The sequence below is a fragment of the Schistocerca americana genome, chromosome 5 (genome assembly GCF_021461395.2).
Source record: "Schistocerca americana isolate TAMUIC-IGC-003095 chromosome 5, iqSchAmer2.1, whole genome shotgun sequence".
Lineage (NCBI taxonomy): Eukaryota > Metazoa > Arthropoda > Insecta > Orthoptera > Acrididae > Schistocerca > Schistocerca americana.
In genome coordinates, this window is record NC_060123.1 from 556,766,742 (window position 1) to 557,037,716 (window position 270,975).

Below are 270,975 nucleotides of genomic sequence, written 5' to 3' on the forward strand. Positions count from 1 at the left end.
AGTGTATCAATTCTGTAAATATTAGCAATTACTGTAATATATTCACATATTTTGACAATCTCCTGGCAAATGATGAGGATAATAATTATTATATTCAACTGTATTAAGTTATACTTCCTGACATGTTATTTGTCATTCGCGATGGCCAGCGGAATTTCCGAAGAAGTACGTAAATATTTGTTCGCTCCAGTAACTATCGTCTCTGAAATATCACCGGGATCTAAGACTGGAGTCACTGTGTCAGGAACACAGACACACAGTTATTCCGTTACCAACTTCCAGGTTACCTGTAATGGGAGCCGGATAACTGCCAGAGAGCGAGAACTGTGAGCCAGAAACGATAACTGCCAGAGGAAAATACCTATCTCTGACAGTTATTTCTAGTGATGGGCTAAACTGCGATTTTCCGATATCAGTGATTTCTGTGAATGCTAGTTTTCAGTATCTGTTATTCTTAACTGTGATTTGTCGCAGTTAAGAGTCGCAGATAAGGAACTTAGGTCGTGTATCCCTCCGCCACTGCTATTTCTGCGATTTCTGCTACTTCCGCGATTTCTGCTACCTCTGCGATTTCTGTGACTTCTGCGATTTCTGTGACTTCTGCGATTTCTGCGACTTACCACCGTATGAAAAAGTTACATCTGTCAACACAGAAAATTGCATCTCAACAAACCTGTCATTGACAAGTATGTTTTACATTTTTTCTTCCGTTGGCTTTAATTTTGTATTAAAGAAACAACTGTGAAAATATTAATAGTGTAATTAATATGTAAGTAGCCATACAGTACCGTAATAGTTCGTATTTAGAAAATGAATTCTAACATATTGTTATGTTCACAGGTACCTGAACTACATTTCAGTCACTCAGTAAAGTGATAACTCAAAATATCATTGTCAACAGATCTGAAGAAATTGCCACTGCGTCTTTAGACCGTTTTCGTCAGACGAGAGGTTAGTTTCTAAGCGTTTCGATGGACTTAATTACTTCAGTGAGATCGTTCTTGCAAATGTGATATTCATTATTGCAAATATTAGCAATCTACTCTGTCAATTATATTGCTAGTAATTAATGACAGCAAAAATTGTTTAATAATCCTTGTGTTTTTGCAGACACAGTTCTGACTCTGATTACTGGTTGCTGTACGTATCTATCCACATCAAGGCTGTTGAGAGAGACTCGTGAAGATTCAAGACAGCTCTTAGAGGATTTGCAGTTTAAAAGTGAAAGAATTGTGAAATAAGTGTGTGAATGATTAAACTGTGTTTTATTGAAGTTGTTGTGCGATTTTAAAGGAATAATAAATGTCAAATACAGTGAGTGAATAATAAAAATCTCATTTTCCACATGTTTAAGCCGTCCTATACCCATAATTTTCCGCCACTTACTTATTGGTAAACACTTGTTGGAGAGTGACATGCCGCCCCCCCCCCCCCCCCTTTCTCCACAATCTTGGTGTGACACTGACCTGTAACGTATCCCGAAGTCTATAATATGCATTTTGAGGCTGTTGATATGAAAGTGGGAAGTACAGATCTTCCAGTTAAATCAGGAATAGAGTAAGTGGATTACTTGAGAGTAACACAGGAAAAGCTTACTTATGTAGGTGGTAGTAGAGTCGGCAAAAAGGTCTTGTGTGTGAAGTTGCCATGTAGAACACCAGGTGTAAAACTTTTCTCCCGAGTCTTGAACTGTGTCGGAACAAAAGTGAGGCATTCATATGACTGTTTTCATTTCTCTACACTTATACAGATGTCTGAGTTCTGCTGTGTTAACATTGCAAAGTCCTGTAGGCATGTGGAGTATTAACCAATACTGTCATATTGGAAGCAGAATCAAACACATTTGTTACGTTACTTGATATTTTCAGGAGAAAAAGGCAATGTTGCTTCTTATTAATATAATACATTCAGAGTCACAGCAGTATTTGACCAACCATAACTGATGCTGAATGTGCATATCGTCATATAATATGAAGGGCTTATTTCAATAGTGGTACAAGTCCATTACCTCCACTTTTCTGTCTATAATGCTTCTGAAATTAGTGATCCAAACAAACATAAATAAAGGTTCATCTCTAGCAAGAAGCCATATGCTTGAATATTTCTGGTATCTCAACTGCAGATTTTTCAGCGCTCATTTAACTTTACGACTCTGTATCTCAAAATGAACAAAAATGGACTTGCACCACTATTGAAATAAGCCCTTCATATGCACACACAGCACATCGATCTCGTGAGACACAAGGCTCTCATAACGAAGTACGTACGTCGGTCAACAGATGACACTAGGAAAAGTATGTTAACTGCGCTTTTTAGTTGCTACTTGTGACTCTTAGTTGCGACTTGTCACGGAAATCCCAGAAAGCAGTGCTAAATTCGACCAATAGATGGCTCACGTATTTGAATGTGAAATACTACTTGCGACTGCTAACTGTGACTGCAATCGCAGTTAGATTATGTAAAGTTGCCACTGTGACATCTGTGACTTCTCAGTCACGGTGATTTCTAACAGATACGCGATTTCCTGCCCACCACTAGTTATTTCCATAGTCGCTCGAATTCCTTATGGTATCTCTCTTTATACTACCCGTCTAAGTTAAACTGACATATGAGGCGGTGGCTTAAGGGAACGACCGTACTTGTTAATGCCTGTACTGCAGCTCCTATCAGCCACCGCTTGGACATTAACCTTATTTAATTGTTTGTGCTAAAAGTAACGAAGACGCACGATATAGTACACAGTTCTTATCAACAGATGGCGCGCAGTCTCACAGTTATTCCCATAGCCTATAGAACGACGTGCGTCTCGCGGGCCCCGAGGAATCGCTTCATGACGTCATCAGTAAGGCTGAAAGCGTGACAGCGCTGCCTGGTGACTAGATCTGTAAACAACTCTGTTGACGTAAGTGACATCACACGTTGGCCAGAACGTTTGTAGTTTGTACAGACTTGCCATCAGCTATTGTTTTGGAACGTCAAATCAATCCAGATTGTTGGAATGAAGCCTCCATTAACAGAATTAAATGTAGAAAGAAGGTTTGAATGCGAATAATCTGGATTATGGTGACATAATAATCCGCAGCGTAGTCAAAGTTACACATTAGTGTCTTACATGATTGATTGAAGCCAATTGATAACAAATTATTGGCCGAAAGGCAGAGTGATTTATAGCATAACACATATTACGCATTGAGGACAATGTGTATAAATGTTTTTAACGCATTGACTGCAGCTTACCAATGTAGGCTAACTACCACTGAGACGTTAGCAGCACTAATTTTTCTTTGAACCCATACCAGCAGTAGCAAATGCGGAAAAACAAATCAAATATGGTAAAGGATACGTAGTGGAACGCCCATTGCATTTTTCCAGTTTGTGTACGATATCTGTAAATAATATGCATCAAAACACGTCGGATGATTGTTCATTTTCTAATCTATGTTTTTTGGGGATGACCCAATAATTTTATTTTTTTATTATGAGAAATGCATTAAATGTGGGAAAGTGCATTTAAATACGCCGCAAACAAATATTAGGCAAAGCCACACGTCTGTCTGTTATCACAACCGTTATTTCTCATTCGCTGTGTTCCACAACTGTCGACGAAATTATCGCTTTTCAACCTAATGTAGACCTCAGACTATGCTACAAATAGTTATTACTCCAGCCAAGGTTTCTAGGGAAAGGGGGGGAAGGGGGCGAAATCCAGTATAGTGCTCTAGCCCAGATATGTGCTCTTGCCCAGTGTGTGTTACCAATATGCTTAAATTTTGATCGCTGTTTTTCTGTAAACAAACAGCTATATGCCAATCACATCTCCCTGTATGTAGTTTCTCAAAAATCCAGTTTATGTGATCTTAAGATAAAAAGAGCTCAATGAGGGAATATTAATAGATCCAAGCAGTAAGCCTACTGACATCTCCAAATTGTAAGACTGCTATAGATGCAAGTCACTGATTGTCAGAGTGTATCAGTGGGACAAAACATTTGAAGTAAATCACAAAGCTTAGGTTAGTTCAACTATTACTTCTTAATGTAGTAGACAGTCACAATTTTCTTCCGTATTTTGATGTACATACATACTACACAAGCAACCAAATGGTACCTGGTGGAGGGTACCTTGTACCACTACAAATCATTCTCTTTCCTGTTCCACTCGCAAACAGAGAGAGGGAAGAAAGGCTATCTACCATCTGAACCCAGATTTCTCATGCCTTCTAAATTTTCTCAATAGTGTTGTACAAAAAGAACATTATTTTCCCTCCAGGGATTCTCATTATACTCACACATAGTTTGAAACTACTGGTAACCTATATAGCATCCAGACTCTGAGTTGCTTCAATGTGTTGCTTAAATCTGACCTGGATCTCAAACATTGGAGCAGTACTCATGAATGTGTCACATAATTGTTCTATACGGGTGGTGTAAGTGATCTTCCCCTCATTTCCAGTCACAAACTATATTCATCTTCCCAGAGGAAGGAAGTAACAACCCTGAAAGCTAGAAAGGTTGTTTCTAAGTGCTGTTTTTCTCTCATACTTTGTACAAGTCATTTCATAATTTTACAATGAGTACTGTCAGCTGTTCATATAATGGTAACATTAAAATCCTGTTAATTTGAACCTTAGTGTTAACATTAACTAGCAATTGCATTCGTGAGTCGAAACATTATGTTTAATTATAGTTATAGAAGGAGAAGCTAATAAAATATTTTTTTTACTTTGTATTTTTTATTACCTTAGGATTTTCAGTTTTCTGCCTGATGTCTAGCAGCAACCTGTTAAAGACTTTCAATCAGAATGTGATATTCCATTCTGAATCGTAGGCAGGGATGTATAGCCTACATGGACATTGTTTTTACTTCCAGTATTTTGCAAGTTCATTTCACTGAACGGAGTAAAATTACCCCTATTATGAACAACAAATACTATTAGGGAGTAAATATGTTGACATGTAAGTGAAAGACTCCGAAGGGCTCTGAAAAGACTTCTGTAAGAAGCTGCGCTATCAATTTTACACAATAATTTTACTCACATGGATAAAAAGTTTTGTCAACTTGCCACATCAGATTTGAATAAAATCGCAAGCTTTTCATAGCAGCCTCCATCACCGTCACCAGTAATGGTACTGGTGTGGTGTACTGTAGCAGCACATTAAAAGTGAAACTTCCTGGCAGATTAAAACTGTGTGCCCGACCGAGACTCGAACTCGGGACCTTTGCCTTTCGCGAGCAAGTGCTCTACCATCTGAGCTACCGAAGAACGACTCACGCTCGGTACTCACAGCTTTACTTCTGTCAGTATCTCGTCTCCTACCTTCCAAACTTTACAGAAGCTCTCCTGCGAACCTTGCAGAACTAGCACTCCTGAAAGAAAGGATATAGCGGAGACATGGCTTAGCCACAGCCTGGGAGATGTTTCTCATTCTGGAAACATTAAAAGTGTTTCAATTGAATTGATTCTGCATTATTTCTCTTGCTCATGTCCTTGACATAAATGCTACCAAGTTGTGTTCTTGTACAGTAATTAGTTTCCATGGTATAACATGTTAAATATAGAAAGTTTAACCGTAACCAAGCAGTAGTTTTCTTTGATGACAATATCAGTTCCAGTGCACAACTGAATTTCAAAATCTGTCTTGTGGGGTGAAAATTCATTACTGCTGCTATCTTGTGCTGACAATGAGATGACTTTCATAGAAATACTGAATTATTTCATTTGTAATACAGTTTCATAGTTTTTGTAGTTGCTCATGACCTTTACACTTGCATGCAATAGATGTAGCATCAGCATACAGAACTATCCTTGAATTTGGGGAGCAGTATTTTGTCATTTACATAAATCGACAAAAGAAAGTATCCCAGTACAAAGTCCTGGGTACCCTGTATTACATATCAGTAATTTTAGATCAGTGTATGCCACTCGCCATTCTTAAGAGTGAAAACTGATTTGTGTTAGGTAAGGTTTTATTAAACTGTGAACAATTATCAGCATTATTACCCAGGCGTTTTCCCAGAGTATTTACTATCTCTCTCTACAAGCAATTGATAGAGATTAGCTTTCCCATCTACAGCTTATCGCAGAAAGTTCAGTAACACCTTCAACATGTGAGGAATTGAGCACCAACTATTGGCACTTTTGCAACATCACCATAAGGTTTGATATCCCTACTGAAAGAGGAGCAGAAATTTTTTGTTAATTGGTGCATAATTAGGTTCTTTTTTGGTATACCAGTGCTCAGTAATAACTGAAACATCTGGTTTATTAAAACATGCTATTATGTCCAAATCATTGTGCTTACTTCCTAGGCTCGTAAAGTTTTGGAAGATGATCTTTGTTCGCAGGAGGCTCGTAAAGTTTTGGAAGATGATCTTTGGTCGCAGGTTGCATTGTCACCACATGTTTTTTCTTTTTTTTGTTTGTAACCATAAATATCCTCATTAAGTAAATCAGATGTACTTGTCAAACTGGGAAGAGGACACAAAAAGGTCACACATGTACAAAATAATAAAAGGAAAGATTCAAAACGAGTTTCTTACTGCAAAATGTAAAACTTAATTGTTTTTGGATATATTACTTACTTATATCCTTCATTCAAAAACTTAAGAAGGCTGTTAGTTTAGTGTCTTCAAGGCATAATGCTGTTTCACTGAGCATCGCAACAATCAAGCCTGAGATAGTAGTGTACTATGATACTACCTATGAAGAAATTGATGCACTGGATGCGAAGTGCACTGTTTAGTCTACCCAGCAGGTGTTCCAGAAGATGGCCCTGCACTATTCTATAGCATCATGAATATTTGTGTGGTATATACATTAGTGATATATTCATCACTGACAGAAAATTTAATAATCACATTTTTCCTTCAAGTTTCTGAAATGGCAGTTGATGAGATCATATCTGAAGAGACAGCTACCAACCCACACTTTCAGCATGAAGTAGGACTACAATTACCAGAATTCTGAAGTGTGGATCTAGTAAACCTAGAGTTGCTCTAGGAAAATAAGTAAGATGTGACATGTGTCCCAGATCAAAGATGAGAAAATGAAAGGTTGCTGTATTAGTTATAGCACACAAATATGCAGTGACTAAGAAGTGTGAAATGACTGTGTTCAAAGCTATGTAGACTTGTTTAATTCCCGGTTTAAGTCATTCACATTATTTCATTGCTGTGTTTCCTGCTGCCATCCATTAATACCAGAATGTCAACAACTACTTTGTTACTTTAAAATCTTCAACATGTTCACTGTGGCTGACACAAAGGTCAATAAGAGCTACTAGCCATGAGCTTTAAAGTGTCAGCTGCAGTGAATGCGCAAAACAAGAAAATTTTTGCAATTTAATTTAAAGTCCTATTCAGCTTCCTTTTTCAGGCGTGTTTATTTTTAAATATTAAAACTGATGAGAGTTTCATTACAAGACCCCTAATTTTGAAATCTGGATGACATCATCCCAGCACTGCAACAAAATATGCACCATACACAACAGGTTCAATGCAATCTCTCCTCTCCACAAATTTGCACCTCAGATGTGTTATATGTCATATATATGTTATGCATCATATAATACTACAGTTAATTTTCTATATATCTGAGCAAAACGAGTTATTGTGTGTCCATGTTTATCTCATCTAGGCATTGCATCTTTCCCTTAACTTCAGTGTGCTTTACAATAAAATTTGTATGAAAAGTTTTCTGTGTAAATTACCTATTGTACACCTACAGCTAATGCTTGTGTAACCCATTGTGCCATTCAGGTGGGTTTACTGGTGTGTCAATATAATTGTCAGGTTTGGTTTGAAAGGGCTTCTTGAAATATATTCCCACATAAATTTTTAAGTATCTATTCTTGGTTGCAAAATATATTACACACTGTCAGTGCCATTTCAATGCAAAGATTTTAAATCATGCTGAGGAATATACCAATAACACAGTTCCAGCATACCTCAGAAATTTAATTTTAGTTGCTTCAATCAATAACAATTACGGACCAAGTCTTGCACTGCCCTGTTTTGTGTATTAACTCGTTGGCTGGCATGAAGGTGCCGGTGGTCACAGCAGGTTGCTCTGCTGGGGCCAGCACTGATCTCATGGTAACAACCAGGTATCAGCAATTTTACACTTTAATCTTACCGAGGAAAAATATTTACTTATATTTGATATCCCTTACCATTTCAAGACGATTTTTCGGTTTGCGGTATTTTTATTTAAATGACTACAAAGTTATTCATGAATTCAGTTTTAGATACATATTTAACTGTGCAAAGGATAATTCCTGAAACAGTAATTAGCATTCTAGCTGTATCTTTTTAGCCAAGGCTGTACAGATGCATATACTTCACACTAGTTCCTAAACGACTGCTTAACACATTGACTACCATGCTGCTGGCAGCAGAGCAGCACACTTAATGCTGTATTCCAGACCTAATCATGTCAGGGCCAAGAAATGCAGAAGATAATCTCTCAGGGAGTACTATAATCTAATAATGTAAACTTATAATTAAAAAGGCCATTTCCAATTATGTCTACCAAGCAAATTATGCTTTGAGTCAGTGATTTCTTTTGCCATAACTGACTAGTGAACAGGCATGCCAGAGTATTGTGAATATTTATACTTTGCCTGTGAGAAGCAGCTATGCACATAGTCCAATTTATGTTGAAATTATCACCTGGGTATTTTAATTAAATTTGGTCTACTATAAGCAACATGATAAAGGAATCAAAAGAAAGACACACACACAATTAATTTCTTTATTAACAATGCTCGGATTTCCACATCACCACAGAGGTACCAAGCTGGATGCGTTACTCGTTTTTTTTACATGGCGAGTTTCCCCACTAGGCCTATAAACCATGAAACAGACAAAAAAGCTACTTCTCGTTGTCTTCTCTTCCTTGGACTTTCACTTCAGAAACTCTGAAACATCCATTACAAAAACACATTACACCACTCACAAATCTGAATTCAGTCACTGCAATTCATATCTATTTTACTGCCAAAAATACTGACTATGATCAATGATTAATTGTGAACATTCAAAAGTTTTCAAATGTGCAGGTTACTGTTAGAATACAGTTACTACACAATTTATGACCAGGAAAAAGTTACGATGATTGCAACTTAAATACCGAAGCCATTTGTTATGAGAATACGCCGTTACCACAAGTAATCCACATAGATGCATTGAAAGAAACTTTACTGAGTAACATAATGCATCAGATTACTATAGGCACAAAGAATGAAATTTCTGTAGATTTACCATACATTTTACTTTTCTTGCGCATGATAAGATTACTAACGGAAGTTACTTACCGTCCATTGTCTGGAATATAAACTATCCTTTCTCCTCTGTAAACATGTGCTTTTGCAGCAAGTATTATCAATTTTTTTCCGTGATTGAAAAGCTTCAACGCACACAAATCACGCCATCATATACAAATCCACAAGGCATCAACATGCCATGTTCAAAGAATATCCGCGTTTCGAAAACTACCAGCGATATTGGCTTGCATGAGAGACGACGTCATGCCATGATATGACGTCATGATTCCTCGGGGCCCGCGAGACGCTTCTGGCATCAGCATGCCATATTCAAAGAATATCCGCGTTTCTAAAACTACCAGCGATATTGGCTTGCATGAGAGACGACGTCATGCCATGATATGACGTCATGATTCCTCGGGGCCCGCGAGACGCTTCTATAGAACGCCTTCCAAATGGTCTAACCTCTCCTTAGTTCCTAGCCAGATCTCCGATGAGTTGACGGGAAAGCGTAGTACGATCTTCAGTCAACAGATGGCGCTAGGCACTATTGACAGACAGTTATTGAAATAACTGCCTGTATCAGAGGAACGGTTATCGCAGTAACCGTTACTTCTCAGTAATCGGTTATTTCTATCAGTTACGTTATTTTTTGCCACGTCTAAGGAGATCACTCAGTGAAGTTCACTGGGGCATGTGTGGACTGCACATAAATTGGTCGTTCGTTCGTTTGGTTGGTACGTGTGTAGGACACTTTAGACAGCTTACACTACTCGATCTTCGTGAAATATTCGATACACAGTGTATTTTTTGACATATACGTCGTTTCTCTTACAGCTGATGTATAATTCAACTATACCTGCACCAGCGAAACATTGCACCTGACAGTTCGCGCTATGTCAAATTAGGTTGGCTATCCTGCACACGAATTCTTTACAGACGAATGGAAAAACTAGTAGAAGCCAACCTCGGGGAAGATCAGTTTGGATTCCGTAGAAACACTGGAACACGTGAGGCAATACTGACCTTACGACTTATCTTAGAAGAAAGATTAAGGAAAGGCAAACCTACGTTTCTAGCATTTGTAGACTTAGAGAAAGCTTTTGACAATGTTGACTGGAATACTCTCTTTCAAATTCTGAAGGTGGCAGGGGTAAAATACAGGGAGCGAAAGGCTATTTACAATTTGTACAGAAACCAGATGGCAGTTATAAGAGTCGAGGGGCATGAAAGGGAAGCAGTGGTTGGGAGGGAGTGAAACAGGGTTGTAGCCTGTCCCCGATGTTATTCAATCTGTATATTGAGCAAGCAGTAAAGGAAACAAAAGAAAAATTCGGGGTAGGTATTAAAATTCATGGAGAAGAAATAAAAACTTTGAGGTTCGCCGATGACATTGTAATTCTGTCAGAGACGGCAAAGGACTTGGAAGAGCAGTTGAATGGAATGGACAGTGTCTTGAAAGGAGGATATAAGATGAACATCAACAAAAGCAAAACAAGGATAATGGAATGTAGTCTAATTAAGTCGGGTGATGCTGAGGGAATTAGATTAGGAAATGAGGCACTTAAAGTAGTAAAGGAGTTTTGCTATTTGGGGAGCAAAATAACTGATGATGGTCGAAGTAGAGAGGATATAAAATGTAGGCTGGCAATGGCAAGGAAAGCGTTTCTGAAGAAGAGAAATTTGTTAACATCCAGTATTGATTTAAGTGTCAGGAAGTCATTTCTGAAAGTATTTGTATGGAGTGTAGCCATGTATGGAAGTGAAACATGGACGATAAATAGTTTGGACAAGAAGAGAATAGAAGCTTTCGAAATGTGGTGCTACAGAAGAATGCTGAAGATTAGATGGGTAGATCACATAACTAATGAGGAAGTATTGAATAGGATTGGGGAGAAGAGAAGTTTGTGGCACAACTTGACCAGAAGAAGGGATCGGTTGGTAGGACATGTTCTGAGGCATCGAGGGATCACCAATTTAGTGTTGGAGGGCAGCGTGGAGGGTAAAAATCGTAGAGGGAGACCAAGAGATGAATACACTAAGCAGATTCAGAAGGATGTAGGTTGCAATAGGTACTGGGAGATGAAAAAGCTTGCACAGGATAGAGTAGCATGGAGAGCTGCATCAAACCAGTCTCAGGACTGAAGACAACAATAACATCCTGCAATAGCGATGTTGCAACAGCAGCCTCTATACATATAGCAGGCGATACGGATTTCCGTTCCATCTCGTAAATGTAAGCTATTCACCAATAACAGTGCATATAAAAACTCGTTTTTTGAGTTGTGATGTTTAAAGTATCAAGTGAGAGTCATCTTTCGTCCTCCTTCCAAAATTTCATCACTGGTGGGATCCGTTAAAGACGACCTGGGCCTGCGTAAACCAGGTGTTTACAAAATTCCGTGTGAATGCGGCAAATCATATATAGGGCAAACGACACGAACTGTGCAGGAACGCATTGTGGAACACCAACGGCATATTCGCCTTCTCCAACCCACCAAGTCCGCAATCGCCGAACATTGTATTTCCACAGACCATTACATGAATTACGACAACACAAAAATTTTGACCCATACGTCAAACTTTTGGAGCTCGATTATCAATGAATCTGTGGAAATAAGATTGTCTGACAACGAGACTCTCATCAATCGAGATAGCGGTTATCAGTTAAACTCTGCTTGGAACCCTGTTATAGAGAAACTTCGTAGTCGACGTAGTTATCTGCATAAAGATGGAAATCGATCTGATACCGATACGCCAGGCTTTCACAGTGGAGGGCGCGAGGCGCACCGTACGGAGCCGTTATGAACGCGCACGCTAAGCAGCGCATGCGCAATGTCACCTCAGAAGGCTTTAAATAGCGGAGCTCAGCGCGTACTCGCCAGTACTAGAGATGGGCAAACTGAAACACGTAACTGTTTCGAAACAAATGAAACAGTACAGTGTAATGTTTCGATACGCTGTTTCGAAACAGTGAAACAGTTTGTGTTTTGTAATTTAATAAACCTACACATTTTATCATCTCGAATGTCTACTGTATAAGTATGTCCATAGAAACACGAATGAGGTGCGAGAGCGCTAATCATATCGCAGAAAGTATGAAACTATCACATAGGCGTCTTGGCAGTTTCGTATTTCATGCAACAAATGCGCTGCTTTCGTGTCGTGTAAGTTTCATACTTTTCAGTTGGCTGAGGACAGCCATAGCTGAAGACAGAAGAACCACCACGAACGGAACTGGAGGTGGGAGCAAACTGCAGAAACAACGGATATGCTACTGGGATTCCCACATTCCGTCAGTATGGGTAATATACCCATCCTGCTAATTTCCATCCACACAAAGGGAATCATTGTGGATAATAGGCACAGTGACTATAGCCTTACAAATAATGCCAAATAATTCGAATAAATAACAAAATATAACAGAAAAAAATTTTGTCTTTCAAGGTGTTTCGAACCGTTACTATAAATTCACCATGCTTCCCAGCCCTTCCCGTTCACCATTACATTATCAGTGATATGTCAAACAGATTGCTTGCAATTATACATACATCAAATTTGTATATGTGTCCAATAACTGTCACTCTACGCCTTTTTTTTATTCACAATGTTGTAGGCTTACTTGCGTTTCTTAATATGATTACTGTACATGAACAGAGAAGCGTATGTTATAAAAAAAGTGTAATTTAACTGAATGATTTTCACATATTTATTATTTTGAATGTGAATAGTATGCGTTGTTTTATTGTTTGGTTAGTGTTTATAAAGCAGACGTTACGCCATTTCGGGATAGGACAGTGAGCTAGAAACGAAGCTTTATTTTCGGTATCTTAAGCTTCATGCTATTGCTTGTCAAAAAGATTTCGACACTCTTGAAAGTGTTTCACGAAGTGGTATATTGTGTTTCAGTACCTGTACCGAGCCCGAATCTCGTCCGACACAGAGCGGAATGAAACATCACTGTTTCGATACAATTAGTCAGTTCCAAGCACAGGTGGACTGAAACAGCCTTATTTTGAAACAACGATACAGTTTCTGTGTCTGGCTCGAGATCGAATCTGGTCCGGTTATCCGAGACAGGGGCGGAATGAAACACCACTGTTTCGAAACACTGAAACAGTTCCACGTATCGATACACTGTATCGAAATATAGAAACAGTGGCCAAGTCTAGCCAGTACTACTACTGTGGCATTCACCTAAAGATGGCCAGAAGACTCTGCGCCGAAATATTGTGGCAGAACGTTACTGATATCCGGCAGTTCTCCCGTGTTTTTATGGAACAATCGTTTTTGAGTTGTTAGCACAATGACGACAAATAAATAACTGCATAGTACTACAGATATAAGTAAAAGAAAGCACACGTTTTCGACAACAGAGTAAAGAAATACAGGAAATAAGTATTTGATGATGGCCGATATATTGAAAACAACACGGTACATAATAAATAATATCGGATACAGTAACTTCTTGCTTTAGGTTTTATTATGACAGTGACGTAACACGACTTTTATTTTAGTGACGTAATAAATAAACGATGTTCGTAATTATTCATTGGCCAATTTGCGGTGACAACGGCGCAATTCCATCTAGTTCCCCACTGTCACTTGTCGGAATCAGCGTCAAAACAATCTTCATAGTCATCACTAAGACAAAACCATAGCATTGTGCATTACAATGCACAATGCTCCTGAAGCACACAACAAATTGTGTGTGGTCCACGTCTTCTGGTAATCAACTGTCTTTTTCAACTGAAAAACTGATAGTGCATCAGGAACAAAACCACTTGTTCCTCTTCCTGTCGATTGGTGACCATTGTCGCTCGAGGGTGTTACCTGTCCGATATTTACTTACAGCTTCCGGAGCATTAACCCACGTTTTGTCTAGCCATGTTATGGAATGAATGTCCTCGCCTACAATTTTGTGCAAGACTATGCTTCGAGACATTACAATATGCACCTCTTCTCACTGCACTCTGTCTAGCGCTTTGTATCTGAAACCAAAACTTTTCAGAACAACTTTTAGTGACTTTTCCCATACGAGAAAAAGTTCACTCCCTTTCAACGACACTAGCAACGGTAGTATACTGTTTTCTCCTGTAGTAAGCATAAATATGATTGCCAGTTACATCAGCCTGGAAAGAACGTAAGTCAGTAACAGGGTGAGACTGCTTTTTCTTCTTTCCAGGAGTCGCTAAAAATACACTATCTGATCTGGACGCCTTGTAATCATTATGGCACACCTCTATATCTATCAACTTTAGCAGTGACACTCCCTTACTATTGTTCTTGCACCGAGTCCAAGTGTTTTTGATATGCGTTCCCCTGCTTTATTGGCTGTACATGAATACTTGGGTATTCTTTTTTCTGCTCGTAAAACTCACGAGTTGTCTGTATTAATTTCAGTGCCTGGCTGTTTAGCGGCACACTACGCCGCAAAGGACTGTCACTGCGTGAACGAACTCTTCTCTGTGGCATTTTCCATGTATCAGAACTTTCCTAAAGTACGGAAGAATCTAGTCACACAGTAGAAACCATTGTTCTCGTACACACAAAAGAAAGCCGGTAATGCGGGAGCTTTGAAGTGTCACTACCGGAAGAGAATACCGCGTTGGGATTAGTTCGTGCCGCACGTACAAGTGCAAAGTTTCGGCGGCCTCGATATTTGTTAGAGTTGAATCTAAATTCTTTCTGTATAGGAGCCCCTCCACGCCCACACCGGCATGATGGCCAACACAAAAGGTCTACTGCCATCTCTGCATAAGGGTTAGTAATCACTAAAGTGAGGTGTCGCAGGATGTGGGTACTGCGATGTTTGCGTACGTCTGGTTAGGATTAACCATTAATACGCGCTCATCTGGAGATAGATTGGTCGAAATCTGACGAAGGGTAGCGGTTTGAAGGGCAGAGGAAAAAAAGTGCCAAGGCAAGAGCCAAGGGAAAAAAACCTCTGCGAAAGTTAGGTCAGGCGGCAAGAGCAGTAGCGGTTGTCTTGCTGCCTGCGATAGGTTGTGTAAGGATAGGCTTTGTTAGTAGTGGGTATCATGCATGTCGATACCTTGACGTTGTGCGTTTGTGCTGCTTGGCGGCTGGCGCTGGGTGCTGGTGCAGAGTCCTCGTTCAGCGTCAGCAACCTGCAACAGTTAGGTTTGTTATCGATCTTGTGTCCGATAGGTCATATACCGGAGCCACAGTGTGAGGGAATGTTGGCAGATTGATTGTGCGTCTGTGGGCGAGCTCGTCGGTGTCCCTGCTGTGGCCTGTTGGTCGGCACTAATAGCAGCTGGTAGTTGCCAGTCAGTGTTGCTGATATGCAGGGGCTTGCCGACGTTTGTCGCTGTTTGCGTATGTTAGTTAACCATAGGTGGCTATGCCCTAGTTAGCAGTGTCTTTGGCCGCTTGTGTTTCCACCTGTGGTTGTGATCGTAGTTTCCCAGAGTGAGGATGAAAGGATTGTTCGAGTGTCTCGAGTTCCTGTATAGTCGTGTGGCGTGTTTTTTGAATACTTCCTTGAGGGTATCAAGGCGGTATTCATGGTGAAGATCCACGGTGCGTGTGTAGCGTGGAGCATTGCTAATGATTCGTAGCACCTTGTTCTGTATGATCTGCAGGCGGCGCAGTCGTGTGGGAGCTGCATATCCCCAGACGGGAACTGCGTACGTCATCAGAGGTCTAATCAGTGTCATGTATAAGGACCTCGACACCCTCCTATTCAGTGTGCTTTCCCTGTTGAGCATTGGGTAGAGCTGTTTGAGCCTCGCATGCGCTCGGTTGGCAACATATTCGATGTGGTCCCCCCATGTAAGTTTCCGGTCCAGCCAGACACCAAGGTACCTGACTTTCTCTCGGAAACGTATTGGGCGTGTGTGTAGTGTTATTGGTCTACAGTGTTGGTGTTTGCGCAATAGTTTCGGTCTGCGTGTAAACAGAACTGCTTCGCACTTGTCGACGTTTACTTTAATACGCCATCGCTCCAACTAAGGCTCAGCTGTTCTGAGTGCTGTCTGTATTCGTGAATTGATGTTCGACGGCTTCCAGTCTTGCGCGAGGATGGCTGTGTCATCCGCGTAGACGGCTAATGTCGTGTTTTGTGTCACTGAGAAGTCATTAACGTACAGGTTAAACAAGATGGGCCCTAGGATGCTCCCTTGGGGTACTCCAGCTTGGATACCGTGTTGTGTTGATTGTTTATCCTGCACGTTAGTGTTGAAACATCTGTTCGTGAGATATGAGTGTATGAGACATACGAGTCCGTCTGGGAAACAAGCTTCGCTTAGTTTGTGTATGAGTCCGTTGTGCCAGAGACGATCGAAAGCCTTTTCGATGTCTAGGAACACGGCCCCTGTGGCTTTGTTCATGCTGTAGCCATGTGTTATATGTTCGACCACGCGGAGGAGTAGTTGTGTTGTCGAGTGGTGATTCCTAAAGCCGAATTGCTCCGGTCTTAGGGTGTCGTTGGCGATGCAATGCCTAGTGATACGTTTCAGTATTACCTTCTCAACAATCTTGCTGAGCGAACACAGCAGACTGATGGGTCGATAATTTTGTGGGAGGGAGTGGTCTTTCCCTGGCTTCCTGAACATCAGGACCTTGGCCGCCTTCCAAAAGTCAGGGAAGTGTTGGTGTGTCAGGATGGCATTCGTTAAGTGTGTGAGGTATTCTACGGCTTTATCCGTGAACTCCTGGAGGACACGGTTTTGAATGCCATCAGGCCCAGGGGCTTTTCTAGCGTTGGTGTGCTTGATAGCCCATGTGATTTCATTTGTGCTATTTCGTCTTATTTCGTTGCATGAGGGCTGGGCTACAAGTCGTGTAACCTCCTGGTCCGTTTCAAGTGTGAATGCTGGGTCTGAAGGAACCAGATTCAGCATGAAGGACGCTGCAAGTGTTGTGGCCATAAGCTCTGCCTTTTCCGTCGCGGAGTAGGCCGGCCGTCTGGTCCTTGTAACGTGGGAATGTAATGTTTCTCCCTGGTGAAGTGTCTGGCCAGCTGCCACACGCCAGGACGTGTGGTATCCAGCCCAGCGAGTTTCTGTCCCCATTGCTCGTTTCTGAATGTTTGTATTTTATTCCGTATTATGCCCTGGAGTCTGTTGACGTGAGTTTATAGAACGGGCGCCTGGTACGCTGCCAGTATCTCCTGAGGCGGTTCCTCATTGAGATAAGGCCCAGGATTTCCTGGGGCAGGGCCGTCGAGTGTTGTCTTAGTGTTTAAATGGAATGGCGTCAGTCATTGTGTCTTGGACGGCAGTTGTGAGAGCCTCCACAGCCTCATCGATTTGCTGTGTGTTGTTAATTTCGTGAGTGTCAGGAATGGGACTATCAAGCGTTTCCTTGAACAGTGTCCAATTCGCACGCTTGTAGTTAAGCATCCTGCCTGGTTCGATGTCCTGCAGTGTCTCTTCCATGTGCAGTATTACAGGCATGTGGTCCGAGTCCAGATCGTTTTCAACCGTTAGGTTGAGTGTGCATGTGATGCCCTTTATGAGGGCTATGTCTAACACGTCTGGCCTATGTCGAGCCTGTGTAGGCACGAACGTGGGAACGTCCGGCCCAAGTATAATGTAGTTTCGGCCTAGTGCGTGTTCGTACAGTTTCTTGCCGTTGGAGGTTCGTATTCGTGAGTTCCAATCAGGGTGTTTTGCGTTGAGGTCTCCAGCGGCTATTACCCGCGGTGCTATGTTGAGTACTATGCTGATATCACGTGTTACTATGTTTTTAGGAGGGTTGTATAGTGATACCAGTGTGGTGTTGGCCCCGTTGAACTTGACCCTGACGGCCGTAGCCTCTAGTCTTTCAAGTGCTGGGAGCTCGATGTTCGTGTGTTCTATGTCTCTGTGTATGATGATTGCCGTGCCGCCCCCCCTCCTGCCATCCGCTCGGTCGGTACGATAGACGCAATACCCTGGGAAGTTTAGTTGTTTGCAAGGCGTAAGCAGTGTTTCGTTCACAAGAGCGATTCGGACACCCTTTCGCTCCATGAACGCGGCCATCTCGGATTTTTTGCTTGCGATCCTGTTGGCATTCCAAAACAGGATCTGTGAGATTGTGTTTAAGTCTGCGTTTCGGGGCTGGTGTGGTGTATTATCCATGTAGTAGTGTATTGTATTCCATTAATGACTGCCTATAAATAGAGGATACACATTGTTTCAATAGCTTTTGATTAAACTTTTAGGAACAGTAAGAGCACATTGTTGAAATCAAGTATGCAGAAATATGATGTATAATACCTGTGAAATAATTAGTGCTAAATTTGCAGTGGATCTGTATTTAAATTATCAAAACGAAAACTAAATTCACAAACCTTACAATAATTCAGTAGTTATTTATGAGCAGTCACGAACAGTTACGCTTTCAAACATTAAGATTGAAATTCAGTCACATAAAAATACTGCGAAAAGCCTGCAGTGAGGTGTGACATGACATTCGTATGAAAAGACATGCCCGCTTCCAAGCTTCCGTGATGACGAAAGATGTTAATGACGCTTAGTTATAAGTAAGTAAGTAAGTAAGTGTCTGAACATCTCACTGTGGGAAATATTGTTACGATGTGTGCAGATGGGAGACTGTTTTCAACCCAGCACGTCTACAAGGCAGGCTGGTGAGTGAGCGTATCCTTATGCTGCGTGGCGTCACTTGTTCCTTGGTGTCATAGTTTGAAGGTGTTTAGAAGCCAAGAATCAAAAGAAAAAGGAGGGAAAAAAAAGGGTTATGGCTACGATGGACGCCGCGACAAATGACTGTCGAACTAGCTCATGGAGAGAATACTTCTTGTCTAGATGTTGTCCACGCGACATCAGTTTTGAAAAGATCTATGAACCTGGAATGTACAAGAGATTGTAAGATAAAGTGTCAATATAAAAGGTTTGAAGTTCAGTCGTTCGCATAGTTCAAGTAGCTTGGAAGACAATTAGGTTCTATTTCAGCATTCAGTCACCCACAAGGAGATGAATTCCAATTGTAACATGGTTACGTGGGACTGACTAGCAGGGCCACCTCAGCAAACATCAAGAAGGGCAACATTACTAAATAAATCTACAAACATCAAACACAAAAAGAGTTACAGGTCACACACAAGAGATATAACACTGATACCATTATGGCGGCTGTGACAGGACTAGGATTAACCGTGCTAGAGAAGGGGAGAACAATATGTTACACAAATTTCGTCAAAATAACTTGCAAAAATACACCGATGTGAAGGACTACCGATATCAACAACAAAGAATAAAGAAGAATAGATGTACGTGGTGTATAAGAAGAAAGGTGACATCAAATATTATCTACAAAAATATTTTAAGAAGACTGACTGATAAAAGAAGTTCAAGATTTATACTTTTGTTGACCATACCAACTTGGGCAATGACAGTCGATGATTACCATATTCAAGTCAAATTAGACATAGAAATACAAGAACATCTCATTAGACTAAGATGATTTCCTGCCGTTGGAAGCTACAATTGTCTCAGCAGTCCACAATGCCACTACAGCAGCCAACAAGCATCACGACAGCAACTCATCTCCACACACTGTCCACAGCACAACTCTTCAATACGTCACATTGGCTCCGCATATGCTGTTTACCAGCATTGCAGCACAGCAGGCTGCTTCTATCATCAAGTGAGCTTTACCAGCACTGAGATACCAAATAAAAAGAATTATACACGCCAATGTAAAATTAGAGCTGCATGGGAATTTAAATGTATAGTGACCATGAGGAGTCGAAATTTTAAGGAGCAACATTTTCATTTATATGAATAAGATGCTTCACATATTGCTGAGTGTATCTGATGCAGCATACCCGATAGAAGGTGTGTGTTGTAGAGTAAAAGGTAGGCAGATCCATGGAAGGGAGGGCTACGCCTACGTCAGGTGAATCCATAGAAAGAATAACCTCAACGATAATAGAGGAGGTTGATTTGTAAAGGGACACTAGCATCTTAAATTGAAAGATAATTAAGAAGTGTCTGCCTATAGAAGAGGATATAGAAGCAATTATTTGTTCCCATTCATGAAGGGCTCTCCGAACTAGTGCAATGCGAGGAGACTTATGTCGAAGGAGGACAGCAGCGTTTCCATGGATGCTTGACTTCATAAATGTCTGGGATTTGCAATTAGCAATCATGGATTGAATTGATGTATCAGCATGTAGATACCTGGGTGAATAAGAAGAGGATTGTAACTATACGATATGTAAGCATTTAATCAGTTAGAGTGAAGCAGCAATAGCTACCTGTTTTGCATAAAAGGCGACACAGTGTATGCTCATAAATATAAGTTGACAAGGCGAAAAGTAGCTTGTACAATATATCGCAAGTAAATCCTCCAGTTAGCACGATGACATTATATATGATGTAGATATTATCTAAAGTGAAATGAAAGTAATCCACAAATCTTGTATGGGAGTAAATTAATGTCATAAGAACAGGTTTCATACGGAATTTTGACACCTACAATGGAACTGTACAGATGATTGAATAAACCAGCAGAAGACATAAAATTGCTAGTACATTAAGAATGTGATGACTTAACAACAAAGATAGTCACTTGGCAGAGTGAAATATCATGCATATAAGCAGACATAAAGATAAAGTAAACGTTAATATTAAGATATAATGGCTGAAGTGAAGAGCAGAGATCTTGTTGATTCTTGACAGGGAAGTTTGTGTATGCGGAAATGGTTACAATTGTGTACACAAAGAAGTGTTACCTGATGATGTGATAAATATGAAACTATGCACTCAAAGACAATACATATGATAATTACAAAAAGGGTGTTCTGTAGATCAGACTCTGATTAACAAAAACAGAAGTGAAAGTTCAAATGGCCCTGAGCCCTACAGGACTTAACATCGGAGGTCATCAGTCCCCTAGGACTTAGAACTACTTAAACCTAACTAACATAAGGACATCACATACATCCATGTTCGAGGCCAGATTCGAACCTGTGACAGTAAGATGCTCGGTTCTGAACTGAAGTGCCTAGAACCGCTCAGCCACCACAGCAGGCAGAAGTGAAAGTTATGGAGAGTGGGAGTGAAAGAGTAGATCTAGGCCCTCATCTACTTTCTTAGTTATGTAATAAAAGGCTGGTTAGGTCCCAAGTTATACTAAATGTTAATGATGATCTGATAATTAAATGCACCATGTTCCGAACTGTTGTAATTAGTCACTACACCAGTTTACATGACACATTTCATCTCAGCAGGAAGGTATGACATGTGATGTTACGTTTTTATTAAATGACATGCCCCCACTTCCAAGCTTCTGTGATGATGAAAGATGTTCATGACATTTAGTAGTATCAGGACACCACTCTGTGGGAAATATTGTTACAATGTGTGCAGATGAGAGGATGTCTTGAATCTGTCACATCTATGAGGTGGGATGGTGAGTAAACATCTCCACCTGCTGTGGAGGGTGGCTTGATCCTTGGCATCATGGTTTGAAGGAGTTTAGAAGACAAAGAGAAAAAGAAAAGAAAGTTCGTGGCTACAGTGGACGCTATGACAAATGACTGTAGGTATGGTTTATGTGGGGAACACTTCTTGTCTTGATATTATCCACGCAACATCAGTTTTTAAAAAGAACTGTCAACCCAATTTGTACCTGAGATTGTATACTGATTGATGACGTTTCACGAGGGTTGACTGAAAAGTAATGTCTCCACCTTTGTAACTCTTCAACAGTTGGTAGCATTGGTATGTGGCGGGCACTGGCTTGATTCATAGCCTCTTCTCTGCAGCTCCAGTTGGCTGGAAGCCTTAGCATTGAACGTTTGTTTTGTTACAGTGTAAAGTAAGGAACCCTGCGCAGTCAGTCAGTCAATGCGATTTAAGCAACATGCAGTCATTGAATTCTTGACAGTAGATGGTGTCACCCCAAAGGAGATTAATCAGAGAATGAAAGCAGTTTATGGTGATTGTGTTGATGTGAGTATTGTGAGTTGTTGGGTGGGTAAGTTTAAAGATGTTGAGGTGGGAACATCTGACCTGCTTGACAGACAAAGAGTTGGACGTCCTGTGACAGCAACAACCGAGTTTCACAAGCAAAATGTTGACAGATTGATCCAGGACGATTATCGTATCACTCAGAGGGAAATTGCAAGCACAATCGGCACTTCACAAGAACGTGTGGGTGTCATCATTGCTTTGCTTGGCTATCGGAAAATCTGTGCACAATGGGTACCCCGGATGCTGACTCGTGCAAGTGCACAGACTTCAAATTTGCCAGGAACTCCCCTCACGTTACAAGAATGAAGGTGACGCCTTTCTCCATTCAGTCGTGACAGGAGATGAAACGTGGGTACACCATTAAGACCCAGAGACAAAGCGTCAGTCTATGGAATATCAACACAAAGACACACCCCAGAAAAAGAAATTCAAGACATAGCCCTCAGCTGGAAAATTCATGGCCACAGTGTTCTGGGACGCAGATGGTGTTATCCATGTTGATTTCCTTGATCATGGAACAATAAATTCAGAGTGTTATATCACAACACTGTGAACTCTGAAACGACAGCTAACAAGGGACCAAAAGGAAAAGGGGACATGTTTCCCTGCAGCACGACAATGCCAAACCACACACTTCACATGCCACCACAGAAGAACTTAAGAGACTAAACTCACCACCATAGGGCATCCTCCATACAATCCAGATTTAGCACCATACAATTGATAATGAAAGAGCATCAGCAGGGAAATCATTATGGTCCTGGTGAATACGTTGAGAGAACTGTGAGACTGTGGTTGCAAAAACAGTGTCAACTTCTTCTGTGACGGCTTCAGAAAACTTATTCATCAGAATGAGATTACTCTGCAGCGGAGTGTGCAAATCTCATTCTGGAAACATCCCCCAGGCTGTGGCTAAGCCATGTATCCGCAATATCCTTTCTTTCAGGAGTGCTAGTTCTGCAAGGTTCGCAGGAGAGCTTCTGTAAAGTTTGGAAGGTAGGAGACGAGGTACTGGCAGAAGTAAAGCTGTGAGTACCGGGCGTGAGTCGTGCTTCGGTAGCTCAGTTGGTAGAGCACTTACCCGGGAAAGGCAAAGGTCCCGAGTTCGAGTCTCGGTCGGGCACACAGTTTTAATCTGCCAGGAAGTTTCAACTTATTCATCATTGGCAGGAATGTATCCAATTGACTGGTGGTTATGAGGAAATGTGATTATTGTTAATTAAAGGTCACCTTCTAAGGATTATTTCTGTGTTTGATTTATTAAAATATTATTAAAATATTCCCATCCAAACCAAATTAACAAAGGTGGAGGCATTACTTTTCATTCAACCCCCATATAAGAGAAAGTGTCAATAAAGCGATGATGTTTTGTAAGACAAAGTGTCAATATTGAAAGTTTTATAGTTCTGTTGTCCATGTCCATGTAGCTTGCAAGACAACTACTGCTCTCTTTCAGTGCCTGCCTACACCCAAGCAGACGAGGTTTTGTGAAGAGTGCTGCAACATAAATAAAAGTGACCAACAGATATTTACTAAAAAGGGTTACACACTGCACGCAGGGAACAACATTGATACCATACTGAAATCTATCCATGTTCCATTCCAGTAGCACACTGTAAATCAATGCTTTAATTGTAACTCGACAATTTTTTAAGTGGATATAAGGGGTGTTTCAGTCATCGTTTTGCATCATTAGTTATGTACAAAGTTCCCACAATCCAAATAGCTCCCCAACTAAGCTAAGTGCAATATGCTGTTTACGGTGTTTCTAAATTTGTCACTATGCAAATAAATTAAACCAATTTGTTGGCAGTTCTATTAATACAACTAAATGTGCTCAGGTTTGAAATTAATAGCCTGGAAAATGCGTTTAGTAGTGGGCATGTTTTATCATGATAATGGCATTACAATAGACTGTAAATCTGTGCAGAATGGAAGAGACTTAATCAGCACAGGATTGCAATCGCATAAAGATCTCACTTTCTCTGAAGGGCTCTCCTTGGGTGCCAGGTTGGTAGCTCGTGCTGTGTTTTTCTAACAAGCATACAAATGTGACTGATCCTTAGTGTCGCAGATGGTTAAACATCTGCATGAAAGTAGCGTAGCACATCTGTTACATTTGTCAAGGAAGTGATGGCTTAGTGAAAAGATATGTTTTCCTAGCAAAGAAAGCCTGAGCTATCCATAGGCACTGTGATCATGAACTTGTCTGGACAGAGCCTCTCTCTTGTCATACTAAGCTGGTGTTACATAAGTCCTATCAACAACCAGCATTTTATAGAAGAGTCTTTCCAGTGGGAATCAGTAGCCCGAGTAGTTGGTACATCCACCTTGTCCATCATTCACCTTCTGAGGAATGAGTCCTCAGCAAGAAATTACGCTCTCCCTTCTCTATGTAACGCTGGTGCACTTCAGCTGCCTACTGTCTAAGATTCAGTACATTTTACATAAGGAATAGCTGAATCTATATATTGAGCTTCCTTTCCAGTATATCGAAACAATACATCTACAGAGAGACTACGCAAAAATAAGAAACATTGTATATAGTTAGCACCTGCCACCAATAGATAATACTGAAATGTTTCATGCTTGGTTCCATTAACTAAGAAATATGGTTTTGAAATACACAGTAATACAGGACATGGCATGATTCTTTCTCAGCCTAGGCACAGAGGCTATGGATGGTGCTTGTCCTGACTGCCCCACCCTGTCTTGATAAATTGCATTGAGTCTCTTCAGGACAGTGACTCAGCAAACCTGTACACTGATCACTACAAACAACTGAACAAAAGCTCTATAAAATTGGATTACACATTTTCTGTCTACTTCCTAAGTCTTGTAGAAAACACATTTTAAAACAGGAAATGACAGTGACTTTGCTTAATTATGTGAACAAAACAGTCTAGACATTTTTTTATGTTACTGTGATATCTAGTTTCAGCCTCATTACCCCATTTAGATCCTAACAAAATCACAGGAAGATCCTTTCTACCACCAGCATCAGGTCATGAGCGTCATTGTAACAATACTTACAAGTTGACGCTTACTGTAGCAATGGCCATCCAGCTTTCAGTTTCAATCTGGAGATGGCCTAATTCAACTGAAACTATAATATGAATGGTTAAATAGAACATACATAAAGTTTAACTTTATTTAGGCAAAAATCAAACAATGGAAAATCCAGGACAGAATGTAACAATACCAGAGAAGGAAAGTTGCTACTAACCATATAGTGGAGATGCTGAGTCGCAATAAGCACAACAAAAAGATTCACACAAATACAGCTTTCGGCCATTAAGGCCTTTGTCAGCAACACACACACACACACACACACACACACACACACAACTTGCACACACGTCTGCACTTCAGAGAGCTGAAACTACACTGCGAGCAGCAGCACCAGTGCGTGATGGGAGTGGTGATTGGGTGGGGGTAAGGAGGAGGCTGGGGCAGGGAGGGGGAGGGATAGTATGGTGGGAGTAGCGGGCAGTGAAGTGTTGCAGTTTAGACGGAGGGCAGGAGAGAAGGTGCAGAGGGGGTAAGTAGTAGAAAGGAGAGAAATAAAAAGAAATTAAAAGACTGCGTGTGGTGGTGAAATGACGGCTGTGTAGTGCTTGAATGGGAACCAGGAGGGAGGGGGGGCTGGATGGGTGAGGACAGTGACTAATGAAGGTTGAGGCCAGGAGGGTTAAGGGAACATAGGATGTATTGCAGGGAAAGTTCCCACCTGTGCAATTCAGAAAAGCTGGTGTTGGCAGGAAGGATCCATATGGCACAGGCTGTGAAGCAGTCATTGAGATGAGGGATATCATGTTTGGCAGCGTGTTCAGCAACAGGGTGGTCCACTTGTTTTTGGCCACAGTTTGTCGGTGGCCGTTCATGCGGACAGACAGCTTGTTGGTTGTCATGCCTACATAGAATGCAGCACAGTGGTTGCAGCTTAGCTTGTAAATCACATGACTGGTTTCACAGGTAGCCCTGCCTTTGATGGGATAAGTGATGTTAGTGACTGGACTGGAGTAGGTGGTGGTAGGAGGATGTATGAGACAGGTCTTGCATCTATGTCTATTACAGGGTATGAGCCGTGAGGTAAGGGATTGGGAGCAGGGGTTGTGTAAGGATGGACGAGTATATTGTGTAGGTTCAGTGGACGGCAGAATACCACGATAGGAGGGGTGGGGAGGATAGAGGGCAGGACATTTCTCATTTCAGGGCACGACGAGAGGTAATCGAAATCCTGGCAGAGAATGTAATTCAGTTACTCCAGTCCCGGATGGTACCGAGTTATGAGGGGAATGCTCCCCTGTGGCCAGACTGTGGGACTTTGGGAGGTGGTGGGAGACTGGAAAGAGAAGGCACAGGAGATTTGTTTTTGTACAAGGATGGGAGGATAATTACGATCAGTGAAGGCTTCAGTGAGACCCTCGGTATATTTTGAGGGGACTGCTCGTCACTGCAGATGCGACAATCACAGATGGCTAGGCTGTACGGAAGGGACTTGGTATGGAATGGGTGGCAGCTGTCGAAGTGGAGGTATTACTGGTGGTTAGTAGGTTTGATATGGACGGAGGTACTGATGTAGCCATCTCTGAGGTGAAGGTCAACATCTAGGAAGGTGGCTTGTTCGGTTGAGTAGGACCAGGTGAAGCAAATGGGGGAGAAGTTGTTGAGGTTCTGGAGGAATGTGAATAAGGTGTCCTCACCTTCAACCCAGATAGCAAAGATGTTGTCAATGAATCTGAACCAGGTGAGGGGTTTAGAATCCTGGGTTTTTAGGAAGGATTCCTCTAGATGGCTCATGAATAGGTTAGCATAGGATGGTGCCATGCAGGTGCCCATAGCCATACTGCGGATTTGTTTGTAGGTAATGCCTTCAAAGGAGAAGTAATTGTGGGTGAGTAGCCGTTTCTTTGGGTCACTTTATGCAAATAAATGTCTTGTTCTATTCACTTCTGATGGTAACGGTAATACTTTGTAGAGGTTAAATGCATCATTCTCTACTGGCTGGACATTTAACACACAACTTAAGATGTTTCCAGTAATGAAAACGTCCAGGTCAACACTTCTGATTAATTGGTATCCTCTGCCTATCGTAAGGTCAACAGGGAACTGCTTATCTTTGATGTCATCTTTTATTAGTTCTATATACTTTACAATCTAAAATGGATTGATCAGCTGCGGCTCCACTATACCTTTCTGAGCTTTGACAGTTGCTGATATTAACATATTGTATTCCCATTCTAGCTCATTGAAAATGCTCTTCAGTTGTATCATCTGTTCGTTAACAGTGATCAAAATTATGGTTCTCTGTAACATTTATCAGTACTGTCTTCGACTGTACTACGTGCCAGCTTAATTGCTTCATTCCATGTGTGATAATTGCTTCATTTTTTATGGGACTTATCATTTGATTAAAACTAGTCAAGGCTGCTTTAACTATTGTCATTTGGTCTTTCAAAAGTCAGAGCAGCTGTCTCTTTTCCATTCTGACATCTACCTTTGCCTCGAAGTACGTGGGTCATCTTCGTCTAGTGTTCTGAACAGAATCATACTGATGTCACCCTTGAAGTTTAAGATTCCTCGTTTCTTTATACGGGACTCATGCCATGCCAATTGCTCAATCAGACCCAGTGCTTTTTCTGTTTTTCCTATGTGCCAATTTAAATCAAGTTCCACACTGTTGCACTCGTATTCAACAGCACCAACATGTCTTTACAATATCTGATAGCTCGGCTCTGAGTACCTCAGTGCACTCGGATTTCTCTCTCTGTTCCATTACATTAAAATAACTCACAATTTTCCCTGTTAAAGTGTAAATTTTCCCTCGATACTTATTGGCATAATAATGTACATGTGATGGCTGGAACTACGTTACTTGCATGTATGGTTCTTGTCTGTTGTGTTCAACCACATTGAGCAGTAAAGTAACACTGATGAAGCAGTATGATGCCAACACCTGGAATTAGAAAAATTCCTTCAGTCTGTTTGCATGAGCTGCAAGATATTTATTTAGTTTCAAACAGATTACAACATGAATACCCTTTGTTTATACCACCGTGTACAGACATTGCCACTGTGTATCTAACTTGGGTGATCTACTTCATCGTATGCTCTCATCAAACAACATAAACTTATTCCCACAATGGAATTCCTTTGGATTCTCGGTCCTATCATAGTAGATCTTAATTTTTATCATACAGTGTGCACTCTATGTTCTTGCACATCAGTGCATTTCTTGCATGTGCTATTTTAGAACTGCCAAACAAAAATCATACCTCACTCTAGCCGGATCTTTCTGTGGTATTCCTGGAACGTTACATGTTCTTCCAAAGAACAATTCATGTGGCACATTATCTGTCACATGATATAGTGTTGTATTATACACTACTGGCCATTAAAATTGCTACACCATGAAGATGACGTACTACAGACACGAAATTTAACCGACAGGAAGAAGATGCAGCAATATGCTAATGATTAGCTTTTCAGAGCAGTCACACAAGGTTGGCCCCGGTGGTGACACCTACAACGTGCTGACATGAGGAAAGTTTCCAACCGATTTCTCATACACAAGCAGCAGTTGACTGGCGTTGCCTGGTGAAATATTGTTGGGATGCCTCGTGTAAGGAGGAGAAATGTGTACCATCACGTTTCCGACTTTGATAAAGGTCGGATTGTAGCCTATTGCTATTGCGGTTTATCGTACGACGACATTGCTGCTCGCGTTGTACGAGATCCAATGACTGTTAGCAGAATACGGAATCGGTGGGTTCAGGAGGCTAATACGGAATACTGTGCTGGATCCCAACAGCCTCGTATCACTAGCAGTCGAGATAACAGGCACCTTATCCACAAGGCATAATGGATCGTGCAGCCACCTCTCGATCCCTGAGGCAACAGATGGCGACATTTGCAAGACAACAACCATCTGCTTGAACAGTTTGACAATGTTTGCAGCAGCATGGACTATCAGCTCAGAGACCACGGCTGCGGTTACCCTTGATGCTGCATCACAAACAGGAGCACCTGCGATGGTGTACTCAATGATGAACGTGGGTGCAGAAATGGCAAAACGTCATCTTTTCGGATGAATTCAGGTTCTGTTTACAGCATCATGATGGTCACATCCATGTTTGGCGACATCACAGTGAACGCACTGCAGTGGCGCAGTTCTTTTCGTCCCTTTACGATGGACCTGCACCTACCCGTGAACATTGCCTCAGCAGATCATCAGTAGGAAAAGCCGAGTGAAACCTACTGTACTTCGACGTGAACCAGGCTGCAATTTAAGTCACTAATCTACGTTTTGGGAGAGTTTTCACATAAATGAAAGGTTGGAAATTTTGTCCTCAATTAATATATTCTGAAACTTAGGTGAACAAGTGTCACCGCCAAGCCTGTGCTAGTCTTAACACAAGTCACTCATAATCCCTTTCACTCACGTTAGCAAGTTTATGGTGTTGCATTTCCCGAAAACGTAATAGCTACAAAAATACTGATTGTTTTTGATTGATAATGCTCGCCAAATATTAAGTCTGTCGGTACCAAATGCAGTCACAGTTTTTAAGCCACCGACCTGCTCAATACGCCACGCGGAATATATGTCTTTTCTTGTCATAAAATTCATTTAAAAATTCCGAAATTTCTACACACACATTGGAATAATTATGCCGTCACTTTCCAACACTTTTGATGTATGAAACACTGCTAGATCGGGCAACTTATCGTTTCCATCGGAACTACTACTACACATGTCTGAACTGTTTCATGAATAGGCTTCCACTCCTCTCTCGAATACTCGTAAACTCAACAGCCAATAACAAAACAACATTCTCCCGCATCAATCCGCACTTTTCCTCAGTAATCAATCGCAAAATAGTAAACCAAACGACTGCACTTTTTACTGACATAATTATCTAATATGCTGACGTTTTGCTTATGCATAAAGTTATTTACTATTGTTATTTATACCTGAATTAGCTTTTCCTTTACCATAAACTTACTTTACAAATCTATTCTACAAAAATCCCCTTTGTCCACATTCATACTTCTTCGAAACGTTCCCACACTAATTCCCACTACATAACTTGTTAAACAATTATCTTCATATTAACCTTAAACCACACTCGCGCATCATTCATGCTGCTAAAACGCAACATTTTACATACACAAAAAGACAAAAACACTTTATGAAAATACTAGAATAGTTTATGAAAAACATTCTATTACTTTACTGCACTCTAGTGGGCACAATCTAAACTAAAATCACAGTCCCCCTATCCAATATTGTCCTCTGTAGGCTGATACATAAACTACGTGCGTGCCCAGTCTCATGTCACCATCTATCACTATCCAGCTCTGAGACACATCTCCCACTTAACCGCCTCCAAGGCAGGATCAGTATACGGCGCTATGTTTCAGCACATTGGAAACGCGTATTCATCATTGTCATACTGGCGTATCACCCGACGTGATGGTATGGGGTGCCATTGGTTACACGTCTCGGTCACCTCTTGTCCGCATTGATGGCACTTTGAACAGTGGACGTTACATTTCAGATGTGTTACGACCCGTGGTTCTACCCTTCATTCGATCCCTGCGAAACCCTACATTTCAGCAGGATAATGCACGACCACCTGTTGCAGGTCCTGTATGGGCCTTTCTGGATACAGAAAATGTTCGACTGCTGCCCTGGCCAGCACATTCTCCAGATCTCTCACCAATTGAAAACATCTGGTCAATGATGGTCGAGCAACTGGCTCGTCACAATATGCCAGTCTCTACTCTTGATGAACTGTGGTATCGTGTTGAAGCTGCATGGGCAGTTGTACCTGTACACACCATCCTAGCTCTGTGTGACGCAATGCCCAGGCGTATCAAGGCCGTTATTACGGCCAGAGGTGGTTGTTCTGGATTCTGATTTCTCAGGATCTATGCACCCAAACTGCGTGAAAATGTAATCACATGTCAGTTCTAGTGTAATATATTTGTCCAACGAATACCCGTTTATCATCTGCATTTCTTCTTGGTGTAGCAATTTTAATGGCCAGTAGTGTATACAAAAACTGAATGGAACCCAACTGTACCAATTTGCCTGTGCCCTATTTACATAGTATCACAACATCTCATCTCCGTTAAAGTTCCATGTGACCTCTTTAACACATTGTTTGTTTGAGTGTGGTAACTTCTTGTCTGTACCTTCTCGATACGCAGTAGCTTACATACTCTCTTCATATTCTCACTCATGAAATTACTTCCCATGTCTGACAGCATTCCATACCTCAGTACAATGTTCTCAATTAACAGCACCGCAACTGTATCAGCATCTTGCCTTTCAATGAGTTCAGCTGCCATAAACTTCGTCAGTGCATCCTGTAACTTAAGGACGTGTGTGTTCCCTTTGTCCATCTGGTTTAATGGATCTACATATCAGTGTCACTCTTTCATAAACATCGTTAGGCATCTTTGTGATCTCTAGAGCTCTCTGTGTGTTTCCCAGTGTGCGTATTCTTTTGAAAACTTCTGCTTTTTCCAATATATTCTTCTATTTTTCTTCACACCTTTCCATACTCAGTACTACTATATTCATTCATAGTTTCTTCCTATACTGTGGTGTCCTCTAGTGGGAGAGTTGTGAAACTATTTTAATATTGTTGCTTTTTCAGTCGCTTTCATTTTTTCCATCTTTCCCGACTCAGCTGTCTCTTTTTTTCTAGATATACTTTTCTATATACTTGATGCAGTTTTTCTGATTCCTTATACTGTTCTTGTCAGCCATGCAGGCTGCCTGCTCGCGCGCACCAACAGCCCCGCTGTCGACGACTGATGGTTGATCCCTTACACATGCCACAGCTTCCGTTTCCGCCATCTCTCGACCTAAGTTGCTGTCACCTTCAGGTCGCACATCATCCATCATGATCTCGCCTCGCCTCGCCGCCCCCCCCCCCTCCTCCTCCTCCTCCTCCTCCTCTCTCTTTCTCTCTCTCTCTCTCTCTCTCTCTCTCTCTCTCTCTGCACCTCTCCAGAGTGGGTTGGAGACTTGTACAGTATTACTACCCTTGTTAGGGGTTTATCTTCCAAACAAATACAGTATAAAATATTTAACTGCCCAACAAATGGCCACCATTGCCCTCTCAATCTTACTATACCCTCTTTCTGCCTTGTTCAGCGTCCTCAAGGTGTATGCGACAGGTAAGTCGCTTCTGATTTTTCTGCAACATAAAACTGCTCAAATACTTGACTGGCTAGTGCTCCTGGTAATTATGAAGGACTTTACAAAGTCTGGCTACTGTAGTACAGGTGGACTGATCAACTTCTCTTTCAAATGCTGAAAAGCATTATCTTGCTCGGCACCCCAGGTGTAAGGCACTTATTTCTTTAATAATTCAGGTAGTGGCTTTGTAATTTTGCTGAAGTTACTTATAAAATGTCAATAGTACCCCACAAGGCCTAAAGATGCCTTTAATTAGCTTGAGGTTTTGGGCTGTGGATACTCTTATCACCTTGACCTTCTGTGGATCTGACCTCATGCCCTAGGCTGGTAAAACGTGGCCCAAATAGCACGCACCCTTTCGCAAAAATCACTTGTCCACTTCTGGCTTTAAATTGCGGAGTCGAATATTACCATGTTATCCAAATTGATGAACAATTTGCCACCTTGTAGCCCTGTCAAGTGGAGTTCATTAACATCTGAAATGCAAATAGCAGCTATTTTAAGACCCATGGGTATTTGTTTGCACCTGTAATGCCCATATGGTATACTGAAAGCCGTCCTTGTTTGATCCTGTGCATCTAATAAGACTTGACAATAATCCTTTGCTAAGTCGAGAAGTACTTTGTCTTTCCTAGACCATCAAGATTTTTGTCTATTCTTGGCAATGGATACACTGAATTTAGGGAGATCTCATCAAGTCGCCTACAGTCCATGACTATTCGCCAATTTTGCTTCCACCGGCACCCATCTTCTTTTTAAATTAAAATCTAGGGAAAATTCCCACCTATTTTACTTGGTACTATAATGTCAGCCTCTAACAGCTTTTCAATTTATAGCTGAAGCACCTCCTTTTGAGCTTGCGATATTCATTAAGGTTGTGAACATATTTCCCTAGTTTCTGGTAGCAGTTTAATGTAGTGCACGATGCTAAGCATATAAGATAATGTCTCCCAGCAAATGGAAAATGTCGCTGTACGTGGTGCATAACTCTATGATTGCTGCCTTCTATTCCGCATTCAGATGACTCGTGCAGATATTCTTCTTTAGTACAGTTATTCTTGATTCCAGCTGTGGCTTATTTTTACCAACACAGTTCACGCTGAACAATTTCCATAATGATGTCCGCTCCAGAGCTGCTTCTGCTACAATCCGTGGGCAGTCTACTAACCCACTCTCATCTGTGGTGTTCAGCACACTTGTTAGGCATTCTCCAGATTCTAGTTTTACTAACGCCTCAGGTAAATACATGCCCTTCGTGATTTCCTGTTTCAGGATGATAGCCCCTCTCATTCCATTCACTTTCTATTTTTATTTAGCATACCAGTTCCTCCCGGGGTCCATTTGTTAACACTGAAACAATTTGTCTGTGCTTCTCTCCAGCATTACCTGTTGCCTGGCTCTGTTGTGTTCTGACAGTTCATGAATTTTTGTCACTATTTGCTCTCACCTTTCCACGTTTCTGGCTCTGTGCTTAAGCGTCTCTCACAAGAACCTATTTTCTTTCAATGCATTATGCAGAGCTCACCCTGTTACTGTCTTCATTTCCTTACATGCCTTTCACTACGCATCTGAGGTTTCTCTGAAAGAGCTGTCTCTTTCTTGTACCTGCACAACCATAACAGTAAGTTTCCAACTTCTAATACCAATCTGCACCGGGCAGAGCTCACACACTTGCTCCATCTTCACTTCGATACGTTCCCTTTGGATCCAAAGGCTTCTGGTGGCATAATTGATTATGACTCCATGTGCTTTGAAACAATCTCAGCCCACCAAATGGAAGTTCCACATCTTCCCCAATTATGTGGAAAAGAAGCCTCACTTGCATTCTGTTTCTCGTTCGTAATTCAGAGGTTACAGCTCCCCCCATCTTTGCAACCATATTAGTGATTCCCTGAATCCTAATACATTTGGCTGGATTATACTTTGTGGTGTTTCTCAAATTACTTCTCCCAAGTAGGATTGTCCGTGCACTGCTATCCACGAGAAATCTCAGGCAATTCATAATGCCATCCTGAGACTCCACTTGTATAAACTCATTTTTACTTTTGCAGTTGACTGTTAATATTTTTTCAGGTAAGGTGTAAGGTTACTGCTTTATTACACCGTTACTTAGTTTTCCTGGCTTTCACTTCTTCTGTGTGCATGGCAAATGCTTTCTGGGCAGTCCTTCGCAAAATGACCGTTTGGTTTGCATTGAAAACACGTTACAGACTTCAGATGCACATATGGGCCTCTATGAGTTGGCAAGTTACATTATGAGCACCTCACTACTCATGATTGGTCAGTTTCCCTGCCTTTCCTTGACACAACTGGCCACACCTTTCTTTTTCTTTTATCTGCATGATACTCTCACACCATATGGCCTGGCTTCCCACACATGAAACATATGGTGGCTTTCTTCTCAGTCCGGGGCACCAGACCACCATCTCAGGTGATTATTTTTTCTCGGGCCGAGGCTAATGCACACTCCTCTGTCAGAGCTATCTCTATGGCTTCTGCTAACATTAGCTGTTCCCCTTGTGCACACACTATTGTCTTTATCCTGTCATTGTAAATCCCTCGGATAAACTGCTTGGCTTGATTTCCAAATGTGAGCAAGGCTACCTTCTAGCTCCAATTCTCACGTGGTACCTCTGACTGCTTCTCTGGAATGGTGTCGTATGGTATCCACCCTCGAGCCCCTCTGAGCTATACTTCCCCCATGTTATTGCAGACTCGCAAACATCAGACATGCATGTTCTTTTACTAGCATAGTTTTCGACTAATATGGCATGAACATCTGCCTAAGTGGTGCTTAGATCTCTGACTAAAGTTTTGTTACATGCTGAGCTCACTACTTTAAACAGATTTAAAAAAAGGATATCATGCTGTTCTGGGTCTATAAGTTCAAATGCAAGATCACAATTGTTAAGGAACTCATTTAGTGTGTTCTTAGTACCACCAAACAGTTGCAGTATTAATCTTAGCCCATCTGACAAACTAATGAACAGCCAAATTTGTGACTCAGACACACCAGAGCCTGCACTGGAAACATTCTCTCTGTCTCGTGACATACCTGCTGGTCTTTTAACTCACTGTTGGGATTCTCAATGCTGTTACTGCTTCTGTGTACCATCTGCTGTGAAGTGTTACTCTTGTGGCAGAGTCCTTCGTCACCGATGTCTGCCTTCCACTGCCCCATGACACCACCTGCGACCTGGGACATCTGTCTGTTCTGTGGCTGCCCTCACGACGTGTGTTACCTGTGCAGATGTCTGTTGTTGCTGATGCCGGTGCACCGCCTCTGTAACCCTGCATTGCTACTGGGGAACCTCGTGCCATGTGCAGCCTGCACCACTATCTGCAACTGTCGCTGCCACTGCACCACCTCTGCACATCTTATGACGACCCTATGCTGCCCACTGTGGCTGCCGGCTGTCCTAGCACCAACATCCATATCCTCACATTGCCATTGGCCATCCCTGGCTACTCTTTGGGATGTCTTTCTTGCCTACGGAGCAGTTCGTCTGCAACTACTGAGGCTGCACTGTCCCTGGCCACCTTCCGGGGTGTCCTTGTCTCCAGGCACTGTCTGTTGCTGGGCTAGTCCTGGCCTCCTCTTCTCTCTTAAGGCACCTTCTTCTCCTCCTCAAAAGAGAGAGAGGAAACCTTTTTCTTTTCTGTCCTGGCTCCTGGTTCTGCTGGTGTCCTGTGTATGAGTTACTCAATTAATGCAGAAGGGTTCTTAAAGCAATTCTGTCATTTTACGTGAGTTTGGGCTGAGAAGGTTTGTTATTCCAAAGATAGGTGACCTATTCCTATAACTAGAGGTGTGGTAACTGCACACTAATCCACGACCAAACCCCCTCCTGACAAGAAAAAAGGTCTCTCTGTCACATCCAGGATGCAGTCTAGACGCTCAGTGACAATGGAGACGAGAGAAGGTCCGCCCAGTCAGCGAACATGGAGATGGCTAGCTGGAAGTTTGAAAGAGTTACGGAACTGTCAGGAAATAATTGAAGAAAGACAAGACTTGAACAACTGCAATCTTTGATTGCTCATTTGAGCAAGAACTGGATAATGACCTGAATGAGAGTACACCACTCCTGATGGCAACATCCCACAGAGGGAGGTATGCAGCTAAGCATCAGTGTGAGTAGAGCCAGAGTAAATACTACAAGTCCAGGCTCAAGGCCTGACTTACACAGACATCCCTCCTGAACTGATGTCTGTACTGAACTTTCCTTCAGACAACGATGCCTCTACCTTTATACTGTGCGGTAGGCCATACCACCCCTTCCACATTGGTGCTTCCAGCCTCCGCCTTGCACAGCTGTACCTCGTGGCTCTCCACATGAGCTCATGTGATACCTCTTGAGTCTAACATCTCTGGCACTGCCCTTCCTGTGACATCTGCTTTGTATTCCAACTACTTTCCAGGAAACTTATTAGTTGTGACTGCTGTTCTGTTGCCTTTCAGGCCTGAATTTCGCAAATATGTTACAGCATTTAAAAGACAAATAAAAACTTTAATATCCCTGTGATACAAGGCAAAAGGAACAGCTTTATATTCAACCAGTACAAACATGAGATAATGAAACTTCCACTACAAACAGTGCTATCAAATTTACAACAGTATTGCACAAAAGGTAAAAATAATAACATCTTTCTCACATTTTGTAAACCCTAGGGGCATTCTTCTGAATCACTGCTTCTCTTCAGCAGCAGAACTTTTAGAACATTTGAAATATGACACACTCGAAACAATACAGTGCAGTTACCACAAGCAGTGGTTAAAACAAAAAATTCATCTATTTGCTGAAACAATACCATTTTCGCACTTTATGTAGGCGTTTGTGTGTGTGTGTGTGTGTGTGTGTGTGTGTGTGTGTGTGTGTGTTTTTTTTTTTTTTACTGTATCCCACAAACTGGAAAGATTATTTGGATGCATGGATGAATGTAGTGTCAGGCAACCTACAATAAGCTAATTTCTTTCTGAACTCACACTGTAAGTGATGAAGTAGTAGTTTGTATAAACTTCATGTTACTCTCACAGCTCGTGAAGGCAGTATTATGGTAGCTACCTGGACATGTTTGATCCTGTTCGTGCTGTTGTCGGGTGTTCACTCACGTGCATTTGTTTTCGTAACACGATATTTTGACAGCAAATCTTGCTGTCATCTTCAGGTGATATCTAGTGAATGAGTGTCTTTGGTACATCCTACCTCCTTTATACTTTTATCGCCTCCCACCCCTTCCTCCACTGCCGGCCACACGTCGCAACGCATGTAGTGATGGTGGGGACAGGGGGAAGTCACCAGAATTCGGGCATGAATTCTGATTCCTCAGTACACCTGTGGTCTGTTTCAGGCACGGAAGTCGTTTTCAGTTGACACTGGTTTTAGTTGGCTCAGTGGTGGGTCCCAAGCTTTGCTGAGAGTGACCCCAGTGTCTCTGTTGATCAGCCTGTCAGCACCTCATATTTCAAATGCCTCCTTCTCAACGCAGAGCCCAAAATGACAACATTTGTCTTATTACTTCTGTTTCTTCGTACTTCATCGAGCCCCTGTAGCCACGCAGCTTCCTGCAACCTCAGATTTTGTTGGTTGCTCGAGTTTGGTGTGTCTTCTGTGTTCCTTGCATCTTTCTTCGATTGCCCAAACAGTCCCCCCCCCCCCCTCCCCCCCAACCGATATTTGCCTTACGACATTTATATGGAATACGGTGAACACCTGGTTTATGGAGCTCCATGTCATCCTTTGCCATACGTAATAGGGCACGCATTTTAGGAGACGGACGGAAAATGCATGTTACATCCAGCCAGGATTCTGCCAGTTTTGTTCGATATTTTGCCAGTGTATGTTAGATGTGCCGTTGTCTTTGCCTCAATGTCATTTCCTGTCTGCTGGGTTTGTATTTTTGGCCTGAAAGCATGTCAGATTTGTCTCTTGTATCTGCACTTCTTAAAAATGTGCTTAAAGTTGTTAAGCTCCATTGGTAGGCTTTCTTCATTTGATATTGTGGGGTTCCCGTGTACCAGTGTATGTAGCACACCGTCACGCTGTGGATGATGATGGCAGCTGGCACTGTGAAGATCTGTATCAGTGTTTGTTGCTTTCCTGTATGCACTGTGTCCTGTAGTGCCGTTCATTCTGCATTTGACTAAGACGTCCGAAAAGGGAAGTTCGCGATTCTCTTCCACGTCCATGGTGAATTAGGTACTGGGGTGCCGAGAGTTCAGATGTTGGAGGAACTCCTGAAGTCTTTCACTCCTATGTGGCCACACCACAAACAAGTCATCAACGTATGTGAACAAGCATTTAGGTTCAATGCAGCTGTTTCCAAAGGCTTCCTTACGAAGTTCTCCATAAATAAGTTTGCCATATCTGATGACAGATCACACCCCATGGTAAAGCCATCCAGTTGTTTGTAATAGTCGCCAATGAAGATAAAGAATGTTGACATGAGGACAAATTATCAATGTCGAGTTGAATTTCTCCCTGACCAACCTAAGGGAATCAGCATGCAGCACTCTGGTGAAGAGGAATACCACATCAAAGCTCACAGTAACGTCGTGGATGTGGAGACATAGTTCTTGCCCCTAGTGAATGAAATGCATACATGTATGGACTTAATACAGCCATTAGAGGTTTGGCCAGCTGGTGCTTTGGTGTGCCTATGTTGCTTACATAGGACCCAGGGGAACATCCCATTCATGAACCTTGGGTAAGCCATGAGCCATGACAGCAAGGTATGCTGTCAAAATATCTTGTTGCAAAAACGAATGCCCATGGCTGGACACCTGACTGAAGTACAAACATTTGATTCACAAGGAAAGCATAAGATTACACGCAAGCTTCCTCTACATGGAGGAGATGTATCAGACACTGAAGAAGCAGTATAAATTTCACGAGAGGAAAGAGCGTCTACTCAGTTCTCTCACCTTCCTGATGAGGTTCCATGACCACAGCATACTATCAACATTCGTGAGGATTGCATATAAAAACCGCAGCCACCCATGGGTTACAAGAAGAGCTAGTCTGGCACTTGTGAGGGAAAGGATCTAGTTCATACATTGGCAACTGGATACAACATCAAAGGAATTCCTAACAGTCCACTTAGAAATGTGCTTGTTTACTATCACCTGATTCTTAGGAGTGGGTCAATGTCATTTCTTGGCCTCATGTGAACTGATCTCAACACAGTGCTACTACCAAACAAGTCTCCAAGTCTGAACATCTGGCAGCCAGGAGAACAACAGCCACAACAAGACTAACAATGACTAACTGTAATCCACATCACGGGTGAAAGAGACTGACAATGTGTCAAAATCAGTTCTGGAAAAGGTACTCAACTTTGCAACGACTGCTATACCTGTTACAGATTTCATCTGTCGTACAAAACAAGTGGTTCCCAGCGACAATGAGGAAAAGGTACATCGGTAAACATGCTGTGCACTCACTAGAGCCGTCCCACTAAAAACGAACATCATGAAAGTGGAAAGAGCTGCCATTCAAGAACTACGGAACAGTCCTGAAATAGTCATTCCACCGGAGGACGAAGGAAATGCCACTCTACTACTACTACTACTACTACTACTACTGTCAGAGCACAATTGCAAAATGTATGAACTACTTGAGGATCCAGCAAAGAGAAAACTGAAGGGAGGCCAGCCCAACCGAGTGAAGAAAAAGACTATTGAACTTCTGCACCAGTCCCTGCTGAAGGGAATCATCAAGAAGCTTCAACCACAACCTGTTGCACCATAAAGGCTCTATGGCTTACCAAAGGTTGGCGAGCGAGATGTTCCTCAATGCCCTATTGTAAGTAACACGGCATACCTGGCCAAACATCTAACAGATCTAACAGCAGTATTATGCCCATACACTGATAAATGTCAGAACCTTAGGATGAGCTATGACATGGTATCCCTCTTCACCAGGGCGGCACTTTCTGATTCCCTCAGGTTGATCAGGGAAAAATTCAACCTGACAATGGCCATTATCTTCAAATTTCTGCACTATGATACTAAGGGACTGCTCTTTCCTTTAAGAAAAGCCTGACAATTTGAAGTTCACTCTGCTATTGAAGATACACTTCTAGAAACAATATTAAAAATGTTATACGTAAGATTAGTAGGAAATGAAAAACAACCAAGTGCATTACATGTAAGAATGTGAACAAAAGGCAGAGGCTCTCTTTACTTACCATTTTCAATCTTTCTACAGGTTACTTCCTTTGTCACATAGAAATCACCAACTACAAGTCTCATTACTGCTGTCTGGTACTAACAAAGTGCTTTTCTATTTAGAAAAGCTGACAATTTGATGTTCATTCTGGTACAGAGGAGTACTAGAAGTAGGCATATATCACATATAGTAAGAAATGTTAAACAACCAAGGCCACCTGATGTGTTACTAAACTATTAAGCCTTTCTTTGCCTGACATAGCAATGTACTGAAGTAGCAAAACATTGGATGTCAGAATATGACATCTGTGCACTCTAAACAATGGAGTTTTCTTAGCAATCAGTGACAACAGAAACCAGCAATGTATATTAAAACTGGTATGTCTGTTTCAATATTTTTAAAATCATCATCAGTGACACACATCAAAATGAAGCACCATCAACACACACATTGCTGGATTCTCATCACCACCATTCATTTGTACAATTTTCAGTTTCTTATGTGGGTGCACAAGCTACCAGTATCTGGTGAGTCAGTTTGAAATTTACCTTGCAGGATATATGACATGTTTAGTTCTCCACAGCAGTAATAATTTATCTTCACTAAGCCATATGTGGTAACCCTAAGTGCTGTATATTTCTCTAGGGGCAATTTACCATTCTGCAATTATAAACTTCTACATTTGTCCAACCAAGTAATGAACTTATCCAGGAAATTGTACCACATATCCCTTACTTTGTTAGTCAGAAGTTTCCGAATTTTTTACTATGGTTTCAGATGCAGGCTAATGACAGGTAGCAATCAATTCATGCTAAGCAATAAAATAAGTTTCAGTTTTGTTCTTACAATTTTCAGGAAACTGAAGAGAACTTACATTTGGTTTAACACTTGACAGAGCATAACATCATTCATTTAAAGGGTAAAAGCAGTTTACTTATCTGGAGGTTAGTGACAAGGAGCGAGCAATGTATTTTAAGCAATATTACAAAAATGTTATGGAATTGTGGCCATTAAGAAACAGATTTTTGATTCTTAGTACTTTGAAGACGCTGTACAGCACTTTGCATTTGATTTTACTCAAAACACATTTCATCAATGAGTAAAACATTTTGTGTTGGGGACTTCCGGAGTTCAGTAGGAGGTAGCAATTAAAAAAAAAAAAAAAAAAAAAAAAAAAAAAAAAAAAAAAAAAAAAAAAAGGTTATTTCGAAATTGTGGCATAGTGTTAGAAGTTTACTCTTCTTAGAACTTTGGAGAGACTGCACAGAAGTTTCATCATTTTTCTTCTTACAAAATTATTTAGTACTATATAGTGGTCCATATAATTTTCTTACACATTTCTGATACAGTGCGCTGAGGACAAGAACTTTCACACAACAGATCAGCAGCCATAATAATTTTCCAAATTAGTTCAGCTGCTACTGCTCTTTGATTCAGCAGCTTCAGGAATGATGATGTTGCCAACAACTTTTGTAGAGTCTAGTAACTGTACATAACTACTGTGACAGGAAATTCACATGGGAATTTCAAACTTCCTCTGTCCAACTGTCTAATTAAATTAAACTGTTTCTCAGTTGTCATTGACCTATCCAGTATCAAAAAATCTGTGCAGTCACTGCACTGAAGTTTCCTAATCAATGAGTGGCAACAGAAACCAGCAATGTAAGTTAAAACTGGGAGTTCAGATTCAACATTTTTTAAATCATCCTCACTGATATTGTCATTAAAGGTATATTCACTATCATTCACACTGCTCTCAGTACTTTCATCACAACTATGCATCTCTACAATTCTCAGCTTCTCTTGTGGGTGAACATTGAGTTCTAAAACAGTCACAAGTCTAAACTTCTTTTCAGTTTCTAACAACTGCCTAAGTGAGATATGATACTGACATCCTGATAACTGTCTATATAGACCAAACCTTTCTTCCAGAGAATCAGTCTGGAACTTACCTGGCAGAATATATGACGTTTAGTTCCTTGCAACAGTATTCAGTTACTTGCATTGAGCCATATGTTGTGAGTCGAAGTGCTATGTGTGCTTCCATAGACAATTTACCATTCCCTGACCCTAAACTTCTCCATTTATCTAACCAAGTAAGAAAACTGTAACTTATGTCTCCTGCTTTATTGGTCAGAGGCTTTTGCATTTCTTCCTTATGGTGAAGTCCTTTCAGAGGTGCTTTTAACACTGACAATCCCCCACCAAGTCCTAATAGGATTTATAAATTTAGCTGTATCTTCCCAGTTTTCTACATCATGAACTGGCCCCAACTCAACCATGCTACTTTCTATATAATCACTGAATATTTAAGTCACCAGTTTAACATTTTGCCTTTCTAAAGATGAAGGCCACAAGGCTTTCACAGACAACCCATAACCATATTTTAACAGTTTTTGGCTTTCTAAGTCATGTACGTCTCTAACTGCAGCAAAAGATGCATACCTAACAATATCAGAGTTATCAAAATCTGGATAACAAAATGTTTGCCTGTGGTTCTTCAGATTTATCCAGTTGTTTCTTATGCACTTAAAAATATGGACAGTGTCAAGCAGAAAAAACATTGGTCTTTTACCATCTGTAGGAGATGGGTATACAAAACTGGCTTGTGGTGGATTTGCAAAGTATGTAACACATTTTCTGTTAATGGCATTACTATCTGTAACAAGTGAAACAACCTGAAAGCCAGCTGCTTCTATACCTACTACTAAAGTTCTTACTGCATTAAACAAGCTCTCTGCATTCAGTTTTTTCACAGGCAATACATGTACAACAGTTTTGAAAGGAGAAAGAATACTCTGAATCAAATACATGTGCACTGGTTGCTATTTCAGCAATATCCAAAGTCATTCCAGTAATATCCCCCCCCCCCCCCCCCCCTTTATAATCTACATATGGTCTGATGTGGATCTCATCTAGCATAAAGGTAACAAACAGTTCATGCGGTTCCAAACATGAAACTTCATCTTTCAAATGACTTAAAAAAATTGGATTACTTGGGTTCAGGTTTATATTACAACTAAGCTTCCTTAATGTGTTTGCATGTGGTAGAATGACAAAACCAGATGATTGCAAAAACTTGGAAGCATGTGGAGAAATTGTAACAATACAGAACAAAGAATCAAAACCTCTGGATCAAATTTATGGTGTGCCTTGGATTGAAGACATAATGCACATTGTGACCTCAAGAATGAAACAATCTTCCTCTTACCTTCTTTCAATGGTACTGCTTCAACAAGGGAGTGAATAACTGACATGTGTAAATCACTTTCCCTGCTACTAATATAGTCTGTACACAGCTTAATCACATTTTCTACTTCAGTTACACTGCTAACTTTCTCTGGAGGTGTGCTGGCAACAACCTCAACACCATTTACGTACAATTTAACACTGAGGTTTCTACAAACTGTTAAATACACAATATCATGTGGAGTTTTCTCAAAGTTAAGGTAGAGGAACAATATACAGTCTTCTTTCACAACTTTACTCCATTGTTGATTTAATGTAACATTCTCACTATAATCTTCTGTCATTTTCCCTTTGTGCAGAAGCTGTTTCTATACTTTCAGATATAGCTTTACTTAAAGCATCTGCTTCTAGCCGTTGTCTTCTGTGACTTGGGGGCTCTCGTTTAACATCTTGTCTTGAGCTTAAATAACTGGGACAGTTGACTGCATTTTCTTGCAGTCTTGGTTTTTCTAGAGGCAATGTCAAAGTTCTCCCTGCTTTCCAGTCAACTGCTGTGATTTGAAGAATCAGGTCACTCTGAAGTGTTCTCGACAAACCTGGAAAGGAAATGAAAAGAAAATTGTTCCATAATAATTTTGAAATTAATTAATTGTACTTAAGATATAAAGACTTCACATTAGTAAAAGTATGCCGCACATCTTTGACACAATGTGAGATAAGTACTTAACACTACCTAAAATTTTTTGTTGTTGGATATGTTCAAAGATATAGTAGCAACAGCAATTGAGAGATTCATACCTCATAAATTGGTAAGAGATGGAACTGATCCCCCGTGGTACACAAAACAGGTCCGAACGCTGTTGCAGAGGCAACGGAGAAAGCATGCGAAGTTCAGAAGAACGCGAAATCCCGAAGATTGGCTAACATTTAGAGACGCGCGAAATTTGGCACGGACTTCAATGCGAGATGCCTTTACTAGGTTCCACAACGAAACATTGTCTCGAAATTTGGTAGAAAATCTGAAGAAATTCTGGTCGTATGTAAAGTACACAAGCGGCAAGACGCAGTCAATACCATCGCTGCGCAGTGCCGATGGTACTGTTACCGACGACTGTGCCGCTAAAGCGGAGTTATTGAATGCAGTTTTCCAAAATTCCTTCACCAGGGAAGACGAATGGAATATTCCAGAATTTGAAACACAAACAGCTGCCACCATGAGTTTCTTAGAAGTAGATACCTTAGGGGTTGCGAAGCAACTCAAATTGCTTGATACGGGCAAGTCTTCAGGTCCAGATTGTATACCGATTAGGTTCCTTTCAGATTATGCTGATACAATAGCTCCCTACTTAGCAATCATATACAGCCGCTCGCTCACCGATAGATCTGTACCTGCAGATTGGAAAATTGCGCAGGTCGCACCAGTGTTTAAGAAGGGTAGTAGGAGTAATCCATTGAACTACAGACCTATATCATTGACGTCGGTTTGCAGTAGGGTTTTGGAGCATATACTGTATTCAAACATTATGAATCACCTCGAAGGGAATGATCTATTGATACGTAATCAGCATGGTTTCAGAAAACATCGTTCTTTTGCAACGAAGCTAGCTCTTTATTCGCACGAAGTAATGGCCGCTATTGACAGGGGATCGCAAGTTGATCCCGTATTTCTAGATTTCCAGAAAGCTTTTGACACCGCTCCTCACAAGCAACTTCTAATCAAGCTGCGGGCCTATGGGGTATCGTCTCAGTTGTGCGACTGGATTCGTGATTTCCTGTCAGGAAGGTCGCAGTTCGTAGTAACAGACGGCAAATCATCGAGTAAAACTGAAGTGATATCAGGTGTTCCCCAGGGAAGCGCCCTGGGACATCTGCTGTTCCTGATCTATATAAATGACCTGGGTGACAATCTGAGCAGTTCTCTTAGGTTGTTCGCAGATGATGCTGTAATTTACCGTCTAGTAAGGTCATCCGAAGACCAGTATCAGTTGCAAAGCGATTTAGAAAAGATCGCTGTATGGTGTGGCGGGTGGCAGATGACGCTAAATAACGAAAAGTGTGAGGTGATCCACATGAGTTCCAAAAGAAATCCGTTGGAATTCGATTACTCGATAAATAGTACAATTCTCAAGGCTGTCAATTCAACTAAGTACCTGGGTGTTAAAATTACGAACAACTTCAGTTGGAAAGACCACATAGATAATATTGTGGGGAAGGCGAGCCAAAGGTTGCGTTTCATTGGCAGGACACTTAGAAGACGCAACAAGTCCACTGAAGAGACAGCTTACACTACACTCGTTCGTCCTCTGTTAGAATATTGCTGCGCGGTGTGGGATCCTTACCAGTTGGGATTGACGGAGGACATCGAAAGGGTGCAAAAAAGGGCAGCTCGTTTTGTATTATCACGTAATAGGGGAGAGAGTGTGGCAGATATGACACGTGAATTGGGATGGAAGTCATTAAAGCAAAGACTTTTCCGTCACGGCGAGATCTATTTACGAAATTTCAGTCACCAACTTTCTCTTACGAATGCGAAAATATTTTGTTGAGCCCAACCTACATAGGTAGGAATGATCATCAAAATAAAATAAGAGAAATCAGAGCTCGAACAGAAAGGTTTAGGTGCTTGTTTTTCCCGCGCGCTGTTCGGGAGTGGAATGGTAGAGATATAGTATGATTGTGGTTCGATGAACCCTCTGCCAAGCACTTAAATGTGAATTGCAGAGTAGTCAAGTAGATGTAGATGTAGATGTAGTAATGCAAAAATGCTACTCATCAAACAAAAAAACTTTGCATTTGTAACTGCTAGCCTAAACCAAATATACTGCTTACCTTGTTATCTACGGTTAATACATACTGAAATATTCTAAATCGGAACAATAAAAATCGTTTAAACAATACTTTCAATGAAAGTAAACAGTTGAGTCTTTGTAGTTGTAATTTATTCTTATTAAATCAGCTTCGTTTTTTTTGTTAATAATGTAACTTGTTACAACTTACCATTGAATGTTCAGAGGGAGTGAAGTTCTGCCGTCGAATAGAATGTGCCCACTTCTTCCTCAGTTCAGCGTCCTTTGGAAATTTGAACACAGATATCTTTTTCCCAGTCCGGTAGTTGCCAGTACAGCCCGGTACACAGCACTTATTCACTATAGTGTAACGGACAAGTACTTTGCGGTGGTGAAAGAGATGTATCAAAATAACAACAGTTTCAGCAACTCACAGCTCGACACTCGAAAGCAATCCACTCACAGCAATATACTATCGCCATATTGGGTCGCTTGTCTTGACGTCGCAATCCCTGTTGGTTGGTCTTGTTTTCTCGGAGGCGTTACCTGAATCATCTGAGGCTAGCCACTGTCTTACAGCTTTGACGACAGCATCTGAGTGTGGAAAACGTTGGTCATATAGTCCTTATTTCATGTGTCCAATGAGATGGAAGTCCGAAAGTTCTAAATCAGGAATGTAGTGGAACAAACCAGCGAAATCTGGCAATGAGTTCCATGGTCACACAGCTGTTGTGGCGCATGGCGTTATCGTGCTGCAAGTGGAAGTTCATCTTCTTTGGCCTGACGGATCATGCTGAATACCCAAAATTTCCAATGTCACCTTGTAGCATTTTTAATTGATTATTGCTTTAGACTCAAAGGCATCCAAAAGAGCCCTGTCTATTCCTGAAGACTGCACACATCCCTTTGCCTGCACATGGAGTCTCAAACTACTGCTTTGTTACAGAATTCATGTTACCACTCCATGGACTGACCCTTGGATTCCGGAGCATAGTGGTGACGCCACATTTCATCTCCAGTGATGGTGGAGGTGCAAGTGGGGGTGGGGGTGGTGATCAGAAAATTGTGACATTCAGCCTTGTATTGGTCCAGACGGGTGCAACAGATTTCCATTTGATGATTTTTTTAGTCTTCTATCAGCATCCATGGAACTCATCTCTCACACAATTTGCGTAACAACTCATGTAACATATTACAGCCAACATTCAGCTATGTGAACAATTTGCTGTTCATAATCTGCCAACCATGATGAATGAGGTAATGAAGATGCTGTTCATTAGGAGGGATGGCATATGAGCAAGATCGACCAGTAGGTGTCTTGTGCACATCTGTTTCACCACTACTGAAACGCAGTACCTGCACCCCACACTACTCACTCCTACTGTATTGCCTCCACACACCTTTAGCAAGTGTTGATGGATTTAAGTTGGCACAGTTCGTCGAAGAATAAAAAATTAAATATAAGTTTGCTTATACTGTTTTCCAGTACCATATCTTTCATTAGATGTGGTGTATTTGTGTCCCTCACAAATGTCAAAATCGTTTTGTTGTGATATTCAGTCTAGTCTACTCTGTGCAAGCCTCTTCATCTGTTACCTACATCCATTTCAACCAGCTTACAGTGGTCAAGTCTGGATCATTCTCTACCATTTTTAACAACCTCACTTTCCTCCTTTACCAATGCTCCAGTAACTTGATGCTTTAGGATTTGTCCTACCAACCAGTCCCTTCTTTTAATCAAGTTGTGCCAAGAATTCTGTTTTTCCCTAATTTGATTCAGTACCTCTTCAATAATTATTCGCTCAATCGACCTAATCTTGAGCATTCTGTAGCCCTCATTTTCAAATGTATCTATTCTCTTTTTGTCTCAACTGTTTACCAATCATGTCACAGTTCCGTACAAGGCTACACCCCAGACAAATACCTTTAGGAAAGGAAGACATTTATATTCAATGTCATCAAATTTCTCTTTTTTTAGAAATAATTTTCTTGCTATTATCCATCTGGATTTTACAACCTCTGTACTTCAACCATCATCAGTTACTTTGCTGCTCAACATAAAAACTCTTCTACTACTTTTTGCACCTCATTTCCTCATATAATTCCCTCACAATTGCCCAATTTAATTTTTACCACATTCAATTACTCTTGTTGATGTTCATCCTATAACTTCTCTTCAAGACACTATCCATTGTGTCCACCCATTCTTCCAAGTCTTTGGTGCCTTTGACCAAATTAAAATGTCATCGGTAAATCTAAAAGGTTTTATTTCTTCTCTTTAACTTCAATTTTCTTTCCCAATTTCTCCATGGCTTCTTTTAACAGTTGTTCAATGTACAGATTGAATGATATCAGGGATAGGTTATGATCCTATCTTCTCCTTTCTCAGCTGTTGCTTACCTTTCATGTTTTATGGCTCTTAACTTGTAGGTGACCCATGATCACTTGCTCAACATTATTACTTGTTTACTAGCACAGGTCATGAGTGAGTTTTGATATCAAGGTTGAAGCACTGAGCATACAATGTCAGTGAAGTTAGCTTAGCAGCAGTTGTGGAGTATTCTTGTCCATTGGCAATAACTGTAATGCAAGCAGTCTACAATCTGTAAAATGAAAGCTACACCATACTCACCACTGACACTGCCACTTCTTTCTGGTGCTGGATAGTAAAAAACTTCCACAACGAAGCAGGTACAATAAATACCCTAAAGAATTTATTAAGTCCGATACACTGGACATTTAAGACATACAGAAAATGTCAGTTAATGTGGTTTATGTTGAAAACAGTGACCACAGGGAAATCTGCCGACTTTCAACCAGTCTGCCACCTGAGAGAAAGCTGTTTGGCGTAAAAATAAAGAATCAGATGCTGATCTGACACCCACTGAAGACGCCTTGCAACTAAGGTGAAACGCGTCTCAGTGCACAAGGTAAATAAAAACGCTTAATGTGCAGCATGCAAATTTTTGTTCTGAACTACTGTAATTTAAGACAGAAACTTCTTATTGGTACTTTACCTGAATATGTTTCAATTCAACATGTTAACTTATACACTTTTACTACCAAATTCAATTTTACATTGAAATTCAGATATGTGTGAAAAATTAGTTCTTTCTTCACTTACCAAAAACTTCAATGAAGAAATATATCTTATCAGTTGTGTCATAAACACTGTTCTTAATAGATTCTGTGATCAATATTCTTGGATACGAGATTATGACTTTGCAACAGTGGTCTGTATTTGCACTTGGGAGTTTTGCACATATAGTAATAAGCATATGATGATGATCAAGAGTTTAATCCAAAGATACTAATTCTTTACACACCAGACAAAGAATTGTGCAACAAAGAGAACACTGAGTGTGTTTACATCTCAAATGTTGGTTGGACAAAGCTTACAGTTGCCCCTAAATTTGAAGCATCAAACTTCAAGTCAATTGGACGAATTAAATATACATTACATCTTGTGATAAACATTCTGTGTACTGTGTATGGATATTCTGCATAAGAAAAAGAGAATACTCTTTTATGCAAAGAAAAATTTAATAAAAAGAAACAGAGAAAAGTTCAGTCCATTCTCGCAAAAAAAAAAAAAAAAACAAATGATCTATCGTCAGTGCAAATAATGGAAAAAAAGGATAAATTCTTACAAAATTATTTACAGCTGTTCAAACAAAATGCAGTCTCTGTAAGTATAAATAACGAAAAAAACTAATAAAAAAAGACATACAGATTTTGGTAACTGATGTTATAAAAAGCTTTCCTAGTATTAAATAACTTCCATTTCTTCAGAATGATGTAGTACTTATTCAAAAATTTTACTGTGATTGTTCACAACACAAAAATTGTGAGAATAAAGACACTAAGAATTTGACATTGCTAAAAGACAATTCCAAAACATTCATATCACATTTCACCCTTTAGTGGAAGCTATAAGACTGTTCTTTGGCGTATAAGCAGTAGCATTCGGATCTAAATTAGAGACATTGCAAGTGACACACGAGCTCTGAGTCTCTATTACACACAGTTTTGATGTTCCAGGGCAACTAGGCTGCTCTGGACCAAATGAATCAGTGGGCATTATTGCTAAAACCTGTGCGATCTTGCATTTCAGCTGTTCGATTTCTTTTTCTTGAGCTCGAATGACATCTGAAAAAAAAAATTTTGACGGTATTATATGAGGCTTCATTGTTAAGATACCAATTCTGTAAGCCTAACCACAATAATTATACACATTTGATCGAATATCTATAACTACTGACAGAAGATTGATAGTGCATTACAACTATAAAAGATGAAAAGTGAGAAGAAAAAAGTTCGGAAGATAAAAACATGCTTCTGTCTCATAAACAGAGCCATAGTGCGACCTCCACCAAGTGATCAGATGAGAGGAAACGCAGATGCCAAACAAAAATGCAAAGAACTGTAAGTAATCACTTATTTGCATAAAAAATGAGACATGAACTATACATAATGAAACAGAACTCTTATCATTCTAGATCCTACTGATGACGTCAAAGTGAAAAAGACGAAACACATTTGGGAGAAATAAAATACAGTGCAGCAAGAAAAGGCTTTTTCTATTTTTATATATAAAACAAATATTTCTGTCCTTTTTGTGGTTTTAGGGGGCACAACTTCAACGGTCATTAGCGCCCAGACTACGTTAGGAATGCACCGCGAGTCACAAGTTTAAAACAGCAACGAAACGGAAAACACGATAAAAGACAGACTGACAGGCATAGGATTAAAAAAACAGCATAATCAAATGTCCTTAGAGAGGGTTGTCAAGTTGATAAAATGAAGAACGCGAGCAGCTGCTCGTGGGTCATCCGCTAAAATGGCATCTAGAGTACATGGCAGGCCAAGATCAAGACGCAGTGTGTTAAAATCCGGACAGGATGTTAAAATGTGGCGGACCGTCAGCAATTGCCCACATGGGCAGAACGGCGCCGGCGCAGCCGCCAGCAGATGGCGATGGCTGAACCAGCAGTGTCCAATTCGTAACCGGGCCAAAACTACCTCCTCCTGCCGAGAAGGGCGTGAGGAGGACATCCAAGCCGCGGGAAGAGGTTTCAAGGCCCGAAGCTTGTTGTCTGTAAGTGCATCCCATTCAGCATGCCACAGCGATAAAATGCGCCGACAAATGACCCTGCTACAATCTGACGAAGGGACACAACAAAAAGCTGTCCGAGGCTGGAGGACCGCAGCTTTGGCCGTGGCATCTGCAGCTTCGTTCCCAGGGATACCGACATGGCCAGGAACCCACATAAAGCTATCCGGAGAACCGTCATCCACCAGCTGCTGAAGAGAGCGTTGGATCCGGTGCACGAAAGGGTGAACCGGGTACGGATCACTGAGGCTCTGGATGGCGCTCAGGGAATCGGAGCAGATGACATAAGCAGAATGTCGGTGGTGGCAGATGTAAAGAACAGCCTGGTAGAGGGCAAAGAGCTCAGCTGTGAAGACCGAACAATGGCCATGGAGCCGGTATTTGAAACTTTGTGCCCCGCCAATAAAAGAACACCCGACCCCGTCATTGGTCTTAGAGCCATCTGTATAAATGAAGGTCATATTAATGAACTTCGAACGAAGTTCGACAAAACGGGAGTGGTAGACGGAACCGGGGGTAACCTCGTTTGGGAGCGAGCTGAGGTCAAGGTGAACGCAAACCTGAGCCTGGAGCCAAGGTGGCGTGTGGCTCTCGCCCACTCGAAAGGTCGCAGGGAGTGAAAAATTAAGGTGTTGAAGGAGGCAACGAAAGCGAACTCCAGGGGGTAGCAGGGCAGAGACATACAACCCGTATTGACGATCGAGAAAGTCGTCAAAAAAGGAACGATAAGACGGGTGGTCGGGCATTCCCAGTAGCCGACAGGCGTACCGACAAAGCAGTATATCGCAATTCACCAGCATCAGCATGAAGACTCAACGGGACTAGTATAAAACGCTCCGATCGCAAGTCGTAAACCCCGATGTTGTATGGAGTTGAGGCGGTGTAAGATGGATGGCCGTGCAGAGGAGTATACAAAGCTCCCATAATCCAGCTTGGAGCGGACGATTGACCGATATAGGCGAAGTGGGACGGTTCGATCCGCTCCCCACGACATACCACTGAGAACACGGAGGACATTTAGAGAACGGGTACAACGGGCAGCCAAATATGACACATGTGGAGACCAGCTAAGTTTCCTGTCAAATGTAAGACCTAAAAATTTTGTTGTCTCCACGAATGGGAGAGCAACGGGACCGAGTCGTAAGGACGGTGGGAGAAACTCTTTGTAGCGCCAGAAGTTAATACAGACCGTCTTCTCAGCAGAAAAATGGAAGCCATTGGCGACACTCCAGGAGTAAAGACGGTCAAGAGAACGCTGAAGACAGCGCTCCAGGAAACATGTACGCTGCGCGCTGCAGTAGATGGTAAAATCGTCCACGAAAAGGGAGCCTGATACATCAGCTGGGAGGCAATCCATTATTGGATTGATCGCTATGGCAAAGAGAGCGACGCTCAAAACTGAGCCCTGTGGCACCCCATTCTCCTGGCGAAAGGTGTGACAGGACAGAACTCACACGTACCCTGAACAGTCGATCCATTAAAAAGGAACGAATAAAAAGAGGGAGGCGACCGCGAAGGCCCCATGTATGCATGGTGCGGAGAATGCCCGCCCTCCAACAGGTGTCGTAAGCCTTCTCCAAATCAAAGAAGACAGCCGCAGTCGGGCGCTTCTGCAAGAAGTTATTCGTAATGAAGGTCGACAAGGTAACCAGATGGTCAACAGCAGAGCGGCGCCTACGAAATCCACATTGTACATTGGAAAGTAGGCGTCGATACTCGAGCAGCCAAACCAAACGAGAGTTAACCATTCACTCCATCACTTTACAGACACAGCTGGTAAGCGAGATGGGTCGATAACTGGAAGGCAAGTGCCTGTCCTTCCCTGGCTTAGGTATCGGGACAACAATAGACTTGCGCCAGCATGCGGGAACATGTCCCTCAATCCAGATGGGATTGTAAGTACGAAGAAGAAAACCTTTACCCGCAGGAGAAAGGTTCTTCAGCATCTGAATATGAATAGAATCAGGCCCTGGAGCGGAGGACCGTGACCGGCCAAGTGCGTTTTCGAGTTCCCGCATGGTGAACGGGGCATTATAACTTTCACGATTCGAGGAGCGGAAGTTAGGTGGCCTAGCCTCCTCTGCCTGTTTGCGGGGGAGGAAGGCAGGGTGGTAATGAGCGGAGCTCGAAACCTCTGCGAAAAAGCGGCCGAAGGCATTGGAGACATCCTCAGGGGCCACAAGGACGTCATTCGCGACCGTCAAGCCAGAAACTGGTGAGTGGACCTTAGTGCCAGATAGCCGGCGCAGGCTAACCCAGACAACAGAAGGAGTAAAACTGTTGAAGGTGCTTGTGAAAGCAGCCCAGCTGGCTTTCTTGCTTTCTTTAATAATACGACGACACTGTGCACGTAACCGTTTATAATTGATACAATTCGCCACTGTAGGGTGGCGTTTAAAGGTGCGTAAAGCACGTCGACGAGCACATAAAGCGTCTCTACATGCTGCGGTCCACCAGGGGACCGGTACGCGACGTGGAGAAGAAGTAGGGTGAGGGATGGAATATTCAGCAGCAGTGAGAATGACTTCCGTGAGGTGTGCGACCTGACGATCGCAGCTTGTGAAGGTTTGATCCTGAAAGGTCGCCCTGGAAGAGAAGAGCCCCCAGTCTGCTTTGGAGATGGTCCAACTAGAAGAGCACGGAGAGGGGGTATGCTGCAGGAGATGGATAACACACGGGAAGTGGTCGCTCGAATATGTATCAGAAAGTGCATACCACTCAAACCGGCGTGCAAGTTGGGTAGTACATATAGAGAGGTCTACATGGGAATAGGTGTGAGATGTGTCCGAAAGAAAAGTAGGGTCGCCAGTATTGAGGCAGACAAGATTGAGCTGGTTGAAAAGGTCTGCTAACAGGGAGCCCCTCGGGCAGGATGCTGGAGAGCCCCAAAGGGGATGGTGGGCATTGAAGTCTCCAGTTAACAAAAATGGTGCAGGTAGCTGAGCAATAATTTGCATCATGTCTGCCCTGGTAATGGCAGACGACGATGGAGAGTAAACGGTACAAATGGAAAATGTAAAAGTGGGGAGAGTAATTCGGATGGCAACTGCCTGCAGGCCGGTGTGCAACGTGATGGGATCGTAGTAAATATCATCCCGGACCAGCAACATAACCCCTCCATGAGCCGGGATACCTACCACAGAGGGTAGGTCAAAACGCACAGAGGTGTAGTGTGCCAAGGCAATTTGATCGCATGGGCGTAGCTTCGTTTCCTGGAGGGCTACGACGAGCAGACGGTGCAAGCGGAGCAGCAACTTCAAGTCCTCTCGGTTGGAGCGAATGCTGCGAATATTCCAGTGAATAAGTGCCATCGTAAGAAGAAAAGGAAGATGAAAGAAGGGGTCACCTCGAAGGCCGCTGAGGGTCTGGCTTCGAGCGAGCACTGCCGCCGCTATCAGTAGGCGGACAGTCATCATCCATTGGTTCTATAGGTTCATCGGCCATCTTGGTAAGATGGCCGGGAGGGGGAGCTTCCTCCGCCGGTGAACGGCCAGATGTTCGGCTACCAGCGGTGTGGCCAGGCGAAACGGATGACGGCCTGGGGCGGCAACCGCTGGGTGGCGCAGGAGAAGAAATGCGCCGAGGCGGAGAAGGAGAACTGTGCTTCCTATGAGCCTTCTTGGAAGGTCGTTTGGTGGAAGTACCGGTCGATGGCTGGGAGGTCGAGGTATGTAGGAAGTCTGCATGGGACGGTTCCTTCTTGAAGGCCCGTGCATCTGACTTCTGGGTCTTCGTCTTAGCAGAAGCTGATGAAGGGGCTGGTGTCTGGGGGGTGATGGGAGGAAGAGGAGACGTCGACCGCGCCATCTTAGCAGTGGCCGAACGGACGACAGTGGTGCTGAAGGTCAGATCGCATGTCTGGGTTGCCACCTCCCTGGTAGTCTGAGGAGAGGCGAAGACAGTACTGTATTTCCCCGCTGGGAGCAGCGTGGGCTTCCTACTAGCCAATAGCTTGCGAGCAGCCGAGGTGGACACTTTCTCTTTGACCCGAATTTCTTGGATACAGCGTTCTTCCTTATAGACGGGACAGTCGCGGGAGGATGCTGCATGGTCACCCTGACAGTTCACACAACGAGGACACGGAGGTGGACAGTCACCCTCATGGGCATCCCTGCCACATGTGACACATTTAGCCGCATTGGAACGAGACTGTCGAGTGTGATTGAAACGCTGACACTGGTAGCAGCCCGTAGGTGTTGGGACATAGGGGCGAACAGAAACAACCTCGTAGCCCGCTTTGATGCGCGATGGCAGCTTAACACTATCAAAGGTCAAGAAAAGTGTCCGGGTCGGTACAAGGTCATTGTTGACCTTTTTCATGACCCTATGGACAGCCGTCACGCCCTGCTCAGCGAGGAAAGACTGAATCTCCTCGTCAGTCAATCCGTCGAGGGATCTAGTATAGACCACACCACGAGACGAATTCAAAGTTCGGCGAGCCTCCACCCGGACAGGGAACGTGTACAGGAGTGTGGCTCGAAGCAGTTTCTGTGCCTGAAAGGCGCTCTCAGTTTCGAGCAACAAGGTACCATTACACAACCTCGTACAAGACTTAACAGTACCGGCTACGGCATCTACGCCCTTCTGGATAACGAAAGGGTTGACAGAGGAAAAATCCTTTCCGTCCTCAGATTGAGAAATGACGAGGAACTGTGGGGTAGGCGGTAGTACTTTTGTCACTGGGGGCTGGTCATGTTTCCGTTTGTGGGCAGAAGTCGAGAGAGAAGAAGAGAAATCCATTGCGGAGGAATCCCCCGTGATTGCCAGTGTCTCCGATGGAGCGCTCCTTCGTTATGGGGACCCTCTCAGAGGGCATTCCCGTCTTAGGTGAATGTTTACACCTCAGGTCACACCTCCCGAGAAACAGACGGAGGGACCAATCGGCATGGTCAGAAGGTATCAGCTCAGGCAATCACCCCTCCCTGGGCCTGGCCTTTACCAGGGGGTACGTGCATGCCTTACTTGTCTACCCAGGGCGGGGAATTACGCGTTACCCCATCACCGGCTACGCGTGCGAACGCGTGGGTCGGCCTTCAGGCGCGCACAGGGAGGAGGGAAGAAGAGGAAAAGGAAGAGAGAGAGGACAGACTGACTCAAACGCCGAAGCGGAGACCAGAGAAGGCAAGGAGACGAAGGCAAGGAGACGAAGGCAAGGAGACGAAGGCAAGGAGACGAAGGCAAGGAGACGAAGGCAAGGAGACGAAGGCAAGGAGACGAAGGCAAGGAGACGAAGGCAAGGAGACGAAGGCAAGGAGACGAAGGCAAGGAGACGAAGGCAAGGAGACGAAGGCAAGGAGACGAAGGCAAGGAGACGAAGGCAAGGAGACGAAGGCAAGGAGAAGAAGGCAAGGAGAAGAAGGCAAGGGAAAGAGTAAGGAAGACAGTGAGATGGAGAAGAACAAAGAAAGGAACCAACCAAAGAAGGAAGAAACGAGAAGTAAAAAACCAAAAAGACCACAAATATAGGTCGTGGGACCGTCCGTCTCCGGACGCAGGCGCTAACTACCCCCTTGAGGGGGGGGGGGGTTGCCATGACCACCTCTGCTGACAGCAGATGCAACAAGTTGTGGATCAAATTCTAAAAACACTCACTTTGTTGCAGGTGTGAAGTGATGGACCCGTGTTTAGTTGTCCATTATGTTGTGGCCTAGGAAATCATTGTCTTATATGGAGTAATGCTCAAGCAAGATCAGAGATTTCATAAACCTTGTGCCTTTGTGAGCAGGTGACAGTGATCACAGAACACAGCATGAGCACTATTTACAATTCTGTAGACGAGCTCTGCCAATGGAATGAGTACTGCCAATGAGATGAAACCTGCAGCGCAATACCCATGATAACGTCACTCTGTGATTGCTGAGAATTAGTTCCTCCATCACCTGGACACTTATCTTTGGTCGATGTCATTCCTTCATAATCAGTATCACACTAATCTGTGAGGCCTTGGTCAAATTGTAGGAACCATTTCAGTACAGCTGGATGGAGCACTGCATTTGGTCCATACATCATTAGAATTTTGATGTGAATCTGTGTGCTGCTAACAAGACTCTTACTGTCCTATATACTACAACTCTAAAGTAATTTCCACTTTTTATGCTATTTCGCTTGCAAAATGTGATGCATGTGTTATCTGAACTGCAGTAGAACTGTGTCTACACGCAACTCTGTGTCTTCTGACAATGCTCTTGTTGAATTTTCTCAGCAAAGATTTCTAAACAATTCCCTATTGTTTAAAAGCAGAGCTCAGGAAGGAATAATCTAAGACTTCCTGTGCTCAATACATGACACAAGCATTGTTTCTAGTAGCAACAATTACTTCTACTGCTAATTACTTAATTTTTCATTTTTATTTATGTTTCACACTTAAATCACAAAAGAAGCCTGAAACTATGGCAGTATCAACTCTGCCTTCTTCTTATTGAAACATACTGCCTTTCTATAAATGGACAGTATATCTGACATTTATATTTCATTCCCTCAAAATAGTTACTCTCGGTGTAAACTATGTTTCTTCTCAAAGTACAAAAATATTTTCAGAACCCAGTCAAATGCTTTTAACAACCAGCAATATTATGTGGTATTCCCAAAGTAACACTTATCAAGAAAGCCTAATGGGATGAGAAGACACATACAGTAAAGTAGCAAAATGTTTTCACATTCTATATAAACCACCCTTTACTTACTTTCTCGAATCTCCAGCTGTCGTTTCGCTTCTCCTAATGCTGAGAAGAGATCTAACTTTATTCGAGTTTCTGCACTCAGGCTGTTTTCCAGATGCGCATTTTTATCTTGCATTGCAGAAAGGGCAGACATAAGTATTTCAGACTCATTGTGTGTCTCTTTGTACTGCCGCAATGTCTGCAACAAAAGAATAGTACACCAACATATTACTCACAAGGAATCAATAAGAGTGAAAATCAGTTTGTATACCACTTTCTCTGCTGTGCAATAAGACCCTTGCTGTTTGTGTTATATATGAGTGACCTGACAGATAATTATAACAGTAACATCAAACATTTTCAGATGATGCATTTATTTATAATCAAGTGCTATCTGAAAAAAGCTGTACACATATTTAGCCACATTTTGATGGAATTTCAAAGTGGTGCAACAATTAGCAACTTGTTTCAAATATTCAGGAATGTGAAATTGTGCAAATCTCAATAGCACTATCAGCAGATACTGAACATATACACAGAAAGGAAGCACTTATGTCACAGGTTGTTTGATTTGTTGGTGACTGTCACGGAGATGCTGAAAAACCTGAACCTGAAGAGAGGTGCCAAGCCTACTTATATAGTTTCAAGAAGACTTGCTGACAAACACTTCAACTTTAGTTCTACAGTAATCTCTTTACATGTACTTTTCAGGACATGACGAACACAAATTATAATTGAAGTGACTAACAGTTTACGAAGAGAGTCAATCAATCACACCCGAAGTGTGATTGAAACGCTGACACTGGTAGCAGCGCGTAGGTGATATGCTCATATCTACACACAATAGCATTATCAGCAGGTACTGAACACATAGGACAGGGTACCCAAAAGAAACCAAACTGTTTTTTCACATTTTAAGCACAACCTCCAATACCCTCCAAATTACTGTCCACTTGCAATAATACACTTGTCTGATCTTTTATTCCATTTTCAAAAAATTGTTTAAATTCATTTTTTTGTGATGCTTGGCAGAGCGTTTGTCTTGTTTTCTTCAAATTTCCTTTCATGCCTGTTTTTGTTCTAGGAAGAAGAAAATAAATAAATGAATAAAATGTCGCATGGGAAAAGGTCGGGCAAGTATAGGGGCTGGGGAACAGGAATCATACCATTTTAGAATTGTCATGCAGACAGCGGTGTGTGTCAGCAGAGGCATTATCATGATGGAAAAGCCTGTCATCCAACTGCCACAAACCAGGCCACTTCTGCAGCACACTGTTGCACAATCTTTTCAAAACTTCCAAGCAGAAAGCCTGTCTACTCCTGTAGAATATGCTCTGAATGGACGACTCCTCTCACATCAGAAAGGGGGGGGGGGGGGCGTGTGTCAGTATTGTTTTATTGTTTGATTTCACCTGATGAGCTTCCTTGGGGAGAGGCAAACTTGAAGTCTTCTACTGCCTCGATTTTTGCTTTGATTCAGGATCAAAAGCATAGCACAAAGTTTTGTCACCTGTGATAATTTTTGACAAAAAGCTTGGATCATTTCAGGGCTCTTCTTTCCAAGCGCAGCATGCTTCCATGCGACCTTGTTTTTGTTCAGCAGTCAGCAGTTGTGGCACGAATTTGGCAGTCACCTTTTTTGTTTCCAAATCTTCTGCCACAAATTGCTGCATTTAACTCCAGGTCACTATCGACAGCTCCACAATTTCTTCAATGGCATGTTGTCGAACTTTGTTGGTGATTGCATGAATGTTTTCATTTTCATGAGACAATTACTCAAAAACTTCAGCTTTCCCCATAGCATTGTATTGTATTTTATTTTTAACATTTCAAGGGTTTCTATCCTCCCATTTTCTGAGCAAAAAGCATAATTTCATCATTCCAAACTGTCCAATATTGCAAAAACAGCTATCACACTAAGTAGTTATCACTATAAGCGCTGCCTAAACTAATCCTGTCTTCCTTCAGCTATGGCACTTGGCTTCATAACTCTGGAATGTACACTTTAAGTGCTCCTAGTGGCAAAATGCAATACTACAAACGCTCTGACCACCAAAAAATTAGTTTAGTTCTTTTGGGTGCCTCTTGTACACAGAAAAGAAGCTTTAATGGCCACAGGTTGTTTGATTTGTCAATGAGTGTAGTGTCACAGATATGCTGAAAACCAGAAATGGCAGCTGCTTGAAGATGGATGCAAAAGCCTACTCTCAAAGCTTCAAGACGACTTGCTGCCCAGCACTTCACCTTTAGTTCTATACTAATTTCACTACGCATACTTTTCAGGACATGGCAAACACAAATTACAATTGAAGTGACTAACAGTTTACAAAGAGAGACAATGAAGTGAAGTTCCAATAGGACTGTATCCACTACTTTCATGTATATTTTACTATTCGGCATTTCAGCCACAAGGTCAGTGTTGGTCTGTTCTTATAATAATCAAATATCTGCGGAGGAGTTTCATTTCATGTTATTATTTATGACTTCTATCATACTTGTGTGATTAATTTCATGAGAACTGTGAGTTGTGAGATCTGCAGTAATCTTCAAAATTATTTTAACTCTGATATACAAACATATGTTTTCATTAAAATATTGAAAATTTAACTACCTTCTCCCAACATGTGTGACTAATAAGTGTTCTCTGGCTGTCGAATTTCAACAAAACAACTATCTTGCATTGTATAACTGAGCATTGTGAGTGTTAGTTTTTACACTCAACAATTTTTTCAAAATGTTCCCAGTGTTTCACTGAACATAGATGCTTAATGCAGTATTTTCTTTAATAATTAGCATTATATACTTTATCTTTTGTGATAAAGGCAAATCTTCAGACATCCTTAGAAGAACAATCTGACCCAGAAAAACAACTACGCAAAGCTGCCTGGTGTGTTCCGGTCAAAGTAATTGTCTGTCAAAAAGCTGGTCAGGGTTACAGAAATTTATTTTCAGTGACGTGAATGACGCAACACTGTATGGTCTAGAGGTTAAGATATGTTCTACCACACAACCAGACAGGGGAACATTCTGCAACAGTGTCAGAAATGTGTTTTGAATGTCACCTCTTTCTGGCATATTGTTTCCCACATATATTCACAAACTGTCCTTCATCCATACCTCTTCTTCTTCTTCTTCTTCTTCTTCTTCTTCTCTCTCTCTCTCTCTCTCTCTCTCTCTCTCTCTCTCTCTCTCTCTCTCTCTCTCTCTCTCTCTCTCTCTCTCACACACACACACACACACACACACACACACACACAGAAACAGAGAGAGAGAGAGAGAGAGAGAGAGAGAGAGAGAGAGAGAGAGAGAGAGAGTCAAGATTATTTTATTTTGATACCACCATCTCTGCTTGTATTTTCCATTGTTTCGGCAGAAGTTGGATGCTCCATAACAATTTTGTTCCAAAAAATCAAACTAAAAGTCAATACTTTTCTGTGATTGACCTGCTTCTTTATTACAGGGTGGTTATAATTAAACTTTCACTACTTGAAAAAGCCCCCATGAACAGTGGAAGAAAAATAATGACTAAACTACTGAAAGCAACACGTTTCAATTTCCCCAAGAGAAGACAATATTTGTTGACTGTGTGTCATATTTATGTTCCAGGTTATGAACATTGCCCAGTGTGATGACCATCTGCATCCATAACAGCCTGGAACCACACTAAAGATTGCTCACTTGCAGCCTGAAACATTTCAGGTGGGATGCTGGCTACCTTCCTTGCTATGCTCACCCTCAACCTTCAACATTTGTTAGTGTCCTGTGGATTAACCCTGATCTTCAGGCAAAACCACAGCCAAAATTCACACAGGCTCGAATCAGGTGATCTTAGTGGTCACACAATCTGGAGGTATCAGCCAATGATTCAGTTTTCTCCAAATGTATTAACGAGTGAGCAAGTGACCTCAGCAATGCTTCGATATTCATGAAGAGCAGCAGCACTATTACTGTTGTTTCGGTAAAACAGCTCTATGAGTAAAGCCTTGTTAACCTTGCCTAGACTTATGTTTACTGCAATTGTAATGCATATTGATTCTTGTGATTGAACACTACGTCAACATACCAGCACCAGCACCCAGCACCAGCGCCTAACAGCAAATCGGACACTAACAACGCAAATCCTGCAGCACACAGTGTGAACACGCACAGTGTGAACACGCACAGTGTGAACATCATTGCTATAACGTTGGGTGCAGTAAATAGTTTACCATATACACTGGCTCAAGTAATGAAAGTTTAATTATAACCACCATGTATGCCAAATATTTAAGCATATTATTGGACATCTACAGATAACTTCTCTTAAAAGCCAATTTCAGTAACTATAAAGTTAAATACACTCCACTGAAAAGGAAGAATAGCAGTAGAAATGCTAAACACCTAAGAAGAATAATGTCTCCCAGTTTTCATATACAACTAGAATCACTGACAGCGTGTGGTCTAAGCCACATTGTGCAAATCCTTCTGTTTACTCTCTGTATGGCCCCTGCTGATAACTACCACTTGTACAAAATTGCTGAGATATGCAGGTGATCTCTCTTGTAAACCATTCACTTTTACACAGTTACAAATAATTACCAATTGCATTCTGCATCACCAGTTTCATACAGTCATTTTATGTTAACCAGTTCATTGATCAACATAAATTGTTTTACAGTGTTATGGTGCTCACAGCTGTGCTTTTCTGTGCTAGATTGGAGCACAATTAACAAGGATTCATGAACATATACACAAGAACAAAATTTATAACAACTTTGTAAAAGTTAAGCATACCAGTCACTCTAGCTGGGCATGCTTAAAATTTGTCAGACTGGAGAAAATTAATTCACAACAACCAGCAGCACACATCAGTGTCTCAGTTAATCCAAGTTGGAGCAGCTGGAGATAGAGGTCATGTGCGCATGAACTGTGCTTGCTTGCATGAATGTGTATGTGTTTTCCTTTCTGAATACAGCTTTGGGCGAAAGCTCGAATGTGTAACAGTCTTTTTGTTGTGCCTGTCTGCAATTCAACGTGTCATGTTTACAGTGAGTAGCAATCTATCCTTTTCATAACTTTGTTAATACAAGCTTGATTGCATTTGTGTAATCCATTTAAAAGTGCTTCAAGACAAGGATGACAGAGAGAACTGCAGTTTATACAAGAATTGTACCTGAACAATAATCTTTCAAAGTTGATTACAACAAAAAATGATGCTTTCAATTTGGATATGATCTTGCAGAAACCACAAAACAACTCTGATGACATGGTTTGTGGTATTAATCAGTGCGTACAATAGCGTAAGTTCTGCAGAGATGTCGCAAGTTCTGCAGAGATGTACAGGCTTCTGGAACAATTTGCAATTTCAAGCTCATGACTAAAATGGTTACAACATGTATAATTATATTTCTGATGATTTTGCTATATGCACTTTTTATAATACCCTGAAATGACTCCCGTACACTATTTTCTTCAGACATACCAAATGAATCCTCTCTCTTCCACACTCCTGAACAAAATCTCACTACGCTAATGTCACCATGTATCAAATCTCCAACTCTTGCCTTCAGTACTACAATGTCTCTAAGAATATGTCACACAATGATACCATCTTTAATTGTGACTGTTATACAAAGGATATTCATTTAAGGTGTTACATGTTATTACTAAACAGGCATTTATATTATCAATTTAAATTAAAGCTACAATGATTTTTTATTAGTTTTTCAGCCTTGAGTAACACAAATGGTATCATAAACAGTTCCAGTTTTTATAGCAAGCCATCATCAGATGATGTGATTAAACAGAAAGAAGGGGCAGTAAAAGACTAGGAAACTAAATTACAAAATAAAACTAATGTCTTTGCACAACTACTATCAGCAACTTAGAAGAATGCGCATGACGGGAATGTAGCAGGGAGTCTGGTGTGATATAAACAACAAAACTCACAATTATATAATAATGTTTCATTAATATAATTACATCAACATTGTAACTGTAACTGGCTTGAAAAGGTTTGAGCAACGTAATATATTTACTTCTCTCACTACTTCAATTCTTCTGAAATAAAATGGACTAAATTCTTTATCTGTGTGTACGTGGTATCAGTAGTTGCTACATCAATAATTTATTAATACTAGTACTCATGTGCAACTAGTTAAATGCTTTTTTGTCATTTTTGTTTTGCAGTTATAACATCACCTATTTCTCACTTACAATGTGGACATAATGTCTGCATGTGTTTCACTAGAATTCTCCTCTTTCAGACTGATGCTGTGCATGAAAATTATATGAAACAGTAATGCCATGAAAGCGAACAATGAAACAAAATGACAATGACAATGAAGTCCACTAGAGCAGTAAAACTTTTCAATTAGTAACAGACCACAGGCAGGTGTGGGGCAGAAGAGAGTGGGGGAAAGACTGCTTGCCCACTCCCCACCTCGTGCCTAACAGACATTCTTCTCAGCTGCCTACTGCAGAAGAAAATTACTACATTGTTAAAGTACAACTGAACAGGCCAACAGATGCACTCAGAACATATCCATGCTTTGGTTGTAGAATTGAAGACTATATTACCTATGTAATATTATGTACCTGGTTAATTTTTTGCAAATGTATGATCACATGTCAGAAGCCTGAATAACACCTTTTGCAGTCCAGGTGTACAGAAAGAGTGTCAATGAGGTTTTGGAAGTAGTGACAGGGATGTGGAGCCACGCTGACTCCAGTGCCATGGCCAGTTACATTAGATTTCTCATTTGAGGATCTGATCCCAGATGTTCACAGGTTCTTGATTGGGTTTAACTCTGGGGAGTTTAGTGGCCTGGGGAATGCAGTGAACTTATTATGAAGCTCTTCGAACCATGCATGCACACTGCAAACTGTGTGAAATGCTGCATTGTCCTACTGGTAGATGTTATCGTGTTGAGGAAAAAACAAACTGCATGCCGGGGTGGACATGGTCCTCAAGGCTAGATGCATATTTGTGTTGATCGACTGTGCCTTCCAGAATTACGAGATCACCCAGGGAATATCATGAAAATATTTCCCAGAGTATAACATTCCCTCCTCCAGCATGGAGCCATTTGACGATTGTTGCAGGGCTGTACACACACCAACAGCCATCTGATGGGGCATAAAACACGATTCATCTGAGAAGACCACCTCTTGCTACTTAGTGGATATTCAGTTTCAGTACAGGCGTGCAAATTCCAGCCTTTTTAGTCAATGAACGGCAGTCAGCACGATCCGGAGGCCCATAAACACCAATGTTTGCTGAACGGTCATCGAGGAGACAGTTAATGGCTGCTTTTTAATTTGGGTGGTCATTTTCTCAACAGTTGCATGAGGATTTGCCTGTACACACAGCTGCCTCAGAGCCAATTTCGAATAGCACCATTTTGCCATGCATGGTATATTTTAATTACAGCAGCATGCAAACAGTTTACAAACTTCGCTATTTCAGAAATGCTTTCACCTTTGGCGCAAAAGCCAATGATCATACCCTTCTCCATGTCAAATGAATCTGCATTACGACAACAGCTGCACTATTTTATACATTCCCCCTAACATGCTTTATATACCCTCCGCAGCTATTGCTGCCACCTGCTGTCTGTGAGCGGTTACCGCACATTTACATCAGACATAAGCAGTGGTCACATTAATGTGACTGGAGTGTGCACAAGAAAAAATTATTCACAATATAAAATTGGATACGAGATATACCCTTAACAAAAAATTACTGGCAGAAGTAAACAAATACAATTTAAAAAGCATTTATAAGATTGTCACGGTGTAGCAGTACGGCAGCATGCCTGGTCTGTGTAATGCTGTGAGGATCATTTTAAAATTAATGCCTCCAAATTTTGTGCATTGACTTTGAAGTGTCCGAACCAGATTATGTTGATGCAGTGTAATTTTCGGATATTTGCGCTCTTTTCCTGTTGGTTAATTATGTGGTCCCAGGTTAAGTTGTCAATTCCATTTTTATGCTCAATATTTCAATGACCAATTCAATCTTCTTCAGGCACTGCCAGCAGGTGGTGTTATGTGTACTCACTATCTGAGCTCCAATGAGACTGTAAAGTGGTGTTAGTGTTATGCCAATAGTTACAACTGAGTTCAACTTCTCGTGCCCACAATGCTGTTTGATGTTCATTTCTTTTTCAGAGCCCACACTTCTATTCTCTGAAACACATATTCTCTCTCTCTTTTCCAGCTGTAGTAGATAAGCTGGCTAGCAATGTGTTAGCGAAAGGAGTGTTGGACCCTAAGACTTGGTTAAATTGAAACCTCCACAGAGGTTTGTTAGATTTTCCTGCATCTGTAGTTCGGTAGATTCCTTAGTTACACTGTCACAGAAACCTAATTACACTGTAAAAGAAGCCAGGCATTTGCACCATGATACTCGTCTTCTCAAAATTCATTTCATGATTATATTCAAAAGGCAGTGCTTAGTGACAGCCGACTGTTTTACTCCCCTGTGTCACTAACGTTCCTTGCACGACTCCTCGACTGTTCTCACAGTTTGTACCACATGTCATGTCACATTCATATAGAATGCTGGACTTAAATCATCTTTAAGATTATAAAAAAGGCTAACAGCAGCAAAATACAACTGTTTCACTGCACTTTTTAGGAATTTTCTCATGTCAGCTTAATTCCTGTTTGATATAAAATATTAGAAAATCGCAAATGGTGTGGTGTGGGGTAGTCCATTACCACCTGTTGTGGCCATCTTATACCTGTCACTTTTCGAACTACACACATAGGGAAGCATAGGGAAATGATACAGCAGACATGAGTAATGTGAGGCAGTGGTTCATGTGTTTCAATGGAGGTGAAACGGATGTTCATAACAAGCTGAATGTTTGGTATAATGCCTCAGAGAAGTTCCACAACCTTCGCTATTGCGAAGAGTGTGTGAACACTAATCAATGGAAATTTTTCAGGACCTGCTGGACCAATATGAGGCTGAAGATGTCAACTTTCTGATCACATACATCACCACCACCACCACCACTGGAAATGAAAAGTGGTATTACCACTATGAGGTGGAATCCAAGTCGACGGAGTAGTGATGTAAACCTTGCAACAATGTAGTAGTTCATTGAGCTCTTCCTCCTCCTTTTTCTTTCTGAAGGAGGCTTCTGCCGCAAGCTCAATACGTAACAGTTTCTTTGTTGTGCCTGTCTGCAATTCTATGGGTCATCTTTATGGTGAGTAGCCATTTATCCTTTTCATAATATTGTTGAAGTAGTTCAAGACATAGCCATACAGGCCAATTTATGCGCAGTCTTCTGGAATAAGCAGAATAACATTCTTTTGGATTTTTGGAGGTTAAAGCAACTGGAAATTCCGAAAGCTACAAGACTAGAGGCGCACAGAAATCCTTCTCATGTGATGTGCACTTACGCGTGAGCAGGTAACTGTGATGGGCATGGATGCAGGGGCTGGCCTGCCATCTGTTTCCCTTATCCTCTACACTCTTCCCTATCATTTCTGCACTTTCCTCTTCTGTAACAAATCTGTTTCCTAGCCTGCGTTACCAAATAAGTGAGCAGTATTTAATGCAACAGCAGAAAAGATGCCATGGTTTTGAAAAGTATTACATAAGATCCATTTTCCGAATTTACAATGAGACTATGTGGAAATTGTGTTCCAGGCATTAAAGACAAACACTAAAGGTTACAAAAATTTCCATCACTGATGTTTGCTTTTAATTGTGCCCTGACAAAACTCTACCATCTGGTGAGCAAGATGTATGAGACAGGCGAAATACCCTCAAACTTCAAGAAGACTATAAGAATTCTAATTCCAAAGGAAACAGGCGTTGACAGGGTGAAAATTACCGAGCTATCAGTTTAATAAGTCACGGCTACAAAATACTAACATAAATTTTTTGCACATGAATGGAAAAACTGGTAGAAGACTACCTCAGGGAAGATCAGTTTGGATTCCGTAGAAATGTTGGAACATGTGAGGCAATACTGACCCTACGACTTATCTTAGAAGGTAGGTTAAGGAAAGGCAAATGTACGTTTCTAGCATTTGTAGACTTGAAGGAAGCTTTTGACAATGTTGACTGGAATACTCTCTTTAAAATTCTGAAGGTGGAAGGGGTAAATACAGGGAGCAAATAACTATTTACAATTTGACAGAAACCAGACAGCAGTTATAAGAGTCAAGGGGCATGAAAGGGAAGCAGTAGTTGGGAAGGGAATGAGACAGGGTTGTAGCCTATCCCCGATGTTATTCAATCTGTATATTGAGCAAGCAGTAAAGGAAACAAAAGAAAAATTTGGAGTAGGAATTAAAATCCATAAAGAAGAGATAAAAACTTTGCGGTTCGCCGATGACATTGTAATTCTGTCAGAGACAGCAAGAGACCCAGAAGAGCAGTTGAACGGAATGGACAGTGTCTTGAAAGGAGGATATAAGATGAACATCAACAAAAGGAAAACAAGGATAATGGAATGTAGTCAAATTAAGTCGGGTGATGGTGAGGGAATTAGATTAGGAAATGAGACGCTTAAAGTAGTCAATGAGGTTTGCTATTTGGGGAGCAAAATAACTGATGATGGTCAAAGTAGAGTTGATATAAAACGTAGACTGGCAATGGCAAGAAAAGCGTTTCTGAAGACTGAAGAAGAGAAATTTGTTAACAATGAGTATAGATTTAAGTGTCAGGAAAACCTTTCTGATAGTTGTACGGAGTGTAGCCAGTACAGCAGTGAAACATGGACAGTAAATACACTCCTGGAAATTGAAATAAGAACACCATGAACTCATTGTCCCAGGAAGGGGAAACTTTATTGACACATTCCTGGGGTCAGATACATCACATGATCACACTGACAGAACCACAGGCACATAGACACAGGCAACAGAGCATGCACAATGTCGGCACTAGTACAGTGTATATCCACCTTTCGCAGCAATGCAGGCTGCTATTCTCCCATGGAGACGATCGTAGAGATGCTGGATGTAGTCCTGTGGAACGGCTTGCCATGCCATTTCCACCTGGCGCCTCAGTTGGACCAGCGTTCGTGCTGGACGTGCAGACCGCGTGAGACGACGCTTCATCCAGTCCCAAACATGCTCAATGGGGGACAGATCCGGAGATCTTGCTGGCCAGGGTAGTTGACTTACACCTTCTAGAGCACGTTGGGTGGCACTGGATACATGCGGACGTGCATTGTCCTGTTGGAACAGCAAGTTCCCTTGCCGGTCTAGGAATGGTAGAACGATGGGTTCGATGACGGTTTGGATGTACCGTGCACTATTCAGTGTCCCCTCGACGATCACCAGTGGTGTACGGCCAGTGTAGGAGATCGCTCCCCACACCATGATGCCGGGTGTTGGCCCTGTGTGCCTCGGTCGTATGCAGTCCTGATTGTGGCACTCACCTGCACGGCGCCAAACACGCATACGACCATCATTGGCACCAAGGCAGAAGCGACTCTCATCGCTGAAGACGACACGTCTCCATTCGTCCCTCCATTCACGCCTGTCGCGACACCACTGGAGGCGGGCTGCACGATGTTGGGGCGTGAGCGGAAGACGGCCAAACGGTGTGCGGGACCGTAGCCCAGCTTCATGGAGACGGTTGCGAATGGTCCTCGCCGATACCCCAGGAGCAACAGTGTCCCTAATTTGCTGGGAAGTGGCGGTGCGGTCCCCTACGGCACTGCGTAGGATCCTACGGTCTTGGCGTGCATCCGTGCGTCGCTGCGGTCCGGTCCCAGGTCGACGGGCACGTGCACCTTCCGCCGACCACTGGCGACAACATCGATGTACTGTGGAGACCTCACGCCCCACGTGTTGAGCAATTCGGCGGTACGTCCACCCGGCCTCCCGCATGCCCACTATACGCCCTCGCTCAAAGTCCGTCAACTGCACATACGGTTCACGTCCACGCTATCGCGGCATGCTACCAGTGTTAAAGACTGCGATGGAGCTCCGTATGCCACGGCAAACTGGCTGACACTGACGGTGGCGGTGCACAAATGCTGCGCAGCTAGCGCCATTCGACGGCCAACACCGCGGTTCCTGGTGTGTCCGCTGTGCCGTGCGTGTGATCATTGCTTGTACAGCCCTCTCGCAGTGTCCGGAGCAAGTATGGTGGGTCTGACACACCGGTGTCAATGTGTTCTTTTTTCCATTTCCAGGAGTGTAGTTTAGACAAAAGGAGAATAGAAGCTTTCAAAATGTGGTGCTACAGAAGAATGCTGAAGATTGGATGGGTAGGTCATGTAACTAATGAGGATGTGCTGAATAGAATAGGGGAGAAGAGGAATCTTTGGCATAACTTGACTAGAAGAAGGGATCGGTTGGTAGAACACGTTCTGAGGCATCAAGGGATCATCAATTTAGTACTGAAGGGAAGCGCAGAGGGTAAAAATCGTAGAGGGAGACCAAAGCACGAATATACTAAATGTATTCAGAAGGGTGTAGGTGGCAGTAGTTACTCGGAGATGAAGCTTCACCAGGATAAGAGTAGCATGGAGAGCTGCATCAAACCAGTCTCTGGACTGCAGACCACCACCACCACAACAACAACAACAACAATGTAGTAAATGCTGTTCAATGATTATTCTATGCACCGCAGGTCCTTTCTTAGAAATCCAACACATCCCATTTGCTATTCTTTCATAGTAGGTGCTCCATCTGTTGTCACTGGCACCAAACATTCCCAGAGTAAACCAATGGAATCAACAGCTTCTTCAGAGGTTTTTAAGATATCCACATCAGTGGGAGGTCTCTCTGAGATCTCATGTCAAAAATCATCAGCTGCTTGCAAATCAGCATAAACACCAAGAATCACTAACTGTGCAGTACCTGAAATGTCCACAGACTCGTAAAATGCAATGAAGCCCTTAACTTTAATATTCAATGCCAGTAAAAGTACCAGTCATAGTAATTATTCAGCAGTGTAGAGTTCACTGAGAACGACTGATTGCTTGAAACTGATTTGCATTCAAGGGGCACAGAAGATTTGCAGCATCATTGATGTACTCTTTTATGAACTCTTTGTCAGCAAACAGTTTTCCTGTTCTTGTTATCTTAGGTGGAATATTATAAATTGCAAGTACCATTGGGCTGTCATTGTTGTTGTCCTGACAGGGAAATAGTTCTGCATAAACTCCATCACTTACATGAGACAGATGCTGAAAGAAAACTGTAGACCTCTTGTGACAAAAGCAGCTTCCATCAGATTCATATGGAGTAATCTCATCAATGTTTTTAAGTTCAGCTATAATCATGCTTGTGAAATTGATTGTAATGGTTTTCTATACAAAACTTCATCTGACCTATCAATATATTGCCAAACATTAACAGTGGAGAATCCAGGGGGAAATGTAACAATATTATGAAAAAGATAGTTGCTACTCACCATATAGCATAGAAGTTGAGTTGCAGATAGGCATAACAAAAAGACTGTCAGAAAATGAGCTTTTGGCCAACAAGGCCTTCATTGGAGATAGAACGTGCACGCGCACTCCTGCACGCAACCAGTCTCTGACTGCTGAGGCCACACTACAAGCAGCAGCGCATGATGGGAGATTCACGCAGGTGGAAAGGTGGAGGCTGAGGCATGGAAGGGTGAGGGGGAGATAGCACGGTAGGGGTGGGGGACGGAGGAGTTCAGATTGTGAGAGCATACAGGGATGAGATAGAGAGGGGGTAGGACAACTAGGCTGAATCACATTCTCCACCAGTGTTTTGAATACCTATCGTTTGTGCCCTGAAATGAGGAATGTCCTACCTATTATCCTTCCTACTCCTACAGCGGTATTCTGCTGCCCACTGAACCTACACACTGTCCTCATCGATCTCTACACAACTCTGGCTCCCAAACCCTCGCCTCATGGCTCATTTCCCTATAAGATGTAGATGTGACACCTGTCTCATGCACCCTCCCACCACCACCACCTACTCCAGTCTGGTCAAAAGCATCACCTATCCCATTAAAGGCAGAGCTACCTGTGAAACCAGCCAGCTGCTGCAACCACTATGCTGCACTCGATGTGGGCATGACGACCAAAAAGCTGTCTATATGCATGAACAGTCACCAACAAACTGTGGCCAAGGAACAGCTGGACCACACCATTGCTGAGCATACCACCCAACACAACATTCTTCTATTCAATTAGTTTCACAGCATGTGCCATCTGGATCCTTCACACCAACACCAGCTTTTCTGAACTGTGCGGGTGTAAACGCTCCCAACAATATATCCTATGTTCCCCTCCTGATCTCAACCTTCGTCAGTCTTTATCCTTACCTTCTAGCCCCTTCCCTGTTCCCATTCCAGCACTACACAGTTCTCTATTCTACCAACGCACCTGCAGTCTTTTTAGTTCTCTTCTTTTCCACTAACCCTCCCCCGCCCTCAGCCTAACCCTTCGACTGCACCTAGCTGCCTTGCCCTCTCTCCACCCACAATGAAGCTGGAAAAGAATACAAACTTCTGTTGACACCATGATGCTGCTGGGTCACACAGCAGTTTAACAACCGTGGAACTCACTGCCTAATATGGCTGGGCTGTCCTACGACATCCGCCATACACTCCTCATTTAACACCTCCATACTTTCATCTATTTGGGAACATGAAATAAGGACTACGTGGTCAACTTATTTCAGACTCAAATACTGTCATCAGATGCGTAAGACAGTGGCTAGCCTCAGTTGGTTCAGGCATTTATGGGTGCAGCATGCAGGTGCCTGTTCATCGTTTGCAAAACTGCATAATGAATGGTGGTGGCTTAAGACAGAAAATTATAGTATGTAGCTGAAATCTTGCTCTATTTAACTGTGTTATAGTGTTATCTGTATCTCTTGTAGTTTCCATTAAAATAAATGGGGAGCATTAGTTTTGGAGTGATCCTCACACAATATTGAGAGCTTCCTTAACCTCTTTTTATCTTAATTTTATTATTAATAAAATGGGATGCATGACATAGGTATGTACTGAGTATGGGTTTTACAGGTGCCTGGAACATTCAAAAGAAACATCTGGCTGTCGGTCTGTAAGACATAACTTTTCTACCATTATCAAATAGAAACAAAAGGTATACTGCTGCAATTAAACTTAACCAAAGTTGTTTACTTACAAAAGTAAAGAGTTACTTTTACAGTAATAAATCTAGTTCACTCAGAGACATTGAAAACACAGAATTTATCAGATGAAACGAAAAGATATGGACCTAACACTCTCACCTTGCTCAAAGAGTCAATATTGGCTTCTTGAGCAAGCAAGGAGAGTTAATACATTAAGACATAAAAAGCACACGCAGTGTCTGCCAGCGAGTTAAGAGGTGTCTTGTTAGCAAAACAGTATGAAAAAGTGCAATAATAAGCTTTGCTGTATTTAATCAGTTACATTCAGTATTACCCAATGAACCTCAGGTAATATGAGTACCTCAAGAAACCATGATCTACGCGGAGAAATACCAATTTTATTCCTCTTTTTGTCAGGGACCTTAATCACCATCTCCATCAATAAACAACATTCTGGATAAAAAATTTTCTATGCAGCGGAATGTGTTCTCATATGAAACTTCCTGGCACATCAAAGCTACGTGCTAGACCGGGACTTGAAACCAGAACCTTTGCCTTTTGAGGGCAAATTCTCTACAGAGCTACCCAAACTCTTGAGTTGTGCTTGAGTAGCTCAATTGCTGGAGAACTTTCCCACTAAAGGCAAAGGTCCCTAATTCGAGCCCCAGTTTGGCATACAGTTTTAATCTGCCAGGTAGTTTCAATAAACAATATTAATTGTAGAGCAACGAATGCTATTGGACCCCGGAACCATTTATCTCAAACTGAGATAAATGAGACTCTGAGACAGCTTGATCAGAAATATGGTAAATATTGTCTTAAAAATATTTCACAATTTTTTCAATGTAGTTTTGGTGATCAACAACAAACAGCTGGCTGAACAGCTTCGGTGTGTCTCATGTCACTTAAAGCCATTAGATGAGTGATGTATCTTCCATCATAACTCTCTACAGTCCCAAGTGTGTTACAAAATGTTCTTAATTTGAGATCAAGATAACTTAATCCTATGTGGTGTACATGCTGTTCCATTTTGTGTGAGAATTTTTTAAAAGTGCATTTATGTCTATCTTTCTTTTGTCCACTCAATTAAAAAAAAAAAAAAAAAAGGGCACACTGAAAGGGTAAAAACAACAACAACCTTTTCACAACAATTCCATATTTACAAACCACACTCTTCTATACAGCATTCAAGGGCAATTTCACTTTATGAAAGAAACCATAATAAACCATTTCCAGTTTTTAACTACTCCCAGGCAAGATCTTTGGACAGTTTAAGGTTGTCACATACTTAATTCAATATGAAATGTACCTGCATTTCCCTTTCCGCAGCAAGGAACCGCTCATCTTTCAGCTTCAGCTCCCGCCTCAATTGTTTCCCTTCAGCCTCGAGGTCTCTTCTCCTTGCACGACAGCTTTCTGTGCATTCATTTCTAGAACAAAGTTAAGACAACATTGAAATTTCAACAAAATTTTTTATGAAACACTGTTATGTTCACAGAGGAACAACTTTAAAAAACCACACTCTCTTAAATCTAACAATACAGCTAAAGCAATTATGTTGTGCACAATAACTTTTTCTTATTGTTATTTGTAGATGGCTAAATACTAATGGCTGAAACCAAAGATGTTTTACTAAGATCTGTGTAAAAACTCCGAAATATGAAAATTTTTGACAGCAAAGCAAAGGTAATGGCTGTGACTGAAATAAAAATGTTGATTATTTATATTTAGCTGGCCATATTTCACAGTCCACAAACCAAATATAGAGAACAATTTCACAAATTATTTATATCATAAAACCAAAATCAACAGGGCACAAATGAGATTCTTACACTCCTTGAGCAACATAATATTAAGCGCCAGAGTGAGGAGTGAATACATAAGAAAACAGTAACATGTGGAAGGAATGATGGGTGAAATGGTTAGAGCATTCCCAAAGAGTGTTAAAATTAAAACATATTGGAAACCCTCAGAAACAGTGGATCAGCAGCCTATCCTATCCTTCCACTCCCAAAACACCAACAAAATAATGAATTCAATAAAATAATTATTTTTTGAAACTACTCTATGTATTATAACCAGAAATACTGAAATCACTAAAAAGCCAAAGAACAACTGCTAAATAATTTCTTTCACAGTAACAAATCTGATATCTTGTGTAATTAAGAAACACACAGAGATGCTGCCAAAGATGTCCAAAAATTACCAATTGATGACAGGGGCTGAAACATCACATACAGTTCCAGAATGTTGATCGTAGCTGGAAGATCATATATGCAATAAGGAAGTGTAATCTTTATAAAGTCACACCTGAAAGAATGCAGTGTCTACGAGGGGGGTGAGGGCGGGTGGGGGGTGGGGTGACCTGACATTATCTCTGCAGAGTTCAGTAGCATTATAGTCACGCCCATTTATAAATCGCCACATGAAAAGATCGGCTCCACACCTGTAAATCTATTGTGATGGACAACTTTAAATACCACATAACTGTATGTGGCAACACTGTTGATGAAATAAATGGGGAGAGACTGTTGACATGGTGTGAAACATAAAACACATCAATCATGCACAATAGCAAGCTCCCTCCTTTATGTAAGATAAGAAGGTAAAAGAGAGATTATGATTCAGATTTACTCTTTGCAAGTGAAAGCACAGGGAACTAGAGATATTAACTATTGCTTCCCAATGTAGTTGAAATTTTTCATTAAAAATAATTCTCTTCTTAAAACAACAGAAAGCTCATATTCGAGTATCACCATTTATGAAAAAGACACATTGCTTATCACATTAAGGATGACATATGCAGACAGGCACAACGAAAATACAGTTACACATTAAGCTTTTGACCAAAGCCTTCTCCAAAAAAGGGAAACAAACACAAACAAACAAACACACACACACACACACACACACACACACACACACACACACACACACACAACCGAAACTTGTTGAATGGGAACAAACATATGGAGAGGGGAGGGGGAGGGATAGCAGGGTACAGGTGAGAGAAGAGGAACCGGTACCGCCTGATGGAGCATGCAGGAACTAGCAGTAGCAGGACAAGGCTGCCTGGTGCAGTTTCGGGAGACTGTGGCAGATGGAAGGGGAGGGGGGTGAAAAAGGAGAGTGGAAAGAAGAGGACCAGAGAAAGGAAAGAAACCGGATATTGCACTGGCAGAGAGCAGTGGACAATTAGAATGAGAGGCAGTGAACTGAGAGGAGGTAATAGGACAGAGGGGACGGAAACAGTTGGGGGGAAAGTGTTGGGGCAGTGGGTTACTGTAGCTCGAGGCCGAGATGGTTTCAGAAGCAGAGAATGTGTTTTAAGGATAACTCCCATCTGTGCAGTTCATAAAAGCTAGTGGTGAGAGGAGGACCCAGATGATTTGAGTTGTGATGCACCCACTGAAATCAAGCATGTTATTTTCAGTTGCACTGTGCCTCTGTTGGTCCAAATCGCTCTTGGCAACAGTTTGTTGGCGGCCGTTCATCATGGTGGACAGCTGGTTGGTCATCATACCAATATAGAAAGCTGAGCAACGATTACAGCAGAGCTGGTATATGATATGGCTGTTTCTTCCATAGGTGGCCTGGCCTCTGAAGGGGTAGGATAAGGCTGAGACAGGAATGGAATAGTTGGCGCAGCATGGGTGCATTGGGCAGGTCTTGAGCTTGGTCTTCCACAAGGATAAGATTCCTGTGGCAAGGTGCTGGAATAGGTAGTTGCATTCGAATGGACTAGGATGTTGGAGAGGAGGTTGAATAGGCAACGGAACACCACTTTAGGAGGGATGGGAAGGGTCCTAAGTAGAAGTCCCTCATTTCAAGGCATTATGATAGACAATCAAAGCAATGACAAAGGATGTCGATTAGTTGTTATGAGTTCCACCAACTTTTGTTGCTTTTATCATACTAGAATAGCATTCCTGAGGCAGAGCTACAATTACAGCACTTTTTCAATTCCAATCTCCTGCTTCCGCCCCATTAGAAGGTAATATGACATGAACCTGATGAAGTATACAAACGCGTTGCTAGAGGAACACAGTTTACTGTAAACTAATGCAAACTGACTGATGCACAGCTGAAGGAATGACACCTATTTGAATGGAACTGTCTAAGGTAAAGGCATGTCATTGATGTCGTGGACACTCTTCTATGAGAACAATCAATCAAATACACAACAGAGCCATTCAGTATTTACATGCTACACTTGTTTTATGATCAGAATAGGGATATGATAGGATAATCAGAAAAAACTTACTGTTCTAACCATAAATCTACAATTGTGATGGGCAACTGAAAACTTTTGACCTACGAAAGGAACCATCTCAAAACCGAAGTCACTGAGAAACATGTTTCTCATCCAACAAACAGAAAGACAAAAAGACATTTAAATCTCTCCTGAGAAGATAACATGCTGGAACATTGTGAAACTCCTGATCTCTTAGAGATTACATTGGCCCACACCTTGTTGTTTAAGCAGCAATGTCTGGATACCAAACTGAATGTGGCTGCCAGAAATTATGGTACCCACAAACTGAAAAAAAAGTTGTAGAGCACAAACAGAAACAATGGTGACTTCTGCACTACCTTTGTGCCCTGTATGGTATGGATCTCTTCATACCAGAGCAGTAGCTACGGCTACCATCAGTCACATTGTTACACAGTGTATATGACACACTCTTCTGTGGAAGTTGTCTTGTCTCATTGTCTCACTGGGACTGCACTTGCTGACATTCGACAAAAAGTAGCAGCCTGAAAAGTGAAGACCAAAGCAACAGAATTGGACGCTCATCTTCTATTTAATTACCAGCTAGCACTTCTACAATTGAAGGTGATGATATTGTTTCGTTTTTGGTTCATAACACCAAGGTATTAACTGCCTGCAGCTGAGGAGAATGTGTGTGGCAGGAATGTGGTTGTGAACTGTGAATGAGGTAAAGTGGTATAGACAGGAGAGTATGTGCTACCCAAAAAGAGAGAGAGAGAGAGAGGGGCGGGGGGAGGGGGGGGGGGGGGGAGAGGAGGAGAGGAGGAGGCGAAGAAGAAGAAGAAGAAGAAGAAGAAGAAATTCAGTTATACAACTATGAGAGAACTGTTTCTGTGTCGGAGTTGAAGAGGTTCAAGCAACATAAATTGTCTCGAATCTCTTTCTGTTACACTGTATTTTTTTAATACATGTTTTGTTTTACACAGTTAGAATGTCATAATAATAGCATTTTGTCATCTGTTTCTTGCCTTTTAATGTGGATTTGATGTGTGCACTCAAATTTCACTTGAATTTTTTCCTTTGGCAATTACGGAGTGGTGAGGCGGAGAGGGGGTGGGAGGAGGAGGAGGAGGGATGGGGAGGGAGGAGGGATGGGGAGGGAGGAGGGATGGGGAGGGAGGAGGGATGGGGAGGGAGGAGGGGCTGTGAACTGAACTTCTGAACAATGACAAACAACAAGGCTGAAAATCAAGTCTACTGGTAAGTCAAAAAAAGGCTGAAAATCATGTCTACTGGTAAGCCAATGTTGCTTGGATGGCTAGTAATGCAGTTCCGGGATGGGGCGGAAGGAAGTGAGGAAAAGGACTACAGTTCAAGGGTGGGGCAGACGGAAGTGAGAAGAAAGGTCTGTTTCCCCACCTCATCCCTCACTGGCTTTCTTCTCAACTGCCTACTCTGATATTGTACAAAAATAGCTAGAGACTAGTGTCTTATAAAATTGGCAGAATCAACTACAATAAAATTATAAAAATGACCTACTGACCTACACACACACACACACACACACACACACACACACACACACACACACACACACACGTAACAGATAGTTGTGGCTAGCTGATCGCTGGATTAAAAAGGATGAGCCAGCCATTCTGTGACACAATGAAATTTCCAGCCTAAAAGCTTTGGCTTGAGTCCAGACACTAAACATAATTTTAGAATCTTTATTACACTCGCCTCATCATTTGCTAAAATAGAGGGCAGATTGCTACCTAAATTTCCTTTTGCCTCCCCATCACAATATAAAAAGCACTCTGTTAAACAGTGGCATATAGTGATGCGTATGCCACAGGCATCACAGACTGGGCATTCTTCTCGCCAGAGTAAAAAGCCACGTATTAAGGAACAGTGTTTTATTCAGAGACAGGTCAGGGTTACAACATCCCATTGGAGTAAACTATACAGGGCACATCATGGCTGGATATTTGTCTATACCACTGATAGCTTCTTGTCACCCATGGCCAACCCACTCTTCCTCCCCAAGCTGGTTGGCTTCTGTAACACAACAGTGGCATGACAGCCAGCAGGTGACTGCCAAAGGAGTCCCCTTGCTATTTTAAAACTGTGATACTTATTTAAAATTTCATAAAACAGTTCTGGGGTTCTTTACGAGTCAAGGTGAAAATTGCTCCAACCCATACAGCCTCACTTGCTGCCAATTATTAAAAAATCTTCCTCTGCAGGTGAGCAACAGTATGGTACATAGGTGTCCATAGCATGGATATTAGTTTATTGACCTGTCACACAATGAGCAGTCAGTGTCAGATGTCAAATGGTGGTTTGACAGGGTACGGGACTGGATCTAAAGGACCCAATGGCCAGCCTAATTCCTTCATGGCATGTCACATCCAAATTTAAATAAACCTTGCAGACCTATATGCTGTGCACCCATAATTAGCCAATTTCACACAAAGACCCTGTAAAACTGTTCAGTCTGCTCGCCATAACAAATGGCTCATACATTTTAAAATATTTAGTGATTTCAGGGATCATGCTTTTAGGTTCCTGAAGTGTGGCAACCAGTTAAGCTTAAAATCAAACGTGAGGTCCCAAAAGCTCACCATTTCCTTAAAACATTCCAGTCAGTGCCTATAGAAGTTATGGGTGCATTGTGATTTCCTTCACACTCAGCGCTCATGAATCTGCGAGTGCAGCTTTCCTGATTGTTATTTCAAGACGCATCTGAACAGCGGTGGCTTGCAGTAAACTATTCACTCTTTTAGTACTTCGGAGTTGCGCTACATGGATGTTTCTGCTTCCAAAAAGTGCTACGCGACTTGAAAAACATATTACAAGCGTGATCTGTTCCTCCACATTTGTTGTTGCAGTGTGCTTCCATAGTCTTCTTGATTACAAAACTCTGTCATAAAATGGGGGACATTTTGACTGATGATGAAATATTGGGTCTGCTTGAAGAATCTGGTTCCAAGAGTGATGCTGGCAGTTTTGAAACCAATGACAATATTTCTGAAATGGACGGTAATCTGCTTTTCTCTTCCATCTTATAAGCAGGAACTACAGAAAGAAGTCGAAAAAGTTTACGACCACTGGGGGACTAAAGCAGTCATGGTGGCCCGGGTGGAATGTATTATAATTATTAACAATAGGCTCTCCCTCATCCTCAATTCTTTTTTTTTTGGGGGGGGGGGGGGGTTGGAGTCGAAACTGTGTGTTAATGGTTAGAAAGGATACTCATACTCTCAGACTTTTTGGTTGACAACAACAAATTAAAACCTTTCTTCTCTGCCAATTTCTCCAACTTTTTAATAGTCAGCTGCAACTGACAGGTTGTTGTTGATAGGCTGGAGGAGGAAAAAAAGACAGAGGAGTTGTCCATAAAGAATACTGTACAGGACTACTACTAGTCAACATTGAGCTATTAACATTTACAGCAAAGACAGTCACACTAAAAACACAATCTTGAGGGACAACATTCTCTTGTTCAAAGTTGTTAGAGAGGACATCACTGAGTTGATATTTAAAGTAGCATAGGGAGAGGAATGATTGTATAAAGATGGGAAGATGTTGTCTAAAGCTTGATTTATGACATTGTTTGGGGATATTACGTGAGGTGCTACCCAAAAGTTCGCAGAATACATCAATAAATAAAATTACACTTCACCTGGGTCTTATTAATCACCATCAGCTTCAAAGAAATCACTTCGGGTTGTATACATCACTCCCAACAGTTTTTCCATGAAGTGAAAGCTCCTTGGAATGCATTTTTTATGAGTCTGTTTAGTACCATGATTCTGTTTGAATCTCAGCTGTGTGAAATCTTTGGCTTTTTAACTTGAGTTTCATACTGGGAGGGGGAGAGACTCATTCGGTGCCAGATTGGGTGATTATCACAGATGTGGAACAATTGTCATTTTGTTTTTTGTCAGAAACTCCTCGGTGACCAATGCAGTGTGTGACCTTGAACTGTCATGATGGAGGAACCAATAGCCTGTGCACAACTTTCATAGGACAAAATCTGCTGACACATCCCACAAGACAGCCCCGTGACGTTTCCATATGTCCAGGATGGTCCGCCTACGATCTTCCAGCTCCATATTCTGAACAGCAGCAACATTTTCAGGAGTAATGCCAGTTGACGGCAGTAGTGAATGGGGATCATCAAATGAAGTTCTGTCATTTTGAAACCGTTTAAAACAGTCTTGAGTCTGACTGTGACCTAAGGTGTCTATCTCAAATTCTTGCTTCCGTCTGAAACAAAAATTTGTGCGCACGTGTTATCAGACACCCACTATCATCAACTTCGCATGACATGCTCGTCCTATTAGCTAGACTTCACCAGCTACACATACATTCCAGGAACTCTTGGGTAGCACCACATAACTCCAAGTAGTATTGTAAGCCTTCCCATTGTCAGAAAATATACCTATTAAGTGGTTACTAAAACTGAAAGACGGTTGTATAGCCACTTCCAAAAGGGCAAGGTTGTCAAAGGGGAGCAATGTCTGCTGAACCCACAATGAAAGCAACCATGGAGCTACTTGGATTCAAAGATCCAGACAAGGCAGCAGTTTATCATTTGCTGCAAGGTCTTCCTCACACAGCTGCCAAGGTGTAACACTATGATAACTGATATGGCATGTTCAGTCCTTCCAAGGTTATAAAACTGCAATCACACAGCTTCTCTCCGGGAGTCTGGAAAAGTGTCCTGATGCCCAAATGAAGTTAAAAAGTCTAGGAGGATCTCTTTTCTCTGGCCTCTGAAATGCCTTAATATGCTGTACTGGACTCTGTCCTGACCAGTTGGTGTGTCATTAGCACATAAAATGTAGAATCCCACACCTACATGGAAATGGGGCAGATGTATTCTTCACCATTGGTAGAACTTAAGCCCTAACTGCCCATCTCTCAGCAACCACTCTGCAGCATCAAAATTCTGCATCCCACCTAGCAGTGGCAATAACACTGCAAAAATATTCCTGTCATTTTCTAGCAAATTGCTCTGGAGACATTCATCCCACATTAGAGGACCTACTTGGTATCTTTCACCTCTCCTGTAAATTCTCTTCATGGTCTTTCATACAACTGTACCTTTAATAAACAGTTTTTGTTCAGGAACAGTTGCCATGATTTCTTCTCGCTCTCTAATAATTCAGTGACATTTTGCCCTCATTACCTGAAAGGCAATAGGCCTTACACAGAGTCACCCTACAGACCGATTGTGGAGCGGCAACCAGTCCACCAGGGGGGCAAGCTGCAATTTTACTTGGCCTGAGGACTGTGGAAAGGATGCACAGTGGACACTGCAGATAAAATCAGCCATCTATTCCTCGATACTATCATGGTGTTCAAACACAGCAGTTTCTAAACACCCATTGTTGTGGTTTTTTTTCCAGGCATCCCAATGGCATGTGAATCCAGATCAAAAACTGATCATTTTGGTGCAAGTCATCAACCACGTTTCACTGAGTATGTGTGCACAAAATGGAGATTATGCAGATAGACTGATAGCAGTGAACAACATTGTTGCAGTGCTGGAAAGTATGCTCTCACTGACTAACCTTGGTGCAAGCGGTTGCTAAGACCCAAAACATATTGTGAGTGTTAAAATCTCCACATAGGAGGAAGTGTTGGAGGAGTTGGGTAACAAATTCAGTGAAGGCCTCTTAATCTAGAAGTAAGGCAGGCTAAAGGAACATATTGTTTACGCCACTTGTCCAACACATATGTGTGGTGACAATAGGAGGCTTTCGGTGATTCTAAAACTTACTCATGGAGCAGGTGGTTGCGGAGCCACCAATCATATTGCGTGAATTAATCTCCAGACAAGAGGAAGGATTGTGGGAGCTGTATAACGACTTCAGTGAGAGCCTCATTGTCTAGAATCTCATGTGGGGGTCAGGTAAATTGAGCAAACAGTCAATTGCACAGCAATTTGTAGGCTGGTGGTGAGGCGAAGAGGCAAGGAATGATATGCCCTGCTTACAAAAATAGTCTTTCTCCACAAAGATTGTCCTTACTCTAGAGGATGTAGCTACATAGCTCAGGGGAATCAGGTGGTTTAAAATGTGTCTCCCTGAGACGTGTAGACATTGGTCCTCCCTATGCTATAACAGTCTTGAAGGCCTCCTCCACCTCCGAGTATGAGATATATTGTATAACATTTATCTCTTGAATTCTCTTCCCTTATTGGAATATTGGACCTTATTTGCTCCAAACTATGTGGTTTTGGCAGCATTTTATATACACATGTGGAGCAGCGTTTTTGAGTACCTGCTGTACGAGCAGCTGAACTGCACTTCCACAGCTGTCTTTGCAAACCACAGTGGTGTGACTGAGCATTAACATTCGAAGCAGCACATGAGATTAGATATGAGTGGAAAGTCATAAAAAGAGATGTCATTTTCCTGAGCTCACCATGCACTCTTTTTGTCAATCAAATCATTAATGACATCTTCGCATTCCCATTCTGTTGCAGTTCTCTGGCATCTACATCCATGATATTCCAACAGGTTACACTCCCTCACAACCCTAGCTGTCAAAGGAGTGGTCTAATTTGACAGGTCAAAACCTATCCTGATTTTCTCTCTCTTTTTTTCTCCAGAGTGAAAACACTGAATTAAATTCACTGTCAAAATTTTAGCTTGCATTTTTTTAATGGTGAAATTACTACTCATTTTTGCCACATGAAGAACCTCTCGTAACAGTGGTTTGTACAGCCCTCCCTGCAGAACACCTGAATTAGTGAATAAGCAGAAGCAGCCACGACAAGAGAGTGTAAAACAAAAATCCAGGCTGCAGAAGTGCAAATTTTAAGCACCTGTACCAAACCAACCATGTCACATATAATTAATTTTTTGAATAACTTGGTTGCCATTAATTATTAAATTTGACCTTCAATCTTTCCGCTTCAGTGCTCAGAATAAATGTATTTCGTCATCATTGCAGACTTCTTTACCTCTGCATCTTCTTCTGGCTCACAACTGAAATGTTTTCTTAGTTTTAGTACTCTACTAAATTATCTAGAGTACTTCTCCAGAAACACTCATTATATGACTTTTGTTTACAATTAGGAAACACTTTGCAACACACTGTGCTGATATCTCTGTATAGCATGACTCTGTATGACATGTCACAAATGACAGATCTCGCAAATCTTAAAAGACACTTTGCCTCTCCTCCTCCCCCCCCCCCCCCCCCCCCCCCCCTCCTCAAAGCATGATGCCAACTGTTATGGTATACGTTGTTCTATGGCAGGGGGTTATCTTTAAACTGGGACAAGACAGCACACAATAAACTGCCCAAATCAGCAAGTACTACAAAGCGTTATACAGACGCTACTGCCGTCCTGCCTTGCAAAAACACTGTGTTCGTCTGCACCAGATTTCACCCACAAACTAGATGAAAATTCCAAACAGTAGACTAGTCTAAACCTACTATTTAAACTAAGAATATTTTCATTGTGGCAATCCTCAATCGTCAGTAATTCAGTGATATGTTACACAGCACAGTGTTTGATGTCACGTTAAGATGATTTCCATCAATGAGGAAATTTTTAATTTAATTTATTGAAACGGAATATTTCTCACGAATACACCATTTTATTATTACATTATTATAATTATTTATTTATTGTGTGCCTATGGCAACTGAATGCTTCTGCTTTTTGGTGAATGGTCTCCTTTACTTTTAAAGTACTTGCCTTCTACAGGAACTGGTAACTCAGTTCTTATGGTAATTTTTGAATGTTGCACGTTTTACCAACATTGAAATAGTTATTGAGAGTATTTTGATTCCATCTTTCAACTATAAGAAGATGAGTGTTTCTGTCACTGAATATATTTTGTTTTATTGAAATAAAACCCTATCAGTCGTGGTATTTCATGTCTGATTTCTCACTCACATCAGGAGATGCCATCTGCTTGCACTCTTTTGGGTTATTTCTCCATTTGGCACAGCTGACTGGCCTAATCCTACATTGCTGTGTATAACTATGCAGTTTTTTATGTTAAACACCAGCAGCACTATTACTATTTATATTTGGCCACACTCAACAGCACCAAAAGAAGAAACAACCCAAAACATGCAAACAGGCAACGTTTCCTGCTGTAAGACACCAGGCGTGAAAAAAGACCAGTGATGATGTTTTATTCCAACAAAATGAAACATGTTTGTTGACAAAAATATGCATTTTCTTGTAGTTGTAACAACAATCTTGTATTCGACGTATCAAAATCTGGGAAAATGGGATAGAATAATTTTCAGCATTGTATTGGAAGCATCTTCTTACCACTCACAGAAAGTACTTCATTGCTTTTGTTCGACTTTTGGCCAGGACATAACACCATCTCTGTATTTGAGAACAGTAACTAAAAGACTGTTGATGTAATGCAGATTCTATCCAGAACAACAAATGTGATTCAACCTCTGAATAAATAACTTTTTTGACAATGGAAAGCATTTTTCAGGGAGTTGGACAATATAATGTCTTACAGCTCTTTGTCGTTTCAGATTTATCATATTTGCTTTATCAGTTTGCGCTGCCATGTTTTACGAATTTGGTCAAGTATGCCGGGTATGCTGCACAAAATGCAGAACAACAGCCAGGACAATTTCTTACTCCATTCCAATTCTGTCTAAATGAATGTAATAATTGTTGTAAAGTGCCTAAATGTATTGCTTTTCTCTAGTCTGATATGGCTGGTGTAAGTAAAATTGTTTTCTTCATTCAGTAGCTACTTTGCAATTTTATGAAGACTACAGGAAAGAAACAAGCAACAGTTTCATCAAATTCTCCATTTGTATGGCCGTATTGTCTTAGTTGCTGTACAACTATAGAGGGTATTTTAATTCTATCTTTACAACTACAAATTGTTCTATAGTATTACCTACACCTTTACCTGTAGTAAACTTCGTAATTTTACACATGCCCCTTCTGTATGAATCCTTGAGTCTGCTTAACCAGGTCACAGAAGTCTAGAAATCCGCAATGTCCGTCTCATGTTTGATTCTGAGGGGCCAATTGAGAGATCACCATAGGTGCACACACTCTCATTGGCAGTTCTGAACTTTTCTAATAGTTTTTCTTTCGTACTTTTGTGAGTTTCATTTTGGCCCATATTTTTTACTTTGTGTTATTGTTTGTTCCATTTATACAATTCACCTACAGATGTATGAAACGAAACTGGTTTTGCACACTGCAGTATATTTTCTAAGGGTTTTGGAAGCATTCTTGTTCCAGACACCTATTGGCACAACTGTCATCGTTGGAACCACAAACCACAGAATCACTGGAGTTATTTCTTCAAGTCTTTCGATAGATTGTAACAAAATGTTGTCGACATTAAAATGAATATCAATCAAATGCACTAGTAAATAACAAATAAAGTAGCTCCTCCAGAGAAGTAGATGATTTTGATTCCATAATAAATTCTTTTTATTTCGTCTCTAACAATGTTATGAAAAGGATAGCTGCTACCCACCATATGCTGAGTTGCAGATAGGCACGACAAAAAGACTGTGACAAAATAAGCTTTTAGGCAACAAGGCCTTTGTCAAAAATAGATATGACAGACACAGGTGAGCGCCCCCCCCCCCCCCTCCCCACACACACACACACACACACACACCACACACACACACACACACACACACACACACACACACACACACACACTTCCCTGTTCCCACTACAGTAAACACACACCACTTTTTTGCAGTTTCTTCAGTTTTAATCTACAGTTCATAAAGAGTAAATTGTTGTCAGAGTCCACATCTAATCTTGGAAATATCTTATAATTTAAAACTTGATTTCTAAATCTTTGTCTTACCATTATAAAATCTATCTGAAACCCTCCAGTTGTCTCCAGGTCTCTTCCACATAACAACCTACTTTCATGATTCTTAAACCAAGTGTTTGCAATGATTAAGTTATGTTCCATGCAAAATTCTACCTGGCGGCTTCCTCTTTCATTCCTTGCCCCTATTCCATATTCACCTACTACTTTTCCTTCTCTTCCTTTTCCTACTACTGAATTCCAGTCCCTCAAGACTATTAAATTTTCATCTCCCTTCACTATTTAAATAATTTCTTTTACCTCATCTTACATTTATTCAATCTCTTCACATCTGCAGAGCTAGCTGGCATATAAACTTGTACTAGTGTGGTAGGCATGGGCTTCATGTCTATCTTTGCTGCAATAATGTGTTCACTATGCTGTTCGCAGAAGCTTACCCGTGCTGCTATTTTTCATTTTTTTCATTATTAAACCTACTCCTGCATTATCCATATTTTGATTTTGTATTTATAACCCTCACCAAAAGTCTTGTTCCTCCTGCCACCAAACTTCACTAATTCCCACTATATTTAGTTTTAACCCAGTCGCCACTCCCATCATGCACTGGTGCTGCTGCTCGCAGTGTGGTTTCAGTTGCGTGACACTGCAGTTGTGTGTGTGTGTGTGTGTGTGTGTGTGTGTGTGTATTGTTGACGAAGGCCAATGGCCGAAAGCTTTAATTTTGAAGGTCTTTTTGTTGTACCTACCTTGAGACTCAGCATCTCTGCTATATGGTGAGTAGCAACTTTCCTTCTCATAATATTGTTACATTCCATCCTGGCTTTTCCATTGTCTGATTCACTTCCCTTTTTAAATTTTCTAACTTACCTGCCCTATTAAGCGATCTTGATGGTCTACACTCTGATCTGTAGAATGCCAGTTTTCTTTCTCCTGATAACGACATCCTCCTGAGTAGTCCCCGGCCATAGATCTGAATGAGGGACTATTTTTCCTTCGGAATACTTCACCCAAGAGGACGTCATCATCATTTAACCATACAGTAAAACTGCATGCCTTTACAAAGCACAATTTAGAAAATTGTGATGCAGTGTGTTACTGGTTCGATGAAACACAAGGTGAATAGCTGTTTCAAGTATTGCTTTCTGTGTCATGGACACCATGTCCAAAACGATTAAGGAAAATCCTGTCCAAGTAATTTTGTATTCTGACAGATGCATATATCAGAACAGCAGCTTGATATTATCTAATTCTCTTTTAAGACTAGCAACTAATATAGGAGTATTTATTATGCAAATGTTTTTTGAGGAGATCATACTCAGATGGAATGTGACTCAGTTCACTGTTTCATTGAGTGCAACATTAGAGGACGTGAAGTTACTATCTAGTATGCCTCTACATCTCGAGAAACGAGAAAAAAGCCACAACCTTACAAAGCCCATTACCTAGATTACTCTTTTTTCATCAACTACACAGAGAAAGGTGGCTGTATGACTCAATTAGGCCTGAAAGAACTGTAAAAAATGAGCCTACAGCTAAAAACCTGAGGACTATACTGAACCGTCCAAACGGCGAGAAAGACGAATATGTGAGCCACAGCACCTAACATGCAAAATATAAAACTTGGAAAGTGTTCTGGGGAGCAATGGGCACTCCACAAGTTACCTTAGAAGTATAACAGGGTCAAGCACTCGCCAAAGTGACAAATCAGAAAAAGAAATGTCAGGTACAGCCTTTCTGCCATACATTCCCAAAGTGATGGACAGAATCGGCCATATATTGTACAAATGTGGCCTCAAGATTATTTACAAACTGACAAAGATCAAAGAGTGTCTCAGATAGTCAAAAGAGAAAAGGGACCCCAACCATACCTCATACCATGCACATGTAGAAAAGTTTATGTTGGAATGACTGACGATCAATCAACACCAGAATCACAAAAAATAAGGGACACTGCAGGTTAGGGCAGTGGGGAAATCAGCCATGGCAGAGCACTTGCTATGTGAGGCCTATCACATAGTAAAATTTGCTGACATGGAAGTTCTGGCTGTAGAGAAGAACTATCACACCCACTCATTCAGAGAAGCTATAGAAATACATGAACATGCGAATAGCTTCAACAGGAAAGAACAAAGCCTCAAGATGGATCCTGACTTCCCATGCTACAGCGAACGACCGTTGCCTGTAGCAAGAGACCTGCAACAGAAGTGACCACGGAGAATCCCTTGGACATTGACATGCCAGGTATAGCCTGAGGCCACGAGCTTGGCTCCAGTCCATTGCCATGGACGGCGAAAGTTTGACAATGCCAGCCATTTGTGCTGGGGAAACATCAGGAAAATCAGACGAACATAGGCTGAAGAACCTGAGACACAAGCCAACAGGCAGTTCATCAACAAGTGGCCACAGAAGCCTTAACAGTTCTGCAATGGTTAAAATACTTCGAATGTCTATGGACTGACAATGAAGAAAAACCAGAAATAAACACCAATACCAGCAATTTTGTAGATCTGATAAGAATGGACAAGCTACAAAATGTGATCAAGCAAACAAAAAATAAAAAGCTGCCTCACACTGATAATATAAACATGGAGCCAATTAAATATGCATCTGATCAACTAAAGCATAGACTCGTATTTTTTGAATGTTGATGGCTGAGTAGACTTGTACCAGACAAACAGAATGAAGCTTTGTATGCCCTATTTACAAGAAAGGCTATACATTACAATTCATAAATTATCGAGGAATAAGTCTACTAAATTCTTGTTGTCAATTGTATGCTAAAATTATAATCAACAGACTAGTACCAACAGCAGAACCACATATGTTAGAGGTGTAACTTGGTTTTAGAAATGGAAGATCACATTCTGATTATCTTTTCACTATGGCACAAGTAACTGAGGAAAGAAGGAATTTACACTACCAGTTTACTAAGTCTCTACTGACTGTGAAAAGCTGTTTGACGAGTCAAAGTGGAAAATGCCATGTGAATCACTCAAGGAATTGGGCGTTCCAGCACATCTGATTACATCAATTCAATCATTATACAAAAATAATAAAATAGGATCTGTACTGTGAGTAATGGCACAGAATCGGCTGATATCAATCAAGGAGTCAGAAGAGGCTGCCAAAGTCCCCAACTATTTTTAATGTTTACATTGATTATATCATTCGTAAAGGGCTGATTTTATTAAATGACACATTAAGAGGTGATAATTTTAATTTTATGAAGACGCCACTTACTGATAATCAGATTTTAATAGGAGAATCAGAAGAAAAGGTGCAAATTTCAGTACATAAATTGAGTCAAATTGCCGCTAAATAAAGAATGAGAATATCAACAGATAACACAAAAGTGATTGCATTTTAAGATCTGGAACCCATAAGAGCCAAATTTGTTAGAGATGGACAAATAATTGAATAAATTTTTAGGGTGCAATTTTAAATTTATCAATTTCTGAAATTGGTTAGATTCAGACATTTCTGTGGACCTATACAATGTACAGTGAAACATAACATATGGAAAGAAACGTTAATTAAACTCTATGAGTAAGTGCACTTTTGCTGCTGTATGGTAGTGAATGCCAGATCTTAATATCTAACAATGGAAACTCCAGATAGGAGTATCAACAATGTTTGGAAAGACAGACTGCTTCTTCCAGTAAAGAAGGCACATCAAGTTGCAGACAGGCACAATTAAAAAATACTTAATAAAGCTCTCGGCTACAGCCTTCATCAATATAGAGACGTACGAACACGTGCACACGCGCACGCGCCCACACACACACACACACGCACACATTCCGGCCTGGGGTCGGCAGTCACGTTTGCAAGAGGTGTGCCTCCTTTTGTGTGTGTGTGTGTGTGTGTGTGTGTGTGTGTGTGTGTGTGTGTGTGTGTGTGTTTTTACTAATGAAGGCTGTGCCTGAAAGATTTTATGTGAGTGCCTGCCTGCAATTTGACACATTTTCTTTAGTAAGTAAGAATCTGTGAATCTTAATATCTGATCAATTATGAAGAATCAAATCATCAGAGATTAAGTTCCTCCACTTGACAGTACGATATTCATTGTTAGACCATAAAAGAAATACTAATATTAGACAAACACTAAATGTTGAACCTATTACAAACGTAACTGAAAAATACAAATCAAACTGAAAAGACCATGTCCAACATATGTCAAATGCTAGAATAACTAAAACAACTATTGATAATTAAATGGACACCCTAGCTGCAAACAGGCATTGATGTACTTCATTGGGGACATGTTGAAAATGTGTGCCCCGACCGGCACTCGAACCCGGGATCTCCTGCTTACATGGCAGACGCTCCATCCATCTGAGCCACCGAGGGCACAGAGGATAGTGCACCTGCAGGGACTTATCCCTTGCATGCTCCCCGTGATACCCACATTCCCAACATGTCCACACCACTACATTTGTAGTGCGCCTAATAGATGTTTGCCCATCATACTCATTACTCGTGGCAGATTAATCCACCAAGTCCCGTACGAGTTTGGGCATAGCGTGTGCGTTCGCACAAGAAGGTCAATGGCCAGGAAGCCATATTTTAACTATAAACGACGGTAAGCAGGAGATCCCGGGTTCGAGTCCTGGTTGGGGCACACATTTTCAACATGTCCCCAATGAAGGACACAACGCCTGTTTGCAGCTAGAGTGTCCATTTAATTATCATTTCATTTCTGGTAACGGTTCTTTCAGGAATATATATTACCATCATATATAGTTAAAACAACTACGGAATATAACCCAACCAGCAAGCGGAATGTTTGACGTCTCTTAAAGAGATGGCGTGAACAATTCTGAGGCGGAATAGGCAAAAGGCCTAATCCTCGAAGACAGTGCTGCTATCAATAATGATGATGATGATGATGATCAAAAAGCTAGGATCAAAAGCAGTATATTATTGCAGAGAACTCTAAATAATAGTTGAGATTAAATAAATCTTACTAACTACACAAAGGCCCATAATATTAACTACAACAAAAATATTAACGGTATTATCCTCAAGTATATGACTACAGATGAGGACGTTAACTATATTCTGATATGTATCCCTGTATGGATACTTATCTTCAGCATGATACCTCGCACTGGAATACCATAAAACATAAACTCATATTTTTAAAGAGGGTATTTCACCAAGGTCTCATATTCCCTTTGTCCGATAGTAATCTCATTTCCTTTGGCACTGATTAACACAAGATAATTTTATAATCTTAAAATTTATGTGTTAAGCATATAGTACAATAAAAGCTGTGACTCACTTGTTAGATACTGCTGCCATAGCAACAGCCCGTGCTGCCACTGCCTCCTCAGCCTTCTTTGCTTTTCTTTCTGCTGTCAGCTGCGCTTCAAATGAGCCCCGTAATCGCCTTTCCTCTTGTAATCGACGTTCTAGTTGAGAAATTGTCTGCTTGTCAGACTGTCTAGCAGTGACTAAACCATGGAGCCTGCAAACTTTGTTCTATGAGTGTACATTTATTACATATTTAAAACTAGTGAAAATGTTATGAAAAAGTCTATCCACTAAAATGACAGGCTGCAGCAAGAGAAACTACCCATTTCTAAAAGCTACTTCTTCTGCTCTACCTTCTGTGCATTGCTGCCTCTTTTCCATGTCATATTATTCTGCATACGTTGAGGTTTAACAAAGCAAATGAGGAGTCAGTTAAAGGGCCCAATTCCCTTTGTTAAAATACAGTAAGTTGCGAATTTATCCTATACGTCCCATAGGATATTCGTTTTTATGAGAAAGAGCCTTTTAGTTCACTGAAACTGTGTTTTATTTTCAACAGCTAATGCCATAACAGTAATACCATTGTTTGCTGATTTCTGATACAGCTTTAATCACTTCCATTATTTTTTACCATGAGACCGGATATTACAGGGCTGCAAAAACAGTTCTGGATAATGGCGCACAATTTTCTATTTGGTTGTTTCAGGAATTATGCTGAGGAATGGAGTGCAGCAGCACCTTACAGTACCAATCAGACCTTACCAGTGAATGAAGAAGGCCCAATGGAGATCTTGCATGGCCAATAACCCTGCACCAGCAGCATGTGGTAGAAGTGCAATATGCAAGATAGTATCAAGCAGCCAATTCATGTCAGTGTTAACACACATGTAAAGCAATTTGGGCTCAAATGTTTGAAAAATACATGGTTTGGAGCAAGTAAAAGTAACAAATAAGAAACAGGCCTCCTTCCTCTCTACAGTGGGTGTGACTACCAAGATACCATATCCACTGTTTAGTGAAAAATCAACTATTGGTGAGAATTCACCTGAACAATTTTTGAAAGAATAAAACAGACCAACATCTACACTTTCCCAATGAATTAACTTTATGGAATTACATATTTCCTCTTCAGATGTGTGTACACCCACATGTAAGAAGTGTTGAATAATTTCATACACTCAAACCATTCATGGTTCATGGTGTGGGTTCCTGTTATGTCCTAGTTCATGAACCACGGGCAACGTATGAGTGGCCAAGTAAGTGGTCCTGACAGTCGGGATACCAGTTACTTTGGAATAAGGCTGGGCGTCTCGGACATATTCTGAGTCGTGGTCACCTTAGTGCTCAGACGGCAAAGACTACCAAATCCACCGGTTAGTCCCTCAACCGTTAGGGGTAAAACTCAGTGGGATCCGGGGAAAGTAAGGCTAGCAACCTGCTTCCCTGGTACTGTAAATATGATGCTGGCAACAATCAGAGCAAAATGCCTCAGACCTCTGGAGGTGACGGAGTCCCACCTCTAACTGACAAACCAGGGACTCCTAAGACACGACTCGGCAAACGAATGGTAATGAGATGGGGAGCTATTAATATCAATGGGGGCTACACTGGGAAGAAGACAGAGCTAGCAGAGGCTGCAAGTAAGATGGGGTTGGTCGTTTTAGCTGTTAGTGACATTCGGGTAAGGGGTGAGAAAGAAGAGGAAGTGGGAGAATACAAGGTCTACCTGTCAGGAGTCAAAGCAGGAATAGCACAATGGGGTGTAGGGCTTTACATCAGGAAAGAAATAGAACCCAGCGTAGTTGCAATAAGGTATGTAAACGAATGACTGATGTGGATAGATTTGACAGTGTCGAGCAAGAAAATTAGGATCGTGTCAGTACATTCGCATTGTGAAGGGACAGATCACGATAAGATGGATAGTTTTTTGAAGCACTCAGTGATGTAGTTGTTAGAGTAAAGGACAAGGACAGTGTTCTGCTCATGGGTGATTTTAATGCCAGGATTGGAAATCGAACAGAAGGGTATGAAACACTTATGGGTAAATTTGGAGAGGATATGGAGGCCAACAGGAACGGGAAACAACTCTTGGATTTCTGTGCCAGTATGGACTTAGTAATCACAAACTCCTTTTTTAAATGTAAGAACATTCACTGGTATACTTGGGAAGGGCGGGGAACCAGATCTGTCATTGACTATATAATATCAGATCAGGAATTCAGGAAGGCTCTGAGGGACACACATGTATTCAGGGGATTCTTTGATGACACTGATCACTATTTAATCTGCAGTGAAATTGTTATTGTGAGGCCGAAAGTGCGGGAGGTCAGGTCCATATGTAGGAGGATAAGAGTGGAGAAACTTCAGGACAGGGAAATCAGGCACAAGTACATAACAGTGATCTCAGAAAGGTACCAGTTAGTTGGATGTAGTCAATTACAGTCATTGGAAAAGGAATGGACAAGGTACAGGGACACAGTACTAGAAGTGGCTAAAGAATGTCTTGAACAGTAGTGTGTAAAGGTAAGATGAAGCACACAGCTTGGTGGAATGACAGTCAAGGCAGCCTGTAAAAGGAAAAAGAAGGCGTATCGAAAATGGCTACATACTAGAACTCAGGTAGACAGAGAAAGTTGTGTTGAGGAAAGAAACAAAGCCAAACAGATAATTGCAGCATCCAAGAAGAAATCTTGGGAAGACTTTGGAAACAGGTTGGAGACTTTGGGTCAAGCTGTTGGAAAACCATTCTGGAGTGTAATAAGCAGTCTTCGAAAGGGAGGTAAGAAGGAAATGACAAGTATTTTGGTCAGGTCAGGAAAACTGCTGGTGAACCCTGTTAATGCCTTGGGCAGATGGAGGGAATATTTTGAAGAGTTGCTCAATGTAGGTGAAAATACGATCAGTAATGTTTCAGATTTTGATGTACAATGGGATAGGAATGATGATGGAAATAGAATCACATCTGAGGAAGTGGAGAAAATGGTCAATAGATGGCAGTGCAATAAAGCGGCTGGGGTGGATGAAATTAAGTCGGAACTCAGCAAATACAGTGGAATGTCAAGTCTTAAATGGCTACACAGGATAATTGAAATGGCGTGGGAGTCGGGACAGGTTCCATCAGACTGGACGAAAGCAGTAATCACACCAATCTTTAAACATGGAAACAGAAAAGATTGTAACAACTACAGAGGTATCTCTTTAATCAGCATTGTGGGTAAAATCTTCTCAGGTATTGTTGAAAGGAAAGTGCGAGTATTAGTTGAGAACAAACTGGATGAAAATCTGTGTGGGTTTAGGCCTCTTAGAGGTTGTCAGGGCCAGATCTTTAGCTTATGACAAATAATGAAAGAGTGTTACAAGTGGAACAGGAAATTGTATCTATGCTTTGTAGATCTAGAAAAGGCATATGACCGCGTTCCTAGGAGGAAGTTATTGTCTGTTCTACGAGATTATGGAATAGGAGGCAAACTTTTGCAAGCAATTAAAGGTCTTTACATAGATAGTCAAGCAGCAGTTAGAGTTGACGGCAAATTGAGTTCATGGTTCAGAAAAGACAAGGCTGCAACCTGTCTCCACTGTTGTTCATATTATTTATGGATCATATGTTGATAACAATAGACTGGCTGGGTGAGATTAAGATATGTGAACACAAAATAGGCAGTCTCGTATATGCGGATGACTTAGTTGTGATGGCAGATTCGATTGAAAGTTTGGAAAGTAATATTTCAGAGCTAGATCAGAAATGTAAGGACTATGGTATGAAGATTAGCATCTCCAAAACGAAAGTAATGTCAGTGGGAAAGATATATAAATGGATTGAGTGCCAAGTAGGAGGACAAAGTTAGAACAGGTGGACAGTTTCAAGTACTTTGTTGTTGTTGTTGTTGTTGTGGTCTTCAGTCCTGAGACTGGTTTGATGCAGCTCTCCATGCTACTCTATCCTGTGCAAGCTTCTTCATCTCCCAGTACCTACTGCAACCTACATCCTTCTGAATCTGCTTAGTGTATTGATCTCTTGGTCTCCCTCTACGATTTTTACCCTCCACGCTGCCCTCCAATGCTAAATTTGTGATCCCTTGATGCCTCAAAACATGTCCTACCAACCGATCCCTTCTTCTAGTCAAGTTGTGCCACAAACTTCTCTTCTCCCCAATCCTATTCAATACCTCCTCATTAGTTACGTGATCTACCCACCTTATCTTCAGCATTCTTCTGTAGCACCACATTTCGAAAGCTTCTATTCTCTTCTTGTCCAAACTGGTTATCGTCCATGTTTCACTTCCATACATGGCTACACTCCATACAAATACTTTCAGAAACGACTTCCGGACACTTAAATCAATACTCGATGTTAACAAATATCTCTTCTTCAGAAACGATTTCCTTGCCATTGCCAGTCTACATTTTATATCCTCTCTACTTCGACCATCATCAGTTATTTTACTCCCTAAATAGCAAAACTCCTTTACTACTTTAAGTGTCTCATTTCCTAATCTAATCCCCTCAGCATCACCTGATTTAATTTGACTACATTCCATTATCCTCGTTTTGCTTTTGTTGATGTTCATCTTATATCCTCCTTTCAAGACACTGTCCATTCCGTTCAACTGCTCTTCCAAGTCCTTTGCTGTCTCTGACAGAATTACAATGTCATCGGCGAACCTCAATGTTTTTATTTCTTCTCCACGGACTTTAATACCTACTCCAAATTTTTCTTTTGTTTCCTTTACTGCTTGCTCAATATACAGATTGAATAACATCGGGGAGAGGTTACAACCCTGTCTCACTCCTTTCCCAACCACTGCTTCCCTTTCATGCCCCTCGACTCTTATAACTGCCATCTGGTTTCTGTACAAATTGTAAATAGCCTTTCGCTCCCTGTATTTGACCCCTGCCACCTTCAGAATTTGAAAGAGAGTATTCCAGTTAACGTTGTCAAAAGCTTTCTCTAAGTCTACAAATGCTAGAAACGTAGGTTTGCCTTTTCTTAATCTTTCTTCTAAGATAAGTCGTGAGGTTAGTATTGCCTCACGTGTTCCAACATTTCTACGGAATCCAAACTGATCTTCCCCGAGGTCCGCTTCTACCAGTTTTTCCATTCGTCTGTAAAGAATTCGCGTTAGTATTTTGCAGCTGTGACTTATTAAACTGATGGTTCGGTAATTTTCACATCTGTCAACACCTGCTTTCTTTGGGATTGGAATTATTATATTCTTCTTGAAGTCTGTGGGTATTTCGACTGTCTCATACATCTTGCTCACCAGATGGTAGAGTTTTGTCATGACCGGCTCTCCCAAGGCCATCAGTAGTTCTGATGGAATGTTGTCTACTCCCGGGGCCTTGTTTCGACTCAGGTCTTTCAGTGCTCTGTCAAACTCTTCACGCAGTATCTTATCTCCCATTTCATCTTCATCTACATCCTCTTCCATTTCCATAATCTTGTCCTCAAGGACATCGCCCTTGTATAAACCCTCTATATACTCCTTCCACCTTTCTGCCTTCCCTTCTTTGCTTAGAACTGGGTTGCCATCTGAGCTCTTGATATTCATACAAGTGGTTCTCTTCTCTCCAAAGGTCTCGTTAATTTTCCTGTAGGCAGTATCTATCTTACCCCTAGTGAGACAAGCCTCTACATCCTTACATTTGTCCTCTAGCCATCCCTGCTTAGCCATTTTGCACTTCCTGTCGACCGAGCGAGGTGGCGCAGTGGTTAGCACACTGGACTCGCATTCGGGAGGACGACGGTTCAATCCCGTCTCCGGCCATCCTGATTTAGGTTTTCCGTGATTTCCCTAAATCGTTTCAGGCGAATGCCGAGATGGTTCCTTTGAAAGGGCACGGCCGATTTCCTTCCCAATCCTTCCCTAACCCGAGCTTGCGCTCCGTCTCTAATGACCTCGTTGTCGACGGGACGTTAAACACTAACCACCACCACCACCACCACTTCCTGTCGATCTCATTTTTGAGACGTTTGTATTCCTTTTTGCCTGCTTCATTTACTGCATTTTTATATTTTCTCCTTTCATCAATTAAATTCAATATTTCTTCTGTTACCCAAGTATTTCTATTAGCCCTCGTCTTTTTACCTACTTGATCCTCTGCTGCCTTCACTACTTCATCCCTCAGAGCTACCCATTCTTCTTCTACTGTATTTCTTTCCCCCATTCCTGTCAATTGTTCCCTTATGCTCTCCCTGAAACTCTGTACAACCTCTGGTTCTTTCAGTTTATCCAGGTCCCATCTCCTTAAATTCCCGCCTTTTTGCAGTTTCTTCAGTTTCAATCTGCAGTTCATAACCAATAGATTGTGGTCAGAATCCACATCTGCCCCTGGAAATGTCTTACAATTTAAAACCTGGTTCCTAAATCTCTGTCTTACCATTATGTAATCTATCTGATACCTTTTAGTATCTCCAGGATTCTTCCAGGTATACAACCTTCTTTCATGATTCTTGAACCAAGTGTTAGCTATGATTAAGTTATGCTCTGAGCAAAATTCTACAAGGCGGCTTCCTCTTTCATTTCTTCCCTCCAATCCATATTCACCTACTATGTTTCCTTCTCTCCCTTTTCCTACTGACGAATTCCAGTCACCCATGACTATTAAATTTTCGTCTCCCTTCTCTACCTGAATAATTTCTTTTATCTCGTCATACATTTCATCAATTTCTTCATCATCTGCAGAGCTAGTTGGCATATAAACTTGTACTACTGTAGTAGGCATGGGCTTTGTGTCTATCTTGGCCACAATAATGCGTTCACTATGCTGTTTGTAGTAGGTAACCCGCACTCCTATTTTTTTATTCATTATTAAACCTACTCCTGCATTACCCCTATTTGATTTTGTATTTATAACCCTGTAATCACCTGACCAAAAGTCTTGTTCCTCCTTCCACCGAACTTCACTAATTCCCACTATATCTAACTTTAACCTATCCATTTCCCTTTTTAAATTTTCTAACCTACCTGCCCGATTAAGGGATCTGACATTCCACGCTCCGATCCGTAGAATGCCAGTTTTCTTTCTCCTGATAACGACGTCCTCCTGAGTAGTCCCCGCCCGGAGATCCGAATGGGGGACTATTTTACCTCCGGAATATTTTACCCAAGAGAACGCCATTATCATTTAATCATACAGTAAAGCTGCATGTCCTCGGGAGAAATGGCTGTAGTTTCCCCTTGCTTTCAGCCGTTCGCAGTACCAGCACAGCAAGGCCGTTTTGGTTAATGTTACAAGGCCAGATCAGTCAATCATCCAGACTGTTGCCCCTGCAACTACTGAAAAGGCTGCTGCCCCTCTTCAGGAACCACATGTTTGTCTGGCCTCTCAACAGATACCCCTCCGTTGTGGTTGCACCTACGGTACGGCCATCTGTATCACTGAGGCACGCAAGCCTCCCCACCAACGGCAAGGTCCATGGTTCATGGGGGGTTCAAGTACTTAGGATGCATATTCTCACAGGATGGCAACATAGTGAAAGAAATGGAAGTGAGGTGTAGCGCAGCTAATGCAGTGAGTGCTCAGCTACAATCTACTCTTTTCTGCAAGAAGGAAGTCAGTACCAAGACTAAGTTACCTGTGCACCGTTCAGTCTTTCGACCAATTTTGTTGTATGGGAGCGAAAGCTGGGTGGATTCAGGTTACCTTATCAATAAGGTTGAGGTTAAGGATATGAAAGTAGCTAGGATGATTGCAGGTACTGGTAGATGAGAACAATGGTAGGAGGGTGTCTACAATGAGGAAATCAAAGAAAAGCTGGGAATAAAAAACACTATAGACGTAGCAGTCAGGGCGAAAAGGGTTAGATGGTGGGGTCATGTTACACGTATGGGAGAAGCAAGGCCCCAAGAGACTCGTGGGTTCAGCAGTAGAGGGTAGGAGTAGTCAGGGTAGACCAAGGAGAAGGTACCTGGATTCAGTTAAGAATGATTTTGAAGTAGTAGGCTTAACATCAGAATAGGCACCAATGTTAGCACTGAATAGGGGATCACGGAGGAATTTTATAAGGGGGACTATGCTCCAGACTGAACACTGAAAGGCATAATCAGTCTTAAATGATGATGATGACGCAAACTATTTGTGGCTGCGGACCCTTTCTTCTCATCAGTCATACAAATGGAGAGGCTGATATCCTGGAAACTAATTTATTCTAGTAGTCTACACTAAGGAATATATTTTCTATGTCAGCCAACATGAATCTTAAGATAATATGGCACAGGTACTGAGATAACTGCTGTAGTCATTAACGATGTGGTGTGTTACTGGGTGCTTCTACACCCCCGCACTTTATGGTTACTACAAAACAGCTGGTAGACAACATGGAAAGAACATCTACTGGTGACCTTAATCCAATTCCGAGTTTATCCCTCTTCCCACTGACAAGGGTTCAGTACTGTAATCATCAACGGCAATGACTATTTCTCTCTGTACATTTTTCAACACTTCTGCTTATGAATCTCTCACTACTATGACCCCATTCCAAAAAACCAAAGCAGCCTCCAGTAGTTTGTCAAAGCATTAAGTCCATACCAGAACCTGTCACTCTAACCCACTCTCACCTCACACCAGTAATGTCACCCACCACCTTGTATACCAATCTTTTACATGCTTCCAAAAGACCATAAATCCTGCTCCACTGATCTTCTTATAGGTCACCCCACAGTACCTGATTACAAAGCTCTCACAAAAGACTCTCTTTCCCAGATTACTTTCTTCTCCACTGGGGAGATACCAGGAAGAAGGACAAGAAGAAATGTAATGTGAAAGAAAGCGTAATGTGAAGACAAGATTTAGAGGAGCCATTACAACCACAACCAAGTTTGCTGTAAACATAATGAACACATACTGTATTGTTCAAGCTAGTGATTTATGGATCCGACATCAAACATTGTAAAATGAAATAAATATGCAGAATATTTAAAATATAATTTTACATTTACAATAAAATTTTTGTTAAAACTTAAAATTTCACACTACATCATTTGTTCATCACTGGAAAATTGTAAAAACTAAGTTTCAAAATCTATGATACAATGTAACACACTTACTTTGACTGAAGGTTATCATTATCCTGCTGAAGCTGAGAAAGCTCGTTTTTAACACTCTGCTCGCCAGATACAAGTGTGCTTATCTGGCTACGCAGTTCCTGTTCTACTTGTCTGCTCAGCTGCAGATCAACTTTGAACCTTCTTACATCAGCTTCTAACCTGTAAAATATGAAATAAATTTGTGCAGGTTGAATTATATATGTTCAGCAACTGTTCTATGTGACAAAATCTGAAACATGAAGTTGTACACTTAACAACACAGAAACTGGCTGTTGACAATCACAAACAGAGATCAAATCCTATACACCACTGACTTAAATGAAATCCAACATGTCAGCTTTTTCATTCATATTGTGAATATGCAAAAGAGGATATACTATTTCAAAAGTTACACACAATTGATTCAATCTGTATCCTAAACCTATTCCAAAAAGATAGAAGCTCTTTTCTTCAAATGTAATACACTGTTGTTATCTACTGTGTAACTAAACTGAAAACTTTCTGTTGGTGGTTACTTTTAATCATAATTTCTCACAACACAGAAATGAAGGAAATGACAAAAAGTGATATGAAATGTTTCTTCAGAGTAACTGTCATAAGAATGTTACTGTCTATGCAGTATTTCTACGTAACAGCTGTGTGAACAGAATGCAAAAAGTGGGAGCTAAGCCTGCATGGAGAAAACAAAAAAAACATAGTTAGATGTTACAGACCATGCTTTTTTAAAAAGAAAAAGAAAAAAAGCAGTAAAGAGCAACAAATAATTGTTGCAGACAGAAAGAGTTTTGAATTATAAAAGAGATATGTATTAAATATTTATTCTATGTCCAACAAGCAATGAAGACCTAAGAGGTAGTACCGTTGTTCCGAGTGACGATTTTGTACCATTGAAGAATTTCCCCAAGATTTCCAGGCTCTTCCTACTGGAAATCTTACTTTACTACTTTTAGTATTATACACGTGATGCATACATGCGGACGGTATCGATCTCTGGCGTCAGCATGCCTTTATGCAAAGTAAAATTGTTCTGTGGTCAGAGATGCCAGGCATGGATAACAGTTTTAAGCATGTGCAAGTGCGAGAAGTGCTATGGTGTCATCTGCATGATGGGTCGCTGTTTAGATGGCGGATAGAGAGGAGTGCATCATTTCGGAACTAGTGCCTTGCAATCCTACTGATTTTGGGAGCGTCGGCATCCCGTTTTGAATTTGAACTGGGCCATTCACCTTTGCTCGAACAGTATTCCTCTGGGATACTTCACACTGGATTTTGTGCTGAAGAGCGAGTTGAGTTTATTGTTGACTGTAGTGTCACAAAATTGTACCCTCGTAATGTTCTGCAAATTTCTATGTATATGTGGGTAATCGGATGCATTTCTGTTGTAGACCTTCGGGGTTTTGTAAATCGTGTTGAATTGTGTGCGTAACATTCAAGAGGTTGATTTGTGTGTGGTCACATTAGTGCATGTTACATTTCAGTGAATTGTAATAAATTTTGTTAGTGGTTCTTCTGTAACTGCTCCAATGCCGATTTTCTCACGACTGGATTGGGTGAACTGGCGTTAAGTCATTCACATGTCAGCATCTCTATGGCCAGTTACAGTGCACTAACATTAAAGAGTTTCTGAACTTAAGCTTACTTGGTTTAGAAAGAATACCAAGGATGATTTTAAATTTAAGTTATTTGTTTTAATGTTTAAAGAAAAAGGAAACTTGGGAAATCCAGAACTTCTTTGATTACTCTAAATACCTTGGAGTGTACTATTTTTTAAAGGTTGTAATTCCTAACGTTAAAGAGAAAGGAAATTTTGGGTGATTTAGAATTTCAGTAACTACCTTTAAATATTTTGAAAGATTTTGTGTTAAAAACTCCATGATATTAATGTTTCAAAGATTATTGCTTTCAATGTTTTAAGAAAAAATATGAATTTTCTGTATACCTTACAGAGGACACATTGAGTACAGAAAAGCACGACGAAAAAAACTGTTACACACATAGCTTTCAGCCAAAGCCTCCTTCAGAGGAGAGAAAAAAAAAGCTAAGCAAGCACACACTCACACAAACAAGCACATCTTATGCATAAATGACCACTCTCTCTGGCTGCAGCAGCCAGAGGGACAGCCATGTATACATGACGTGTGTGTTGGTGTGTGTGTGTGTGTGTGTGTGTGTGTGTGTTTCTTTCTTTTGTGAAGAAGGCTTTGGCCAAAAGCTACGTGTGTAACAGTCTTTTCGTTCTGTTGTCTGCATCTCATGTGTCATCTTTAAAGCAGTTAGCATTTCCCCTTTCTAATATTGTCATCAATTACTTATTTGTTGTTCAGAAAGTCGTGTTCAATCATTCAGTACTTGGTAACACAGATACACAAGTGATGTAATCCTCTCAACTACAAACTAAGTACACTAGATTAGAAACATCTGTGCCCACAACCAGATTCCAAATGGTCCATTGTGGTGCTTTAAACAAAGCAGCCTGAAGACAATGGATTTTAAACTAGCACTGCCATTCACACCAGTAGCTAACATATTCTGAATACAATATGAATTTTTTTCCCCAACACCAAAAGAAGCTAAGGTAAAACTGATGATAAATTTACCAGTGAATAACTCTGCTCATTCTGCAGGAGAAGAAAATAAAAATCAATACTGACACTGACAGCAAACCAACCCTCCCCTTTTCTTTTTACAAATGCAGATGAAGTGCCATATGCAATTTGCAAAGAAAATACGTGTTACACCTGAAATAATGGAGTAAGCACTTGGAAAAATGCAGCAACTATGGAAAACACTAGATACATCTGTCAAGACAGCATAGTGGCTGCTCCTAATTCTGCTGTAGGATTTTGGTAGTCTGGTTGATAAAACTAGTGACATCACAAAAAAGAGCAGAACATCCTACAACTTCAATTTTATGAGTATACTGATGGAGATGTTAGTGGTTAAACCAAAACAGTGTACACAAAACAACAGTTTATTTACAGTTTTATCAATAATTCTGTAAGTTATAGGCTCTGGCCACCTTTAGAATTTTCATCATTATCACTGCACATCACCATTCCACACCGTGGTGTCCCATCGTGAGGAATCCTCATGTGTATGAAAAACCTTTGCAGCAACATGCTTCAAACCATTGTTACTGTAAAGTAATATCAATAGACCTTGATAGCAATGACATGGCACATAATGTTTCAAACCAGACATTTTTCATAGTAGTGCTGTTGTTTATGGCAAATTATCCAAAGGTATTGAGACAATAACTGGATAGGACTGTACTGAGGAACTTGTCGGATTGAAGACAATTCATGCAACATTCACTAGTTAGAAATGGGATGATTTGGGCAACCAACAGAAACAGTTTCATAGTCGCAACATTGAAATACTAAATGACTTTAAGTAAACAACTTTAAACAAATATTATACTGAGCATACTATGATCGAATACTCAGGTATTCATCAGGAACGTGGGTAATGTATAAAAGGCAGTTCAGCAGGATACAAGCTTGTGAAATGAAACATCTAAGAAGCAGGTTAGGACTGTAATAGTGAAAGAGAGACCTATGCAAGAGACCACAGTAAAGAAAGACAATAAATACTACAGAAGAACCGGTGCCTAAAAATTCAGTGCTGATCTACAAAATAATTGTGCACACATATGGATCTGAGTACATAAATTATCTTTTAAAAAAGAAAACAACATTTGCTGTGTGTGAATGCTAAATTCAAGTTGCGTGATATATTCTCAAGGTTGTTTTTTTTTTTGTGGTTTTAGGGCGCAAAACTTCTATGGTCATTAGCGCCCAGCCCGTGACGTAGGAAACAGCAAAAAAACGAAATTTAAAATCAGCAGCAATGGGAACAAAGTCATAAAATTTGAGAAACTAAAGGCAGAAGGAATGCTTAAAAATCCACTAATAAAAAGGGGTTGGTTGTCCCCAAAAAAAGCTTCAAATGACTGACGTCATTTCACTGTCACTAATAAACTGTAGAACGCGGTCGACTGAGCGCGTGTCATCTGCTAAAATCGACGATAGATCAGGCAATAGCTGTAGACGGGAGCGTAACGGATTAAAATAGGGGCATTCAATTAAAAGGTGTCTGACCGTCCACAGCTGAGAGCAGTGGGGACAGAGTGGGGGAGGATCACCGCTTAAAAGATGTCGATGGCTAAAAAGACAGTGCCCTATCCGGAGTCTAGCTAAAATTACCTCCTCCCGACGACGACGCGTTCGGGAGGAAGAGGTCCAAGCGCAAGGAAGGGCTTTCACTTCCCGCAATTTATTATGGGGAAGTGTTGACCAATGTGCATGCCATAAATGAGCAACTTGGCGACATAAACCGCTCCGGAGACCGGTAAACGGAAGAGACTGAATAGCTGGCCGAGGAAGAGAGACTGCAGCCTTGGCCGCTATATCGGCCGCCTCATTCCCACAGATACCAGCGTGTCCCGGGAGCCAGAGGAACGCCACTGAGACGCCCCCCAGGTGGAGCAAGCGCAGACAGTCCTGAATCCGGTGGACCAGAGGGTGCACAGGGTAAAGAGCTTGGAGACTTAGGAGAGAGCTGAGAGAATCTGAGCAGATTACGTACTGTATCCGCTGATGGCGGCGGATGTAGTGGACAGCCTGGAGAACAGCGTAAAGCTCCGCAGTATAAACCGAACACTGGTCGGGAAGCCGAAAGTGATTTGGGGTGTCGCCAACAATATAGGCACTCCCTACACCTAACGATGTTTTCGAGCCATCGGTGTAAATAAATGTGGCTTCTGTCATTTGTGCACATAGAGCAGCGAATGCCCGACGGTAAACAAGTGTAGGGGTACCATCCTTGGGAAATTGACATAGGTCTCTGAGCAAGTCGATCCGGGGACGGAGCCAAGGCGGTGCTGTACCCCACGTTGTCAAGAAGGTTTTAGGAAAGCGGAAGGAAAGAGAATGGAGCAGTTGACGGAAGCGGACTCCCGGGGGTAGGAGGGAGGAGGAGCGGCCTGCATACCCGACATCAAAGAAGGCGTCGAAAAAAAGGTCATGGGCTGGATTAGCAGGCATGGAAGACAGATGGCTAGCATAACAACTCAGAAGGACTGCCCGCCGAATGGACAGCGGAGGTTCGGCAGTCTCAGCATAAAGGCTTTCCACAGGGCTGGTGTAAAAAGCTCCAGACACTAAACGTAATCCACGGTGGTGGATAGAGTCGAGACGCCGAAGAATAGACGGCCGAGCAGAGGAGTAGACTATGCTTCCATAATCCAATTTCGAGCGCACTAAGGCGCGATAGAGGCGGAGAAGGACCACTCGGTCCGCTCCCCAGGAGGTACCATTCAGGACACGGAGGGTGTTAAGGGAACGCAGACAGCGAGCCGAAAGATAGGAAACACGGGAGGACCAGCATAGTTTTCTGTCAAACATAAGACCCAAGAATTTAGCGACGTCGGAAAACGGAAGGTTGACAGGACCTAGATGTAAGGAGGGCGGAAGAAACTCCTTACGTCGCCAAAAATTAACACAAACGGTCTTACTGGGTGAGAAACGGAAGCCGGTTTCGATGCTCCACGAGTGGAGGCGATCGAGACATCCTTGAAGACGTCTTTCAAGAAGGCTGGTCCGTTGAGAGCTGTAGTAGATCGCAAAATCGTCCACAAAGAGGGAGCCCGAGACATCAGGAAGGAGACAATCCATAATTGGATTAATGGCGATGGCAAACAGTACAACACTCAGCACGGAGCCCTGGGGTACCCCGTTTTCTTGGGAGAAAGTACGGGAGAGAGTAGTGTTCACCCGCACCCTAAATGTGCGCTCTGCCATAAATTCGCGAAGAAAAAGGGGCAGCCGGCCTCGAAAGCCCCAAGAGAACAGTGTGCGGAGGATGCCTGTCCTACAACAGGTATCGTATGCTCTCTCCAGATAAAAAATATTGCTACCGTTTGGCGTTTCCGGAGAAAATTGTTCATGATATAAGTGGAGAGAGCAACAAGATGGTCAACGGCAGAACGATGATTTCGGAATCCGCATTGGGCTGGTGTTAAAAGACTGCGGGATTCCAGCCACCAAGCTAAACGGTAATTCACCATACGCTCCAAAACCTTACAGACACTACTCGTGAGAGAAATGGGGTGATAGCTAGAGGGAAGATGTTTGTCCTTTCCAGGTTTCGGAACGGGAACGACAATAGCTTCCCGCCATCGCCTGGGAAAGGTACTGTCGGTCCAAATTCGATTATAAAGGCGAAGGAGGTAATGCAGGCTATGGGTTGATAAATGCAGCAACATTTGGACATGGATACCATCCGGTCCTGGGGCGGAGGAGCGAGAAGAAGAGAGGGCATGTTGGAGTTCCCGCATGGAGAAAACAGTATTGTAGCTTTCATGATTTTGAGAGGAGAAAGCAAGATGTCGCACTTCCGCTGCACGTTTCTTCGGGAGAAACGCTGGCGGGTAATTTGAAGAGCTCGAAATCTCAGCAAAGTGCTGACCCAATAAGTTAGAAATTGCGACGGGGTCCACTAAGGTATCATGTGCGACAGTGAGCCCAGAGACCGGGGAGAAACTAGGCGCGCCTGAGAACCGTCGAAGCCGACTCCAAACTTCCGAGGAGGGAGTGAAGGTGTTAAATGAGCTAATAAAGAATTTCCAGCTTGCCTTCTTGCTATCGCGGATGACGCGACGGCATCGCGCGCGGAGCTGCTTATATCGGATACAGTTGGCCAAAGTTGGATGGTGACGGAAAATGCGAAGAGCACGTCGCCGCTCACGTATTGCGTCACGGCATGCCTCGTTCCACCAAGGAACTGGGGGGCGCCGGGGCAATTCGGAGGTGCGTGGTATTGAACGTTCCGCAGCTGTGAGAATAACGTCGGTAACATGTGTGACCTCATCGTCGACGCTGGGAAAGCGACGGTCATCGAATGTCGCTAGAGACGAAAAAAGTGGCCAATCGGATTGGGCAAACTTCCAGCGTCGCGAGCGCATATATGGCAGTTGAGGCTGCAGTCTAAGAACACATGGAAAGTGGTCACTCGAGTGTGTATCATCAAGGGCGAACCATTCGAAGCGCCGAGCTAGCGGAACAGTACCAACCGCAAGATCCAAATGAGATAAATTTGTCGTGGAGGCAGACAAAAATGTGGGGACCCCAGTGTTGAGGCAGACTAGATCCGCTTGGTGGAAGACGTCTAGCAATAGTGAGCCACGTGGACAAGGATGTGGAGATCCCCAAAGCGGGTGGTGGGCATTGAAGTCCCCAACCAGCAAATAGGGGGGTGGAAGCTGATCAAGAAGATGAAGGAGATCAGCTCGTGCCATTGGTGTGGACGATGGAATGTATACCGTACAAAGAGAGAACGTGTATCCAGAAAGGGAAAGACGGACGGCGACAGCTTGGAAGGAACTGTTTAAGGGGATTGGGTGATAATGGAGAGTATCATGGAGCAGAATCATGAGTCCTCCACGGGCTGGAGTGCCTTCAACAGAGGGGAGGTCATATCGGACGGACTGAAAATGAGGGAGAACAAAGCGGTCATGGGAACGCAGCTTTGTTTCCTGAAGACAGAAGATGACCGGCGAGTAGGATCGTAAGAGGATCGACAATTCATCCTGATTGGCTCGAATGCCGCGGATATTCCAGTGGATAATGGACATAGGGTGAACAGAAAATGGAGGAACGTGACCAAGGGTGCTGTCAACTCAACGACTGCTCAGAGCTTGCGACCGACAGCATGGAATGGCATTCAGTCGCAGGCAGAAGATCCTGATCCATAGGTTGGTCAGGAGCAGCTCCTGCCACCAACGATCGGCCAGTTGACCGGCCACCAGCAGTGCGCCTCGGCGACACAGAAGACGGCCGAGGGCGATTTCCGCCAGGTGGTGCTGTAGATGGGACACGCCTTGGCGGAGAAGGAGAGGAACTGTGTTTCTTCGTAGCCTTCTTGGAAGTATGATGTTTAGATGAAGGAGGAACCGATGGTTGTGAAGTTGCGGTACGTAAAAACTCTTCACGAGAATGCTCTTTTTTCGAAGACTTGGCGTCTGACTTTTGGGCTCGAGATTTAGCAGAACCCGACGAAGGGTGAGCCATAGAGTGGGCAGGCGAAAGAGGTGAGGTTGAACAGGCGATCTTTGCGCTGGCCGATCTGACGACCGTGGTACTAAAGGTGAGGTCGCAAGTCTGCGTGGCCGCCTCCTTTGTTGGCCGAGGAGAAGCAAGGACAGTGCTGTATTTTCCTTTCTGAGGCACGGTGGGCTGTCGACTGGCGAGTAACTTTCGAGCAGCAAAGGTCGACACCTTTTCCTTCACTCTTATTTCCTGGATGAGCTTTTCGTCCTTAAAAACGGGGCAATCTCGAGAGGAAGCAGCGTGGTCACCCATACAGTTGATGCAGTGAGGGGATGGAGGTGGACAAGCACCCTCATGGGCATCCTTGCCACACGTAACACATTTGGCCGGATTGGAACAGGACTGGCTGGTGTGATTGAACCGCTGACATCGATAGCAACGCGTAGGGTTTGGGACATAAGGGCGAACGGAAATTATCTCATAGCCTGCTTTGATTTTTGATGGGAGTTGAACTTTGTCAAATGTCAAGAAGACAGTGCGGGTTGGAATGATGTTCGAGTCAACCCTTTTCATAACCCGATTAAGAGCCGTGACGCCCTGGTCAGACAGGTAGTGCTGAATTTCTTCGTCAGACAATCCATCGAGGGAGCGGGTATAAACGACTCCACGCGAGGAATTTAAGGTACGGTGCGGTTCCACCCAGACAGGGAAGGTGTGGAGCAGAGAAGTACGCAGCAATGTTTGAGCCTGGAGGGCACTGTGTGTTTCCAACAACAGGGTGCCATTCCGTAATCTGGAACAAGACTTTACAGGACCCGCAATTGCGTCGACACCTTTCTGAATAATGAAAGGGTTGACCGTGGAAAAGTCGTGACCTTCGTCAGACCGAGAAACAACAAGGAACTGTGGCAACGATGGAAGAACCGTCTGTGGCTGAGACTCAGTGAACTTACGTTTGTGAGCAGACATAGTGGAAGGTGAGGAAACCATTGCGGAAGAATCCCCCATGATTACCGGCGTCTCCGATGGCGCACTCCTCCCTTGTGGGGGCCCTCACCGAGGGCACACCCGCCTTAGGTGATTGTTCACACCTCAGGTCACACCTCCAGACAAACGGACGGAGGGACCAATCGGCACTTTCGGAAGGTATCAGCTCGGGTAATCACCCCTCCCTGGGCCTGGCCGTTGCCAGGGGGTACGTACGTGTCCTACCTGTCTACCCGGGGCGGGGAATTACGCGTTACCCCGTCACCGGCTACGCATGGAAGTGCGTGGGTCGGCCTTCAGACACGCACAGGGAGGAAAAAAGAGAAAGGGAAAGGAAAGAAGAGGGGGTCTCAAACGCCGCAGCGGAGAAAAGGGCAAGGATAAGAGGGAAGGAAGAGGGAAGGACAGAAGAAGGACGAGGACTTGCACGTGTAGAAAGCAAGGAATTTGGAACAGTTTCGAGCGTCCGTCTCCGGACGTAGGCACAAACCATACTCCCAGAGGGGGAGAAAGGGAAGGAAAGAGCCAGTGGTGAGGGGGGGGGGGGGGGGCGAAGATGGGGGACGGGGAGGGATGCGGAAAGGGAAGGGAAGGTGGGCCACATTAGCTCGGGGTCCTGTGCTCGCTACGCACGTGCCCACAAAAGAGTTGTGGACCCCCTGGGGGGGGGATATTCTCAAGTGTGAGTTACACACAGTAGCATTGACAATTATGTAATGCGAAATGCAGCTGCAGCCTGGGAGGCCACAGATAATAACGGAGGTTCCTGAGGCTGACAAGTGCACCACACATGGCTGTAAACAAGTAATAAATGTAAACAATTCAATGTACTACTTCACCTTTCCTTCTATGACTATGACTCCCAGTTTATGAAGCAAACTCTTAGAGTGATTTGTAACAATATGACAGCATATTTCTTTTTGTCAACAAACAGTTAAACTCCCTTCAGATTATATCAGAATTCCCTAAGATTTATCCAACTTTTCCAGTAAGTTCAATTTCCCTGAGATTTCCTGATTTTACAGGTTTTCCAGATAATTCACCACCTTGTTGTTTGCATTCTTCAAATGTAAACAGTTGTCACCAGAAATTAGCTTGACATAACATGTGAATATTCTCTGTATTTACTTGAAGAACCAAGTAAAACCATAAAATCAGGGTATATACACGATAAACATGACAAATGCCATCCTATGACACCAATACTTCTCTGCCATTTGGAAGGCGTCCGAGGTTGTTTTATCAGGAAGCCAGGGAAACACCACTCCATCCCACAGAATTACTGACCCATCAGTCTCTGAAGTTGCTCAATAAGACAGGTGAGAATGTGATTCTAAACCAACCGCATCAATTATGACACCCTGAGACTGGGGAAATTTGGCTTCAGTAATTGCCATTCTACAATGCAACAACTCCTCCGTATAGTATACAAGATAACAGACAGCCACAATTCCGCAAAGCAACAATGGCTGTGTTCCCAGACATTGGAAAAGCCTTTGATTGTCTCTGGCAAAATGGCCTCATCAGCAAACTCAGCAACGCTGGTTTCCCTGACAGACATTTAAGTCTCTTACATTCATATCTCACAAACAGAAGTTTCAACAACGACACTGAGGGCAAACGATCAACACAACATGGCATTCAAGCCAGAGTACACGAAGGCAGCATCTTGGGGGCCCTGCTGTTTAAGTTCTACATTAATGATATTCCAGTAACACATAACATGATCTACATTGTGAACAAATTATTCTGTACACACATCCAATGTAATTCCATGAGAAAGTCAGACCTCTGGCTGATTGGATCTTACATTCACAGAAGAGGAACACATACAACACCAATGAAGGACATGCTTGGCTTAAACCACTGCGCCCTATGATTAACAGACAAAGCACATTGAATATGAGGGTGCTGAGATCCGTTTGTGTGACACTTACGAAACCACTGGTGACATAAACAGCTCTAGTCGGGAAGTATAGCTGTTCATACATTTTTCCTTAGGGAAAATTAACCATCTTTGGTATGCCTAAATCAAGCACACAAACAAAGCAATTCTGGAGAACCCCTAAACTACATGTGAAATAGGTTATTTCAGGAAATTTTCAGATGTAGCATTAAGCATGTTCATACAGAAATATCAAATAATTTTCACATAAAATAAGGCTTCAAATTAGATAAGATATGGCAGTCGACTTTGTACCAACAATGTGACAATCAATTACCTTTGATAGAGAGTAATGACGTTAGTCAGAGATAGTTTTACTGTCTACAGCATGTGATGAGTGCTGGTGCCCTCTATACAAACAGGACCTCCACGGCCGAATAGCCAGTCGTTGACTCACCTTGGAAGATGTTGCTCGCAGTTGGCAACGAAATATCAGGAGGAAGAATTTCTAATGTTTGACTACGGCCTCTTAGCCTGGCACTTTTCATTAATCAAGCTGCTGGCTGTGAAAGCCTACACGTTATGGTCTATTAATCATTGGGAGTTAAATGTACAGTGAATAATGATACACCTTATAGAAATGGCAGCAAGGCACAGGAAAGAACACAAGATGCACTCAGTGTGTATGCCTGGGGGTCGTATTTAACATGCTGAAGAGTCTATTCCAGCAGCCACTGGCCAGTGAATGGCTGAATGACAGAAGGTTGAGAAGACCACCCTTGGGCATTGAGTTTCAACGAAGCTCACAATTTGCAGGTTTTTTTGTATTCAAACTTTCATTGCTTCTTACATTGTTGTTTTAAAGAAAAACTACGTTTTGTTGAAGACTTACCTTGCATAATACTCGTCTTTACATGATACACTGCCTTCTGCATTTTCACGATTAACATCACGGTTAACTTTATTTTTTCTTTCACGCTGAGCATTTTCACGGGATTGATTACTGCTCCATCTACTTGAAGAATTAGTCTTCAAGGACTGAACAGATATTTTTGCACTTTTGTCTTTTTCAACCTCATTTACATCAAAATCATTCACCGACCTGGAAATAAATGAACACTTAAGCTACAACAATAGACCTATTTTCTAGAAAAAAGTGTTTTTTTGCCACTATCAATGTTCAAATTCATAAAATACACATTGTATACATAATCAGTTCTGAAAATATTAACTCATGCAACCAGTAATTCTATACCATTATAATCAAAGGAAAGAAGTATTGTTGCCACACATTTCAGTTGTCAATGGTTCAAGCGAGTCAGGAAATATTTAAAACAAAGGTCCTGCAAACTCTCATCCTCTAGATCAATTGAAATATCAATATAATAGAACGGGTCCAGCAGAATAAAGTGCTAATTCTCAATTTTGTTAGTCTCAGGCCGGTCACTTTATCTGCTCCATTTTTGAAAGCATCATCTGCTGGTAACGTCGAGTTTCGTACATATTGCTAAAAAGTGCTTTCTACTGCATAAACTGTTTTAACTTGTCTTGAAATTTAGCCAATGATATGACATGCAATACCTTGAAATATGCTCTCTTGTGTTAGCACTTTCTTCTGCTGACCCCTTCAATTTTTTTTTATGTAGTACACTTTTAGGTTGATGCAGTTAGTCCGATGTTTTTGTAGTTGGTTGATTCCATTCCTGAGGAGCGAGTCCATAAGATCTGCAAAATAACCACTGCAGATGGCAAACTTCTTTACTGGACGGTAATGTTTTCCAGTTACAAAGTTCTTTGTACTGTGTGTGGTAACTAGTGGAAATAAAATGTTGCAAAATACCGTGCAGAGTGATAGCTGTGTCACCACTACTGTTATTTTCCAACAGTTTTCTACTGCAAAAGTATCTTTGTGGTAGATAAAACATTCATACTTTTCATTTTTGCTCTTCAATAATCGCCACTTACTGCTAAACAATAATTCACAGATATTTTAAATCCATATATAGTAAGAAGAAACATGAGGAATGGAATACTGCTACTATGCAGTTTCTGTGGAGGACGTGGCAGCTCGCAACCAAAGCGTGTATCAAGAGCAATAACCAGTTCTTCTCTATCTTCAAACATGGTGTAGCATTCAGTATCATACTGGAGGTCTTATGTGACATTTTTCAAATGCAATACACAGCAATATTGGGCCAACTGAGGAACTCCCTTATGCATCCAGTCACAAACGTTAGTGCACTAATAGCGTAGAAAAATGCAAGGGGGCAACATCAGAAAGTACTTACAAAGACGCAGATAAACAAAATAAAAGAGTTAGATCTTTTCGGACAAGTCCGTCAGTGTAATAAAACTAAGGACATGGCAGCTGCTCGAGCATCATCAGCTAGAAGTTCCTGTAAGGTAGACGGCACACACAGGACAACACGAGAGTGAGTAAAATGGGGACAGGACAATAAAACATGGCACACCGTCAATTGATGACCACAGGGGCACTGTGGGGCAGGGTCACCGGACAACAGGTAGCGATGGCTAAATCGGCAATGCCCAATCCGCAACCTGGCCAAAATGACCTCCTCTCGCCGGGGAGGGCATGAGGAGGTCGTCCAAGCCGTCGGGATCGGTTTGATGGCCCTAAGCTTATTTTCATGGAGAAAGGACCAAACCTCATGCCACAATGATGAAACGGGCTCACAAAGAACCCCACTAACATCAGTTGATGGGACACAAAAGGAAACTGTCCCAGGCAGGAGAACAGCAGCCTTGGCTGCAGCATCAGCAGCTTCGTTCCCAGGCACACCAACGTGGTCAGGAATCCACAAAAAAAAAGAACACGAGCGCCGGTATCAGCTAGCGACTGAAGGGATCGCTGAATTTGTTGCACGAGAGGGTGGTCCGAATATGGGTCACGGAGACTCTGAATGGCGCTCAGAGAATCAGAGCAGATGGCATAGGGAGAATGAAGATGATGGCGGATATACTGAACAGCCTGTTAGAGAGCAAAAAGCTCAGCTGTAAAGCTTGAACACTGGTCAAGGAGCCGGTATTGAAAGGTATCATCTCCAACGACAAAGGCACATCTGACGCCAGCAGTAGTCTTGGAGCCATCTGTGCAAATAAAGATGTTATTAGTGAGCCTCGAATGAAGTTCGACAAACCCTAAGCAGTAGATCAAACCTGCGGTCCTCTCCTTTGGGAACAATCTGAGTTCAAAGTGAACACGAACCTGAGCCTGGAGCCAAGGTGGCGTTGGGCTCTCACCCACTCGAAAAGTCGTAGGAAGGATAAAATCAAGTTGCTGAAGCAAGCGACAAAAGCGAACTCCAGGAGGTAACAGAGCAGAGACATACAGTCCATATTGACGGTCGAGAGAGTCATTAAAGAAGGAGAAATATGATGGGTGGTCGGGCATTGACATCAGGTGGCAGGCGTACTGACAAAGCAACATATCGCGCCGGTAGTTTAGCGGTAATTCGGCAGCTTCAGAATAAAGAGTCTCAACAGGGCTGATGTAGAATGCTCCAGTCGCCAGACGTAACCCCTGAAGGTGGATAGAGTTTAGACGGCGTAAGATCGACGACCGGGCAGAAGAGAAGACAAAGATCCCGTAATCAAGCTATGATCGGACAATGGACCAATATAAGCAAAGCAGGACCATTCGATCTGCTCCCCATGACGTACCGCTGAGAACACGGAGGACATTTAGGGAACGGATACAACGAGCAGCCAAGTAAGACACATGTGGAGACCAGCAAAGTTTCCTGTCAAATGTAAGACCTAAAAATTTTGTTGTCTCCACGAATGGGAGAGCAACGGGACTGAGGTGAAAGGACGGTGGAAGAAACTGCGTGTAATGCCAGAAGTTCATACAGACCGATTTCTCACCAGAAAAATGGAAGCCGTTAGCGACACTCCAGGAATATAGACAGTCTAGATAACGCTATGCACAAAGCATAACTTAATCATAGCTAACACTTGTTTCAAGAATCATAAAAGAAGGTTGTATACATAGAAGAATCCTGGAGATACTAGAAGGTATCAGATAGATTATGTAATGGTAAGACAGAGATTTACGAACCAGGTTTTAAATTGTAAGGCATTTCCAGTGGCAGATGTGGACTCTGACCACAATCTATTGCTTATGAACTGTAGATTAAAACTGAAGAATCTGCAAAAAGTGGGAATTTAAGGAGATGGGACCTGGATAAACTGACTAAACCAGAGGTTGTACGGAGTTTCGGGGACAGCATAAGGGAACAATTGACAGGAATGGGGAAAAGAAATACAGTAGAAGAAGAATGGGTAGCTCTGAGGGATGAAGTAGTGAAGGCAGCAGAGGATCAAGTAGGTCAAAAGACAAGAGCTAGTAGAAATCCTTGGGTAACAGGAGAAATATTGAATTTAATTGACGAAAGGAGAAAATATAAAAATGCAGTAAATGAAGCAGGCAAAAAGGAATACAAATGCCTCAAAAATGAGATCGACAGGAAGTGCAAAATGTAAGGATGTACAGGCTTAACTCACTAGGGGTAAGATAGATAGTGCCTACAGGAAAATTAAAGAGACCTTTGGAGGAAAGAGAGCCACTTGTATGAATATCAAGAGCTCAGATGGAAACCCAGTTCTAAGCAAAGAAGGGAAGGCAGTAAGGTGGAAGGAGTATATAGAGGGTCTATACAAGGGCGATGTACTTGAGGACAATATTATGGAAATGGAAGAGGGTGTAGATGAAGATGAAATGGGAGATACGATACTGCATAAAGAGTTTGACAGAGCACTGAAAGACCTGAGTCGAAACAAGGCCCCGGGAGCAGACAACATTCCATTAGAACTACTGACGGCCTTGGGAGAGCCAGTCATGATAAAAGTCTACCATCTGGTGAGCAAGATGTATGAGACAGGCAAAATACCCTCAGACTTCAAGAAGAATATAATAATTCCAATCCCAAAGAAAGCAGGTGTTGACAGATGTGAAAATTACCGATCTATCAGTTTAATAAGTCATGGCTGCAAAATACTAACGCGAATTCTTTACAGACGAATGGAAAAACTGGTAGAAGCCGACCTCGGGGAAGATCAGTTTGGATTCGGTAGAAATGTAGGAACACGTGAGGCAATACTGACCCTACGACTTATATTAGAAAATAGATTAACGAAAGGCAAATCTACGTTTCTAGCATTTGTAGACTTAGAGAAATCTTTTGACAATGTTGACTGGAATACTCTCTTTCAAATTCTAAAGGTGGCAGGGGTAAAATACAGAGAGCGAAAGGCTATTTACAATTTGTACAGAAACCAGATGGCAGTTATAAGTGTCGAGGGGCATGAAAGGGAAGCAGTGGTTGGTTCAAAAATGGCTCTGAGCACTATGGGACTTAACATCTGTGGTCATCAGTCCCCTAGGACTTAGAACTACTTAAACCTAACTAACCTAAGGACATCACACACATCCATGCCCGAGGCAGGACTCGAACCTGCGACCGTAGCAGTCCCGCGGTTCCGGACTGAGCGCCTGAACCGCTAGACCACCGCGGCCGGCAGTGGTTGGGAAGGGAGTGAGACAGGATTGTAGCCTATCCCCGATGTTATTCAATCTGTATATTGAGCAAGCAGTAAAGGGAACAAAAGAAAAATTTGGAGTAGGAATCAAAATCTATGGAGAAGAAATAAAAACTTTGAGGTTCGTCGATGACATTGCAATTCTGTCAGAGACAGCAAGTGACCTGGAACAGCAGTTGAACGGAATGGGCAGTGTCTTGAAAGGAGGATATAAGATGAACATCAACAAAAGCGAAACAAGGATAATGGAATGTAGTCGAATTAAATCAGGCGATGCTGGGGGAATTGCATTAGGAAATGAGACGCTTAAAAGTAGTATATGAGTTTTGCCAGTTGGGGAGCAAAATAACTGATGATGGTCGAAGCAGAGAGGATATAAAATGTAGAATGGCAATGGCAAGGAAAGTGTTTCTGACGAAGAGAAATTTGTTAACATTGAGTATAAATTTGTCAGGAAGTCGTTTCTTAAAGTATCTGTATGGAGTGTAGCCATGTATGGAAGTGAAACGTGGATGATGAATAGTTTAGACAAGAAGAGAATAGAAGCTTTCAAAATGTGGTGCTACAGAAGAATGCTCAAGATATATGGGTAGATCACATAACTAATGAGGAGGTATTGAACAGAATTGGAGAGAAGCAAAATTTGTGGCGCAACTTGACTAGAAGAAGGGATCGGTTGGTAGGGCATATTCTAAGCCATCAGTATTGGAGGGCAGTGTAGAGGGTAAAAATCATAGAGGGAGACCAAGAGATGAATACACTGAACAAATTCAGAAGGATGTAGGTTGCACTAGGTACTTGGAGATGATGAAGCTTGCACAGGATAGAGTAGCATGGAGAGCTGCATCAAACCAGTCTCTGAACTGAAGATAACAACAACAACAACAACAACAACAATAACAATTGTGAGTTGCAACACTGAGCCCCTTCTAGTAACGCCAAATACTTTACAGTTGCTTGTAATTCAGATGTCACCACCACCACCACCACCACCACCACCACCACCACTTTCTTCTTCTTCTTCTTCTTCTTCTTCTAAAATGGCAATACCTTGATGTTTCAGAATGTGTCCAATCAACAAATTCCTTCTTCTAGTCAGGTTGTGCCACAAATCAGTCTTCAATTCCGTTCCACACCACGTCATTAGTTATGTGATCTACCCGTCTAATATCCAGCTTTCTTCTGTAGCACCACTTTTCAACAGCTTCTATTCTCTTCCTGCTAAACTGTTTTTGTTCATGTTTCACTTCCAAACATGGCATACAAATACATTCAGAAAAAATGACGGTGAAGGTGGTGGTGATGATGATGATGATGATGATGATGATGATGATGATGGTACTTTGTTTGTGGGGCGTTCCACTGCTTGGTTACACTAGTCAACAGCCAGTTTGCATCTGGGATGTGATACATCAATTAGTAAGTATTTTGGTGTGTAGAATCCAAATATACCTTTCAAAATGTTCTAGCACGTACTATTTTTGAATTTTTAAAGTTTTTTGGGGGGTATTTCGCTTTTTGCTGTTCTTCTGTTTTGATGTTTAATTGTTTGTTTTTGATTTGCAGAGGATCTATAAGTTATCAGTAAATGGTTGGTGTGGTAATCTAGTGGTGCAAAAGAGATCATCAGTGAGTGTTTCCTGTGAAAGATAGTACACTCTTTGTGTGTTTAAAACTTACACTAAGAAAAATGGCAACTAGTAAATGTTGTTGCTGTCCAAACAACGCCGACAACTTTTGTTATGTGTGTGGGAAATTCATTCCAAAAGCCCAAAGAAAACCAATCACCGATTTGGTTAAGAAGGCATATAAATTGTATTTTGGTTGTCCTGTTGGTGAACAAGATAAAAATATTCCAGCTCACACTGTCCGCATAACCTGTACTACAATTTTAACTGAGTCGTTGAAAGGAAAATGCCGAGCCATGCCATCTGCTGTTCAGATGGTGTGGTGTGAGCCTAATGATCATTATTCAGACTGTTACTTCTGTCTTACAAATATTTCAGGACATTCAAGCAAAACTAGACATACTTTATTTTAAGTATCTAAATGGATCTTCAGTGCATTTGCCTGTGCCCCATGATGAGGGGTTGCCTGTTCCTGTCTGTAACTAGAAAGCCATGGAACCAGTCACCATGTCAAGTGAATCAGAAAGTACTGAACATATAGAAGAGTACTGCCCTTAACATCATTACACTTCGCCTCAGCTCTTTAATCAAAAGGAACTGAATGATTTTGTTCGTGATCTAAAACTTTCAAATCAGCAAGTTGAACTCTTGGGGGGTCAAGACTGCAACAACAGATCCTTCTAGCTAAAGGGACAAAAATTTCCTGTTTCAGATGAAGATGTGCTTCCTTTGTTCAATATTTCGATATGCAGAATCCAATGTGCGTATGTAGATATGTCAATGGTTTGATGATGCAGCTAGGTGTACAACAGAATCCACAGGAGTGGCGACTATTTATTGACACCAGTAAAACCAGCTTGGAAGCAGTACTACTGCATAATGGCAATGCATTTTCATCAGTACCTTTGGCTTACGCAGTAGACATGAAAGAAACTTATGAAACCATGGCTTTGCTGCTAGAGGCAATCAGATATAAGGATCACGAATGGCAGCTTTGCTGTGATTTAAAGTTGTTGCACTCCTTACAGAGCTTTGCTTGAGCCCAATAAAATCATTTTGCCTCCCCTTCCTATCAAGTTGGGTCTTAAGAACTTGGTAAAAGCTCTGGATAAAGAAGGTGTGGCCTCCAATCATTTAAAAGAAAAGTTTCCCAAATTAAATGAAGCAAAGTTGAAAGAGGGTATATTTGTTGGACCACAAATAAAAAAATTGCTGAAAGATCCAACCTTTGATACCAAACTCACAGATATCCAATTCGCTATTTGGTCTTCTTTTAAAGCAATTGTGAAGGGCTTTTTGGGTAACAGAAAAGACAAAAACTAAGTCACCACTGTGAACGATCTTTTGGACAGTATGAGAACATGGGGTGTAGAATGTCGCTTACAATTCACTTTTTACATTCTCACCTTGATTTCTTCCCAGAAAATTTGGGAGCCATAAGTGACGAGCATGGTGAACGCTTTCACCAAGACATTCTTACCATGGAACACTGTTATCAAGGCCATTGGAACCCTTCGATTATGGGTGACTACTGCTGGGGTCTTGTTATGAAGAGTGATGGAACAGCAAACGAAAGAGCTCCGTCATTGCATTTTTCAAAAACCAAAATAATACGATTAAAGGAGAAAATATCTTCTGAACTAATTCGGACCTTTTATTGGCATCATGCCCATATATACATAAAAAATAGCATTGATTTCAAACGTTCTGAATGTATATTTTTTTTACTTAATTGTGTCAGTTTTTCCTATTACTATTTTTTATTCTGCTGCGTATCTAGGAAATGTGACGTGATAGCAAAAACTGATTTTACCAGTGTATTCAGCACCCTAAAATTAGGTAAATCCACCCATTTACAAACCAGATGCAGAAAAATATCTAAAATTGTTAACTAGTGTTATCAGCATCCATACAAATTTTCAATCCTTTGTGCCCAGGTTCGCCACTTTAAGGAAAGACTTCCTGAAACTTAAATCTATACTCGATGTTAACAAACTTCTTTTTCAAAAATGCTTTTCTGCTATGCCAGGCTACATTTTACATCCTTCTTCTTCAGCCATCATCAGTTATTTTGCTACCCAAATATCAAAACACATCTCTTAATTTACGTGCCTCATTTCTTAACCTAATTCCCTCAGCATCACCTTAGTTCATTTGACTACATTCTATTATCCTTTTTTTGCTTTTGTTGATGTTTATCTTATATCCTCCTTTCAATAAATTGTCCATTCTGTTCAACTGCTCTTCTGAGTCCTTTGCTGTCTCTAAGAAAATTATAACATAATTAGCATACCTCAAAGTTTTTAATTCTTCTCCCTGAACTTTCTGCTTGCTCAATGTAGAGATCGAGTAACATTGGCGATAAGCTTCAACTCTGTCTCATTCCCTTCGAACTGTTGCTTCCCTTTCATGCCCTCTGACTCTTGTAACTGCCACCTGGTTTCTGTACAATCTGTAAGTAGCCTTTTACCCCCTGTATTTTATCCCTGCTATCTTCAGAATTTAAAAGAGAGTATTCTAATCAACACTGTCAAAAGGTTTCACCATCTCTACCAATGCTATAAACATACATTTGCTTTTCCTTAACATCTCTTCTAAGAGAAGTCATAGCCTCAATATTGCCCCGCGTGATCCTTCATTTCTCTGGAATCCGAACTGATCTTCCTCGAGGTCAGCTTCTAACAGTCTTTCCATTCTTCTGTAAAGAATTCGTGTTAGTATTTTGCAACCACAACTTATTAAACTCATAGTTCAGTAATATTCACACCTGTCACCAGCTGCTTTCTTCGGAATTGGAATTTACATTATTCTTGAAGTTTGAAGGTATTTTGCCTTTCTCAGACCTCTTGCACACCAGATGGAAATTTTTTGTCATGGCTGGCTCTCCCAAGGTCTGACAGAATGTTGTCTACTGGAAGGATCTTATTTCAAATAAGGTTTTTCAGCGCTCTGTCAAATTCTTCTCGCATTTTCACATCTTCCATCTCATCTTCATCTACATCCTCTCCCATTTCTATTACATTGCTCTACATCTCCATTGTATGGACCCTCTATATACTCCTTCCACCTCTTGGCTTTCCCTTCTTTGCTTACGACTGGTTTCGCATCTGAGCCCTTGATATTCATACAGCTGCTTCTCTTTTCTCCAACAGTCTCTTGAATTTTCTTGTAGGCAGTATCCATCTGCCCCCAGTGATGGGTGTTTCTGAATCCTTACATTTGTCCTTCAGCCATTTCTGCTCAGCCATTTTGCACTTCCTGTCAATATCATTTTTTAGAAGTTTGTATATCCTTTTGCCTGCTTCATTACTGCATTTTTATATTTTCTCCTTTCATCAATTAAATTCAATATCTTCTGTGTTATCCAAGGATTTCAACTAGGTCTTATCTTTTTATCTATTTGATCCTCTGCTGCTTTCGCTATTTCATTTCTCAAAGCTACCCATTCGTCATCTACTGTATTCCTTTCCCTCTTCTCGTCAATCGTTGCCTAATGCTCCCTATGATACTTTCAGCAATCTCTGGTTCTTTCAGTTTATCCTGATCCCATCATCTTAATTTCCTGCCTTTCTGCAATTTCTTCAGTTTTAAGCTATACTTCATAGCCAATAAACCATGGTCATAGTCCACATCTGCCCCTGGAAATCTCTTACAATTTAAAATGATTGCAAAATCCCTGTTTACATACATTGCATAATCATTCTGAAACCTTCCGGTGTCTTCAGGTCTTTTTCACACGTACAATCTTCTTACACAATTGTTAAACCTTGTGTAAACAATGATTAAATTATGTTCTGTGCAAACCTCAACCAGGTGGCTTCCTCTTTCATTTCTCCCCCCAGTCCATATTCACCTACTGTTTTTCCTTCTATTCCTTTTCTTATTGAATTCCAATTCCCCACCACTATTAAATTTTTATCTCCTTTAACTACCTGATGAATAATTTCCTTTATCTCAACTTAACAAAATAGGATTCTGAAATATACCTTTTAAATATAAAATTGGAGCCTCCGGACTTCCGAGTTGCTCCAGGGCTTCGATCAAGTGATTTAACCCTGCAATCAAATGAAAATTCATGTTTACCAGTATATCTGACACAAAAGTGTAAATGCGTAAGTTAGAATAAAAGGTCAATTATGAAACACCACACAACGAAACATGCATAGCCTCCATACCAAAGCACTTAAATTTAAACATGCTTTTCTCTATCACCATAGCAAAGCAGTTGGCTTCAAAATTGATACAAGTCACAAAAAAGAAAGTTATTCATGTATACATTCAGTTGAACAGTTGGTATGATTCTGTTAGTATAAGCTGCAGCAGTCATGCAAATTTCCATGCTATATATCTTCACCTGTTATGGACAACAGAAATTAGACAAAAGGGACTACCTAATATTTTCAGCTGTTTATAAAAGCACTGAAGCTACTTAACCGATCAACTAATTCAATCTGAAAACCAACACATATAAAAGAGGCATTTAGTTGGATCCATAGTTACATACCCTACTCTTTCTATGTAGTCCAGATCTGTTGGAATACCTCCATGACCGCATGAGTACTTATGACCTTTTTCTGCTGTAAGTTTGCTATCTTGTTCCATAGACTTATCTCTCTCCCCTTTGTCTAAAGACTTTCTGTGGTTATTTTTTGCAGAAGATGTGTGAGAGTGTGATGTACCATTGTGAACAATTCCATTAGACATTGCAGAATCATTCTGTGATGTATGACCTACAGAAGGATTGAAAAGAAATGTAGACCTTAAATAACCAGACTATAGACTGATATAAAAAGCATGACAGCTTCCCATGAAAATGATGAGGTGAATAAATGCACACATTATTTGGCCTGACACAGTACAATGCATATTCAGAAATACTGTTTATCCACAGACCCATTAAAAAGTAATACTACAGTTACACAGATATATTAACACTGAAATAGCTTCTCTAAGTGTTAAAACCCATTAGCTATATCCCAACGTAGGATGCTGTTACGGAACAGAATATGAAAGTATCCAGCTGAAATGACATAGCCACAATAACACAGAAATTTTAACACAGCATCTGACATGGAAGTAAGCCAACAGTACAATTTAAATTTATAACATTTAAATAACTATTACACTCATGAACAGTTTGTGGTCAAAATAGCAGCAAACCACCCTGAGAACCATTTGATTAAAACATGAAATTAAAGCCCAAATAATAGGCCATCAATCACCATAACATCTTGGATGTAGATGCTACAAAATTACATCACGTCACACACAAAAGGATGAATAGAAAGCATTCCAGAGACTTCTCAGTGAAATAGGGAAGTTTGTGTAAAGTGTGTAATTAGTCTGGTGGTGGTACAGTTTCGTTGTTTACACCCACTTCCTTAACTTCTAAGCAAAGGTTTCTATTATTATGTACTCATTAGCCTGCCTTCTTTGTGTTGATTAAGTGAATCAAAGTATAAACTTATTTTCAAACAAATAACCTCATATCACATTAAAAAGTATATTGTGTGTGTGTGTGTGTGTGTGTGTGTGTGTGTGTGTGTGATGCACCAGTGAGTGCAGGCTGGTGGACTGAGTACACCTAAATGGATTATTACTCGTTTTTCTCACAGGGATTAATTCACTTTTGTTTGTGTAATTTATTCGTCTTTGAATATGCAGTGTCAAAGCTATAGCCAGTGTATAACATTCCAAAGCATCTGGGTAAGCAGTCTGTGCCATAATGCACAGCTACTGCTACATGCACGAAAATGCACAATGGGTACCAATGGCCTTCCTTTTGCTGAACACCATACACTGCATCTCCAATGCCTTGCTGTTACAGCTTGAGAGATTTTTGCATTCCCAGTTTTATTCTCATGCAACACTTCTATTATTTTTCATATTATATTCATCTGGCTAAAAGGTATTTTAGGATGTTTCACTTCTCTATAACATTTCCTTACACATAAAATAAAGGAAAGGAAACACAAAATAGTAAACAGTATTTATATTAGCTTTCAAGCTCTTGCTCTTTCTCTACTAGAAGTACACACGTTCACTCACACACAACCACACAGAGACCCAAAGCCATCTAACCATGGTACTATGGTGTTTGTAACAATATTATGAAAATATTTCATAATATTGTTACATTCTGTCCTGGATTTTCCATTGTACTACAGTGTTTGGGTGTCTATGTGGTTGTGTGTCAAGATCGTACTTCTACTAAAGCAACAGTGAGAGCAATAGCGAGAGCAATAGCAAGATCTTGACAGCTAGCATAACTCCTGTTTACTGTTGTATGTATCTATGTGGCACAAATCAGTCAGCTGTAGTTAAGTGGTTGCCTTTCCTTTACTTTACTTTACATATTATTCCACCCAGGAATTTCCCTTGGTGTTATACATTTCCTAATGGTAACAAACCACTGCTGTCAGCAGTTAAAGATAAATTTCAATTTATGCTATCTTAGTCATGAATTTTGCTACAACCATTATACTGGCATACTGCTTCACTGGAACATACAAACTCATTGCATCTCTAATAAACAAGTTTTGAAACTTCATTAAGTTCTACAATTCAGTTTTCTTCCCCAGTGATGTTCAAGTGGCAATAGTGTGGATTTTATTTCCACAATCTGTAAATAAGAAAACAATCTACATGGTTTTTAATTCATTCACAGGCAGAAACAGTAAAAGAATAGCAGTGATAAATACTTAAATCTTCCAATTTGACTGTTACATATAGCGAGCTCTACAATGATGACCCCCCCCCCCCCCTTTTTGGTACCCACTTGAGGTGAATTACATAGTGGCAAACAGTTTCCTCCTTCATTGACAATAAATAACGCATCGAGAGACTTCTGAGGATAGAAACCTTTGTTTATATGAAGATTGATGTCAAAAATCTACTGTGTGCAAGTATTGTTTCTAGCTGATACTGGAGAGGTAAGTGTAATTACAGTGAAACCTCTTTATAACGTTCCTCCATATAATGTTTTCCTCTATGTTACATCTGTTTTTTTCGGTCCCGACTAAAAGCCCGTACAAACAATTTTAAATTTTCCTCTTTACTGTGTTTCCTCTATATTACAATTTCCTCCATGTAACACTCATATTTTTGGAACCCCGGTCAATTATTTACCTCTTTATAACGTTTAAGTGACTGGATGTAGACGCATCGTTTTCCATTCTGTGGATTCACAGTTTGCACCGGCTCGGAAAGCTCACGCTCAGCCTATTTCATATGTCAGCGGCAGAACCTGGTCACGTGACATGTGACACACATTCTGCTTGCGATCTTTTTGGCGCCATTTACTTTCACCCGTCCACCTACCGGGCCCCATGTTTTAATTACAAAAAACTAATCATTCAAATACATTGATCATTTGCAATGAATATCTTATTACAGTGTTGTGAAAATTTAAAATGTCATCTATGGCACCATTTGTCAAAGCTGATTAGTGGTATCCTGATCTTCAGTAATGCCCTACAATTATTATTTGGAAGCCTTCCTCTTTATAGCGTTTTCCTCTATAGCCTACAGTGTTCAGAATTTGTGGTCCCTTGAAAAATGTTATATAGAGGTTTCACTGTACATCCAAAACAACATGCGTAAGCACAACAAAAATTCTCAAATGTAATAAAATGGGTAACAGTACACAAAACCCCATATGCCACATGAGTCTGAATAACAAAATGCAAATCCCCTGAAAGATTTGTACATGAGCAATAATGTAAAACATATCAACAAAAAACCAGTTCTTCAAAATATAACTGGACGGATAAAAAATCCATTCACCAAGTGGTGGCAGGAGAACACACACATAAATGGTATTACTTACACAAGCTTTTGGAGCCAGTAGCTCCTTCTGGCTGAAGGGTTGAAGGGGAAGGGAGAGCAGTGAATGAAAAGGACTAGTGAGGTTTAGGAAAAGGGGTAGAATCTGGAAAATTCATCCAGAATTCCAGCTCAGAGGAGACTTACCGGATGGGAAGCATGGACTGTTTCTTTCTCATCCTCTTCGGTAATCCCCCCCTGACCTGGGGTTCTGGGTACGTAATAAGATTTTTATGTGTGTTCTCTCGCCGTTGCTTGGTGAGTAGACTTTTTATACATCCAATAATGTAAAACAGTTTTATTAGTAAGAAATAATCACTATAATATATACTTGCACACATTAGCAGAGAAAAAACAATGAAACAGATAAAAAAATACTGGTCTTTTGAAGCCAGGGAAAGACTACAGAAAACAAGCAAATGTTGGAAGGGGGGCTGGGTGGGTGGGTAACAGAGAAAAAGCCAAAATACGAGCATATTAACTGTTTTAATGGTAAAGCAGTATCTCTGGTCTCTGTGATGTTTACTTTCTGTACAGAATCTGGTGAACTCAATGTCTTATTCAGTTTTTTTGCTGAGCAGATATCAATACAAGACTGAAGAAGTATAGTGCCAGAATTAACAATATAACCTAGCTCAAAATTGAAATGAGCGTTTGATCAATATCTGAGACAGAAATCAGTCACCATTTGATGGCTGATCAGCACTTATGTTAAGGCCCATTGACGTTTAACCACCACTATTTAACAACAAAAATAATCAAGTTTTGACTATATAATGTAATTGGATAGACAAAAAAATCTACTCACACGTGGCAGCGGGAGAACACACACACACACACACACACACACACACACACACACACACACACACACACACACACAAAATGGTTTTACTCGCGCAAGCTTTCGGAGCCAGTGGCTGCTCCTCCTAGCAGAAGTGTTGAAGGGGAAATTAGAAGGGTGAAGACAAAAGGAGCTTAAGAGGTTTAGGAAAAGGGGTAGCATTTGGATTACTAGAGCCCCAGGTGAGGGGGGCCTTACCGCAGGGGATAAGAAGGAAAGACAGACTGTTGGGGGCTATACCAGACAAGACTTGAAAATCTGAGAGCTTAAAAGTGGAAGACAGAGTAATGTGCAAGACAGAGATTACTGCTAAAAAATGGTGCACAAGTTAATAAGAGTGAAAAGTGTTTGTAACAGAGGTAGGAGGGGAACGGTAAAAAATAGGCAGGTCAGAAAATGAAAGATGTAGAAAACTGAAACAGTGTGAAGAAAGGAGTTGTTACTGTGAAGAAATGCCAATACAGAAGAAATTATCAGAAATTAAGGCCAGGTGGTTAGCATGAACCAATGAAATGATGTTATGCTAGTTCCCACCTGTGGAGTTGTATAGTTGGGTGTCTGTGGGAAGAATCCATGTGGTGTGTGTGGTGAAACAGGAACTGAGGTCATGATTGTAATTTGTAGAGCATGGTCTGCAACAGGATATTGTGCGTTGTCAGTATACACCCTCTACCTATGCCCGTTTACCCTAACTGATAACTTGGTGATACTCAAGGCAATGTAAAACATTGACAGCAATTATCAGAATCCCTGCTAAGGGGAGACTTACAGGATGGGATGAGAACTCTGGGTCACTCTATCCCTTTTCCCTTCACTCCTCTTCCTTCCCCTTCACCCCTTTTGCTGGAAGAAGGAGCACTGGCTTTGAAAGACTGCAAAAGTAAAACCTTCTTTTATACGTGTTTTCTCCTGCTGCTGCTTGGTGAGCGGATTTTTTATCCATCCAATTACATTATGTTATAAAAAACAATGTGTGACAGTAGAAATCATGTTGGCATTAACATCAAACTACTTCCTGGTGAAAAAGGAACAACTGGTTTCAGCAACTGGATAAAAAATTTTCATTATCCACTGTACATTAGTATTTGGCACTAGTGAGAAATGTCAATGTGTGAACTCAGACATTTTTCACTGCCATACATCACAAACATTAAGTGGATAATCAAGTGCTTATCAATTATTTCTTTCACTAATTCAAAATATTCATAAAATTATAGTTTTTTTCAGTAACTACAACAAAACTCCTCAATACATACTCAACTACAATCACGCTTCAGTCCTTAAAAATGCACTTTCGGCTCCACAATAACTATTTTGTACATTATAATGGGAGGAAATAATACTGTACACACCAGTGTTCTCACAGTGGTAAAAACTAATAAAATTTTTACAAGCTTCCATCTCTGTCCAAGTGCATAAATGACTAAAAACTTTTGAATGGGTGCTCCTTGACCACTGTCAAGTGGTGAGGTTGCTGCTGCTTTCATCCTTGTGTAGCAATGCTACTGCCAGTGATGGCCCTGGTGTCCAGTCCAATGAAACATAATGTAATGTTTTCATTGTGTGCCTGCCATGCACTCTTTAGAAGATGTAAGTAAGTAGTTGTGAAATGAAACAGAGATGAAGTCACAGGTGATAGTGTTGAATAGAACCAGCAACCAACTGGCAGTCAGCAACAACTTGATGGCCACGGAGCACTTATCTGAGAGCTCAATGATATTTAACAACTTGGCACAGCAGAAGCTCTAGCAAATTTTATAAGAAACAAAGTCCGAAGGCAGAAACCATGTTGGCATTAACATCTTTATGCAACAAGCACATGTCACTTAAATGAGGAATATCCTCCCTCAAATGCTTCCAACTTTCCCAAAGTGGTATTCTGGGGCCCATGCCACTCCTGCTGCAAATCACTAGCCATGTATGTCATATTATTGTTAAAGATTCATGGCCAAAACATACAACATGAATTCACTCTATTTATCCTAACTTACATCTGCATTTACATACAAATACATAGTCCACAAGCCACTGAAAAGAGTTAACTGACATGTATTTCACATCAATATTGGCAACCTTCTGCCCCCTTCCCATCATACATTGAGTGTGAGAAGAATTATGCCTACATGCCTTAGTACAAGCAATAATTTTTTTATTTTCTTGATGCCCAAAAGGTAAAGCTGTGCTTGACCCAAATATTGGCTTGACCACCACAGTGCTTAATAGGTGTGACGTTGTTGGACCCGGTATGCCCTTGACATTGTCCGACCTTTGAAGTTATGTACCCAGCAAATTATAAGGGAGACCTACAAACTGACATGTAATTCGCATTTCCCAAATTTAAAAAAATTCTTGCCAGAGGTGAAAGAAGCAATAGGAAGATGAGGGTTTAACATCCACGATTAGGATTTAACATCCTATCAACAATAAGGTCATCGGAACTAAGCTTGTAATGAGGGAACAGTGGGGAAGGAATCCGGCCATGTGTTTTCAAAGGAACCAGATTGGCATTTGTCTTACGTGATCTTTAGAAAGCAAGGGAAACATTACTCTGGGTCACTGGACCATGATTTGAACTGCCATCTCCTGAATATGAGTCCACTGCCTTAACCAGTGCACCAAATCGCTCAGCAAAGGAAGCAACAAATGACAGGAAAAAATGTAGGACCAACTGATGATTGAACCACAGATCCACTAAAACACATCAAGACCCCTATTTGAGATGTACAATGGTAGCAACATAATTTCTGTGCACACTTCCCTGCGTACAAGTGTTCTACATTTACGTAACAGAAGAACAATGTGGCTTTTCGACCTAGGATTCCATTTTAAGTTCCATGAGCATCCCAGCTACATTTTTGTATAGTTTATAACCAAATTATTATAATCCTGCATTTGTTCAATATTTGCTACCATGTCTACTTCATAAGGAATCAAACACTAGAGCAGTACTCTAGAATGTGTTGCACCAGTGTCTTATCAGTTTACTTTACAAATGCACTGCACTTCATCTGGACCCTTTCGGCAAATTGTTGTGACCCGCCGATCTTTCAAAGTGCCACCGCGCAGTTACGCGCGTCCTCCACATGTTTCCATTCCTAGTTTAGAGCAACTACTGCAAGGTCTCAAAGAACAGCAAACGCTTCTCACAAATGCGATTCGTGATTTTGTCGCAGCATCAAATGCGGGTGTCTCTCGTCATTGTCTCTACCTACTTTTCCTCCTTACGATGAGACGGCGGAAGACTGGTCTGATTACGAAAAACGTCTTCGAGAGCACTTCTTGGCATTTCATGTCGCGGACGAACAAACACGTAAGTCTCTGTTCCTTTCATGGATTTCACCTCAAATGTATTGGTTGTTGTCGCAATTGGCTCCTTCGAAAGATCCTGCGTCTTTGTCCTTTGCTGAAATGTGCTCACTTCTGTCCGTCTATTTTCAAAAGCAAACACATGTGGTAGCCTCTTGTGTTGCCTTTTATCGTTGTCAGAAACAACCGAATCAATCCTATCGCGCTTGGGCTGCCGAACTTCACGGCCTCAGTAGAAAGTGTCAATTTGTTACTGAAGTTCACAAAAAATCCTACACCGATTCCATGGTACGGGATGCTCTTATCCGATGGGCGCCCCACAAAGAAGTTAGGCAACGTGCCCTTAAGTTGGCAAATCCGACTCTAGATGAAGTCCTATCCATCGTTCAGTCTTTTGAAATTTCTCGCGCCGCTGGAGCGCAAATAGAGGCATGAGGGCGATGTCAGGGAAATACAACCTCTGTGCGATGTTGACAAAGCGCGTAGCATGTCCCCGCTGGCCGACGTGGCCGCAGTACACTCCCAAGTGCAGCCTCGGCCTAACCGTAAACAAACCTCTAAGAAACTGCAGCAAAACCCATGGCAACTTCCTTCATGTCCGCCGTGTTTTACAAAACATTCACGAGAAGATTTTCCACAACGTTGGGCCATGTGTCAAAAATGCAAAAAAAAGTGTCATGTGTTATCCGTTTGCAAATCCGACCGCATACATGATGTTCATGAACATGATGCCGATTCTGATACTGTGTTGTCTGTCAATTGTACATCTTCCCTTTCAGGGAAGTTATTCCTCACTGTCCAAATACTTAGTCGAGATGTTCACATGCAGGTGGATACTGGTTCTGCTGCCACTATCATCAATTCTCAGATGTATCTTCAGTTGGGTTCTCCAACCCTGTCACCTGTCACTAGGCAATTACGGACTTACAATAAACAGAAGTTTTCTCTCCTGGGACAATTTGATGCTGAGGTATCTTACAAATCTGTCGTTCGCACTGTTCCCATATTTGTGGTCGACCATAGTAATGCAGAGAATCTTTTTGGTTTCGATGCCTTTCGTGTTTTTGGGTTCTCCATAGATGACTATCAATATCGTCTCTGATGCTATTCTTTATGCTCATTTGGATTCCTTGTCAACGACATTTTCATCTCTTTTTTTCTCCTGGGTTAGGCTGTGCAAACGACTTTGAAGCTCATATCACGCTCAAACCCACTGGTTGGCCTAAATTTTTTCGGGCTTGGCCCATTCCTGTGCCCCTTTGTGATCAGGTCAAATGGGAGCTGGATCGTCTCACCGCTTCAGGGGTTTTGCTTCCAGTCACTTCCAGTGAGTGGTCCCTTTCCTGTCGTTGTCAAGCCAAATGGTGATATTCGTCTCTGTGGCGATTTCAAAGCCACTGTAAACGCTCAATGCCTTATCGACACTTACCCTATGCCTCGACCTGAAGAATTGTTCACTAAACTTGCTGGAGGCCAGTATTTTCCTAAACTTGTGCTGTCAGAAGCTTATCAACTTCCTCTCGACGCTGCTTCCCGGCACTTTCTGGTCCTTAACACGCCTTTCAACCTCTATCAATACCAACGATTGTCATTCGGGGTTGCCAGTGCCCTTGCTCTCTTTCAGCGATTCTTGGAACAATTGTTGCTCACTGTCCCTGGGTGTATAAATTACCAGGACGACATTGTTGTCACTGGCTCCACCACTGATGAACATCTTCAAAATCTCCGCACACTTTTTCATGTCTTACAGACTGCCGGTCTTAAGTGTAATCTTCAGAAATCAAAATTTTTTCAGGCATCTATCACGTACTTGGGGTTTCAACTCTCTCGGGATGGTATTCGTCCGCTTCAGCAAACTGTCGCTGTGATCGATGCCCTTCCTCGCCCTACATCTGTTAAGGAGCTGCAGGCCTTCTTGGGGAAAATAGCATACTATCCCAAGTTTTTTCCGTCTGCTGCTTCAGTGGCTCAGCCGTTGCATCGCATGTTGCATAAAAACGTGCCTTTTCACTGGTCCGCATCATGCGATGCGGCTTTCCAGAAATTGAATACTATGCTGAAACAGGCCCCGTGCCTGGCTACTTATCGACCTGGCCAACATCATGTTTTTGCCACGGACACCTCTCAATATGGGGTCAGTGCAGTCCTTGCGCACCGTTTTTCTGGCGGTTCTGAACAACCCATTGCTTATGCCTCGAAAACGCTCACGGATGCCCAACAAAAGTATTCTCAAATTGAAAACGAAGCTTTGGCCATTATTTATGCCCTTCATAAGTTTGGTGTTTTTCTCTATGGATCCAAATTTCATCTTGTTACGGATCACAAACCACTTGTTTCCTTGTTTCATCCATCAATGTCACTTCCCGACAAGGCTGCACACCACCTCCAGCATTGGGCTCTTTACTTGTCTCGTTTCAATTATGAGATTCATTTTCGGCCGACGGCTCAACATGCGAATGCTGATACACTGTCTCGCCTTCCCATGGGTTCTGATCTGGCATTCGATAGGGACGAACTTTTGTGTTTCCACCTGGATGTTGCCGAGCAGCAGGTTGTGGACGGGTTCCCCATCACTGGGGACCGGCTGGCAGCTGCTACAGGTTCTGACCCTACCCTCTCCCAGGTTCTACGCTGTATTCAGAAGGGTTGGCCAGATCGTCCATCTGCTAAGACTTCTCATCCGTTGCGGAACTACTACGCTTTGCGTTACCGCCTCATGGCTAGGGATGGTGTTATCCTCCTTTCCACCGAAAATGCTTCGCCGCGTGTTGTGGTACCTGCGTCTTTGCATGCTTCAGTCTTGTGCCTCCTTCACCAAGGGTACTGGGGTGTCTCTCGCACAAAATCTCTGGTGCGCCGTCATATGTACTGGCCCGGCATCGACTCTGAAATTGCACACATGGTCGCTGCCTGCGGCCCTTGTGCGTCACAGGTCGCTGCCCCAAAGTCATCTTTGTCCCCGTGGCCTTTGCCTGAGAAGCCCTGGGAGCGTACTCATGCTGACTTCGCTGGACCTTTTTTAGGTACTTATTGGCTGCTTGTTATTGACGCCTACTCTAACTTTCCTTTCATTGTCCGTTGCACGTCGCCTACCACCGCGGCAACCACCAATGCTCTAGCTTGCATTTTCTCTTTGGAAGGCCTACCCTCTACTCCTGTTACTGATAATGGTCCGCAATTTGCCTCTTCCGATTTTACGGATTTTTGTGCCCGTCATGGTGTCACGCACGTCACGGCCCCTCCGTTCCATCCACAGTCGAAGGATGAGGCTGAACAACTGGTCTGCACATTGAAGGCTCAGATGAGGAAACTCCTGACATCTTCCGCTGATGATGCGCTTCTCCAATTTCTGGCTTCTTACCGTTTCACCCCCATGGGCGACCACAGCACGGCTGAGCTCTTACAAGGCTGACAGCCCCGCACGCTACTTCATCTTCTGCGGCCTTCCACCTCACGGCCGCGGGTGCCTTCACTTGGGCGGTTCACCAACGACTACCTTGTATGGGTATGGGGATATGGCAGGCGGCCAAAATGGAGTCCTGGCCGCATCTTACGACACCGTGGCCAACGCCTGTATGAAACCCAAACGGACACGGGTGTTGTAGTGCATCATTCAGACCAGCTTCAGCCTCGTGTGCCGGCAACGCCTATTCCGGATGCCACTACACCACCTTCGGCTCTACCTGACACTCGGGATACTGGAATCTCTCATTACTCACAATCCAGTCCTCTCACCATCATATCAGTGCCAGCACAAGAACTGACGCCACCAGGAGATGTGCCCGTGCAGGAACCAGATGACCACCATCTGTCGGACCAACTCTACTCGCCTCCTCCTCCTCCTCCTCCTCCTCCTCCTACAGATACGGACACATCGCCCATGTCTCCTGTTATAACAACTGGACTTGCCGCAATGGGCAGATTGGTGCACGGGACCCCACCAGATTCAACCCCCACGTCTCCTGTCATCTCGACCCGTTATCATCGGGGACACTTCCGTCCGTACGGGAAGCTCCTCCTCGAGACTTTACGGCCAGTCAAACAACACCTATGGATGTTAGCAATCTACAGGCCATCTCCATCAAGACCTGTGCAAAAAATTCAAAGGGGGGAAAAGTGTTGTGGCTCGCCGATCTTTCAAAGTGCCGCCGCGCAGTTATGTGCATCCTCTACATGCGGCGCTGTCTGCCAGCCACGTAACAGCAGCGCCACATAAGCGGCCAGCCAGCCAGCGGCCGCTAGACTTGGACTCAGTTATGATTTGACTGTTAAAGTGTACACATGTCTTACTCTGTTTACTTGATCTGTGAATTTCATGTATTGCGTCTTCCTTGAAATATATTTGTTCAACTTGAAGTTATTACACAAATCTAACTCTTCATTATCTTTGCTACTACTGATTTTATACATTCATCACATTTCATATTGCTTTTTTGGTATTACCTTCAAATATTTAACTGATATGATCAACACAAGAAGTTTACCATTAATCACTTGTCACTTGCACACACAGTCCTATCAGATACAGAACCACTTGTCAAAGTGGTCATACCAGATACCAACTCCACTGCAACAACTATACAACTTTTTGTTTGGGTATGACCACAAACCTGCTGTCAATGTGCATGAATGGTGACTGCTAAACTGTGGCGAAGGACAAATTGGATCAGCCAGTAGCAGCATATGGGGCTGCTTCACTACCTGTATCGTTTCGATTTCCCTCTTCCCTTCAGCACCCAACACCACCACCTTTGGATTGAATAATTTGAAACTTACTCTCTCCAGCATAGCCTTGGATTATGCAATCTCCTTTGTCTCGCTGCTAGACCACAGCCTACAGCCACCCCAGATCCTCCATAGCTTTGCCCCTTCCCTCACTCTAGCTTCTTCATAGTTCATCTCATTCACTTCATCCATAATCTTCCACGCCAATCAGATGGCAGTACATGACTATAGAGCTGTGTGCCCATGGATTTCCTGAAGATTAAGAGGTTATAACCTGAATTAGTCCTTGTGTGTCCATCAATCACCATTTCATTTCTCCAGCACACAATGACAAGTTCTCACAGTAATGCCATCTTCCACCCCCAAATTTCTGGTACATTGAAAACTAGGACAGAGCAGAGAGAGACCTAACAATCTTGCTTGTTTTGTATCCTTCATTTGGGCTCCACATCTCTTACATAGTAACTTGTGCATTTTTCACTATGCAGGATTCTTTTCAAAAGCTAAACACTATCACCATTGTTAGAATATTTTTTTTTTTTCTTAAAATATTTAGTGCCGCACAACATTAGCAACGATTATAACAGCAGCGAATCTTATCACTTTGCTGCAGTATTAATTTCATTTAGTCTGAGAATAAAACTGACTTACCAACAAAGACACAGTTCAAAGATTGGACAGCAGCTAATGCTGACATCTACTGAAGCATATTTTGATAGTTTCATAAAATTTATAACAACATGCAATTTCATAACATTTGCACACTAACATGAATGAGATATTTTGCCAGTATTTCAAAAGAATGACAGACAATTCAGTTCCAATAGCAATGTTGACTTAAAATGACAAGAATAGGTTGTAAGGAAAATGAAGCACAATCCCCCAAGCAAACATGCGACATATGCATCACTTATCATTAATGCCAAGTCAAGCAATGTTGATACACTTCAAATCCCTCACAGCAGGCATTCCTTTAGTTTCTTGGTGGACATGTCAGTGTAACTCAGAAATATATAGTTTCTTTTTACTACCTACAAAAATAAAGAAACATTTTTTGTAACACTTGCACTTATCAGAACTCTTTCTGCTACACTGAAGTTGGATGTAGTTATAGCTTTTAAATTAATTCACACATTCATGCGCCAAATATTCCATTACAACTGAACTTATAACTAAGTACTTTACTACGATCAGCATCAACAATCAGATAGCTATTACTCTTTGTACCTCAGATACTATGTTGTGTTCATGTACCAACGAGAGTAAAGAAACAGTATCAGGCAGGCTCTGTCTTAGAGCAATCATCTGAGGTTTCATTCTGCAATAATTCTCTACAACTTAACTTGAAAAGCACATTGTCAGAATACGAACATGCTGGTTGGTATAGGTGCTCCAGGAAATAAGCACTAACCCATCAAGGGATTAACAAAAACAACCAAAAAAGTAAACAAAAATTTAAAATAATCTCCAGTCTACTGAAGAAAATGAATAACTGTGATACATTTTTCTTCCTACTACTGTGGCACCAACTTTTTTGTTCTGCAGAACACTACAGAAATTTCTTTGTTCTAAAACTGTGTGTTCTTTGCTTTTGGTTTATGCATTATCTATGTGTTTCTTATTGTTTTTTCCGTGTTGTAACATAAAGTGCGCCATTCTTAAAAGTATAACAAAGCATAAAGTTTATTTCTGTAGTACACAATATTGGGCTGTTTCCACCTTGAGAACAACATATGAGGTTTATGAGGTGTAACTCCAAAATAAATCTCCACAGGATCAGATTCAGGAACACACTGTGAAAAGACCTTAATGCGGGTTGTTACAGGAATTCCACGAAATACACGTTATTCCACCACAGACCAGTCAAAATAAACAAAAGCAAATAAAAATTAGAAATACAGTAAACCTGCAACACATCATACTATAAAGAGAGCAGAGGAGACCGATTTTGGTTGTGCGAGTTGTTTGTGTTACGTGTGCAGTAGCACAGAAGCCAGCTGGCACTGCACTGATGGCATGCACATGGGGCGTGGTGGGTCCACATGGTGAGGCTAGGAGCACACAAAATATCAAACTCCACTCACTGTCAGGACATGAGGTCTTCACTGCAATGCAGCGCTCACAAAGAATTATGTAGCATCAAATATGTTTGGGCACATGCAGCACAAACCATAGTAACTTACAGTAAAACACATTGCACATTCTTAAAGAGGAGAAAGAAGCAATTCAGCAGATATATAGATTTTCAGCACATAATTAATAACAATTGTAATTTTATACCGACAAGATAGATCAACTCACCAGACTGTAGAACTCGTCAATACACATGGATTGAGTGTATACATGTTTGACTGCAGATGTAATTATCCAGCAAGAAGCAATTTATTTTGATACTTAGCTTAATGAATAAACTAAAACAGTTTTACGATCATCAGGCAGTATGTGTTGGCAAACAACCACATACATCCCACCTACAACGTTTAAATAATAACTGTATGTTTATTTGTCAATTTTAATTAATTATTCAATATTTTGTGTAGTTTTGTCCACAATTTAAGTATGGTTAAAGATACTTTGAATTCCAACTGTAGCGGTGAAAGTTTCCTCTAAGAATGAGCTGTCATAAATGTGTATACAATGATTATTCAAGGCACAGTGAGCAAAAGCTGAAACTGACCACTGCCATTAAAATAAGTGTTTATTCAACTATGATTTGTGGGCAAATTACTTAACACGAATATGTGGGGTTTTTTTTTCTTCACATTTTTTTTTCTTCACATTTTTTTTTTCTTCACATTTTTAAGACTGAATTATTGGATAAACAGATTGCAAATGAGCTGTTAAGGGTACTAAATGCTTGGGATTTCCATGACAGGGTGGACTGAACTGATAAAAAGATGACATCCAACTTGCTCATTCACACTTGTTTGGAATGAGGCAAGACCAATGCAGGTCTGAACAGTTAGTGTTACAGGCCTATCAGACTGAACATATGTTATTGGCTGTGAAGAGAGAGCTAAAAATCCATTTATGAACAAGTCTGCTGGTCCATTCCGCAAGAGTAGTTGTTATCCTCAGAGCCAGCATCAGTGACATCACAAGCATATGTGCATTCCACAGTCTAATGAGACATGCTAAGAGCAATTTATTGAGAAGCTCTCAAGTGTCTTGAGACACGCACACTCTTTTTCCATACCTAGCTGGAATCTTCACACAACTTACTGCTCTAGCACTGGTGTTACAGTGGTCTTGTTGAACACAAGATGTCTGACATTTACATGATTCAGGATGGCATATCACTGGTAACAAAGAACGACAACAGCCAATAGCAATGTGTTGTATGCGCCATCTGACAATTAATTAACGGTTAGCATTCTGAACTGAAGTAATGCCATTATTCTTGAAATTTTGTAATGCTATCAGATGCCTAAGCACACATTTATTAATTTACTGACATTACTCCATTACTTTATCTTTCTCTCCTGTCATATTTTCAATATATTCTACTGCAGCACTCTGGCTGACTTTCAATTTAATTCTTCTCCCACATGACAATGCATTATTGTTGCATGTTTGTGATTATCACCAATAATGATTAAACCACTCTAGAACTCCACGTACTTATTCCTGTTTACAAGTACTACTGGCTTTCCAAAGTTGGTGCAAGGCATCACCTATATGCTGCACTCAAAATAAACAATTAATTAACCTATGTAAATAAAGGGACACCTTAGCGCATCTCTTACAAGGGGCCTTACAAAGTGGCCCTCTTTCATTTCCTTCATACTTTAGAATTTGAAGGTCAATGCCCAGACATCGATTTCCTGAAGTATATATATCAGTGCCCAGGATGATGCCATGTTCTCTGACTTAAGACTTGTTTGATACAGTTTTGTTTCACCTAGGATTAATCCTTGCAGTTAGAATTCAGCACCTTCAGCTAGACACCAAGGGAGTGTTAATAGACTGACGATTTCACGTATGCATACACTGCACTGTACCAAAAAGCAAGTCTATGATGAACATTAAAAATTAATTAAGTTCTCAGAAAGAGTGTAATGATCACTTGAACCATTAATGCTATTTTAAGCAATGCAGTGAAGAGTGTCACATCACCATTACCTTCACTGAAACTCAAGAATTATAACTTGGCAGATAAAATGACAAGAGAATTTATTTCTTTCATGTCCGAAAGAGTTTTGTGCAAAATGCTGGTACATTCTGGTCCTGTACAATTCTTTATAGTAACTGAGTAACAGAGTCCTAACATATAATTAAAGCATTTCCAGCTACATGTTACATAACACATTTTTCAGGGTGGAATGTAACAAAACCAGAGAGGGAAAGTTGTTACTCACCACATAGTGGAGATGCTGAGTCGCGATAGGCACAACAGACAAAGGCCTTAATGGCCAAAAGCTTTAATTGTGTGAATCTTTTTGATGTGCTTATCGCGACTCAGCATCTACGCTATATGGTGAGTAGCAACTTTCCTTCTCTGGTTATTATAACACATTTTTCTTTATATGTGTGTGAGGAACATTTTCTAAAAGTTTGACTTTACTTCTTTGCTACATGTGGTACAGTAACAATCCATGAGACAGTGTCAGAAGCTCTTGAAGCAGGTTGCAGATCATGCTGTTGTAAACTGGAAGTTGCAAAAAACACATTAAATTTTCGAGAATCCCTCATGTTGTACAACTTCATGTGGTTGTTCAATACCCATACTCTCACATTATGATGGTTCATCTTTTCATTTAAATGGAATGTTGGCAACTCACTAAACACTAAGCGTGGAAGAAAACTGCCATCTTCATGTTGCCAAGAACAAAATTGCAGAATTCTGCATGTTGTTGTTTGTCGACTTCACAAAGAGCTTGCAGTAGTTGAATTTTGTATGGTTTCATTGGTAAACATCAACACAACACACACCAGATGGACATCGGGGGCATGTTGAGCTACACGCCGAATGGATTTCTGCAGACTCATTGTGAAACTATGGTGGACGAGTTCAACATCTGCATCAGACACTTGGGGAAGGCCTGGCGATGTGCCTTTGCACAAACAATCTGTTTCTCTGAATTGTCCAAGCCACTGTCTCATGCTCTGTGTTGTAGGAGGATCCACACTACACCTAGTAGGAAAGTCATGCTGAACAGTTATTACTGACCTGCAATGTGCGAAATGTAGGACACAAAATGCTTTCTGTTGTTCCAACATCATTTTTATGAGAAATGAAGTGGGTGCACACTGCTGCTACCTAGTGGGAACCATGTAAAACTCGAGAGTTCGCTCTTTCCAATGGTACACTGTTCACGCACATATCTCAAAGAACATAATAGTTATGATTTTTTTTAGATAGGATGCTTCTTTTTGATAAACCTTGTATTACTACCTCCAATATACAGTGTGAGCCCCTGATGATGTTACAAACTTCCAGAGAGATGGTGTAACGGAATTATTTGATACACCTCTTTTTTTGTCAAGTACTGAAGAACCCAGTACATTATAATTCACAATAGGACCCAAAAAGATCAAAATTGCAAATTCTGTATTTTCTAAAATTTTAAACTATGGAAAATCTATGATGGAATAATAATAATAATAATAATATAAAAAGGAGGGACTGCTACTCACCATATAGAGGATATGATGAGTCACAGACAGGCATTTAAAAAAAAAAGAGACTGCTACCCAGGTGAGTTTTTGGCCAACAGACCTCGTTTTAAAATACCGGTAGAGCTGGAACGCTCGTGGAGTTTCTGAATAATAAACAAGCAGCAGTTTTGAATGTTAGGCTTGATAAGGTTCACTTTCTGTGCAGCGACCGTGGAATATAAAATTATAAAGACTGTAGCAATCAGTTGTGGAAACAATTTATTTATATTGTTGCAAATTGATTTCGACTGATATCAGTCATCATCGGTGATAAAACAAATACAAGAGACAGGGCATAAACAACTGCTTTAACAAATGAAAAAAAGCAGTTGTTTATGCCCTGTCTCTTGTATCTGTTTTAGCATCGGTGAAGACATATCAGTTGAAATCGATTTGCAACAAGATAGATAAATTATGTTTCTGCGACTGGTTGCTACATTTTTTATAATTTTTAGGAGCAGTTTGATTTTCAAACTGCTGCTTGCATTGTCACTAAATTGCAGTGTGAGAAGGTCTTTCATTGGCTTGTGACCGAGCAATGCATTCTCCTCTGCTGTTATGAAGGTACGCTTCGGCATCTTTTCCCAGAAGAGACCCGTCTTGTCACAATAAAAAACCTGTTGCGGCAGATAACCCTCAGAATCTACAAGCATCCCTAAAATGCTGATTAAGTTCTCTGCTGCCTTTGTATTGGAGCTGGCTGCTTCACTGTGCCTCACAACACCGTGGATGTTGGTTCTTCTCTCAAACTTCTCGAAAGACCCACAGCTTCCCTTAAACACTTCTACAGTCTTCTTAACGAGGTTGGCAAAAATCATTCTCGCCATCTCACAAATGACGTTCTTGTTATTGCAATTGCTTTTCATTTATCCATATAAGGAGCAACCTTTCACCATTGTCCAGAATACAAAACCGTTGTTTCGATACTCTTGTCACTCCCTCTGAAGTATGTGTCTCCTTAATCTTGTCCTTGTTCTTGAGGATAGTGCAAATAGTGGATGTAGACTGTTTGTATGTGCGTACTAAATCAGCAATGCCCACACCACGTCCTCATTTTCAATGATTTTACGTTTCATTTTTAAGGTCTTTTTTTCTCTTATGGTTGTCTTCTTGCAGCTTTATCTTTGGGGGCATTTTTACGAAGGTTATTAAAATTTGGAATAAATAAATAAATAAAACTGCGCTAAGATGGTAACAGAAGCCCAGGCTGTAGTATATCCTGATGACATTGTTTGTATGTAGCTGCGGACAATGAAAGGTGTTTACACTGTTGAACGTTCCCCCCACCACGCGCGAACAGCTGGTCACACAGACTAAATCTTTGTCACTTGTAATGCAAAACATCCGTTTGTTAAATGAGTCATTTTTTACAATTTGTTTTGATCATTATGCAAATTGCGCATTATGGGAGGTGCTCCTTAAGCGAGGCCCCCACTGTCTTAATTTTCTGTAGTAAATCAACATATTTTAAAAATCTATCAGTAACCTCCAGGGAGAAAAAAAAAACATCTTTTATCTACCTCAACAAGTTAAAAAAATGCCCTTTTTTCAACAGTCCCAATCCACATTAAAATATATTATACTCTTCGCGATAAAAAGTATCCAGACACCCCCAAAAACATACGTTTTTCACATTAGGTGCATTGTGCTGCCATCTGTTGCCAGGTACTTCATATCAGCGACCTCAGTACTCATTAGATGTCACGAGAGAGCAGAATGGGGCGCTCTGCGAAACTCACGGACTTCGAACATGTTCAGGTGGTTGGGTGTCACTTGTGTCATACATCTGTACGCGAGACTTGCACATTCCTAAACACCCCTAGGTCCACTTTTTCTGATGTGATAGTGAAGTGGAAACATGAAGGGACACGTACAGCACAAAAGCCGGCCTTGTCTGTTGACTGACAGAGATAGCCAACAGTTGAAGAGTGTCGTGATGTGTAATAGGCAGACATCTATCCAGACTATCACAAAGGAATCCCAAAATGCATCAGGATCCACTGCAAGTACTCTGACAGTTAGGCAGGAGTTGAGAAAACTTGGATTTCGTGGTCCAGCAGCTGCTCATAAGCCACATATCACACCGGTAAATGCCAAACGACACGTCACTTGGTGTAAGGAGCGTAAACACTGGACAACTAAACAGTGGAAAAACTGTTGTGTGGAGTGACAAATCACAGTACACAATGTGGCGATCCGATGACAGGGTGTGGGTATGGCAAATGCCCGGTGAACGTCATCTGCCAACGTGTATAGTGTCAACAGTAAAATTCGGAGGCGGTGGTGTTATGGTGTGATCGAGTTTTTCATGGAGGGGGTTTGCATCCCTTGTTTTGCATGGCACTATCACAGCACAGGCCTACATTGATGTTTCGAGCACCTTCTCGATTCCCACTGTTGAAGAGCAATTCGGGGATGGCTATTGCATCTTTCAACACGATTGAGCACCTGTTCGTAATGCACAGCCTGTGGCGGAACGGTTACACGACAATAACATCCCTGTAATGGACTGGCCTGCACCGAGTCCTGACCCGAATCCTATAGAACACCTTTGGGATGTTTCGGAATGCTGACTTCATGCCAGGCCTCACAAACCAACATAGATACCTCTCCTCAGTGCAGCACTGTGATGAATGAGCTGCCATTCCCCAAGAAACCTTCCAGCACCTGATTTAACGTATGAGTGCGAGAGTGGAAGCTGTCATCAAGGCTAAGGGTGGGCCAACACCATATTGAATTCCAGCATTACCAATGGAGGGCAGCACGAACTTGTAAGTCTTTTCAGCCAGGTGTCTGGATATGATTTATTATGTTCTACTAAATCAAGCAAAAACTATTTTAAATTACCTGTATCAGTTTTGAATTTATGGCAGTCACAATAAATGAAAATTATCTTTTTGTATGAAAATGACAAAATAAGAGGATGGATGCAGGAATAGTGTTAGATTCAAAACATGTATCTTGATCAGAATGGAAGAGTAGGGTTTGATGTCCCGTCAACAATGTTGCCATTAGAGATTGAGCACAAGCCTGCTTTAGGGAAAAACTGGGAAGGAAATCAGCAATGCCCTTTTGATGAAACCATTCTGGCATTTATCTTAAGCAATTTACGGAAATAACATGAAATCTAAATCTGAGTGGCTGGATGAGGTGCTGGAGAAGCCATTAAATAAACGTTAAAACATTTCAAGCAGATTGCTTCCCTTTCCAGCCACCACATACACTGATCAGCCAAAACATTATGACCATCGACCTACTATCGATATGAACACATCCAGGCAATAGCAGTGTCTCCTGGCAAGGGATGCCTGCTAGTCACACACACTCGTGGTGCGTGTAGTTAGTAAGCATACTGTCTATGTGTAGAATGAGGATGGCACACAACCCATCAGAGGGCAGATTGTGATGGCCCAAAGGCTCAGCATGAGCATTTTGGAAACTGCTCAACTTGTTGGGTGTTCGAGGAGTGCTGTGGTGAGTGTCTTCATCAAGTGGGAAAACCAAGGTGCAACCACTTACGTAAGTTGCAGACTGTGACAGAACGAACATCAGACTTTAATGCTGGGCTGAGTGCAAGTGGGCCTGAACACTTCATGCACTGATCACTCCGAACGAAGAGCCTCCACAGCCGACGACCCACGCATGTGCCAATGTTAACACCATGACATCAGCAACTACGACTGAAGTGAGCATGTGACTATCAGCAATGAACGTTGGTGCAGTGGCAGAGCACGGCATAGCATGATGAATTCCTATAGCTACTTCATGATGCTGATGGGAGGGCACAAATCCGTGTCTTTCACGGAGCATGTCCTTGACACCTGTACTGCAGGACAGAGACAAGCTGGCGGTGGCTACATTATGCTCTGGGGGACATTCATGTGAGCATCTGCAGGTCCAGTAGACCTCGTGCAAGGCACCACGATGGCCAAGTAATATCGTACACTGGTTGCAGACCACATAGACCCCTTCGTGACGATTTTGTTTCCTGACGGCAGTGGCATTTTTCAACAAGATAATGCACCACGTCACAGGTGAGGAGTGCGATGGAGTGGTACGAGGAACACAGTGACGATATCCAACTGATGTGCTGGCCAGATCTGAACCAAATCAAACACATCTTGGATGTGACTGAATGTGGCGTGAGAGTTGAACGCCCCCTCCCAGGAATTTATGAGAATTAGGTGACTTGCGTGTGCAATGTGGTGCCAACTCCTTCCAACCTGCCAAGGCCTCATTGCTTCCCTGCCACAATGCACTGCTAGTGTTATCCGTGCCAGAGGTGGGCACACCAGCTATTAGGTAGATGGTTATAAGGTTCTGGCTGATCAGTGTGGAGAAAAAAGACCATTCTCGTGAAACAAGCATCAGAAAACTATTTTTCATTTAAAACAGTACTTCATTCGACAAGTCCAATTCACATGTTATTATTGTACAGTTATCACTGACGTAGTAGCTTTACAATAAAGGCACAGCCGATAAACAAACAATGTTTTATAAAAGTATTGGGACATCAGCAAATTTCACCACAGAAAGATAGGAACATGTGTGACATCACACTTTTCGTCATTTGTGCAGTATAGAAATAGTTATGTGATGGTGCACAGTTTGAAAAGTTTAAAACTTCGAAGTTGTGCAGTAACTGCTTCACTCAATAACAAAAATCTCTAAAGAAATATTTGCACTGAAGAAACTTTAGGTAGCGTCCTAAAAAAAAGTTTGAAATTTGGAAAAATTGAGTATGCCGAAGCAATGGAAATGATTGAGCTTAACAGGCTCTCTCTCTCTCTCTCTCTCTCTCTCTCTCTCTCTCTCTCTCTCTCAACTACTTAATACTAAATCAAAAAACATGTCACCAGAAAGATGAACTTGATATAGACTAGACTTTCTACATTCTTTCAGACATTTTTATTAACAAAGTAGAGAATAAATCTTTTGATACCCATAAATACCTTTGTACAGTAACTCCCCTTACCACAGGTATGTTATTGACATTTTGATTATTTATCTGAGTAATTATGATGAAGTTAAAGAATTAGCATAAGCTTTTAATCACATGCAAAAAAAATCAATTTACCACAGAATTTGAAAATGAGAGTTCATTAAATTTCCTAGATCTGCATATTTCAAGGGTGGGCACAAAGCTGATTACAGACATTTATCGTAAGCCACCTGCAACAGGTCTAATTATTGCGGTTGATTACAGTCACCCAGCTGCAACTAAACATGCATACTTTTCTTCAATGATTGAGCTTAACAGGCTCTCTATTGGGTAGTGAAGTTGGGAGTAGAAAAGCACACATTTCTACACCATATTTTTGCGTCTGGTGCAACAAAATTGCCAATGCCTTCAAGAGGACTGAAGAGCACGTTGTATCCCATACAAAGAAAAAACTTCAATTATTTCTACACCATGGTTTGGACAAAAAAATAGATAAATTCTGTCATGCAGGTTTCTATAGAATTAGATATGTGTATTATGACAATACTTACACAGACCAATCAGAGAAGGATTTTAAAACAAGATTCAGGGAGCACAATTATGCAAGTAATAGCAGTGCCTTAAGCTGTTATTTGAGGGACAATGGCAATCAGTTACAATCTACCGAGAGTAGTTTAACTATTCCACAATTTGAACCCTAAGGCAAGGGGTTTGGATATTTTAGAAGGCATTGAAATTTATGCTATCATCATCATATTAACCCAGATAGTGCACTCAATGAACAAGTTACAACTAAAAGACAATAGTTCTTCAAGATTCTTGGTGAGCTGCTAGCTCAGTTTCTCTTTTGCAACTCTCACTAGTACAAAAGTAATATCTTCAGTTTTATTTGCAACATACACAAGAGTCAAATAAAACGAGTTACCTGATAATTAAGATTTTACATTTACGTTTAATCTTTTTTATTTTACGTTTTTACCTTTTATTACTTGTCTCAAATATGTTTTAACCTGCCTATACGTTGGCATGAAATATATACTATTTTAAATTTGTATAAATTTCTGTTCTTATTGTAAAACAAATTTTATTAAAAAGTAATGGGTCACTGTCCTGTATTTGAGGGCTGCAGCACGACCTCTAACATGCCACACATCATGAGTATGTTTACGTATTCAATAATGAGGGCTCCTACATTCAATCGTCTGCTATTTGTCTATAGGTAATATCAGTATTTCTTCTTTATGCGAATGTAATAACTTTGTGGCCTTAAACGCAGAAAGAGGGTCATTCCATACTAAGTGGTCTGACTTCGTAAAAGTTCCCGCACAGCCGTCATGGATTTTGCTGAAATTTTGTGTTCCTAGTGAACAATGGTAAAGTTTTACTTTGGACGCTAATACTTGCAGAGATGTAGTCATTTGTTTGAACCCATAGCACGGCTATCAATAGTGCACTCTTGAGTTTTTGGCAACTTTGGGACACAACACTCCGGCAATATTTTCTTGAAAGGAACAAAAGTAGGCCATATTGTACAACTTTGTTGTGTTCTTTTAAGTAAAATAATAATTTAAAAAATTAAAAAAAAGATTTTCTGAGTGATTTGCTTATGGATCATTTGAAACAAAGTTGGCCACAGAAAATGAGACACTAAAATTTTAAAAAAAGTTAACTTTAGCTTCTTGTATTTCCGGAAGTAATTATGGGATACACCTGAAACTTCGCACTTAATTACTTGCCAATACAAGTCCTTAGAATATAAAATTTCATTCTCCTATTGCATTCCAATAGTTTAAAAATTGAAGACAAACTTCACAATTTTTCCAAAAATGCCAATTTTTGGCATACTTTTACAAAAAAAAAAATCTTCTGCAAACTCTTTTGAACTGTTTTTATTATAAAGATCTTGTCCTAAACCACCTAAAAACTATATTTGGTTCTGCAATTTGAACATATAAGGCCCTTTAACAAGAATAATGAGGTGGAGGTGCAAGGAAAATGGGGCCATATTCAGATGGTATTCAAATTATATCTTACATTGCTTTTCATTTTCCACAATCATTTAGTGCTCACTATGGAAGATATTAAAAATCCCTGGAAATGAGCTCAAGTTAGAAAAACTTCAAGTAAGTGGTCTATTTGTTGTTTTTAAGACATCTCTACAGTGTTCAGAACAAAATTCTTTTTGTAAATAATACAACTTAATAACGAATACAATAAAAAGAATTATTTCTCTTTTTAATGGCTCTAATAATTATGGTAATCATGTCTGAAAAAGGTAATCTTTTGGGTTATGTCTTATCAAAATTTCTTCCCAGAAACACCACCCGTCAGTGATATCATCTAGCTGGCAGTACAGTTTTCCTCAGGACATTCTACAGCAAATTAATGACACCCGTAAAAAAATTCAAGTGGCTTGAAGTAAACATAAGGTCAGGATCCCAAAAGAGAGCTCCTCTAGCTTTGGCCTCTGACACTTACAGAAATGTATCATTGGCTTGGGATCCTGTGTAAAGAAATCTTATCAGGTTTGGGAGGCTGTGATAAAGAAACTCACCGGTGGCTGCTGTTGCACAATTATCAGGTGAGGCCCCTATGGCAATGGGGATGCTGGTTTTCTCACTTTAAAAGGAATCAGCAGTGATTAAGCCACCAAAGATGATACCAATATATTTGTACAATTTTTCATGCATACACTAATGTTCCACATTAACTGCAAACTACGCTAACACAAAGTATGCTATACCTTAAGCAGAATTAAACTACAATTAAACTAGCACGTCAATAGTATTACAGAATAAAAAGACATACTAGCAATTCTACATACCATGAACCCATTCCAAAAAACATCAGTAAGACTGCTGTGAACTTCACCAAAATTTACGTTATATGACTGCTACATGTATGAAGTGTGTTGCCGCTATTATGAAACAATTTTACGTCATGATCTCCACTACCTTGATAATGCACAGTTAAACTGTGAAGTTTATAACCAGTTTGATTCTTCAGTTACAGAAGAAAAATGGACTGAAATACGTCACGATAATTTGTGAGAAAAGACATCCCTTTTTTGAAGTTTTTTTGAGTTGTTCAGGCTTTGTCACACTTTCTAGTCATCAAGAGTTTTGATACTGCCTTCCCCAGAGAGTACTAAACAATTGCAGAACATAACATGTGTCCGACTTAAGTAGAATATAGAATATTTTTAACTGCCTTTCAGTATTTTTCATACAATTGGCTTCGTCAAAGTTTACAATGGAGTACAGTCAATCACAATAAACACTTACATACACAGAATTATTTAGCTTATTTAAGAATTGAAAACATTTCTTTATCACTTATTAAAAGCTTATATTATAATGAGCATTTCCTAGGAATTCTTCAATTGTACAGAATTCACTGCATTTTAACTAATTTTGCAATACACTCTTGAATTTATGAAATGGGGCTGTATGAGCTGAGTATGGTAACTTATTGAAAAATTTTATGCCCAAATGTTTATAGTTATTATGGACAACAGAAAGGAAAATCCAACAAGCGATTATTTCTGGTATTGTGTGGGTGTACATCATATCACGTGCTGAATTTGTCTAGATTTTCTTTAGCATACATTACACAGTTATATATGTACATGCTAGGTACAGTCACTACACTGAGATATTTAAAGTGGTTTCTGCAAAAATCTCTGGGTGCTAATCCTAGTATACATCTGATGGCCTCCTTTTGCCATCTGAAAATACATGTAGCCCCTGAGGAATTACTCCAGAGCAAAATTCTATACTCCAGATGGGAATGGAAGAAAGCAAAATATGAGTGGAGTAACAGCTGTTTGCTCACACTGTTTTTCAATTTGTACAGTAAAAAAAGTACACGGGCTAGTTTGTTGTATAGGTGATGGTGTGTTCTTCCCAGGAGGGTTTTTGGTCTATGTGCAGCCCAAGTAGTTTCAATGCTTTATTTTTACTTCTTGTAGCTTTTACATTAAAAATTATTTCTTCTGTTTTTGTACTGTTTATGCACAGCTGATTGGCCTGACACCAGTGACTAGTCATTTGCATTATTTCTCTGTTGTTATCCAGCACAGTTTGTAAATTGTCACCTGAGGTTATTAGTGTCATATCATCAGTATACAGTATATTCTTACATGTTATATGTTATATAATTCGAGAAATTGTTAATATAGACAATGAACAGAAAAGCCCCAAGAACCAAGTCTTGGGGTATTCCTCTTTTTATAGGAAGTATTGCTGATCTCTGTTTATTTGCAAATACAAGCTGTAACCTGAACCTTCCTGGCAGATTAAAACTGAGTGCTGGACCGAGACTCGAACTCGGGACTTTTGTCTCACGCAGGTAAGTGCTCTACCATCTGAGCTACCAAAGCACGACTCACGCCCCGTCCTCACAGCTTTACTTCTGCCAGTACCTCGTCTCCTACCTTCCAAACTTTAAAGAAGTTCTCCTGCGAACCTTGCAGACCTAGCACTCCTGAAAGAAAGGATATTGCGGAGACATGGCTTAGCCACAGCCTGGGGGATGTTTCCAGAATGAGATTTTCACTCTGCAGCGGAGTGTGCGCTGATATGAAACTTCCTGGCAGATTAAAAGTGTGTGACCGACCGAGACTCGAACTCGGGACCTTTGCCTCGGTCCGGCACACAGTTTTAATCTGCCAGGAAATTTCATATCAGCGCACACTCCACTGCAGAGTGAAAGTCTCATTCTGGAAAGCTGTAACCTATTGCTTAAATAAGATTTGAACAAGGTGAGTGGTATATCTTCAATGCCATAGCATTCTAACTTTTTAATGATTATGTCACGAGACACTGAATCAAATGCTTTGCTTAAATCAATAAGTGTTCCAGATATATGCAGCCTCTTTTCATATGCTTCATATACATTGTTCACCAAAGATTCAATTGCTTTTACAGTTGATAGGTGAGACCTGAATCCGAATTGATGTTCATTTAATAGTTTGTTGCTTTCAAAATAGCTGTATAGCTGCATATGCATGCAATTTTCTACTATTTTGGATATGATTGGTGCTACTGATATGGGTCTGTAGTTGTTTGGGAGGTTTTTATCACCTTTTTTATACACTGGTAGTGGAACTGTGAGCTTAAGACATTTTGGATAAATTCCTTCACCTAGTACCCTGTTTGACAGTGAGAGAAGTGGCAGTTTGATTTTCTTTGCTATACGCTTTATGATGAAATTACTGAGTCCATAATAGTCTTCCGTTTTGGAATTTCTTAGTTTGTGTATCATTTTGAAAATGTCATTTACGGTGATAGGGGTCCAAGTAAATTTCTCACTAGTCTGTTTTGTATGGATGAGTAGTGCTTTTGCATCTTTGGTAGAATTATTGAGTGGAGTGGTAGTGGCACTATTTACAAAATTATCATTGAGTGTATCGCAGTCTTTAGGGATGTTGCTTTCTTTATTGAGGTTATTAATTTCCTGTTTTATGACATTACAGGCTGCTTTACATTTATTTTCAGAATTCAAAATGTATTGATCGTTTGCAGTGCACTTAGCCCCTTTTATTCCTGATTTGTAAAGTTTTCTCATATTTATGTGATATGCCCTGTCTTTATCACTTTTATTAGACTTATCATTCAGAATTAGAAGTAGTATCCTAAGTTTGTTAAGTTTTGGAGTGTACCACTTGTTAGTAGGACATTGCTTATGTGTATTATTAGGATGTTGTCTTTTGGTTACAGTGGGGCAAGTCTTTTCTACAATGTGCTTCATTTCTGCGAGGAGAATAGTAAAGCATTTATCAGTTGCCTTATTATTATTATTATTATTATTATTATTATTATTATTATTAATTTTATGAGACCAATTTTCTGTAACTCATTAACCATGTTGTTTACACTGGATTCTCCTAGAAGTCTATATGTCACTTGTCTTTCTTTAGTGTTGAGTTTTGAATTTTCTATTCGAAGCCATAGTCCTGCATGAACTAATATTCCTAATTCTATTACGTCATATTCAAGAGTATCTTTATATACATTACTAATTATGTTATCAAGACATGCATTTTGTCTGGTGGGCTTTTCATTAAGACAATAATAGTTCAAAGACTTAACCATATAGATAACATTTTTCTTCTTTGCCCTTATATCTTTGTTAATATCACCTGCAATTATAATTTTATGTTGTTTATATTTGGACAACTGCAAAATTAGTGTGTTAATTTTTTCTATAAATATTATTTCATCAGATCTTGGAGTTCGATACACTGACACAATTACAATTTTTGTGTGTGTATTACCGTACCGGCTACTTCAAATATGCCTTCAAGGCACATTTTGCTAAGGTCTACTACTGAATAATCTAAATCTAATTTGCTTTTAACTTAGATTGAGACTCCACCATGTGAAATGCTTCTTCTCCAATAGCTGGAACTAGCAAATATCCCAGAGGAACACACAAGTCTATTTCAGACTCTTTCATCCAGTGTTCATTGATACACAATATACTGCAGTTAATTTTATCAAGCCAGTAATGCAGTTCATTGATTTTACCACGAAGTGATTGTACATTTGTATGTAGAAGGAGAACATTGTTATCTGCACAGAAAGGTATTTTGATGTCACAAGGTCTTGCATGTTCATTTATTTTCACCGTCTGATCTAAAACAACACAGTTATTTGAACTGATTACTTTGCTGCAGTTTTCCCTTAACGTGGTTTCTACTGTTCCTTCCCTTGTAACGCTGTATTGCCTAAAAAAGGAGGGCCATAAGTGTCCCCAGAAATAGTGTCTTTTAAAACTAGACAGTTGCGTTCTTGAATTTCATTTATAACTTTGCTTATCTCGTGACAGAGAAATTTTTTACCCTGGTAATTCAGATGCTCACCGTGTTCAGCGAGCAGATTTTTTGCCAGTCTGTTAGTATCTACTACGTTGCATTTTGCGCAAGTAGAGCATAATTGTTTTATTCTAGTGTTGGTTTTGCGGATTTCTTTATTCACACACGCATTATACATAAGGTCATGTCTATGAGGTATCATAACAACAACAGCGTTTTTCATCATATTTACCTTTAAAAAAATCCCTCAAACTTGTTACGCACTTTCCGGCTTTGTTATGAGCTACGTCGTTGGCACCTGTCACACAAACAACGATGTCACTGTTCTTCAGTGTATTCCCGTGTTCTGAGACATCTTCAATAACGTTTTTGGTCATCGCACCAGGTTTCACAATGCCAGTTGCACAAAAATCCGTATTCACTTCCTGTAAAATAGTAGCTAGCTTTCTCCCGTGATTGTCCGCTAGAAAAAGCACATTGCGTTTTTTTGCCTGCTGCCTACGATTGTCGGTGATTTTGATTTTACCGTTTGCCATATTTTAATACCACAGGAATATGGTCCCATTTTCAATGCACCTTCACCTAGTCATATTTTAGGGCCTTATATGTTCGCATTGCACAACCAAACATAGTTTCTGAGATGGTTTAGGACCTGGTCTTTCCAAGAAAAACAGTTTAACAGAAATTGCAGAAGATTCTTTTGCAAAAGTGGACCAAACCAACCTTTTTTTTTTTTTTTTTTTTTTTTTTTTTTTTTTTTTTTTTTTTTTTTTTAGAAAAACTGTCAAATTATCCTCAATTTGTACACTACTGAAAAGCAGTATGAGAATGAACGCGCACGTTGCAGATATTTTCCGCAATTATTCCAGATATATATGAAACTGAAGTTCACTTTTTACCCGGAGCAGATATTGTTTTGGCCGACTTGCTTCAAATTATCCATATGCATATAGCTCAGAAGACTTTTTTTTTATTATTTTGATTAAGATAGTGCAAGGTGCTGTACAAGATGACCTAGATTTGTATCTTTCAAGAAAATATTACTGGAGATATTATGTCTCAAATTTGCCAAAACTCATGGATGTATTGTTGATAGCTGTGCTTTAGGGTAAAACAAATTACTGCCAATATATGTATCAGGAACTACTGAAGTAATGGTTGTGAAACTTTACTAATGTTCACTAGGAGCATGTGCGATTGTTCAAACAAAATTTCATCAAAATCTGTTATGGTCATGCAGGAACTTCCAGACCACATGGCATGGAATGACCTGAGACTTTTTGTCACAACACTGTAATTATATTGTATGCAGTACATATTCTGTGAAAAAAAAAATTTGATTTTCAAACCTTTATGCCTTATTAATATGTTTCTGTAAACATTCACACTGGTAATATAAAAATGTGTTGTTAATTTAGCAGGTGATCTGATGATGGACCACGCCCTAAACAGGTTATGAATATAAAGGAGTTACTTTAACTTCTCGTGACTACTTTTTGCGACCCACCAGCTTCTTTAGAATCACACTACACTAAACAAATAAATAAATAAAAAGCAACCACAGTAGGACTGACTGCAGCGGAAGTCATCTGATAATTACAAATATTTCAACTGTTTGGAGGGTCTTCACCAAACGAATCTTGTGAACAGCAACCTCTCCCAAGTGCTTTTCAACTTCTGAGCCATCTCCCAGTCATCTTAAACAGTTATTGCTGGTAAACTGTTCCATGCATCCAATCAGTTAGAAGTAATTGTGGCTATTCCTTCCGTATCTAGAATTTTTTTAACAACGGTGTATGAAAGTTTTATGTGCCTCCACAGCACAATAAAATTTGTCATTTATAATGGAAAACATTGGTACCTTTTTGTCTCATTATGAGCCCCATTTTTTAGTTGTATCCTTTATTGTACACACTATTTTTTCACACACACACACACACACACACACACACACACACACACACACACACACACACTTACCGAACGAAAGTGCTGGCAGGTCGATAGACACACACACAAACAAACACAAACGTACACATGAAATTCAAGCTTTCGCAACAAACTGTTGCCTCATCAGGAAAGAGGGAAGGAGAGGGAAAGACGAAAGGATGTGGGTTTTAAGGGAGAGGGTAAGGAGTCATTCCAATCCCGGGAGTGGAAAGACTTACCTTAGGGGGAAAAAGGGGAATACACTCGCGCACACACACACACACACACATATCCATCCGCACATACACAGACACAATGTCTGCTTGTGTGTGTGTATGTGCGGATGGATATATGTGTGTGTGTGCGCGCGCTCGAGTGTATACCCCTTTTTCCCCCTAAGGTAAGTCTTTCCGCTTCCGGAATTGGAATGACTCCTTACCCTCTCCCTTAAAACCCACATCCTTTCGTCTTTCCCTCTCCTTCCCTCTTTCCTGATGAGGCAACAGTTTGTTGCGAAAGCTTGAATTTCGTGTGTACGTTTGTGTGTCTATCGACCTGCCAGCACTTTCGTTCGGTAAGTCACATCATCTGTGTTTTTAGATCCACACACACACACACACACACACACACACACACACACACACACACACACACCACAGCAGGAGTATACAGAAAGCTCAAACATTTTCCCTTTAAGTATAATGCACTTCTGTATGTTAACAACATCTCGAAAGAAACAAAAATCCGTGCAATGCATAAATATGGTGTTTTGAGTGGGCTTTCTACTTCGTAATAATTTTATCAGAGGCATCAGAAAGTGTATTTTTTTATTTATTTGGCTATTTTTCTCAGGTTATGAGAGCTAATATGAACCAAGCTATTCATTCCTAGAACAAGTCATTTCATGTGATTTTGTCAAGTCATTATATAATTAGCATTACATCCATTAAAAATATTTGTTTACTATTTTCTTTTCCAATTTAGCAATACAAAAACTAGACATGTATGGTAATATATAAAAATAAATAACACAAATATAATAGAGGGAAACATTCCACGTGGGAAAAATATATCTAAAAACAAGATATAAAATAAATAACACACTACAGAGAAACGCTCAAAACCTGCATAGAACAAAGTAGCGTACCTCAAAGAAGAAACAGATTTAAAATATTGGTTCATCAATTTTACTTCTCAATTCTGTCAGAAACATACTGAAAAAGCTACCAGCAGAATAGTGCACACCTTTCAATACAATGGTTAAAAAGCCGTTATCCATCTGCGAATTGTTTTCCTGTTTAAAGTTAATTTGGCGAATGCTACATTTGCATTTTTTTAATTAGTTCACATGATTAACTGCTAATCTCATGATGGAGCACATTTACAGAGATGGCGGAGTTAAAATTACAAGACACTAGCAGAGTTGTCCCAAATATGGCAATGTGAGAGAAAATAATGATGTCATTATTCACATAGTGAAGAAAGCAGTGCGACCTTTCTGCACAGTATCCTGAATGTGATATTTCACTATAGCTTTTCATCTACTTTTCAATCGCATAATTTAAAAAGTTCCGATTTCTCTCTCATTATTTTAACAGCCTGCAATCATAAAATTTAACTTTTACAAAAAGTTCTGAATGATAAGCTGTACATACTTTGTCTCAACACAGTCAGGCAATGATTTGTTCCTTATAAATCATGAATAGGTGTCACTGAAGTCTGATTAAAAGTAAATTTTAGTTGACATGTCAATTTAATTTTTTTTTACAATAGTCAAAACCTTTTACCCAGACTGACAGAGATTCAGATTCATTTATTTGATGATGATTCCTAGTCCTCAGAACCAACGGCATCAACAACAAGTAATATGATTCACCCGTATCTCTATTGTAGACAGCTGCGATGTGAACTGTATGATATGCGATGACGTCACGGCTGTTAAAAGTTTCAAGCCCTGCAACTCTATTAATTTTAGGTCCACGGATGAGGACTACGGTTACCCAGCTGTTACCATGCTGCAAGGTATCACTGTTGCTAAGGGTGAAGTTAAGATCTCCACCACAGAATACTGATAGGCCATGCAGGATGACTTGTGCACCTACATAGTTCTTGGTATTAATAGAAATATGGTCTATTGCTATATAAACTGTAAGGCGGGAACGCCTTCTCCTCCTATAATATCGTGGCATCTTCTATGTGAGCGATCCAATGCTGTTGCTGGAGCAGCTGCACGAAGACTGAAGCCTTCTTACCACATTCATTACTTATATAGACAAAACTCTTGCATCCTTAAGCCCCTGCTTCTCGACGTACATCTACATCACTCTGTGTTTACAAACAGATGCCTGGATGCGCATGCTGCTAGAGAGACTACAGCACGCGTACGGGATAACACATCTCTGGACTTAGAAAATTTCTGATCCACAGCGTCAGCTGAGAACCTGTAGATGACATTTTGTAGCCCTGAATTTAAACTCATTTCCTAACCTAACGTTAACCTCATGATGTGCAATGTACCTGAGAAAAGGGTACTCAATAACATGTGACAGAACTATTAACCATACTTGCTTTGGAAACTGGAAATTTGTGGTAAGTTCCTATAGGACTAAACAGCTGAGGTCATTGGTCCCTAGGCTTACACACTACTTAATCTAACTTAAACTAACTTACGCTAAGGACAACACACACACAGACACCCATGCCCGAGGGAGGACTCGAACCTCTGGCAGGAGAAGACATGCAAACCATGACAAGGCACCTCAGACCGTGCGGGTACACCACGCAGCATACTTGCTTTGGTCACTGAGATTAAAGCTAAGCTCTACGAGCAAATTCAAGACAAAAAATTTCAGTTTCAAAGCTAAAATGAAACGGTAATTTCTCATTGTCATTTGTTACCTGAAATTATCCTCACACTGGCTACCCAAGCTAATGTTTTAGCAACCAATGAGCAGTCCTGCTTGGCACTTGGTTACAGGTTATAGGCAACAGAGGCATGGTTCTTAGAAATAAAAGTATACTGCTTACAAGTAAGTTAACATTTTCTTTTTACACATCTCCACTGATTGGCAGCTGCAGGTAACTGTGTTGTTCGAAAGAGGGTAGATACCACTCATTTCAGAGTCACTGGAACTTTCCGAACTGGATGAGCAACAGGAAATAATAATTAGTTCCGCAACACTTCGGTAAGACCTCCATTATTCCACACTTTGTCAATCACTCATTTCGGTATGCATCACAACCGCCCTCCATAGTCCATTTCAGTGATATTTTCTAGGTCGTGAATTGTTAGTTTCTCAACTTCACTTACAGCAAACTTTTTATTTTCATGAGCAACATATTGTTTCACTTGTACTCAAATAAGTTCAACTGCATTACTGTGGCAGTGATCAGGTAGCATTCTTATAGCTCTATGTCCATACTGAAAAGCTACCTTGTCAATAACGTATATCATGAATTGTGGCTTAAGGAGTGGCAAGCGTTTTAAGACTTCTACTTTTTTCAGTGTATAATCCACAGTAACTGTGTTTTTGTAACCAATGAATAATGTTTTCCTTTGAACTGGACAGTGTTAGAGCCTTATTCTTTATAGTTGAACAGTACGGAACATTGTTGAGAATGATTAATGATGGAGTTTCTGAACTTGGTAACAAAGTAGTTTCAAACCAATTTAAAAACGTTTCACTACTGATTTCTTTATGGTACTCTACCATTTCTCTAATTTGAAAAACAACTGATTGCTGGTAATAATGCCCTGGTAGGTACCAGGACACAAAAGAATAATTCTACCAAATTTTACAGGGAGCGCCACACCTTCCTTTGTTGTCAGTCCAACCGCTCTTAACAGTATGACCAATATTCGTGCTGTTGTGGCAGTTTGGCAATGGCAAACAATTTGGGCATGGCAATGGGCACTCGGATTGGAGGAAATCAGATCCAGTGCATGAAATGTCAACCAACAAGTAATTTTAATCAGACAGTAACCACCTTACTTGGTAAATATTTAGATTACACTACATGCCTTTCACAATTACATTTATCATGCGCAAATTTCTCAAGATTAATTTGGTAGACCATTATCCTGTTGGAAAAAGTAATCGCTATTCAGGTAGAATTTGTGAATATCTGGTACAAAGCTATCCTGCCATATGAATAACATGTTACTGTTTTCAAGAAGAGGAATGACCTCTAAATTTCTCAAATGCACACAATACTGTTATTCATGATACATTTAACTGCTTATTCAAACCAGCACACAGTTTTTCATCTGCACAGTAAACACAGTTGTGGTATCCAATCATTCTGTTCTATACCAAAATAACCTCGATGGACCAAAACTTAGATTCTTGACAAGGATTGCACATATTCAGTTACCACTCACAACATTGGGCACAACTAGGCAGATCACCTTCAATCAGAACATGATTTAACATTAAAATGTAAAACCTCTAACTCAGCTTAAAACTTGATAAATTCTCGATATACTGGTACAGTATAGATGAGCTAACCATAAGACAAACTTCCAAAAGGAATATATAATCCCGTAACCATGATAATTGGTATAACTCTGTTCTCTTCCTGCTGCACACCCCTTTCTCCATTTCACACAATTTTACACACTAATTGCCAAATGTTTTATTTGTTACATGTGATAATGATACATAATCAACTCGGAGCCCTGGTTTTCAATGCACATCAATTATGATTTCATTTCACGTAACACTGTAAAATTCATTTGTTTTATTTGAATCAAATATCAGTTACCCACAATTGTTTGTAATTACGATAATTCTACAACTAGTAGGTGAAACAACTTCATAATGGTTGCACACCTGCATACATAGTGTCAAGTAAGTATTAGGTCTTATTTTTTAGCCACTGAGGAGGAGTACAGTGTGGCGGAATCATCAGTAACAGTAAAGACGTCACTTTAGCCGTGAGAACCAGCTCAGCTGCCTCCTACCATTTGAACTGTGTTGATCACATTACTAAGCATAGGTCCCTAGTGGAGAATCGACTTTTTCCAACCAGCTGTATGGTGGTGTAGTTTGGAATCACAGTCTCACGCCCTGAAGCCATTCACCCTGGTGGTCCCTCCTTTACAAGTAATTGACAAAAAAGAATCTTGTCTGTTACTCTAGTTATGTTTTACAGTTTCCTTTTGACTGGCACCATAGTGTAATATTTAGTGTACAAGGCTGCTATGTTGAAGATACAGTGTTATCATCCTGTCAGAGCATTTTTAGATTTTAATTTTTAAATTTTTTTATAAAATGACTTAAATCATTATTTTTTCCTTCAATTATTTCGTTCATATGTAAATTTTTTTTTTAAGTTTCCAATCCTTTGCCATGTCATTTTAACCATGGTATCAAACATTTTATTTGTTCCCATTTTGTCTTCCCATCATTCTTTTTTCGTTTAGAATCTTTGTCCAGATGGTTTTAATTATTTCTACATAGTAACCCGAATTTAAATCCTTCCATTTTCATTGCCTTATATTTTCATCCATGTTAATGCTGTCACTATTTCTATTCCTCATTTTGCATGAATTTCATTTTATCTGTAATCCCTTCTTTTGTTTCAAACTTCATCTCTATTATTATAATCAAAATAAATATTCCAAAATTACCCTTGGCAGTAAGTTATTTTTTATCAGAGGGAGTATGGGCGAATTATAGTCAATGTTTGACTGCTCCAATGTGCTCAGAATATTGGCTAACTTGCATTTACCAATCACAAACCAGTTTGTTTTTTTGTTTCTAGTTTTGTATTTTCTTCTTTTTTTATGCATGTGTGGCTTTTAAAATGCACAACAAAGCAAATCCATCAGCCAGCAAAAGTCATGACAAAAGAGTGGAGGAATATTATGAAGAAATGAAGTGAGTTTTCATGAAGGCCTTTCGCTATGCATAGTCTATTTATGAGGAGAGATATCAATTTTCTGAAAAACCTCCTGATTTTATAAATGCAAATGCCATAGCAATGGGCGAACAAATCACAGAGGGAATGATTCAACTCACGATGGCTATTGTTATTGTTCACAATAAGGAACTCATTTTAAACAGCAAGACTGATGAAGAGGGATTGCATGATGAGGTAAGCTTGTTAATTTTTGGATTTTTTCATCCGATATTAACATGAAAAAATTGTTCTTTGTGGTGTAATCTCAATGATGAAGAAATTGAAATATGTTATAACCCATCCAATATTCTAGCATCTCCATCAACATACATTCCAGTACAATACAAAGCAAAAACAGTTGCATTCACTGAAACCCATCCCAATTAGTCATCGAAAAGTATCCAACAAAGTGGTTTATCTCGTTTACACAGTAAAGAACACTTGAAAACATTGAAACAAGATGGTAAGCAAAGTGGTGCTAAATTCGAAAAGCTGTGTCTGATATCCAAACATCCAAAAAGTTAAGGATGCTAGAATGTACAACACACAAGTAACAATACGCACACTCAAACACTCAACAAAGATGTCGCCCTACCATACTTATCAGAAAAATTTTCATTCTTTGCAAGTGGGAAGTGGGTCAAGAATTTTGAAATATAAGACACATAAGTCAGAGAAAAGTGACTAAATTCGTCAGTGTAATTGACGTTGCAACATTTGAAGAAACTGAGGAAGCAGCAGTATGATTCAGAAAACAAATAGTATAGTAGTGATAATGAGCAATTGAAGACACTGTGGAAGCAGCAGAACAATTCAGAAAACACATAGAATTGATAATGAGCAATTACAGTCCAAAACTTTTAATTAATACTAATCAAATGAGTTACAATTACAAATCAACATATCATCGATCACTGTCGTTATGGGGATCAAGAACAGTTCTGGTACAAAAGAGAAATTTGGCAAACTTGTACATTCATATATAGTCACCAAGCAGTGCAGTACACACACATAAAGGAATGTTGTGTGTACTAGTGATTTTTTCTGCCGCCGCTTGGTGAATAGATTATTTACATACACATTAAATTATTTTATCAAAAATTGATTGTTTTCATTGTTATATTCACATGTAGCGCTATATATATTGATATTCTTCAGTGAATTGCTACCACACTTGTTCTTATGCATGCAGGAAGCCTGAAATAAATTCTGACAGAGTTGCTAAAGAAATTGAGCTTGGAGACAAATGCAGAAATGTGGTCGTCAACTGCTCGACATCAGTAAAATTAATGAAAGAAATGTATACACAATATTTGAAATCTGTCGAGAAATCTTATGTCAAAGAAAATGATTTTTTTTCTTAGTTGTTGGTTCATGAGGTGGTTGGATGGACAACAAATTATGAGAAAATATTTGTGAATAATACTGGAAAAGCTTGTGTCTGTATATATGTGGATGGATATGTGTGTGTGTGTGCGCGAGTGTATACCCGTCCTTTTTTCCCCCTAAGGTAAGTCTTTCCACTCCCGGGATTGGAATGACTCCTTACCCTCTCCCTTAAAACCCACTTCCTTTCGTCTTTTCCTCTCCTTCCTTCTTTCCTGATGAGGCAACAGTTTGTTGCGAAAGCTTGAATTTTGTGTGTATGTATGTGTCTGTCTGTGTTTCTATCGACCTGCCAGCGCTTTCGTATGGTAAGTCACATCATCTTTGTTTTTAAATATAATACAATGGTTAAAACGATGTGGGAAAGGATTAGAAATTTTAAACAAAATTACATTTGAACCAAATAACTGAAGATAAATGATGGTTTACGTAATTTTGATAAACATTTAAAAATAAATATTTACAATGCTCTGACAAGATTTGAACCCTGCATCTTCAGCATACTAATCTTGTATGCTAACCATTCAACTTTGGTGCCAGTCGAAAGAAAAGTGTCAAATATCACACTCTACAGTAGCAACTGAAACTCTTTTTCATGAATTACTTATAAACGAGGACCCACCAGGGAGAATATCTTCCAGGTGTGAGTCTTGTTATCCCAACCTACACCATCATATAGGTGGTTGCAAAAAGCCAGTCAGTCTCTCTCTCTCTCTCTCTCTCTCTCTCTCTCTCTCTCTCTCTCTCTCCCCCTCTCTCCCTCCCCCCCCCCCCCCCTCCCTCCTTTCTATCTCTATGCACAAACATTGTACATCCTACAGTGTCCTTATAACTTCAAATGTGCGAATACCAATCCAAACATCCAATGTTGTTAATCTTCTTCAGATAGACACAGAACATTATTCAAGGACAGCCCATGTAAGCACTGCCAAATTATATCTAGAACACAAAACTGTTTGTTCCTCACTTGCTACAGCTCCACTGAAGATATCTCTGGGAAAACTATATTGAGTTAACTCACTATTACACATCCAAATAAAATAATTCTCGTTTACCTTTGTTCTTCTCAAGACAAGTTGCGTGGCAAGTCTGGTGATGTTTCTGCTGTTGCAGGAGGTGCTGTTGTGGTAGTAAATGCTGGTGTGTCTCATGCTGCTCTAATGGGAGAGCTTGTCGAAGCAACTGCATGTAGAATTCGTTTTCTTTTGCTACTTCCTTCTGCTTCCGCTGAAAAATATGTGCAGTAAATTAAAACACTTGTAAACGCTCATCAAGCCAAGCTTATATGCCAAGACTGCAAACTCAACTTCAGCACGAGGAAAGGGATTTTTCAAAGGCATAAATGCTCCATTATCACACAGTAAAATGTAAACACTAATGTGACGAAAAACTATACTCCAACAAGTAATAGTCTACAGTGGATCATATAAACGATCTATATGGATAACTAAGCCAACCATAAAGCAAAATCATGAACGAAACAGGACAGTTTTTCTACAAGGATGGACTGCTGAGTCTAGTAGATTTCTACAAAACAGCAGGAAGTTTTGAGACTGTTACTATTTGCAAATCTCCTAAAAATTTGGTTCCAATATCACATATATGTTCTATACTGCTTGTTGAGTTGCCTTTAGTGATTTGCATCACATGTTTATAATAAAGACACATTTGTACACTGATGAAACAACTGTAATAGACCCCATGAGCAAACTGAACTGAGAAGTCTGCAGGAATACTATACCAATACTCTAAACCATACATACCTATTATTATTATTATTATTATTATTATTATTATTGGATAAGTGATTTTAAATGTGGTATAGATATTTCAAGGATTGCAGCGCATTCCTAATTGAGGTTTTTCTGAAGAAAAAACTGATGAAATTGAAAGTGTTGTGAGATATCTGAGACACGACCTGGCACACAACATCCTCAACGATTTTCTGCAAGTAACGGCGCTAAATTTTTCATGTGACTAGGTTAATTTCAATACATCAAAGCACCTTGAAACATAACTGATGTCATAACAGTGACTTAATGAAAGTGAAAATGCACTGAAAAAAAGAAAAAAAATATTTTTCTAATGTGAGAAAATGTTGGTGGCTGTTAACTGGAACCATTAGGATATCGTCATGATACGATATATGAAAAACTGTAAAACACTGTCTCTTTAATATGCAGCATTATTGCGCCATTTGTGTAGTGGGTTAAAGCAAAAGGGTGAAATAGCACTCGTGATGTAGTAGAGTCAGCAGAAGACGATCCCCGACAGCTGGCAGTACTGCTGCCAGCTCTCAACTGAAACGCAAACATCTTCACGCAAAAAGAATAGTCGTCTTACGACACTACAGCAACACTTGCCACAGAGGTGTATACAAAATCACGTATGTGATCAGTCGATGTAGATATGCGAAGCAGTCTGGCCGAGTACATTGCAACTGTTAGGGATCTTCTATCACAGGTCCCACTGTAAATCAATGTCTGTTCATTCACTGACTGTGGTGACAACAGAAGCAACCTTTCAAATAGTTCCCTACCAAAATATTCCTCAAGTCTGGGCCTGGCATGAACATTTTCTGTTCTCTGAGCTCAAAACTCTGCTACCCAGGAAGAAATCTTCAAACACAGACATTATTGGAGGCATAAATAAGTTGAAAATAATTGTTTTTAATTTCTCTGGGGGGGGGGGGGGGGGGGGGGGGGGGGAAAGTGGAATCTATAGACCAAATGAGCTGATCTCAGATCGATCTGATTAGTCCAAAACATTTTTGATTCCATGCTTGTATATTGCACCTATTTCATACATGCTTTTCTGTTTGAAATGTCTGAGACAATATGACTAGGAAAGAATATTCAGATTATCCCGGTTAAATTAAAAAAGGAAAGTATTTTGAGAAGATTACAATAGTAGACACAAAAAATGCGTAGCTACAGTCAAATATTTATAAATTTCTATTACTTTTGTAAATAAATAACTGACAAATAAAAAGGGTATTGCTGTAACAAAAAAGATAAAATATGCTACTGATCAGATACACAAAACAAAAATGATTCCTAAATAGTGACTCAACATCTGTGCCTAACCCACATCTCGAAGCAAATGAGATGGTTACCTCTGAAATCAAACCTAGTCTCTCTCTCCTACCCTGCTCCCAATCCTACACCACTGCGGCCATTTTCATGTGGATGAGCCAGGCACAAAACATTTCCTGTATACCCTCCCACCACCTCCAATTACTTACTTCTATCAACAGATCGCTCCTTCACAAAATGGTGTCTGAGTGACCTGCCATTCCTTTCCAACATTCCCCGACATACCTCTCTCTCCTTCCTAAGAAAGAAACTAAATTTCCTGAGCATGAGGTATAGTTTTCCTCCCTACTTTTATGTGTGTATACAGTAGCACTTGAAATTTTGCCTCTTTAAGGTTTGATTACAGCCATTCTGCCTCCAAGTAATTGAACGGTATTTTGCATCATACACTCCAAAAAGAGTCAAACACTACAATAAATCTTTTCACATATACCTCAATAACTCACTAGGGCAATAACATTAGAGAAATTTGGGCTTATCTCAAGGCTTATTATGTAATGCACCATTCATGAATAGAAAATCTGATGAGATTGGGGGGAGGGGGGGGGGGGGGGGGGGGGGGGAAGGATATAATTCTGGTACATAATGCACTATGAACTCTCCATCATACCCCATGAGGTGGTTTGCAGAACACAAATGTTGATAAAGGCATCTTGAATATTATTATCACAAGTCACTGCTGTCATCAACACAAAAAGGATGTTGTATTCTGCTACAGAGATTTAGGAATTTCCACACTGTGTTGGAATTTGTTGGGTACTCAGCTGCAGTCTTTATTGCACAAGGAAATTATTTTATTTTTTGTCTATTAAGGAGTTCCAAAATTAATTTATTTGCATTCTGGTTTTCAAACGCAAATAAATAAATTTTGTTAGTTGCTTGGTACAGAAGAAGATATTTCTTAGACAATACAAGGCAGGTGTATGTACACTACCACCTTGTGGTTATCTTCTTCAGGCTAATGTTGGCTCTGAGCACTATGGGACTTAACATCTATGGTCATCAGTCCCCTAGAACTTAGAACTACTTAAACCTAACTAACCTAAGGACAGCACACAACACCCAGCCATCACGAGGCAGAGAAAATCCCTGACCCCGCCGGGAATCGAACCCGGGAACCCGGGCGTGGGAAGCGAGAACGCTACCGCACGACCACGGGATGCGGGCTATCTTCTTCAGGAAAACAAACTTTAAACACATTTTTACATACTTAATATGCACTTTACGGTAAATATATAAATACCTGCCGCATTCGGTATCCAACGTAGCTCTTAAATCCAAATCCAAGAGTCACGACTGGGTAGCCAATGCTAAAAAAATTTAAAAAAATTATAAATGTTGGTTTTCACACATATTGAGTGACACATAAGATGTGATTGTATTCGTTTTATAAATCGTGTATTTATTCTGGCCAAGCACAGCCATGTGAAAGTAACCACAACAGTACACAAATACCCTTAATGTACAACATTTTCCACATGTTCACAATTTTACCTCTTAGATCCTTCAAGTGTCATTTTTTTATATATATATATTTTGTGGTTTTAGGCCGCAAAACTTCTATGGTCATTAGCGCCCAGCCAGTGACGTAGGAAACAGGAAAAAAATGAAATTTAATATCAGCAGCAATGGGAACAAAGTCATAAAATTTGAGAAACTAAAGGCTGAAGGAATGCTCAAAAATCCACTATAGAAAGGGGTTGGTTGTCCCCAAAAAAAGCTTCAAATGACTGACAGCATTTCACTGTCACTAATAAACTGTAGAACGCGGTCAGCTGAGCGCGTGTCATCTGCTAAAATCGACGGTAGATCAGGCGATAGCTGTAGACGGGAGCGTAACGGATTAAAATAGGGGCATTCAATTAAAAGGTGTCTGACCGTCCACAGCTGAGAGCAGTGGGGACAGAGTGGGGGAGGATCACCGCTTAAAAGATGTCGATGGCTAAAAAGACAGTGCCCTATCCGGAGTCTAGCTAAAATTACCTCCTCCCGACGACGCGTTCGGGAGGAAGAGGTCCAAGCGCAAGGAAGGGCTTTCACTTCCCGCAATTTATTATGGGGAAGTGTTGACCAATGCGCATGCCATAAATGAGCAACTTGGCGACATAAACCACTCCGTAGATCGGTAAACGGAAGAGACTGAATAGCTGGCCGAGGAAGAGAGACTGCAGCCTTGGCCGCTATATCGGCCGCCTCATTCCCACAGATACCAGCGTGTCCTGGGAGCCAGAGGAACGCCACTGAGATGCCCCCCAGGTGGAGCAAGCGCAGACAGTCCTGAATCCGGTGGACCAGAGGGTGCACAGGGTAAAGAGCTTGGAGACTTAGGAGAGAGCTGAGAGAATCTGAGCAGATTACGTACTGTATCCGCTGATGGCGGCGGATGTAGTGGACAGCCTGGAGAACAGCGTAAAGCTCCGCAGTATAAACCGAACACTGGTCGGGAAGCCGAAAGCGATTTGGGGTGTCGCCAACAATATAGGCACTCCCTACACCTAACGATGTTTTCGAGCCGTCGGTGTAAATAAATGTGGCTTCCGTCATTTGTGCACATAGAGCAGCGAATGCCCGACGGTAAACAAGTGTAGGGGTACCATCCTTGGGAAATTGACATAGGTCTCTGAGCAAGTCGATCCGCGGACGGAGCCAAGGTGGTGCTGTACCCCAAGTTGTCAAGAAGGTTTTAGGAAAGCGGAAGGAAAGAGAATGGAGCAGTTGACGGAAGCGGACTCCCGGGGGTAGGAGGGAGGAGGAGCAGCCTGCATACCCGACATCAAAGGAGGCGTCGAAAAAAAGGTCATGGGCTGGATTAGCAGGCATGGAAGACAGATGGCTAGCATAACAACTCAGAAGGACTGCCCGCCGAATGGACAGCGGAGGTTCAGCAGTCTCAGCATAAAGGCTTTCCACAGGGCTGGTGTAAGAAGCTCCAGACACTAAACGTAATCCACGGTGGTGGATAGAGTCGAGACGCCGAAGAATAGACGGCCGAGCAGAGGAGTAGACTATGCTTCCATAATCCAATTTCGAGCGCACTAAGGCGCGATAGAGGCGGAGAAGGACCACTCGGTCCGCTCCCCAGGAGGTACCATTCAGGACACGGAGGGTGTTAAGGGAACGCAGACAGCGAGCCGAAAGATAGGAAACGTGGGAGGACCAGCACAGTTTTCTGTCAAACATAAGACCCAAGAATTTAGCGACGTCGGAAAACGGAAGGTTGACAGGACCTAGATGTAAGGAGGGCGGAAGAAACTCCTTACGTCGCCAAAAATTAACACAAACGGTCTTACTGGGTGAGAAACGGAAGCCGGTTTCGATGCTCCACGAGTGGAGGCGATCGAGACATCCTTGAAGACGTCTTTCAAGAAGGATGGTCCGTTGAGAGCTGTAGTAGATCGCAAAATCGTCCACAAAGAGGGAGCCCGAGACATCAGGAAGGAGACAATCCATAATTGGATTAATGGCAATGGCAAACAGGACAACACTCAGCACGGAGCCCTGGGGTACCCCGTTTTCTTGGGAGAAAGTACGGGAGAGAGTAGTGTTCACCCGCACCCTAAATGTGCGCTCTGCCATAAATTCGCGAAGAAAAAGGGGCAGCCGGCCTCGAAAGCCCCAAGAGAACAGTGTGCGGAGGATGCCTGTCCTCCAACAGGTATCGTATGCTCTCTCCAGATCAAAAAATATTGCTACCGTTTGGCGTTTCCGGAGAAAATTGTTCATGATATAAGTGGAGAGAGCAACAAGATGGTCAACGGCAGAACGATGCTTTCGGAATCCGCATTGGGCTGGTGTTAAAAGACTGCGGGATTCCAGCCACCAAGCTAAACGGTAATTCACCATACGCTCCAAAACCTTACAGACACTACTCGTGAGAGAAATGGGGCGATAGCTAGAGGGGAGATGTTTGTCCTTTCCAGGTTTCGGAACGGGAACGACAATAGCTTCCCGCCATCGCCTGGGAAAGGTACTGTCGGTCCAAATTCGATTATAAAGGCGAAGGAGGTAATGCAGGCTATGGGTTGATAAATGCAGCAACATTTGGACATGGATACCATCCGGTCCTGGGGCGGAGGAGCGAGAAGAAGAGAGGGCATGTTGGAGTTCCCGCATGGAGAAAACAGTATTGTAGCTTTCATGATTTTGAGAGGAGAAAGCAAGATGTCGCACTTCCGCTGCACGTTTCTTCGGGAGAAACGCTGGCGGGTAATTTGAAGAGCTCGAAATCTCAGCAAAGTGCTGACCCAATGAGTTAGAAATTGCGACGGGGTCCACTAAGGTATCATGCGCGACAGTGAGCCCAGAGACCGGGGAGAAACTAGGCGCGCCTGAGAACCGTCGAAGCCGACTCCAAACTTCCGAGGAGGGAGTGAAGGTGTTAAATGAGCTAATAAAGAATTTCCAGCTTGCCTTCTTGCTATCGCGGATGACGCGACGGCATCGCGCATGGAACTGCTTATATCGGATACAGTTGGCCAAAGTTGGATGGTGACGGAAAATGCGAAGAGCACGTCGCCGCTCGCGTATTGCGTCACGGCATGCCTCGTTCCACCAAGGAACTGGGGGGCGCCGGAGCAATTCGGAGGTGCGTGGTATTGAACGTTCCGCAGCTGTGAGAATAACGTCGGTAACATGTGTGACCTCATCGTCGACGCTGGGAAAGCGACGGTCATCGAATGTCGCTAGAGACGAAAAAAGTGTCCAATCGGCTTGGGCAAACTTCCAGCGTCGCGGACACATATATGGCAGTTGAGGCTGCAGTCTAAGGACACATGGAAAGTGGTCACTCGAGTGTGTATCATCAAGGGTGAACCATTCGAAGCGCCGAGCTAGCGGAACAGTACCGACCGCAAGGTCCAAATGAGATAAATTTGTCGTGGAGGCAGACAAAAATGTGGGGACCCCAGTGTTGAGGCAGACTAGATCCGCTTGGTGGAAGACGTCTAGCAATAGTGAGCCACGTGGACAAGGATGTGGAGATCCCCAAAGCGGGTGGTGGGCATTGTAGTCCCCAACCAGCAAATAGGGGGGTGGAAGCTGATCAAGAAGATGAAGGAGATCAGCTCGTGCCATTGGTGTGGACGATGGAATGTATACCGTACAAAGAGAGAACGTGTATCCAGAAAGGGAAAGACAGACGGCGACAGCTTGGAAGGAACTGTTTAAGGGGATTGGGTGATAATGGAGAGTATCATGGAGCAGAATCATGAGTCCTCCATGGGCTGGAGTGCCTTCAACAGAGGGGAGGTCATATCGGACGGACTGAAAATGAGGGAGAACAAAGCGATCATGGGGACGCAGCTTTGTTTCCTGAAGACAGAAGATGACCGGCGAGTAGGATCGTAAGAGGATCGACAATTCATCCCGATTGGCTCGAATGCCGCGGATATTCCAGTGGATAATGGACATAGGGTGAACAGAAAATGGAGGAACGTGACCAAGGGTGCTGTCAACTCAACGACTGCTCAGAGCTTGCGACCGACAGCATGGAATGGCATTCAGTCGAAGGCAGAAGATCCTGATCCATAGGTTGGTCAGGAGCAGCTCCTGCCACCAACGATCGGCCAGTTGACCGGCCACCAGCAGTGCGCCTCGGCGACACAGAAGATGGCCGAGGGCGATTTCCGCCAGGTGGTGCCGTAGATGGGACACGCCTTGGCGGAGAAGGAGAGGAACTATGTTTCTTCGTAGCCTTCTTGGAAGGTTGTGAAGTTGCAGTACGTAAAAACTCTTCATGAGGTCTTGGTGTCTGACTTTTGGGCTCGAGATTTAGCAGAACTCGACGAAGGGTGAGCCAGAGAGTGGGCAGGCGAAAGTGGTGAGGTTGAACGGGCGATCTTTGCGCTGGCCGATCTGACGACCGTGGTACTAAAGGTGAGGTCGCAAGTCTGCGTGGCCGCCTCCTTTGTTGGCCGAGGAGAAGCAAGGACAGTGCTGTATTTTCCTTTCTGAGGCACGGTGGGCTGTCGACTGGCGAGTAACTTTCGAGCAGCAAAGGTCGACACCTTTTCCTTCACTCTTATTTCCTGGATGAGCTTTTCGTCCTTAAAAACGGGGCAATCTCGAGAGGAAGCAGCGTGGTCACCCATACAGTTGATGCAGTGAGGGGATGGAGGTGGACAAGCACCCTCATGGGCATCCTTGCCACACGTAACACATTTGGCCGGATTGGAACAGGACTGGCTGGTGTGATTGAACCGCTGACATCGATAGCAACGCGTAGGGTTTGGGACATAAGGGCGAACGGAAATTATCTCATAGCCTGCTTTGATTTTTGATGGGAGTTGAACTTTGTCAAATGTCAAGAAGACAGTGCGGGTTGGAATGATGTTCGTGTCAACCCTTTTCATAACCCTATGAACAGCCGTTACGCCCTGGTCAGACAGGCAGTGCTGAATTTCTTCGTCAGACAATCCATCGAGGGAGCGTGTATAAACGACTCCACGCGAGGAATTTAAGGGACGGTTCGGTTCCACCCAGACAGGGAAGGTGTGGAGCAGAGAAGTACGCAGCAATTTTTGAGCCTGGAGGGCACTGTGTGTTTCCAACAACAGGGTGCCATTCCGTAATCTGGAACAAGACTTTACAGGACCCGCAATTGTGTCGACACCTTTCTGAATAATGAAAGGGTTGACCGTGGAAAAGTCGTGACCTTCGTCAGACCGAGAAACAACAAGGAACTGTGGCAACGATGGAAGAACCGTCTGTGGCTGAGACTCAGTGAACTTACGTTTGTGAGCAGACATAGTGGAAGGTGAGGAAACCATTGCGGAAGAATCCCCCATGATTACCGGCGTCTCCGATGGCGCGCTCCTCCCTTGTGGGGGCCCTCACCGAGGGCACACCCGCCTTAGGTGATTGTTCACACCTCAGGTCACACCTCCCGACAAACGGACGGAGGGACCAATCGGCACTTTCGGAAGGTATCAGCTCGGGTAATCACCCCTCCCTGGGCCTGGCCGTTACCAGGGGGTACGTACGTGTCCTACCTGTCTATCTGGGGCAGGGAATTACGCATTACCCCGTCACCGGCTACGCGTGGAAGTGCGTGGGTCGGCCTTCAGACACGCACAGGGAGGAAAAAAGAGAAAGGGAAAGGAAAGAAGAGGGGGTCTCAAACGCCGCAGCGGAGAAAAGGGCAAGGAGAAGAGGGAAGGAAAAGAAGGACAGAGGAAGGATGAGGACTTGCAAGTGTAGAAAGCAAGGAATGTGGAACAGTTTCGAGCGTCCGTCTCCGGACGTAGGCACAAACCATACTCCCAGAGGGGGAGAAAGGGAAGGAAAGAGCCAGAGGTGAGGGGGTGGGCGAAGATGGGGGACGGGGAGGGATGCGGAAAGGGAAGGGAAGGTGTGCAGCCCGGAAAGGAAGGAGGGCCACATTAGCTCAGGGTCCCGTGCTCGCTACGCACGTGTCCACAAAAGAGTTGTGGACCCCCTGGGGGGTCGTTTTTATATTGGCAATAGCTCTACAACACAACTAACAGAAATCATTCACTCTAATGTAAGCTCCAGCAAACCACCAACTGTTACATAACACATCCTCTTCCTAGCTTGCACAATCTCCACTCTAGTGGGATTGATTTAAGTAGTAAGATTGAATGTACAATAAACTGGCAAGTTCGCAATCCAAATGTTACAGTTGAAATTTTCAATATAGACTTATCATCTCTATCTAGTGTTTAGAATCCAATTTTATATTCTGGTGCAATAGTTTATAACGAATTGCACATGTGCATCAGGTAGGATATTGGAAATCCCCCGATATTCAAAAACAAAGTAAAACAGACCCTATTACCCACTCCTACATTTTATGAGAATATCTGCAAATTCTGATGAACATTAATGTTCATATTACACAAGCTTTTAACCAGTATATATATAGCTAATGTCTTCTGTGCAGAGTCGCATAAATGCTTAAGAGAAAGTACGCACATAAAAAAAAAAGTTTTGCATTACCTCGCTTCCGAGAGTTCTGGAACCTGTACAGAAAATTGGAATAGCGATCAACATAAACATCATTTCTGCCCCTTTTATTGCTCGTGAAAACCACACATTGCATCTTGTACTACCATACAGTGAGACCTTCAGAGGTGATGGTCCAGATTGCTGCACACACCAGTACCTTTAATACTCAGTACAATGTCCTCTTGCACTGATGCATGCCAGTATTCGTCGTGGCATGGTCCAGATTGTCCCACTCCTCAACGGCGATTTGGCGTAGATCCCTCAGAGTGGTTGGTGGGTCACGTTGTCTATAAACAGCCCTTTTCAATCTATCCCAGGCATGTTCAATAGAGTTCATGTCTGGAGAACTTGCTGGCAACTCTAGTCAGGCAATGTAGTTATCCTGAAGGAAGTCATTCACAAGATGAGCACGTGGGGGTATCAACTGTCGTCCATGAAGACGAGTGCCTCGCCAATATGCTGCTGATATGGTTGGACTATCGGTCGGAGGATGGCATTCACATATCATAGAGCTATTACAGTGACTTCCATGACTACCAGTGGCATATGTTGGCCCCACATAATGCCATCCCAAAATGTCAGGGATCCTCCACCTTGCTGCACTCGCTGGATGGTGTACCTAAGACATTCAGCCTGACCGGGTTGCCTCCAAACACATCTCGAATGATTGCCTTGTTGAAGGCATATGCAACTCTCACTCATTGGTGAAGAGAACATGATGCCGATCCTAAGCGGTCCATTTGAGATGAAGTTGGACCCATCTGTACCATGCTGCATGGTATCATGGTTGCAAAGATAGACCTTGCCATGGACATCGGAGGTGAAGTTGCGCATCATGCAGCCTACTGCACACAGTTTGTGTTGTAACAAGACATCCTGTGGCTACATGAAAATCATTATTCAACATGGTGGCACTGCTGTCTGGATTGCTCCGAGTCATAATCCGTAGGTAGCGGTCATCCACTGCAGCAGTAGGCCTTGGGCGGCCTGAGCGAGGCATGTCATCGACAATTCCTGTCTATTTGTATCTCTTCCATGTCCTAACAACACCGTTTTGGTTCACTCCGAGACGCCTGGAAACTTCCCTTGTCGAGAGCCCTTCCTGGCACAAAGTAACAACGTTGACGCAATCAAATCGCGGTATTGACCATCTAGGTATGGTTGAACTACAGACAACACGAGTTGTATGCCTCCTTCTTGGTGGAATGACTGGAACTGATCAGCTGTCAGACCCCCTCCATCTAATAGTTGCTGCTCATGCATGGTTGTTTACATGTCTGGGCAGCTTTAGTGACGTCTCTGAACAATCAAAAGGACTGTGTCAGTGATACAATATCCACGGTCAACGTCTATCTTCAGGAGTTCTGGGAACCAGGGTGATGCCAAACTTTTTTTGGTGTGTGTATTACATAAAACAGGATAAGATTACACTCAGAAGAGGAACTGTGGCTTCTTTCAAGTAGCTGTTTTTGTACATATACAGGGTGTTACAAAAAGGTACGGCCAAACTTTCAGGAAACATTCCTCACACATAAATAAAGAAAAGATGTTATGTGGGCATGTGTCCGGAAACGCTTAATTTCCATGTTAGAGCTCATTTCAGTTTGTTCTTCCACCTACACTCAATGGAGCATGTTATCATGATTTCATATGGGATACTCTACCTGTGCTGCTAGAACATGTGCCTTTACAAGTGCGACACAACGTGTGGTTCATGCACGATGGAGCTCCTGCACATTTCAGTCGAAGTGTTCGTACGCTTCTCAACAACAGATTCGGTGACCAATGGATTGGTAGAGGCGGACCAATTCCATGGCCTCCACGCACTCCTGACCTCAACCTTCTTGACTTTCATATATGGGGGCATTTGAAAGCTCTTGTCTACGCAACCCCGGTACCAAATGTAGAGACTCTTTGTGCTTGTATTGTGGACGGCTGTGATACAGTACGGCATTCTCCAGGGCTGCATCAGCGCATCAGGGATTCCATGCGACGGAAGGTGGGTGCATGTATCATCGCTAACGGAGGACATTTTGAACATTTCCTGTAACAAAGTGTTTGAAGTCACGCTGGTACGTTCTGTTGCTGTGTGTTTCCATTCCATGATTAATGTGATTTGAAGAGAAGTAATAAAATGAGCTCTAACATGGAAAGTAAGCATTTCCGGACACATGTCCACATAATATATTTTCTTTCTTTGTGTGTGAGGAATGTTTCCTGAAAGTTTGGCCGTACCTTTTTGTAACACCCTGTATATACAATATATCTGTAAGCCATTCTAATAATTATCAGTTTCAATGTATCACCACTAGTGGTAATTTATTGTTAGCATCCTTTACAAATAATGATTTAGTTAAGTGTGTCACTGTATTTTATAAGGAAACAAGTCACTCAAATATTAATACACTGCAAATATCAATGTTACTTCACCAACACGGTACTGGATATTCAAGTTTATTTACTCAGACGTTGAGTCAAAGCCATTGGCACGGGAACAAAATAATCTGGTGTTTAAACCCCACCAGGATATACATGTCGCTTACTTTCTATAACAAACCCATTACATTCACAATGGATTTATAACGTGTGTGTGGTGTGTGAGCAGCGAGCCACTATGCAGTACAGTGAACGTGGAAACATTTCTGACGGTTTAACACTGTTGCCAAAAATAGCAGCAGAATTCTTCACTTTCTATCTGAGAGTAAACCTTTCTTTACTGATCATAACAAACCAACATGGTTTACTGTTTTTAACATTACACACAGAAGTGGAAAGTTGCTAACCTGTCAGTATAGCTTTAAGAAAAAAATGTGATTATGTAAAATTTCATGCCTAACTCAGTATTACACAAAGGCATAAAATGTAAGTTCAACTATTAGCATTAATTCTACTTTTCTGCAATTACTATTAACAGTGAATAAGTTGAAGGAGAAACTCCTACATCCAATGTTTGTACTGGAAATCTGTTGACTTACATTAAACAATTTGCCTTTTTCATCGAATTGCCAGTGGCTTTCCCCCACTACATTCTAACCACTACATAGTGCAAATGTAGGAGTTCTTCATGTATAACTGCCTCCTGAATTTGCAAATCATACTCAAAACATCATATAATCCACAGTTTTGGCACTAATTGTATATGTTGCCAATACTGATGTCACATACTGAAGTATGTACATATATATGGCACATGAATCATATTGAAGTAGAACACAAGTTTAAAAACAACAACATATTGAAACACACACACTGTGAACAGATGCACTCAGAGAATGTGGTACAATACATGCATTAACCTCATTCATTCCCTGATTTCTTAGTTGTCATGGCGTATTCCCCACTTTTCCTCTTACGGGGCACTTCCAGATGCTCACAGCGAAGCATCAGCTGTATCTGCCCATCATCCGAACATCCCATATTCCCTGATATTGGTTGTTCCATGTTCTTGGTATCTTGATGGAATCTTTTACCCTGTTCCTCTCTCATAGCACCTAGTTTGGGAGAAAAAAGTCAATGTGTGAATTTAAAAAATGTAGCTTTAACCTCATTCAGCATTTCAGCATTTTTAATTTTGTCAGCATGTTCTCAACTATGTCAACATACTCTGGGCCATAGTTGTTTCTCATGAAGTTTTGAACCACACACTTTAGGCAGTACAGGCTTCTCACTCCACAGCATTCACTGAATGAAGGAAATCCTCATCTGGTATTAGTTTCAGAATATCATGACCAGTGAACATGCTCTCATTCAACTTAGCATCTGACAGGTTGCGGAACTTTTAACACAGATATCTGAAACTGTTGCCACACTTAGGTAATTTCTTGACAAACTTCTTCACTAAGCACAGTTTGATGTGCAGAGGTGGCAAGAGTATTCTGTCTCTTTTCACTACAGGATCACACTTTATATTTTTGTCTTTTTGCACCATGGAAGCAATTTCAACCTTCAGGATCACTTGTTACAAGCCCAATTGTCCCATTCACAGATGAAATATGGGAACTTGGTATATGCTGATTGTTGTCCTAGAAGCATACCCTACACTTTCAAATCCACTACACATTATCCTATTGTGATCCCCATAATGGATGATAGTAAGAAGCACCTTCACATTACTGTATGTTTCCTTCAGGTGTACAGAACGGCTGACAGGTACAATGTTACCATTGTGCAGCAGAACTGCCTTCAGGCTTCTTTTGAATGAGTCAATAAACTGTCTCCAGTCATCTGGTGCATGTGGAACGTTGAAATAACCCGTCACAACTTGCACATTACTGCAGTACATTAACAAGTTGTTTCGAGCCAGATATTGAGTGAATATCAAGTCTCTTTTTCTATAAAATTTAATGGACATACAAGCTGTTAATAATTGTCTTTCATGCAGTCTTGCCTCTGACAGCTCTGCTTTGTCCTTTGTCAGTCCCAGATCATGGACTATGTCATTTAGATCCAGCTGAGTGAACAGATGAGGGCCTTCATCTGTGCCTACTTCAAAGTCAGTTTCATCCACCTCCTGCACAGTATCTCCTTCATCACTGCCATCCGTATCTGATGTCTGCAGAGGCTGTAGTATAGGTGTATATGGGTCATATGGAACAGAACAAATCGGTGAGTGAATATAGTTCAGATAGTCGATAGTCTTCTTGTTGAAACCATTAAACGAGAGAGGAAGTAGCAGCCATCAGTGTACAGTAATTCTGTTGCTCCTGCCAGACCACAGAGATGCCAAAACAAAGTGATTTCTTCTTTCTTGCTGCCCACTGTTGTAAATCATCTACACACCACACACACCCAAGAAGTGGATCCCACATCTTATTGATGTTGTCCACTTTTACTCTGAAATAGGCCTGGCAGACCTTTCTCGCGAAAGCAATAATGTTTCTTTGGGCTTTTTTCTGTAACAAAAAGTGTTAGGAGAGTTTACACAGCCTCGGGTGAACATTGCACACTAACACAAACTTACTTCCACAAACACAACTCAGTGACAGACAGGCAGTGCCATTTACAATGAGATAGATTCACCATGTGCCATTAGTTCAAATGGCTCTGAGCACTATGGGACTTAACATTTATGGTCTTCAGTCCCCTAGAACTTAGAACTACTTAAACCTAACTAACCTAAGGACAGCACACAACACCCAGCCATCACGAGACAGAGAAAATCTGTGCCATTAGTGGTGCACACGTTGAACAGTTGAAAGCAGTGCACTGCTTCTGAGCTTCATATCATGTTTTTGTGTATATTATTATTGCCAATATATGTAATCTGGGCAAAAACTGTGGCTGATATGATGTTTTGAGTACATTTTCAAATTCAGGAGGTCAAAATACATAAAGAATGTCCACATTAAAAAAAAAGTTTTTGTGACTTAGCAATTTTAATGATGCTCTGCTGAAAATACGGAAGATTTATCTGGTGTTGTATGTCCTTGTTATGATATTATTGCTATAAATAATACAAAAATGGAATTCATAACTATAATGTTAACATGAAGTCTGATTATTACATTGATACCAGTGGACAGTAATGTACTTTTAAAACAGCAACTCCCAGCATTAAAAAAAAATTTGCAACAGAAAGTGGCATTGTAGGGTGCAAATGGAGAGAACAGGCTTATGGCATGAAAGACGAGCTGGTCACCCCCCCCCCCCCCAACACACACACACACACACACACACACACACACACACACACACACACACACAGACAGAGAGAGAGAGAGAGAGAGAGAGAGAGAGAGAGAGAGAGAGAGAGAAGGCAAATGGCTTCAAATTAAGGAAATGTATCCTTATCTCTTTTTAGAATACAAACTACAAATACAACAGGTTATTTCAAAATTAAGACTAGCAACTAGATTGTTGACAACCCACTAAGTTTCTAGCAATAAAGCTTTTCCAGCAACATGAACATGCACGTCCTGAGACTTCTCCGCAACAGACAAATACAAACAGTCCAGAGACATCTTGATATTTTTGGTGTGCCAGCAGTGAAAGATAGAACAAATAAGATGATAAAGAATGCTCTGTACACTGGTATAAAGAAAGACAAGCACAACTAAAACAGCTTCTTGTTAAATTTTTATTCACAGTGAAACCTGAAAATATTACTCATAAAAATTAATAATCCTGAAAGTCACAAACAGGAGAATTTATTTTGGCAATCTTAACTTGAAATTAAACACCAATTTAGTTCCTTTTTCCCCAAAATAAATGACCATAGAGATATGTTAACACGCAAGAGTATATATTACCAATGGGCTGCAAATGGCCTGCACAAATCCAAGTGAAATGGAAGATGTTTGATATCTCGAAGTCGCACTGCTGCTTCAACATAGACAAACAGGAACCACAGAATGACAGTAGGCAAACAAATGCCCCTCTCTGAAAAGAAAAATGTAAGGTGTGTAAATCTATCTTCTTTTTTCTTAATAATTTAATAGATTTCAGAATGGCTGAATCAGAAGACTACACACACACACACACACACACACACACACACACACACACACACACACACACTTCATACATATATTCAAAGACAGATCATTGCACCTAGTGATACTGCGAAATTTTTTAGCGCAGAGCACCCGTTAAAACAGTAAAAAATATCCAATTCATCTCTCCTGCGTTGAATACTTTTACTACTGCATTACATTTATAACATGAATAAAATAACTTTGACTGATAGATTATAGTGGTAAAGGGCAGTGCTGTCAGAATGTGGTCAGCCAGTCTTGACAAGGCTCCTGCATGTGCTTACAAAACAGGCACTCGATAAAGAACTTAAATTGTCAGGTGACTAGATCTTACCATCTGACTTCCTGAAACATCTATCATAAAGTTATTTTAATCAGGCTACACATGTCCCATGTTAAGGCAAATTCTGATGTAGGCACGAAACAATGTTTAAGATTATACACGTAGGAGAAACAATATTCTAAGTTGCAATGAGCATGTACCATACAACATTATCATGTAAACAGCACAGGAGCATTCCGAGTTATTAAAATTTAAATTTCACAGTACTGTTAAAACTATTCAAATGAAACATTTCAATATACAATACAAGCACATTAATACAATATGAAGACAGATAAGGCAAAGAAATCTGTTACAAGCACAAATAACAATGACTGACTGCAAATGTTGACAGTTGCCATTAATAGGGCATTGCAACATTAAATACCAACCACCAATTGTCCTACAATAAATCCAACTCATAACATAAAATTTTCGGAAGTTAACTTCTAACCCTAACAATGTTATTTTATTTATTCATATGGCTCACAAGCAGTTTAAATTTAGAAGTATATGACATTAGTAATACTATACAGAACAGCAATAAGAAAATGGTGGAAGAAATGGCTGGTCCACTTCTCCTTCAACATCCTAGATAGTGGATCACTGCCCAACGAGCTAAAGAGAACAAAAATAGTGGCAATTTGAAACCAGGTAAACAAAGTGACCACCCTGAAAGTTTCAGACTAATTTCCCTTTTGAATTGTACTTATAAACTCTTTGAGAGGCTCTTCTATAGTAGAATTAGCGGCTTCATTCTGGAACACATCCCAGCTGAGTAAGCGGGTTGCAGGCCACAGAGAAATTGCTGCGCCCAAGGTACCAGCCCTAACAACTTAGAGGCTGGTTTCCAAGAAAACGTCAAGACATCTGTCACGTTCGTAGACCTAACCACGGCATATGCCACAGTCTGGAGAGAAGGGATGATACACAAATTACTGAAAACAATCCCATGCCGGAAAACTGTAACTCTCATCAATACCATGTTAAACCCTAACAACAAACTAATATCTAATCAGAGACTGTTTCTGTATATTTCAGTTAATGATTCTTCCAGAAGCTAGCAAGTTCGCTTTCTTTTTTGTGTGTGCTTGTCAACGACTTAACACTTCTGCTTTTCCCTGAGTGGTTTCTTTTACTCTTAAAATATTCAGTTAATAATTAATTACAAAGACAAAAAATTATGATCACACTATCTGGGAATACAGTACAGTGGGACTAGCTTTATTTATGGAGAAACCAGGAAAGGTATCACTGTCACCAAACCGTGCACAAGGTATTTAACCGACATTTGTAACATAACACCTTTTGGATCCATGAAATTTCACCTATGAGTTTATTACAGTGAGTATCCAGAAACGCCTCACACAATGCTCCGTGGAAAATTTAACACACTGTCAAGGACCTATGTGACTGAATATCCTTTGATGTTACTTCTGTCCTTTGCTGTATATTCCCAAGCTGTGACTGATATTCTGCTAGGTGGCAATGTATCAAGGTGGCCCTCAGACTTCACTTATACTATACTATACTATAACTAGTAGCCAACGCTTGCTCCAATACATGAAAAGAAGTAGATTTATGCCTTTTTAGAACATACGAGATTTGTTGCATGGCCTCAGTTATTCTGAAATAGTTTGATCATTTGAGCAAATGAAGAAGTTCTCTTGGAGGGATCACAGTGGTAACACAAGTTAGGTGACAACAGTGTGATGTGTTAAATCAGAGCATATATCATCATTTGAAGTCACAATAATTGCAATACTGAATAGTTAGCTGATGTTTAATAGAAAAAGAGAGACTTACAACATTTTAATCCTGCAAAAATTGGTGAACTCCTATACACGATTATTGTTTAGTCCTCGATAAAGGAGGATTTTTGTTGTTAAGTAATTGTATGCTGTCTTTAATACAATAAACAAGGCACTGTGTATTAATTTAGATAATAGGACGATCATTTACAAAGACTTGTCAGAAGCTTACCTGTGTGCCACACATATTGTACCCATACGTAAGTACTGGCTGCAAAAAAGAGCCAGTGAACTGGGATGAAGAAGAAGCAGAGCATATCTGACGTCACAGCAACACAAATAAAAAATATACAAAATGCCTGCAACAAAGAAAAGGGGTTACAATTGAACTTTGATAACTGGCAAAAGATAAAATTTCACACTGATGTAGTAACTGCAATGCTACCAAATGCTTTAAAAGTACATGACATCAAAAACTGCTCTTGAAATGAAAAACTGTATTGGTGTTAACCCTTAGCCACCATGACATTTTACACCTGCAAAACACAGTACTCCACATAAGCTGGGGTTGACCATACGTGGCTGCACGTTTCATGTTTTAATGAAAGGAAATAACCTTTTGCTTAATATTTTTTTTTGGGTGACTTTGACCACATAACAAATTCAATCCCTCTTCTTTATTTGTTATTTCCAATTTTTCCAGTGCTCTATCTTCTCCCTATGCCACCTGTTTAATTTTCTGTCCATGTTGTAACTGATTTATTTTTACTATCTTGACAGCCCTCTAAATTTATTACTTTATTCTTAAAACACAGTGAAACTTCAATTTTACATTATCTGATTTTACATTTTTCACATTTCTACGCCATAAATTCATAGCCCCTGTGAAAAACCCGTAACACCAATGCTAAAAATTCCCTAATTTTGTATTTCTTCCTAGTAAAGTTTACCTCAATTTTAAGTTCTTACTCGACGCCTTGCTTTACTTCGGCCCATTTTCTTCCTATTGACATTTGATGTGACTGAACAAGTTACACGTGGCTCTTAAGACAGGTGGTTTGTACCACGGGTGGTGGCGGAATTAAGGGAATATTTTAGGACCTTGTGGAGAGAGGAGATGTGAGAGACAAAATGCTGATGTAATCCACGATCGGTGTTGCCAACATAATTTGCAACAGTTAGGTTCACTGCGCAATTATGATATGGTACACCTACCACTAGACTGCAGCTGTAATGGAGAAAGCAGACAGCTGACGAAAAGTGTCCCAGACTGAGCCAATATGTTGGTTGGTTGGTTGGTTTCAAGGCGGGAGAAGGGACCAAACTACGAGGTCATTGGTCCCTTGTTCCTACTAAAACAATGCCACATGTGTGAGAATAAAATGGACGAAACATATAACACAAAATGGAAAGAAAGGAAGAGCCACAAGAATGAATGGAAGGCAACGAACACTAACAGGAACAAAAGAGGATAAGAAAGCAACAGAGAGACGCTAGAAACAGAAGAGAGTTAAACATGAAAGCAAATTACAGTGGCTGGCAAACCACAAGAATAAAAAGGGAAAGCCAGCCACTCTCCAACACATTAAAATGTCCACCCTAAAAGCACTAGGGTGGATGACACAGAGGGACAAAGGACATGCACTAAAACCTACATAGAAGTATAAAACCCACTCTCATGGATAAAACGTAAAACTAAAGCTGCTGTGGAGGCATTGTCGCCCAACACCGAAGGCAGGGAAAGTTAAAAGTCTACCGCAGAGTGGCTAAAAGTGGGCAGTCCAGCAAGAGGTGGAAGACTGTCATTTGGGAGCCACAGGTGGGTCCTCGCAGCAGAGGATGTAACCATGCGGTAGCCACGTATGGCCAAAGTGGAGCCAGCAGAGCACAACTGATTCCCTGCGAGAGGCCTGCATGGAAGACTTCCACACATTCATAGTCTCCTTAATGACACGCAGTTTGTTGTGTGTGCTGTTATGCTGTTCCGTTTCCCAAAGCTGGAAAACCCTGCCGTGTAAGACAGAAAGCAGGACAGCTTCTGAGATGCCTATCTCCGTTTCCGCGTCACCTGTTTGGCCAGCCTGTCAGCAAGTTTGTTGCCAGGGATTCCGACATGTCCTGGGGTCCACACAAACACCATGGAATGGCGGGACTGTTCCAGGGCATAGATGGACTCCTGAATGGACGCTACCAGAGTGTGGCGAGGGTAGCACTGGTCGATAGCTTGTAGGCTGCTCAATGAGTCAGTACACAGGAGAAATGACTCGCCAGTGCATGAGTGGATGTACTCAAGAGCATGAGATATGGCTGCCAGCTCTGCTGTGAAAACACTGCAGCCAACTGGCAAGGAGTGCTGCTCAATACGTCCACCATGAACATATGCGAAGCCTACGTGACCATCAGCCATTGAGCCATCGGTGTAAGCCACTTCAGAGCCTCGGAACACATCAAGAATCGAGAGGAAGTGACAGGGGAGAGTGGCAGGGTTAACAGAGTCCTCAGGGCCATACAAAAGGTCCAGATGAAGCTGCGGCCGAGGCGTACACCATGGAGGCGTACATGAACGGACCACAAGTAGAGGTGGAAAGGGAAGGACTCCAGTTCGGAGAGAAGGGACCGCACATGAGCTGCAATCGTTAGCCTCGATCAGGGTCGCCGATGTGGGAGATGGGCTGTCGCGGGCGGGAAAAGGAGACGGTAATTCGGTTGCTTAGGGGAACTATGAATGTGTGCTGCGCAACTGGCAAGCAGTTGCGCACATCTGATCTGCAGTGGAGGGACACCAGCCTCCACCAATACGCTGGTCACTGGACTCGTCCTAAAAGCTCCTGTCGCTAATCGAACCCCACAGTGGTGCACAGGGTCGAGTAAATGCAATGCTGAAGGCACTGCCGAACCATAAACCACACTCCCATATTCAATTCGGGATTGGACAAGGACTCTGTAGAGCTGCAGCAGTGTAGAGCGATCTGCACCTCAATTGGTGTTGCTCAGGCAATGGAGGGTATTGAGACGCTGCCAACACTTCTGCTTAAGGTGATGAAGATGAGGGAGCCAAGTCAATCGAGTGACGAAAACCAGTCCTAGGAATTGATATGTCTCCACTACAGGGAGTAGATCGTCATTAAGGTAAAGTGCGTGTTCCGGATGAATGGTACGACGCTGACAGAAGTGCATGACACACAACTTTGTGGGTGAAAACTGGAAGCCGTGGGCTAGAGCCCATGACTGCGTCTTGTGGATGGCTCCCTGGAGGCGCCACTCAGCAACAACAGTACTGGAGCAGCAGTACGAATTACAGAAGTCATCTGCATACAGAGAAGGTGAGATACACAGCCCTATAGCTGGGCCACTAAGAATTGTGAGACACTCAATACAGAGCCCTGTGGGAATCCACTCTCCTGGATATGGATGGAACTATGGTTGTACACGTAAAGTACAGAGCGACAGGAAGTTTTGGATAAAAATCGGGAGCGGTCCCCGGAGACTGCACTCATACAATGTGGCAAGGATATGATGTCGCCAAGTTGTGTCGTACGCTTTACGTAAGTCAAAAAAAGACGGCAATCCGGTGTTGCTGTCTGGAAAAGGCTGTTCGGATTGCAGACTCTATAGACACAAGATTATCAGTGGTAGAGCAACCCTGGCGGAAGCTGCCCTGACAGGGAGCCAGCAAGCCATGTGACTCCAGGACCCAAACCAACCACCAACATACCATACGTTCCAGCAGCTCACAAAGAATGTTGGTGAGGCTGATGGGCCGATAGCTATCCACATCAAGCGGGTTTTTACCGGGTTTGAGCACCAGCTGATGGTGCTTTCCCGCCACTGCGATGGAAAGACGCCATCGTAGCAGATCCAGTTGAAGATGACGACAAGATGTCACTTTTAGTTGCATGAGAGATGTTTAATCATCTGGCTGTGGGTGCAATGAGGCCGATGAGCTGTGTCAGAGCAATGTGCGAGGGCACTGAGGAGCTCCCACTCTGTAAATGGGGCATTATAGGATTCACTGCAGCATGTAGTGAATGAGAGGATGTTCCTTTCCGGCCGCCGTTTGAGTGTGCGAAAGGCTGGATAGTAGTTCTCTGAAGCAGGGGCTCGCGCAAAGTGCTCGGCAATCGTGTTTGCGTCAGTACATAACTCACCATTTATGGTAACACTGGGGACAGCTGTTGGGGTCTGGTACCGGAAAAGACATTTGATCTTTGCTCAGACTTGGGAAGGTAATGTGTGGCACCCAATGGTGGATACGTATCTCTCCCAACACTCCTCCTCCCGTTGTTTGATAAGGTAGCAAATGCAGGCACGGAGTTGTTTAAAGGCTATGAGGTGCTCCAGGGAAGGGTGCCGCTTATGCCACAGTAGAGCTCGCTGACACACTTTAAACTGCTTTAGCAACTTCCAGCGACCACCAAGGGACTGCCTTACGCCTCGGGCACCCTAAGGAACGAGGGATCGCGTTTTCTGCCACAGAAACAATTGTGCTAGTCACCTCCTCAATCATCACATCGATGTTACCGTGTGGGGGAGATTCTGCGGTGACAGCAGAGGTGAAAGTTCCCCAGTCCGCCTTATTCAAAGCCCACCTGGGAAGGCGTCCGTGCACCTGATGCTAGGGCAGTGAGAGGAATATGGGGAAGTGATCACTACCACACAGGTCATCATGTGCTCTCCTGTGCATAGATGGGAGACGTCCTGGGCTGCAAATTGATAAATCAATGGCCAAGTAACCACCATGAGCCACACAAATGCGTGGCGGCCCCAGTATTTAAGAGGCAGAGGTCAAATTGAGACAGTAAAGTTTCGACATCTCTGCCTCGGCCAGTAAGCATGGTACCACCCCACAAGGGGTTATGGGCATTAAATTCTTCCAGAAGTAGGAAAGGTTTGGGGAGTTGATCAATCAGTGCAGCTAATACATTCAGGGGTACTGTACCATCTGAAGGAAAATAACATTGCAGACAGTTATTTCCTGCGTCATCCTTATTCTGACAGCCACAAGTTGATCAATCAGTGCAGCTAATACATTCAGGGGTACTGTACCATCTGAAGGAAAATAACATTGCAGACAGTTATTTCCTGCGTCATCCTTATTCTGACAGCCACAAGTTGATCAATCAGTGCAGCTAATACATTCAGGGGTACTGTACCATCTGAAGGAAAATAACATTGCAGACAGTTATTTCCTGCGTCATCCTTATTCTGACAGCCACAGCTTCAAGAGGCGTTTGAAGGGGCACATGTTCACTACAGACCTAGCATAGGACATAAACGCAAACTCCACTTGACACTCAATTACAGTTGTTATGGTCCCTGTAATATCCCTTATAGCCTGGAGGGAGGGGTCCGCATTGCTGATAACCAGGTCTCCTGGAGGGCAATGCAGATTGCGGGTGTAAAGATTAACAGTTGCCGTAGCTCAGCCAGGCAATGGAAAAAACTGCCACAATTCCACTGGAGAATGACATCGTGAGACTGGGAAGGCACAGAACATTCAATGAGGCAGTTTATGCCTCAGTCACCTGCTGCCATCGATTTATTGCCTGAGCAGTCTATATCCATTGTGTCTGAGGGTCTGGCGAGATCTAGGTCCTGAGGATGAGCGTGAAGCCCTTCGACCAGCTGCTTTTGGGCTCTTCAGCCACTGGCGGGTGTCGTCTTTCCCACCAGAAGAAACCTGGGAAGGGAGTGACCCAAGGGACCCCTTCCTAGCAAGAGAAGCTGAAGAAGACTTATGTTTCTCCAGCTTAGAAGTGGGGACAGATTTCCCCCATGGTTGGAGGGGGCAGGGGGGGGGGGGGGGGGTGTTGCTCCCGAAGCAGGTGGTGCAGAAGCAACAAGAAGGGAAATGGCTCCCACGATCAAGGGGCCAGGTGTAGTCTTCCGTCTTCCGGCTCAGAGGTGAATGGGGCCAGCGGAGCTGATGGTGCCAGAACTGTTGTAGTGGTGGGGTAACACGATGTCATACGCACAGGATGAAGGCGTTCAAATTTTATTTTAGCCTCAGTGTAGGTCAGTCAGTCCAGGTTCTTGTACTCCACGATTTTCCATTCTTTCTGGAGAATCCTGCAGTCAGGTTGACACAGAAGGGAGGCAGGGCACATGGAGTATTGGGATGTGATGGGCATCCGCAATTTCGGCATGTAACGCTGGAAGTACAGTGGGAAGACATATGGCCGAACTTACAGAGCTTAAAGCACCGCATCGAGGGACGGATATAGGGCTTTACATCACACCGGTAGACCATCACCTTGACCTTCTCAGGCAATGTATTAACCTCAAAGGCCAAGATGAAGGCACCAGAGGCAACTTGATTATCCTTCGGACCCCTGTGGACACACCGGATGAAATGTACACCTCACCGCTCTAAATTGGCGCGCAGCTCACCGTTGGACTGCAAAAGAAGGTCCTTGTGAAATATGATAACCCTGGACCATATTTCGGCTCTTATGGGGCTTGATGGTTACAGAAACATCCCCCAGCTTGTCACAAGCGAGTAACTCCCGTGACTGGGCAGAGGATGCCGTTTTGATCAAGACTGACCCAGATCTCATTTTGGACAAACCCTCCACCTCCCCAAACTTGTCCTCTAAATGCTCAACAAAAAACTGAGGCTTCATCATCATGAAAGATTCCCCATCAACTCTCAAACATACAAGATACTGGAGCGAATAAGATCTGCTGCCATCCTTAGCCTGACATTCCTCCCCTTGTGTGGCCAGGGAGGGGAGCGATTTGGGGTTGTACTTCTGTGCGTTGAATTGAGCTCGTGATCGCTTAGAGACTGCTGGTGTTTCACCACCAGCAAGAAATGATGGACTACGCTTCATCCCGTGTCATCTGCCCTGATGCCACCCACTCCGGCCAGGGGCCATTGCTGGGAGTCCCGATGCCCCAGGGGGATGGGCATCTACCCCTCGGCATACGTGGGGAGTTAACGGCACAGGCATCAGCAGAGCGGTCCCTGTGTGGTCTGGGGGCTATAACCAACAGGGTACATGGTGGCCCCACCACAACGGACTGGCTACCGTGCTGGATATCAGGTGCAAAGAAGTCCATGGTCATCGTCGACGCAGTAAACGACACTGCACAGTGCATGGTAGAAAATGCACCCAGGAAGGTGTCATCATCCAAGAGATGGAGAATGGGCAGGACTGCATTGTGACGACGAGAAAGTGGGCTAAAGATCTCAATGCACAATGGACATGATGCACCTTGTAAGGCACCCTTCCGCAATTGGCTCGCTCTTCGGGAAAATTTTGAAGAATGGAGGTCAAACCCTACAGGATACCATCACATAAAGGCCGAAACGTGTGAAACTCCTTTTAGTCGCCTCATACGACATGCAGGAATTCCTCGGGCCTATTCTAACCCCTGGACCCGCAGGGGGAGAGTCTCATCTTTTTGCATGTATTTCCGATGTACTATATTCAGCAACAATTTAAATTTAAAAGCTGAGTCTCGAAGGATATGCTTAGTCATAATTGAGGAAACATTACCATTTCCATCTAGTGAACTCTTATTGGCTGGCGACTTGTTAAGTCACACAATAGCCAGCGCAGCCATACCACCACACTAACACATGTAAAATGAGCTCACCTATTGGATGTATGGAGAGGGGAGTGACCCTTCAGTGACAGGAGTGCAGGTAGGGGTGAAAGCATTTTGTGAAGTGCTGAAAATATACTTTTTGTGCAGATGATGTGCCATGACAGAGATGTCATAAGGAAATAGAATGAGGATTTTGCAATAGCACATTTTTAAGCCTTTTGTGTCCAAATCTGACATGACACAGTCGCAGCAATTACAATTTTTTTATATGTGATTACACTACAAATGAAAAATTCAAAACAGTTTTTAAAAAAATTTACATTTCACCTTTATTGAATGGCAGTCATTTTCATTCGTAAGCTCGCGACGATGTTTCAGTTTAGAGACGTTAGCAAAAATATGAATATCTCTGCACTGGGTCAAGTTACAACATTACAATTAACATGATTGTTTTTAGAATAGTGTCCTCTACAACATTGTCTATTACACAAAATACTCTAAATTCAAAAATAACCACTCAAAATGACCTCCAAAGTTTGGTATCCAAGCCTCATATAGAGCAAGAACACTTACAAATGTTTCCTTAATTTTTTATGAATTTTTGAAATTTGAAAATTTTCATTTTATGTAATGTGTGGGGGTTAGTTTTCTCAGGTGGGACTGAATATAAAAATATATTTTTGCACAGTTTGCACACCTATAAGGTAGCAACGTACTGTAAAAATTTCAACATTGATATCTGACTGTGAACAAAGATATGAATTTTTGAAAATGAGGAGATAATTCACATTACTCTACAAAGACGAGATAATTCACATTACTCTACAATTGATCTTATGGCTGTTGCCTACTCATGTGTGATATGGGCGGGATATAATCAATTATTATTAAAGCAAGATACTGAATTATATACAAAAAGTGGAAACATCACTGAAATTAACATTTGTATTATTTTGACATACTTAAAATAAATATTTTCAATTAACATCCTTCGAGATCCGACTGTTCCTAAATCTGGTGGTGAATGTTAAGAGCACTTATTTCTTCAGACGGCTTCTGTGATATAGAATAAGACCTCCCAGTTGCTGTGTTAAGTTCAACAGGGTGTCTACGTGGACAAGGAAAAAAAATTCCCGGATTTTTCCCGGATTTCCCAGTTAAAAATACACTTTCTCCCGGGCGAAAATACACTTTTTCCATGTTAAGTGACAGCATACTATTCCTTGGCACTGTAAAACTCATCAATCCTTTGAATGTTTATAGTTTTATATACCGACGTAGAATTTCCCACCACTTTAGAAAACGAAAATCAGGGGAAAAAGAAAAACACGTTTTGAAACACCTTTGATGTGCAGCAACATATAGGCTGCATATTCTCATAATACGAAGGTATAAATTCCAATTCCACCAAATACAGCATGTTATTTTTCGAAGCATTGAAATCGAGATTGCGATGCGCTTTGGTAAGTCACTCATAACTCACGTCACATGATCTCGCCAGCTGATGACAGCATAGGACACGTGATGTAGTCAGTCAATAGCAAGGTCACTCTTAAGTAGCGCAAAAACACAAATAAGAAAAGTTAATGGTTTAAATTAATATACATAGCGTTCACATATAATATTGGTCTATAAGATTAGTAAGCTGGAAGAGAAGCTAAGCTTCCACATATAATGCCGGCCGCGATGGCCGAGCGATTCTAAGCCCTTCAGTCCGGAACCACGCTGCTACTGTCGGAGGTTCGAATCCTGCCTCGGACATGGATGTGTGTTATGTCATTAGGTTCATTAGGTTTAAGTAGTTCTAAGTTCTAGGGGACTGATGACCTCAGAAGTTAAGTCCCATAGTGCTCAGAACCATTTGAACCTTCCACATATAATGTTGATATCACACAAATGTGCCAGTAAAATTTTTAATAACGACGTAAATGTGTGATGATCTGAGCTCGAAATTCTTCTAAATGGCCATCCTCAAAGAACTGATTTTTAAATGAGAGTCAAATGCTTTGTTATTTACTAAATTCATCGTACATTCTCGCACATACTTCACCTCGCGTACAAGGAAATTTGATTTAAATGTATGTAACGCTTTTCAAACCACCGTTCACAATATTTTCCCGCTACCTGTTAGAAATAGCTTCGTTTCAGCAGTTGCAAGAGAGCGCCAGATAACAGTCGTCACCGCGCGATGATGCAGGAAGGCCATACGTTCGTAGTGTAAAACATTATCTTAATTATGTCATAAAAGAAACAAGACATCAAAGGATACTTCAAGAGCATCGGAATTTCGTGAACCATACTAAAATGCATAATTCGGCTTAAAGCGCACATTCATATGTCCAGATTCGGATGTAAATTTTCTTGGAGTACCAGTATTGTAATATCTCATGTTTGGTTCTTTATTATGGTATAGTGTCATACGTGCACTTGAAATCAGCGAACAGTTGAAACCAGCCAACAGTGTGAAATTAAACAGTTCGTTTCAAATAAACTGACTACCTCAGCAGAAAAGATTAATAAAAGCCAAATCTCTTTAGCAAACCGACAAAGATAACTTCAATGTTCTGCAAGACTATTAACGCTTGACTGTCAGAAAGGTGGAAATAAAATCTGACACTAATGACATATTTTGGTCATCCGTAATTATACGAATGTATTTTAATTCATCTTATATCTCCCGGTCACGAAAATCCGTCTTGTCATTTAACGTGAGAGCAATAAACGAAGAGGAAACAGCAAAATCACTGAACGTAAACACAGGTCACGTGGAGACGACCCACCACAACTCAAACTGCTCTGTGCATCAGTCCCGGATTTACTATATTTCCGAACCGGGGCAATATTAGGTAGTGGCGCCAAGCCACACTTCTGTAACCAGAAGCGGGAGAAGGTACTACTCATACACGACTCAACTACGCATGCACAAGAGCCCACCCACAACTGCTCAAAGGAATCTAATTTAAACAGTTGTCACGTCACACTCATCGGAGTAAATTTGTTGCTATGAAGCACTGCATAGTCTTCCAAAAGCCTTTGACACATTTTGCTGTTGGCAGACGCTTGTCTGAGCACTGTGTTTTGCTGTTGTATACGGCGCATTTCCTTTGCAACTTAAGTTTATTTTACTTTTTTTTTCCTTCTCTCGTTCATGTTTCGTTGCTGCAGTGTTATTCTGCAGTAGCGGGGCACAGTAATATCCTTTGTTAGAGTATTGGTTCTTACCACTTAAAATCACAAAAATTTAACTGAAAACTAAAACAATGAAAAATTCCCAGAATTGTAAACAACTCCTGGGTTTTTCCCGGTTTTCTCCCGGATGAAAAAATTCCCGGGTTTTTCCCGGATCTCCCGGTTGTCCCAGGTCGTATACACCCTGTTCAAGCACTGAAAGTTTCCTTAAAACAATCTTCATTGGTATCCAAACTGTCACTAGCAGATTTCTTGAATGGTGTTCTTGGGCCAGCAGGGTGGTAAAAATGCACAAAAACATCATTGTTTTCCACACTTATTCCTTTAACCTATGCAAGCCACCACTGTCCATCATACGCACATGCCACTATGCCATTCAACGTTAAAGGCAGAGATGTAATTTTACTGACACAATGACCCTCATAAATTTTGGTTTCTGATGTTACATAGCATCGAACTAAGTTTTCTGCAATGCCAAGGAATTTGTGGAAATGCCTTGTTCCTTTTACTGCTATACAGTTTTCAAATCTCGTTTGAAGCACTGTTTTCGTGTGCAGAACCACTTCTTTCTTGATTAGAAAATAGGTAATGCCTTTAATATTATCCTTGCAAAAGACATGCATGTCCTATACTGTGAGAATTTGGTCTGTGGTTGGTCTTTGTAGGCTTGCTTACTTCACATTTTGTTGTACCTCCTACTCCATCACATGCATTTTTACCATGGCAACATGCAAAAGTGGGCCATTCAGCCTCCAACCCTAAGTCTACTTTGTGGTTGCACAGATTTGAAAAATTCTTTTTGTTTTTATACTGACTACCACTTCCATCTGTAAAGTATATCAGCTTCTCAACCTTGGAAAATTTTCTTTTATGTAATTTATTACTTACTTCTGAATCACGTGTACAGCCAAAGTGTTGTGCTCCAAGCAGTCGCTTAGAATGCAAATTGAAGAACTGCAGCTTCATCTTTCTCATTTTTAAAGTATAGAATAAATGCACCATGAGAACTATCTTGTAAAAATTCCTGAAGGAAATGGGGAAGATGGCCTCAGAAGCTCCACATGTGGAGTGTACAGAGTCCTCCAGCAAGTGTCGTAGGCTTTGTCAAAAAAAAGTGGCCACTGTCTGGTATTTCCACAGAAAACTGTTCCATGACATGGCTTGACAAAGTGATGAAATGGTCAACTGCACAATGGTGCACTCTAAATCCACAATGCGCAGTGGTTAGTAAACTACGAGACTAGAGCCACCACACCAGTCGGGCATGAATCATACATTTCATCACCTTGCAAACACAGCTGGTGAGAGAAATGGGATGGCAGCTAGAACCAGCCTTAGGTATGGGTATGACAGTGTCTTCACACCAGCATATGGGAAACGTACCATCCACCCAGATGCGGTTGTACACATGAAGGAGAAAGTTCTCGCCCGCAACACAAATGTGCTGCAACATCTGAATGCGAACATTGTCCACCAGCCCTGGGGCAGAAGATCAGGAGGATGTGAGAGCATGATCTAACTCTCACATGGTAAAGGCAGCATTGTAGCATTCACGATTCTGAGAGGAGAAGGTCATCACCCAACCCTCCTGCACTCTTTTCCAATGGAGGAAGGCACGGTGATAACGGGTGGAGTTCAAAATCCAGACAAAATGGTGCTCAAGGTATTGGCGGCGATAGCAATGGCGTCCACAATGACATCATCTGCTACAGTCAGGCCAGAAACTGGGGCATTGACATTGGTCCCAGAGAGTCATCGGAGGTTGGCCCACCCATTGGAAGAGGGAGTAAAACTGTTAAAAGAACTAGTAGGTTGGTTGGTTGGTTTGTGGGATTGAAGGGACCAGACTACTAGGGCCTTCGATCCCTTTTTCCACAAACTTGAAACACCCACAAAGAATAAGAACAAACAGTGGTGATTACAAGAGACGACACATGACAAGAAAGACACAGAGACCAGAAAAAATGAATTAAAATCACACCGAGTGTGACAGTGGTTGGCCGACCATAGAAACAAAAAAGGAAAAGCCAACCACCAAGAAACGCACTAAAAACCACAGTCTAAAATTGTAGGCCAAAGGCCAGACTCAACACAAAAAAAGGACAAATACTTAGATCAAGCAATAAAAACCCCCCAGCATGAATAAAACTCAAAACTAAATCTGCCATCGCAACGTCATCTGATAAAAGTGCAGGAAGCGTATCAGGCAGTGCAAACGTCTGCCTGAACAGAGTTAAAAGCGGGCAGTCCAACAAGGTGTGGACCACCGTCAAAGCTGACCCGCAGTGACATAAAGGTGGGTCCTCGTGGCGCAATAAATAGCTGTGTGTTATACAGGTGTGGCCAATGCGCAAATCGGGAGCGGACCCCGAAAGACCCCAACCATGAAGCGTAGAGAGGATGTGATGTCACCATGTCATATCGTATGCCTTCCGCATGTCAAAAAAGATGGCGACCAGATGCTGACGGTGGGCAAAGGCCATACGGATGGCAGATTCCAGGCACACCAGATTATCAGCGGCAGAGTAGCGCTTATGGAACCCACCCTGAGACGGAGCCAGAAGGCCCCGAGACTCAAGTAGCCAACTCAACCTCCGGCTCACCATATGTTCGAGCAACTTGCAAAGAACATTGGTGAGGCTAATGGGGCGGTAGCTGTCCACCTCCATTGGGTTCTTGCCAGGTTTCAACACGGGGTTTACGATGCTTTCCCGCCATTAGAATGGGTACTCACCCTCAACCCAGAAACGGTTGAAAAGCTCTAGGAGGCATCGCTGGCAGTCCACCGAGAGGTGTTTGAGCATCTGACAGTGGATGCGATCTGCCCCGGGAGCCGTATTAGGACAAGCGGCTAGGGCACTCTGGAATTCCCACTCACTCAACAGAGCATTGTGCGATTCAGGGTGGCGCATGTGAAATGAAAGGCTCCAACATTCCAACCGGTCTTTCAGGGGGCAGAAGGCCAGTGGGTAATTCGCAGAAGCAGAACTCTGAGCAAAATGCTCTGCTAAGTGGTTTGCAATTGTGTCGGAGTCAGTACAGACTGCTCCATTCAGTGAAAGTGCAGGTACGCTGACGGGGGTTCGATAGCCATAAAGTCGCCTAATCTTGGACCAAACTTGCGATGGAGAAGTATGGAGGCCAATGGTGGAGACATACCTTTCCCAGCACTCCTGCTTGTGTTGGCGAATGAGGCGGCGGGCTTGCGCACGGAGCCGTTTAAAGGCGATGAGATGTTCCAATGAGGGATGCCGCTTGTGACGCTGGAGTGCTCGCCTCAGTGATCTCAGACAACCACCCAGGCATAGTCCTCCGCTGAAGGGACCCAGAAGAACAGGGAATGGCAGATTCTGCGGCAGTAACAATGCCAGTGGTGACCGAGTGAACCACCAAATCAATGGCGTCATTGGAAAGAGGCTCAATAGTGGCAATGGAGGTGAACAAGTCGCAGTCAGCCATATTCATAGCCCATCGGCAGGAGCGCCCAGAAGAGCGGCGCTGTGGCAGTGACAGAAAGATCGGAAAGTGGTCAGTACCACACAAGTTGTCATGCACACTCCATTGGACAGATGGTAATAGGCTAGGGCTGCAGATCAAAAGGTCGATGGCTCAGTATGTGCCATGCACCACACTGAAATGTGTGATGGCACCATTATTTAAAAGGGAAAGGTCAAGCTGTGCCAATACTTGCTCAACGATACTGTCTCGGCCTGTTGCCATTGATCCACCCCACACAGGGTTATGGGCGTTGAAGTCGCCCAGTAACAGAAAAAGTGGCGGCAATTGGGCTATCAGCGCAGCCAGGACATGCTGCGGGACATCACCATCCAGTGGAAGATAGAGACAGCAGACAGTAACAGCCTGAGGTGTCCACACCCGAACAGCTACAGCCTCTAAAGATGTTTGTAGAGGGACAGACTCGCTGTAAAGCGAGAGAAGGACATAGATGCAGACACCACCAGATACCCTCCCATAAGCTGCCCGGTTCTTATAATAACCCCGACAGCCACGGAGGGCGGGGGTTCGCGTCGCCGGAAACCACGTTTCCTGAAGAGCAATGCAGAGGAAAGGGTGAAGGCTGAGAAGTTGTTGGAGCTCGGCAATATGGTGGAAAAAACCACTGCAGTTCCACTAGAGGATGACACTGTCCCTGGCCGAGAAAGGCGTGAAGGGACCGAGGAGGCAGATTACACCGCTGGGTCACCTGCTGCCACCGATTGAGTACCAACGGGAGCGACATCCATCATGTCTGAGGGACTGGCGAGATCTAGGTCCTCAGCGGATCCCAGAATTTCTACCGCATCCTCAGACGCAGAGCTTGTAGGTAGCGGTGGAGTGCATGCCACCACAGTTCCCTTGGTCTTAGGGGTCTTCGATTTTGATTTCTCATGCTGTTCCTTTGGTTACCATTGCTGGGAGGGCTTCTTTGATCCAGTCTCTGGGACTGAAGAGGACCGCGAAGCCCTCGACCAGCTACCTGGGGCTTCTTCAGCCCCTGGCGGGTGTCCACTTTGCCACTGGTAGAAACCTGGGAAGGAAGTGACGCAAGGGATCCCTTCCTAGCGAGAAAAGCTGAAGAAGACTTACGCTTCTCCAGCTTAGAAGTGGGGATTGGTGTCCCTGATGGTTGGGGGTGGGGAGGGGGTTTCCTGCTGCTCCCGAGGTAGATGGTGCGGGAGCAACAGGGAGGGAAGTGCTCCCCACCCTCAAGGGGGGCAGGTGTGGTCCTTCAGCTCAGAGCTGACTGTACGTGGTGCAATGGATGGAGCTGTAACAGGAGTGACAGTGGCTGCATAAGATGACATCATGCGCGTGGGATGAAGCCATTCAGATTTCCGTTTAGTCTCACTGTAGGGCAGTCGGTCGAGGGTCTTGTATTCCATTATTTTCCATTCCTTCTGTAGAATCTTACAGTCCAGCGAGCAAGGGGGATGGTGCTCTCCGCAGTTGACACAGATGGGAGGCGGGGCACATGGAGTATCGGGATGGGGTGGACAACCACAATTGCGACATATGAGGCTGGAATCACAGCAGGAAGACATATGGTGGAACTTTCAATACTTAAAGCACCGCATTGGGGGAGGGATATAGGGCTTGACATCACATCGGCAGACCATCACTTTGACCTTCTCTGGTAATATATCACCCTCGAAGGCCAAGATGAAGGCACCGGTAGCAATCTGATTATCCTTTGGTCCCCGATGAATGCTCGGGACGAAATGAACACCTCAACACTCTAAATTGGCATACAGCTCGTCATCAGACTGCAAAAAAAGGTCCCTATGGAAAATAATACCCTGGACTGTATTTAAACTCTTATGGGGTGTGATGGTAATGGAAACATCCCCCAACTTGTTACAAGCAAGTAACCTTTGTGACTGGGCAGAGGATGCCGTTTGTATCAATACTGAACCAGAGCGCATTTTGGACAAGCCCTCCACCTTCGCAAACTTGTCCTCTAAATGCTCTACGAAGAATTGAGGCTTTGTGGACATGAGAGACTCCCCATCAGCTGTCGTACAAACTAGGAACTGGGGCAAATAAGTGTCACTGCCATCCTGAGCCTTACGCTCCTCCCACGGTGTGAGCGGGAAGGGAAACTATTTGGGATCGTATTTCTGAGTGTTGAATTGAGCCCGACAATGCTTAAGAGACTGCTGGCGGCTGGCCACCAGCGAGAGTATGTACCACAGTTCATTGTGGGTCATCTGCCCTGATGCCACCCACTCCGACCAAGGTCCCTCCCCATGGGTGCCACCCAGCCTCAGCAAGGGCCACCTGGCAGAACGGCCATTACCGGGAGTAGGCATCTACCCCTTGGCATACGTGGGGAGTTAACGGTGTAGGCATCAGCAGAGCAATCCCTGTGTTGTCAGGGGGCTACAACCAACAGGGTACATGGCGGACCCACCACAACGGACTGGCTACCGTGCTGGATATTAGGTGGAAGGAAGTCCATGGTCGTCGTCTTCGCAAAAAGCAACACTGCACAGTGCATGGTGGATGGTGGAAATCGCACCCAGAAATGTATCCTTGCCCAAGAGATGAAGAACAAGCGGGACGGCAATGCGATGACGAGAAAGCTTGCTAAAGGTCTCAATGCACGAGGGACACAATGCACCGTGTAAGGCGCCCTTCCCCAACTGACTCACTCTTTGGAAGAATTTGGAAATATGGAGGTCAAACCCGAGAGGGGACCATCACATATAGGCCGAAATGTTTGAGACTCCTTTTAGCCGCCTCTTACGACAGGCAGGAATACCGTGGGCCTATTCTAATTCCCGAACCCGCAGGGGGGAAAAGAACTAGTAAATGAAACCCAGCTAGCTTTGTTTTGCTATCCTGAAGAATGCAACAACCCTGCGCGTGTAACTCTTTATAACGAATGCGGTTCACCACCACAGACTGAGGGATAAAATGTGGAGAACACATCTCTGCACACAAATTGCGTCGCGGCATGCCTCAGTCCATTAAGGAACTAGGACAGGTGAAGTGCGAAGAATGGAATGTTCTTCAGCGGGAAGGATAACATTTGTAAGGTATTCTACCTCATCATCACACCTGGGGAAGTGTTCATTGAAGGTCACCAGGCAGGAGAAAAGCCTCGTCGGACTTAGAAATCTGCCAATTGGATTTATACATAGATGGTGTAGGAATCAGCAAATGGACAGCACCTGGGAAATGGTCACTTGAATACGTTTCAGAGATAACAGACCACTCAAGATGATGGGCAAGCTGGGCAGTGCAGGAAGAGAGGTCCAAATGGGAATAGGTGTGCGTGGAGTCTGAAAGGAACATGGATGCTCCAAAGTTCAGGAAGATGAGGTTGAGTTAACTGAAAAGATCAGCCAAGAGGACACCTCTCACACACAGGTTCTGGATGAGCCCCAAAGGGGATAGTGCGCATTAAAGTCACCGAGCAGCAAAAAGGGGTGAGGGAGTTGCCCAATAAGCTGGAGAAAGTCTGTCCTAGTGACAGCCAACTGGCGGAAGGATGCAGACGGTACAAAGAGAGAAGGTGAAGTGAGGAAGGAAAATGGGGACCACAACACCTTGTAGCTGGGTGCCCAGTGATATGGTTTGACTATGAACATCATCCCAGATGAGCAGCACAACCCCCCATAAGGTGGAATGCTGTCCTCGAGGTTCCAGGTTAATGCGGACAGGAAAGATAAGCAAGAGGTCATGACAATTGTGAGGATGCAATTTTGTTTCCTGGAGGTAGAAACCAAATGGCTGCTGTGATTACAAGAGCAGCCGCAATTCCTCCTTGTTGGATCTAACACTGTGAACGTTCCATTGGAAAAGAGTCATGATGGGGAAAGGGATGGGGAGAAAAAATTAAGGGTTGTCACCTCAGCAGCTGCAAGGGTCAGTCTTCAAAGACACTCTGCTACAAGGTGCAGAGGCTCGAGGATCCTGCTCGATGAGTTCTCCAGAGGTGTCTGCATTCTCTCTCAGTCAGTCTGCAGACTCCAGGACAGTAAAATGGTAGGCGGTGTGCACTGGCGAAACAAGAGGTCGGCCAGCTTAGGGTATCATGCAATGACACCGTTGCAGAGTATCTCCAAGTCGGCAAAGAAGAAGACCATTTGTCTTTGATATCTTGGAGCCTTTGTGGTTGGAAGATGAAGATTCAGATGGTTGCTGGCTGGAGGGACATAAAAAGTCTTCACAGAAGTATTCCTTCTGTCCTTTCCAGCCTGCCAGTTGTGTAGCAAGTGATTTTGCTGCTAGAGGCAGAAATATGGTGATTTGTTGCACAACTGGAGCAGAAGGAGATGGGATGTTACTGTGACACTGGGCGATTTTACAAGCATGGTAATGAATTTGAGGTTGTGAGTTTGCATGGCCGTGATCTTTGTGGAGTGAGGTGTAGCAAGAATGGTACTTTAAATGCCAGATGGCAAAACGCAGCACTGTCGACCAGCCAACAACTTGTGAGTGACAGGGTAAGGCACTTTTTCCTTCACTCAGACCTCCTGGATGGACTACTCATCAAGATACATGGGACATTCTTGGGATTAGGATGCATGGTCGCCATTGCAATTTGTACAGCGGGGAGAAGGAGATGGACAATCAACCTCACGAGCAACCCTACCACAAGTAACACATTTGGCTGAGTTTCAACAGGACTTTCGAGTAGGGTTGTAATGTTGACACTGGTAGCAGCACATTGTGTTCAGTAAGCTCTGATCTTTGATGGAGGCACTACTCTATCAAACATGAGTGGGGGGGGGGGGGGGGGGGGGGGGGGAAGAGTGCATTTAGGCACTAAGGAGGCATAAATCTTTTTCATCACCCAATGGACTGCAGTGACGCCCTGATCAGAGGGATAAGTTTGGATTTCTCCTTAAGTCAGACCACCGAGCAGCCCAGCACAAAAATAACACCACACAAAGAATTCAGTGTTCGATGGGCCTAGACACAAACAGGATAGCCATGGAGGAGCAAAGCTGCAAGAAGTTTTTGTGTTTGATAATCACAATTGGTCTCCAAAAGCAAAGTGCTATTATGTAAATAAGAGCAGGATGTCACAGGGCCTGCAACTGCATCAACACCTTTCCGAATATTAACGGATTAACCGTAGCGAAGGACTGACCATCTTCAGTACATGAAACCACAAGGAACCGAGATGCAGCTGGGAGAGTCTTTGAATCTTTAGCCTCATTTCGTTTATGTTTAGCAGACATAGACTGAGAAGGTGATTGGCTCACTGCGAGAAAATCTCCCATGATTGCCAGTATCTCCGATGGCATGCTCCTTCCAACTGGGGGGCCCCTCAGAGGAGGGGGGAGGGGCTCACCTGCCTTAGGTGATTCTTCACACCACTTCTGATGGAGGGATCAATTGGCAATTTGGGAAGGTCACAGCTCAGACAATCACTCATACCTGGCCTAGCCTGTACCAGGGGAAGCGTGCAAACCCTATCTGTTGACCCAGGGCTGAGAATTACATGTTACCCAGTCACCTGTTACAAGCCAGACACATAGGCTGGCCTTTCTGTGCACATGCAGGGAGAAGAAATAAAACGGAACCTCTAACACCGAGGCAGAGGAAGGATAGGAGATGTAAAATGAAGAAAAAAGATTTTAAAAAGGTCTGTTTTGATGTCAGACTACTGAAAATTCAGAACACACTCCCAGAAATATTGCAGACATGTTCCCCAAGGGAGGAGAAAAAGAATAGCAGGAGGATAGACACGCAACACAGAAGGGACAATGTGCTGCAAAGCCTGGAGCCCTGTAGTAGCCAAGTATGAATTCACCAAAGAGTAGTGAGTCTCCTGGGGGACCACAAGAGAGTTGTGAACCCCCTGAGGGGTTAAAAAATTAATCAAACTTTATTTTGGTGCATGAAATATACTATTGATTTGAACACTTGGTGGATTCGGCGAGTAAGAAGATTCATTAAAGTGTACTTTTGGTAAATTGGATGCTTCAGGTTGTCATTTATTGATGTACAATTCCAGTATAAGGCTGCTATATGCTGGAGAAAATGAACTTTCATTGAGTCAGTCTGATCGTAGACTCCGTGATGGATGCACAACTGATCATCACAATACCTATTCGCTGATAATGCTAGAATCTCTGCAAATATCATATTGTGAACCTTTTTCAAAGAAGATTCATAACAACCAGAAAAATTTGAGACAGATCAATGAAACTCTGGCAAATCACCTTAAAAATTTCAGCAAATATTGTATAATTGGGCAAAATTTGTGTTTAAACACTCAATATGGTACCCCGTTAACAAACTGACATGTGTTGTAGCTGCAGCTTCAGCTTCATCTGATGTGCAGATGGAGGCAGATGATGAGTTTGATAGCAATTTTAGTCTTCTTGCAGCTTATCCTCTTAAAATCCAGAGGGTCAGTGCATGTGATTTAAAGGGCTATCTCAAACACAAAGTTAAACAGGTACAAAGTTCAGTAAGTACCCACGCTGCATCAGCTAGTAGCTTCTATCCTGGAGAGCATGTCCAGGTAAATGGGAGTGCATGAATTATTAGTGCAATCAAAATAATTGCAATCAGCTGCTGTCAGATTTCAAAGAAAAAGATGCACACTTCTACCCCTTCATATTCTCACACTGGTAACAACATAAAATATCTCAAGCAGCATTTTGTGGATCTGACAGAATGGATAAAACAGAACGCTGAAAAGTGATGGGAGTGTTCAAGTAGCACCAGAAAGCAGGCTGCAGTTCTTTTTGATAGAGCAGAGACTCGAGTGTTTAACTTTTTGAGTATGATGAGTTCAGTAGGCTCTGCCCTGGCTGAAGGATTGTGTCTGACAGAACATATGTATGTCCAGGATTTTCATCCAAACCCTGGATCGATTTCAACCAAATTGGTCACACAAATAGCAAAATTCCCATGTATCAGCTCCAACAAAACTAGAGATATAGGCAAAAATGTGTTTTCTGAGCCCCTGCTGTAGAAGCTACCTTCACAGCAGATGTTTTCCATGGTAGTAGTATCGGCTGGCCTTATTGACTCACTTTACAGGGCAGCCTATGTGCCAGGGGCAAGGAACAGTTTTCCAGCTCCCAACGTGTAGGTTGCCCTGCCCTATCACATGTGTTGTGTTGGTGTAGTGTGTCTTTGTTAAGACACACTACACCAACACAACACATGTGATAGGGCAGGGCAACCTACACGTTGGGAGCTGGAAAACTGTTCCTTGCCCCTGGCACATAGGCTGCCCTGTAAAGCGAGTCAATAAGGCCAGCCGATACTACTACCATGGAAAACATCTGCTGTGAAGGTAGCTTCTACAGCAGGGGCTCAGAAAACACATTTTTGCCTATATCTCTAGTTTTGTTGGAGCTGATACATGGGAATTTTGCTATTTGTGTGACCAATTTGGTTGAAATCGATCCAGGGTTTGGATGAAAATCCTGGACATACGTATGTTCTGTCAGACACAATCCTTCAGCCAGGGCAGAGCCTACTGCTACGCAACGCAGCCTACTAGTCACTCAAAAAACTGTTTTTAAGCCCCTGATGTGTAAGCTACTATGCACAATACGCCCATACCATTGCAAGAGTAGTTTCAACCTGCTTTATTAGCCTGTTTTGCAGGTGCTACATGTGTGGATGACCATGGCGGACAGAGGAGGAGATTGATGAGGGGACAGCAGGGCATGAGCGGATGGACAGGGGGGAGAGGAGTGCAGGAGGGGATGGATAAGGGAAGAGGAGGGGATGGATAGGTGAAAGGAGGGGATGGATAGGGGGAGAGCACGCCAAGAGAGGACCAACAGGGACAGGGTAGGGCAGGAGGGGACAGAACGAGACATGTAAGGAGAGAAGGGGCAGGAGGAGACGGTTGGTTGGTTGGTTGGTTGGTTGATTGGGATTGAGGACCAATCAGTGAGGTCATCAGCCCTATGATCTAAGGTGGCAGAAACAAAGGGAACAACAACATTCTCCAGTCAAGGTGAAGGGAAAACTAGCAAACAAAGAGGTAAAGGAACGTTGGGGCAGCAGGAGGAGGAACGAACAGGAGGGGAGTGGGGGAAGGGAGAACCAACAAGAGGACGAGTGCCCCAGAAAAGCTACGCACATTGAAGCACCAGCACCGACACCGATCCATACCAACCCCCACACCATTTCACGATCATGACACGATGGGGAAGAAGACACAAGGAAGGGAACAAAATTGCACAACAGACCACACAAAACATATGGGAAAAGGCAAAAGGCAGAAAGAACCTGGCTGATGTACAGGCCAGGCCAAAGCCTCAGTAACCAATGCCAATGCTAACTGTGGGACTCCAATATCGGAGGGATATTCAAGGACTTAAACCTGGAACGACAAACCTCTTTCACAAAGAAAATGTAGGACAGACGTAACTATGCAAGTGTGATCCATTAACACCTGGGACGATAAAGAAGACAGAGCATATCTAGTTTGAATGCCCAAAAAATGAAGCACTCCAGCAAATTATGTATCACAAGAGGGGACAGGAGAGAACTGACTGTGGAGTAAAAACCCATCAACCTAGAATGGCCAATACGAAGATGGCAGAGGGTGGGAGATTCCCACCAGGAGAGACAGGGGGAAGAATGCCACATGGCGAGTCTCTTTGTTTGCATGAAGTTTATTAGGCAAAGGGGTAGTCTCCCAAGAGCCGACCCATGACTGAGGACATCAGTGTAAAAAAACAATGGCATCCTGAACTCCTGTAAGTGTGTTCTGAACAAACAACAGAATGCCGAAGGAGTGATGGACGCTTCCGCATCCCAGAAGAAATCCATCCGAATCTGCAGCCAAGAAAACAACCAAAGAGGGATGATGAGGAGAGAACATTGGAATGAGGACAAGGACGAGAGATGGAAATTGCAGTGGAGAGAAGCGAGGCGGAACCCAACCTGTAAACCCTCCCGATGCCAGGTAGCAATTGGGAGACATCACGAAGCCACAACATGAATAAAATGTGACCAGTAAGCAGGTGAAAAGCAGATACTGATGGCTTAGGAAATCAGGAGCTCGGACCACAACTGAAAGGAGAGGGGTCCCAGCATCAACCAGAAGACTATTGACAGGCCTAGTGCAAAAGGCACCAGTGGCTAAACAGATACGACTGTGTACTGGGTCCAAGAGAACCAGCATGGTGGGATAGCAAGTCATAAAATTGACAACCATTGTGCAGACGAGACACAACAAACACCCAGTAAAGGCAGATAAGGGTCAAACAACCCAAGTCCCAAGAGGTGTGGGCAAGGAAGCAAAAACACTGAGTTTACAAAAACAGCCAGCCATCTGATATAGGACAACCAAGTACAATTGTTGTCAAAAAGAAGACCCAAGGAACGGAACTGGGGGACCACGGTCAGGAGTTGGGCATTGAGGTAGAGCTCCAGATCAGGGTGTACATAGTACAGTGACATAAATGCAACACCCTCGACTTACGCAGAGAGAACTGAAAACCTTGCGAGTGTGCCCACACGGAGGTGCATCAGATGGCACCCTGGAGCTGACGTTCCACAGAGGCCACCAAGTGGGAGCTAACCCAAATACAGAAATCATCCACAGACAGAGCACAGCTGACCAACAGTCCGGTGGCAGCTACAAGTCCATTAATAGCAACGAGTAAAACAAGGACACATAATACAGAGCCCCATGGAACTCCATTCTCCTGGGTCTGCAGCGAGCTGAAAACAGTGTCAACCCAGACTCCGAATGACTGGTGGGATAGGAACTGGTAAATAAAAATCGGGAGGGGGCCCTGAAGACCCCACACATAGAATGTAAGGAGAATATGACGGTACCAAGACATGTCGTAGGTCTTATGAAGATTGAAGGAAACTCCTATGTGATGGCAGCAGTGAGTAAAGGCCTGCTGAACTATGGTTTCCAATCGAAAATTGTCCCTCCAGAAAGCCACATTGGTAAGGGGACAAAAGGTCCTGAGATTCGCTGTCCCATTGAGTGGGGAAAATTTCTTGGAGTCAAATACGGTTAAACACCTGGAAGACATATGGTCGTTGTGGATGACTGAGGTGTTGAAGCAATTGGTTATGGATAGAATTAGGGCCAGGGGCTGAATCATGGGAAGAAGAAAGGGTCAGTAGAAGTTCCCATTTCGTGAAAGATTCATTGTAGGATTCCACCTGACAAGCGGTAAAACATAAGTAGAAAGCTTCAGCCTGCTGTTTCTGGAGGAGGGAGGCAACAGGATAGGAGGCTGTCACCAAAGCCATTGCAAGATGGATGGTGAGGTGTTCTATGAGATCACATGGAAATATCATTAAGAAGGCACATTCTTCGTCTGCAAGAAATTGATCAATGAAAATCCCTCGACTAGATGAATAAACACTACCCCACAAAAGGTGATGGGCATTAAAATCCCCAAGGAGGAGAAAGGGAGGATTGGGTTGTTGAAGGGGGCAGTTAGGGCAGCAGGTGCAGGTGGCCTGTCTGAGGGGAGATAGAGATTGCAAACCATGACCACTGAGAGCAAGTGGATCGGATGGCAACTACTTCCAATGTGGTACACAGAGGGATCCTTGTACTAACAACACCTGTATGGACCAACATGCAAACTGCACTGGAAGCCATCAAAGGGCTAACCTGGTTCTGACAGAAAGCTTGGAACCCATGGACGGTAAGTGAGTGAAAATCAGTAAAATGAGATTCCTGGAGAATGAAATAAGTTGCTGAGTAAAAGAAAGTAAGGGACTGCAACTCCAAGAAGTGACAGTAGTATCCACTACAGTCTCGTCAAATACACACAAAATAGGAATCTAAATAGGAGGTGAATGAGCTGGAGCCAATCACACTGGCTGGACACCATCCATTACCAACGTGGACCAGGTGCCATCCATAAGTAAAAGGTCACGCTAAGGTTGTGAGGGAGGAGAGGTCGTCTGTTTCCCTTTCTAATCTTTCATAGGATACAGAGGGCAGGACACAGACGAAAAGCACCCTTCTGCAAGATCCGGAACTGAGAGGGAGCGAGCGACCTCGGAGTAGACAGACTGCGGGTCCAGCAGCCGAGGGGTGGCAGCAGGCCTTCAGCCTGGGAGAGGCCATGAAGGGAAGGAGGGGTGGGGGAAGGGGCCGAAGAAGCGGGACTTTTCTCCAGCCAGGGGGAGGGAGGTGCACACAGAGAAAAGGGATGCAAACCATAGGGGGAAGGGGGGTGGGGAGAGGAGAGGGCAGTGGGACAGGGATACGGAGGTGGGAAGGGGGGTAAAGAACATAACAGAGGCATGCCATTCACATGGGCTAGAGTCGGTCATATTTGTAACAAGCCTCATCCTAAGATAAATGATTCAGGGACTTGTACTCCTTTACCTCCTTTTGCTTCCTATAAACTGGACAAACTGGCAAGCATGGAGAGTGATGGTTGAGACAATCAAAACAAATGGGTTGTGAAACACAAGGGGCCCCTCACCGACACATTCATCACATAGAAGGTCTGCTGTATACTGGAAAGACACGTGCCCCAAAAGCAAGCACTGAAAACACTTCACGGGTGGTGTGACATACAACTTCATGTTACACCAATAACACATAACATGACCTTCTCTGGGAGGGTATCAAACTGCAAATGCCACAGTAGGGGTGCCAATATCAGTGTGATTGTACTTATGACTTCTCTGAACACACCAAACAAAATGAACACCCAGTCGTTCCAGATTGGCCTGGAGTTACAGTTTGAAGAATGAGGTTCCTATGAAAAATGCCTCCCTGAACCATATTCAAAGCCTGATGGAGAGTAATGGACACTGATATGTCACCAAGATGGTCACAAGCACAAAGAGCTGCAGACTGGGCAGCAGAAGTAGTTTAGATCAACAGTGAACCCAACCGCATCTTACTGAGAGACTCCACTTCGACAAACTTTGTCTTCAATACATACCACAAAACATAATGGCTTGGTGGCAGTGAAAGTGTCCCTGTTAGTCTTAGTGCAGACCAGGTAGCAGGGAAAGTGTTTCACTCCAAGCTGGTGAGCCTTGCCTGCACCCAGGTGTGGTCTGGAAATGGAAAGCCACCAGATCATACAAAGCAGCATTAAATGATCCCTTACTAACCAAAGAGACAGCCATAGAAGAATGGCCAACTTTTTTGAACTTGATACGTCTGATACGCAAAACATCCGCCCCTTTCCAGGAGTTACAATGCTCCACATTGACAAGCAACCACTCCTGGGCATACATGGAGAGGTGATAGCTCAGGCATCGGAAGTGTGATCCCTGTGTTGGCAGGGGACTCAGCCAGGTGGGTACATAACAACCCCACCATACGGACTGGCTACAAGTGCTGGTTACCTAGTGAGGCAGGATAGGGTGACTATGACGGGGAAGGATGGGAAGTGTGGGGGAGGAATCCACACCAAATATGTTATACTCCATTCATCATAAGAATAAACCTCATGTAAACACTACACTGTGTATTCTTCCACGTTTTCTGGAACCTCATTGGATTTCGTTTCACATGGAGCAGAAGCCAATCTGTCTTGAGTACAATCAAGCACGATAATGAGGATATGTTTTATGCTGTGTGTTAGGCGTACATCAACTCGGCAATAACACGGAACAACAGTCTTACTGGGTGCATTTAACTTGGAAAGCACTGGCCAGCCACCTGGTCCAACTAAACTGCAATGATGTGAACAGTTGTAGTAAAGAGGAGCACAGAACAATATAGTCTTGAATGTCATTTAATTTTTGACCTGAAGGAAATAATGGTAAAACACAGGTGATAAGCTTCTTTGGTAATCTGAAGGAAAACATGCTCTAGATCTCAGCTAACATAATACTATAATTAAGAACAAGAGTGATGAAAATTCCTGACTTTAACAAAGGTGTATAGTGTATTTTAATATGACACTATGCCATCTTAGGCAATTTATAACACTTAAAACACTTGATAATGGCACTTTGAAACTGAAATTATGATTTTGTAAATGTAACACTGTAAATAAACAACAGTCTAATGGCAGTACTGACTTCAAAAAAATATATTATGACTGTGGCCCCACATTATTAACAAAGGTATTTTTTCTGCATGAGCTATGTGCGGCGTAAAAGCACACTGCTGGGATTTCACTATGTAGTTAAATGTTGAAGCCACTGTAGGTATTACAGTCAGTTAGTTGTCTGGTAATCTCTGAACTCCTTCCATATTGGACTTCAAGGAAAGTGGTACATTTCAATACTACTACTGATAACCCTCCCCCCATGAACCATGGACCTTGCCGTTGGTGGGGAGGCTTGCGTGCCTCAACGATACTGATAGCCGTACCATAGGTGCAACCACAACGGAGGGGTATCTGTTGAGAGGCCAGACAAACGTACGGTTCCTGAAGAGGGGCAGCAGCCTTTTCAGTAGTTGCACGGGCAACAGTCTGGATGATTGACTGATCTGGCCTTGTAACACTAACCAAAATGGCCTAGCTGTTGTGGTACTGTGAACAGCTGAAAGCAAGGGGAAACTACAGCCGTAATTTTTCACGAGGGCATGCAGCTTTACTGTATGGTTAAATGATGATGGCGTCCTCTTGTGTAAAATATTCCAGAGGTAAAATAGTCCCCCATTCGGATCTCCGGGTGGGGACTACTCAGGAGGACGTCGTTATCAGGAGACAAAAAACTGGCATTCTACGGATCGGAGTGTGGAATGTCAGATCCCTTAATCGGGCAGGTAGGTTAGAAAATTTAAAAAGGGAAATGGATAGGTTAAAGTTAGATATAGTGGGAATTAGCGAAGTTCGGTGGCAGGAGGAACAAGACTTCTGGTCAGGTGAATACAGGGTTATAAATACAAAATCAAATAGGGGAATGCAGGAGTAGGTTTAATAATGAATAAAAAAAAATAGGAGTGCGGGTAAGCTACTACAAACAGCATAGTGAACGTACTATAGTGGCCAAGATAGACACAAAGCCCATGCCTACTACAGTAGTACAAGTTTATATGCCAACTAGCTCTGCAGATGATGAAGAAATTGATGAAATGTATGACGAGATAAAAGAAATTATTCAGGTAGAGAAGGGAGACGAAAATTTAATAGTCATGGGTGACTGGAATTCGTCAGTAGGAAAAGGGAGAGAAGGAAACATAGTAGGTAAATATGGATTGGGGCTAAGAAATGAAAGAGGAAGCCGTCTGGTAGAATTTTGCACAGAGCATAACTTAATCATAGCCAACACTTGGTTCAAGAATCATAAAAGAAGGTTGTATACATGGAAGAATCCTGGAGATACTAAAAGGTATCAGATAGATTATATAATGGTAAGACAGAGATTTAGGAACCAGGTTTTAAATTGTAGGACATTTCCAGGGGCAGATGTGGACTCTGACCACAATCTATTGCTTATGAACTGTAGATTAAAACTGAAGAAATTGCAAAAAAGTGGGAATTTAAGGAGATGGGACCTGGATAAACTGACTAAACCAGAGGTTGTACAGAGTTTCGGGGACAGCATAAGGGAACAATTGACAGGAATGGGGGAAAGAAATACAGTAGAAGACGAATGAGTAGCTCTGAGGGATGAAATAGTGAAGGCAGCAGAGGATCAAGTAGGTAAAAAGATGAGGGCTAGTAGAAATCCTTGGGTAACAGAAGAAATATTGAATTTAATTAATGAAAGGAGAAAATATAAAAATGCAGTAAATGAAGCAGCCAAAAAGGAATACAAACGTCTCAAAAATGAGATCGACAGGAAGTGCAAAATGGCTAAGCAGGCATGGCTAGAGGACAAATGTAAGGATGTAGAGGCTTATCTCACTAGGGCTAAGATAGATACAGCCTACAGGAAAATTAAAGAGACCTTTGGAAAAAAGAGAGCCACTTGTATGAATATCAAGAGCTCAGATGGAAACCCAGTTCTAAGAAAAAGAGGGGAAAGCAGAAAGGTGGAAGGAGTATATAGACGGTCTATACAAGGGCGGTGTTCTTGAGGACAATATTATGGAAATGGAAGAGGATGTAGATGAAGATGAAATGGGAGATATGATACTGCGTGAAGAGTTTGACAGAGCACTGAAAGACCTGAGTCAAAACAAGGCCTCGGGAGTAGACAACATTCCATTAGAACTACTGACGGCCTTGGGGGAGCCAGTCCTGACAAAACTCTACCATCTGGTGAGCAAGATGTACGAGACGCGCGAAATACCCTCAGACTTCAAGAAGAATATAATAATTCCAATCTCGAAGAAAGCAGGCGTTGACAGATGTGAAAATTACCGAACTATCAGTTTAATAAGCCACAGCTGCAAAATACTAACGCGAATTATTTACAGACGAATGGAAAAACTGGTAGAAGTCGACCTCGGGGAAGATCAGTTTGGATTCCATAGAAATGTTGGAACACGTGAGGCAATACTGACCTTACAACTTATCTTAGAGGACAGATTAAGGAAAGGCAAACCTACGTTTCTAGCATTTGAAGACTTAGAGAAAGCTTTTGACAATGTTGACTGGAATACTCTCTTTCAAATTCTAAAGGTGGCAGGGGTAAAATACAGGGAGCGAAGGGCTATTTACAATTTGTACAGAAATCAGATGGCAGTTATAAGAGTCGAGGGGCATGAAAGGGAAGCAGTGATTGGGAAGGGAGTGAGACAGGGTTGTAGCCTCTCCCCGATGTTATTCAATCTGTATATTGAGCAAGCAGTAAAGGAAACAAAAGAAAAATTTGGAGTAGGTATTAAAATCCAGGGAGAAGAAATAAAAACTTTGAGGTTCACCGATGACATTGTAATTCTGTCAGAGACAGCAAAGGACTTGGAAGAGCAGTTGAACGGAATGGACAGTGTCTTGAAAGGAGGGTATAAGACAAAAATCAACAAAAGTAAAATGAGGATAATGGAATGTAGTCGAATTAAGTCGGGTGATACTGAGGGAATTAGATTAGGAAATGAGACACTTAAAGTAGTAAAGGAGTTTTGCTATTTGGGGAGCAAAATAACTGATGACGGTCAAAGTAGAGAGGATATAAAATGTAGACTGGCAATGGCAAGGAAAGCGTTTCTGAAGAAGAGAAATTTGTTAACATTGAGTATAGATTTAAGTGTCAGGAAGTCGTTTCTGAAAGTATTTGTATGAAGTGTAGCCATGTATGGAAGTGAAACATGGACAATAAATAGTTTGGACAAGAAGAGAATAGAAGCTTTCGAAATGTGGTGCTACAGAAGAATGTTGAAGATTAGGTGGGTAGATCACGTAACTAATGAGAAGGTATTGAATAGGATTGGGGAGAAGAGAAGTTTGTGGAACAACTTGACTAGAAGAAGAGATCGGTTGGTAGGACATGTCCTGAGGCATCAAGGGATCACAAATTTAGCATTGGAGGGCAGCGTGGAGGGTAAAAATCGTAGAGGGAGACCAAGAGATGAATACACTAAGCAGATTCAGAAGGATGTAGGTTGCAGTAGGTACTGGGAGATGAAGGAGCTTGCACAGGATAGATTAGCATGGAGAGCTGCATCAAACCAGTCTCAGGACTGAAGACCACAACAACAACACGCTGATAACGAGGCGATAAACAACAGAATCCCAATTCATGAAAAATTTCACATGTTTTCCTCCTCCTTGTGATGTGCTGTTCTGCATTTCACCTTTGTTCGGCAATGACATGTCACAAAGCTTCGTGCATTAGTTCCAGTATGTTTGGCAGCTTGAATGTCTTGTTATTTTGCACGACAAATCCCTTAACTTGGCTCCAGATCAATTCTATTGGGTACAGATAGTAGTGTGCAGTGACAACTGTAAAAATGCAGTATTTGTACAGCGTGTTCGACATCTTGTTTCTACAATGCTTACCACTCTGGCTTGTGCAGGACCACATCTGTCCTATAAAGCAGTGGACGTATTCAAACAAAGGCTTTTGATTTTTCATATTTCTCCAAAAAATTTAATTGTGTAATGTTTTCTTAACTTCAAAATCTGTAGCAATCGTTTGTAATATATCGATAATTAAGAATGTGCATTTCAATGAAAGCCAGAATTCTGTGTGTGATATGTAATTAGAAACTGGAATACTTGCATTTTTCTTGAAAAAAAGATGGTTAAGTATGAGTTAATTATCATATACTGTTAAATTTCAAATTTAAAAGATTTAGGTATTCAAATGGGGAAAAAAATTGTTGATCACAAGTTTCATACCAATGCCCACTGGCCCACTCAATTATCTGATCATGTTTCTCAGCAAACACAAAAGCTCATTTTTCCCTGCAATGTTGTGGAAAACACTAACAACAACTTGTTTCTAGCCATTAATGGTTTCCATGCATGTGTTTCACTACGAATCAGGAAGCAGTGTCAACCATTTGCACGATATATATGAACAGTGAGACAATTAGCGCACAAGTAACACTTACAGAGACTGACTGTAGACGATTTTTTTAAATAAAAATGACATGGCTAAAGTATGACTAAGAAAAACATTGATGGCTGTTAATACATCAGAATGTCTTAAAGTTTCACTTACAGTAACACAGTAATAAAATATCTAAAACATAAGGTGGACCTACTTCCAAGAGCGGAACACCACCAGTGTACAAGAGCTACAGCTGCTAACCAATCATCGTGTCTCTTTGTTGAAATCAGGTTTATTCTTATGATGAAGTATCAGAAGGGAGTTCTTCCACAAATGGCTCACACTATGGGAGAAAATTTAGGAGTTGAGGCCCAACCCCAAAGTGGGGTCAACAATGCCAAAATGGAAGGCCATAAAGGAAAAAGCAAGGGTAACAATAACCAGAGGGAAACAAAAAACCAGGTGATTAGCCAGATCGACATAAGCAATACACCAAAAAGGGGAAGGAGAATGGACAAAGAGGGATGAACACGGGGTAGGAAATGCAGCCAGGGACGGAAGAGTGGGCAGCAACAGCTTGGGGTCCTGTGTGCACCATGTACAAACTCACGAAAGAACAAAGCTCCCCAAGTTGAGTTTTGTAGTCATTCTCACAAATCTATCACTGCCTCTAAACCAACAATATGTTGGCAATACAATTATCCAAAACCAGCCTTTCCGAAAGTTGTTGATGAATTTAAATGACTGCAGCTCTAATGCTATAAAAGCCAGTATTTTGGCTTGCAAACCAAATAAAGATATCCAAACATGAGGCTTGGGAAAAACTGTTAAATTCTTGAAAGGCTTCATGATGCACTTAAGAAACCCACACGTCACTTGGGAAACTTTACTGAGCAATTCACTAGCAACCAGCTGGCTTGGGAATATGGGAAAAGCCACAACCCACTGTGGGACTTTCCTAGCTGTTGGGTGCAGCCCCTTGGTGATGGGGACGTCAGCTTTTTACTAACCGGCAAAAACCACCAAGGAGCAACACAAGCTCTTAGTTACACTGTGACTGACAACTACTTTAAAACCCTAGGTTTTCTGGTGCACTAGACAGCTAGAGTGTGATATTAGGTACTAATTAAAAGTCGGCTGTGATGGTTGGCAGATCCATAGCACAGCCCGAGGCCTAGGTTAGGCTGACAGTCGCAGCTCAGCTGCGAACTGCCAAAACTAACAAATGTGGAAGCCAGATAAAGACTGTGGTAACAGTTTCATCTGTAGTACAGCCTAAAGTTTACATTTGTACCATATTTAACAAACTTCTAGTCACAAAAAATTAGAACTGCAAAATTCAGAAATCTTATATTACAACAATACGAGAGAAGGAAAGTTGCTACTCACCATATAGCGGAGATGCTGAGCCACAATAGGCACAATAAAAAGATTCTGTGTGTGAATCTTTTTACTGTGCCTATCGCGGCTCAGCATCTCCGCTATATGGCGAGTAGCAACTTGCCTTCTCTCGTATTGTTACATTCCATTCTGGATTTTTCATTGTTTGAAATCTTATATTAGATACCGGACAAGTCCTTCACAAGTATTTTGACCCATATATAGTACATAAAATACAAAATGCAAGGGGAAGCATAAGTGATACCCTGAAGCCTATTGATTTGTATGAAAAATTAATTGTAGACCTTCAAAGAGAAGAGAAGAGCATTCATGAAAATTTGATATTTTGTAGCGAAAACAATGCTTTTCAAACAATAGTTAAAGCAAGTACATATCAGGTGTGTCTTCTGACATACAAGAGTTACGTTAAAAAACTGTTTTTTTTTTTTGCATCAAATTTCCTTTTGGGCAACTTCACTTGGTCTACCTCAAAAACTATGAACCCAGAAGTGATTAAACTTACAGGTTTTATGAACAAGTTACTAGACAATAAGGTCACAAAAGTAGAAGTTTGTAAAACAAATCAATAAAGAGATCAAGATACTTTGGTAACAGTGCACTTAATGATATAAAAAGGAATATTCAATACTAGTTGTCGGCTACAAACGTGAGACATGCGCCAAACATTGTAAGCAATATGGTGACTACATGGTTGTATCAGGGTAAATTTTTGAAATGGGCTTAACTACAGATCGATCTGTCACAACAAGCATGTTTTTTGCTTTCACATTCACTGCCTTTGCCAACTCTCAACAAAACTGCCATATCCCAAATTAAACTAGGGCTCAGGCAACCTTATTGGTCATTCTGTCAGCACATCTTTGTTTCTGCAACCACTAAGTAAGTACTAAAATAAGTAAGTAACCTTAAAAAATCATAACAACAAAATCAGTAAAAGTTATTCTGATGCTCTACATACCAAAAACCAAATGTAATCAAATTGTACCCTCTGACAAAAGAAATCATTAGATTTGGTGATTCTCATATGCTACTGTATATTAAAACACAACTGGTTGCAGCCAATATTCAGAGATGCCAGGTTTGGAAATAAGCTACTGGTAATAGGGACAAGAGAAATGGGGAGGGAGCCTCCTCCAGATTTATTTTTTTTTTAACTGACACGAAAAATCACGATTTGTAGCCTAATTATAATGTTTGAGGGGAAAAAGTATAGACCTTTAACATTTGGTATGAAAGACAACAAAGGGTGCTGGAAATTTAAAAATTACGTCTCAGGGTTACATTTTTCAAAATATAAAATGCAAGTGTTATTTTAAAGCGAAATGTTAGCAGAGTGTGAAATAAGATCAATCGGTAATCAGAGTGAAAGGAATTTTCAAAGAAGAAAAAATGACTTGAAACTCATTATTTACACACAAATAACTACATATGCTTTGTACAAGATAAAAAATGTAATGATCTGCAAACACAGAGCAGAGCAATTAGTACATCGCTAGCCGCTTGGGAGCTGCAATTGCAGTTGCTAATGATGCGTTCAAAAACTTGTGACATAGGCCTAACTGTGAAGACACGAGAGACACATCTAATAAAAAAATAATTTGGCAGAGGAATGATTATATGAAACTTTACATTTGTTTACCTATGCCTGAAAGAGATTAACAAAGCATCAGAATTAATATAAATGGTACTCAATTGTTTTATACTTGACAGTGATGTTACATCATGAACATCAGTATGTGAAATCACAAGACAACTATAAGTTTACGCACCCATATTAGTGAATTTAGCAAGGCATCACTGTAGCAGGGAAGGGGATTACAAAAGGGTCAGATTACACCCGTCTGCTTTGACCCATTACGTCACCAATATGGCAGAAACGACCATTCCCAACATCTCCAATATGGTGCCTTTGACGTCATCACATACACACAACAACAAACTCGAAAATACATAAAAAAAACAACAAACACATCTCCCTCCAACAATATAATCAAACTAATGGGATCAGCACCAGAAATTGGGGGTTTTTGGGTGGGTACAAACTAAGTATAAACATAAAAAACCACACAACATGATCCCAAACCACACAAAACGACGACAGAAAAACACAAAATTCCCACATTCCGCTACACTAACAATATTCACCAGAATCAGTCACTTCCCTTCACCTACATAGCTCCACCGCAATTGTTGATACCGCAAAATAAAAACCAATAACACCCAAAAATTATAGTCAGACCGCAACTATTGATACCACAAAACCAACAACAAAAATTGAAATCTGTCACTTCCCTTGACCTATATAGGTCAATTACAACTGACGATACCAAAACACACCTACGATGACATCCAATGGAATCGAACACTTCCCTTGACCTATATAGATCAACTACAACTGACGATACCAAAACACACAGAGCTATAATGACACATTGGACTCTGACAATTCCCTTGACCTATACAGGTCAACAACAGCTCATGATACTAAAACGCATCTACAACTACAAAAATTGGAATGGGATGCTTCCCTCAAGTCAAGATTTTAAACATGGCTGAAACAGCAACTGTTGAAATTCTTCATGGTAAATGATAACAGCCAAACCGTTGCAGGATAAATATTTATTAAAATTCTTGACCACGGTTTCGGTATACCTAAATATACCTTCTTCAGAAGTAAAATACATTAAAATCACATCCTGCAGTGGAGAAACATAAAACAATTGTTGTAACTACTGACAATGCCTTTGGCACAATTGTTTCATGTATCTCCACTGCAGGATGTGATTTTAGTGTATTTTACTTCAGATGAAGGTATATTTAGATATACCGAAACCGGGGTCAAGAATTTTGATAAATCCCGTAAGTCACATAAATCAACCACAAGTGACGATACCAAAACATCAAACACCTACACTGCAATAAATAAGACCGTACCAACAACACATGAAAAACCCCAAAAAACATCACAACTCACAAACAAAAAACTCAAGAAAACGCCTACTTACCACGAAAAATCCGGGCGCTACACATTAGGTCAGCAACCCCAATCAAACACAGCCACAGCCTCAAACACAGTCCCCCCCTCCCCCACGTGCAAGTGCGCGCGCTCGCACACACACAAATTAAAAGAAAAAAAACAACCAAAAAATTCCCAACCCACCCACAACCTATCAGCCCCTCAAACTTCACTCACCACACAAAACAAAAATATGCTAACAAATAAAACCCAGAAAATAAATGAAACTCAATCACACACTACAGCTCAAAAACAGGCTGGAACAAAAGAGGTCCTCCACAACATAATCATAAACAGTTCCCCCACCCAACCCACCTAAATCCATAATCATTACCAACAACCCGCCCCGCCTTCCACATACAAAACCCTTCTCCTATACATTTTACTACCAGCCCTCAAAAAAAAGAGATTGCAGGTTAGAAGAACACCTCTTCCCCCTCCCTATGACTGATTTAACCACCCCCCCCCCCCCAAAAAAAATTCCTCTACTGTATTAGTACATGCCCCAGTTTCATAATTCTTGAACCCTAAACTAAGCTTTACAACTAATGATCGTAGCCCCTCTTCTTCAACCCCCTCTATGAAGAAAAAGCATCTGACAGCACCGTACTCCCCTCCTCTATATACTCTTCAATTAACCCCACCAATTCCCTGCATACCCCCCCCCCCCCCCCACACACACACACCTGAAATAACAGCCTTCCACACCCATAAACCAACCAGAGACTTACCCCTCCCATATTTTCTCTTCCCAAACTGTGATTCATCTATCTTGACCACAACCCCCAGCCCACCCAACTTATCTTATCCCTATAATTCACATATTCTGAACACACTTCTCTTAAAAAAAGGCCAGCCTAGATGTCTCAAACCAGGTGCCGTGTCTAATGGAGTTCCATAGTTTATCCCTCTGGTACTGCCATATGTAATAGTCCCTGGTCTGAGATGCTGGAACTCTCGCCAATCGCATATTCTCTTTATAGAGACTGCACTTGACTACTTCAGCCAGCAGTCCAAACATTTGCAAAAATTTTATGAGGGATCATGTCTTCCCCCATCTCAGCATGCAACCGCAAACTGTTAAATTACCCTGTCATATCCATACCTAACAAAAGCAGCAAATAAATAAATAAATAAATTAATTAATTTAACACCTTACCGCACAACAAACAGCAAACCAATAACACCAATCGACACCGAAATCACATAAACAAATGGTTCAAATGTCTCTAAGCACTATGGGACTTAACATCTGAGGTCATCGGTCCCCTAGACTTAGTACTGGGGCCATTCCATGCCAAGTGGTCTAATATCAAGAAATGTTCCCACATGACCATCATGGATTTTGATTAGATTTTGTATGAACATTCACACATGTTCTCAATGAACACTGGTACAGCTTCAGTTTCAGAAATTCAATACTTGCAGAGATATAGTCACTTGTTTTAAACCATAGCACAGCTTCCAATAGTGCATCCTTGAATTTTCAGCAACTTTGAGATAAGATATCTCTGTAATTATTTGCACGAAAGAAACAAAACTTGGCCATCTTATACAACTATTAGAGCTCTTTAAAGTAAAATATTAAGAAAAGGATTTCTGAGCAATTTTCATATAGATAATTTGAAGCAAAGTTGGGCGAAAAAAGAGCTGTTTAAAAAATAAAATGCGAACTTTAGTTTTTTATATCTCCAAAAGTAATTGTCAGATGTACATGAAACTTTGCACACCATAACTCACCAACACAAGGTCTTAGAATATAAAATTTCATTCTCCTATTGCTTTCCACTATTTCACAAATCTAGGGTAAAGTTGACGATTTTTCTAAAAGCACTAAAAATGGTATTTTTAGTCAAATATTTGAAGAAAATGTTTTCTCCAAACTCTTCTAAACTATGGTCATTAGAAAGAGCATATTCTAAACTATCTAGAAAAGTGAATTTGGTTTTGTAATGCAAGCATATAAGGCCCTGAAAAGTAGCATCATCAAAGAGGCGCACTGGAAGTTTGAACATATTTTTCTGGCACTCAAATTATACCTGAAACCTTTTATTATGCCCAATAAATGTTTATTAGATCCTTGACTAATTGAAATAAAAAGATCTGGTAAATAGGCAATGCATCAAGTGATGTAAATTTTCCAATCAATATTGCACAGATTTTAATACCTAGGTGTTGTAACCTGTGAATTTTTGTCTTAAAGTTATTAGGGAAACATGTAAAATTGGTTGGTTAAACATCTGAGAGTTTTAATTTTGTATTTAATCACACTTAAATGTAGCCTACGACCTTGGTAAACACGTAACCACTAGTTTCACAGAGAAAATTCACAAAGTTCACTGTTTATAGAAAATATAATGGCAACAATTACTTTAACAATCAGATTGTTTCATTATTGTGAGCCTTGTTTGAACAATCAGTATTTCAGTGGTGTGTTTGCAGCGTAGTGAGTGGGTTCTCTTGACTGAGTGTGGCTTGTTAAGTGATTCGTAAGACCATCAAAGTTTGTAATCTAATTTACAAAAAAATTGTTTTGATTGTGTCTTTTATAGCATATATCTCTTTTTAGATTCAGCAGCAATTTGTCTGAAATTTAAGCAGATTATAATTTGCACTTAGAGGCCAAATACATTATTTAGTTACTGATTAGAGATGTATGCAGACGGGAACAGCATACCTTCCTGCTCAATTGGGCAAGGACATCGTGGAATAGCATTGTGTCACTTTCTTTGCCAAAAAAGCTGCTTTAAAATGGTTTACGGATTTTAGTGATGAGGAAAGAGAGTTGTTGGTCCGACGTTCTGAAGCAAAGCTGGACAATACCTCTCAAGTTTGCCTGCACCATGAAGCCCTGTTATTGACACAATAAAATAGGTTACAAAAAAAAATGCTTCAATCCCTTTGGGAATGTGAATCATAATGTTAAGGCAGGAATTCACACTCTTGATACTGAAACAGCTAATAAGGCTTCTGATATGTTGAAGAAGCAGCTTGTTAATAACATAAAGCCAGGTCAGAAAATTTGTCTGGCTTGCAGGACTACCTTAAATAAACACTTGGACGAACCTTTATCAGCCTCATCATCACATTCTGATGAGGACTTTACACCAAAAGAAGAATTAAATAGTAGCTTATTGTCTATCGATATTTCACCCCTGAAGAGAACAGTAAGCTACAGAGATAAGCCCCAATATGTGAAGAAGAAAATTCAAAAGGCTCAAAATGTGATTAAAAACAGAATTGTAAATGCAATGGGAGTAAACCGACAAATTGAAGATACTAGTGAAATTAAGGAATGTGGAAACTGCGCCGACTATGCACATTTGCTGACTGAACTGAAAGCCAAGATGCAGAATGCAGTTCATAAAGAACAGATGCAAATTTTAACCTTGGCACCTGTAAGTTGGACAGTCAGACAAACAGCAGCTCAGTTTGGCGTGTCCAAAAGAATGGTGAAGAATGCTCGGAAGCTTAAGGCAGAGAAGGGCATTCTGGCACTTCCCGAAAATAGGCAAAGCAGGAAATTACCAGCAGAAGTTGCTAGTAGAGTGCGAAATTTTTTCGAAGATGATGAGTATAGCAGTGTGTGCCCTGGAAAAAAAGATAGTATTTCAGTTAGACTTTTAGATAGAAAGCCATACATGCAGAAAAGATTGTTACTTTGCAATTTACGGGAAATATATGTTATCTATAAGAATATAAATGGTCTAGAAATAGGGTTCTCAAAGTTTTGTGAACTTAGACCCAAATGGTGTGTAACAGTAGGATCAGCTGGAATGCATGCAGTTTGCATCTGTGCAATTCACCAACATGTTAAGCTTATGCTTAGTGGAGCTGGTATACGTGAAAATTATAAGGAGATTCTCAGCAAGGCAGTTTGCAGTTTTAACTCTAAACAGTGCATGCTACATCGCTGTGAAAAGTATCCTGGGCCCTAAGCTATAGCATCTGAAATTGCCGGCTATTTCCTAGATCATGAGCCACAGGAAGTTATTGTGTTTAAGTAACGGATACATACCGATCGGGCCGCACTGGACACGAAGCAAATGGTAGTGGATGAATTTATTGAAGACGTAAAAAATAAAATATGGAGTCTGTCATGCCATCATTACATTGCCAAGCATCAAAGCTTGCATCTTAAAGGCCTTAAATGTCATCTGAAAGACGAAGAGCTGGTTGTTCTAATGGATTTTATCATTCAGGATGCTGTGCAAGGGGGACAATAGTCAAGCAACAATTCATCCATTTGTTATCTACTTTCATCAAAATGAGAAAGAAGAATCTTTAAGTTTTTGCATTATCAGTGATTGTTTGCGGCATGACACTATTACAGTTCACGTTTTTATCAAGGAGCTCATCAAATATATAAAAGCACGGTTTGCACAGATATACCACATTCATTATTTCAGTGATGGCTCCAGTGCTCAATATATAAATTTCAAGAATTTCCTAAATTTGTGCTATCATAAGAATGATTTTGGAATGACAACCGAATGGAATTTTTTTGCTACTAGTCATGGGTAATCACCTTGTGATGGGATTGGAGGTACAACAAAGGGGTTAGCAGCAAGAGCAAGCTTGCAACGGCCACTTAATGGACAAATTCTTACTCCCCTAGATCTGTTTCACTTCTGCTCTGAAAACATTAATGAAATTAAATTTGTTTTCGTCAGTAAAGATGAAATTGAAGAAAATATTGTGTCATAAGAAGAACTTGGACAAACTGTAGCAGGCACTAGAGAAAATCATCACTTTTTACCTATTGATGAAACAATTCAGGTCAGCAGAGTTTCAAATGATTGTTGATCTTTACTAGCTAAAATGGGTCACAGTAATGGAGGAGGCATATTAATGTCTGCTTTCCAACCAGGACAATATGTTGCATGCATCTATGAAAACGTGTGGTGGATTGGGGATATCTGTGAGACCTCCACAGAGCAAAGGGATGCATTAATAAACTTTATGCACCCACATGGTCCAGCAAATTCATTTTATTGGCCACCAAGAAGTGACAAGTGCTGGGTTCCGGAACACCACATAATTGCAGTTATTCCAGCTCCATCAGTAAATTCGTCTGGCCGGCAATACACCATTCCTCTTGATATTCATCAGAAAATTAATGTAGCATATAAAAAATAAAATAGGTTATAAGAAACAATCTAAGGAACCCATGAGTGCCTTCTAATTTTACACAGGGCACTTAAATAATTTTACTATCAGGCTTGGGCACCTGTGTAAAGAAACCCTTATCAGGCTTGGAATCCTGTGGTAAAGAAACCCACCCGTGGCTGTTGTTGCTAAGCTATCGGGCGTGGCCCCTATGGCAATGGGAATGCTGGTTTTCTGAGGCGAAATGAAACTAGCAGTGGTTACGCCACCATGGACCATAGCAACTCATTTATACACTTCTTTTCCATCAGTAAGCTGGTGTTGTTCATTAAACAGGCAACTAATAATTAGATTATTATGCAAATAAATTTTACGGTTTACATTCATTCTTAAAAATAATTTTTGAGTGAGTGAGTGTGTGTGTGTGTGTGTGTGTGTGTGTGTGTGTGTGTGTGTGTGTGTGTGTGAGAGAGAGAGAGAGAGAGAGAGAGCGCATGTGTGTGTGTGTGTGTGTGTGTGTGTGTGTGTGTGTGTGTGTGTGTGTGTGGGGGGGGGGGGGGGGGGGGGGGGGGGGGGAAGGTGACAATTAAGAAATAACATTGTTTCTATTTTTATTCTTTTGCTATTCAGACTTAAGCTAGGTCCTATTCATCAGGACTTCTTATTTCACTTATCCCAGACATTAATAAATATGTATAAGGCAAAATAAAAGATTTCAGGTATAATTTTAGTGCCAGAAAAATGTGTTCGAACTTCCAGTGCGCCTCTTTGATGATGCTACTTTTTAGGGCCTTATATGCTTGCATTGCAAAACCAAATCCACTTTTCTAGATAGATAGTAGAATATGCTCTTTCTAATGACCATAGTTTAGAAGAGTTTGGAGAAAACACTTTTTTGAAAAATTTGACTATAAATACCCATTTTTAGCACTTTTTGAAAAATCGTCAACTTTACCCTAGATTTGTGAAATAATGGAAAGCAATAGGAGAGTGAAATTTTATATTCTAAGACCTTGTGTTGGTGAGTTATGGTGTGCAAAGTTTCATGTACATCTCACAATTACTTTTGGAGATATAAAAAAACTAAAGTTCGCATTTTTTTAAACAGCTCTTTTTTCGTCCAACTTTGCTTCAAATTATCTATACGAAAATTGCTCAGAAATCCTTTTCTTAATATTTTACTTTAAAGAGCTCTAAAAGTTGTATAAGATGGCCAAGTTTTGTTTCTTTCATGCAAATACTTACAGAGATATCTCATCTCAAAGTTGCTGAAAATTCAAGGACGCACTATAGAAAGCTATGTTATGGTCTTAAACAAGTGACTGTATCTCTGAAAGTATTGAATTTCTGAAACTGAAACTTTACCAGTGTTCATTGAGAACATGCGTGAATGTTCATATAAAATTTCATCAAAATCCATGAGGGTCATGTGGGAGCCCCTAGACCACTTGGCATGTAATGACCCACTACTTAAACCTAACTAACGTAAGGACACCACACACATCCATGCCTGAGGCAGGATTCGAACTTGCAACCATAGCAGCAGTGCGGTTCCAGACTGAAGCACCCAGAACCGCTCGGCCACAGTGGCTGGCTCACATAAACAAAAGACAAATTAACTGATAACTCACTTAAACCAATTTCCGTTCTTCAATCACAGGCAATGCAAATTACTTCACACTACAACCAACAATACTCAAATGATCCCAATACACCAGATAACACTCGGACCATGGCCACATCACCAGAGGACACCACCAAGCGCACCAAGACAACATCTACAACACAACCAACTCGTAAACTAAACTCCACGCTGTCGTAACATCACACACCACAACACCCTAAAACGTCACAGGTCAAAGCCGACGGGTGGGATCAGATGTCTCCATTAATCCCAGAGAAGTGTCTGTGTGTATATTATATAGTCTACATTACTTCTGAAACAATCACAAAAAGATGCAACGAAAAACTTCGTGCTGACATACTAAAATAAATCAAATAGTGAATTCCATAATTTTAGAATGGGTTTCCGTAATACTGCAATTTGATCCAAGAAATCATGATAAATACAGACAAACTGTAAACTGTAGCATGTCTGCAAACATCACCGAACAGCCAATATCGACACACAATGCAAAAGCCACAGACACCATTAAGTGCACTTTAGCCATTTACTTCTACTTGGGAGAAATTTTGCTGCGTCAAATTTTACCAACAAATTTGAATAGCATTTGGAGAAAAAATAGTGAGCCAAATGACAAAACCAGAATGTTAACAGTGTAATTATCTCGCCAAATTTTGCAGTTTTATGACAATTATCCAATAATTAAAACAAACAATATGGTTCCAGGGACCCCAAACAATTATGTTTACATATACATACACACGACAACTGAAAATTCGTACCAGAATGCAAATCTCTGTGTACTGCTCTCTAAGCAGATACACTAACCACTATGCTACTCTGGCACAGTGACTGAGGCATTAATGGGAATTTGGACTGCGGAAAGAGGCGTGCTAGGGTAGTCCATGCATTTGTGCAAAGCCACTGTGTCAGGGTGGCATGATGGTTAGTGCAGTTGCATAGTGAGCAAGTGACTCAGGTTAGAATACAAGTCTTGATACAAATTTTCATTTGTTACTTCAGTCTGCATATACATATAATTAGCACTTCAAACATGGCTAAAATTTCTGAAATGCTGCCAAAATATTTGAGTATCCGTAAGATCCCCACACAAAGTGCTACAATTTAAACCTGATTGTGTTGAGTGGGAAACAACTACAAAACTAGACCACCTGACAGAAAACCATCCATACTTGACTGGTAGGATATGGATTTGAGCCTCATGCCTCTCAAATGAGAATCCAGCACCCTAACCACAGTCATCTCACAACCCGTCAGAATGCTTTCAGTAATTCCATTAACAATTAGCCAAATCACACAATGCATCAATTGGCTGCGAGCTGAAAGGGCAGTCCTCACATAGCTAGGAATAATGCATTATGGCAGAATGCCAGAGATAATGTGTTATGTCAGCACATTTCCAATTACAATATTTGATGAAATCCACAGCCCCTTCATCATACACCCTTAAAAACTGTAGTATATTTCTTTCCTAACAGTAGACTGGTAGTTAACCTTAATTTTGGCAGCACCACACAATTTATCATAAGTGAAGGCACTGGAAATAGAATGTGGAGTACTGCAGCATGTCACAGTACATTTAATATTATTGACATTACATTATCGTAAATGAGATTAATATTTTACAGGGGACATTATAAAATGTGGTTTAATGATGGGATTCCCACTTAATAATACTTAATTTCTTCGCTATCGATTCCCTAATGGTCTTCAATTACACTACGGAACAAGACACCACAATGTTAAGTCAATGGCCTAATATACCAGAGGACAGCATTTCTAACTCCCACCCACTCATGAAAGTGTTTGGTTTGAGGTTTAGACTTACCATAATTCACAGCAAGTATACTCCCCCAATCTGGGAACATACTCTGTCTAATGACCTTCCTTCTTCAGTATCCATTAATCACATGGAGTACTACATAATTATTATGAGACACACTAGATACCAATATTTGTCCCTTATCAGACACTACAAAAGATTAAATAATTTACTTCATGTAGGCTATTATCAGGAAATCCTTCATACGATAGGTATACTTGAAAAAAAAAAAAAAATAGCTTCTCCACAATTAAAAAAACAGACATGATACAGGCAATGTCCGCTTATAGTTGCAGGCAATAAAGGGGTATTTTTGTCAGTGAAATTACTATCCTTTGACATTGTATCCCGTCGCCAATCACAAGACAGTAAACTACAATGATTTGGCAATGAACATCTCGCTAAATATCCACCATATCTATTAAAGCAACTTCATACAAAACATGGAACTTACCAAGCCTTGGAACTTGAACGAGTCGTAAACACTTCGAAGAAGTAGCCAAAACGGCAAGAGGAATTCAAATCTGAACTCCAAAATAAAATCAGCTAGCAGCACTACACCCCATACCACGAGGAACTTTAAATATAGCAACGTACTGAAAAGAAACAGATATTACGAAAGGTTAACTCCAATATCACCACTATATTACAAATACTCTGTCACAAGTACTATGATCAATTTCCTATCACTATTTAACTATCAAAACAGAAAGAAACAATTATATGGTAAACTTGGAGTAAGTGTTATTCATCTCACAAAGCATTTCTAGTTATGAAAAACAGGATTAAACACATGTCGCAAAGTGGTAAATTGTGTATCCACACGGGAAGCATTAACATCTGTATCCACGAAATAACCCTACAGAATTTAAACACTAAAGATCGTGTAAACGGCAATAGTATGCACAAACAAATCCGATTCGATTTTCTCACACAACGAATGTTTAATAATCAGTAAAAAAGAAACGCATTGTTGAATAATTTTAGCTGCTTCGTTGATATGACAAATATACTACAGTGCTCTCACCTTCCATAAATACCCTCCGTTATTTTATTTCGTTTGACAGGTCTACGAAGTTTGCCACATTCGGCATTTCTTCTCTTCATATTCCTTACAACTAACACAAGCTTTTCGAAATTTCACACACGCAGCTGTCAAATTGTGGATAATAACGTTCGTGACACTTGAAAATAAACATAGAAGCTTTTTGTTATCAAGTACATAACCATATGTATTGTGGACTCGAAATTATGTACAGCAACATATACACTGAACAGTCAAACTCAACATTTAACTAATCTACGTGATGGCTACTGACAACAAACTCCTCCACAGGTTTTCGCGTACTGGATAAACAAATGAAATACTGGCGCGTCCAATGACTCGACCTAGCCGTTCAGTGAAACACTCTGGAAATCTCCTGAGTTAGAAGCTACAACCCGACACATTTGGTGCATATGTATATATTATCATTTCGGCCTGTATAAAAACCGTTTGTTCGGTCTGTAGAGAGACAATCGTGTAGTAGACTTTACTGTGCTTCATCCTGTTTGTTATTTCAAGATTTATGGACTTTTTAAAATACTTATCGTCACGTCACGTCAAAACGTTCCACAATGCATTTCAGATGGCTGCATTTGCATTCGTTGTCAACAGCCCGTCACCTCATGTCACATCACCGTCAAGGGAACAAAGTTTTAATTGTGTCGTCGCCTGCTTACATTGAAAATTAACCGCTTTTCGCCGAGCTTACGTATTCATTTATAGCTGTTTTCGTGCTTTTGTTTCTCTTCAACGTTATTTTATTATTTTACTTTGTTTTCGTGGCAAGTTGCACATGTTCCATTACGACTGGGCTATTTTTCCATTGAATTTTATTCCATAAGGAAGATCAGATATCGCCAAAAGTTAATTAGGTTTTTACAATCACAGAATAAAGTTGACATCTACACAGTATACGGTTAAGAACAGAAGTCAATGAAACACCTTTCAGTAAATAAAATTTTTAAGTGAAATGTCACCTCAATAAAGGAGAAAATTTCAGTAGTTTACCACGTTGTTAGCTACGAAAGCAAAAGAAACATAATGGATAAGGTAAGTAGGCTCTATTTATACCCTTATTAATAATGTTTGATGAATATATATATATATATATATATATATATATATATATATATATATATATATATATTCTGCAAGGATCTTCAAATGTCGGCATCCACATTAATGTCAACCCTCCATTGTTGATTACATGACCCCCAAGCTCATTTCCTCCTGATACACGCCCCTGTGCAGATCGCCATATTTCGTTTCGGTTTTAGTGGTTAGTATCAGTTGTTTTTTGTTTGTTGAATGCTACAGAATTGTTGCGTTTCTACTTCTTTTGTTAAAATTTATGATAATGATGAAAGATCAAAGTCTGAACTTTATGACAGGAGTGTAATAAATTACTTGCTCTCTACTACATTTATAAAGTAGGGTGAGATAAAATAACAACAGCCTTTATTCTAAGACATAAATAAACCAGCAAGCTAGCCAGTAACAGCTCTGAGAATTTTCAGTCAAATCAAACTCCATAATGTCTGTGTTGTCAGTTTGTTAGAGAGACTGAAAAGATCAACTATTTCACAAAGCAGACTGCATTTCACAATTTTTCTAGATTATTTGCCTACTTATAATGCATAATCTACCATATAGCTGCATTTGATGCAGTACTACCATGTCTAGAAATGTAGCATTTGAATCAAACCCGAAAAGACTTTCAAGAATGTGGTGTTGTTCTGTTCACAATTTTATTAATTCGCATATTTCATTGTATACAATTTGTAACTTGGATGGCACTAGTCTATAGCCTCTTCTGCCTTTTCTGGATGTAATACTTACATAATTGTTTCTATAAAAAAATAACCATATGTATGTTGCAGCTGCCCTGTCAGTCTATGTGAAGTTGTTCTTGAGTGGGGACTGTTGCACATTTTTTCCCATACTTTATTCGAAAATCTAGAAAGATCTATCACTAATCAAAGAACAAATACCAGATTGTTTAACTAATTTCAAGACTGATCATTATATGGTTATACAAATAAGTATCCAACCAATTTATTAAAATTTTGTGCACTAATATTTTCACTGAATGAGACTGCAGCAGTTTTTGAGATTTCTATTACGCTCTTGAACTCATTTTCCATATCTATCAGCCTCTAATAGTAGTGGGGCAAGGCCAGCACCAACCCACTTTCCATTGTTGCCAAATTTATTTTATATGGCGGATCCAAGATGACAGCCCTAGATGCGAAATGTCACACTGGCATCGTGGCGGGAAGTTAAAATTTGGTGGAAAAATAGGTCAACTGGGTATCTCCACTAAACTAACTCCGCCCACCTCCCCTCCCCTCTTGTCCCCCACCTGAAAGTTGGTGGGAAAAGTACTGAGTCTGTGCTGGGCTAGATAGTAGCTCCATCCAGTGTGTTCAACTTGAGGGGCGGCGTCCAACTTACCTAGTTAACAACACCACAACTAGATGGAGCTGTTAGCCCTCCCCTCCTGTGACATAATCCAAGATGGCGGTTCAGGGAAAAAAGGTGGAAAATTCGCTCAGTCTGTGCTGAACTTCCCAAGAGGATGGACATAATTGTTTACTGTGTACTATGTGTTCAATGGATGGGATGTTAGTGCTGGAGAAGGAGGAGTTTAACGGGCATATTAGCTGTAATCATGCTGTCCATAGCCACCTGCACAATACTTGGAAAGCTATGATATTTGTTGAATGTGTGAACAAGAGAAATATGCTTCATCAAATATGGAAGATGCAGCAGCATGGGGCTAAGTTATACTTCCTAATTCATGCTGATAAATGTGTGTGGTGTAACTGTAGATAATTCTATAAAAGTCTAGTCAGTCTTCTGAAGCGCAAGACACAGGACATTCACCCACTTGGGTGCAAGTGCTCATGGCACTGGCACGTGGTGGTTTCAGGGCAGCCATGTGCTAAGCATTTCCTATCATGGTGGGAATACCCTCAGTCTTCCTCCTTCTCATACTGCATGCATGGATGACCCTTGTTGTTGAACACTAATTGCTTCAGGGTTATTAAATCTGTTGTTTAACAATGTGCGGCATATTGTCACATACATGTCTAGTAGATGTTACAGGAACTAAATGTAACACTGCACAAAGAGAGAGTGTGTGCTGCAGGTGACACAAGAATATTTAAGCAATTTGCGATGTAATTACACGTTTTATTCTGAGAAATACCACCACCGACACCACACTTGAACATGGACTCTAAAAAACGATCGTGGCACATTTGTGAAACCATTCCTGAGACACTTCACTTTTGTGGGAAATACCACATCCTTCCCCTGTCCTTTAGCACTAGCTGCTTCAGGAGTTATTAAATCCAATTGAATATGTCTCTAAATACACTTTTAAAAAGATCGCTGCACAATAGTTTGATTCAATTTTACGATCAATATCGCCACACTTGAATACAGACTCTAAAAAGATTGTGTCACACTTGTGAAACCTCCTAGCCTTCCCCTTGAGGCACGTCACGCGCTTTTTTGGGGAATACCACATCCTTACCTTGTCTTTGAAAATGGGCTGATTCAGGTGTTATTAAATCCAATTGAATATGTCCATAAATACGCTTTGAAAAAGATCGCTGCACAGTATTTTGCTTCGAGATGTGTCATAAATAAATTTTTATGCTATCTGCTGGAACGGTTTTCACAAACTGAATATACACTTGCACAGTGGGAAATGTTAATTAAAACTACAGATCGACAATGTTCTGGAATATTGTGTGCTTTAATAAATTAGGCTAAGTGTTGAACGTCTCAACACAATTGCAAAGCTGCTTTGAGTAATTTGTTTCAAAGACACTCACACGCAAGACACTGTGCTGTCTTCACAGGTTCACGTGGAACGAAAGTAAATTATGTAAAAAAAAACTTAATGCAAATACACTCGAAAATACATTGTGCAGCAATGTTGTTTATGAACTGAAACTAAAATGAATGAGCGCAAATACACCAGGTCGCAGCTCTTTACATCAAGCAAAAAAATATTGTTAAATACACTAACACAGTTGTTTGCTACACGAGGTTTGGTCATAACTCGGGACCCGCGAAACGGCGCGTCGCTTAGCCGCTGCAGCTCGACACAGAGTGAACTGGCGACCTGGTGGCTGGGAGCACTCTGGCACAAAGAACGGATCAGCGGAACAAGTTGAATCCCACAAGCAAAAGCGAGCGAAATCCGTGACCGGCAGACCAGCACCAACTTGTCCTGCACGCTCAGGCCAGCGTTCATCGTCACGTGGGGTGGAGTGCTGCACTCCTATTTGATCCTGAAAATACTGTTCAGGACTTTCCACCAAACGCCCCTCCAGATTGGTTCCTGCCAAATCAGTGTGTCTATATAAACTCTATCCCCTCCAACCCCAGTCTCATTCCGCCAGCGTCAGTCTGCCAGTATGGTTGTCCTTTTACTTGTGTGTGCTTCCATTTGTTGTTGAAAATGAAGGGCTCAGCGACATCAAGCACAATCAGCGTTAGCAGCAAACGACGAAGACTTGTAGAAGAAGAATAATATGAGATGATACGCAAGTAAATAATTTGTTTTAATAAATATGTGGTTATGGTGTTGAAATGTGGAAAAAATTAGTGAGTTAAAAAAATTATCGTCGGTAATTCAGTCTCTTTTCCTTGTTTTACGGTGTAACTCCAGGATTTCATCATGTATCGCAAGGACAAATGGGAGGAGAAGGAGGCTGAAGGCTGGACCAAAGCAACCTCTCCCTGTCGAGGTCCAGCCTCCTGTGGAAAGCCTGCAACTAGAACTACCACGTGAGTATAAAAAAATTTTATGGTAGTAGTAGTGTAATTTGCTTTTGTACCGTTAGTTTATTTCTTATTTTATAATTGTTCTTGCTATAGTTTACATGGTTAAAATGCAACTTGAGCTGGAGGCAATTCTGGAGGCTGAAAAAATACAACAGCCACAAGCTGTGGAACAGCCTCCAGCAGCGAATACACAGTGTCAACAGTCACGTAAGTATAGTAAAAAAGAAACATCTATGTAGTAAAAGCACTCCGTCTTCAGGCCACAAGTGACCTACCGGGACCATCCGAACGCCGTGTCATCCTCAGCTGAGGATGCGGTTTGAAGGGGCATGTGGCCAGCACACTGCTCTCCCAGTCGTTACGATGGTATTCTTGACTGAAGCCGCTACTAATCGGTCGGGTAGCTCCTCAATTGGCATCACGAGGCTGAGTGCACCCCGACAAATGACAATAGTGCATGGCTGCCTAGATGGTCACCCATCCAAGTGCCGGCCAAGGCCGACAGCGCTTAACTTCGGTGATCTTACGGGAACCGGTGTATCCACTGCGGCAAGGCCGTTGCCATCTATGTAGCAGCAGCTATGTAATTCAAAAAATATTACATTTCGTCTCATTACAGCAACAATTCTAGAGAGGTTGGACCTCCTGGACAGGCAGCTGGAGGATATTCACCAACTGCAGCAGCAGTCTCACTGGACAGCAGATAAGTCCTGTAAGTGGAAAAAAGAATTCTAATTTTTATTGTTTGTTTGTGTCTTTAGTATGGAATGTCTAACAAATCGGTGTATATATATTTCTGTCGTTGTCGACGAGATGGTTCAGTGGCAGCATATCGATTCTGATGAGTATGAGGCGCTAGAAAAAAACTGCAAGGCAGCGTGAGCTGGCCCTTTTAGAGGATGAGTTTCTTGAAGGGATGGTAGAGGTACCTGGAAATTTTGATGAAATATTCACGCCATGGACGCAGAATGTAAAATTTAATCACTTACAGAGAATCGGTGTTCTTTTTTTTCTTGCAGCAGCAGCAGCAGACGATATCTTGAATATTGTACTTAATTGTGTTCATTATTCTTTCCCTCTTCTACAGCGGCTACTTATCCGCATCTGCAGCACACTGTGATGCAGGTACCAGTGGTGGCAAAGCCTGTAACATCGAGGCGGGGTCCTGTGCGGAACGCTTCACCAGCAAGGGCGTCGCTAGTCGCCATGCGAGAGACTGCAGCAGCACCACAGCCGCCACAGCCATCCCAGCGCCACGTCTCTGGATTGAACGAGGAGCTACCCCCCCCCCCCCCCTCAGGCTAGCAGGTCAGGCCTACTGCAGTAGAAGCAGCAGCATCGGGAGCTGTCGCCATGGTCAGCTGATTCCACTGGCCTGACCAGGCAGTGCCACCTCATCCTACTTCGCAGCCTCATCAGAATCATTGCCGGCAACAAAAGGTATGTCTCATCACATACCCTCTGCACATCGCCGACTCCATCATCAACAACGTGGACCTCATTGCTCTCAGTGGTAGTAATTATTAGTAATAGAGATGATCCTGTGGCTAGTGACAGTCTCATCTCCCACCCTTTTAGTGAAGGATAGCTGATCAGTGACACCATACTGCAGTTAGAACACTCGGTGACTGCAGATGGCTTTGAGGAGCGAATCTCATTCAAGAGGATCGAGAAATCAGCAGAAGGGTACAGCAACCCTGTCGAGTTTCCAGGAGTGTGCAAAAAAAAAAAATGGTTCAAATGGCTCTGAGCACTATGGGACTCAACTGCTGAGGTCATTAGTCCCCTAGAACTTAGAACTAGTTAAACCTAACTAACCTAAGGACATCACAAACATCCATGCCCGAGGCAGGATTCGAACCTGCGACCGTAGCGGTCTTGCGGTTCCAGACTGCAGCGCCTTTAACCGCACGGCCACTTCGGCCGGCTCAGGAGTGTGCATTCCTGTCGTGGAAAGTGATCTCAAAGTAGTACATGATCTGCAGTATCCCACCATTAAATACAATGCAGTGTTTTGTGTCAAACTATCACACCCCTCCCCCTCCCCCCTAAAGTTGCCTCTGGCATTGAAGAGACAAGTCCTCATTATCTTTGTAGGGAAAATGGCGTGATAACACACAGCATGTCAATCACCGAGTGGTTTCATGAATCCACCTTGAGTGCTATAATGGATTGTTTTCCGAGATGGAAGTGAGAGGGTCAGCTAAAGCACTCAGCTGAATACTACATAATTATGGACATCCATATGCATGTCTATAATCTGGCAAATGGAGGGTTCATCTAGATCAGCCTCTCTAAGGATACAGCTAATAAGAGAGCATGCATTAATGTCGAAAATATGAAGGATCGGGCTTGTTTTCATTGTCAGTCCTGGCTTGTGAGAGAAATAACGATCAAAGCAATCATCCTGAGAGTTCCGGTACGTACCATGTAGGTGATAATATCCGTGGGTGTTATAACTTCGATGGTATCAAGTTACCCGTCAAGACCGAGGATGTACTTAAATTTGAGGCACAGAATACCGGAATATCAGTTTATGGTAATGGCCTGGAGAAGAAAAGTAAACCAGATGAGCAGATCAAGCATATAATCATCGGCCCCTCCATTTCTCAAAATTTGCCAGTGAGTGTAAGATGCAAGTAAACAGGCTACTCTTCTCTGAAGGTGATAATTATCATTATATTTGGATCAAAGACATGTCCCGCCTTCTTATCTCCCAGATGAGCAAACATGAACATAAATAGCTTATTTGCTTAAGGTGCCTCAGTTATTTTTCCTCAGACAAGCTATTAGCAGAGCATCTAGTAGACTGCACTTCCAAGGACCCGGTAAATGTCATTATGCCTACTGAGGAAAACAAATTCTTAAAGTTTAAATATGCTCACGACCAGGAGTGATGCTTGTTTGTAGTGTGCACCGACTGTGAATGCCTCCTCACTCCTGTGACCCACTGTGAATGTGACCATACCACCTTTACGGAAAAGCACATACTATATGCGGCAGCATACCAAATTGTATCATCCTATATTTCGAGGCTTAATCACTATAAACCTTGTGCCAGGTATAATTCTGAGAGGGCGAGAATGAGTGAGAGAGAGAGAGAGAGAGAGAGAGAGAGAGAGAGAGAGAGAGAGAGATAATCTGCAATGTAGCAGTATGACCCTTTCATCATGGTGTAAGTAATTTTGTATATATATATATATATATATATATATATATATATATATATATATATATATATATATATATCATGTGTGTCTTGTAAATAGAAGAGTTTTTAAGTTTTTCACCTGCTTCAAGCCATCCAAGTCAGATTAGTTTTTAAGTGTACATCGCTATACAGCTCATAGTCCATCAGAAATATTGTAAAAACCTTTGCTATTGGGGCTGTCGAAATTAGTTTCTAAGTGCACACAGTCCATAAGAATTACTGTAAAACTATACTACCTGAACTGTGGAATTTAGTTGTGGTAGTAAAAAAAGTATCTCTGCATTACTTTTTAGTGTAGATTTATATATCTGGAAATTTTTTTTTAAATCCTCATCCAGTGCAACTACAATAAAAATTTTGAATATTCTCAACCAGTGTTACTGTTGTAGCATGTAAGTTAAAAGTATTTCTGCATTGGAATAATAGAGTCAAATTGTACCTCAAGAACTATATCGTATCTCAAGAAATATATATTGTACAGCAAGAACTGGACTGTATCTCAAGAACTATATTGCATTTTAATGCACTGAATAAACGAAAAATTATTTACCATACGTCTTTGTTGTTACTATTTACAAAACAATTGTCCCCTGCTGCATTGTGTGTACATGTATAAAGGATGTGCATGATACAAATGACATTAGTTTTTCTGAAAGTGAGTGCTATCAGTGAGGTAAAGTTTAAGATGATAGATAACAAAATATGTAAATTATGCTTATCATGCAGCACAAATCGGCTTATGGGAGCAGGAGGCACTTGGGCACGTCCACTTCCAAAGCCATATGGCAAACATGTCTAAAATTATATCTCCTGTGCTTGAAGAAAACCGCAGACATGTTATCTGGATAAAACTGTATACCATCAAAGTGGGAACAGACTGGAGAGAAATCATACACGTACTATGAGGTAAAAATTCATCTATTTCTCATCCATGCGTAAAAGTAATTTTACATTTTCATAAGCAGAATAAGCAAAACTATTTTCACACATCTTCTTCTTGAGCCAATAGAGAGCAGGAGACCCATAGAATTGCCTTTCCCTTCATGTATATGATGGTATCTATGTGGTTCAATAATAGAAGCGACATCACCCTTTCTTTATAGGGTATGCCAGGATCATCTCAGTAAATCCCATGGCGGAAACATGTTAATCACCTTGCACTCTTCTGTGTTTCAGCTCACTTCACATCCTTGAGAGACCTCAGTGATGCAATGTTTGTTGAGAATGTCTCTATTGTTGAGTCATATTCTGTGTATGTTACAAATGCAACATCTTTACATATGAGCTGTCTACACCCATTATCATTGACACTTTGAGCTTCTGCAGTGATGTTCACACCTTGAAGAGCCATTGTGGAATGCCCTAGGTATGGTGCAGCACCTGTTCATTTACTCATCTCGTTGCTCAACAGTCTCTGAGAGGGCAGTAGATAAGCATATGGTTATGTAGAACGAACATACACTGCAGTGTGTTCTGGGAAATTTGCCGAAGATTCAAATTTAATTCGTACATCTATAGCTCCAGATTTAATTATCTCGTTCTGTTTTGAGTAGTCTATTACGTTGATCGGTGATAGCTCCTTCAATTTCCGTGGAGTGAGTGGACACCCTTCTCCGCCTTCCTCAGCACTTTCATAGTAAGAAGCACAAAACATTGCATACATGTCATATGTTAGACTGTATACATTCCACTGCTGGTGTAAATTGTCATATGGGTAGAATTCTGAATTCAGGTAGACTCTGCCATTAGTTAACTTGCAGTTGTCGAATACAGTGGAAGCATTTGAAATATTTCCTCTTCAATAAATCTGAAACTCAAGTATGATGAGTCCAGGTGTCTCTAGTTGAGAAGAGGTTTTAATAGCCCATGTTTCTCTGCTTGCAGTCGGTAGCACTAGGTACTCGGAAACCTCCATAGAGTGGAATGTTAATGGTAGATATGTGCCAGAATTCAAAACTTTTAAAAGCTTCAAACGCTTCTCGTCTGATACACTGATGTAAGACATTTTCTATATTACCTTGCTGTCTGTGATCACATTCTCCCCTTGAACTCCTTGAATGTATGAGTTATTATCCATCACACTCTGTACTAGAACGAATTCCTGTTTAGCATTCATAATAATCTTCTTCGTGTTCTCAAAGTAGCCCATAAGGATTTTTAGACGTATGCATGAGGTAATTCGTTTGTACTCTGCATTCTTCTATCCATTAGATCGTCTACGAACCATCCTGCATTTTCTAAATCATTCAGATCTGTGGCTGATGCACAGGGTTGATGTTATGCTAACATTGCGTGTATGGTGAATATCATGCCCACTGAGTTCATAGCATATCCCTTAAACAGGATCGCTAAAGCATCAAGTGTAAGATAGGATCCCATTGTAGTGCTGCTGTAGGTTTTCTTGAATGATCCCTACAAATGTATTAAAATCTCGCGTGGAAGAGTCAGTGCATCTTGCTGCTGAATCAAAATCCTTATTTCATCATTCTTGTTAAATGTGGTTAACCATAAGGTTTATGCAAGAAGTATTCCTGGTGTATAACTCGCTCATCATACTCTTCTGGAATTGTTATACTGAGTGAGATATCACTGCAAGGTTTCAGTCCAACTGATTTAAGAAACTCGTATTTCACATGTGTTATCATTATGCGGTTCGGCTGCAAAGTGACATGTTGTGGATTGTGCGCACTGTTTTCATACCGTAAGCCCATCCTGCCTTAGGTGTAATCGTACAATGATTTCCTTACTGCAAAAGTCAACAAGTTGCTTATTCTGGTCCACAATACGCAATTCCAAATAGTTCAGTGTTGGACCTGTCACTGGAAAGTATTATCTTGTAAACTGTAAATATCTCTGCTGACCAGTTTGGCAAGTATGATTTCCCAAATGCTATGTTGTGTTTTGAGATATGTACCAAATCACCTCTGTTAAATTTCTATTTGCGTGAGTCCAACATTTTAATGTAATAGTATACCACATTCATGAGTCCATTATTATGAACATCGATTGGTCTCATTTTTATTGTGCTATGTCTGATTCATTATATTGAGCAATTATTTCTGGGAGGATATTTGTCCATTTGTATGAACCATGAAGATTAAAAAATGTCCTCATTTGACCTTTTATTGTTTTGTTCAGACATTCCACGATTCTCGCCTTTAGGTGGCTGAATGTTGAGTAGTGATGTATTGCATACCGCTGCATCACTGTCTTCAAATACCTATTGTAAAATTCTCCACCATGATCGATTTGGAGGTTGTCCAGGCATTAATTCATTCCTGTCTGCAACAAACGCTCAAACATATCCGCAACATTTCTCCACGTTTCTGTTTTAATAGACAATGCCCAGTAAAATTTATAGTATGTATCATAACCATTAAAATATAGATAAATACATTATTATCGCGTGAATATTCCCTCATATCTGCAAAATCAGCCTGCCGTAAGCCATCCAAACCTTTAATCATAACATACCTATGAAGGTATATTTTGCGTGCTGGTTTGTGCAGTTCTCAAACTACTGTCTTCATACATATTCGATGATATCCCTCTCTCTAAGCTCGCAAAGTACTGAAAATATATCTTTCGAATGAGCTGTGTTACCTGCAGCAGCTGATTCCATGAGCAGATGTAGTCAATCTATTAGCTCGTTGGGATCGTCATAAGATATATATTGGAGGATTTGATTGTCCACTGCTTTATGCTCAATGTCAATTCTTCTGCTGTTGTTGTTTTCACCATTGGTTTTATAATGGTTTTATATCTCTTGTTGCTCAGGCTTTTTGTGATTTTATATGCATTACTCAAATGGAGTGTTTCAAGGTATGTTTCTGTATCATTAACTAATAATTTATGTTTTTTGTGGATTTTAGGAAAATAAGGTTCATTAAGCTAGGTGTTTTCTCAAACTGTCTATCACCAGTCTGTATTTTGTCATCAGTTACATTTAAAGGCTGCATAACCACAGTCTTCCCCTGCTGTCACCGAATATTCTATCTATCTGGCCAGGGCAGTGACAGATAATGAATTCATCAATGGCAACACCATCATTCTCGTGCGGTTTTGGTATCTCAGAGAGCTGCCTGAGAGATTCAGTTACTGGCTTAAAGATCTCTCTTAGTGTTTGCTATCGATCCATATGTCCTAATCTTAGCAATCGCAATATCTCTCGAACTGCTTTCCGGAGCTGAATGGCTTTCTGGTACTTGCTGTCTCGATGTATACTAATCAGGAACTTCTCTGCAGCATGAAGCTTTACATATCCTATCTTCTTCCTCTTATTATGTGACTGCTCCCTTTTCTCAATAACAAGGAGCTCTACATCTATTTTTCCCTAAATAGCCTCACCCTTTTCAGTTAAGTCGGTTACTTTCTTACCAATTTCATTAATTAACTCATTTAACGCCTTGATCTGTCTCAGAAGAGTCCAGTAATATGTATCTAGCTCCTTGCACATACCTCTAACTTATACACATAAAAATCTGAATTATTGCATCCATGTACAAGTGAATGTTCTATTCAGGTTGAGAGCCAGACATCCACACATATTGTCTATGGTGCAGCGTATACTGACATACTCATCTTTCTTACTGGGCTATTCAGTTTTCTGGTTTTATCAACAACGAGAAACCCATACTGTGATATACTGCATGAAAAATAACTTCCTCTTCAATTTTGACAATGACTGGTGAGTAGGTGTTTGAGGTAGTTGTCTGCTGCAGTACGATTATAGGTGAAGAATTGAAAGTAATTATATTAAAAAGTGTAATACTTGGTCTATAATGAGAGAAGTGTGAAATAAAACACAAACACAATTTGAAATTATATATATACACATTATTTATTTAAATATCGTACATCAGATGTAGTATGTCAAAAAAATCGTCAGAATTTTTCTTTATCTTCATTGCACCTGTACACTATTTCCCAAATAAAACTTCTTGATATCCAACAAATTCCCTACATATCTCCTTGAAATTGATGGGTACCTTGCAATACTCCAGTTTTTCACATGTACATTTAACTTGCTTCTCTTTTGGCTCTGCGTTCATGTGCATGCAAAGGTCTTGCTCCAAATCATCAACATGTACACTATGCACAAATAGAAAGTTTTCAATTTCATTGTATGCAGACTCCATGCTTGGCAACCAATGACTCAGTCTCTCCAGTGGAAGTTGTAGTGCTGTATCTACATTGTATAAGTTTATAACCAAGGTGTGCTTTACATAACCACCCTTTTCACCTGGCTTCATACATAGTGCATCATCATACACTGTTTTAATAGATAGTGTCACACCAGTAAGGAGAATGTCCTGGGAGAGGGGGGCGAGGGGTGGGGCTGTACGAGTTGGATAATACTTTGTGGTCATCTGCTGATTGATGTAGCACTCTGCAGGACATATTTAATCCCAGTCGAACTCAGAAATAGGCACTTTAACACCATTCAATGCATTTTCAATTTCTATCCTCCCATCAAGGCCCAGTCATGATGTGCTTCTATACCTCCATTTACACTCTTTGTTCCATTCATGTAGAACAGAAAAGCATGGCACATTTGATTTCTTCTTATCCACAGCACCTGCACTCTGTCCCTGCACTAGCACAGGGATGTTCGGCTGGGACAAGTTGTATCTCAGTGACCAGTACTGTCTTCCATCTTTCTGTTGTTTAGGACCACCAACAGCATTTGGGAGTCTGGGAACATAATGTGCATCCTTATCACACAAATCTATGAGTGGGACAGATAATAGCAGCTCTGTGCCCTGCTCCAGCAAGTGAGCTATGTGTGGAACCGTCTTATCCACAGCTTCTGCACCCTGCCCCTGCGCTACCACAGGTATGTTCTGGTGGGACAGGTCATACGTCCGTGACCAGTAGTGACCTCCAGCTTGCTGTTGTTTAAGACCACCAGCAGCATTCAAGACGTTGGGGACAGGCAGAGCGTCCTCATCACCTAAATCAATGAGTGGGACAAACAATAACAGCTTCTTGTCCTGCTCCAGTATGTGGGCAATGTGAGCTACGGGATCCCATGTCACTAAATCATGTAGCTGCTGCAGGTCCAGAAGTCAGTGCAGGTCTCAACAAGATGACGGCTGAGGTTGCTGCTGGTCTGGATGTGGCAGAGGTCAACATGTTAGTGCTCATCACTGCAGACCTTGATATGTTAAAGGCTACTGCTGAACAACGAGGAGGAAGCATTACATATGGATTAAGACGCAAAAACAATGAATAATAATGTTAACTACAGACAAAGATGTGATATGGGATACTTACTTTTCCATTTCTGCCTGTTCTGCTGTGTTGTGCTGGGTCTCGACTACTGCTACTCATGCTTCATGGTTCTTCTTCTGCTACTGGGTGACTGAGTGAGACTGAGGCTCTGAAGCTGCAGAGCATGCCCTATATCTCTTCTGATGTCGTCACCAACTACTGCCATCCTATTGGTCGAAGCCTATCATGACACCAGATTCAGCTTTCCTATTGGTTCCCGCCCTTTTTTTCCTGGACTGCCACCTTGCATTATGTCACAGGAGGGGAATGGGGGAAGGCTACAGTGCACTTTGGCGGCGCTGTTATAAACTAGGCCAGCTGCTCTCCGAACATCAAGGTGAACATCTACAGTTCATTGTGGAATAGGGCAAAGTTGATGTGGGGTGTTAGGCAGTTTCACAAAAGGTAGACAGTTCTAGCACAAGCATCTACCTGTGTGAGTTCATGTATCTTCATACTATGCTTCTACAACACTATTATTAGTCAAAAAGTTTTCAGCACAAGCTCATCCATTATTTTTTCTTTCCACTTGTTATGCAGGAGATTATAGGTATAGTGCTCAGCTGTGTGCTTGCATGTAGTACACTTATTAAATTCATCCCTGCTCATCACCAGCAGTTTCTCAATTGTACACATAGATGCCTGCACTTGAGTGGGTGAACGTCTTCCCTCTTTTGCTTCGGAAGACTGACTGGACTTTTATCGAATGATCTACAGTTACACTTCATGTATTTATTAGCATGAGTTGTGAAGTATAACTTTGCCCTATTCTGTTGCATCTTCATTATTTGATGAAGAGCATTCGCCTTTTTCATACATTCACCAAATATCATAGCTTTCCAAGAATCATGCAGGTGGCTATGGACGCAGCCCTCAGCTGCATAATTACAACTAATATGCCCATTACACTCCTCCTTCTCCAACACAGACATCTCTTCCATTGAACACAAAGTACGCGGTAAACAATTACATCTGTCCTCTTGGGAAGCTCAGCACAGATTGAGCAAATTTCTTGCCATTTTTTCCATGGGGAGGGCCAACAGTGTGCCCTTGTGGTGATATTGTGAACTAGGTCAGTTGTACTCCAGACCTCAAGGTGAACACTCTGGACGGAGGTAATTACTAGTGCTCAGTCAATGACATCTCAAATTGTTTAAATAAGTAATATATTGCAACACATGCAAAATAAAGACTTACATCTAACCCATGCAGCAGCCCAGCCCGGACTGAGTCCTTTTCCCTCCAATTTCCAGATGGGTAGGAGAAGCTTGTATGCTTGTTGCCCTAACAGAACCTGTTTACCAAAATAGCGCAGAATAATCTCGAATGCAGTCTTCCTTGTGGACCTAACATGATATCCCGTCCATCACATGTTCCTGCTATCAACACACACAAACGCTCCCTCCGCTACGTAGAGGCACATATCACAGCACAAAGGATGTGAATGAATCGAGCATCATGATTGGCTCTTATCGAATTTACCCGCCGAATTACCGATGCCGCTGGTATCGAAGCACCATCCGCCCTATCTTTCTTTCTGGAGACGAGACTTTCAGTGGTTATTTTACACAGATCCCCGTATTGCACTGGCAATTAAATCTTACAAACTACCATACATGTCGTCAAATATGGAAAGATTCTTACTTGTTTACACTGCTCTCCCACCGAGGGCAGAAGTTTGAATATTAGAATGTGAAGCCAACCTGCGACCCATCAATATATCACTGCGTGCTCTATGTAATGTCAAATACGGAAAGACTTCTGCTCAGTTACACAGCTCTCCCACCAAAGACAGGAGCTTGAATATTAGTGCGCGAAACCGATCTCCAACCCAGCAATATATCACCGCGTAGCATGTTGATGTAGTAAACATACAATTCGTATCCTGCACCAAACAGAATCATCCCTTTTACATCATTTTTACATATACCGCGAAGACGGGCAGTACCATATATATGTTCCTCGCAGCACTAGATATTTTCCTGTAGCTGACGATCACAGGTCTTTCACCACCAATGCACGATGAGAACACCCTCAGAAGACCGAAGTCACTCTCAGAACTGTTCTACAAATTCGCTATCGTTTCCCCTCGGCACAAACACGTTAATGTTTCTGCTCCAAACCCGCTTCCTTGCTTGCTCGCTTTTCTACACACATCTCCAGACTCGGGGATTACAAAAACACACGTATTTTTGCACGGTTCGCCATAATATTATACGATTTTCTCGGTACTTCTCGGTATCAAGCACTGGGTAGCATCCTACCGATCGCTCACGCAACGTAATTCCAACGGTATAGACTGGGAATTATTTCTATACAAACCCGCCCTCGACACAAACACGTTAATGTTTCTGCTTCAACCTGCTTCCTTGTTTGCTCGCTTTTCTGCACACATCTCCAGACTCGGGGATTACAAGAACGCACGTATTTTCGTATGGTTCGCCATAATATTATAAGATTTTCGCGGTATTTCTCGATATCAAGCATTAGGCAGCATCCTGCCGATCACTCACGCAACAAAATTCCGAAGATATAGCCTGGGAATTATTTCTATACAAAGCCAAAACTTTAGCTAGGTGGAGTGTACACCAGATCGCTGAGTAACTAGAAACAAACAGACGAAAAATGATATTTCCACCCGTGAATACTGAACTCGGCGATGTAACAGATTCGAAATCATCCCTATAATTTACAAGCTCAATTAAGGTGTTTCTCATGTCTAGAGAACCACCAAACGTGTCTTCCATATGCGAGATGCAAACGCGCAATCGATCTTCTCTCAACTAAATAAAGGCGCGAAATGTGCAGAAGCAGTCAACCGAACAATTTACATGGGAGGGAATAACGGTCCAGCACATATGCACCTCCATACACAATCTTCTCAAATTTCCACTTCATCACGAAAGTCACCCAACACAAAGAAAGTATTAGTTCGCTATTCATTCGTCTAGAGGAAGGCAAAGTTAACTCAGATACATTCCTACATTCCAACAGGCTTTTTCATTCGGACGGCTGCTGCCGTTAACGGGAGACGTGAATCATTCCTGCACAGGTCACCGGCGCTGCAGACCGACCACACGCAGGTAGAATCAATCATCCTAAGAAATCGGTCACATATATATTTTATACCTGTACTTAAAAAAATGTTACGATCACAGTCTCAATTGAAAGGCATTCGACAATGAGCGGAGTATCGAGAATACACCCTGCTGAAGGCTGTGGCTCTGGAAATGGAAATATCTGTACCTTCCTTACGATTGGACTTCGTCATTTCCTTTACATATGTCGGAACACAAACACATACATTATAAGCCTGATGCTCAAATTCAAACATATCACACACACACCACTACTACTGAATATATTTCTTGACCAATAAATGATTCCACACGATGCAAAATAATACTGACCGAAAATCAATTATGGGTGGGCATGTCTCTTAGGTTTTTCTTGCGAGTGCTACCACTGTGTCGTAGAAAGAGATATATAATCGGCCAGATGTTAAAAAAAAACAGATCGCAACAACTACTGTATGTTACTGTCACTAGCGGTCTTGGTTCTACAGGTACACACAAGTATCCATTTTAAAAGCTATACCCGTTTTACAAATCGAAGTACGACATTACCTCTGAATGAGGTGTTCTTTTTCTGGACAAACACAGTGACAGTGATCGTAGAAATGTGTATTATCAGACCAACATGTAGCCCACGATGCAACCTCGTGATAAAATTACTGCATTTTGAAAGTGATTCGGCTAACGAACGTGGTATGTAAGCGGTATTTGCGACTCCCTCACACCGCCCAAGCTAGATAATTCTATAGTATTTGTAGCGTATTCTGTCTCGATACCGTATCAGAGGTTCCGCAATATATCCACTGAGTTATAGGCGATGACTGATTGAGAAGGAATACAAACAGTAGTAGTACATGATGTGCTGATTGAGGTCGTAAGAAAATGTACACTAGCTTCTCAGATCTCTTGTGTTACACTATCCGCTAGAAATGATGTCTGGGATTTGGAAACAGGTCTTTCCATTCAAGCACATACTTGCGTTGGATCCTATTGGCAATTCCTTTAATGATTACAACCACTACTCAATCATATTTCTGGCACTCTCATATCTCGCAGCGAGTGACCTTCCTCGAACTTGTCTGCTGCAGTAAAATTACAACCTGGTTTTAATCAGTCCCTACGCATCTTGCAACTGCCCCCATTTCCACAGCTTTCCACATGTGATCGTTCCAATTTAAGTCGGAACTGATCAGAACTCGGAGAAAACCATATCCACCACCTTCTGCAACCCATGTAGAAACAGAATGACCTGAGTTAGTGCAACAGGACGGTGTTTTGACCATTCGGCGGAAATGCGCACAATGTGGTACGTATCCAAACTAGATACAGATACTACAGTCCGAAGCAGATCTGCATCCATTCAAATCTATCAGCTCAACATCCTATCATCGTTATTCTCTACCCCCAAACAGAAAATAATTACGAACTATAAAAGGTCCACTAACTTCATCCGATGTAGAAGTCACCTAGGCACTGATGCTGGAGCAATGACGCAAAGCTGCGCTGTGGTCCAGTGTGGAGAAAAAGATTTCGCAATGCTCCCCAGAATAGCGCAGCGTGCAGCCCTCCAAGCATTCCTAACGGTATACCCCGTCCCTTACCGAATTTACACCTCAAACTGCTGCTGCTACAGCTGCCTGTGTAGCACGATCGTATTAAATATACAGGCACTGCAGAGGTCACTTTAAAGTTTGATCACCTACTCTTGGCGCATGATCGTATCCCACAGACTATAGTAAGTCGCAAAAGACGCTCCTTCTGGTCCTGTATACTTGTTTGAAACAATGTTTTCTAACACACTTTTGTGCAATACTAAACATTTCGATTTTCTGCAACGACTTTGAGGCCTGTGCCAGGTTCTAAACTGACATTAAGAAGTTCTGATCCACGGCCTTTTGCAGGAAACTAGACATTGCACTGTGTAAATCATGTTCTTACGGCGGATAACGTAACACGCCACACATTGGCTGATTTTAAATAAAAGGCAGTTACAACATAAGCAAACTGGAAGAGTTTTACAGCGTTGGCGTAGGTCTCCAAACTACAGTCCGAAGGTGATTCACAAGCTCTACATTTAGACTCATCTCTCACACTGACAGAATAGCTGATGGCTCTGCAGTCCCTTTCGACTGATTCTTCATATTGCACTCATGTACGCGATCAATGTTTCGGTGCTATCCACCCCAGAAGGTGCTGTCCATCCACCAAAACTCTTTCCCCCAACTCAAACAAGCGATATCAGTCAATCATTATGCGGTAACCAACAGCATGCCAGTGCACGGATGGGATGGAAAAGACACCATCGTTGTACTCTAATAATAAGCATCACAGTTGATAGTGTGAACAATTTTAGCAATTTTACACTAACTTCAACCAATGATGTGACAACATGTTCCCCCATCATAGCTAAACCACCCCTTCTCCAATTAGCGAGTATCATTGCGAACATGGATAGATGACTGTGCAGTACATCCATGTTAATTCTCGAACACATAAATCATCAAAGTATACCAGACAGCGCTCCACATATTTCTATCACCTCGGGCATAGTGTTTAATTTACAATCTATCTCTCCACACATGGGAGTCACAGAGCATTCTTGCTGACTTAGGGTAAAATTAGAGAGTGGAAGACCCTCCACACACTGTCATTGATCAACCTGCCCTGCAGTACAGTTAGCGAATTAATCTGCAACCGACCAGAAGAAAACCGCTACACTCCACATCTCGTGAATGAACGGAGCTTTCCGAGTCCTTACCCATCTCGAGATGCGCCTATGTCAAGGAGCTTAGCACTCCTTATCGATGTGTGGTAACAAAGTGCCATGATGTAATAGCAGAGAATTCAGAAGACCAAGAAACGAATGATTTTTATGTGCGATGGAGCTCCAGACGGATGGAGTTCGACGCATTTTTACGTAAATCAACCAAGCTATCAACTCTAAAGTAATGTTCTAGAATCTAGAGTCTAGGATCGATACCTGGAAGGTACTGTTAAGGGAGAACATAAACACATGCACTCTTAAGGTTACAACCTTCTGCACTTAAAACAGGCTATAATGTCAGATCGCCTTCGTTTCCGATCTATCATTCGTGTGGAATGTAGCGTTGTTAATTCCCCCTGTGAGAAATATATTTCAAACGCATGACATACATCCTTCTTCCCTATTTCTCTACGATAAACTACGTTATCAAACCATAAAACGAAAAAACTACTTCCATAAAACATTTGCTCTGCATGATACGAGCATAATATAGCTTTTTGGAGACGTATAGTGTCCACTGTTCACATCCGATCATGCTTCAGAAATTATACGATGACTACATCAGGCCTATATAAAATGATAGTTAGTAGCGGGGAATACCTACTACAAGGAAACAGATAGACGCACAGCAGCAGCGTCTGACATCTGAAAATTATGTCATTCCGTCACTAACTCTGCAAACAGCACATCCGTCGGGCAAATGTGTACTCAAGGATTGCAGCGCCTCACAAGCTCCTATCGCTAACTTTTACACCCAAGATGCGACAGAGGGGATGAAGTACATCGCATAAATCAAAGTTCGCTTAAAGGAATGTGTCAAGTTTCATCACACATGAAACGGAAGTCCTCTGATCGCCGACAGCTTCACCGTTAACGATCGCAAGTAGACAGTGCTTTAAACCACAACAGAACACTTGGCTGTATGCGAGTAGAATGCAAGCTATGTCACGCGACTGATGCATGCAGACAGAACACTTGAAAAATTGACCTACAGCAACTTCCACTTCTCTAGAATGCACCAGTCAACCATTAAATCGTACCTGTTACAGCTCCATCTCAATCGATCACCCCGTACACTCGCTGTTATCCTTTAATGCAGATGCAGGTAAGTTTAGAGGTGAATGGTTCTCTGTCCTCCTGAAAAGCATTAAATACAGTAGTCAACTCGCATACATCACTGGTGCCTCAATAGACATACAGTATAAAGCTGCCTCGACGGAAAAAATTGACCAACTCCCTGATTCCCTTCGTCTCGATGTCGAGGTTGTCTCAGATTCCTCTTGTTGCCGTGTACTTGTTCCCATGTACAAATTGTTTGGCTCGAACCAGAAGATACGCAAGTATGTTCTCAATTTCCTGGCGTTTCGGTATATATTCTGTTAATTTATACCTATTCCCTCGTCAGTTTTTCGCAATTCTGTCTATTTTATGTCAGATCTATCCATGTAATCATGACATAACCTCTCGTTCTGTGTTCTAAAATTGCCTGTAAATGTAGCACAGCTGCCAACACCCAGCCCAAATGTACTAATCGGGAGGGGTAATATAGCACTGTACTCGACTGTATCCAGTCACCTCCACATTCAGAGAGCGTTTGCTCTGTTTTCTGTATGTCTGTGTATATGAATCCCGTGCGGAAGGCTCCCAGGACCCGCCATTGTGGCCGAGCGGTTCTAGGCGGTTTAGTCTGGAACCGCACGACCGCTATGGTCGCAGGTTCGAATCCTGCCTCAGGCTTGGATGTGTGTGTCATGACCGTAGGTTTAAGTAGTTCTAAGTTATAGGGGACTGATGGCCTCAGATGTTAAGTCCCATAGTGCTCAGAGCCATTTGAGCCATTTGAGCCAAAGAATTAGCTTATTTTAAATTGATCTAAACTTGCAAATACTTTGACATGTCCTACATCCTTGTAAAAAGAGATCTACAGACGAATATAGCTATACTACTACTACTACTACTACTACTATATAGATTAGGAACAGCAAGAGCCTTTAACACTAGCTGGTCGGTGTGGCCGAGCGGTTCTAGGCGCTTCAGTCTGGAACCGCGCTACCGCTATGGTCGCAGGTTCGAATCCTGCCTCGGTAATGGATGTGTGCGATGTCCTTCGGTTCGTTAGGTTTAAGTAGTTCTAAGTTCTAGGGGTCTGATGTACTCAGATGTTAAGTGGTTCAAATGGCTCTGAACACTATGGGACTACACTGCTAAGGTCATCAGTCCCCTAGAACTCAGAACTACTTAAACCTAACTAACCTAAGGACATCACACATCCATGCCCGAGGCAGGAACTCGCATTCGGGAGGACGACGGTTCAATCCCGTCTCCGGCCATCTTGATTTAGGTTTTCCGTGATTTCCCTAAATCGTTTCAGGCAAATGCCGGGATGGTTTCTCTGAAAGGGCACGGCCGATTTCCTTCCCAATCCTTCCCTAACCCGAGCTTGCGCTCCGTCTCTAATGACCTCGTTGTCGACGGGACGTTAAACATTAACCACCACCACCACCACCGAGGCAGGATTCGAACCTGCGACCGTAGCGTCGCGTGGTTCCAGACTGTAACGCCTAGAACCGCTCGGCCACTCCGGCCAGCTCAGATGTTAAGTCCCAGAGTGTTCAGAGCCATTTGAACCATCTTTAAAACTACCTTGATGAACCCAAGACATTTTGTTTTAATCGATGCTTTTCTGTCATTTACTGAGAAAGGTGAGAAGAAGTCTCAAAGCCGGTTACAAAACTGAGATAATACTCGATAAGCACACAACTTAATAGCTGCATATGAGGAATGGTGTAAAAAGCCTTCTGGAAATCGAGAAATGATTAATCAATCAAGGGATCCCAAGTCGACAGAACTCATTAGTTCATGAAAATAAAGAGCTGTATGTGTTGCACAAGAACAATACTTTCTGAATTCGTGCTGGCAAAAACTGTTGCAAATGCAAATGCAAATGCTTTTGTGTATATAACATTGATTTGTGTTTTGTTTTCCTTCCTTGTTTTGAAATGAATGAACAGACTAATACTGGATCATGATAGAATTCGAGGAAGACCCTCCCAAACAGCAGAAGGGACCAGTGATCTCTCTGATCATTATGTCAATTCTGCTGTTGCAGGATCACAGAACACAGCTGTAGACTGCTAGCCATGCTAGAAGATGTTGCCTCATTCCACTTTCCTCCCTGCAGGCAGTCTAAGTTCTCATTTGTTTGAGCATGCAACCAGTTGTCATATTATAGTGTCTGCACTGTATTTGCACTGGTAATGGTAGCTGCTGTTGTCAAATATGCACAACAAATGGACCAAAACTGTAATTGTGTCTGTCATACCTCATAAGCGCTGCAAATATTCTGAAGGGGTTTTGTCGCCCCTTTTTTCTTGTTAAAGCACTTCTCTGAGCCCTTGATCTGTCAAATTGGTGCAGCAGACATTTAATTCAGCTTTGAGAGCAAGGTAAGTTTGATGATGTACTGAATGAACAATAATATCTGACACCAGTGCTGTCGACCTTTGGTCGAAATTGCTGATCACTAGCATAAATCGTTTATGATCATCAGTAACCTATTGGTGCATGAAAATAATTTTCGTGAACGCAAACCAAATTTGTGGTTGGTCGAGCATACATGGTGGGACCCGTAACTGGCATAGAAGACCCACTTTAGCCTATGGATCAGCACCTCATTGTTCCTGGGTGTAATCATGATGCAGAAGAAATCACCCCAGTTAAGAGTTTCACATCTGGTGTAATATCACCTCCAGGTGTAGTGTAAAGACCAAATGCACAGAAGTGTGTAGTTGGCATCATTGTCAGCATTTGTTGAACTGACATGGGGCTATGCACTCTTGCAGTGTTCGATTCTTATCACTGCACTTTGTCCACTTCTTGCATTTCAGGAAGTGGAAGCTCTCAAACCTGAATTTCATTGCAAATTTCTGTAATTCCATCACTGATACTGCGCAACTGCTAGTTTAAGTGTGAGTGTATTGGGGGTATTGTTCTGGCAACTATTCAATCTTATCTTGAAATCTGAAAGCAGGTAGTGTCCATGGAGCAATCTTCACTGAACAAAAAATTGCATCATGACGTACCCAAGTGATCTGTTATAGAACCTCCGATGTTTTTATCTGTGTCAATAATAAAGTTTTAATAACCTGATGTTACAATTGGCTGATGGTACCACATTTTTGCCAAAGCACAAACTGCTGCACAAGCTCTACTAGAAATTGATGTGCTCTTTGAAAGCATCCAAGTGTCGTTCATCAAAAATGGAATGAAAATAAATTATTCAAAAAATACACTATTTCAGATGCATCATGAGCAGCGTTTGATGCTAGGATAATAAGGAAGCTGTTAAGCTCTCCTATGTGGATTAAAGCATATATTAACAGACCAGTTTATTTGACAATATACTGTTTCTTAGCCGCATTAATTATGGCCTGCAGTTATGGGAACACTCTGAAAGTTGGAAAGAGGTGTTCTCCTTATAAACATTTTTCTTCACATATGATAAAAAGTATTGTAAATAACTTTCTCTATATTTAATATGATAAATAACGTAATTTCGATCCAGTCTACCCAGTCATCACATTTCTTTACAAAGCATTTTCACTCTGTATATTATGTGTTTCTTCCATATGCTGTTTTCTGCTTGAGTTGCCACCCAATGACATCCCACTGTGGAGAAAGGGATTTAATTCTTTATTTAAAGAAAGAGTGTCAGACATACCTACTGTGCATTTAAAATTCGTGGCAACTTTTGACATTTGGGTCATTGGAGGGCACATGACACTGTTGCCCAGGTAACACCAATGGTGAGCTGGCTTTCCCTGCCATTCTGCCAGCAGTTCGATTGGTAAAGCGCCCCTCTTTCCATGTCATGGATAAAAATTACCATGTCGTGCCACACATTAGATGCACCTACATACATAAGTTCTCTTTGTAAAGTGATATTTTCTGGTGGTTAAGTGTTTTGCAGTAATCATGTATTGAACTAGTGTTTTGTGTTGGCTCCACATTAATAAAAACAGTGCAGCACTTCTGAACAAGAGATTTGCAATAAAAGTGGTCATCCAAGAACACGTTCACCAGGTGTGAAGATAATGTTGTGCTGCATAATATTCCTCCGAATTCGACAATAGCATTGGACAATGCACCATACAACTCTGATGTGATGGATAAGGCCTCAACGATGCATGGAGGAAAGCGAATATTTTGCTCAGAGTACAAGGAAATATTCCGTTGGATAAAGGTAGACATAAGTTGTGTAAGAACTTTTGTACAAGCCAAAAACGCCATGCTACCAGGACAATGAACTGGCTGACGGCAAAGGGCATAGTTTAATCAGGATTCCTCCATATCGTGCTCATTTAAATCCGACTGAGAATACTGGGCCCAGATGAAAAGTTATGTGGCTAAGGAGACATATACTCATGATGGATTATGACAGGTTTTGAGTAATACGTAATTCTCTTGTGCCTTGTCTAAACACAGCAGATTTACAAATATTCACCTCACTACCATTCTAATGCAGTTTAAATTGTGACATAATCCTAAAACAGTGTGTTATTAAACAAACAACTGTGGGTAAGACAGTTCAATAGTTACGAGAAAGCCCTTCTCAGTATTAAAATAAACTTGTAACTTCTTCACTTATATTGTTGCAACACCACGAGCACCAGATATTGATGGTCCTTAAATGTTCCATTATTTCATCTAAAAAATTATAGTTGCTTGGCCATCGCATTAGATATGGAAGTTTCGCATTACATTCATATGGCAAAATAGTCTCCTCTTTGCGTGGTTTTATCTGCCAAAAACATGTTTCAGTATCACAGACTATTTATGAGATATGAGGGGTTTATTAATATTTTATTCTGGCTTTTTCTCTGGTGCATGTATTCATGACAGAGCCCTTTACATACATTCCACTTTCTCGAAATTGGAGACAGACAGAGATATCCTTCCAAGTTTAGAGAAAATTCCATATGTTATCTAAATTTCACACACAGCTACATATGATCTAACATGCACCAAACGCAGATTCTGATTACCCATATTTTTCACTCTAAACTCTAAGAATTTCGCCCAGTAGTTTCCCTAATATCGAAATATCACGTTAACTATGACCATTAACGTAATGATAGGCAGCTCATCATGAAGTTGACGAATAAAGCTATAAGACGTGCGAGAATCAGAATTTATTACTGAATAGTTTCTTTAAAATCGTTAGAGAAAGATTGCAGATAGGCTGGCTTGCAGAACTTGCTGTTTAGGCAGTCAAGCGTGCTTTCGCATTCAGCACATGCTGGCAACTATGCTACCCACCATTCGCTGTGTGCTGAACTGTCAAAAGTCGCAACTAATTTTAAACGCTCCATATGATGAGTACTGTCGAGTTTGTTACCTCCTTTGTTATTTGATATTGGTGTTGTTCAGCGGCGATTGCTCGTTGCTTCTCCCTTAATTCTTCATTCTGCTCCAGTGTACGTTTTGCCGCCGAACGCATCAGGCCTGAATCCCATTAGGGGCTGCCATGTAGCAAAAGCCAGCGACAACTAGAGGTTGCCATAAAAACACCTTCGGTGGCACAGCATAACATGCTCAGCGTCACGGCTTGTTGCTTTTGAACCGCAGCCGCTGTCACGCACTGCATCACATGTCCGCGCCGCCAGTCTCAGAATACACTGAGCATGATGTCAACTATAGAACCACAGATCACCCTAAACATCCCCTTTGCGCTGGTGTGGATTCGGCAGCTACTGTGAAATACTTATCATCCTATTACAAGGGAACTATTTGGTGTGAAATTTTTTTTTTTCGCGTCTTACAGCTTGATGTCTTCACTCGATAAAGGGCTGTATCGGTTTTAAGTAAACCACTACATCGAAATTTTATTGAAATTGCAAAGCTAAAAACGCGTTGCTTAGACTTTGCGTGTGGTTCATTGTAGCTCATATATTATTGCTTATCAAATTTTGCCAAGATATCGAAATTGTATTTAATTTTGAAAATAGAATGATAGCTATCACCATTCTCAATAATGCAGGCAGATCACAAGCAATGCGACAAGTTCCTTCCCCGTTTGTCGGCAATAGTGCATAGGGCTAGAGCCATCTCAGATCAGGACAGCTTATCGGCAGAGCTTAGCCATCTCCGCTCTGTGTTTGCCCAGAACGGGTACTCCGAGAAGCATATCCAGAACGCATTTCGACCAGCACGCTCCAAACCTCAAGAAGAGCCTGAAGAAGCAGAAAACACCACGGGGTTGGTTTTTCTACCGTATGTCGGTGGCGTGTCTTTTAAGATGGGCAGAATTTTCAAGAAATACCGGATTAAAAGTGTTTTCCGGCCTCCAGCACGAGAGCAATCAATGCTGGGCTCTGTTAAAGACAACCTCGGCCTGAGGAGACCAGGAATATGCAAAATCCCGTGCCAATGTGGGAAATCTTATATTGGCCAGATGTGTCGTACGTTCAAAGACAGATGCGACGAACATAAACGTCACACGAGGTTGGGTCAGCCAGGGAAATCTGAGGTTGCTGAACACTGCCTTGACATGGGACACGGTATGAATTATGAAGAAACCAAGATCCTCTCACATGCTTCCACATACTGGGACTCCATCATCAGAGAGGCGGTCGAAATACGTATAAGCAGTGACTTAATAAACAGAGACACGGGGTTTCACCTGAGCAAAGCCTGGGAGCCATCCTTGGCGGCACTTAGGAATCGTCAGCCACAGATTAGCAACCGCACCGAGTCAACGCAGATGGGAAGCCTTAGCGCAGATGCTTAAATCGCGCTCCAAAACCTCGCGCGCGCGAACGGGGTCCGTCGTTTCCAGCCGCATTTTCCCGCTCCGCGGCGCGCTTCCGCAGACCGCGACCCGTTTCTCCAGCAGAGGGCTCTGGTATTCGACGCTGTCTACGATTGGTCTTCGATGACGTTATGCCCCGCTGGCGCCTGCGCTGTTCTAGAAAGCCAGCATATAAATTGGCGAGCTTCTCAGTGACGCGACAGTAGCACCTGAAGATGGCGGGCAGTTGTCTCGCTGAAATATTGTGCGGTTTCTACAATATTATCCGGCGTAATTCCCGGGAAGCTATCAAGAAGATAAAAATACCTTGTAAACAGAAAAGAAAAAATGTATCTTATAGCTACAAGGAGTAATGATCCAGAAACAGTTAAACATAAAAACTAAAGCACTGTATTAAGAAAAGTTATTAAGAAGTCCAGAAGTATGTGGATTACATCTGAGATTAGCATCTCTGACAATAAAATTAAAACAATTTGGAATATTGTTAAAAGCGAAATGGGGCGACCAAGACCACATAAAGACTGTATTTCTATCAAAATCAGTGAAAAGTTTGTTAACAAAATGTCAGGAGCAGAAAATATTTTTGATAATCATTTTTAAGTGTTGTACATAAAAAAAGATCCAGCTGTTTGTTAGAAACTGCAAGGCTGTATATGGAAGAGGCAATACCTTTGCAATTTGGTAAAACTGAAATTCAACCTATCTCTCCCACTGAAATTTCGAAAATAATAAATTCACTCAAACGTAGAAGCTCACATCGAATTGGTGGCATTGCCAACAGAGTAGTAAAAGCTTGTTCCCAACAGATAAGTAGGATTCTCAGCTGCATATGTAGTAGCTCACTGAAACATGACATTTTCCAGATAGACAGAAATATGCTATTGTTAAACCACTGCATAAAAAAGGGGATAGATCTGATGCTAGCAGCTACCACCCAGTCTCACTTCTGACAGCTCTGTCCAAAATTTTTGAAAAAGTAATTTATTCTAGAGTAACTTCACATATTTGCAAAAATGAAATACCAAAAATTATCAATTTGATTTTCAGAAAAGCTTTTCAACGGAAAATGCTATACGAGGTGCGACAATAAAGTAATGAGACTGATTTTCTTTGCAAGATGTGGTAAACCAGCAGGCGTGCATAGGCACAATATCTTTGACCTTGGTCTATAAACTACTTCTAGTCCAAGTGGCACATCGATGAAACTGCTCAGTCGTGAGTTGTCCTGTAATAAGTTAACACGTGTTTGTGTCTCTCGTCACAGAAATGGAGTCGCATAATATTGTACAATGATATGCCATTTCTTTTAGCGTTAATGAGTGAAAACGCGACAACAACCTACGGTAAGCTTCAGAAAGCTTTTGGAGAGGAGGTTATTTCAAGAGCTCAAATTTTTCGTTGGCATAAAATGTTTAGTGAAGGCAGAACGAATATTGAAGATGAAGACCGCAGTGGTCGACCTTCAATTTCACAGACGGATGTCAACTTGGCCAGGGTGCATGAAGTTGTACGATCTGATCGAAGATTATCTATGAAAATGATTGCATAAGAACTGAACATCAATTGAGAAACGGTTTGTCTAATAATTACTGAAGATCTTTGTATGAGAAAGATTTGTGCAAAAATGGTCCCCAAAAATCTCACACCACAACAGTGAGAAACACCGAGAAATTTGGCAGCCGATCTTTTAGAGCAAACGGAAAGCAATCCAGAATTGTTGAGCCATGTTATCACTGGTGATGAAAGTTGGTTTTTTCAGTACAATCCAGAGACAAAACGCCAAAGTTCGCAATGGTGCTCAAAGGGGTCACCCAGACCAAAAACAGCTCACATGTCAAAGTCAAAAGTGAAATGCATGCTTGTATGCTTCTTTGATTTCAAGGGAATTCATAAAGAGTGGGTACCTCGTGGAAAAACAGTTAACCAATATTACTACAAAGAAATTTTAGAAAGACTTCGTAAAAGAGTTCTTCCTGCCCATGCCAACATTGCTGATAATTGGACTCTGCATCACGATAATGTTCCATCCCATACTGCTCTGTCAGTACAGCAGTTTTTAACCTCAAAACAAATTTCAGTACTACCACAGTCACCTTATTCACCAGATACCGCTCTGTGCGAATTTTTTCCATTTCCAAGAGTCAAAACGGCAGTCAAGGGACTCCATTTTCAAACAACACAAGATGTCCAAAAAGCTGTGACGAGGGTCTTGGAGGATATTACACAAGATGAGTTCCAGAAATGTTACCATCAATGGCAGAAGCGCTGGAAAAAGTGTGTGCAATCAGAAGGGAACTACTTTGAAGGAGACAACACTAAACTTGACTAAAATGGTAAGCGACATTTTTTTTCATATCAGTCTCATTACTTTATAGTCGCACCTCATATATGCTTTCACTGGTCAAATATTAAAGGCTTTAAATAATCCATTATCAAGCAGTGGGATATTTTGTGATGTCTCAAAGGCTTCTGACTGTATGAATCATGAAAGTCTTGCAGATAAGTTTAAATATTGTGGTATGAGTGGGACTGTGTACAAATGGTTTACTTCATATTTAACTGGAAGAATGCAGAAGGTTGAAATTAACAGTACAGATAGTCTGCAAAAATCAGCAGAGTCCTCTAACTGTGGAGGTATTAAGAATGGCGTCCCACAGAGTTCAGTCTTGCATCCCTTATTGTTCTTCATGTACGTTAATGACTTACCACTCTACATTCATGAAGATGCAATGCTAGTTCTTTTTGCTGATGATAAAAGTATAGCAATCACACACAATGAACAATAATTAGTTGGGTAAAATATAAATAATGTCTTTCAGAAAATTATTAAGTGGTTCTCCGCAAATGAACTCTCCTAAATTTTGAAAAAAAAACACAATATACACAATTCTGTACAGTAAATGGCATAGCACCATTAACAAATATAGACTCCGAACAGAAGCATGTTACTAAGGGTCAATATTCAAAATTTCTGGGTGTGTGCATTGGTCAGAAATCGAATTGAAAGAAACACATTGATGAACAGCTGAAATGGTTAAGTTCAGCTATAGATGCTATTAGGGTTATTGCAAACTTTGGTGATAAACATATCAGTGAATTAGCCTACTATGACTATTTTCATTCATTGCCTTCATGTGGCGTAATATTTTGGGGTAATTCATCATTAAGAGAAAAAGTATTCATTGCACAAAAACATGTAATCAGAATAATAGCTGGAGCTCAACCAAGATCACCTTGCAGACATTTATTCAAGGAGCTTGGGATATTCACAGCACCTTCGCAATACCTATATTCACTTATGAAACTTACTATTAATAAGCCATTCCAATTCAAAAATAATAGCAAACTGCAAAGCTAAAGCATTAGAAGAAACTACGATCTTCACTATTCTGGCTTACATCCGAGTTTGGCACAGATAGCGGTAAATTTTGCTGCAACAGAAATCTTTGGTCATTTGCCAAACAGATAGCCAAACAACATTCAAAAACCGTTATGGCCAGATAATCCTGTCCTTTGGTTCGTGCAAGCAGAGGCAAGTTTCTGCTGCACAGGAGTAACAGCCGACGTGACTAAATTTGCCCTTATCATAAGTCAATTAGACGACAGTTTTGCAGCCAGAGTAAAAGACATTACTACCGCCCCACCCAAAATGGACTCGTATATTAAGCTCAGCATGATACGATGAGTGGCTGCCTCCAAGGAATATCGCATTAGACCAGTGCTGACACATGAAGAGATCGGCGATAGGAAGCCATCACAGTACCTGCGTCATTTGTGCAGTAAAGTTGACAGGGTACAGTGCCAGATAATTTGCTATACACATTATGGAGTAGCCGCTAGCCACCACAGATCAAGCTAGTCGTCGCCTCGCAGACAGATAAGCTGCTGGACGTCGTTGAACAAGTAGCTGATCACATTAAAGATGCAACTGCACTTATGCAGGCCAATGCAGCTCTGGCGCTGGATATGTGAGCAACAACCACGTCAACGACAGCGCAAGCAGACCTTAACTCACTTGTGACAAAAGCTGAAATGTTGTGTGGCCATGTCACTGCACTGTTATCACACGACGGCTCCAGAAACAGCAGAAGACGATACCGACGACGTTCAAGGAATAAGTCTGCCAGCCACACCACAACTCGATCGAGTGACGCACAGATTTGTTGGTACCACCGCCAGTTCAGAGATCAGGTGAGAAGTGAAATAAATGTGCTCTCACCCAAATGCAACCGACAGTCGGCAGACTCCTTCAAGCGAATGTTTGTCACTGATAGGGGTCTAGGACCGAAATTCTTAATAGATACTTTGTCAGATCTAAGGATCCTGTCCTGAACGTCCATGCATCATTACCAGCCATCAACCGCCTTCCGTCTGCCAGTCACTAACAACTCTTCAACGCAACGTATTGCACTCAATGGTTTAGAGCTTAACCTTGACTGTGTCACATGTGCGTGGGGGATTTCATTGTCATGGAAATCGCAGAGACCATCATTGGAGCAGACCTCATGGCACACTACCAGCTACTACCGAACTTGGCGAATGGCTGTTTGGTGGACAGCATCACTGGTCATACCGTCACCAGCTTTCACTGCAGTTTAGCAGTCTACAGCGCCAAGTTGATGGAGGTTGCCGGTGCTGAGTACCCTGCATTGCTGAGTGACTACACGAATCTGACCAGACCACCCAGTGCTCCAACATGCATACAACATGATACAGTGCTTCATATCAAAACAGCGGACAGACCCCCTGTAGTATGCAGGCTTAGATGTTTGGCAGCAGTGGATGGTCAACGCTTGGCAGCCACTGGCTGATTACTCCCAAAGGAGTACATACGACCATGAGCTCCTGGCTGTGTACCATGCAGTCAGATATTTTCGTCCGCTAGCCGATGAGTGAGTCCTTATACTTTATACGGATCACAAGCCCTTGAAATCTGGATTCAGGCAGAATAGTGCCAACTGCTCATCTAGGAAATTTAATCATCTCGTATTTGTACCTCAGTTAACGACAGATATTAGACACATATCTGGAATTAACAGTCATTGGGAACTGTCTGACACAAGTCAGCAGTGTCTTGAGTCCAGTATATTTTTTCGCATTTACACAAGCGCAACAGGAAGACAAAGAGCTCAGTATCTATGTGAGTAACCCAGCATCAGCACTGAAGATGCAGTTCGTGGACGTACCAGGAGACGATACATGTCTGTTGTGTAATCTCTCCTGCGCTCCACTTCATCCTTTACCGCCACCAGCATTCAGACGGCAAGCTTAAAATATAAAACATGAGTTGTGGCATCCTGGTGTGCGACTAACCTTCCATCTGGCGTCTCAGCGCTAAATGTGGCCAGACACGCAGAAAGACTCCCACGAGTGGTCAGATCCTTTCTCAAATGCCAATGATGCATGATTTCTCGACATGTACGTGCCACAGCTGGCGATTTTCCAGATACAATCACATGTTTCCCCCATGTGTGTTTTAATGTAGGTGGCCCACTTCCCCCATCACACAGACAGCGACGTTTGTTGACCATGACTGCTTGTTATACCTGTTGGCCTGAAACAGAACCTGTGGGCAATATCACTACCGAGATATTAGCTTTTGCTTTCACATCGACATGGTTGGTGAGATTTTGGTGCCTACTGTATTTCACTATTGACTAAGTGTGTCAGTTTGAGTCAGACCTGTTCATCCAGCTGGCCAAGTTTTATGGATACACCCATCACAAGACCACAATCTACCACCTGGCCAGCAACAGGATGATCGAGCACTGGCATTGTTGTCTGAAGGCAGAGTTAAAGTGCCATAATGAGTCTTGTGTGTCAGCACTCCCCGTGGTATTATTTGTCTTACAGACAACTTTCAAGTTGGACATCAACTTGTCACCAGCAGAATTTGTTCATGGCGAAACATTGAGCCTGCCTGGTGATTTTTTCGACACAGAACCAATCAAGACGATCGTGTAGGACCAACCAGATTTTTTTGCGGCATTTAAGACAGCATATGTTATAAAGCTGGCCGCTGCAGGCTTCAGGACATAGTCCACTGCACTCTCTTATGCACCAAAACTCGAGTACAGTAATCATGTAATGCTCTGTACAGGGAGTGTTAAAGCTCCGCTTCAAGCCCCGTATTCTGGCTCATACAAGATTCTTCAGGAACATGCACAAACAATAGGCATTCTTGTGAACTGCAAGACGACAACTATCTCATTGAACTGAGTAAAGTCAGCATATGTCTTACATGAGACACCACTGAAGTGACCGAGTGTAGACGACGACAAACCTCCCATCAGGACTCAATGACGCGTCCACCGCCTCATGCAGTGTAGTATCCGCCGAATATCGTGTTACCTCCTCGAGCACAGACGACCCACTTCAGCAAGTTCACTTCCTGGTAAGGCTCCTTGACAGTGACGCTCCGCTACCTCTGGGAGGTGCCAAGCGAGGTGGCGCAGTGGTTAGCACACTAGACTCATATTTACGAGGAAAACCGTTCAAAACTCGTGTCTGGCTATCCTGATTTAGGTTTTCCATTTTTTCCATAAATGTCTTCAAGCAAATGCAGGGATGATTCCTTTGAAAGGGCACAGCTAACTTCCTTCCCCAACCTTTCCTAATCTGATGGGACCCATGACCTCACTGTTTGCCCCCCCCCTCCTCCCCAAATTAACCAACTAACCAACCAACCAACCTCTAGCAGGGGGGGGGGGGGGGCTGATGTAGTGTCAGAAGCGTCAACCTTCACGTACTCGCACAAAGCGCAGTGTTGTGCAGTGATGGTGCAGTGTCATATGTGCATATGAAGTGAATTGCTATCAAATAGTTCTGTGTCTGGCCACCAGGAGCGCTGCATCGCATATGTGATTCGTTTCTCCACGCACATGTTTATTCTTAGATTTAAATTTATTTTCTGTTGTTGTACTGTTCGTCTACTCTCTGACATCATGCTACAAAGTTTTCCTGCGTCCTTTCTGATTTAAAATTGTTATTCTGTAAGGAGGCTAACGCTCCAATTGAGCTATTTTTGAGTTACATGTGGAGTGTAGCCTTACGTGATGCAATTAAAAATATCTATTCTTCAGTTCCTGAGTTTACTGCTTTCACGTATAGAACATGTCAAAAAAGAGTCAGGAAGCATTTCTCTTGCAGGAACTAACAACATTACTTTGCCTCTAGACATTTTGCTTATTTGCGGTGTGTAGAATACTTCATTAACTGTATATAATAACACCAGCATTCCAGTTATTCTTTCCAGGGTCGCACAAAATAGTCGTCACAGCCAGGATGTGTAGCCTCTGATAAGTCAGTTTCTTTTACAGAAAGATTGTACACATCCGATCGCATCCATGAGAAACACCTTGGTGTGAAGAACCAAATACAATACCCTGTGGAGCGACTTCATTATCCCCAAGCTGTGGAGCACAATACATTGTGTTAGAAGAGCATTCTAACTGAGTCCAGTCTTGCAATCAGTTACGTAGAATCAGTCATAATAACTAGCTACAGGTTTACCACTTCAACTGTTACAATACAATGGTCGAGTCGATATTTGGTTGCCAAAGTGTGTAAGGTGTCAGGCAAATCCAACACCTTCCATTAAAACCCTGACATGATAAGCAAATCCAGTATTGTGTCACATAGCTCCGAATAAATCGTGACATTAAATTAACCAAAGTAATACGAGTAACGAGTGAGCAAATGGAATACCACAGACTAACACAAGAATGCCTAATTGCATGTCATACCTTCCCACTGTGAGACAGACACGGTTCCGAGGGGAGAAACGAGAACAGAAGCCGAGAGCAGAACCGTGTTAAGCTAGAAGGCCCTACGATAAGGGACGGACACCAACTTCGCCAGCTAACCGACAGGGCCACCCCTCAGCCCACGTTAAAAGCTAGAGCCCTCCAGAAGAACAGTATAGATCTAACAATAACACAAAAAGGGCCACACCTGCGGCAAGTTTTAGCATGAGACTTTTTCGCGTCTCTGTTACGTTGCAAACTTTAAAAACATTGCCCCACCACGAAAAGTATAACGTTTCTCATTGGATAGACAGAATTTTTATAGGCAGAGCTTAAGGTTAACATTGAGACCCTGACTGGTCAGATGAAAACACAGCCAGATAGTTTTTTTAAACCAACTTCGGTAATCTCATCATAAAAATAAAAGAATAACTATATTTTACTTATTTTCTCATTATAAAAACAAAGAGTAAAAGATTACCTTGTTGGATATTTTCCCTTTTTTTAACATTTGTACCGTTTGTTAGGATAATACTCAATACTTGTGTATGTATATTTCTTTGTCAAAGCAATTCTTGGAAATAATTCTTATTTGTTAGTGTAACAATGTTGAAATGATGGTCTAGAAACAAAAACATTTTACCTGTACATGATATTTAGAAAATGTGTTAGGAATAGATTTTACTCAATTACAACATTTACAAAAAAAAATATTTCTAAGAAAATAGATGTGAAAGACTCCTCATTTTCGATAACAAACTTCTTAAAATACAAACTTCACACTTAAATAAAGAAAGAAAATAATTAAAAATTAATAACAATAATAATAATATAAAAATATTCTTCTCTTCTCAATATAAACGTATTTTTGAGAATAATGTGGAAGAACATAAAAATATAAATTAGTAATACAAACTAGCATAGAACCAGAATAACGTGGCTAAACAGTAGGCAACAAAATTTAGATAAAGGAATAATTTTTGACTGACTTAGACAACAATTCAATCATTGCCTAACTTCAGTGCAAAAATTAAGTACGAAGGGTGGTGATATGTAAGGTGTCAGGCAAATCCAACACCTTCCATGAAAACCTTGACATGATAAGAAAATCCAGTATTATGTCACATAGCTCCGAATAAATCGTGACATTAAATTAACCAAAGTAATACGAGTAACGAGTGAGCAAATGGAATATCACAGACTAACACAAGAATGCCTAAATGCATGTCATACCTTCCCACTGAGAGACAGATGCAGTTCCGAGGGGAGAAACGAGAACAGAAGCCGAGAGCAGAACCGTGTTAAGCTAGAAGGCCGTACGATAAGGGATGGACACCCACGTCGCCAGCTAACCGACAGGACCACCCCCAGCCCACGTTAAAAGCTAGAGCCCTCCAGAAGAGCAGTATAGATCTTACGATAACACAAAAAGGGCCACACCAGCCGCACGTTTTAGCATGAGACTTTTTCGCGTCCCTGTTACGTTGCAAACGTTAAAGACATTGCCCCACCACTAAACGGAACCGACAGGACCACCCCCAGCCCATGTTAAAAGAGAGAGCCATCCAGAAGAACAGTATAGATCTAACAATAACACAAAAAGGGCCACACCTGCGGCAAGTTTTAGCATGAGACTTTTTCGCGTCTCTGTTACGTTGCAAACTTTAAAAACATTGCCCCACCACGAAAAGTATAACGTTTCTCATTGGATAGACAGACATTTTGTAGGCGGAGCCTAAGGTTAACGTTGAGACCCTGATTGGTCAGATGAAAACACAGCCAGATAGTTTTTTTTAAACCAACTTCGGTGAATTGTAGTAAGGAGAAGTTAAGAAGGAGTTGCTTGGGAGACGGCGAGCTGTATGGAACTGCGCCGGCCGCCGCCCCCTGACGAACACCGACAAGGTAATGAACGCACGCGATGCCGCATTTTTGAGCGCATAAGGCTTCACTCAGAACTGTAGAAGTCTCATCTGTTACATCCCCTTTTTACATAATACTAGTGTCGATCGTCAATTGAAGCTCATGGTATTCACATTTGCTACGTAAGTTAAAATCTGAAAAGCAATGATTTTTCTGTTTTATAAATATTGAGAAGCCACATCAGCCACTGTAATTTACGACAAGTTAGATAAGTAATTAAAGATAATTGAGGGTCACTGTAGACCATTTTGATAGTTTTCTCTTTTGTGAAACTTAATTTAAACCTAGATTATAGATGTGATATGGCATAGGTCATCCTTTGATCCATTGTAGAACCTGGAAACCGATTCAGGGAATATTCGTTCACATTTTTGTTGAATGCAGTTGGTTTTTATCATCCTGTATTAAAACATTTCCTTTTATCAATAGTGCAATTTATAAACAATGTTTTGTGAGTAGAATAAAATTTCCAATGGTAAACTTAACTGCTTTCTCGACGTTATTTTACCAGCTAACTAAAAATAGGAAAGCCTTGAACTCCTTCCACTAAATTTAGATAGTATTAAGATTCTTTTACAGGGAGTGCAGTGGAGCTGACGCTGAAATCATTAAGTGTTTGGTTATATCATCGCTAGTCTCACTGAACTCTTCTGAGCTCTACATGTCATGTGTGGTCTGGCATCTCCTTACCAGCAACAGGTCCCAATTTCAAACTAGTCAATTCCCTAAAAAAACACGCTCAGAGCGTCGTTGTGCGAAAGTGGTAGGGAGACACGACTTAGAACAACAGACACCACGCAGAGTGTTAGAAGTGCCATGTTTATTTTTTGATGAACCTGCTTCCTCAAGTCAAACAGTAATTAAAAGTAGTTTCACTTTAATGCATCCTTTAATAGCCCTGAGAATGGCCACATGATATTTGCAGGCAGTGGAAGTGCCTCCCCTGTACCGGGTATGTATGTTAGTATTTGTGGAACTTCATTTTTATATATTCGCCACCGACGACCCCTGCACAATGTAAGAACTGTCACCACATTCGACAGTCAAGGATAATATATGACCAGTCATTGGTTGTTGCTTCATGAAGGACTTGATGTCTTACAGAAAACGCCACATATTGTAAAGGGACCATCACAGTTATTCAACATTATCGTTTGCTGACAGTCACCATAAGAAAAACGCATTATGAGTTATAACTTGTTCCTAATACAAGACTGCTTGCAGTTGGCAATAGAGATATATAAACATCTACATCACAAGTGATATGTTCTAGAAGCTATATTAAATAAATATTCTGGCAATAAATACGCAACTGACTTAGCTAATTAACGGTATTGGTACTTGTTGTTGAGTTGCATTAACAAGAAATACAATTTGTCTCACTATTTGTTTGCTGCAGTGTTCAGGCTGAAGCCTGAGTTGATACAGTGCTCCACGCTAGTCTATCCTGTGTAAGCTTCTGCATCTCAACACAACTGCTCTATCCTACATCCATTCGAATCTGCTTACCATTTTTAAGTCTTGGTCTTCCTCAAAAATTTACCTCCATTATCAAAATGACGATTTCTTTATGTCTCACAATATTTCCTGTCAACCAATCCCTCCATTTAGAAAAGTTGTCCCGTAATTTCCTTTTTCTCCTCAGTTTAATTCAGCACCTCCTCATTAGTTATACAACCTACATATCTAATCTTCAGCATTCTTCTTCAGCATTACCTTCCGAAAACATCCAATGTCTTCTTGACAAAAGTGGTTATCGTCTGCATTTCACTTATACACAAAGCTACACTCCACACAAATAGTTTTGTAAAATATTTCCCAATATTTAAATTTATATGCAATATCAACAATTTTTTCTTTTTCAGAAACGCTTTTCGTGCTACTTCCAGTTTGCATCTTATATTTTCTCCACTTCTGCCTTCTCAGTTACTATTTTCCTTTCAAATTCTTGAAACTTTCAACTGCAGTCTGGTTTCTGTTTAAGTTGTATATAATCTTGTGTCCCTGTTTTCTATCTGTGATACCTACATATCTTCAAACAATGTATTTCAATCAAGATTGTCATAAACTTTCTCTGAATCTGTATATGTTATGACCACAGGTTTCTCTTTCTTCAGTCTATCCACTAATATAAATGGTAGGGGCAGGGATCTAACATCACATTCATGTTAGTCTGTATAGCCCCTCCCCTCCTTCCCCACAATATTCTTCTTCCACCTTCCATCATGCTCTTCTTTGTTTAGTTCTGGCTTACCAACTGAGCTCCTGCTAGTACAGTTGTTTCTCTTTGCCCCAAAGGTATGTTGTAATTTAATTTCCTATATGTGGTATCCAACTTTTGCATGTGCAAAATCGTAAAGCAAGAAAGGCTATGGGGAAAATTCAAGGCGGTTGAAACAACCTTGAATTTTTCTACTAGACACATTTAATTTGCGACTTTGTACTTTCCGTCAACGTTATTTTTTACGCATCTGTAATCATTATTGCCTACTTGATTTGCTGCTTTTTTATATTTACCCCTTTTGTCAATAAACTTAAAAATGTTGCATGTCATCGAGTGATTTCTACTGTATGTGATTATGTAGGCTTTCTCGGCGTAATAAGTCATGTAAGTCTCTTCGGGTTTGCTGCCAGATCCTAAAATCAACTTGACTCGATGTTTTGGCGATCCAACTGCTCGCCATCTTCAGGAAAATGCTGGTTCTGCTGATGAGTCCCGCTGATAACTGACGCCAGGTTGCAAATCGACGTCCTATATAGGCCACCGTTCAGTACACGGCGCATGCGCCGCCCATCACGGTTTCTGCCTTCCAAAACAGGGAGGTGGCGCCGCCCTTAGTGAAACACTGCTGGCAACGATATATCGCAATCAAGGCCGCACCGAAGAACGTTCAGTTTTGATGCGAGATAATACAGGATTCCACGTTTTGCTAAGAGGAAACCCATTGTCTCTGTTGATTAAATTATCAGCCAACCTAATTTCAATCACGTCTTTATAGACACTGTTCCAAAAACCGGAAATGTTGGCAACCACAACAGTTTCCTCAAATTTCATTTTGTGTCCCTCATTTAGGCAGTGTTCTGTCTCCCAAGAGACTTCCTGTCACAGAGTTCATATGCTCTGTAGAACAAGCAGTACACAGCCTACCCGAGGATCAAGCAGAGGAAATAAGGCAAAAAGTGTCGCACACATTACGTAGGGTTCGACCACCGCGGGATAACAACTCTTCCGCAGAGAGAGCAGCCATTCGTTCCCTTAAGAATGACGATGAAGTAGTAGTTTTACCAGCTGACAAGGGGAATGCGACGGTTGTAATGACGTGGTATGATTATGTCCTAAAAATGGATTTACTTGTCAACGACCCAGCGTACAGAAGACTATCTAATGACCCCACAGAAAGGATCAAAAGTAAGACACTTTCACTGTTGAAAAAGAGTACGTTGTCAGATGATTTACGTAAGAAACTTCATCCTGGTGCTGCCGTTCCGCCTAGGTTGTATGGTCTGCCTAAGTTGCATAAGGAAGTGGTTCTTCTACGCCCTATTGTTAGTAATTTGGGTGCACCCACTTATAACCTGGCAAAGTATTTATCATCTGCTCTCAGTCCATTTGTTGGAAAGTGTGAACACCATATATTCAGTTCGGTGGATTTTATTCGACGATTGGGATCTTTGAAGTTGAGTCCTTCAGATCTGTTAGTGAGTTTCGATGTGGTATCCCTATTTACACGAGTTCCTCTGGAAGAGTCCCTTAGTTTGATCAGTGAAAAACTGGATGAAGAGCTGGTGGAGCTTTGTCGTCATGTGCTGACCTGCACGTACTTTTTATTTAACGGTAACATTTTTGAACAGAATGACAGAGTGGCTATGGGTAGTCCTCTGTCACCCATAGTCGCCAATTTATTTAAGGAGGACTTCGAGGACATGGCACTGAGGACTTCAGCTTTGCAACCAACGTGCTTCTGGAGATACGTGGACGATACCTTCTTCGTCTGGCCGCATGGACGTGATGCTCTTAACAGAATTTTGGACCAGTTCAACTGTCTTCATCCCCGAATCAAATTTACTATGGAGGTTGAAAATGATGTGATGCTTCCATTTTTAGACGTAATGGTTTATAAAAACCAGATGGAACTTTGGGTCACAGTGTTCACCGAAAGTCGACACACACAGACTGGTATCTGCAACCTAAGAGTTGTCATCCACCACACCAACGTAGTGCCGTCCTTAGGACTTTGATAAGGAGAGCATATGCCATTTCCGACGCAGACAGCTTAACCCAAGAACTTGAGCATTTGATGACTATTTTTAAGGAAAATGGATACACCGAGAAGCAGATTCGTCGGGCTATGGAGTTTGGACCATCTCTGGAGGTGCACAAAGAGGAACATAGATCTGTGGCCTTTCTTCCTTATGCTGGAGGCTTATCGTTTAAGATTGGACGAATTTTAAGGAATTTTAACATTAAGAGTGTGTTTCGTCCACCTTCTAAGATTAGGGCTCTGCTCGGCTCTGTATAGGATGATTTGGGGAAGCTTACGTTGGCCGTTCTATTCGCACAGTGCATGACAGGTGCATGGAACATCGCCGTCATACGAGGCTACAACAGCCGGAAAAATCGGCGGCAGGAGAACACTGCCTAAATGAGGGACACAAAATGAAATAATTTGAGGAAACTGTTGTGGTTGCCAACATTTCCGGTTTTTGGAACAGTGTCTATAAAGACGCGATTGAAATTAGGTTGGCTGATAATTTAATCAACAGAGACAATGGGTTTCATCTTAGCAAAACGTGGAATCCTTTATTATCTCGCATCAAAACTGAACGTTCTTCGGTGCGGCGTTGATTGCGATATATCGTTGCCAGCAGTGTTTCACTAAGGGCGGCGCCACCTCCCTGTTTTGGAAGGCAGAAACCGTGATGGGCGGCGCATGCGCCGTGTACTGAACGGCGGCCTATACAGGGTGTTACGAAAAGGTACAGCCAAACTTTCAAAAACATTCCTCTCACACAAAGAATGAAAATATGTTAGGTGGACATGTGT

General features: G+C 41.6%; 1 protein-coding gene and 1 pseudogene across 1 annotated transcript; both read right to left on the bottom strand.

The window, feature by feature from the left end:
- Positions 1–50,192: 50,192 nt before the first annotated feature.
- Positions 50,193–228,647, bottom strand: LOC124615932 (macoilin-1). Its single transcript, XM_047144118.1, has 14 exons — positions 228,311–228,647; positions 227,738–227,879; positions 183,002–183,128; positions 180,472–180,601; positions 167,502–167,568; positions 164,219–164,390; positions 124,333–124,558; positions 123,815–123,883; positions 113,534–113,743; positions 101,722–101,880; positions 92,703–92,888; positions 74,697–74,817; positions 58,367–58,541; positions 50,193–50,719 (listed from the first exon to the last, which is right to left on the bottom strand). The coding sequence occupies exons 1-14, from the start codon at positions 228,388–228,390 to the stop codon at positions 50,484–50,486; spliced, it is 2,100 nt and encodes a 699-aa protein (XP_047000074.1). The 5' UTR covers positions 228,391–228,647; the 3' UTR covers positions 50,193–50,483.
- Positions 228,648–233,576: 4,929 nt separating this feature from the next.
- Positions 233,577–233,694, bottom strand: LOC124616850 (annotated as a pseudogene).
- Between the last annotated feature and the right edge of the window lie 37,281 nt (positions 233,695–270,975).

Coding starts and splice junctions, on each gene's coding strand:
- LOC124615932 (XM_047144118.1), bottom strand. CDS start 228,390: ATGAAGAGAAGAAATGCCGAATGTGGCAAACTTCGTAGACCTGTCAAA. Junction 183,129..227,737: donor CGTTCAAGTTCCAAGGCTTG/GTAAGTTCCATG, acceptor TCTTTGTTGCAG/GCATTTTGTATATTTTTTAT. Junction 74,818..92,702: donor ATGGCAGCAGTATCTAACAA/GTGAGTCACAGC, acceptor ACTTTGTTCTAG/AAATGAATGCACAGAAAGCT.